Genomic DNA, 288,358 nt, shown 5'->3' with positions numbered 1-288,358 from the left:
TCTGCAATTCAGACCATACATTTATCTCAGACAACTGGAATAATTATACATAATTGAATTATCAAGCTTACGGTTACTTGATTACAACAAAGATTTAAATGGAGCTTATACTACACTGTTGTCGGGTATACAGGAAGTTTAATCTAAATAAGAAAACTAAAAATTATTGCTGTAAAATACACAAGCTGATCAAATTGTTAAAAAAATCCAAATATCACATTGTTTTTAAACACCACAATACTGCAACATATTTATGCTAGTTTATTCATTATGATGTATTGCAATGGCCGCCAAAATTAAAATGTCCTTCAAAAATATGAAAAAATGAAGTAAGTAATCATTTTTTTTTTTGTAAATCTGAAACTGTCAAATAAGAACAAATTGATCATAAATATGGATTGTACAGTTTATGTATTTATAACTTGTTGCCATTAATATACGGGCAAAATTATTAAGAAACAAATTTCTTGTACAAAAACAAGGAAAATATACACACACAAACACATACGCACAAAGCAAACACACAAGGACAAAACAAACAAATAAAGGAACACAGTGGGGCAGCGCCTTGGAACGGTCAGTGGCAAAACCACCACTGGGGGGCTTAAACCGGTTTATGGTGCATCCAACCTCACTCTTACCCCCACCATGTTCCAAAGTCACAGGACAGTGTAAATAAAAGTTATCCCCGCCAGGTGAAACGCTAACATACGCAAAGGCAACAGAAGGCATGTAATATAAAACACAAAAATGCTCTTGTATATATATAAATATATAAATATTTATAAATGCAATCCTTAAGAACCTAAAATGCGTGGACACAATGTCTTTGCAGAAGACAGAGCAACAAGGGAACACCCTTAAGGGCGCGACGAAACAGGTCAGAAGACGGAAATCAAAAATAGCTCAGTTCTGGTGTGATTTAAGAACTACTTATCTTAGCGTCCTCCACCTGTTCCGTCAGATACAATCAAAGAGGAAAGCGCAGCGCCCAACCACAGAAGAGTACAGAACAAAATTCTTACTCGATTCTATCTACTCGATCAATCCAAGGTAGAAGTTATAGGGATCTATGATCTAAATATATATTGTGTCATTTGTAGTATTATTTGATTAGAGTTTCTAATATCATCGTCTAGTGATCTGTAGTCTTCATCGTTATTTTTCTACAAAGTTGCTGCTAACTTAGAGGGTTCGTATCTCAATTCATTGTATATTACATACTTTCCGATTTGTAGTAAGGCTAATAGTATTTGGAATGGAATATGGCTAAGTTGAATATGGCTTCCTGTTTTTATCAATGTCAACAGGTTCAACTTGAGCAATTTTAACATATTTTGACATTCTGTTAGAAATTTCGTACGCTAATATCAAATATACATTTGTTTTAACCCTCTCAATTTTTGCCATGGAGTTGAATGATACGTATGTTGGTAATGTGTATAAATATATACCGCAGTGATTTCTTACATCATTAAAATCGTATATTAATCAAATTTCAATGAAAGTATTACAATTACATGATGATGAGTTCTATGGAAATATTTTATATGACAGAAAAGTAGAATATATCCATCTTTGAAATATATATAAAAAAGTGTTGATATAAATTTATGTGGCGGAAGCAAACTAACCTGCAACATACATAAAGTTAGGTTCAAGTTGTTTTCTCTATAATAATTTGATCGGATGGTATGATTTTAACCATGTTTGGCCTTTTGTTTCTTATATATTATACTTATATTACTTGTTTAATAGTAAATAAAGCAACAAATCAAATAGGTATTTTTAAATAGATATAGATTTCCTGGCAAAAGAGGGTGCTTGATCGCCACTTTTTCTCTATTTTGTTAAATCGCGGCAATTTTGAATTTATTCGACCATTTTTATTGTTTTTGTCATTTTTTAAATTTATGACACTATATCCCCACCTTTCAACAATAGCACACTTTTTGTTAATATGACTGAATAACTAATGGTTGAAAGAGAAAATTTTGCAAATGAGTATAATGACATTCTTTGTGAAATTAATCAGAGTTTGATCTACACAAAAGAGCAAAAATTAGTATAAAAACATCAAACTGAACTGAAAGTCATAACTACTCCACCATTAACAGGCGCATTCTAGAAAATCAATATGATGTCAGGCATGAGCACGTTATCTCTTCTTTCTAATGATTTGTTTGTTTTCAGTTTTCACGCAATTTAAAATCCGATGTCAGTTTCAACGCACGTCAGTTGTACAGAATTTCAATTATTTTGAACATTTCCAAAGATCCGTGGAAACAACAATTTTTTATTTCCAACAATTTTAATGGAGTTTTTCAAATAATTCAACGAAATGTCAATTAAGACTAGAACGAAGTTTCTCTGAGAACTCATTGCAGTGTTTAGTAACAAATGATATTCTATCATATTTGATTGAAAGACATTTTTATTTTGTAATTGCCATGTTATTACATTCCAGTATGAGATAAAAATTAGACATATAAAACACAAATGACCTTGTTTACATCCAGTTAAGGCACATCCATTGCACGTAAACATGTTGCACTGACACTGGTAATCATTATTTGTTCTTTTATTGCCTAGTTCTTTACCACGTTTTTATCCGTAAGTAAACATGTTGCAGCGTGCTCACATAGTGCTGAAAAACGACCCTTTTTGTCTCTAACAACAACAATATGAGGACCTGCTATGACATGTTAAGTAAGTATCCAGTCTAAGCATGAGACAACATTCAGCGAAATGTTCCACTTATGCGGAAAGTTTTGTATTTTCGGATGGAGTAGAAGAGTTATGTCTATGTCACGCGGGTAATATGCCGACTTAGTATTGTTTATAGCTTACTTGTATGTCTTTGTGCTATATCTTTATATGTCCGTTTTATATGTCATGTATGTCTAGATTTATATGTAAACATAGCCTATATCACCCAGTTTATGTCCTATATGGTGTTTTATATCATTTTCTCATCTATTCGTAGTATATTCATTGATCGTAACATATAACCCAAGGGTCATTTTCATTTTTTCTAACAACTTATCTTGGAAGACGGGCCTCTTTCCTTCTAACTTACCTAGGCAGAGTGCTTAAGCTCGCTGACTTCAAATCACTTGCACCTCACCGATATGGGTTCGAGCCTCACTCGAGGCGGCGTTAAATTCTTCATGTGAGGAAGTCATCTAGCTGGGTTACGGAAGGTCGGTGGTCCTACCCAGGTGCCCGCTCTTGATGAATTAATGCACGGAAGGGCACCTTGTGTCTTCCTCCCCCATTAAAGCTGGAAAGCCGCCATATTACCCATAATTGTGTCGGTGCAACGTTAAACCCAAACAAAAACAAAATCTAACATACTTAGATTTACAATCATGCACTTGAAATACACTTTCTATGGTTAGCGCCAAGATGGCTTGTTGTCAGTGTCTCTTGTAAAATTATTTTATTAAGCTTTGTTTCATTCCATTATAGGCAGAAATATTGCATCCATATTTAAAGGAAGACGACAACCCTCTGATATACCCGAATTCTAAATACGTACTTGGTCACATAAATGCAGAATGTGTGTCAGCCAGCGTGGGGCATGTTTACCTAGTCAGTCTTACGACGCTTGCAATATTATGTACCTCTGAAATTCGAGGACGAATTTCCGATTTGTGGGCGTGCATGGCGAGGTACGTACTTGATCACGTAAAGGGAGAATTTGTGTCAGGCAGCCGGTTAGCTCAGTCAGTAGAGCACTAGCCCTGTACTCTACCGACTGAGCTAATACTTAGTAAGAAACATCCTAATTATGCAAAATATTTATGTGAGAAAAAATGCTACATTTCTGGTCTAAATTTCACTTAAGCCCTTTTCTCTAATTGCATTGATAACAATTATACTATGTACACCTTTATCGAGGTTTGTATTGTCCCATCCTTTAAATTATAAAACACTTATTCCAGGTCTTGTTTTGTATTCCAACAGGTAGTTTTCATTGAAATGTATACTATTTGTTTTCCAATTGTCTCACATTGGCTTCTATATTGTTATGAAAACTGTATGTGACTTTCTCCAGTGTCCGCAGTACAGCAAGCTATCTGGATGATATGAATTATTCATCTTTAATTCCAATGGTAATCAGACCTTACGCTGTTATAGCCCCACGTCGGACATTTGATATCAAAAATGGAACTCCACAGGTTGCCCAACACGACATATATAAGAATATTACAGGCTCTGTTTCATTGAGACTGTTTATAGACGGTAGTAGAAACGCATGCTACCTTTCACACCCTCTGGCCGCAATTTGAGCAGAACTGAAAATATGCAAATGTTACAAGTTTTCAAATGGTGGTATTTACGGAACGCTCCATGATACACAGAGTGCTATTCCATGAAAAGCGGCGTATGGTCCTACTGAAAATAATGCACTTGCCCTTACCGAGAAAAAATGGGCAGAACTAAACAAACACGCTCTGAGTTTTTGAGCCTGTATTTCATACAAAATTAAACGGTAGGCACCATATCCAAGTGTGATAAAACAATACACAAATCTGTAAAATCAGGAATATTGGAAGCAGTGCCCACGCCAAAATGTTCAAGCTGAAAAAAACTAACTTTAGCATTTTCCATAGCATAAATGTCGTGCTGAATGATCTGAAGGTCGAAATATAACAACTGATTGAATGTACAGTGACGTTTACCTGTCACCAAATGGCACAAACAGCAAGCATGTCCTGGGTTAATTGTTCGTCTACAAAATTAAAGGAATATTTATTTGTTTGAATTCAGTGATAACGATGCATCCTAATAAAACACAGCCAGTACGAGCACGTAAACTGCTGTTTTCTGCGACAGAATATTTTTTTCAACATTTTACTATACACTATAATCCCAGCATTTTTGTACTTGGAACGTGGCGGATGCAGTAGTAGTAGCTGTAGCAGCAGCATCATTATAAGCAAGAGGATGGAAATTGCATAATTCGTTACAATTCAATTTTCTAAAGCCAGTACTCATATGCATGATGCATAAACAACTTCCGAAACACTCAATCATGTCTAGTTAATTCATTGTTGGCAAAATATAAATCGAAACTGTCTCTAGCTTTTATAATTCAAAAGAATAGATGCGTCTGGGGCGACGAAACAGGCATTTATCAAGATTTGCGTTTTGAAGTAAGCTATTAAACCTACTCTAGGGGAATGGCACCAAGGGAACAGATCCGTTCGCAGGGAGGAAGTTGTTCTTTCTCGCTGTCGAATAGGTCATACCCGTTAGACTCATATTATCTTTTGAATAAAGAAGATCAACCCGAATGTGTACCATGTCAAACACCGCTAACTATTAAACATAAATTATTCTAATCGACTGTGGGGACTTTGCTACACAACGCAGTAGATATTATGACGTTCAATCTTTGAAAGAGTCATTTGAAAACGTTTCAGTCGGAAATGTTTTATCGTTTTTAAAGCAGATAGGAATATATAAACAAGAGGGCCAAAATGGCCCTACATCGCTCACCTGTTATCATTGCACTGAAAGACAAGAAGGACAAAAAATCATAATCAAGATCAGTCAAAAGAATTATTAGAAAATATAGTTGAAATTTTCTTAAAGTTACTTCAAATAAAATTATTTTCAATTCAGGCCAGTAGTTTCATGCCATTACATCAGAGGAGGATAGGAGCAAAATTTTGACTGATGAAGCCCAAAGGACAGGAACAACAAAGGGAAGAAATTAAAAATAAATCTAAGTCCTCAGAAAAAATATCTAAAAAAATCAAATCATAAATGAAGCTGCTATTGTGCAGACAAGGTCAAAATAGCTAAATTTGGCCCTTTCAGGGGCCATAACTCTGGAACCAATAACGGGATCTGGCCTGTTCAAGAAAGGAACCAAGACCTTATTGTGACACAAGTTTTGTGCAAGTTTGATTAAATTCAAATCATAAATGAAGCTGCTATTGCGCAGACAAGGTCAAAACAGCTAATTCAGGCCCTGTCAGGGGCCATAACTCTGGAACCCATAATGGAATCTGGCCATTTCAAGGCGGTTAAACAAAGGAACTGAGATTAAAACAGCTAATTCAGGCCCTATCAGGGGCCATAACTCTTGAACCCATAATGGAATCTGGCCATTTCAAGTCGGTTCAACAAAGGAACTGAGATATTATGGTGACACAAGTTCTGTGCAAGTTTAATCAAATTCAAATCATAAATGAAACTGCTATTGTGCAGACAAGGTCAAAATAGCTAATCTTGGCCCTTTCAGGGGCCATAACTCTAGAGCCCATAACGGAATCTTGCCAGCTCAAGAAAGAAACCAAGATCTTATGGTGATACAAGTTGTGTGCAAGTTTGGTTAAATTCAAATCATAAATGAAGCTGCTATTGTGCAGACAAGGTCAAAATAGCTAATTTTGACCCTTTCAGGGGCCATAACACTGGACCCCATGATGAAATCTGGCCAGTTCAAGAAAGGAACCATGATCTCACGATGATACAAATTGTGTGCAAGATTGGTAAAAATCAAATCACAAATGAAGCTGCTATTGTGCAGACAAGGTCAAAATAGCTAATTCTGGCCCTTCAGGGGCCATAACTCTGGAATCCATAATGGGATCTGGCCAGTTCAAGAAAGGAACCAAGATCTTATGGTGATACAAGTTGTGTGCAAGTTTGGTTAAAATAAAATCATAAATGAAACCACTATCGTGAAGACAAGAAATTGTTGACACACAAAAATAGCAAATTCTTGCCCTTTAAGGGGCAATAACTCTAGAACCCATGATGGGATCTGGCCAGTTTTCGAAAGGAACTGAGATATCATACCAATACAAGTTTTGTACAAGTTTGATTAAAATGGCTTGCAAAATGTGGTCTCTATCTTGTTCACAAAAAATTGTGGATGGACGGACGGACGGACGGACAGACGGACAGGTGAGCTAAAAAATCTAACATTTCATATTTTTGTTTACATCTTGCAATATTATTATGTTTGTAGCTGATATTTTAACACACACTCATATACATTTTTACATAACTGATTTTAGATATGCTTCACATTTTTACATGGATGCTTTTAGATATGTTTTACATTATTCATGGTGTTCTTTACATTTTTACATGGATGTTTTTAGGTATGCTTTATATTTTACATCAATGTTTATGCTTTATAGTTGGCGTTTGCAATATGACTTCTTCTCGGCGATATATGACCATTTTGTGTCGATTCGCCGTAAAACCCAACTCACTCACTCATGATATTTATTTAAAATGCGTTCTATTAATGAATGTGTATTCAGATGCTTAACTTCCATCCAATGTAAAGTAAAACATTCCTCAGCTCTTATACAATGTTGGAAACACCAAAACATTTTGCTTTTGTTTGAAATATTTCAAGTTTCGAATATCCGCTTATTGCAAATATTTTATTCTTACAATTTGTTTGCTAATTGTTTGATATGCATGGATCAGTTTTCATTTAATTCAAGCTAGTTTCGTTTCTTTGATGATACTTTTGTTACATGTGTATGTGCAGGTAGTATTCCAATTCATTTAGATACATAAGACAGTGTAGCATGTATTTAAAGCCCTCAAATGTTAATACTTCACATATCTTCTGATTTCAGTCATTTAATTGGTTTAGCCGAGACGTTCAAACATCGATGAAGCCATTTTATCATCCTCTTATTCATATGTGAATTTAAGCTTTGTGTCGATGCTGCGACTGATAGTAGTAATTCCCAAAAAAAAAGGCGACATCTCATTTATAAATCTGATGAAACGTTGTTTTCGAAATATTTATGCTTAGAGCCAATAATTGAAACATGAAAAATCGAAAGCGATCACAAAAACAGCTTTTTACTTGAAGTACTTTGGTGTCCGTTCATGTGGACGTATGTATCTAACAAAAAAGCTCCTTCGACGACTTCGGGTCGGTCGACATATGTATGAACGCAATAAAAATATTTTCATCCTAATGTAAAAGTCATTTCCAATCTCATGAACAACATTTTTTGTGGAAATGACAACCTTTTTAAAATTAAGCGCATTTTCAAAATATTTTGTTGAAGCGTTGGCAAAAGCCAGTGTTTGTTCTATCCTTTTTATCTTTTGTCTCATGTCTGTTCTTCAAACATATACCTCTGTAGGTACAATGTATTTGTTTTAAGGAGGTTATGTTTCAGAAACTTTGCTTTTCTTGTTAGATATTGTTCCTTGTTATTATCAAGAAAAAGTTCTCTCTTATTGATAAAATTTGAATCTATATAGAAATAAGAACGTATCAATTTTACAAATTTCAAGGAGAAGTTAAGCTGATATAAGAAACAAATGAGTCTGGTGTTTAATATAAACGCAAGCTTATTTTATTTTTGACAAGTTTATATTGTCAATAATAAAATTGATACTGATACTTTCTATCCCGGGTGATATTAAATACGCAATAAGGGAGCATTATTATCAAATGCCATATATAAAGAAATTTCATTTTTTAATTATAATGAATGTTAAATACCACTGCCACCATATTGTGTAATCATGAAACATTCCAATTTCTAACGAAAACGTACTCATGTTATTTCGTTGCATATTAAAGGCACTCGCTACAGTTTTTCCGGACGGGTCGATATTTACCCCAACACCGTGCCAATTTGGTTGTGTTTCTAATCAATGTAGCTCATTGCAGAGTTGGAGCGGTCATCTGCGCCTGCCCGGAAGTGATTATCTAATGTCGCGTACTACAAAAAATCGCAAATTATTGTATGTTTGCATGCATTTAATATACAATATGTATAATATACTGACTAGAGGTTAGGGTAAATATCACCATGGTTACAAAATATATACATTTAAAGTACTTTTAGTTCAAATTGCTTCAATCCGACATATACTGGGGTCTGTAATTTATACCGGCGCTCCAACTCTACATTGAGTCACAGCTGTTTCTAATCCCGTACCGTACCCATACCGTACATCCGTATTCGTAAACTATAGGCGGAATCTTTCATCGTTCTATGACATCAAAATGCTTCAGAAACGCCTTAAAATCCGCTTTTAAGAAATCTGCCGTTTGATAATTTGATATATCTCTAAATCATTTGCTCAAACACTGAAAGAGTATTTCGTACCAACCTGCGTTGTATAAATGCCCGCCACACCCCACCTCGTTGTAATTTGATTTAAGCGAAATCTAATATGGTGACCTATCAATTTTCTTTTTGTTTTAGATTAGGTAGACATAACCAAAGGTATGTGCAGAGTTTGATTAAATTCTATTATGAGAAACTCGATAAAATAGCAGAAGTACCAACTTAAAATTGACAAAAATATGCAAAAATAGCCATTGGGTCTGCTGAAAAGTATTCCTTTCTTTACAAAATCATTTTCTTTTGATTTCTCTGAGCATGTTTCAAATAGATATATTGTTTTCCGTTATAAAAATACTTAGATATCAAATTTATGCTGATTATTGTACTTTACTGAAATATATTTTAGGATTATAGAAATTTTGAAAAATGTTAAAAATAGCACCATATCTAGGGCAAATTAAATTGAAACAAAGCTGGTATCCTAGTATTTTTGCTTCATTTTTCAATACATCATAACCTGATCTTTTAATAAAAAACATTTCATCAAAATCAATTATTGAGAAAAAAAAACGAAACTGTAGGGAGCGTCCTTAAACAATATCAATTTGTCATTTACACTTTTATGCAAGTCATTAAAAATGTTCCACACTATTGAATAATAAATTATTAGTAAAACAAAAAATTTCAAAAACCAACATCATACACAAAAGACTGCAAAGCATAAAATTTCTAACAACTTCACTGAAGACTGTGGAAACACTAAGTGATTATGTTTGTAATATTTATTAGGTCATTTTAAATCAGTATAAATTGCACCTTCTCTTCTCCATTCAAGTAGTTTAAGGCTTATATTAATAAGAGCGGCCTTTAATTTGCGGGGCTATTTACAAACGTATGAAAATACTTTAATTATGGATATTTATGGAGAGGTATTTTAAGAAACGCACGAGTAATATATACATATATCGCATTTAATTTAGACTAAGGTTGTTGCCGTTTTATATTGAGTGAGAATGAGTCGTTCACCTTATCGTCCTTAGAGCATCCATGTATTTAGGTCGTAGAGACGCATCGTCTCTCAATGATGCCACAACTGAAGCTCAAAGATATTTGTGTATGTTTTAAATAGAAAAAAGACTATTATTATAACGTGTATTTTTAAAACTATGATGTTACAAACGAAACAAGAGTACTGCAAGGCGGAGCAATATACACCCGAAGGTATGACGTTTGACTCCTAAGTGTGACCTTGACCTTGAAGCCAGCCGTCCGAAACATGGGCCTTGCATGTCGTCTTTGTGCGGTGAACATTTGTGCCAAGTTTCTTTAAATGCTTCAAGCAGTTCAAGAGTTATATAGCGGACACAAAAAAGGTAATATGCCCTTTGACCCCAAGTGTGACCTTGACCTTGAAGCGAGCAATCCAAAACATGCGCTGTGCACGTTGTCTCGATGTCGTGAACATGTTTGTCAAGTTTCTTCGAAATACTTTAAAACGTTTAAGAATTACAGAGCGGACACGAAATTACTAACGGACAGACGGACAAACACCGGCGTCATAACATAATACGTCCCTTCGGGCGTATAAAAAGTGTCATGGTAGTACTTGATCACAAATTAGGATTATCGTTATCGATTAAACACGGAGGCTAGTGCAGAACATTCATATAAAAAAACGACAATGGTACTGTTAAGAAATAGTTTGAATAAGTTGAAGAAGCCTTAAACATTCCGAAGCCGCATTCAACTGATGTGTTTTAATGTTATTGCCATTTGACGCATGTTGAAAATAATGCCTACTGACATATATTCTGCAAGGGCGATTTGACATCAACGGGGAAATATACATACAGTATTACGTGAAATGTTTGGAATATTTTTATTTTTTTACTTTCGGAACATGTATTTCAATAGTCGAGAGCGCCTTACTTTTAATATTGCTACTTTTATGGCATGTCTTTTCCTTAACGAACTTGAGATATTCTCGGGAAAAGCATTGTTTTCAGTTTCTTTTATAAAATGTTTCTTCAAAACCTTTGACATTTCATGTCCTCATAAATATAATACTAGCTGCTACGCCTACTGATGTTGAAATTGAAACCCTTTTACTTGATTAAACGCCTATTTTATACAAGTATATCTTTAATGGCGTTGTAAAATATTTTTAAGCATTAATATGTCATACAGATAATACTTGATAATCATAAAATATTATAAAACTGTCCATATTAATAATCCAAGTCAACGTTATGGGAAAAGAACAAAACTATAACTAACATAGCTCTGCAAGTCGCAGTACCTAACTGTTGTGTCCTTAAACAATGCATAAAACCCTCTAAAATATACTTTCAGATTCTTCTAAACAACTTCTTAGGATTTAAAGTGCCTAATATCCAAATGTAAATCATTCCACAGTGTACAGTACTTAAACTTCTATCATTAAAAAACCTTTTTTTTATTGACTGAAACAATGTAGCATGCCCCCACCCCATAGTGCCCGTAGACATCAAACCTGGTCTATTGGGACAAAATAGAGATAAAAGTTCTAGTTTTTTAACTCCATTTTGAAAATATATTTCATCTTAAACTAATATCATTTAATTAAAATTCCTCACTATTTATATAAATATTAGAGTCATCTTTTATGGTAAACTGTAATTTAAACAACATTTCATTTCTATTATTAGCATTTATCATATGCCCCTTTTAGGGTCTCATTCAACTTTAAAACGGGCTATTTACCTTGACATATTATACTAAAGAATGCCTACGAAATTTTCACTCGGGGCTTTCTCCAACTGTCACAGCTTTTCTATTGTTTTACATTTCAGAGAAACATTTCGTCTTGAAACTGCACATCTAAAATGCTGAGATCTCAAGGAAAATCCTTATAAAATGTCTTGTCAAAGAAAAACTATTTAAGTACCCAGGTGTCCGTTTTACATTTAATTGAATGTACTGAAAGACTTATTTTTGTACCGCAATGTTTATTCATTATAGCGTTTTATATACCACTGATGTAGAAATACTAACATTGTTAGATGCTGAATGGCAAAAATATCACCGTTAATGTTACATCCTTTAGCATTAACACAATACGCTAGCAGACGAGGAGTTCTTTGCGTTGCAGGTTGTTTTTCTTGTCAACGCCGTCAACAATTTTGTAACAGAACAGTCAATACCGTTTCTAATACGGTACCTTTTTTTACTATAAACTTTTACGAAATTTGTAAATAAAAATTTATTTCCTCGAAAGCTTGAGATAATAACTGATTTTGTCGTTACTCATGTCGATTTGCAGGTAACTAACATGTGTTGATTCTTCAAACTGAGACTTGCATCAGAATGTCGAAAATAATCAAATTGTTCGAAGTGTACCATAACGCCTTGTCTATATATTTTGTCATCTCCGTTATACGGTTTTGTAAATATTTAGATTATTCCTAATGAAATATGTCACAATAACATTTTATTTGGAAGAAATATATATTTTTTCTACAAAATACGGGTCAACTAATAGGAGCTTTTGATGGAAAATTTTATTTTCACTGGCTAGTGTATATTGCCCTGCACATTGAAAATCAGGAGGTCATGTGATGATCTTCTGTCAAGACATTTTTCGCCGTGACGATCCGACAAGGAGCCGCTTGTTCGATCTACTGTCAAGTCATTGTTCGCCGTTGCGTCCCGACAAGGAGCCGCTTGCTCGATCTACTGTCAAGTCATTGTTCGCCATGGCGTTCCGACAAGGAACCGCTTGCTCGATTTACTGTCAAGTCATTGTTCGCCAGGAGACTGCTTCCTCGGCCTGTTTGTATGCTACTGGATAATCAAGTTTATGTCGGATACAAGCTCATCAGTTTATGTTGTAACTGATATCTATAACTGATTATAAATAAAGATTATCTTATAGTATCTTATCTTATAGAGTCGCAAGCTCGATCTACTGACGAGTCATTTTTCACCAGGGCGACCTGACATGGTGTAATGTGCCCGATGTACTATCAAGTCATTGTTTACTGACGCGTCATTGTTTACCGCCTTAATCTGGCTGGAAGTCGCGTGCTCGATCTATCGAGTAATTGCTTACTGAGGCGATCACACCGGAGGTTGCGTGTTCAGTCAATGGTCGAAGTCATTGTTCGCGGGGGAATCCATACCGCATTGACAGTGCATCGTGTGCTAAATCTACTGTTGAGTTATTCTTCACAGTAACGATAGGAATATTTGAAGTCCCTTCATTTTCAGCCGCTGATGTACTCATTTAAAGTGTCACTTATCTTCAAGGAATAAGTTAAAAGAGGGCAATATAAGTGACTGCCGAAGAACCTTGACCATGGACTTTAGTTTTTTTCTTTGTTTTTTCGTCACAGATGAACTGAAACGGTGACCAGGTCTAAAAGTGGAGGAAAACTAAGTTCTCATCAGTGTATTATTTAAGGCACCTTCATACAATCACCGATTTTCTGTAAATACGCTTGAAAGTTTAAATGAAGAGACAAGCAAGAGTTAACCTATATAAGTGTGTTTGACATAAAGATGTCCTGTAATTAAAGCGTTTTTATTAATTTCATTCACGGTTTCGTCTGAAGCAATCTCTAGCACATAAGAGATCTGTCTTAAAATAATGATATTAAATAATGGCATTAAATGCTTTCCTCGACTTTATATGAAAATACGTGTATCTTATCTGCACAAATGTAATGAGTATGGATTTAGTATCGTGTAAATAGCACATCCTTTACATCTCGTTCGCCAGAGACCCTCAAATTGTAAGAATTACTTAAAATGGAATTCATAACTAAGAATGTTAGCGAGTTGTAAAATCACAATCGGGACGATGTGTCACAAGTTTGAATTGGTTTACAATATGAGATTTAACATTTAAGAATGTGTCAACACATACGTTGGAGATGAAGGCTACATTCAATCGCCATGCCATTAATTGCCCTAGTGACTGGTCAAGTAACTTACAAAATTACATTCTTACATAACAGTCTCTTCTACGAAAAGGCCTGCGCTAATCTAACTTCAGCTGCCAGAAATCGTTAGACCCACCTCGATACTTAAATCCACTACAAATTAAAAAGTGAAAAGAATCATTTGGTCATAAACTACTAAATTGGAAAAAGATAAGACCAGATGTTTAAAAGATTGTTTTAACTTAGGTTTTCATTTCGTTATCTCACGACCAGATTTTAAAATGAAATCTTGACTTGGGTATGAAATAATTCGTATTTACGGAAAAACGTCTGGGACTCTGCTTTACATTACTGATATATCCATGTCGCTATTTTCCCAATAAGTAATCAACAGTCAATTCTATTTAAGATCACATGTTCCTGTTTAATGATATCCGAACTGCTTCTCCCTCTTCGAATTTGACTTAGCTGATCTTTGGCCCATCCAAATGTCACACGGATGCAATATAATAATTAATTCTTTACAGTAATAGTATAAGAAAAAGAAACAAAGTTTCCACTTTTCAAGTAAGTGTTGTTTTATCCGAATAGTTACTTTTCCGAAATCACAACACTCGTAGAACACTATGTACTCTGTGACACAAAACCTTCCCCGACGCGCATTTTTATATCTAAATCAAAAACTGTTTCATGCAATAATAATCGTAGTTTTTCCATCTTTTTTTTCTTTTTACTTCTAGTGGTTGTTATCGTGTCCTAAACATTCCCCGGCTCGTTACAGAATTCTATCAGATGCCCGTACTCAGCGTAAGGTTAGTGACTGTTTAAAATAGCAAGTAAAAATATGAAATCCTACCGTTGATCATAGGTCGTTCTGTGGTTGATAAAAGAAGATAGGCGGCCACAGAAAGAGGCGTACGCCACCTCTCGTGTGCCCGGTCTTAACAGTAAGACCTGTTTTGTACGAACAGAATTTTATCATTGTACATAAAACCAAAGAGATATAGGGCGTAGTGAGGAATCGAAATAGGTTTATTCCCCCGGTCTTTTAGCAGTTAGAATCATAATGTAAAACTGTAATTTTGAAGATGGTGAAATTTGATTATAAAACAAGGGGAATAAACGGGGAGTAACTGTGGAACCGGGGATTGCTTCCAGCCTTTTCGTTATTAGGATTAAAAGAATGAATAAAAGAAGGAGAAACAGGAGCGAGTTAGAGCTGTAAGGTGGTTAGTGCCCGCTCCTTTGGCAGTCAGGATTCTTTTATAAGAAAGTAATTTTTAAGTGCCTAAAATTGAACACTTCACTATGACATTTTAGAATTATGCATAAAACAAGGGGAATATAGAGGAATTTACAGCTGAATATGAACTAATCCCTGCCTTTTCATTATGAAGTCTGTTTTCTGAAAAATGTAACCTTATGAGTGCTCAAAATTGAAAAATAAGAAATCTCATAATTCTGCATAAAAGAAGGGAAAAATAAGAGCGAGTCAGAGCTGAGAGAAGATGAAGGGATGAACGACGTGAACGTCCATGATAATGTTACAATAAGTGAAAAGCAGTCACTTATTCAGGCAGCTTTGAAAACATCTTCCAACTTGTGCACATACTCAAAGAGATTGTTTGTAATTCTTACAATCTGTGAGTTCCTTGCAAACTGGACAGAAACTGGGCCATCTCAACATTTCAAAGAAATTATCGAAATATTGACCACATCAGCACAACGACTTGCTAACTGTTCATTAATATTTATTAATCAACTGCGTTATGAAACCTTTCAATATTTCATCTCTTGTTTGTTAATACGTCTGAAAAGAAGAATTGCATTTAGACACTATGGGCAGATATCTGCGATTCTAGATTAAGCAATGTCTTTCGTTAAAATTCAACGCTGTAAAATTAAATGAAATTTATTTTTCAAAAATATATTATACATTCCACATTCAATAAAGATCATGTTAATTCGAAAAATGAATTTTACATTATGAAGCCTCTTTAATTCAAGTCTACATGCATGGCCAAAATTGCAGCAGTTACTTTCATTCCTGCCAAGGAGGGGTTTCAAATATGTACATTAAAATGTATTCATACAATTCAATCTAGCGTTTTAAATTTGATGCTAATATCCTTTTACGTATTTTTGAGAAAGTTAACAAAAAATTATTGCCCAACAACAAAATTATTGAAACGCACTTTCTTGTAGAAAACAGCTTTTTGCACATCATATTTACAAAAACTTAGATAAGTGACACTTGAAACTATATATAACGCTGGAAGCCAAATATAGAACAACATATCGCTGTGGTAGGACTAAAGGAGTTGGTTACTCGATATATTGGTTCTGAAAATGTCTGTTATAGACTGTTCTTAAAGAAATTAATATCCTACCCAATAGCAATTATTAGTAACAGAAACTGCATGAACTGTCTATTTTTGGCGATATTCTAACGTATTACGTGAGCATTATTGACGAATTCCGCATATAGAGATCATCCAGACAAAATAAACAGTAATGTTATATAAAGTTGTTGTTTCTATTTGTCATATGTTCACGTGATTAAATCATTTAATTATATATAAATTCATTTCATTAAAGTAAAGTATGAAATATATATAATAAAGAACAACTCCAACGTTTAAACACACTTTTAGCACTTTTTCCAACTTGTTTCATTCTTTAGCCATTCATTAGTCCAGTAAAATCGTGTAAAAATACTTCAGAAAATGAGAAAAGCACAACACTTGGTACATAACTACTTTAGGGCACAACAAAAAAATGAGCATGAGACCCACTCCAAAAAGATCCAATATGGTCGAAAAATCCAAGATGGCCGCCATGCATGTATATATTTTAAAAAATACCTAATATTATCTATAAAACTTATAAAGACACTTAAAGACATCACTATAATTGGTTAAAATCACCTGTTTGAATAAATTCAAACATATATTAATAAAAATACTGCACTTCCAATAAAAATGAAAAAAAGTTGTTTCCCTTTGATAAAATTTGCTATTAAGCAGAAGTAAGAATGCTTTTATGTTAGTCAGAATTAAGTATACAATGGTAACTGGCATATCAAGAATGTTTAAAATGGCAACAGTCCTATGTAGAACTTTACAACAATTGTAAATTATTATAAATACAGTCGAACTTCTTTAACTCAAACCCGTCGCGACCGACAAAATGTGTACGAGTTATCGGTAGTTAGAGTCATCGAAAAATATATTATAAAGGAATTTGGTCGGGACCTGACAATGGGTTCGAGTAAAGGATGGTGTTTGAATTATCTGAGTTAGAGCGAACGAAGTTTGACTGTATTGTGTATAAGTGAGTAAATGACATGTGTTTCACTTTGTCATTAGTTTTCGCGACACAGAATTTGTCATTGTTGCTGTGTTCATTTAAATCTATTTACACTGAGAGAACTAATGACACCTAGAAAAAACTATATAATTCATATTAACTATGTTAGTGCAATAGAGCATGTGGACATCACAAGCCTGTCAGATATGATATCATAGGGAAAAAGTCATTGCCGTTTGATCAGCTTAATCAAATTTACATTTGCATGTTCCTGTAATATTCTGTTTTTGTCAAAGTATAGCACATTGTGCCATAACATTAGTTTATAGTTTAATGTCATTAACATATAATGTACAGTCACTAATGGCCCCCATCATTCTCAGACGAAGACAATGAAGACCGCACTGCGTCCTGAAAATTTCGATCAACGCGGCGTGGACGGGGGTCTCTGAAGTTCATACTGCGCCCTTACAACATCCTTGCCAAATTCTCAGTGTGTCCAACATGGTCCGACTAATTTTCTTACCACGCGTATCTTCACGCGCGCACCAGGTCCAAGGCATACTTACTATGTTCTTAGTATGACCAGTCGGATTGCACCTCTCGCTTACCACGTAATTATCACGTCCTCACTGCGTTCGTCGGCTTCTTATAAATACTACGCCACGCGCCGCTTTTTCATACCTTCTGCAAGTTTTATTGTGTCTGCATCTACACTCTACAACAATCAAATACAATATGAAGAAATCAGAGCAGTCTTATAGCGAGGCCGTGGAAAAAGCAAAGGCAGCGTGAACGGTATACAAAGGTCCCGAACGTCTGAACTGCGAGCCGTCAATGATACTCTCCTGGCCACTTTTTACCTACCATGCCACTGATATAATTTTGTTTTCTTTAGGTTATTGTCCGTACTAAACCCTTATGCATTAAAACATTTATGTCTTTTCTTGATTCGTAACAAAAAATGTGTTGCAGACCTCTGTTCAGACAAAATGCTACATTTATAATTGGACTTTTTTTGGCATAACATATTTCACATAAATATTCACCTGATTTTAAGAACATGTAGACTGAAAAAAAAAGTGGCAAATAATGTTTTAGCGCATGCAATGTATGAAATTAGACGAAAGTGCGCCGGATGACGTCACATGACATTGCCATGGGGACTAACAATTATTTTACCTAAGAAAATATTATTTTGACATAATAACTAAATTCCCACTTTCTACACGTTATAACAGTTTCATCAATTTTTCATGAAATGTGAAGAAATGAGAGGACTTTTCCGGGTATTTGAGTGAGGCTTTATCTTCACAGGTTAGCTTTTGACAAGACATGGGCTTTCTGTGTGCGAGGCAAAAAAAAAAATCTGTTTGGAAAATTTTGACCAGTTTCTTTGATTTCACAGCATCATTCTCAGATCGAGTTTTTTTTCTTCAATTAAGCCTAACTTAGATTAAATGCCTACGATAGAGTCTTTTGATACTCTTCTTTACAACAAAACATGCCAAGTAGCTGATCAACCATCTGTTAACACAAAGAGTATATAGCTACAGTGTGCATTCCTGCATCGTCTGCTACACCACTTGAACATATTAAAAAAGGTTGCCTATCAGATCGGACACATTCTTTCCCATTCATAAGATTCCAAGTCAAGATAAATAAGGCTGACCAGAGATATCTTTGATAAATTGGAATCTTTCTGCTTGTTTTGCCTCAAGCACCAGTCTCGTGCCAAAAGCTCCTCAAGTGCATGTGCAACGTAGATAAAGGCTGTCGAGGACGGTGTAATTTGCCAAAAGTGCTAAAATGCTCTGCACTGCCAAATGCAAGTTAACTAAATTTGTTTACCATCTCGTGCTTATGTGTATTGACACGTGCATCGGACATGTACCTTATCCCTGAAAGCCACTTTAATATTTTCAGCCTTAATCTTCTTTGTTACACAGTAAGCATTACATAACCAATAATTAAGTAATCAATTTATTATGCAGATATTGTGGCAGCGGGTGCATAATAAGGAACATTTGATCCTACTTGCCCGTCGCTCTTATTTATTCTTGCATTTTCTAAGTCCCTAACCGAAAGGGGCAGTTGTCGTATTTGGTGTCATAGCAATTACAATTATATATAGAAACTAAGTTAATAGACCTTCACATTCTTCATATTACCTGCCATCAATAAACAAGGTTTCATAAAGACGTCTTTAGAATTTGTACTTTTGAAGTTATTGATGAATCCACCATTTGCGAATGATGGACGGACATACAGACGGATGAAAAGATGTACAAATTGGAGAAAATAAATTAAGAAGCATGTATCTAATTATTTCTCCTTTTTATGTACAATTTTTCAAGATAAAATCTCTCTTAGTTTTGAAGAAATGCAGGATGACACTTTTTTGTCATATTCATGGAATATCTGTTGCCATAGCAACAACATTTGATGTCATCGGAACAAATTTAAATGACGTTGGCATTCTCCACATTGCCATCTATCCATGTACCACGTATTATGAAAACATCTGTTTAAGGTTTTAAAGTTATTGCAGTATCCCACTTCGCATGGCTGACGTATTGATAGGCATACCGGGCAACCCGTAAGCCCCTCTGGCTAAACACCGGTGGGGGAATAACAACAAATTTTTAATATGCTGTCGTGGAGGGAATACAAGTAATATTAATTACATATGGTAAAACAAAAAACAAAAACCTTTAAAATATGGAAGAAAAACAAAGTTTTCGCTAAAGTAATATTAATCGAGTTTTAAAGGCTATATTTTAGCCATTACCACGGAAACAGAAAGAAATTAACATCGTTTAATTTTTTATTCTTTGCTTTTGATTCACATTCAAGATTTATTTTATCATGTACATTAATATTTTGCTGCATTTTGGAGTTGAATGTAAATATAATGACCTTTCATTAGAATCTTGTAAGGTAAATATTGAGTTTTGGCGTCCATTTTGAAAAATGGCCGCCTTATCGGCCATAATGACAGGTATCACATAAGTCCCATGAAAAAAATGTTTCTTATGCTTTAATAAAAAGCTGTGCCAAATTTGGTGCTTTTCCCATTTTCTGAAGTATTTTGGTATTTCCTGATATGAATTGATCCGACTAAACGTATATTATAACTATATAAATAATAGCGACGCTTTTCAAAACTGTTGTCTGAAAAATACAAACAGAACAGTTAAAGTCATTAGAATGAACTTTCTGAACATGACATACCGCTTATAAAATTTGAAAATAGCCTTGTCACCTGTAAACATTAATATGCCTACGTGTATAGAAATATTTAAAACTATTTTGGTTGAAGACTTATTCAGAAAGATAAAAGATTTTACTGGCTACCTGGTGCCAAATATAATGCATGCATTTAGCTTGAACTAACACTCTGTTGTCTTGTCTTTGACGGTCTGCTTTGAGCACAATTTACCTAATTAATATTTATTGCCTCCTCGTAATTCCGTGCATTCAGGTCACGTAAGCAACATGTCCTTGATTAATGCCACCCGACAGTTCTAGATTTTGTAGCTCCGAAAACTTCATTAAAATTCTCTTTGATATTCTTTAGAATTTTATTTTCAAAAGGATAAAGTTAATCCTAGTATTCAAGTGGGTTTTGTAACTCTTTCTGCTAATATCCCGTCCGTAATTACTCACCTGACTAATATATGGTATGACACACAAACAAATAGGTTAAGTATAGTTAGCGTTTCATGACGATCCAGACAGAAATATGATTTTCACATTATCATTCCAAGCTTTTATAACTAGCATCTATTAGGATGGAGAAACATACTGGTTCGATTTCATGTAATTCAAATGCGGCTTCTTGGGCGATAGCAGTTACTGTTTAACCTAATGACCCTGGTTTTGAATCTGTATGACCTAGCTTCTAGCTTTATATTAAGATTACCACTTGAAATAAGGTTCATGCAGATAACATAACAAATATGGTATCTTGAAAATCAACAAGGTTGTTGTATTTTTAACATGCTGACCTTCTTCTTGACTCAAGATTTACTTTCACACTCTATATTTCATCGGAAAGCATTCTGACAAGTTTTCCTGTGTATCCGTTCGAAAATGATTTAGTCTAACATAACGCAGTTTCGAATTCGACCTAGATTTAATAGCCAAACATTCTTACCAAGTTTATATGTATCTTACTTAGTGTTTGATCGTACATGATCAAGGCTTAAAGTCGACCAAGGTTTCAAAGAGGTAAATGTGCTGGCTAGATTTTTGTACGTATATGTAAATCAAATATAGCTACAACAGTGTAAGCAATATTTTTTATGATTTTACCTTGTGACCAAATTTCTGAACACAGATAACAAAGTTTCAACATTGACCTATATTTCTTTGAAACAAGCATTCTATTCAGGTTTTAAGATCAAAGTTAAAACGAGACCTCTAGAAACTTTAAAATGTTGTTCTATGATTTGGCCTAATGGCCTACAATGTAGAATTTGACGTCAGATAATCCATTTTAAAACTTGACCCAGATTTTATAAAGACGAACATTCTGACTAACTTTCATATATATCACGAAGAAAATACGATGACTCCTTATCACTCGACCGGAATGTTTTAAAGGCAATTTTTCTAACTTTTATCTAGATTTGGTCCAAAAGCGTGACCTCCTGAATATTAGCAGTGACATTTTAGACAATGGACGACCGAGGGTGAACAGGTCACTGGTCCTTATACCAGAAAATGTTTGGTCGTGGGTTTGAGCCTACTGGTGTAATGACTGCGCCTTCTCACATTACACCAGTACTGGTTTTTCCAGGAAGCAGACTAATAAGTGGTTAAATAAGGTTGAAGTTTTCATCACGATCGAGCTAAAATAAAATTAGTATATCAAAATATATTAATATAATAAGCAAGAAACCGCCTTATTGCAAATTGGTACGTTTCTAGATACATTTACGGCAACACACTTTCAGACCTTTCTTTTCGAACAGTTGAAACAAATATATAGTTATTTTAACTGAAATATTTTGTGTTCCAAAATGTGAAACTTCTCCATTTTTCTAATATTGTAACATGAGGTATACACTTGGTGCGCTATTTATATGACAAAAGAAATAAGTGTTTAATCGTGTGTATTTTTATGTGCAATTCATAGTTCCCATCCTTTACTGGGTTCTGACATTCAAAAAAACTAAATTTAAAAAAAACAGCCCCCATATCTAAAGGATGATTCAATAATACTTAAAACTATGAAAGTTGGAGTATTGGAACAACTACACAATACCACTATCACAACATAAATGTCGTGCCGTACCATCTGAAAAGATCGGAAATCAAACAGCTCTGACTGGCATCAAGCTACTTTCGAATCTTTGTGTGTGTTGGGGTAGGGGGTGCAACTCTCTAAATATAATATTAATTAATACAAAGTACAAAAATCTCTGAGAGATAACTTAAATGATTTAACAGCGACATTGGTGCCATATGCTATACTAGTATTAAATTTCAGGTGTTTTATTTAATCTTTGATCCCTGTATGTTACTGCTTTGATTATATTTTTGAAAACTAGAATTTTATTGCTATAGTTAGGCAAAGTATCAGAAGCGTCTTTCATTTAATAGTAAATGATTTCATTAATTGATTTCGTTACACAGATTTCATCCATTTCTTTTACGTGATATTCGATCGAAATATTATTTATAAGGACAGTCTGGATATCTGGTTGTCTGGGTGTGTTTTCTAATAAACTCAACCAATCTGTCACGGAAAGGGATAATTTAAAAAAAAACATTTGTTGACGTGAGTTGTGCTAGCAACAAGAGAAAATATATAAGCGCTAGACTAAAAACGGAAACAATTATTCGAATTACGACCTTTGCAGACTTTTATTGCTACAAATTAAAGATCACACATTTTAGGTCGACTGTTTCAAGAATACGGATGGCTGCTGAACTCTCCCTGGCGTAGGCGTCGGCGTCGTTACTACCTTTAGTTTAAAGTTTCTTGACAGGCTTTTGTAATATAAAACTTTAACCAACACTTACAAATCCGACAACAGTCACTACGTTTTCTTAACCTGTCCTTATTTATCAACAAACTTCAAACAGATTTCGTATTTATGATGGACAGGTATCTGGTATTCTTCTTACCCCTGCCCAACCCAAAATCCCCACCACATCCCCCACACCACAAGAATAGGTCTCTCTGTATCTGTAATACACCTACCATTTCAACCCTGTAATTTAACAATACTCTCACACTAACTTACATCTCGGCCACCTCAACCCTGCCCCTGTACACCCCTCCAGTACCAAACGTTTTCCACAAAAAAAAAATATTACTTGCTATATCATATATCTCTCATGGTTTCGGAGTATCCCTCATCTCCCATCACCGTCTGAAAATAATCACTCACTATCAATAGAAAAAGTGGAAACTCCACAGGTCGCTCAACACAACAAAAACGAAAATGTTGTAGGCTCGGTTTGATTGAGCCTGTTCATGGACGGTAGTGGAAATGCATGCTACCGTCCATGCCCTCTAGCCCCGGGTTGAGCAGAACTCAACATTTACACATGTTAAAAGTACAAAAAAATCAATTTAGAGACATCCGCAGATGTGTTCATACGGCGGTGCACATGGAACCTTCAATGCTACACTAGTGTGTAATTCCATGAAAAGCGGCGTATGGTCCCCAGTTAAAATAATGGGTTTGCCCTAAACGAGAAAACAATGAGCAGAACTAAACAAACTGGAATTTAGAAAGGGGATCTGAGGTTATGGAGCCTGCTTATCACAGGAAACCTTGTATTGTTTCTTATATTCCTTCATACATTCGCTGATTCTCGCCCCTACCCCCAATCACTCCCTTAACATTTCTCATGCTAACCTATAATTTACATCTCCACCCTTAAATACTAACCCCAACACCCTCAAACAAAAAATAGCTTTTATACATCACATACAGTAAACATTTTCAAAATATTCGAGCTGGTGGCCATAAAGTCTCCCCGGACTTGAACACGGTGTTGATACGCTTACTTTTCTAGCAGATCTCTATGTGCCCCTTCGAGCACTGCTTCAGGCATTGGCGAGTACAATTTTTCCCCAAAAAGAGCAGGTTTGCGGAGCTGAAGCAGCGATTACTCCAACACTGTATCAGAGGTAAGTCAGACACAAACACACGACTGGAATAATATTGCAGTGTTTTATCATAAATGTCATTAGGTCTATGGAACGGAAATGTACTGCCTCCTGTGCACAGAGACACAAAGTATTGGCATTTTTGTGAAATTTGAAACTGTGGGTTCTACGGTTAGATTTGACTTAATTTCAGTGATGAAATGTGAAAGTGGTACGTTTTGGCACTTTAGTGTACAACACAACGAAAATTACCAGACTTGGTTTGATCAAGTTTGCAACACCCCGAACAGCCTCTACCACCACCTTACGGTCTAACACTGATCTCTACTGTACAAATACTGAGCCCAAAGGACTTCGAAATATAATTTTATTTTTTACGGCTGTCACACAAGACTTGAAGACTAATTAGTCCTACTTTGAAAGTTAAACAATTTAAGACTTGCAACCTTGAAAGTTAAACATTCTAAGACTGCAACCTTGAAAGTTAGACGATCTAAGACTGCAACCTTGAAAGTTATACAAGCTAAGACTGTAACTTTGAAAGTTAAACGATCTAAGACTGCAACCTTGAAAGTTGATCTGAGACTGCGACTTTGAAAGTTAAACAATCTAAGACTGAAACCTTGAAAGTTAAACAATCTAATACAGCAATCTTGAAAATTAAACAATCTAAGACTGTAACTTTGAAAGTTAAAGACTGCAACCTTGAAAATTAAACAATCTAAGACTGTAACTTTGAAGGTTAAACGATCTAAGACTGCAACTTTGCAAGTTAAACAATGTAAGACTGCAACCTTCGAAGTTAAACAATCTAAGACTGCAACACTGAAAGTTAAACAATCTAAGACCCCTGAAAGTTAAACAATCTAATACTGCAACTTTGAAAGCTAAACAATCTAAGACTGCAACCTTGAAAGTTAAACATTCTAAGACTGTAACTTTAAAAGTCAAACAATCTAAGACTCCAACCTTGAATGTTAAACGATCTATAAGAAAATCATTTAGAGATACAGATCGCAACCACACAAACAATAGACCGAGTCTGTTTATGATGGCTAATGAATAGTGCAACATCTCTTATACTTTGCATGGTAAGGAGCGTCAAACAATTATTGCAGAGATTCGTCTCTTATATTTCTTTTTTTTTTTTTGGTAAATATTTAGTACTAGCAAAACCGTCATGTCAGCAGCCTTGATTGATCTGATTACTTCCTCATTCACCAGCTAAGAAGATTTATACGTGTGTATTTCGCGTCTGTTTGATCTTCTTAATACCCCAGTCACACATACGGCGCGGAAAGCTACGTCTAGCCACGGATAAAAACGTAGTAATCCGTATCGACCCGTATTGAAACGTACCTGAGACGTACCTTAATGTAGTAAGCCGTATCAATTCGTACCAATTCGTACCGCTCAGGTACGGATCGATACGGGTTACTACGTTTCTATCCGTAGCTCGACGTAGCTATTTGCGCCGTATGTGTGACTGTGGTATAAAGGATTTACAATTTGCATGCAGTTTCACATTAAGTTAACATCATCTAAACTTCCAGGATTATCATTCTATAAAAGGCTGGGGAATTAAAGAAGCACATGATCATATGTTATATAATCAGAAATTGTACGCATGATGTATATTATGAATGTATGTTTTAAATATCTCATTTATAAACTTTAAATCCATTGTGGGTAAATAATAAATTAATGTTTCATATATCTTTTCCATTTGCGAATAATGTTCAAAAACGCTTCCCTGTCTCAAACGACCTAACATTTTTTCAAGATTTGCATTTAAAGCTAGCTAACTTATAACATGTACGGGAAAGTAGGAATTCCAGATTAATACGATACATTAGGGATTGTTAGTAAAGTGTTGTTGTTTACTTCAGTTCTGTAATAGCCCTCATATGCTACTGTTTATGCGGTTTTAGAAACGAACGAGGAAGAGACGTATTTGAAATCAATCTCCTAGAATACAATTAATTATGTCAGGTTTTATGGCTCATCATTCTTTACAAGGCAGTGAAACCCTGACACAAGTCTGTCTTATTGCCTTGTTCAAATGAAAGTTGATTTCAGTGAAAAGTACTGTTTTAGGAAACTTAATAGTTGCTTCAGGTTCATTCTTTCAAAAAAGAGTGGGTCTAAATACTTTAGATTTGCGGGATTTGTAACTGAACAAAAAGTTTAACATGTATATACAAAATGGATTCGTCTTCGAACGAAGTATACGACTATGGCTCTGTAGTAAGCTGTCTGTTGAACAATTTTTTTTCGTGTTTAATTCAAGAGCTGTTTCAAAATACATGCAAAATCCACTTCAAAGGTATTTAGGTATTTCCAAGACATGTATGTAGTTTCTGTCAACATTCAAATAATCGAATTGGTATTAAAAGGCTGATAATGTTGTAACAAAATTAAAGATTTTTCTTATGATTTTGTTGTTTTTCAATAACGCCACGGGAATTAATTATAACACGCAGAAAGCAAACTGCATTGCACAAGGCTGTCAACTGTCAGGAATACTAATTAAAGGACCATTTTAACAGGCGGGGGAAGGAATGTAATTAACAAGCTAATTAAAATACTTTGAAGAATGTCTCGAATGCTGATTCACCAATAATTCACGAAAGCAAGGTGTCTTTTATGATCACATCATGTAGTGATATAAAGTAATTTCTTATTATAGTAAACTGTTTTGATTGTGTTTTTGTATATATTTATTTATAATACGTACATTAGCGCTAGTAATGACGAGCCGGCCAGATAGTATATAAGGCCAGTGACTTAACTTTACAAAAAGAGTTTTCGATCGGACGTTGAGCCGGTGGCACTGCTCTTCGGTGCAGTCACGGGTGCGGTCCGAGGCACGAGAGATGCCGCATGTCGAATTTATTATATTGAAACTAGATGAATTAATTTGAAGAACTATATAGAAAAAACTTACGAAATAAAATTGTAGAAAATATAGACTACTTGTTGGCTTTAATTTATACAACGGCCATGCTACAATGTACGCTTAAAATGTGCTTCATTAAGCTTAAATATTATTTTCATCGTTCTTTGTTGACATGACGGTACTATTGTGTGAACGTACTTAAGTTGTTACTATAGTAGAGCGTACTGGTCGCCATTGCTGGTCGTGAAGAAATAGTTGTATTAATATGACGATGCAAAAAGAAACATCTTTAACATTTTCTTTTTATGTTTTTGACGATTAAACAGGTCACAGGTTACACACCTTAACAGTCCAATATGTACCAGCTATCTTGTAATAGCAATTAAAAACAATAAATTGAAATACGGTACTAACAAGGGGGTCATGATGACCCTTTTTGGCTCACCTATTAAACTTGGCCTTGGAATCATCAAGATAAACATTCTGACAAAGTTTCATGAAGATAGGATCATAAATATGGCCACTACAGTGTTAACAAGCTTTTCCTTTGATTTGAGTGGTGACCAAGTTTTTGACCCCACATGACCCAGTTTCGAATTCGGCCTAGGAATCATCGAGATAAACATTCATACCAAGTTTCATGAAGATAGGGTCATAAATATGGCCTCTAGAGTGTTAACACGCTTTTCCTTTGATTTGAGCGGGATACCTAGTTTTTGACCCCACATGACCAAGTTTCAAACTTGGCCTTGGAGTCATCAAGATAAACATTCTGACCAATTTTCATGAAGATAGTCTCTTGGGTGTTAACAAGCTTTTCCTTTGATTTGACCTGGTGACCTACTTTATGACCCAACATGACCCATTTCAAACTTGGCCTAGAGATCATCAAGATAAACATCCTGTGCAAGTTTGTATCAAATCAAAGCATAAATGAAACCTCCATATGGCTGAAAGAGCCAAATAGAAAATTTTGCTCCTTTCAATGGCAGTAACTCTGGAGCGAATGATAGAATCTAGCCGGTCTTCGAAAGGAACCGAGATCTTATTGTGACTTAAGTATGTATGAGTGATTAAAATCAAATGTAAAATACAACTCCTGTCCGCAGCTCCGAAACCAGTAATTGGATCTGACGGATTCATCATGGAATCCAAGATCTATTGTTGTAAAAGATGTTTTGCAAGTTTGTATCAAATCAAACCAGAAATGAAGTCTCTATATGGCTACAAAAGCCAAAATAGCAACTTTTGGCCCTTTAAGGGGCCATAACTCTGGAACCCATGATGGGATCTGGCCAGTTTTCGAAAGCAACCGAGATATCATGCTAATACATGACAGAAGTTGTATCCAAGTTTTATTAAATTCTTTTGCAAGATGTGGTCTCTATCGTGTTCAAAGGCTAAAATAGCAAATTTTGGCCCTTTCAATGGGCCATAACTCTGGAACCCATGATGCGATCTGGCCAGTTTTCGAAAGGAACCGAGATATGATGCCAATACAAGTTTTATAAAAGTCTGATTAAAATCAATCAATTGCAAAATGTGGTCTCTATCGTGTTCACAAGAAACTGTCGACGGAAGGCCGATCGCAAAAGCTCAAATTGTCACTACGTGACACGTATGCTAAAAAGGCTGTAATTCCACAACCGGTTAACATTTTCTAACGTTTCCCCGTCATTTTGAAACTAGTAGAACATCGCTTATCCGCTACTTGAACTATAGTTTAAAAATATATCATATCTGTTAACTAGGGGTGGGCAGTTCGATGCAACAATAGTTAAACTAGAGACTGTTATTCCCGAAAATGTATGTCTCCCACCACTTACATACAGAAATTGTAAAATTCTACAACTCTGGGAAAAATCACCGACCTTACATTCCAACGATATGCACATCTAGGCTGGAAAGTGGTAGCTCATGTGAAGGTTTTGGAATTTCAACCAGTGGTATGAAGAAGTAGCACAGATGTCAAAGAATTTAACAAATCAATGGCCATGACTTCGTTGAAAATCATTAAATCAAAACATGAACATGATATGCACAACCATGCTTCTCACTAATCCTCCATATAACAGGTCTCTTTTTTTGCAAAATAATCTACAACCTCAAATGAAACCTAAATCGTGTCCTTCATTAAAATAACTTATATTTTCCAGGAGTCTAACTTAATAAACAGATTATATTTCTCAGCTTCATGAAACCTTCTTACCTCAAAGATCATTACCTTTTGTGAATAACCAATGCCAGCCTTGAGTCTACGCAGAGTGGCTGACAAATATGCAGTACAGTACGTTAAATGATTGTTATTATATCAATAACAACCTGTAGGAAGGATATCAAATTATTTCGTTGATTACTGCATAACTAACGCTCTGTATGTTTGAATATTCCACGAATGCTTTTATAAACCATCACATGCCTCAAAGTGATCCTCTTACTTACAAAACGTGAAGGACTTAAGTTTTTATAACCAATTGTATTGCTGAAAATAATGAGCTTTGTCCCTGCTTATAAAGCTGGTCCGATCTAAGAAATTTGTTTCCAGACGCGCAGATGGTAAAAACAATATCAGTGTTATATTTTAATTATCGTACCCTAAATGGTGTTGTAGCTTCTTCGTTTCACGAAGATCTCGTTTCTAAAATGAGTTCCAGTTCTTAAGCTTAAACAAGACAGATGTAATGTTTCGGATTTAAAGTAAATGAACCAAATTACTGTTAAGTTATTTGCTATATCTAATTAATCAAAGTGACCAGTTACTTTCTTGATTTGTGCACTACGCAAAGCACCATTGCTGCAAAAACAATCACCACATACTTACTTAGAATCACTTCCCATGGGATAATTGTGTATTGTGTATCGGCGATCTTCTCAGATCGTTCAGCACGACTTTTATGTCGTGTTATTGGTACTGTTTAGTTTCTCAACATGACCATTTCGGCCTGGATGGTTCCAATACTCCCGCTTTCATAGACTTGGGTATTGTGTAATCACCCCTTGGATATGGTGCCTGCTTTTTAATTTTGTCTTTTGACAGTTCCTGTGATACGCAGGCTCCATAACCTCTGATCCCCTTCCTAAATTCCAGTTTGTTTAGTTCTGCCCATTGTTTTATCGTTTGGGGCAAACCCTTTACTTTATCTGGGGACCAAACGCCCCTCTTCATGGAATTACACGCCTCAACACTAGTGATGGGCCGATAATCGGCGACAATCGAATAATCGTCGGCGTTGCATTCATGAGCGCGATCGCCGACTTCACTTTTCCCTGACCGATTAATTACTTGTCGCCCTAACGGATAATTTAGTTGTTTCTGATCTTTTTCTTTCTGGTATTTACGGTTCTTTGGGGGCAATTACGCTAAGGGAAACTACTCTACGTAAAACTGGCTTCCTCCAAAGTGTCAAAATAAATTGATGTCATATGTGATCACCCAGATTTTGGAACATATATGGCTTTTACAAAATTAAGCCGGGAAAACCATCAGCCTAAACTCTTGACATTATCATGGCAGTGTGCGTAGCATAACGTAAGACTTACGCTAGCATATTAGCAAAAGTATTTTCAATTTTTGATTTTGTAGGATTGAAATCATTTCAGTCGTTAACTAAGAATTAATAAATCGTTAATACTTTTTTTCTCCAAATAATTTTAATTTAATAGCATAATATCACTGGATAAGTCCCTGGTGAAATTAAGACAGTACCTGATTTGAAGGCTACTATCTTCACAAATACTTTACTTTTATGCTGTTAACTTACTCATATTTATGAAGGGATACAATAGAAATAGGATATTTACGAAAGACCGGTGGTCACTTCATACTTCACAGTTCAAACTTCACACTTCATATATATAGTGCTTTATACACATACAAATAATAGGAAAGTCTGAAGTGTGAAATTTGAAGTTTGAAGTATGAAGTTTAAAATTTGAAGTGTGAAGTATGAAGTCTGAAGTGTGAAGTTTGAAGTGTGAAGTCTGAATTATGAAGTTTTAAATGTGAAGTTTGAAGTGTGAAGTCTGAAATGTGAAGTTTGAAGTGTGAAGTCTGAAGGTTGAAATGTGAAGTTTGAAGTGTGAAGTCTTTTTCGGGCGTTTTTTCTATTTTTAGAATAACCTGGAATTACCGAGATTGGGTATAATGAAGTAGCATAATGATTATGGCTGAGTTACTTCTGACTCCAGAGGCGTAATTTGAATGAATATCGTAGAGTATAACATATTGTAAGAGAAGAAGATATTAAAAAGGTTTTCCTTTATAAGTCCGTTTAAAAGTACTGTCCCTCGGATTGGATAATTTTGAATCCAGTGGCATGATTTGAATACCTTTAATACTAGAAGACCGCTAGGTAATGCCACACACCATATATCTAATTTCTATGCCTTTCTGGTTTACACATGAAGATTTTTAAACATATTTTTCCTTTCGTTTACTATGGCAACCACATTTTTACATTGAATGAAATTGTTTTAACAATTTGTATGTGCGTCACCCATGTACGGTGTTCCGTTTGGACAATCGTGACTTTTTATTTAATACTTAACCGCGATGCACGATGCTACGATGACGAAAACGCGATGGCGCGATGTCACTATGATGAAACAACGATGGTACGATGGTGAAAATGCGACGGCACGATGATGAAATCTCGATGGTGCGATGATACGATGGTGTAATGTCGGTGTAATATCGCCTTTTCATTATCGTACCATCGCGTTTTCATCATCGTACCATCGCGTTTTTACCATCATGTCATCGCGTTTTCATCATCGTGCCATCGCGTTATCACCATCGTACCATCGTGTTATCACCATCGTGCCATCGCATTTGCACCATCGTACCATCGCCTTCCGGTGGTCATGCGCAGTGGTACAGTATATGTGTCAGTAAAATACAGGCTTGATACAATCTCATTTTCACATTGCACTATGTACTTTATACATCCTAACAAGAATAAGCTTAGTTTGAATAATACCATGTGACTGTTATACTAAATGGTAAATTTCGTCTCACAAAATGCATTGAGATACATTCATCTATTGTTGACAAAAATACAAGTGTACGGGACTACGCATTTCTAACCGGAAAGATATGGTACGATGGTGAAAACGCGATGGCACGATGGTGAAACAACGATGGTACGATGATGATAACGCGATGGCACGATGGTGAAAACACGATGGTACGATGGTGAAAACGCGATGGAACGATAGTGCGATGGTGAAAACGCGATAGTACGATGATTAAACGCGATATTACATCGACATTTCACCATCGAAACATCGCATTATCGCGATTTTATCATCGTGCCATCATGTTTTCACCATCGTACCATCGTTGTTTCATTATCCATCGTGCAATCGCACCATCACGTTTTCGTCATTGTGCATCGCGGTTTAGTATTAAATAAAAAGTCACGATTGTCCAAACGGAACACCGTACCCATGTATCATTCCCGTGAGATTGTTTAAAAAATTATTCCAATAGTTTTTCTCAAGAAGATTTTGAACGGACAGACGACAGACAGTGAATTTCCCTTTATTTTTCGAATATCAACAAGTGATATAATCTAAACTCGAAAAGTCGTTTATTTTCCTAGAACATTCAAAATGTACACAATCAATAATATTTAAAACTAAAATAAGAAATGGCATCTATGCCAAAACACAATAAGCAGATGACGTCAAGTCACGTGATATTTAATCTAGGAAGTGCGAAGCGTGCAGTGAAGTGTGAAGTCTGAAGTTTGAAGTGAGAAGTATGAAGTGTGAAGTCTGAAGTTTGAAGTGTGAAGTCTGAAGTTTGAAGTGTGAAGTCTGAAGTGTGAATTCTGAAGTCTGAAGTGTGAAGTATTAAGTGTGAAGTCACCACCGGTCTTTCGTAGATATTTGATGCCTGTGAGTAATGACATACAACATATATTGTGAGGTGATCTTATAGATATGCAACTAGAGTAACCGATTATCCGATAATATCCGATTAATCGAATCGGTTGGCTTGTCCGGTTATGCCGATTAATCGGTTGGCAAAACTAACCGATTTGCCCATCACTACTCAACACGTGTATAATTGAAGGTCCCATGTTCACCGCCGTTTGATTACATCTACGGATGTCTCTAAATTGCTTTGTGTACTTTTAGCATGTGTAAATGTTGAGTTCTGCTCACCCCGGGGCTAGAGGGCGTGGACGGTAGCATGCATTTCCACTACCGTCCATGAACAGGCTCAATCAAACCGAGCCTGCAACGTTTTCGTTTTTGCCGTGTTGAGCGACCTGTGAAGTTTCCTCTATTTAAGGTTCCATGTGCACGGCCGTATGAACACATCTGCAGAAATCTCTTTAATTGTTTTTGTACTTGTAGCATGTATAAATGTTGAGTTCTACTTAACCCCGTGCTAGAGGGTGTGGATGGTAGTATCCATTTCTACTACCGTCCATGAACAGGTTTAATCAAACCGAGCCTTCAAAACCGTTTATGCATGTTGAGAGACCTGTGGAGTTTCCAGATTTTATTTACTTCACAACAGCGGGTGTTAAGTGCTGTGTGGCGGCCGTAAAAAGTCGCCCCGACTTCATCTCAGTGTTGTTATATTTTCTGGTCCTTCGGGATCATTGATTTCAACTCATTTAGATTTGAAGATTGAATACCGCTTAAGCCGGTGCTAGGGGGCGTGGGCAGTGTTGCATTTTCCATTACTGCCCATGAACAGACTCAATCAAACCGAGTCTGCAATTTTCACTGTTTGCCTTGTTCTTGGTGCTTCAGAGGGATCTACTTTCCAGATTTTATTTACTTCACAACAGCGGGTGTTAAGTGCTGTGTGGCGGCCGTAAAAAGTCGCCCCGATTTCATCTTAGTGTTGTTATATTTTCTGGTCCTTCGGGATCATTGATTTCAACTCATTTAGATTTGAAGATTGAATACCGCTTAAGCCGGTGCTAGGGGGCGTGGGCAGTGTTGCATTTTCCATTACTGCCCATGAACAGACTCGATCAAACCGAGTCTGCAATTTTCACTGTTTGCCTTGTTCTCGGTGCTTCCGAGGGATCTACTTTCCAGATTTTATTTACTTCACAACAGCGGGTGTTAAGTGCTGTGTGGCGGCCGTAAAAAGTCGCCCCGACTTCATCTCAGTGTTGTTATATTTTCTGGTCCTTCGGGATCATTGATTTCAACTCATTTAGATTTGAAGATTGAATACCGTTTAAGCCGGTGCTAGGGGGCGTGGGCAGTGTTGCATTTTCCATTACTGCCCATGAACAGACTCAATCAAACCGAGTCTGCAATTTTCACTGTTTGCCCTGTTCTCGGTGCTTCCGAGGGATCTACTTTCCAGATTTTATTTCCACTTTTTTAATTTTAAAACATGTATCAGCAGGGTGATAGTTTGGAAAAAGTCCCGTTTCTCGCAAAATGGAATGCTCTTACCTTTGAAAATGAAATAAAAACAACTAACCAATCAATTAAATGAGCTAACTTACTTCCTGTTTCTTTGAGATCATGGAAAACATTCACACTTAAATAAGCCTGTTTTAGGGGTGTGGGGGCGTTGCACATTTCATAACCTCTCTTGAACAGACTAGGCAATTATCTTGCTTGGATGTTGTCTATGCTTCCGAAGGTTCTTTTCATGCACGGATTTTATTACTATTTTACAAGTTTGAACTACAGCAACGTGTTGCTTATAGTATTTTTACAGCAGGAAAAAACAAAGAGTTGTCTCCATTATTGCGCAAAGTATTTATTATTTTTACAGGTCAATCCGATAAAGGAATTTTCGTATCTTTTCGATGTTGTTATTTCCAACCTTTATGTTTATTATCGCAAATAGTCACAAATTGGATTCAGTACATGACAAACATTAAATTAACTATTCGTCGGGCTTTTAAGGGTCTTCCCCTCGTTGCTCTGTCTTCTGCAAAGGCATTAAGTACATTCGATTTGGGTTCTTGTTTTATATATAAATTTACAGGAAATAAACAATGTTGCCGTTTAGATGGATAGGAGAAATTCCAGAACATCACATCACAGAAATGTCCAGCGTTTGCACCGAGAAAGTTCCATATAAATTGTAAGGGTTGTTTTCGACAAAAACGTACATTTTTATCATATTCAGGAACAGAAACTAAATAAATCACATATTCAATTATTATCTGGCAAGTGGAAAATTGCGTGTTATCTAGATAACTATGTAAATAGGACAAAACTGACTGCTAGTGTCCACTATTGTCATCCACATATTCATATAAATAAGTGGATATTGTGAAAGGTTTCCTGATAGCCAGTTTATATTCATACCCTAACTACCGATTAAGGGTTAGTCGTTCCGTACCAAACGTTCTAAAAACGAAGAAAAGTGTCACACATATCTAAATTTCTTGACATTGGTGTTAGATATCGGATCTCTTAACATTTAGGCATATTTCGTGTCATTGAAGTGCTTTTTAAAGTTAAACTGTTTTAAAAATGTGTTCTGCTCTTTCTCTTAAGCTTAAATCAATTTGGAAAAACCTAACTTTAAAACGATTTTGTTTTTCGTCAGTTACCCATTTTTCTTTTTTCCTTTCTCGGTCAGACAAAAGTGGTCAGGAAGTCTGTCTAGCACTTTCATGAAACCTGCTTTTATCAGGGTGTAACAGATAGGGCGATTATTATTTTGCATTTTTGCATCTCCACTTGTTGTATGGTATATCTTACTGACATATGATGAGTGCTAGGTACATTTGTGGTGCATGTTTGTAGTGTTTCCTTTTACAATACTCTCATGAAAACCAAAGCTATTGCTAGTCCTGGTGAGGACTAAATCAGTTTGTATATAATCAACGGCAAGTAGTGTTCAAAAGCATTTGAAATAACTTTTTTAAAAAGCTGAATGATTTGGAAAATAATGTATATTTTGCCCTTCTTATTTATAGTAAAAACATCGAGTGTAAATAGTTTTGCAGTTTTCGTCACAAATAATCAGATAGAGACCAAAATTATTCATTAAAGACTAAATCAGTGTGCATTTATAGGCAACAACAGGCAATGAAAATGCATTAGTTTTGAAAGAAGATCCAGAAGCTGAATGTTTTGCAAAAAAAGTTTGTAAATCTGATTTTTATAGTGAGAATCCCTATATTTCACGTTCTTTTCATTATTTTACAAACTGATTAGCAGCAGTTGCAGCCAGTTGTCATCCACATACTCATATTCAGCGCTTTGATGTCAAACGTTGCTGAATTATGTATGTATGTTATTATTATTGTATGTTTGTTATTGTTATTCAATGTCTTGTCATTCATATTCTAAAAGTCATCATTGTTGTTCAATATCTGACGATTCTATTTACAAAACGTGTCATTCTTATTTAATCCCCCGCCGTGGCGGAGGGATTATAGGAATGGTCTGCGTCCGTCTTTCCGTCCTTCCGTCCGTCCGTCCTTCCGTCCGTCCTTCCGTCCGTCTTTCCGTCCGTCCTTCCGTCTGTCCTTCCGTCCGTAACAAAATCGTGTCCGGTCCATATCTCCTAAACCCCTTGAAGGATTTTCATGAAACTTGGGTCAAATGATCACCTCATCAAGACGATGTGCAGAACCCATGAGTCAGCCTTGTCGGTTCAAGGTCAAGGTCACAACTCAAGGTCAAAGGTTTGAGCCTGCCATTTTGTGTCCGCTCTATATCTCATAAACCCCTTGAAGGAATTTTATAAAACTTGGGTCAAATGATCACCTCATCAAGACGATGTGCAGAACCCATGGGTCAGCCTTGCCGGCTCAAGGTCAAGGTCACAACTCAAGGTCAAAGGTTTGAGCCTTCCATTTTGTGTCCGCTCTATATCTCATAAACCCCTTGAAGGAATTTTATCAAACTTGGGTGAAATGATCACCTCATCAAGACGATGTGCAGAACCCATGAGTCAGTCATGCCAGCTCAAGGTCAAGGTCACAACGTAGGGTCAAAGGTTTGAGCCTTCCATTTTGTGTCCGCTCTATATCTCCTAAACTCCTTGAAGGATTTTCATCAGACTTGGGTCAAACGATCACCTCATCAAGGCGATGTGCAGAACTTATGAGTCAGCCATGTCGGCTCAAGGTCAAGGTCACAACTGAAGGTCAAAGGTTTGAGCCTTCCATTTCGTGTCCGCTAAACCCCTTAAAGGAATTTTATAAAACTTGGGTAAAATGATTACCTCATCAAAACGATGTGCAGAAATTATGAGTCAACCATGCCAGCTCAAGGTCAAGGTCACAACTAAGGGTCGAAGGTTTGAGCCTTCCATTTTGTGTCCACTCTGTATCTCCTAAACCCCTTGAAGGATTTTCATCAAACTTGGGTCAAAGGATCACCTCATCAAGAACTGATGAGTCAGCCATGTCAACTCAAGGTCAAGGTCACAACTGAAGGTCAAAGGTTCCAGCTCTGTATCTCCTAAACCCCTTGAAGGATTTTCATGAAACTTGGGTCAAATGATCACCTCATCAAGACGTTGTGCAGAATTCATGAGTCAGCCATGTCAGTTCAAGGTCAAGGTCACAGCTAAAATCAAAGGTTTACCCTTTCACTATCCATAGCAGTGGCGGGGGATTTAGCTGTCCTTCAGACTGCCTTGTTCTATGTTATGTGACTGTATTTGTAAAGCGTCGCTGTGCTTTTTATATCGCGGGAAATCGCACATACAATAAGAATATCAAGCTTACAAAAACAATAATGAATATACAACAACAATAACGTCCTTTACAATAAGAATATCGAACATACAATAAGAATAACGACATATAGAATAACAATGGTAACACTTAGAATATGAATGACAAGACATTGAATAACAATATCAAAGGTACAATAACAATAACGAAATATAGAATAACAATAATGACTTTTACCATAAGAATATCGAACATACAATAAGAATAACGACCTATACAATAACAATGGTAAGACTTACAATACGAATGACACGATATTGAATATTAATATCAAAGATACAATAACAATAACGAAACACAGAATAACAATAATGACTTTTACCATAAGAATATCGAACAAACCATAAGAATAACGACATATACAATAACAATAGCAAATTTTAGAATATGAATGACACGACATTGAATAACAATAAACATACAATAATAATAACATATATAATTAAGCAACGTTTGACACGCCATAGAGGAGGACCAAACAGTGTCTATTTTTAGATATCGTAACCATAACTGACTAACTGACAAAAATCAAGATATCTTGTCAACGTAAGTAAATATGTGGATGGCAGTAGTGGGCACCAACAGGCAGTTTTGTCCTGCTAAATCATTCAAGTGGATAACACTCAGTTTTGGCACTTGCCGGATAATAACTGAATAACTTGAGTAACATTTTACGAAATATTTCGAGATTAGTAAGTGGATATGTGGTTTGCAGAAATATGCCTCCATAGTATTCATTTTGGCAGAAATATGCCACCATATTATTCACACAGGTGGCAGTAACGTACATGTACCTAGGATACAGTATGGGTCCATGAGCCATATACACATAAATATATTACAATAATAATGCTGTTTTTTTTTAGAAAATAAATGCCAAAAAGTCATTTTGAAATTTTCTTGCCCCTGTGACAAGGGCAAAAAAATTTCAAAATGACTTTTTGGCATTTTTTTCTAAGAAAATATTATAATTGTAATATACTAAAGTGTATATAGCTCATGGACCCATACTGTATCCTAGGTACATTACTGCCACCTGTGATTATTCATCACAAAAAGCAGAGGTTTTGTTATTTAACTGTGTTCCGATCTTAACTTGTGTATGACGTCACATCATTATGTCATACCTTTATAACGTCACTGCTGATTCCAAATTGAGCTGGTTCACTCTTAGGCACATAATAAGTCAGTAGATTTCTAGATTCTTCGACTTTTTATCATAATCATGTTTTTGAAATGATTATCATTTGGTACAGGAATGATTCGTTTATTATGGAAAATAAATAGAATTTCTTGTATTACAATTGTATGGGGTAAAAGATATTAGATCTAGCCAATCGCTCATATATAGGCTGTTTGCTACAAAGGCACCCGATTTTTTGGGCTACGCTCCTGCACCGCAGAGCGCGCGCGCGCCGACATATATCGTACCATGTCATGCACTGTAATTCAACCTACCTATATAAAAGGTGAAAAGTCCACAAATCTCCCGTTTAAGAAATGGCATATTTTCTCCTGTTACTTAAATGGCATATTTTCTCCTGTTACTTAAGTAACAGGAGAAAATATGCCATTTCTTAAACGGGAGATTTGTGGACTTTTCACCTTTTATATAGGTAGGTTGAATTACAGTGCATGACATGGTACGATATATGTCGGCGCGCGCGCGCGCTCTGCGGTGCAGGAGCGTTGCCCAAAAAATCGGGGGCCTATGGTTTGCTATATGTTGATATAGCAAGTAGATATAATGCGGGTCATGTTAGGATTAGTGGTGTATTTAAAATGGTTGAAAAATAGGTATGTTTTATACAACCAATGCGTTTCAGACTTAAGGAAAACTTAAGATTCATGTATTATGTTTTATATTAACTGTTTCCTTCCTATTTAGGTTGTTTCACTGGATCTAAAGGCGGATGTTTGAGCTTTCCAGGGCATCGTCTAGTAAAATGCACATACATCATATGGCGAACTAGCAGAGCAAATCAAGCATGCTAACATTTGGAGTCAACCAGTGGCGACTGGCACTGTAGGCACTTGCTCACACTTACTTCTCAAATCAAAGTACTGAGAGGACTGATGGGGGCAATGCTTGGTAGTTTCAAGACTTGATGTAACCAATTCATGTCAGGGAAGTACGTGCATGCATTATGTAATGTACTTGTGTGTGGCAAGAAATGAAGTGGTCACAACTTTAAGAGTGCACAACAATAAAATGTATTAACTTTGTGTTCAATACACTTCTTTTTTTTTTGTTCAAAAGCCGTAAAGATAAAAAAAATCTAGTCTTGTTCAATAGCAGTTGTTCATCGACAAACAAAAACCTTTCATTGCCAGGTTTGATAAAATGAAAAAGATAAAGCTATACAATGTATTTCAATTTATTCAATACTTCTATTTGCGCTCTGTGTCCTGACATCATGTGTTCTTGACAGTCTAACAGAAACAGGCAAACTTTGTAATACTTTATGAAAGTTTGGAAAGAAAGTCAAAATATTCCAATTTGTGAAAGTTTAAAGGAACAGGATTTCCTTGAACTGACATTGAAAAAATCTAGGCTATGTTTTCTAATGTGTACAATACTAAAAAGTCAGGAATGTTTTTTTTTTGTTACAAATAAGCATCATTTTAATAAGGAGTCGTCATTAGTTAACACACAAACACCTGTAAAAATATTTTTATAGATCTACCTTTTTTTCCATTCCAACTATTGCTAAAATTCAGTAACTGTTTTCTTAAAAACATACATGATATATGATGATATTATTATTCATATCGTTTGTTATGTTTGTTGATCAAAATAACATTGTCTGTTTCAATTTTAAGTTATTTAATGTACACCTGTATTTCAAACTATCAATATCATGGTACAATAAATACATTAAACACTATGAAAACCGTGATTCGTCATATCAATGAACCTACCGAACTAGCATATACGGTTAGGTTCGAGTAAATTAGGATACGAAACGCCCGTGGAAAAAGAACAAGATTGCTGGTGATTCTGCCTTCGAATATCACCATCAGAAACCATTTGCACCCTCAAAGAGATGAAATACATTTAACTGGTAACATAAATGTATATCTGCAGGGATAATTACCAAGAAAATAAGCCCAAAATATAACGGACACCTGTGGCAAGTTATCATCGCGAAGTGGTGGATTATCTCCCATAGCAAAAATTACTCGGTCTGAAAAATGATGAAATACGTATATGTACGCGCAATTATAACAGTATTTAGCGCACTTTTTACGTTTAACGATAATTTTCCTGCAGATGTATATCAGTTTGATCAGCGTATATGGCGTTTTTTTTTTTTGTTTTTTTTTTAAATAAAAATCTGGGAATGAATGTTTTCTTCGGTCCATTTTCAAGGATTTCCTGAACATTATAATTATGTTAAACACGTCATATACATAATGTTTTGATCTTTAGACTAAAGAAACAGGCACATGTTCAGTTTGTGAAATGCTGTACTTTTCCAGAATAAGCGCGTTTCTATTGGCCCTATAGTGAGGTCGGATTTCAGGAAACAGTAAAAAAAAAAACAAAAAACATATCTCTCCTGATTTGCGGTGGCGTTGTGGTTCAAATTAAAATTACTGCATGCCCGCAAGATTCTGATGCCATAACTTTTGACAACATCTCCATGGATTCAAACCGTCTCTAGATGACATGTATATTCAGAATGCCCTCTCCAATTAACAATACATATCCATATCGACGCACTCTTTGCGAAATCTGCTATATTGGCGGTTTCTTTACATCGGCACCGGCTATTTTTTGCTATAAACAGTGCCCAGGTTTGTGTGGGAGGCGAAAAATCGAGCTGCCATCCATGATCATAGGTATGCTGCTCAAAAATAAATAGAGCACGGAACATTAGATTGTCTTTTCTATATTTTATAGTGTTTACTTTTTAATTATCAGCGATTTTCCTCGCAACCCGATGAAATTTGTTGATGGTGTACTGACATGGAACACTAGCCCGACTTTTTCCACAGTCTTTAACCAGTTTTTTCTTTGATGTCATACATATCAAGCGCACTATTTGTGTTCATTTATCAATATTCTTCCAAATAATAAAGATAAAAAAGGCCGAAATGTAAATGGAATTTTTCAAAACCACTTACTTTCGGTTTTGTCTTGGCACCGGCGGTCCCTCTGCATACCAGTTTTTTGTTGTTTTTTTTTTTTTGTTTTTTTCTTTGATGCACAGACAGGCTCTCTGCATTACGCACAGAGAGGCTCTAGGCTAATGACTATCTGGAAACGTTATAGCTTAATTAATTTGTTGTGTTTATCTGACTTTTTATAACTGCCAACCTGTTTATAGCAAAGAATCGCCGGTGCCGACGCAAGAAACCGCCGTTAAAGCATATTTCGCAAAGAGTCCGCCGATATGGATATGCACCGTGCAATTGTGTATTGAATTTTAGTAACTATTTGAAATTCAATTCATTTTTATGCAACTTATGTGGACAAGACATTTTGATTAACGATTTACAGCTGATTTCGAGATCAAAATATATAATTATACATAATAAACAATCACGAATAGGGACGGTCCGACCAAGTACATAAATATGCCTTTAAGCTTTAAAATGTTCTTAATAGTTGGTGTAAAACAGAAGTAATCTGTTCATAGTTGATTATACGAATTCGAACAATGAGAGAAAAAATCTGCTGAAGATTATTAGATTAGATAATAATTACAAAAAATCAAACTGTCAAAATAATTCCCCCTCCACCCCCCCCCCCCCCCCCCCCCCCCCCTCCACTCTCCCCTCCCCGAACCAAATAAGTCATAAATTTCAACTGACGAATAAGTAATGAATTTTTTCTACCTATTCTATTTCAAGTAAAACACTGGTTTTTTATTTTATTTTTATCATTATTATTTTTTATATAGTATTAATGTTTATAAATAACATATCTCTTGAAAATATTTTCTTAGACATGCGAAAAGTATTTCATTTCAGCACTGTATTTTCTGAATTAATATTTTAGGAATAACACCTGCACAGAAAAGATATTTTAACAGACTGCGAATCGGGATCTGTAGGATGTTGCCGCATATTTATAGATTCGCCTACTAATAAACGGTACTGATCGCCTCAAACTGATAAAGTTTCTCCATAATACACATCCACAACAGTGTCGAGGCACGGTGATGAAAAAATCAATAATCTATCGGCTTATCAGTGGCGTTGCAATTCCTTGGTAGTTGCTATTTTCACGCAGAACCATGAACACATTTTTTGAGCGTATTGAAACTAGTTATTGGAATTCAGAATGGTCACATGATCAAAACAAGTGTCGGTTTCAGAATCGATCACGTGATCAAATCAAGCGTCTTTATTATTCTTACGCTTAAGAAGATCTATTATGATTTATATTTATAATGCAGTTTAGTTTTCTTCACATACTGTTGTTGATATAAAATGTGTAGATCTATTTAATCATATCTGGATCGAAAATATAATTGCAAAATGCAATATGAAAGTTATGTTTGGTAAATACTTTGGAACTTGTTTTATGTGTGTTGTCAGTTTGGTCATAAGCTCGACAAGAAAATTGAAAGACGGTTTGTTAAATCTGGGGGCATTGCCCCCAAAAAATGAAAAGTACAAAAATGCTAAAACTGCAATGATCGTTGACAGGTAATGAGGTAGAATTATATGATCAGAGCTGTATTTACAAGAAAAGTACGGGAAAAAGCTCCATTTTGTTATTTTATTAACAAATCTTCACAGTATTGGCAGAGGAAACCTCTCCAATTCATCACAACTGCGACATGATGTTAAGAACCGCGTCTCACTTTCTAATTGTATTTAATTCTCACATTTCCAATATCGAAGAGAATGATATTAATTCCACTGAAGGGATTTTAAAATAACTTGGTTTAATGATACATGTCATAATGAGGACAACCATAAATCTGCTCTGAATAATGATAAAATTATCAGCCTTTTCTTGTACATTTTTTCAATAATTTTACGGCAAAATCTTTGAATCCTCCTTAGGGAATAAATGAGATTTAACATCGTTTGAGATGAAAATGAACTGAAAGGAAGAACAGAACCATAACTCTGTCGTGACTATTTATTACATAATTATTGTAGATGTATTAAAAATATATTTACAATTTCACCTTTTATGATTTAAGATAAGTAACTTTATAGGCTCATAATGTGTTTGTTGATAATGTGGCTGCCACAATATTTGTTATGAACTGGTAATATATCAATAACTTGTTAAATCCTATTTTTGCAAACTGTTTTTCCAATATATATCGAAGGTTTGAAAATTGATTAACATGACAGAAGGTTTTATTAAACCCATTTCTTATTATCTCCCTTACGACTCGTAGGCAATTTGTTCATATGCAGTAATGAAACTATTGCTTTTCTAATCATATCTATGTACACACCTGATTAATCTGCTTCTTACATAAAATTTAAAGCCTTATAGGGCTTTAAAGGGGATTCAATGTAATTTGACACAATGAAAGATAGAAATGAAGCAGGTTAAAGACAGAAAAAGACCCATAACAGTTTCTTGAATATATATGATATTAACTTCCAGGTACAATTAGTATGCAAAAGATACAATGAATATTATATATTTCTATAATAACTGATTCAAACAAGGCGTTAAATATGGATATAAAAAAGGCATAGGTAATAGAGATCAATATAATTGCACCTTTACTAATCTTACAAGGTGTTCTGTATTATAAAAGTGATTATATTGTGACATTTTGATACAAGCAAAACTGTGTTATCTGCACTATAAATACTTTCTGGTATTTCATTTTATTATCGGCTTGTTAAAAGTTAATTTTTTACCATAAATGAATTGGCAAAATCATATGAAGCAGGTTTTGAGGGGTAAATCAAACACATATAAATAAATCCTAAATGTTTTTGTTCTGTAAAAAAGTATGATATTGTGTTTCAATCCGTTTTTATTTTCAACCCAATTGTGTAATTGCAAGGGAAGTAAACGAATAGATATCTCTGCTTATAAGTACTGACACAAGGCAAGAGTTGTCATTCTTTGCGGATCGCAACTTTAAATTAAATATTAAAACTTTTGTTATTGATATTATTAAAATTTGGTTATTTCAAGGACTTGGAAATCAATTTCTAAACTTTATTTGATGTATTTCTACCACTGAAAATATTAGGGTCTATCTGTATGGCAAGCCAATTGTCCAATAATTACGTGAACCCCGGTTCACGGTCGAAAAACTAGGATAAAAGCTCCAGTTCAGTGCGTCATTAGTGTGCACAAAGAATTGTGTGTGTGTGTGTGTGTGTTCGGGTTTAACGTCTTTTTCAACAATTTTTCAGTCATATAAACGACGGTGTCTACTTGTAGCAGTGAGCACAATGCCCAACTTTATAGTGCTGCCTCACTGGAATATCACGCCGTAGACACGTGGCATGATACCCCACCCAGTCACATTATACCGACACCGGGCTGACCAGTCCTAGCACTGTCCCCTTAATGCTGAGCGCCAAGCGAGGAAGCTGCTAGTACCATTTTTTACGTCTTTGGAATGACGCGACCGGAGATCGAACCCACGACCTCCTGCACTCGAAGCGGACGCTCTACCACTAGGCTACCGAGGCGGTTCGTCGAGTTTACGCAATGGGGTATTTTAAAGGTTAAATCTGTGTAAATGTATCGATTCTTACTTTGGAAAGAAATTGTAATAAAAAAAAGAAAATATCATTTCCCTCTTCAGAATTAAAACATTGAAAATTGGTATTATCTAATTTAAATCTAGTTGCCAGGCAACACTTTCGAAGATTACATTAAAGGGAATAGCAATGTTGTTTTAATGCAATCTGTCTGCTAGGTCTTTTCTAAATCATACAACGCATTGAAAGAATTTTCAAAGCAGGCTACGAATGAGACGTTATGATCCATACAGTATTCCGGCAAAATGTCAGCCATTTCCTGTCAATGGCACATAAACAAAACCACTTATATTTTTATTATTACATATTTATTTCATCCGCATTCTCATTATTCTGAAAATTAATCAATCTAGAACGATAACAATTATCATGCTTTACATTTTAAACTCGAGCAACGATAGAAATAAATCTGTTTTGAAGGACAATAGCTCAACAAATAAACGGTAGTATGTATATGACTTCATAAACACTATAATGGTTGCTTTAATAATAGAGCGTAGGTCAGCTTTCAGTTAATTTATCCTTGTATTTCGTTTATTACCAATAATTTTGTTTCAGTCATTGTTGATATTTACTACTCCAGTAAATTCTGTACATGTGGAATGTTTAGCCATTACGGTTTGACCCAAATTACTTTGTTTACTATTATAACCGGTCGAATATTGCGCAGTTCTCAACAGAAATTGATTTGGTAAACCTTAATTATTTTGTTATTGTCTTCGATGAAATTTTCATTAAAAGATAAGAAATATTAATTACTTGGTTTACCTGGTCAGCATATTGTTGCTGTAACAACTTTGCAAAATGAATCTGTCGAATGTTTTGTCTATTATATTTGACTTAACTATTTTGTTTGTTTCAGTTCCAGTCATTTACTTATGAAAATACGCAATGATTATTGATTCTACATCTGTTGTTTATGGTTATGTGAGTACATATTGGCAGTTTTGATTGAAATGTTTTGAAATAAATATTTTGAAAACTTGTTAATATGTTAATGCGATGCAGTTCTTGACAAACGCCTGGGTCGAATTGGATTAGCATCTTCTGGCATGACTGCAGAGGCCTATACATGATGGGCAGACTCTGTTACATCTCTGGCATACATGTACCGATGCTCCCTGTTGCTGTTGTTTGATAACGTCCATTAACAGGCTGTGTTTGCGTCTTTGAAATGCTACATTTCTCGCTTGCAATTTTGATAAAGCTTTTTACTAGCAATATTATTAAACATTATATAATGTGGACCTGTGACGAAGTTTGTAAAGCCCTTTCCTTTTTATTGAACAACATTTACATCAGGTTTGGGAATGCAGTTTTTAGACAAGTAACTGATATTCCCATGGGAACAAACTGTGCACCCCTTGTCGCAGATTTATTTTTATACTGTTATGAAAGAGACTTTCTGTTGAGCCTTCCTCCAGATACGCAGGCAGATATTATAACTGCATTTAATAATACATCACGCTATCTGGATGATATTCTTAATATGGATAATCCGTTTTTGGTCAATTGGTGGGTACTTTTTATCCTAGGGAGCTTCAGTTAATTAAAACTAACAATTCGGATACTGATGCTTCAGTTTTAGATTTACATCTCTCTATTTATGACAATATTATACATACCAAAATTTATGACAAGAGGGATGATTTTAATTTTAGTATTGTACATTTTCCCCATTTGGATGGGGATGTACCTCAGGCTACATCTTATGGGGTATATATTTCTCAATTAATTCGGTTTGCCAGAGCGTGTAGTCATGTCAAGCATTTCAATGAACGTAATCAATATATTACAAGTAAACTTCTTCAGCAAGGCTACCGTTATTACAAATTGCGTAAATATTTTGCTAAGTTTTACTATCGTAATTCTGATTTAGTTTTAAAATTCAATAGTTATTTAAAGACACTTCTGCGAGAAGGTATTTCTAAACCCGCTTTTTATGGGGATGTGGTTTACAAACTTCGTAAGATCTTGGGTCATGGTAATTTTCCAAATGTATTTGGTAACATTATAAAACGTTTTCTTAAAAGAGGTTACGACCCAACTATTTTGAGACATACCGCATGTTTAGTGTTTAACCCGTTTACAGTTGGACACTACGCTTCCCTCTTTGATTGTGTCTGAGAGAAGAGGGGGAGGACTCTATGATAAGCAGTTTTTAAATCCTACCAGGACTGAACTGTTTTGATATCTGTCTTCTGGCCTGTTTCGTCGGGCCCTTAAGGGTGTTTCTCTTGTTGCTCTGTCTTCTGAAAAGGCATTGAGTACATACGTTTTTGGTTCTAAAGGTTTGCTTTTTATATATTTATACACGAGCATTTTTGTGTTTTACATGCCATGCCTTTTTGTTTCCATTACGTGTGTTAGAGATTCACCTGGAGGGGATTATTTTTATTTACACTGTCCCGTGTCTTTGGAACATGGTGGGGGTAAGAGTGAGGTTGGATGCGCACCATAAGCCAGTTTAAACTCCCTAGTGGTGGTTTTGCCACTGACGGTTCCAAGGCGGTGCCCCACTGTGTTCCTGTATTTGTTTGTTTTGTTCTTGTGTGTTCATTTTGCGTGCGTGTAGTGTGCGAGTGTTGTTCGTGTGTGTCTTTGGGGGGCTGCGTTTTTGGAGCGTGGCTTTCCCTGTCGGATGTTCTTTTTTGTTTTTGTGTGTGTGCGCACGCGTGTGTGTTTGTGGTGTGCACGTCTGCGTGCTGTGGGTTTCGTTTTTGTTTTTTGGGGGGAGGGGCTGCATTTTTGGTGCGTGGCATTCCCTGTTTGATATTTGTCTTTGTTTTTTTTTCATCATTCGCGACTACGGTGGCTTCCTCTCCTATCTCCAGTCCCTTAGTCATCTCCTGTTTCCAGAGAGATATTTCGCCTGCTAATGACTCCCAGGACTTTGTGTCTATGCCGCATGCTTTTCGGTTTCTTGCAAACATCTTTGAACCAAAGATGTGGTCGCTCTCTGCTCCTTTCTACAAGCGATGCCTAGTACTCTGCACAGACAAGACAACGAAGAAGGTACATCTGGAGTTTTCTTTCTTGTGTTGTATGCGTTGTACAGGATTCACTGCCATATAATAGACTACTGATGAAACAGGCTTTGTAGACCTTCATTTTGTTTGCTGTTTTCAAATGATTGTTTTCCCAGCCTCTTTTGGTGAGCTTTCAGAGGATGGTAGATTCTTTACCAATTCTTTTGTTGATTTCTGCATCAAGTGTGTTAGAGGTGGTGGAGCCTAGATACTGCAATTGGTTGCCTACTTCCAGTTCCTCTTGGTTGATGGCGATTCTGGGAATTTCTGTTGTGCCATGACTCAAAATTTAAGTTTTCTTTTGACTGATGGTGAGTCCAAAAAATCGCATGCTTCTGAGAGCCTGTTCATTAGCCTTTGTAGCCCTTCATATTGGTGTGAAGCTACTGCAGGGACTCTGCAAAGAGCATATAGGAGGACCTTTCTGACCGTTGCATTGGCTTTGAACCTAGATAAATTGAATAGACGACATCAGAGCTGGAATGAGGTTAACACCGTATGTGGATGTACCATGAAATACGAAAATTCCAAAGAGTGAGGCGCTAGTTCGCAGCCTTGTGTGACTCCACTCTTTACTCCAAAATCGGCTGATATGTCTCCATCAACTGGACAGTACTCATCAATCCGCTGTGGAATAATCTCACAATGCTGAGAAGCTTGGGAGGACAGCCTATTTTCGGGAGCATTTTGAAGAGTCCATCTCTACTTACAGGTTTGATTGCCTTTGTTAAGTCAATGAAGGCGATGTATATCGGTTGGTTCTGTTCTCGGAATATATTTTGGAGTTGGCGTAGGAAGAATATCTGGTCTACAATAGGCCTCTTGGCACGGAAACCACATTGAGAGTTACGATGTTAGCGTCTCTCATGTCTTGGGGAACAGCAACCTCTCCTTAACACTGAATTAGGGGTCGATGTAGTGGTTATGTAAAGCTTAGTTTTCCACTCTGTGTGGCTTCAGGAAAGAGTATAACTACTCAGGAAAAATGCTTAGATAAAGAGAAATGGTGTAGGTTTTGGTGACATGAGAGGGTTAAGCACTATGGAAGATTTTGACGGGTTAGAGGGTTTTGGTGACATAAGAGGGTAAGCACTATGGAAGATTTTGACGGGTTAGAGGGTTTGGTTGACGTAAAATAGAACTTTTCGGCTTAGAACTATAAATTATTTAAAAGTTTGACGTTGGACAAGAAACTGTTTAAGAAGCTGATGTATTTATACCTCGATCGTTAATATAGTTCATCTTGTAAATAAAGCCGTGTTAAAAACTGCTGACTTTCTTAATATATGCAACCTACAAAGAGACGTGTGGTGTTATACAGTTACCAATTTTGAAAATTCTTTTAGCGTTAAAAAGCTTTAGACGCTGACCTTATAAAATAAGCATACTACATTTTACATAACTGCCGATGCATATGAAAGAATAAAATTATGGAAAATTAATCCACGATTGCAAAATATGTGTTCATTGGCATCGAAATTAAATAATCCTCTTTGAATGAGTCTGAGTAAATATGTAGCAAACCAAATGTAGCAATTTGGTTATAGTTTTCAATTCTTTTAGCAGACGCTTATTGTTATGTTTAAAATTTATTATACATACGCGTACACGTATGGCAAAGAAACCTTTCTAATATCTAATTAATATGTTTGTCATAAAAACTAAACAATGAAACATCATGAAGGATCAATCGAAGTTGAGCACAGTCTCATTATCACATATTCCTGGACAACCCGCGTGAATAAATGTTCGAGAGTTTTAGCGTCCAGGTAAGAAAATGAATTTATATGCAATATGATCCGAAGATATACTATATAACAAGGCTGGATTTTATTGCCAGTTAAACAAAGAAGAAAGTCAAGCTCTTTTTTTTTCGATAATCAACTGTTGACGCGGGGCCGGTAAGAGAGCATTGACGTCAAATTGCCGCATGGCGTCCGATTTATTACTACTTAAATACCGGTAAATGAAGTCGCATTTAAAAATGGAACAATCAAGGTCTTCTTGTGGTGTGGCGTCTAATTTACCATGGTTCATCGTTTAGAAGCTGAGGTATTCATCCACTCGTGCTAACACTCTCTAGGTTCAATTCGCATTTGAACTCTGAACCGTGATAATCAAGTGACAAAACACAAACACGAAGGACTCAATTATTTACAAAGTAAATAGCCAATATTCACAAAATTTCTTGAGGGAGTCCGTAGAATTTGCCAAAAATTAAGGTATCGGCTTTACTCGCAAATGTCTAAATGTCTAACAAGAAATATTTAACAGCGACTGGTTGCATGCTAACAAAATTCACTCTGAGTACTAAATAAAAGGCTCAGTCCTTTATCAGACATGTATTTCTGCAATATTCATTTAATATCTTCATGGTTGTTGCAAAGTAAATATACATGTAATGTTATTTATTCTTTTCTTGAGTGCGTTTTATCAGAGACAGATATGAAATTAAATTTTACCGTATTATATACCGCGCATACAATTCCATCTTTAGAAATTCAATGAACCTTCCAGAGACTATCATTACCATCTTAGCATCTAAGAAATTATCAGCCGTTCCACTGAGAAAACGCATTTCGGAAGAAAATTATCTGACGGCGGCAAGAAAAATTGTTCCTTTATAACAAACTGTGCATTGATGCAAAAGTCGCATCAATAAAGCATGAAAACATTGCTCTGGCTTCTTAATCAATCAAAACGTAGACATAGAGTTCTGCTGACGCTGTTTAATATTGAATGAAAAAAATTATTATGATAATATATTTAGCTGAGGCAGTTTACAATGCCCCCCGTTGCCAGGTTGGTGAATTCGATTTCAACCGACTTCAATTTTATTGCCCCTCACCGTGTAGTTTTGTAAACTCGCACAGATTGCGACAGCCAGTGCTTGCCTAAAAGCCAACAGTGGGAACCTGGGGTCTTCCCAACCATCAACAGACCTTATGACCAATAAGTGTGTCGGTGTGATGTAAAACCCAACAAAAACAAAAACAAGCATTTGACGAAGTACTGCTTGACACGAGATAAGAAAAACTGTATACACTTCCATTTCTTTGAGCAGTTAACGATGTACTAAAACTTTGTATTTCAACTCTACTTGAAAATAGGAAAAAAGTAAACCTTTAATGCATGTTTTCTTGGATTGAGAGTTTGTAAGCTATTTAGGGTTCTCTTGCCCTAATTAAGTTCCATGTGCATGTCCATTCTCCCTCTTCTTTTGTTCATTTTACATAGCTGATAGAAGCAATATATCATTCCTTAAAATCAAAGTTATGTCGACAAAACTTTATTCTTACAGTTTAAAGGGTAAACAGCAGGACAAGCATAAAATATCGTATGCCTCTGGCTCTAAATAATTTCTGGAATAGGTGAATGTGCGGATGTCAAGGGATTGAATCCTAAATAAACTCAAAAGCATGTATTTTACAAATATCAGATTGTATTACACAAACACGTGTATGTAGTTGCCCTACACTACCATTGCCCTTGCTATATTTGTCCTTAAATGCACAAACAGACTAGACAACATACTTGTTAAGTTTTTATCACATGTTTTTTTATCATTTTTTTTTTGTCTCAAGGTAAGGTATGCACATCATGGGTTCATGGACTGGGTAGGTAAAGAACTTTAAAAATCTTCCCATGTGTACAAAAAGTATTAAAATTGCCGAAATTGAAATTTACTCGAAACCAATATAATTTTGATGGACAATCTGATCTACAAATCATGCGAGGATATTCAGGTGAGGATATTCAGAAACTGTATTTGATACGAGTCTTTTTTTTTTTTTTTTTTTTTTACTAAGAAATTTAGCAAAACTGGCAGTTTGTAAACAGTACCTACTGCCTTCTTGCTGAAGGGCTAACGGGATAATGTGTAATCGCAACAAATTTCTGATGATAGAATCGTTATTACAATAGCTGCCTGAAACAATTACTGGTATATCACACATACAGAATTAAATTTCCATGATGTAATACTGGATATGTAGTCCAAACTGAGTTATACAATGTACCACCTGTTTTATTATTTAACTGCTACCCAATTATTGCTGATATATGTGTATTTTAAGGATCTGCAGCAAAACGTTTGTTCTTATCCCCAATTATTATTTGATGACACTGTTTTAAATAATGAGATGTTGATGTTCATTTTGAGAAGAAAAGGACCCACGAAAACTCTTCCTAAAGACCTCAGATTTATTTACACAACTGTCATCTCGGCTTTCAATTTTGCATGCTGGTGCAATTGTTGAGACAAATACAGAGGCTGAAACATGTTTTCCTGGAGTTTTAATGGGCAGTTATGATTAAAAGTATTACATTTTATGAATCCCTGTCACTACACAGTGAAAAGGGCCCTAAACAGTGAAAAAAGGCCAGCTCTAAAATTTTGAAATCAGTCTGCAAAAAATGAAGCGAGCGGAAGCTGATTTTCAAAAAAAAATATTTTTTTTTATTTTGAAAAAACAAATGGAGCGGGAAATCCGTTGACCAAGTAATTAATTTGGTGTGGCCTAATCAGCTCAGAAATAATGGATGAAGTTTAAGTGATCTTCATCCTTAGTCTTGGAACCACAAAACGACAATGTCGACTGAGCAGCTACTATACTAAAAGTCAGCAGATTTACAGTTAAACCTAATAAAAAGCAAAAAATGAGAGAGTGTGAAAGAGGATATAGACAAAGACCTGTGAATTCATTTCCTGGACAGATATGTCTATGACTTTAAGACAAACCTAAACATTTTCATGACAAGGCAAGAAACATTGCACATTTATTATCCGGCTGCCAATTGTCAAGTAGATTCTCGGGCGAGCTTCTGGGATGATAGTCGCCTAGATGATGACATTCAAAACCTCATACAAAAATATAACCACGAATCTTAAATAGAAATATTTCAATATAACGCTCCATTAATGCAAAAGGTACCAGGTTCTGATAATTTAAGAAAGATAGGGTACCTTTTTGCATCAATGGGACGATAAAGACATCTGTATCCTTGCCTGCCCAGTTTCGGTGACTCTAAGAATATCTTCCTGGTTAGTTATTAAAAACAATGAACAGAACAATAAATGGACATCTTAAATCTAGTTCGATTCATTTCCCGCGGATGCATATTAAATTTTCATGACTTAGCGTTCTTTGACACTGGAGGCTGCCATTTTGTTGACCTTTAAAACTTTGGTAAACAGTGAATGAGTATGACCAGTTTCGGTGACACTTTCCCTTTATCCAATATAGAATTTGTATATAAACGTTTTAAGTTGCAGTAAACATATTATAGTAAACTAGTAACTTGAAACTAGTAACTTTAAAGTATACATATTTACATTGTTTTTCTCTACTACAACTGATTTTGACTTATTCTTTAGCATGGCAAAGGCGGACAAACTTTTCATGCCTTCTTACCACCCTTTTTTGCAGCAATAAATCATATGTGTGAAGACACTGTGGAACATCACACTGCGCACAGTTAGTAATTACCAATGATACACATTGCTTCAGTTCTTCGGGTTGAAACCTACTGTGACAGTCTTCTCCAGGAATGTCACTGTCAGTTTCTGATTCACTGTCTGAAATAACTGCTGGTTGCGTACCAGATGGTCAAGCTGCAGGCTCATTGACTTTATGTGACTTTTCTAAGTGGACTAGTTTTTTTAAAGGAACAATGTGAGTAATGTGATGTTTTCATTTAACTGTTGACCCGCTGTCTTTATTTGGTGGTCGTTGATTACATGTGTAGTTTCTATGTCAGTTATACATGTACTATTCGTCTTTTTGTTCAGTGTATTGATCTGTTTCTTCTCCACATTCTGTTTCTTGTAGATAAAATTTTTCTGTTCTTTGAAAAGGATGATGGTTCAGCTTGAACTGGGCTGGTGTCAGCTGAACATATAACTGGAGGAATGGGTTTACCTGCTGCAATATCAGAGGGATCAAATTGGTAGAATTTAGTGCCCAGAAAGGCTGACGTGAGGTTAGGAACTGACCATGCATGTTCATATGCCATGAAAGACAATTCTGGAATATTGTAACATGTGCGTTTTAATATTGATTGTTGCAAATGAACTTGTGACACCCGCTATTATAGATTCTTTGGAGTGGTCCAAAGCACCCGACATCTGAAGGCTTGAGAATATGGCTAGTATGTGCAGGCAGGACGAAATGTTCGGTGTTGTGTTCTATTGCTAATTTGCCATTTCTGTTACAGGTAAAATGTATATTGATTTGAGATTTATGTCCATCAAATATCAGAAGATTTTTTGTCATCACAACCTCTTTGAACATATAAGATGAAGAGATATTCTAGGAAGTCCTGAAAATCGTTGGAATTTGACCACTGTCAGTAACAATACCTTGGAGGTCAAACTAGCATAAATAGTATTCCCTATATATTCTATATAAAACTGACATTTTTTAATGAGCTACCAAACACAGCTAGACCCATTTTAGAGAACAAATCCTTACTTCATTTTAAAGAGTTATGATAAAACTGACATAAAATGAAGAGAAAAGTAGGGGTCATATATCTTCTAAGAGAGATTTCTCTTGTCACATTTGCTTACTGTAAAATCACATCAAAATCACACTGAAACTGAATAATTTGATTTAACGCCTATTTTTATACAATGATATATTCAATGGCGTTGTACATAATAATAATAATAATAACAATATTAATAATGACAATAATAATAATATCAGCCTTATTTTAACAAACAGTCATGACCGCTCCCCTCCCCTTGAGGTCATTTTACCCCTATTGCGAATACCAGTGCTTAAAGCATCACATGGTACGCCCAGACGGACTGCATATAGAGCTTCCAACCCCCCGGTTAATGGTGCCATCATATTTCTTAAAAAGAAATACTACACACTACCCTACCCATACAGCCTGTACCAACAAGTGCGTTTAATTAAGCAAACCTTGGAAATATAAATGTTGAAATGTAAAACCTTTTACAAAACTTTAAGAACTATCACCTGCTGTTTTCGCATAATAAACAGTTATCAAAAAAATAAAACAATGCCGCGAAATCTCTGAAATACAGTGTCTTAAGATTTTTTTGAATGCGTCAAGTGATTTACTTTTGCGTAGTTCTAACGGCAGTTCATTCCAAAGTTTTGGACCAATAGTACAGAAACTTCTATCATTGAATGTTTTGCACTTGTTGTATGGAACAACATAACGACATTCAGAATTTTCAGACGATCTCAAACCTTGTCTACTAGGAATATACTCTGTAAGCAATTCTGTTAATTACACAGGTGCTCTGCCAGTGTGACAGCTATACATAAAAGAAAGTATCTTGAACTCAATTCTTGCTTTCACCGGCAACCAGTGTAAGTGATACAATGCTTGTTTAGAACTGTCAAATTTCCTCTTGTTAAGAACAAGTTTTGCGCACATGTTTTGAATACGTTGCATCTTACGCACCTCACAGTTAGCTACACCATATAGTATGACATTGCATAGTACAGATGTGAAATAACTAGAGACAAAACTAAAATTTCAGTGGCTGCTTTTGTTAAATATTTTCGGATGTTCTTAATTCGTAGGTAATTTAACATGGCTGTACGACATTTGCGATTTACATGATCTTTAAAGTTCAAGGTTTCATCAAGAAATGCACCGAGATATCTAATTGTGCTTTCACGTTTGACATTATCACCAGCAATTTTAATGGAATTTGTGAAACATTTGTTCAATTGAGGTCTGCTACCAAACATTATAAATTTAGTTTTGGAAGTGTTCATTTTCAGTTTGTTTCTATTCATCCAGTCATTGATTATAACTGCGCACCTTTCAAGGTCTCCGATCGCTTGTGATTCTACGGAAACAGATGTAGGACGAAAGCTTTTATTTGCTATATGATCATCAGCAAATTCGTAGACTGATATGGATTTTGGAATGAAATCAAAAAGAGTTCCAGCATAGGTGAGATACAGCCACGGACCAAGGCAACTGCCTTGGGATACACTGCATTCAAGATGGCGGTCTGATGAATATACATTGTTGATATTAATCTTACAAGTACGAGGCCTTAAATAGGAGTCTATCCATTGAAGAGCTGTATCACAGACGCCATATTGTGCTTTTAGGACATCTAGACATCACTGCTGTGACCTGGAATTACTACTCATACTAAAATTGAGTTTCACTTCACCAAATATAACCTCCTCTCCCAACTATTCTACCAAAATGTCAAAATTACACCCACAATGCAATTTTAACAGAAACCAGCTTTAATTTAGACCTCTCTGGCCATGCCAAGTGAAAAACTAGTGTTCAGAAACCTGTCAGCCATTACGCGACTACACAAGATGGTTCCCATGCTGGTTCCTTTACTATAGTCAGGCCTGGATGCCAGTTGCTGCTTCTTCAAGAAATCGCTCCTGAATTTCCTACTTTCAAAGATGTAAAATGGTGGCAGCATTGTACAAAATGCATTGCCACATCCAAGAACAGCCGTAATTACAACCCTTGAAGATGTAGTTGCTGGCACGGACTTTTCTAAGCTAAAGGGAGGAGTATGCTCCTTTTGTATACCCTTTTCATCAATATTGTGTACACAACGGGGCTTATCTTTTCAGTCAAGTTTGATAAGATAGCCCATAAGTTATTGCAGCCGTCTTCGTTGGTACACTGTTTTCTTTTACAGCACGATATGCACTGGCCCTTGTGTTGGTGAAAATGCCCTGTATTTAACTTTGCCCACTCTGACTTTCTTGGGATGAACCTTGAAAATATCAGTTCATTGCATATAATTTATAACTTCTAGTGCCTTTTCTTCATAAAATGTCAGACTAGAATAACAAAAATATAAGGGATATATAAACTTTTGAGAAAACCATTTATATAGAAAAATGGGCGGGACTTGTTCACACCACGTGATTTTGTGCAGCAAATAAAAACTAATCAATCACCTATAACAAAATTAAAATTCATTTCTTTTATGGCATTGGAGGGGAAATTTGAAATACAGGTAAAAAGGTTTTACACTTTGTAGTAAGAAGCAATCAAATAACACCAATAGTATAATAGTTGGCTATTCTTGCGTCTTTAAAGCTCATTTTTCACTTTTTTGATAGCGATGACCGCAGTTTGTTTACAATAAAAAACGCACAAACTAATGACGTCATGTAGCTCCAAATAGAAAAAAGACATATATTCGCATCTGTAAGTCACTACGTGATAATTTTAAAGTAAAAAAAAACACTGATTTTTACTCAATAACTGAAACTCATTATGTTCCTTTGAAATTTGAATGATAGCATTTATTATAATTAAAAAGTTTCATTTGAAGCATAGAATGCAAACAAACAATTGTAGTGAAAACTGTCTCTATTATGGTCATTATTGTGGCCAGCAGAACGAACCAGAACTTAAAATGTTTACGTATTATTTTCACTTCGCCTGTATTCAAAGACAGTCAGGACAGAAAGCGATCCAAGGGCACGAGACTGTATGTCTCAAAGACTTGACTAACATCTTTGATTTATGTGGCTGTAGTATCAGTGATGGTAAAAATACAGTGGCACAAACTGTTTGTTTTACAGTTTATCTCTTAGTTTTATTAATAAAATAAAGAAAAGTAGAAACTTCACAGGTGCCTCAACACGACAAAAACGAAAATGTTGCAGGCTCGGTTTGATTGAGCCTGTTCACGGACGGTAGTGGAAATGCATGCTACCGTCCACGCCCTCTAGCCCCGGGTTGAGCAGAACTCAACATTTACACATGCTAAAAGTACAAAAAGCAATTTAGAGACATTCGCAGATGTATTCAAACGGCAGTGAATAAGTTTTGTTTGTTTGTTTTGGGATGGGTGCCATTTTCCAACAGTATATCAGTCACTAGCGGCAGGCAGTTAGACTTATCAGTGTTCTTTAATTCCGTACCAGTTTAAACTTGTTCTCAAGGTACTGCCAACGTCTTAGATGGAGAACAAATGAGATGAGAAAAAAAGTCTTTTATCAAATCATCACGGAGAAAATACAACACGCCCTGGGATCGAACTCATAACACTGTGATCCGTAAATTTGCGCTCTCTCTATAGCGCTAAGCGGTGAACTTTATTTATCAAGAATATAAGAATACTCGGACAAACAGATGAAACAAAATCCAAATCATACTTGTTTCATTTGATTCTATTTGGCTGTCTTTGCCAAAACAAGTAATTGTGAAGTTGCAAAATAGCTATCGGTATATTAACTTAAATGCTATCTTATACCAGTCACATTTTATTTGCTTGATAATGGAGCGCTCTTGACCAAATTAATCAGAATCACAGCACTTGGCAATTTTGTGTGTGATTTTGTGATTTATGGACCATTTTCCGGTTTATCTTATTCTCTTTTTAACACTTTGATTTTAGTAAGTCTATACTTTATGAAGTAGGAAATAGGTGATTAGACTGGAAAAAGGCTGTTTATATTGCCATTGTCTGCCAAACGTATTTATGTGCTGTGTTTTAATTCCATTAAGATAATGAAAAGAAGAATTTTGTGTCGGTTGCATATAGTAACAGGCTATTGCCAAAAACTGCACGATTATGACATATGACAAGGTACCAGAAGCTTATATCATATTTTCTTTTAAGAATTAGTGACTGACTTTATAGGTCTGACCACTGCAATTGTCCAGTGCATACTGACATGATTTTCCCCATAACAATGGTGTTGAAAATGATGATGCAGCATGCTTGCAACTGAGTTTGCTCCCTTACCTGTGTCATTTTCCTCATCCACAAGATAAAATGACTGAGACCCTGAAACATAGACGTATTATGCCAAATGCAATCAGCATCAATAAGTGTTTCAGACTATTTTAATTTCTCACAATTTTTAAAGAACATATATACATGTATTAACTTTAGAATAATATATACTTTTTCAGAAATTATTCCAGTACCAAAAACTTTATTATTTTTCTTTCACTTTTATTTGTGTTGTATTTCATTTGAGAAAAAAATGCATACAAAATGCAAACATTTGCTGTTAATTATCAATTATTAAAATAACATAACAAACATTTTGTAGGTATGAAAAAATGACCTGAACCTTCTGCGCAGACACCAAGGCATTAGCATTTTTTATGTTTTGTATCAAAGCGGTTCAACCTGTTGGACATAATGGATCTGCTGAGCATAGTCAAAGCTATAATGTTGGTAAATATCTCTTGAACATACTGTTTGTCCTGAAAAATATAAATTTATGTTGAGTGTTGTACATTCAGAACATATCTTAACAAAACTTTTGTGAGTGAAATGGCCATTGAACGGTATATACCACAATAGATAAAGATGTTATAGCCATGATACGTACCGATAGATCAATGATTTGGATTTTCTGAACACTGTTTTTTTGTGTGTGTGTGTATGTGTGATAGTTTTGAAATACAATGATACAGAAAAAATGCTGAAAACTCCAACAATGTCATAACCTCTGACCTTTCTCGCATCTGGTATTTTTTGTATATTGATATTTTCACATTGCTTTCTATAATGATCTCTCTGCTTCTTACCTTGGTCAAGTTGATCCTGATGCTCTTTTAACTTTTCCGGATTTTTTCCTGAGAGAGGTTACCTCCCTTAGAAATAATTGTGACATAGCCTTGACACTTGTGGCACAGATCTGTTGCAGGTTTCATTACTGGAATTTGAGGACACTGTTCCAACTAACTTTTACGGAATTCAGACGAACATATTTTGCTAAATTGCATGTCTTCTGCAGCTTTAAGGTAGAGTTCATGAATGTCAGCTTTAGATTTATCAAAAGGCAATAATTTAGTTTTTTCCTTCTCTATAGTTTGGAAGTCGTCCAGCTTGAGGTAAGCCTTATTTATTTACATAGGTATTAAGAAAAGTGGTGGTATTGTTAACATCACCAATAGTGAGGGCATACTCAGGGGTTTTGCCAACATGGCCCTGTCTTCTAGCAACCAACCCTTAATTGTCTGAGGATTTTGCTATTCTGTCAATTGTTTTTCTTTGAATACCATGGGCAAAAGCAAATTTGGTTCTACAAACGTTTTTTTTTTTTTCATTAGAAACGTAAGTTTGCCTTGGCTTTACTCCATTTACACGTTTTAATTTTAGCAAATCGCATCACTTGATTTTCTCTATCATAATCATTAAGTCTAGTTCTTTCCTCTCAACTTCTGAACTGTGGTTCCGATACTCAACAAGTGTCACCCAATTGCGCTACAAGGCTTTCCATACAGTCTTATGAAACCGCAGCCTTCTGTACAAAACAACGACTGAGCAGACTGTTCTAACAAGTCTACATCTGATACAGATATATCCCGTCAATTGATTGGTTTTGCATATATTGTTTTATAATCAAATCCTGAAATATTTATAACGTTAAGAAAAAAAACCTATAATTAATGTGTTGAAGTTTAAACTAACATTTATTTGCCGTCTTTGAAATGTTGTGAAAGTTAATAATGACCATAAGTAGATCATTTGGAAGCATAAAACAACAAAACAATGTAACAACAGGCCCGGTTTGATTTAGAGGATATCTGCCTTTCCTCATGCAGGTACAGGTTAAACACGCGTTTAACCAAGTACAATACACCATTGCCATTTAATCAGTGTATAACAATTTCCATGCGCCGAAATTCTGCAGAACAGCTTATAGGAATATGACAAGATAAGCGAAAACTCTGTTCAGCAAAATTAAATAATCACAAGTTTTCTCTGTTGGAAACGAACATAAATATAAGGAATAATCATTAGACTTCAGCTTGGAAACAGTCCATTAATCATGTCATTGATAACGCAAAATCTTTAATCTAGGCAGACAGTGGGTGATCAATTTCTCACTTTATTTCCTTAACTGTGCATTCAATTTTCTGGCAGGTTTGATAAAGGATTGCTTACGCATGCAAAATTGTGCACGATGTCATAACTTCTATAAAAGGCTGAAACTGTCTGCCCAGTGGAGTAAATAGAAAAAAAAATACAGCAGTAATACTAATTATTCTCCTCATCTAATAATGGTGACAATAGCTTTGATCGGCCCAAAGCTAATCCTTATCCAGACAATCAAATGTCCGGAAACAAAAACTTAGTGAGGAGTGTGTCAACCTCTATATAAAATTAATTAAATTAGTTACAGCATACAAAGAATGAGAACGAAGCAGTGCTTCTTTGGAAGTATGGAGCATAACCAATAAAAAAGTCAGACTAGATAAGATTAGGTCTCATGAACAGCCTCAAAAATATTACTTTATCATATCCACATCAGTTCGTAAACAACTGCCTTATTGAATTATGTTAGTGCATATAAAACACCACGTCTATCCGTCAACTTGGTTACTGCCCTAAGTTTTAAATTTGTGGTTTTGATAAAACTGGTCAGGACGATTGATTCAAAAGCTCTTGGTTTGTTTTCATTAAATCATTATAAAATATTCAAATAGCAAATTCTGCACAATGAAAAAGAATATCAACGGTTATCTCTTTCATGAAAATCACTCAAGGGGTTTGGAGGTACAGAGCGGACACAAAATGGAAGGCTAAAACATTTGACTTTGAGTTGTGACCTTGACTTTGAGCCGACATGACTGATTATTTGACCCAGAGTTTCATGAAAATCCATCAAGGGGTTTAGCCGAGCGGACACAAAATGTTACGGCCAGACGGAAGGACGGACGGAGACCATTCCTATAAGCCCCACCACTCGTGGCAGGGGATTAATAACTGTTCTCAGGCGAGAATGTGTTATAATTTGATATGATTTCATGATATAACAGCGACAAGCCAGGAAGACCACCTAATTCCACTATAAACGTTCGTATTCCTGTTGTAACCCTGAATTCGTCATTTTAAAAGTTAAGAAACACAGAATGTATCATTCCATTTGCTAATTTAATGAGATCCTGATTGAAACATGGCCAGTATAACATACAGTAGTGAATTAAATTCTATTTGTGTGGTTGCTTTATATACTGTTGGAATTCATGAAAATACATATATTTATTTCGCACTGCGCATGTCATACTTGATTTCAGCTTGATCTGGTATGTGTCTCATTGTAGAAAATGTATTTCATTTTAACACTCGATCAAAAATCTCCATGGGAAAGTCCAGAGCAGTACAGATATAAGCATGAACTCATTATTTTCCTTAATATTTACAAAAAGATTATTCGAAAGAACTATTTGCTGCGTACCTCCATACCATTATATCGGTCCAAGGAAGATTCAGGTTCTTACAAAATTACGAACAAAATGCAATACGCTCATTCATTATTAAATATATTAGAATTATCTCAACCATACCCCTTTCTCGATGCTGTCAATGTGATACAAACGCATCTTACCTCTTAGCATATATCATACTTACAGACTGCCATCACAACACTTTTCACAGCCTTTCAGAATTAGAACTACGTAATTAACAAAAACCTTCTTTATAAACACATTCTTACAAGAAAGGAAAAAATGTTAAAGCGAATAAGATATGAAACAAAAAGTGGCAAAGATGTTCCCGTTTGTGAAGCAACAAATTTTGCATTGCAAGAAATTACTTTGAAATATCCCAAATCCTACAACAGGAGTAGACACGCTCCATCTACCCTGGAACCTCCTTTTAAATCAATTTAAAAAAGGGAGGTAAAATTTACAAGAGTATACTTATATATGTGAAATTGCTGAAAGTTTTGTTTTTGTTGGGTGTAAAATAGAAAAAGTGGAAACTCCACAGGTCGCTAAACGCGACAATAATGGAAATGTTGCAGGCTCGTGATTAAGCCTATTCATGGATGGGAGTTGAAATGCATGCTACCATCCACGCCCTCTATCCTCGGGCTGAGCAGAACTCGACATTTGCACATGCTACATGTATAAATAACAATTTAGACATCCGAAGATTTGTTCATACGGCGGTGCACACGGAAATGTCAATAATTCACGCGTGTAATTCAATGACAAGCGAAGTATGGTCCCCAGTTAAAATAAAGAGTTTTCCTTAAACGAGAAAACAATTGGGCAAATCGAAACAATAATAGTTCATATAGCGACTTCTCAGCTTTTGATGGTGACAGGAGACCCAGGTGACCCTCGGGGCATTTTTTCAAGCACGAACACGCACCTGGGTAGAATAAACGATCGTCGTGAGCTAGATCAATTGCTTCCTCACATGAAATAATTATACATCCAAAGCGCGATTTCAGTCAGAAATTGTGAGGGTGAGCGATTCGAAGAGCGGTCTTAACCAAACAGCCACGGAGGCTCCTGAACGTTACAGAGTTTAGTAGATATTCAAAAGTCTAGATCAGACATTATTATGCCTTCACTTTATTTTAGAATCTGTATTCTCCAATTCTATATTTTGTACATTTAATTCTGAGCCTTCTCAGTGATTTACTGCTTACTTCTTTATTCTCAATATGCATTTATGGTACCTTCCGAGATACTTAACTACAATCAATCAAACAAGTACATTTAAAGCCAATATTTTTTTAATAAATGTATAAATATGTTTCCTACAATCTATGAAGTATTTTTGTTATTCATGTTTAAATAATGTTTGTACAGGCAAACACAAGAATTTTGCACTAACAACATGGAAAGTTTTGAAATGCATCGTATACACAGACTGCCACTAAAACACTTTTTACAAACCTTCAGAACTTCAACCAAAAGTATTAACAAAAGCCTTCTTTATTCAACCACATCCTTACGAGACGGAGAAAAGTTGACTATATTCACAAGAGTATACTGTAACGTCGCCAAAAGGCATGTTTTTGTTGGTTTTAAGGCCACACCGATACAATTATAGTTCATATGGCGACTATCCAGCTTTTGAACTCGGGCACAAACATGCAGCTGAGTAGAATAATCGACATTCGTTAGCGAACTGGGTGTGCTTCCTCGCATGACAAAATTTGCCCTTTTCGAAACAAAGCGATGCGGTGCAAGTAATCTGAAACGCGTCCTAAATCAAACGGCTGCCTGAACGTTGGTATTCTAGTTGGATCGCTTTTTATGGAAAGAAACACTCTAAGAAGCGGGTAAAATTAGTGTACAAAGTTTCAAAGCTAAAGCTTTCATTGTTTCTGAGAAGAAGTGACATAAACAGAAGTCATAGCCAGCGCCGAAAATCAAAAAACGTCAATACCTCGTACATTTTTTTCTGAATTTAGATGAGCTAAAATTATATAATTTCATTATGAAAATTCTTAAACCGAATTATGCTAAGGAATTCAAGTAATAGATAATCAGATATGGTATATTTTGCAGACATTCGGTGATCTTTTCTCACTTAAAGAAGCCAAGCAAGTAAAACTTGCTTAACGCTACATTTTTTCGGAAGGGGGTAAGTTATATGGCTAGTGGAAACAAATAAAACAGAAGAGTTTATGTAGTAAACCGAACCTGAATGACTTATAGACGCCTTACATGTTTCGCCTATTTTGTACTCAAACATTCACATGAAAAGGTTGGGATTTGGCCATTAAAACAAATAACATTAGATCCATTAAGGTGTGCTATTTTATTGCTTAGTTTAACAAGCGGGCATATCTGGACCTTAATGTTGGAAACTTGAACAGGCGATTAAGGTAACGGTCTATTTAGTTTTAGAGTTTTATTTCGAAATTTTAGAAGACATAGAAAAACAAATGAACGCGTTAAGAATTTTAAAGTATGATGAAAACCATCATACTTATGTTTCCAGCGGTTAATTTAACAGCCAGCGTAAGTTTCGACCAACTGGACCCAGTCGAAATAACCTATAGTGTCATTATTATTGTATTCATATCAAAGCCGGTTAAATAATTATATCCCTTTCTTTACATTAAAATGTCCTTTATTTTGAGCTCCGTAGTTTACTTTTAATATAAAAAGTCGTGTAATTGAAATAGGGCATCCGAAACAGAAATGTATGTATATGTATAAATTATGTTGCCTAAAAGTTGATTTTGTTTTGTGTTAAACCTCGTTTCTCAATAGTATTTCAGTTATGTAACGGCGGGCAGTTTACCTAACCAGTGTTCCTGGACTCTGTACCAGTACAAACCTGTTCTCTGCAAGTAACTGCCAACTTCCCCATATGAATCAGAAGTGGAGGACGAATGATTTCAGACACAATGTCTTTTATCAAATCGTCACAGAGAACATACGGCCCTCTCGGGGGTGAAACTCGCGGCCCCGCGATCCGTATATCTGCGCTCTCCCTATTGAGCAAAGCGGCGGGTGGGTAGTATGAAAACTGACCTTATGTTGAACGACAAACGAGGCATACGAGATGTGTGTGATAAAAATTTGATAATATTAATATGTCATCCTTTTTCTAATGCTGCACTGTAACACTGATATACTGTATGAAGAGAATGTTCCAGAGTCAGGCCTGTTCGTATTATAAACCAAAATTGCCTCTAAATGCACAGTTTTAGCGCTGTAGAGAAGAGCTTCTGATTATATATGGTGCCTAATTTATCAAATCATTTCTCAGAAATCAAAGGGTCCCTTTAGCATTTTGCCAAGACGCCAAATAAGCTTGTTTGTAAACAGTGTCTTACTTGTATAGCGATAATTTTGCCACAATGGTTGTTACTTATTAGGTGTGAATAATAAGAGTTAATGGTCCACCTTTTGATAACATATGTCCACTGCTGGTACGTTTCCCTTCCAAACCAAGTGCAAACTTCGTGTGTTCTTGTGATATCACATATTCTGCATCTGTATGGCGGTTAGAAAATAAATATAGTTTATTAATCAGTGTTTCTGTAAATTATATTTACGAGAAGTGCGTGATAAAAAAAAGTTTTCTGAAATATGCACCGCACTAACAATTTCTATCTTCAGAAATTTTAGTAAAACTTACTCCTGAGGATTAATTTTCCTAGACTATCACCATCTGTGCATCCAGGAGATTCTAAATATTCTCTCATGCTTCATTACAGAATCTCATGTTTCATTATAGAAAGAAGATTATCTTAACGCCAAGAAAATGTGATTTTTAATACCAATCTGCGCAATGAGGTAAAAACGACATCCATAAAGAATGCAAATATTGCTTTAGCCTCTTAGGAAATTAAAGCTTAGACATAGAATCTTTTGAGGCTGTATAAATATAAAATAAAACATAGAAAAGGTATTTATCATGCAACTACTAAGATAGCGTCCCGAGAACGCTTGCCTGACTGTTCATTATTATTCTTTAAACAGTGTAAATTAGGAGATTTTAAAAATTCTTTCTGACTGTTCTGAGTCTGGAAGTGAAATTTTCAGTGCAGCGCTTAGGACATGTATCTGTCTGAATCAAGCTTTTGAAAATGTGGAAATAAGGAGGCTTTTTTTATTTTTACGCATTTTATTGTTAGTTTTTTTTGTTATAAACTATCAGAAAGACAGTGAATATTGTGCAAGTTGAAATAAACACGGCTGTCGTATTGTTCAGTTCAGATGTTTCAAGAGCGGATTGATTTTCTAGGTAGGTTATATTAGTCACAGCAAAAATAGAATAAAAACGACTACAGTTCGGTAGACCTCTCCTCTTCCAACCCATAGAGCTTTGCCTTTAAACATTGATACAAAAAGACAGTAGACTGTTATTCTCTATATTTAGCTCTGCGACAGTGTAAGAAATGCTGTCAGTTAAGGTCATCGTTTTTTGCATTCAACTGTTGCCTCGAACGTTTCCATCTTCAGCAACTACAGTTCAGTTTATTTATCATTATGTCATACCTTGTTTCAGTTTCTTATTAACATAAAGATAGGACATGACCAGGTGTTCACTAAGACGTACGTTTTCGGACTCTTCAATTCCAGTTTTATTCCGGGAAATAACATAGACGAACATAGTCGAACTCTTCAATTCCAGTTTTATTCTGTGAAATTACAGCATATGAATGAAAGCATAAAATGCCGATTTAGAATTCGTTAGTAACACAAGTGAAGAGAAAGACAATTTACCTAACCTTGAAATTTCTTAGAGAATTAAACGATGCACCAAAAGTGTAATAATGTTGATTTCATTTTATAAGACAAGTGAAATGAACTTGTCATTTAAAAATTTTGTCACCAGACTAGTACCATTGATACGTCTTAATTTGAAAAGTTGTTTTTGTTTTAAAACTTACAATTACCAGCTTTCACGCTGTAATAATATTGGCAATCAAGTTTGTTAGGCGTCAGCTCAGAACTTTGAATCAAACAATGACACCTTGAACCATTTTAAGTGCTCTTAATATGTAAACAATGCAATCACAAGACGACAAAAAATACTCTCCACTGATAAGTCCAATAGGGTGAGAAATTGGGCGGGTTGATCAAAGAAACGCTGGCTTTGATTTACTGCAAAGGTATGTCCAACCTCTCTTTTCGTCAAGCCTTAGTATCGTCTTCATGATAAGACAGGAAAAACAGTGTACATACATTACGGGTAGAAGTAGCCATGTGACAAGGTGCGATTAATTAACGGGGAGAAGCTGCTGAAAAAGAAAAGCAATAACTAATGAGATTTTGAACATGCAGTTCGTTCAGTATCATAAAACACTCCCTTTCCTAGATTGAAGGTTCTCGGCGGCTTCGGATCCAAGCGGATTGATAGGTATGAGATTGAGGTTTAATGCTGTTTCTTCAACAATATTTCAATTATGTAACAACGGGCGGTTAATCTAACCAGTGTTCCTGGATTCTATATCAGTATAAACCTGTTTTCCGCAAATAGATGCCAACTTCCCCACATGAATAAGAGGTGGAGGACAAATGATTTCAAACACAATGTCTTTATCAAATCGTCTCAGAGAACATGCGCCTTTACCAGGGATCAAACTCACGACCCCGCGATCCGTAGATCTACGGTTTCCCTGAGCTAAAATCATAAATTATTTTCGGAGACCAAGCTGAAAGCAAAACTAATAATTATTTAAGTGTACATCCATCAAAAACCTTACAGAACATCGGAAGTTTCTCTTGTAACTGAAATCCATCCAATATACTTATAAAATTTGTTACTCCAAACTTGTTAGCTCACCTGTCACGTAGTGACAAGGTGAGCTTTTGCGATCGCCCGTCGTCCGTCCGTCCACAATTTCTTGTGAACACGACAGAGACCACAGTTTGCAATCAACTTTAATCAAACTTGCACACAACTAATATTGGCATAATATCTCGCTTTCGTTCGAAAACTGGCCAGATCCCGTCATGGGTTCAAAAGTTATGGCCCTTTAAAGGGCCAAAATTTACTATTTTTGGCTTGTGAACACGACTGATACCACATTTTGCAATCAACTTTAATCAAACTTGCACACAACTTGTATAGACATAATATTTCGGTTCCTTTCGAAAACTGGCCAGATCCCGTCATGGGTTCTAGAGTTATGGCCCCTTAAAGGGCCTAAATTTGCTATTTTGGCTTATGCAGCCATATAGAGACTTCATTTACGGTTTGATTTGACACAAACTTGCTTAATATTTTCAACAACAATAAATCTTGGATTCCATGATGAACCTGTCAGATCCAATTATAGGTTCCTGAGTTACAGCCCCTGACAGACCCCTGAAAGAGCCAAAATTTGTTAATTTTTACCTAGTGAAGATGATAGAAGTGACATTTTATATTTGATTTTAACCACACTTACACACAACTTTAGTCACACTAAGATCTCGGTACATAGAGGCCACATTTATGACTCTATCTTCATGAAACTTAGTCAGAATGTCTAACTTGGGGATTTCTAGGCCAAGGTCGAAATTGGGTCATATGGGGTCAAAATCTAGGTCACCCGGTCAAATCAAAGGAATAGCTTGCTAACATTCTTGAGGCCACATTTATGACCCTATATTCATGAAACTTGGTAAGAATGTTTATCTTGATGATTCCTCGGCCAGGTTCGAAACTGGGTCAGTTGCGGTCAAAAACTAGGTGACCTTATCAAATCAAAGAAAAAGCTTGTTTACACCCTAAGGGGCACATTTTTTATTCTATCTTCATAAAACTTTGTCAGAATGTTTATTATTATGAAGTCTTGGAAGATTTTAAATTTGGGTCACGTAGAGTCAAAAAATAGGTCATTAGGTCAAATCGTAGAAAAAGCTTGTATACACTCTAGAGGCCACTTTTTTGCTCCAATCTTCCCGAAACTTTGTCAGAATTGGACAAGTTCTAATCTGGGTCATGTGGGGTTAAAAACTAGGTCACTAGGTCAAATCAAAGAAAATGCCTGTTTATACACAACAGGTCACATTTTTTGGTCCAATCTTAATGAAAATTGGCCAGAATATTTGTCTCCGTGAAATCACAAGGTAAAACGTGTCTACACTGTTATGGTGTGTTACTCAGGTGAGCGACCTAGGGCCATCTTGGCCCGCTTGTTTGTTTTTTGTTGTTTTTTTTTTTTTGTCTTTTGTTATCTTGTTTAATTAATATTTATAAATCAATCTGCTGTGTCCAATTTTCTTCGAAAGTGGTCAATGCATTGCAAGAATAACAACAAAAAGTAGAGAAGAAATGTTAAATTAATTTCATCTTGGTGCCAAAACAATCATCGTGACTTGACAAATAGCCCAGTGTATATTAACTTTAATATCTTACACTTGCCATATTTTATGTGATGTAGGACCAGATTACTATGACTCGTGGAAATGGAAGTTTTGATTGTGTTTTATTTGTAATTAATAGACTATTATCCGGTTCAACTTAGTCTGCTTAAATGAGTTTGGCATCAAGACGATTACGGAAATGAGTAGTTACACTGAAAATAGCAATTTATATTGTCTGCCAAGCGCATACTAAATAAATATGATACTATTACGATAAGAATTCCAGTATGTAGTGATAGACTGTTGGCAAATATTATTTTCTTTTATAAATCAAAGACTAAGTTTATAAATACGTATTTAAGACCATGTGAGATCAAGATACAAGATATATGAGTTCGGATGTGAATACATAGATAATACAAGTTTTTTGTGAGTTAACGTCTGTAGAACCCTGCTAGATTTGTTCGTGATCGAGACTGCTATTCTTGCATGAAAAACACGAAATGAAGATTTATAAGCGAGGACTTTACTAATTTCATAAAGTTAAGTTATTGCAGGATCCCTTTTGTGCCATAGACTGAAGACATGAGTGACTGACGGACAGGTGCTAGTGGAGGACGATATGTCATCTCAACCATGTACAATAGTCTGCATCAGAAGTTTTATTTGGTTTAATTAATTCAGAATTTATGTGACAAAGTACTCTACAACATAGCTGAAAATCGTAAAAAATATGTGAATATGTTTTATGAGACTGAATCATACAATAACAGCACGAAGCTACAAGAAGATTCGAGAAAAGAAGATATATTACTGTCTTTATTAGTAATCGTGTTTCATAGCATACATGTTGTATATATTAGTACATAATGCATATACTTTGCATACATCTGCATTATAAAACGGTACGTTTTTAATCTACTCAAACGCTAATTTCATTAAAGTAATCATGCATGATAAAACATTACCGATAACGTAATCTTATTTGTTTGGTATGCTCCAGAACGTCATTGTTATTGAATTATTCCAGCAGATATTAGACAGTTTGTACGTCCCTAGGTGGTAAAGTAGACAAATATCCATTCTAAACGCATTAGTACATTCTTTCAGTCTGTCCATCGAGGCATAATGTATGGCGAAAACAATGTAGCGGAGATTTCTAATATTGTGTCAAGGACAAGCTCTGGTAGTAGTAAAAAAAAACAAGGATAAATATCAAACAGGGAATGCCACGTTCCAAATACGCAGCCTCCCCAAAATGAAACTCACAGCACGTAGATGGGCACACTGCCAACATACACTCACATACAAAGCAAACAAAACCTGTTCTTATAACTATAATACCTACAAATTTAACTACTCTAAATGTAAGAGTGATGACATTAATAAATAAGATTTGTATATTAAGTAGAATTCAAATTTGCAGTAGGTTATTTTTGCGGAGATAACATGTTCCCATCATAAAGCTCTGTATATCTTAAATGCATTTGTTTTGTACATATGCAAATGTTGCAAAATGCTTTGCCACCCGTGTAGTTATTTAAAAGACAGATTGGACATTAGAATCTTATTATTAATGCAAGTAATGAATTAAAACATCTACGTAGCATATACACGATTACTGCAAAGGTGTATATCTAATTATAAGTAACATGACGTCTACCAGTATTTTTGTATTTTCAGCATTGGTCCAAAAGAATAGTTGATGTTTTTGCTGAATGTTTGTTTATAAAAAAAGAACTCCTTCTAAGTCTTTATTAGACTGGTTCAAACATTGCAGTAAAATATTATGTTTTCTTTACATTTTACTGTGCTACTTAGCATGTCTACATGTCATGTTTTATCATGACTTACCATGTTCAGTTTCAGTTCGTTTCTTCACATTTTCATGTGTCTGGAAGAACCGTAAATTTTCCTATGGTTGACTTTTTTCATTTCTGTTTCAACGTACCTTGTTATAATACTGGCGCATGTCAACATGATCCATGCTACCTGTCATCCAAACGTTGCACCGATTTGCATTACCGCATGCATTGTCCTTGTCTAACTTTCTTAATTTTCAGTTGTCTTGTTTACATTTCATTTATTTCTGTTCTCCCATGTGCTTGAAATAATACGCAAAGGCGTATTCTGTGGTGTTATTTTTGGGAAGCAACGTTTTACCTTAACTTAAGGTTTGATATAAAGTCACAAATTAAAGTTGCATTAAAGCTGTTTTTCTCTTCTTTTTTTTCTTTTTTTTTATACTTTTTTGGTTTATTTATATTATGGTATTTTTTCCTTGCATTTGTAATTTAACATTTCTTTATTAATCAGCTGTTACATTTTGTGTGTCTTGGCTCTTTGGGATAATAGAGTCTGTCAGAAACATAAATGTAGTTTCTAATATTTGTTGTATCTGACGCTATTTATTTGACGTCTGTTTGGCGTCTTCAGCCACGTGATAATTTGCGGCGTTCATTGACGTCAACGTCAAAGTTGTTTATACTTCCGCCCAGACTTTGAAACGTTAACTGAACTGAACGTTAACTGTGGACATAAATTATTCTGATGAGACTTGATGAGTAAGAGACCAAATTCGGTAACTAAATACTGTTAATTTATTTAAAGCGTAATTATTGAACTCGAAGTTATGATATCGAATTTGTTAAATAACATAAAATGAATATATAGACTAAGTTTAATTTTCTGCATGATTGGATAGTGCAAGCTTTGTTGATGTGAAGTATGTTCAAAAGTACATCTGTTGTTTATATGAGTATATGAATAATTGGTGAGCGTTGTATGAATGTTGTTTGTATGTTTTTATTTGCAGAGAATCGCTATAACTAGAGAAATAAAAGAGTAAAGGCGCATCTCTCGTTTAGTCACTGAGTTGATCCAAGTCCCAGAACAGAGTCCATTCAATATCTATGTAGTAGAATTCCCCTTAAGCCGGTGCTACGGGGAGTGTGAGGTGTTGCACTTTGCATTACCTCTTATGCACAAGCTTCCTCAAACCTATTCTGCTACCATTTTTCTTGGTTGCATCCTGTGCTTCCAAAGGGTCTTTTTACACATTTTGTTCATTACTTATTCAGATTGGTAATTATATATAGTGAACAAAAAACACCACCTTACAAGTCAATATTTACTCTTTGGAATGCAATTTCTTGTCAAAAGTGGTAATAAATAAACTCAAAGCGTGAATAAAAGTTGTACAGTTTCTACAAAGGAATAATGATAATACCAAGTGATGATACCGGAATATAGTTCGTTAACATTGCTTTGAAAATCATAGTGAAGTGACGTGCACCAGAAAAAAAAATTCATGCGGATAGTTAGACGAAGGTCATCGCATGTATTGGTTAGATTATATATCAGGTGTCACAAGTGTGAAATAAAAATATTTGCTACTAACACAAAACAGATGACCTTTCTTTTAGAATTCTCAGACCTTATTGCATTGATAAATGTTCACATATCTATACACAGATAACGAGATAAGGCAGCAACTTGGTAGCCTTTTGAAGATTTTTCCTTACATAAAAAAACCAGTGGCTTGGTTTATACTGTGTATTCGATTTTAGTAAACTTTAACAAATATAGCTGAAGCACGCACATATCTGCTTACAAGAAAAGAAGAGAGTGTATGTAGAAGAATGCCGGGACTTGACATCCTGCCAACAGTTATGCTCCTTCATTCCAAAGCCAATAATAACGAAGACGCAAAATATGGCATGTCAAATTGTCAAAAAAGACTAGGTTAAAACTTACGAACCGACTAGTTTTAAAATGTAACTACAAGAGTAGTTAACATTGTAACAATGTATTAACTGTTCCACATAAATTACTTGTTATCGTATGCGTTTCATTTCCTGGAAAACTAAAATTTATGGCGTCTGAAAAGTTTGGCTTCTCAAAGAAGCAATTAACTTCTAATTAGTTTTCGTCACTTTCGGTAGCAAATTAACTTATTACAAATTTAAAGAAGAGAAGCCAACAAATTACTTAAAACGAAAACGGATGGTATTATATAATAATAAAAAGACTAAAAAATTATATTATATGAGCATGTAACGCAAACATTGCATGTAGTTTCAATTTTGTTAGTTACATATTTACTGGAACATAGTTAAAGGCTGAATATACTTATATTTTCAAAATGAAAAGTAGTTATACACTTCGTGTAGTGATTATAACCATGTGTTTGACATCATTGGAACATTTTTGTTCTATAGTCCAGTTACGTATATAATAAGAAACAAATGACATGTAACAGCAAAGGAATGTAAATTTGAACAACACCATGGAGCTACAAACGTGTACCCTTCTGTTCAAAGACGACATAAAACAAATTCCACGATTCGAATTGATTTCCGGATAATGATGATTTTGAATGCAATTGTGTATAAAATAAGTCATAAGTCAGACAACAGAGTAGTAGAAATTTAGTGAATGGGAACTTTATTTGATAACAACAGCACGAATTAATAAGGATTATTTATACATAATAATTACATTCGTAATACGTCCGTCTTCATTAAAAGCGTGTTATTTTCGTAAAAAAAAAGATTTCCATGCATTCACTTGCTGTCAGTTAATCTTCTTCAAACTTTTTTCTCCGATGAAACACAGTCTGCATGCATTTTTCACATTTGCATGGTAATTACAGAGAAGAACAGATTCTAATGATAGGTCAGTGAGTTTTTGTCCTGTAATTCCTGTCATCCTGTCTTCTGAAGAAAGAAGTCACCTGGGGAAAAAAAGATTTATTGTCAGTATTCTCTAAAAATCCATTACTTAAAGATAATTCTCTAAAAATTCATTTACAGAACTGCATGTATATAATTATAAATCTTATAGTACAGGAATTTAATGCATCTTCAGTCTCAAGCAACCGACTACACATATCTCAAAGTTTGTAGTTTAACCAAATATGCAGAAGCATGTATTTAGAATGTCATTTTAAAATTATAAAATAGAACCCCTTGATTACCAACGCGACCACACAAGCCCCCAAAACCCCCTCCGACCCACGTACAGACGCACACATTCACGTACGCACACACATACCGTTTTTGTTTTATATTGTACTTTTTATCACTCATACATTGCTACGTGTCGCTAAAAATGACTGGCATATATCATTTCTTCTTTCGCTGCCTTATGTTTCTTGATACTGTTTCGAAGTACCGTTTAACCAAACGCCACATGCCCATATTGCACCCCTCCCAACATTCAGCGAATTTTATTATTTCATATCGTTGTGTGTCTAAGTATTCTTTCTGTAGTATGCATCTAACTATCCCCGACTCACCAAACACTGACATTAGTATTTTTCACTTCTTAGATATTTTTGATTATCATTGGTACAACAATAAATACAGAATCAAAAACAAGTACCCCTTTCTCAGAATGTGCTTTCTTTAAGAATAACTTCCATTTTCAAACGATGCAATGTGCAATCCATACCTCTATCATCTAAATTTTGCATTTGATCCGGATATATATCAAGAGTTCTGCCTAGCGGGGCATTATACGCACGTTTTCATTGCACAATGTTGTAAACACAAACGTTGTCAGCAATTACTTTGAGGGTAAATTGTGAATGGCAAGGATGTGGATACTTAGAAACAAGAAACTGAACTTTGATATTTTTGAAAAATGCAATGGCGAAAAGGTGGGAAAGCGTATGCGTGCCACATTGACCTCATAAATATAATCAATTTCCGTTAAACAAATGAAGAACAGTTGTGCTTAACGCTTTCAAACTTCATATAAGTCACCGCCTAACGTATAACTGTGTCGGTGTGACGTAAAACCCAACAAGAATAAAGAGAATAGTTTTGGAGGTCAATAATTCATCACATGTTTCACGTCGCAGAAGTGAAATAAAGCCATTACAAAAAATGATAATACACTAGTGTAATAAAGCTTTGACGTTGACGCCATTTATAGTATAGGAGACGTTGATCAAATTGACTCGTTTATAATAGTAAAGAAAGTACATATTTTATGTTTCGGCAGGCGAAGCTAACATGTGATAAAAGGAATATTATATTTGTGACTTTCCACATGGCAGAACCGAGCATTTTATTATTTTTTCAACTCGTTTAATAAATTCAATATGAAAAGACACATGTAATATCCTCTATATCTTAAGCATTTTTAGAAACTAGAAAAGAGCATTTGTCTTGAGTGATTTAAAGTCAGTGGAGCTAATATCAGGGTAACATTTACTAAATGAGAACTTAATAGGCACAGTTTTCTTGGCGATCCTAATAGAAGACCTGGCTTTGGATTTTGAATAAGACGCTGATGTCAAGATTGCTGTTACAAAACAAAAGAAAACAAATCCGCATAATAATTCTAGATAAAAAATGAGATACTTCGATACAAATCGGTATGTAGGCTATGTATTACAAGAAGATAAAAGTTTTACCAGCATTTCTGGATGCTGGAATTAAGGTCAAGACCACTATTACTAGGTATAGAAGTGTCTTTGGCAGTCCTTACTTTCTCGTTAAGTGCATAACATAAAAATGATGAAAAGTTGTTTTCTTAAGCAGTCAGTTTTGTTTTCAATTTTTCCTTTTATTTTTAGACCTTTTCAGTATCACAAATACACATAGTCGTAAACATTAAATGCTGGGAAGTCGACTTTTAGCCTTAAATGGTATGGATTGGCATAATAAAATCCGTGCAAGCTTTTTTGGAAAGATAGAACGCAGCGAAGCAACACAATAGCACACTCGGCTTGATTGACTCTGCATTAGAGGTAATGGAATTATTAATATCCCTCAAGCCCCCTAGCACCGGCTTAAGCCGAATTTCATTATCATACAACTGAGTATTCTCCATGATAAAAAAGACCAGAAAATATAACATCACTAAATTCACACAAAACAAATTTATTTGTTGCATTAAACGTAAACTTATTTTATTCAGTCAAATTATATTGCGTTATATCAGACCTTTTACATATCCTTTCATTTAATCTTTCTGCAGTTTATGTACCGTTGTCTGTACCGATTTACCTTTTCTGCATTCGTTTAAACTTTCCAGAGACTAATTTCATCACACACGTATGGTGTAATGTGGACACAATTTTCAATATTGTTCTTAAGTATCGTTCTTTGTATTTCTAAATCTTAAAATCTTAAAATAGCACATACAAGTTCATTTGTTAAATGGAAAATGTTCTGATTACACAAAAGGAAAACATAAGGTAGTGAATAACCTTCCGGCATATGTAAACATAAGGTATAATAGGGATAATGTGTTTAGCTGATGAAGATAATATATTTCTTATTTGTTTGCACCTTTCCTTACTTAAGTAGCAATTATTTAAGCTATAATTACTTCTTATTGTCTAAGCTGTATTGAAACAGATTCATTCTGTTTCATCGAAATTATGCTTTAATGGGAACCAATATAGAAATAAAGTTAGAATATTCAGACATAAACTTGTCAATTTAGCTCTGAAACAGTCCATTATTCAAATATTGGATAAAGCCATATCTTGAATTTAGGCAGACAGTCGATGATTAATTCACTGATGAAGGAGGCAACACCTACTTTATTTTCTACATTGTGCATTCAATATTCGAGCAGGGTTTAATGACGGATCGCTAATGCATGCGAATGTTTTGCATTATGTTACAAGTGTTCGCGCAAGTGAATTTTTGAAATTAATACAAAAAAGAAGATAACATGAAAGCAATAATACTCCTAATTCCGCTACTCCAGTGAGCAACAATTATTTAATGATACAGAATGCATTGAGTAATATACGAAATAACGTTATATTAATTTTATATTAATTTGAGCAGACTCTGAATGCTGCCATGATAGAATATTGTAAAGAAATCTATAAGAAGATCATCTGGAAGCATAGAGCGCAACAAAGCAACATACTAGAAGACATGATTTGAATGAGTATGTATGTTTTATTTTAATTGTATCATGTTAATATTGGTTCGTTTTCAGTTATCGAGTTTCATTAGCGCATCCATTCATCCTTAACATTTGGTACTTTCATAAAAGGGTGTAGTACGCTTATGAATAAATGCAAAGAAAAACTATATATCAGTAAGCGTATAACCACTGTCGAATGGCAAGTAACCACCGCCGAATGACAAATAAACAATCCTTCGCCACAGAAAAGTTATAAATCGATATTTTAAGGCAAAAGTGGACTTGAAAATTTGTTTAATGCCTTTACAAGATGCCAATACAAATTAGCAATACTTGCTTTCAAAGACATCCTTCAAGAAACAAACTTAATTTACAGATTTGTCAGCTTTTTCATATTTTTACACCAATACAAATCTGTAGACAAAGCGTCAACTATACGACACACTGCTCACTTCAACATATCACTAAAGCGTTTGATCATAAGTTGTCGGGGAAGCTGAACTGGTCCAACAAAAGTCACATAGCTTACCCACCGCGTAATTTCTACATACCATACTACAGTGTCATATTAAAAATACATACTGTAGACAAAGAAAAAATAAATGCGGTATATACATTAATATTGTCTACAAAGCGCGAGATAACTTAAACGATGTCATAGTTCTTAAAATAGAAAAATAAGGTCGCTCAACACGACCAAAACGAAAATGTTGCAGGCTCGGTTTGATTGAGCCTGTTCATGGACGGTAGTGGAAATGCAAGCTACCGTCCACGCCCTCTAACCCCGGGTTGAGCAGAACTCTAAATTTACACATGCTAAAAGTACAAAAAGCAATTTAGAGACATCCGCAGATGTATTCAAACGGCGGTAAACATGGAACCTTCATTGATACACGTGTTGAGGCGTGTAATTCCATGAAGAGCGGCGTTTGGTCCCCAGAAAAAGTAATGGGTTTGCCCCAAACGAGAAAACAATGGGCAGAACTAAACAAACGGGAATTTAGAAAGGGGATCTGAGGCGCACGACGACAAAGAATTCCGGATTAATGTTATTATTTGTAGCGTAACGTTTTGTATTTTTCTTAAAATACATTGTATAAATACATGATTATTCACATAAAATATAACATTTCAACAGGATGAAGAAGGTGGTAAACAGATTGTTGTAAACATATCTCCTGTATAGAAACATAGGGAGATATAATAAGAACAGAAAATTTCAATGTTTATACAAATGTACTTAAAGTTATATATATTTTAGAAGAAAAAAAGAAAGTGAAACGAAAGCAAGCAAAAACATATAGTGCACCTAGTAAGAAGAATGATAATAGATTGGGTTGATATTAAAAGCAAACAATCTGGTAAGTACATAATACAGCTTGAAATATACCATGCTAGTAGATCAATTCTGCCTTTAATATTGCATGATAAATGCCACTTCGTGTAAAGTGAAGTTTCTATAGACTGGCCGTCAGGGAAAAAAGTTATTTATTTCGATATAAAATCTTTTAAAGGTCCATTACTAAGGGAAAGTGAGTTGGCATTTTTTTTCATAGCCAGTGCATAGACTTCTGCAAGACACTAAATAATGAAGATTGGCAGGTCAAAATTTACAGAAGGTCTTTGGAACTCAAAGAAATGTATGTGTATTATGTTGAAATTTCAATGAATCGATAATATGACCCCCCAGGTCTTTTTAACTTTCTTCATACTTCATAGAAAAATAATTGTACATATACTGCGATTTATTTCGAATTTCTACATACCAACTTTCATTTTCCAATAAAATGAAATAGTTTCTGTGCTTTTTAAAAGAAATTAAAATGTTCACTTTCCTTAGTATTGGACCTTTTTAATGTATCATCAAAACTTGCCGTTAAGCCGGAGAGCCACATTATTTATGACCACATATAATAGTTTAAAACGATAGCTATATTGCAAAACAGTAACAATACTATTCATGTATTTATTATTTTTTTCTCATTTTATATCTCGGAGAGATACAAAGCATGAAAGATGCAAAACATGTATCACTCCATTTGATAAATGGATTGCACTTGTGTAAGTACTGTCAGGGGAAGCATTAACGAGAAAATGTGCGCCATTATGTGCTGTATTTCCTCCCTATTCCGCAAAAATGAAGTGTTATGTGCATGCCTTTTCGCAGCTATAAGATTGGCATGTCCCTGAAAATACAGCTGCTTCTGACATTCAGGAGTTATAAAACTTGTCATATACGATGCAATGCTATTTTAAATTTATAATTTTACAAGATTCAGATTCATACAAAAGTTCCTATGAAATAACTTTATCAGGAAAACAGATATTTTGTGAAAACAGATAAGGCTGAAATATAATAAACTTGTTATTGATGAAGCAACTTTACATAAATATAGCATCATATGTTATTCTTTATCAAAGTCAAAGAAATGCTGAGGTCGTAAACTTCTGACGTGGCAGACAAGAGTTCATAGGGTATTGATTATATATTAGATAAGCTCAGTAGCTGGCTGAAATTTTTAAGTATCAATACTAATATGAATATGCTACACGACTGAATCATGCAATTATTGCCAGATTGAAGAAAAACAGAAATATTGTCTCTGCTAGTTATCTAATTTCCAAGTAATGTATATTTTGCAGACGTTTGTGTTATAAAACTGCCTGTTTCTAGTCTAATCAAGTCTAATCAAGCGCTAATTGAATGTTATTTATACAATCACTCTCGATACAACCGTACCATAAACTAATTGTTGATAGACTAGCAGTAGATATGCGACATGCTGCTCCTGAATAGTATACCGGTATTCCTTTAGAATTTCACTGATCATGTTAAATCAGGGTGGGCCCATCTATGAGATTAACCTCCTGTAGAGTATGAACGGTATATAATACGACAACCTCCTATAGCAGGAACTTGGACAAACATCAGTAAAAGCGGAAACATTTGCTATCACGCCATGTGTAGACACAATATATGGAAACAAAGAAGCGGTAAAAACAATTGAGCAGTTTCTATGGTTTCGTTATATCCTAGATTTTGTATTGATCAAAACATGGTTCAGATTCTGATAACATTTATTTCAAGTCAATTAACATTTCAAGATGTTGTATACGTTTTCAACTTAACAGAACAGTAACAAATCAGTTGGATTCAGATGTACAACATTTATTTCAAGTAAATTAACATTTCAAGATGCTGTATACGTTTTCAACTTAACAGAACAGTAACAAATCAGTTGGATTCAGATGTAACACATTTATTTCAAGTAAATTAACATTTCAAGATACTGTATACGTTTTCAACTTAACAGAACAGTAACAAATCAGTTGGATTCAGATGTACAACATTTATTTCAAGTAAATTAACATTTCAAGATGCTGTATACGTTTTCAGCTTAACAGAGCAGTAACAAATCAGTTGGATTCAGATGTACAGGTGTATTTCAATAATTTTGTACACAATACATTTATTACAAAAATCTTTGATAACCTTTAGAATCTTCAGTCTAATTGTACAATAAACTGTCTACATTACATCATTAAAATAGCACAAAATAAAGTTTAAGTGACAAGGTTTCACACAAATTAACTAAGTTAATGATTTACCTATTAGGTTGTATAACATAACTACACTGTATCAATAAAAAATTTCGATAACTGATTTCATCCTTCCTTTGTCATAGCTTAATTGGAGTTATCAACATACTTCCTATGATAAAATTCTAAAGTTCTAACATGACTAGCAATGCTTAAACCATCACAACGATATTAAGTTGGCGTCAAGACGGCGTGATATTTACATTGTGGGGACTCACATGACCCAAAATGGTGCGGAACATCAACATGGCGGATTCTTTTTATTTTTTGTACCAATTTTCAAAGATAAGTAAACACTACAGCATCTATTTCACTCGTATTATAGCGCAGTCTGCGAATTATAATTCTCTTTCCAGCGATGTATATGTCTTGTCTACGTTCTCTCTAGTTTATGAGGTACCAAAACAGGAATAACTTTCTGTTAAAAGACGATGCCCCGTTTGAGCAGCGTTTAGACAAATAACTTCATGAGGGTCTACAGTCTGCATTTAGGAAAATCCATTCAACTGGGTCAGGTTGAATTAACAGAATTCCAGAATGACATCATTTAGTCGGCCCGTTAGACCGAGTCGGAAAATAAAGTTGTTTTCTCTGTATTTTATGGTGCTAAAAGTAAACACAGTATTGCCAAAGCAAGAAAAAATCAGGATATCTACATTCTTTTTATTGAAAACTATCGATGAGCCAAGTCTCATAAAATACCTTAAACGTTTTAAGTTATTGCTGGATCCCATATTTTGCCGTGGTTGTCACGTATGTTGCCATAACTACTAATAATAAGCTGTGTACATTCTGGATATTGCTATCTTTACTAATTTCATAAAGTTATCTTGTACTTTCGAAGTCATTGCAGGATCCCTTTGTGCCTTAGACTGAAGGAAAGAGTGACTGACCGACAGGTGCTAGTGGAGGACGATATGTTCCCTCAACCATGTATAACAGTCTTCATCTGACGTTTTATTTGGTTTAGATAATTCAGTTTCCATGTTACAAAGTACTCGACAACATAGCTGAAAATCGTAACAAAATATGTGAATATGTTTTATGACCGAATCAAGCAATTACAGCACGCAGCTACAAGACGATTCGAGAAAAGAGGATATATTTCTTGTCTTTATTAGTAATCGTGGTTCACAGCATGTATGTTGTGTATACTAGTACATACTAGTAATGCATATACTTTGCCGACATCTGCATTATAAGACGGTATGTTTCTAATCTACTCAAACGCTAATTTCATTTAAGTAATCATGCATAATAAAACATTACCGATAACGTAATCTTATTGGTTTTGTATGCTCTAAAACGTCATTGTTATTGAATTACTCCAGTAGATATTAGACCGGTTGCAGTAAGGTAGACAAATATTCATTTTAAACAAAGTAGTACATTGTACATTACTGTCATTCGAGGCATAATGTATGGCGAAATAAAATGTAACTGAGGTTTCTAAAATTGTGTCAAGGAAACGTTCTCGTAGTAGTAAAAAACCTAGGATAAATATCAAACAGGGAATGCCACGTTCCAAAAACGCAACCTCCCCAAAACGAAACTCACAGCACGCAGATGTGCATACTGCCAACACACAATTCATATACAAAGCGAACAAAGCCTATTCTGATAATCTACTCCAAGTTTGAGAATGATGACAATAACAAATAAGGTTTTCATATTAAGTAAAATGCACATTTGCAATAAATGATTGTTCCCATCATAGAGCTATGTTTGTCTCTGATGCAGTTGTTTTGTACATATGCAAACGTTGCAAAATGCTTTGTTACCCGTGTAGGTATGACGGTGGTCCACTCGAATGTAGCCCCTGGCACAATATAGTTCAATTTTATTTTTAGTCGGGTGGAGTAGGAGAGAGGTGGGGGTGTAAAAAAGGCACTTTCATGCTAGGTATTCCTTTTATTTTCAAATTGATCAATAATCGAGTATTTTGGAAGAGATCAGATATGTGGAAGTTTGTAATATCTAGTTTAAGATTTTGCTTAGTGACAGCTGAGGATGCTAGAAAAGTTTGCGGAAGAATACAATTGTTTACAATAGTGATTTCATTCAAAGTTAGCCGATGCTCTTGCATTATGGTCGACATATTGTTTTTTTTTTTTTCTGTGGTTTTAATAGCATTTGGATTATCTTATATAAGGAACATGGTCTGGCAACAAGTGAAAGAATGGAAAAGTAAAATAAAATACTGTAGACTTTGACAATTTAATATGACTCATAGAAGAAATGTATATAAAGGTCCTATACTAAACCCCGAACGAGTATTTGATGAAAAACCAGAGTTTGTAGCTGAGACTTCATATTTACTGAAAATATGACCCACTGTATCAGATCGGACCTAATAGTCGTGAATATGTTCAAGAATAACCAACAAATAAACAAAAACCTTTTTCCTGTTTCAAACCGAAAGTATGTTTTCCGACTGCTTACGAACCCGTCGCTTTTTTCAGAAGAATGCTCCGAAACGAGGCGTTAATCTATAAATAGATACAACGGTAACGTCCCAGATAGCAGACATGCGTTGGCCCAACGTTGGGCCAACGGCAGACTCTTCGTTGGCCCAACGAAGATTTCCGACGTTGGCCCAACGCCATTTTGCTAATTGGCGCAACGTTGGCCCAACGGTTGGTACACCGTTGGCCCAACGACTGGTATCCTACACTCAGCGTTGGCCCTCCATTGGGCCAACAACTGATATCCTACACTCATCGTTGGCCCTCCATTGGGCCAACAATTGATATCCTACACTCATCGTTGGCCCTCCGTTGGGCCAACAGCATTTTTTCGTCTATCACGGTTGGTCCAACGTTGGGCCAACTCTGTTTCTTTGTTGGCCAAAGATGGATGCCAACGCTATCCCAACGATTACGAAATTGAAAAAAGACTAAAACTAGCATTGTTTAATACATGTTTTATTTTCAAATAGTTGTGATTTTGTTAACATTTAAAAAAAAGAAATCTAACATTTATTTAAAGTTTGTTTGCAATTTTCCTGAAGAAATATAACAGAATATTTCAACACTACAACATGTAAAATATTGTTTCCAGTCTTTTATAAATCTAAATATTTTTCTTATTGCAGTCACTAATTAAATCCTACTAAAGTGAATTACTGTCTGTATATTAACTCATTATATATCCAAGTTCTGTTGGTTTGTTTTCTTTTCTCACTGAAGTTGCAGCATTTTATATTTTTATTTTTTCCTGTGCACCACAGTGCTAGGCACTCCATTATTACTCCCTTGAACAGCATCCTGTAAAAAACAAAAATCATAATGTTGATTAAACCATCTACGTCAAATTGATAACAATAACTAATGTATGAAATTATTTTTTGTCTGTATTTAACCGAGAAAAATATGTTAGAATTAACAAGAAAATGAGTTATTTTATTTACAGAATTTAATACTCAACACAAATACCATCCGCCAGCTTTAGATATTAGTATTTAACATATGTTCAAGTCATATGGATATAACATGCATACAGGACATAAAAAGAAATTCTGTATAAGATTCCATAACTTTATCAAAAAATATTTTTAAAAAAAAACTTCTACTTACAGTTTATAGCTGGAAGACCGGGTTTTTGTTAAACCTAGACCTATCATATGAATAATAGTTTCCTTTACTTCACATGTCTAAAAAGCTAGAAATCTGGCCTAGAGAGTAAAATTAACCACATTTTCTGGGATTTTTTACATAACTCGGGTTAACGAGAGTTCATGCTCTGGAATATTCAACAGATTTATTGTAAACATTTTATGATTGTATAAAATTAGATATTTGTTATAGCGTTAGTAAGGGTTTTTTTCAATACTTTTTTCACAATTTTTTCAACGTAGTAGATTTGAAATAGTTCAAAATACCATTACGGCTGCAGATAAGTTTTTAGTTTAATTAGCCCAAATTTAACGGATTACGAATTGGTGCAGAAAAGTGTTTAAATATTGAAAAATTAATTAAATATTGCATGTTACAGCTACACAACCTGTGTATACCTGTGGGGGCTTGTGATAAAACAGTGACCTGTAAAATATACAATTATTATATTATTACTTCTAATGGACCAACGTTGGCCCAACGTTGGGCCAACGATGTTTTCTCTGTATAAGTCTTTCCCTGAAAATCAATATCGGGCCAATGCAGAGATATCTGTGACTGAAATTTAATGTTGGTTCAACGTTGGCCCAACAGCTGTATTTACAATACTTATTAATCATTGTTGGGCCAACAGTGGCCCAACAACGATTATCCTTTGACGGTTTTCCGTCGTTGGCCCAATGACTTCATGTTTACAGGGGTGATGTTTACAAAAATGGCAAAGGGAATTCAACAGTTTGTAACTCACAAACACTTCATGAAAATCGTTCTTATAATACAGGTATAGATCAACTTTATGCATCGAGGCGTGTCTGCACTTTTAGCATTATAACAATACTGCGGAAAACACCGAGGAGAGCGGATAAGTCACGCCTCACTAATTGACGTTGAATTATAATATACAGCTATACTACAAGTTTCCGGGTGGACAATTTAGGCCCTTCCTGAATAAATGTGTTTTCACAACTTGATCTGCAAACTCATTTGACTAAATCTGTTTTCAGAATATAGATGAATAGCTATCTTACACTCTAGAAACAAAATGTGATTGAAATTTATACATACACTGATTTATGTACATATTGCAACACAATCTGACTAAAGTACATATCCTATTACGCTACGCATAGGATCTGAGAACGACCTATTCATTGCCTCGTTCTGACGACCCTTTCGCTAGCCAATCAGAGCCTAACTTACAACATCTTGCAAATCTACCTGTAGCCTTGACTTTTGATATTTACAATTTTTATGTCATAATGTATCAGATAGCCGGTTAGCTCAGTCGATAGACCACTTGCTTTAAAAGCGAGGGGTCCCGGGTTCGAGCCCTGAAATGACTGCACATTTTTCTTACTCTTTGACATTCGAACAAGTCGTCTGATTGGATAAAATAAAAAATAGCAATACTGGAAATCCAAAATATACAGAAGACGAATGTAAATGGGTCGTTCTCAGATCTTCGTTTAGAAGATCAAGTACTTTAGTCAGATTGTATTGCAACATTAATTCAATAAAATTGTATACATTAAACACATTGTCTTGGCCTAATATATGTCACTGTTAATTTAAAACTAAAAGCTTGTATATCTCATATTTTTCATGCAAATCATGTATAACTACTATCATGGAAATATACCAAAAAAAATACAGTTATTTTGTGGCGCGTCTTTAAACGGACATTCGTTTGAATTAATTATAAAATCACGTGATCCCGAAGAATTTCTGATTTGTTACGGAAAAACGATAAACACGAAAGTAGGACAAAATGACCACCCATGTCAGTCTAAGAAAATACAAAAAATAATGATGTGCTGTTCCCCACCTACTTTGTGTAATGTCCTTTCAATCAAAAATGAAATACTCAGAAAATATTTAGTAACCATTATTGATAATAGCATTAAGAATTGTACCTTATTAGGTAATATCCATTATTACTATTTCAAACATTAATGTATAATCTTGTATTAATTATATAAAGTTGCTCCTGCAACAACGTTGTGAGTGTCCGCCATTTTGTTTCCCAGAATTCTAGAGGGGGACCCAGTTTTTACGGGAAAAAACTAATTTAAGATGACATCACAATGTAAACACAAACATTTATATAAATAGCCCGAATTTTAAATGGTCGTCAGTTGATGTTTGGAGATTGATCTGAATGTTAGAAGATAAAATTGATATAGAATAAGATAAGAATAGAAACAGAAGATATATTTAGCATGAACAATACTTATAAATTACAGGTATTTGTCAATGAATGGTTACAGTTATATATTGTTGATGTATAAATAAACATTGACATAGATCTACTTTTACACCAGGTTGAGTGTAAAAGTAAAGATAGTTTTATTGCTTTTCTTATTTAGCGTTTTGCCCTCGGTCCATCCTAACAATATCATTCGTTTCTCTGCACATTTTTTGACTTGAAGGGAATACTGCACGGCTATCGTAATGTTTAGATGTATAATTGAAAACGTGAAGTCTTTTTTTAAGATTTATGCTTTACATTTGTCTTTATTTGGTACCTTTAATACTGTCATACCTTTAGTCATTTTACAGACAGGTACGTAGCAAGAAGGACGATTAATGCAAAGGTTTATATCTAATCAACTGCAACATGACATCTACCAGTATTTTTGTATTGTCAGCATTGGTACAAAAGAAGAAATAGTAATTATTTTTGCTGAATGTTTGTTTAAGAAAAAAGAACTCCTTCTTCGTACTTGTTGGACTAGTTCACACATTCCAGTAAAATACTCTGTTTTCTTTATATTTCATTGTGTTCTTTACTTGACATGTGTACATGTCATGTTCTATCATGTCTTTTTCCATGTTCAGTTCTTTTCTTCACATTTTTATGTGTCTTGAAGAACCGTAATTTTCTCTATGGTTGGCCTTCTTTTTCATTTCATTTCATTCTTACATTGCATTTGTACTACAGCATTACTTTTTTTTGTTGATCTTTCTACAAATTTTATAAACTATCACAACAACAATCTTTAAATGTCGTGTGGCGGTCGTAAACAGTCTTCTTATGCTTTGATTCAGTGTTGTTAAATTTTCTGGTCCTACCGGAATATATTCCATTAACATTACTTACTGAAAATAATAATGAAGCGACATGCACAGGAAATAATTACAAGAACAAATTTCATGAGGATATAAGACTAAGGTCACCGCATGTATATCAGGTGTCACAAGTGTGAAATAAAGAGATTTGTATCAATAGCAACTAACACAAAACACTTGACCTTATTTTAAAAATTCTCAGACCTTATTGCATTGATACACCCATCCAGACACAGGTAACGAGATAACCAAGAACTTGGTAGCCTTTTGAAGATCTTTCCTTACATAAAGAAACCAGTGTCTTAGTTTATACTGTGTATTCGATTTTAGTTTCATGAAGATAGCTGAAGCACGCACATATGTGCTTACAAGAAAAGAAGAGAGCGTATGTAGTAGTATACAGGTGCTTGATGCCTTGCGAACAGTTATGCCCCTTCATTCCAAAGCTAATAATAACGAGGACGCAAAATATGCCGTGTCAAATTGTCAAAATAGAATAGGTGTAAACTTACGAACCGAATAGTTTTAGAATATAACTACAAGAGAAGTTACTAGTTTACTTTGTAAAAAATGTATTTACTGTTCTACATAAATTACTTGTTATCGTGTGCATTTCATTTTCTGAAAAACTGAGTTTTATGGCGTCTGAAAAGTTTGGCTTCTCAAAGAAGGAATTAACCTCAAATTAGTTTTCAGTAGCAAATTAGCTTATTACAAATTTATAGTGTTTTTAAAGAAGAAAAACGAACAAATTACTTAAAATGAAAGCCGGTGGTATTATAATAACAAGAGGGTCATGATGACCCTGGATCGCTCACCTGAGTAATATGAGCCACATGTTTCAAATGGCAAACTGATGCTAAAATATAAAGAAAATAGGTCAGTAGGTCTCATTCATGGTCACTGAAAGTCAGTTTTAAGATCTATGTACTTAACTGTAGATGTCATCCAAATTTCAAGGTTGTATCTTAAAAGACAAGAAAGTAGGTCAGTAGGTCAAGGTCACAGTCAGGTGGCCCCTAATCACTTGGGGCCATCAGGTAATTATAACTAAACATTCTAGGAACTATGATCGAATAATATTTAAGTACTTTTTCCTGTATAACTCATATAACAAGTGACCCCCAGGGCTGGGCTTCTTTTCACCTCAGGGGTATAATTTGGACAATCTTGTAAGAGATTCACTAGGCAATGTTTCACACCAAATGTCAAAGGCCTAGGCCTTGAACATTAGGACAAGAAGATTTTTTTTCCTATATAAGTGGGTGAGTGAGTTTTTGGGCGAATCGACACAAAACGGCCATATATCGCCGAGAAGAAGTTAAATTGCAAACGCCAACTGTAAAGCATAAACATTTATGTAAAAAATGTAAAACATACCCAAAACATCCATGTAAAAATGTAAAGCACACTATGCATAATGTAAAGCATATATAAAATCATCCATGTAAAAATGTAAAGCATATCTAAAATCATCCATGTAAAAATGTATATACGTATGTGTTAAAATATCAGCTGCAAACATTAATATTGCAAACGTTGTAAATAAAAATATGAAATGTTAGATGTTTTTATAAATTTCTATCTGCTTTTAAAACGATAAAATATTTTCGACTGAAACGTTTTCGAATAACTCTTTCAAAGATTGAACGTCATAATATGTACTGCGTTGTGTAGCAAAGTCCACACAGTCGATTAAAACATGTTTAATAGTTAGCGGTGTTTGACATGGTACACATTCGGGTTGATCTTCTTTACTCAAAAGATAAGAATGAGTCAAACCTATGTTAAACTTGGGACTCCCAGGGCAGGGCCTCTTTTCGTCCCATGTGCATAATTTGAACAATTTTTGTAGAGGAACTCTAGGCAAGGCAACATTACAAATATCAAAAGCCTATGGCTTGCAGTTTCAAGCAAGAAGATTTTTAAAGTTTTTCTTCCTATATAAGTCTATGTAAAACTTGAGACCCCCGGGACAGGGCCTCTTTTCATCCAATGGTAATAATTTAAATAATTTTGGTAGAGGACCACAAGGCAATGCTACATACCAAATATCAAAGGCCTAGGTCTTGTTGTATTAGACAAGACGATTTTTAAAGTTTATTCCTATATAAGTCTATGCAAAACTTGGGACCCCCGGGGCGGGGCCTATTTTCAGCCCATATGCATATTTGAACAACTTTTATAAAGGACCATTTGATGATGTCACATGCCAAATATCAAGGCTCTAGGCCTTGTAGTTTTGGACAAGAAGATTTTTAAAGTTTTTCATTTCGTTTGCCATGGCAACCAGAGTTCTGCATTTAATTCAATTCTTTGAAAAATTTTGAAAGGGGACCACCAAAGGATCACTTCTGTGAAGTTTGGTGTAATTCTGCCAAGTGGTTTTCAAGAAGAAGACTTTTTTAGAAATTGTTGACGGACGGACGATGCACGACGGATGACGCACTACGGACATTGAGCGGTCACAAAAACTCACCATTTGCCTTTGACTCAGGTGAGCTAATAATAAAAAGACTAAAAGCTTATATTAGACGAACATGTAAAGCAAACATTGCATGCATTTTCATCTTTTTAGTTACATATTTACTGGAACATAGTTAAAGGCTCAATATACTAATATTTTTTAAAATGAAAAGTAGTTGTAATACCTCCTACAGTGATTATAATCGACTGTAAGCAATCATGTGTTTGACATCATTGGAACGTTATGTCCACTTTTTACATGAGAAATAAGTCCAGTTACGTATATAATAAGAAACAAATGGCATGTAACAAAGGAATGTAAATTTGAACTATGCCACGGAGCTACAAACGTGTATCCTTCTGTTCAAAGACGACATCGAACAAATTCCACGATTCAAATTGATTTCCGGATAATGAGGCTTTCCAGATTATATTGTATAAAATAATTCATAACTGAGGCAACAAAGTGGTAGAAATTTATTAGTGAATGAGAACTTGATTTGATAACAACAACACGAATTGATAAGGATTATTTATACATAATAATAACATTCGGACAATGAATCAATTACAAAAAAAAATAAAAATCATCTCAGAGTCTGCGTGTTGTAATATTGTGAGTCCGTCTTCATTAAAGGCGTGTTAGTTTCGTAAAAAAGATTTCTATGCCGTTAATCTTCTTCAAACTTCTTTCCCCGATGAAACACAGTTTGCATGCATTTTCACATTTGCATGGTAATTACGGCGAAGAACATATTCTAATGATAGGTCAGAGAGTTTTTGTCCTGTAATTTCTGTCATACAATCTTCTGAAGAAAGAAGTCACATGATGGTTCGGTATTTTTGGAGAGAAAAAAACGATTTATTGTCAGTATTCTTAAAACTACACAACTTAAAGATAATAAATCAAAACTGCATCCATATAATTATCAATTTTATAGTACAGAAATTAAATGCATCTTCAGTCTCCGGCAACTGAATTTTGCTTATGTTCCAGAAATATATCAAGAGTTCTGCCTAGCGGGGCATAACACGCCCTTTCGCATTGCACAATGTTGTAAATACAAACGTTGTCAGCAATTACTTTAGTTTATACATAATTTATTTTAGGTCGATTGTGAAGGAAGTTCTACAACTTATATTAATCACTCTCGAAACCTCATTCCTGATGGAATCCATCGCCACGAGGGTATGAGAGAAGAGGCCAGTTTTTCCCTTTTAATGCTGAGCGCCAAGCAAGGGTTCTTCTGGTACCATTTTTCACGTCTTTGGTATGACGCGGCCGGGGATCGAACCCACGACCTCCCGCACTCGGAGCGGTCGCTCTACCACTAGGCTATCGAGGCGGTCTGAGTAATTACTTTGAGGATAAAGTGTGAATGGCAATGATGTGGATACTTAGAAACAAGAAACTGAACTTTGATGTGGTTTTGCAATTGCGAAAAGATGGGAAAGCGTACGCGTGCCAGATTGACCTCATAAATATAATCATTTCCCGTTTAACAACTGAAGAACAGTTGTGCTTAACGCTTTTAAACTTCATAGAAGTCACCGTCTGACGTATAATTGTGTCGTTGTGACTTAAAGTCGAACAAGAATCAATATAATAGTTTTGGAAGTCAAAAGATCAAAGGTCAAGGTTACCTATATTTATCGCATGTTTGACGTCTCTAAATTGAAATAAAGCCTATACATAAACATGATAATACACTAGTGTAATAAAGCCTTGACGCATTTTTAGAAACTAGAAAAAAGCATTTGTACCGTGTGATTTAAAGTCAGTGGAGCTAATATCAGGGTAACATTTACTAGATGAGAATTTGAGAAGCACAATTCTTGGCAGTACTAAGTGAAGACCTGGCTTTGGATTTTGAATAAGACACTGAGGTCAAGATTGCTGTTACAAAACGAAAGAAAACAAATCCGCTTAGCAATTCTAGATAAAAATGAGATACTTCGATACAAATCGGTATGTAGGCTATGTATTACAAGAAGATTAATGTATTACCAGCATTTCTGGATGATGGAATTAAGGTCAAGTCCACTATTACTAGGTATAAAAGTGACTTGAGCAATCCTCATTTTCTCGTTAAGTGCATAACATAAAAATGATGAAAAGTTGTTTTATAAAAAAGGACCAGAAAATATAGCATCAATAAATTCACACAAAACAAATCTATTTGTTGCATTAAACGTATACTTCTTTATTCAATCAAATTATATTGTGTTATATCAGTTCTATAAATTACTTTTCATTTAATGTTTCTGCAATTTATGTACCGTTGCCTGTACAGGTTAACCTTTCCTTCATTCGTTTAAACTTTCCAGAGACTTATTTTATCAGAAGTAATGTGGACAAAATTTTCAGTATTGTTCTTATAGTTCTTTGTATTTCTAAATCTTAAAAGATTAAAATAGCAAATACAAGTTCATTAGTTAAATGGAAAATGTTCTGATTACACAAAAGAGAAATATAAGATAGAGCTTAACATAGGGTATAATAGGGAATAATGTATTTAACTGATGAAGATAATACATTTCTTATTTTTGCCACCTTTCATTTCTTCAGTAGCGATTATTTAAGCTATAATGACGTTGTATGGAAACAGATTCATTCTGTTTCAACGAAATTATGCTTTAATGGGAACCAATATAGAAATAAAGTTAGAATCTTCAGACATAAACTTGTCAATTTAGCTCTTAAACAGTCCATTATTCAAATTTTGGATAAAGCGATATCTTGAATTTTGGCAGACACTCGATGATTGATTCTTTGATAAATGAGGCAACATCTACTTTATTTCCTACAATATAACAGAGTTTAATGACGGATTGCTAATGCATGCAAAAGTTTTGCATTATGTTACAAGTGACACTTTTGTTTGCGCAAGTGAGGTTTCAAAATTAATACAAACAAGAGGGCTATAATGGCCTTATATCGCTCACCTGTCATCATTGCACTTAAGGACAAGAAGGTCAAAAAATCATAATCAAGATCAATCAAAAGAATCATGAGAAAATATAGTTGAAATTTTCCTAAAGGTACAGATATGTTAAAATACACCTATAAATTGGAGGTACCAGACATGTTGTACCCCAGGAAAGTGGTCTCGGTTTTTCCCTACGGCCAATAATAAAAAAAGCTACTAAATAAGCTATTTATAGTAACACAAAAGGAAAGTAATTAAAAAAATATTGTAAGTGAACAAAAGAAGGATCTGCCAAATAAAAACAAGAGCACTGCAATGCAACGCAAATGCAGAGCAATATACACACAAAACAAAGTAATATGACCTTTGACCCCTAACTGTAACCTTGACCTTGAAGTGAGCCATCCGAAACATGCGCTCTGCACATTGTTTCGTTGAGGTGAACATTTGTGTCAGGTTTCTTTGAAATCCTTCAAGGGGTTCAGGAGTTACAGAGCGGAAGGGTAATTGCTAACCAACAGACAGAAAGACAGACAGACAGACGGACACCGAGGCGATAACATAATACGTCTCTTAGGGCGTATTAAAAGGAATCGAGATCTTATGGTGAAACATGTTGTGTGCAAGTTTGATTAAATTCAAATCATAAATGAAGCTGCTATTGTGCAGACAAGGTCAAAATAGCTAATTCTGGCCCTATCAGGGGCCATACCTCTGGAACCCATTAAGAAATCAGGCCAGTTCAAGAAAGGAAACAAGATCTTGTGGTGATACAAGTTGTGTGCATGTTTGGTTAAAATCAAATCATAAATGAAGCTGCTATTGTGCAGACAAGGTCAAAATAGCTAATTTTGGCCCTTTCAGGGGCCATAACTCTGGAACCGATAATGGGATCTGGCAAGTTGAAGACAAGAAACAAGATCTTATGGTGATACAAGTTGTGTGCAAGTTTGGTTAAAATAAAGTCATAAATGAAACCACTATCGTGCAGACAAGAAATTGTGGACGGACGGACAGACGGTCGAAGGGCGATCACAAAAGCTCACCCTGTCACTACGTGACAGGTGAGCTAAAAAGAAAATACCATGAGAGCAATAATACTAATAGTTAGCTATTCCAATGAGAAAACATTATTTAATGATAAAGAATGCTTTGAGTTATATATGAAATAACATTAAATTAATTTAAGTACATCTGAATGCTGCTATGATAGAACATTGCAATGCAATCTATAAACAGATCATCCGGAAACATATAGTGCAACAAAGCAACATACTAGAAGACATGGTGTACATTAAGCAGATTTATTTTAATTTAATCATCTTAATATTAATGCAGTAGTTCGTTTTCAGTTAACGAGTTTCATTAGCGCATCCATCCATCTTTAAATTTTGTTACTTTCATAGATTGCCAAGAAGTATGCCTATGCATAAATGCAAAGAAAAACTACATACCAGTAAGCCTATTACAATCCATGTAAAATCTGTTTGCAATGAACAGCCGTCAACACACTTTGCATTCCTAAATTGCCAGGTAAATGGTGTACAAGTCACTTGGACAATCAGACCCTATGTGCCTGTGTCTCTTTTTCTACCATTATACCATTATACACTTCAAATTCATTATTTTTGATGCACCGTCCTTCGCTCAAGTGCTAAAAGTGATTTACCTTCTGCATTATTTTTTTTTACATTTATAATACCTCACCGGTTTCCAGAACTCCTATATTATTTCTACCACCAAGTATTCTGAAGTGGTTTGATGTCATTCGGCAGTTCGGCCGTGCTAATGACAAATTACCCTTGCTAAATTACAAGTTACCACTGCCGATATTAACCACCACCGAATGACAAATAAACTTAAAATTATCTTAAGGCAAACGTGAACTTAAAAATCTGTTTTAATGCCTATACAATATTGCCAATACAAATTTGCAATACATGCTTTCCGAGATATCCTTCAAATAGTGTGTACGCATCGTTAAAAGCACACTTAATTTACAAATTTGTCAGCTTTTTAGCTCACCTGAGCCAAAGGCTCAGAGTGAGCTATTGTGATCGCTCACCGTCCGGCGTTCGTCGTCCGTCCGTCGTCCGTCAACACTTTCCTTTAAACAACATATTCTCCTTAACCACCACGCCAATTTTAATGACACTTCACAGGTATCATTCTTGGATGATCTTCTTTAAAAATTGTTCAAAGAATTGAATTCCGTACAGAACTATGGTTACCATGGCAACCGAAAGGAAAAACTTTAAAAATCTTCTTGGCTCTAACCATAAGGCCTAGGTCTTTGATATTTGGTATGTAGCATCATCTAGTAGGCCTCTACCAAGACTGTTCAAATTATATCCCTGGGGTCAAATATGGCCCCGCCACGGGGGTCACATTGTTTACATAGACTTACATAGAGAAAAACTTTGAAAATCTTCTTGTCCAAAACCATAACGCCTATGGCTTTGATATTTAGTATTTTGCATCATCTAGTGGGCCTCTACAAAGATTGTTCAAATTATCCCCCTAAGATATGATATGGCCCCCGCCCTAAGGGGTCACATTGTTTCTATAGACTTATATAGGGAAACACTTTGAAAATCGTCTTGTCAAAAACAAAAGGGTCTAGGGCTTTGATATTTTGTATGTAGCATCATATAATGTGCTTCTACCAAGATTATTCAAATGATTCCCCTAGGATGAAATATGGCCCCGCCCAGGGGGTCACATTGTTTATATAGACTTGTATAGGAAAAAAAAATAAAAATCTTCTTGTCTGAAACCACAAGACCTAGCCTTTGATATTTGGTATGTAGCATTGCCTTGTGGTCCTCTATCAAGATTGTTCAAATTATTCTCCTGGGTTGAAAAGAGGCCCTGCCACGGGGTTCCCCAGTTTTACATAGACATATATAGGAAAAAAAATAAAGATCTTCTTGCCTGAAACTGCAAGGCCTATGCTTTTGATATTTGGTATGTTGCATTGCCTAGTGGTCTACTACCAAATTTGTTCAAATTATGCCCCTGGGGTGAAAGAGGCCCTGCCCTGGGGGTCCCAAGTTTTACATAAACTTATATAAGAAAAAACTTTAAAAATCTTCTTGTCTGAAAGTTCAAGGCCTATGCCTTTGATATTTTGTATGTATCATTGCCTAGTTGATCTCTAACAAGATTATTATGCCCCTTGGGTAAAAAGAGTCCCCGCCACAGGGGTCACTTGACATATGAGTTATATAGGAAAAATACTTCAAACATATTAGATCATATTTCCTAGACTGTTTAATTATATCTACCTGATGACCCAAAGTGATAAGGGTCACCCGACTGTGTCCTTGACCTACTGACCTACTTTCTTGGTTTTTAAGATACAGCCTTGAAATTTGGATGACATGTACAGTTTTGCACACCGATCTTAAAACTGACTTTCAGTGACCATGAATGTGACCTACTGACCAACTTTCTTGTTTTTGAAGCTTTAGCAAAGAAATTTGTTCAAGCAAGCAACTTAACTCAGGTGAGCGATATAGGGCCATCATGGCCCTCTTGTTTTATATATTATACTGATACAAATCTGTAGACAAAGCGTCATCATTGTTCCATGTATACGACACTGTTTACTGAAATATATCACTAAAGCGATTGATCATAAGTAGTCGGGAATGCTGAACTGGTTCAACAAAAGTCACAGTAGCTTTACCACCGCGTAATTTCTACATACCATATTACAGTGGTATGTTAAAAATACATCCTGTAGTAAAATAAATGCGGTATATACATTATTAATATCGTGTACAAGGCGGGAGAAAAAATAAACGATGTCATAGTTTTTTAAAAGCGCACAACAATAAAGAATTCCGGTTTAATTTTATTAATTGTAGCGTAACGTTTTGTATTTTTCTTAAAATGTTTTAATAAAGATATATATATATATATATATATATATATACATGTTTATTCACATAAAACATAATATTTCGACAGGATGAAGAAGGTGGTAAACAAATTGTTGTAAATACCTCTCCTGTATAGAAATATAGGGGATATAATAAGAGAAATTGTCAATTTTTATACTTAAAATTATATATTTTTTAGAAGAAAAAGAAGAAAGTGAAACCAAAGCAAACAAAAAAGTACTACACCTTATAAGAAGAATGACTGTCAGTTGATTAGTAGATTGGATTTACTCTCATGAACAGACTCAATCAAACCGAGTCTGCTATATTGCTTGGTTGCATTCTGTGCTTCCAAAGGATGTCTTTACAGATTTTATTGATAATATAGCTTGAAATATATCTTGCTAGTAGACCGATACTGTATTTGTCTAAAAGTCGTAAATATTGTATGATAAAAGCCACTTCGTGTCAAAAGTGAAGTTTCTATAGATTGGCCGTCAGGGAAGAAAATGGTATTTATTTTGATATAAAATCTTTTAACGTATCATCAAAACTTGCCGTTAAGACTGGAGAGCCAGACTATTTATGATCACATTAATAATTTAAAAAGTTAGTTAGCTATATTGCGAAACAGTAACATTATTATTCATGCATTTATTACATTTTCATTTTATATCTCAAAGAGATCCGAAACATGAGAGATACAAAACATGTATCACTCCACTTGATAAATGGATTGCACTGATGTTAGTACTGTCAGGGGAAGCATTAGCGAGAAAGTGTACGCCACCATGTGCTGTAGATTTATTTCCTTTCTATTCTTGCTCGCGTTGATTTTATTATCCGCAAAAAAGCGTTATTTGTATGCCTTTTGGTAGCTAAAAGAGTTGCATGTCGCTGAAAATACAGTTGCTACTGATATTCAAGAACTTGTTTTACACGATGCATGTGATTATTAAGATCTGCTATTTCAAATTTATAATTTTACGAGATTCAACTTCGGTTTTAGATACTATATTTTGGTATTTGGGTTCCTAAACTTACTAACACTGCTGATATCCTCATACATTGGAGACCTAAAATTTTAAAGGATTGGAACAAATATCGAAGTTCCTTATAAACATAAGCATTCTATTACTTACACGTAAAAGTTCCTATGACATAACTTTATTAGGAAAACAGATATTTTCTGAAGACAAATAATGGTGAAATATAATCAACTTCTTATTGATAAAGGAACTTTACATAAATATAGCAGTATGTGTTATTTTTTATCAAAGCCAAGGAAATGCTGAAGTCGTAATCTTCTGACGTGGCAGACAAGAGTTCATTGGTATTATTTATATATTAGATAAGCTCAGCAGCTGGCTGAAATTTTAAAATATCAATACTAATATGAATATGTTACTAGACTAAATCATGCAATTATTGTCAGGAGCTATTAGAAGTTCTGAGAAAAAACAGAAATCTTGTCTCTGCAAGTTATCTAATTTAAAATGATATAAATTTTGCAGACGATAGAATTATTTTACATTAGAAACGCAGTTACTGAAATAGCCATCTTGAATTCAGAAGCAAATTCAAACACTCTTTGGGCAAGATTCGAGATGATTCAAGCAAATATTCTATTAAAAACAACAAGAGAAAAAATGAAGAACAAAAAAGATTAGAAAACACAATTTAAAAACTTGATTAAGAAATCAACCTTAATCTCTTGGATGAAAGACTGGCAGATGAACTAAATAGAAATAAAAACATTTTGAACAAACTATTAGATGAAAAGTTGAAAGAAATTTTAATTAGAGCAAATGCTGAATGGAAAGAAGGATCAGAAAAAAAACTAAATATTTTGCAAATCTAGAGAAAAAACGCATTGAAACGAAGATAATAGATAGATTAGAAGACAATGGAAATGAAATTACTAATAAAACTGAAATAATTGAATACATAAAGAAATTCTATGAAACTTTATATACGGAGGACAAATCAAGATTTAAAAATAATGATTTTTTCCAATCGAACAATGTCAAATTGGATTTTGAACAGAAACAATCTTGTGAAGGTCTTATAAATGAACATGAGTGCACGTTGGCATTAAAAGATATGAAAAATACAAACAGTCCAGGATCAGATGGCCTAACCACAGAATTCTATAAAATATTTTGGAATAATATATAAACGTACTATGTGAACTCTATCAATTACTGTTTTGAACATGGTGATTTAACAGAGTTACAAAAATAAAGCATTATAACACTATTACCTAAAAAAGGAAAATCTACATTAGACATCAATAACTGGAGACCTATCTCACTACTAAATATTGATTATAAAATCGCAACTAAGGTTATCTTCAACAGAATAAAAAAAATTTTTATCCAAAGTAATAAGTAATAACCAAAGATTTATAAAAGGACGCTATATCGGCGAAAATGTACGAATTTTATTCGACGTCATAGAACAAGTAAATGAATCTGACGAAGAAGGTATCATTTTCTTCTCAAAACTTTTGACATAGTTATAGATAGATAGTTTTATTTAGCATCAGAAATAGCATACAAATATAAAACATAGTATTAAAACGATAGAAAATAAAAATTGGCGCCTAAAGTTTCAATGTTGAACATCTAAATTGAAAAAATAATTATATCACACAGTTTATAATGTTCACAGAAACTATACAGAATTTTATCGACTCTGAAAGATAATCATATTGTTTAAATGCATGCTAAAATTATTTGATTAAAAATGATCCAACATGACAAAGATCCTGACTTGGAATAGTATGCTGATGCTGGGAAAGCCCAGAAAAGTCCGAAGACTTATTTCCACTGGTGTTTATCAATAGCAATAGATCTAAAACTATTTTCAAATAAAGCTATGTTCATTTAAAAATTTGTTTCTCTTCTTAAGATGTATTATATATTTAAAAAGGCAAGATTATAATAAATAAACATACGAATTAAAATTGCGAACATAGATACTAAAGATTTAGTACTTTTCCAGGTAAAACTTTTTTATTTCTCGTTTAAACTTTTTATGGTTTTTGATTGACTGCATAATTCCTAGTGATCATGCTGTTATAATAAATCGCCATGCTGTTATAATAAAAAGCAGTTGACAGCCTAGACCATTCATTTATTTAAAAATGTTTCGGCCACTCAATTTTAAATTGGGTGAAACATTTCTATACGGATGCTAAGAGTTGCATTACGAATAATGGACATGGACATCACAGCAAGCAACAACATTAAGAATGGTATTTTCGAATGATTCAAACCAGACACATAAATTGAATTTAGAACCAGAAAAAAAATAGCGAGAAATATAATTATACAAGATTATGAAAATGGAGGTCTCAAAATGATAGATTAAGATCCCTTTATAATTTCCTTAAAAGCTGGCTGGGTTAAACACTACTCCAAGAAAATAATACACAATGGAAAATACTATATAAACATGAACTTCAAAGTTTAGAAGGTACATTCTTTTTCAAATTCACTTGCTATCCGACGGATATACAAAAATGAACTTAAAATATAAATTTCTTAAAGAAATATTGAATGCTTGGTGTTCGATAAATTACCATACAAATAATGAAATCATTTCATATCAACTAATACGGTATAATCAACACTTGAAAGATTAAAGAGGAAATCTTTTCTTTTACAGAAAATGGTTTAACAAAGTGATATTATTCTTAAAACTTTACGATTACAGATTTAAAATGTTCTATTCCTTCGATTTCGTTACAAATCTTTACGATATATCAGAAGGTGATTTTATGTTATATCATAAAATAATATCCAAAGTCAAAAATGGGCTACACTTTTTTTAAACGACAATCTAAATTGGAAAAATTTCAATATAAATACTTCTTAGAATAGCACCAACTAATGTATTCCTATACAAATGTAAAATATCTTCATCAAATATATGTGAATTTTGTTCAATGGCACCAGAAACATTTATACATATATTTTGGGAATGCTAATTAATACAAACCTTATGGAGTGGTATTAAGACATGTCTTTCAAGAAAAAGTATCGCAGATATCCCTTTTAACTTTAAAACTATTTCACTAGGTTTCTATGGAAACATTGGGAAACGCAAACAAAAAAATCATTAATTTTATTCTAATTTTAGCAATATATTTTATTGTTAAAAGCAAATACGGCAAGTCTCCACCAAACTTTGAATTATTCAAAGTATATCTTCAATACAGAATAAACATAGAATATACAATTGCAAACATAAAGAATAAAACAGACACGTTCAATGTGAAATGGAAATAATTTCTTGATGTTGCATAAGCATATATATAATGTGTGAGCAAAACAAATACTCTACTCTGATTCCTCTTTGTTTTTACATTATATTACAAACAGAAATACATACCCCCCCCCCCCCCCCCCCTCTTCTTTTTCACGACACTTCCTCATCATTCCATTTCATTTATCATCATTTTCCATTATTCATTATGTAGAAAAACATTTTAGAACACAAACAAAATACGTTATTTCTGTCTCTGTCTGTCATTTTTACAATGTTTAGTTCAGAACTATCGATATATATAACTGAATAATCTTCTATTTGTATTGTCAGATAGAATAGTATATGTTGTTAATTGTTTCATTTGTTCTAAAGAGAAATAAAAAGATGAAAACCTATATTTTGCAGACGTTTGTGTTATAAACATCCCTGTTTCTAGTCAAATCAAGTAAATCTCCTTAAAAATTTCACTGATCACGTTTAAAAAAATAAATCAGAATGAGTCTATCTGCGTGATTAACCTCTTGTAGAGTATACTGCAACCTCCTATAGCAGGAACTTAGACAAACATCAGTAAAAGCGGTAACATTTGCTATCACGCCATGTGTAGACACAATATAAGGAAACAATGAAGCGGTAAAAAAAACAATTGAGCGGTTTATATGGTTTCGTTATATCCTAGATTTTATATTGATCAAAACATGGTTCAGATTCTGATAATATTTTTTTTCAAGTCAGTTAACAGTTCAAGATGTTGTATACTTTTTTCAATTTAACAGAACAGTAACAAATCAGTTGGATTTAGATGTACAGGCGCATTTCAATAACTGTGTATACAATACATTAATCATAAAGTCTTTGATAACCTTAAGACAAATACTTCTGAGGTGGCAGACAAGAGTTCATGGGTATTGATTATTTATTAAAAACTCAGTAGCTGGCTTAAATTTTTAAATATCAATACTGATATGAATATGCTACAGGACTGAATCATGCAATTACTGCCAGGAGCTATTAGAAGATCCGAGAAAAACAGAAATCTTGTCTCTGCTAGTAATCGAGTTTCACAGTGATGTAAATTTTGCAGACGTTTATGTTATAAAAATGTCTGTTTCTAGTCTAATCAAGCGCTAACGTTGTTTATAAAATCACTCCCGATACAGCCATACCATAAACTAATTGTTGATAGACTAGTAGTAGATATTCAGCATACTGCTCCTGAAGAGTATATTTCCTTTAAAATTTCACTGATCATGTTAAAAAAAATAAATCAAGGCGGGTCCATCTATGAGATTAACCTCTTGTAGAGTATATACGGTATATAACACTTCATAACTTGGACAAACATCAGTAAAAGTAACATTTGCTAGCACGCCATGTTGTAAACACAATATAAGGAAACAATGAAGCGGTAAAAAAACAATTGAGCAGTTTCTATGGTTTCGTTATATTCTAGATTTTGTAGTAATCAGAACATGGTTCAGATTCTGATAATAACATTTTTTCCAAGTTGTTACATTTGTTTATGTTAAATGCGCATGCGTGAATGCCCCTACATATTCTGAGATTGCTTCCCGCGCTAGTCAGTCGTTACAGTAAATAGTATAGAGTAGAATCACGTGTTGTGTTCTGATCTCTCTCCCACGAACTGTGGACATATCATAATAACGAAACATGGTGTAAGAAACGGGATTTTAAATCAGTTACTTAAAAGTGCAAACGACTCAAAGTGATAAATTGGATATAAAACAGAAATACTATAACTGCAAGGCTTGTAAAGTGAACACTGAAAATGGCAACAGGAAGCACTGGTCTACAACATCCATCTATGGACTGGGAGTCAACCAATCTCCCAGATAGTTGGAGTAAGTTTGAAAGACACAGCAAGTTGATGTTCGATGGACCCCTTAAAGGGAAAAATCCAAAAGAGCAATGTGCTTACATATTATTATGGGTTTGCGATAGAGGCCGCACGGTACACGAGTCATGGGACTTAACGGAGGCTCAAAATAAAGACCCGGCGTTCATTCTTACTAAATTCAAGGAATTTGTTGAGCCCCAAGCCAATCCAGTTTTCGCAAGATATAAATTTTATCATGAAATTCAGAACGAGGACACTATCGACGAATTTATTGCAAGACTATCAATTAAGGCAAAATATTGCGATTTTGGATACAAATTAGACGAAATGCTAAGAGACAGAATAGTATTTGGTTGCAAATCGGAACGGGTGCGCGAAAAATTGATAGAAAAGGGGAAAGACTTAACATTACAAACGGCAAAGAAAATTGCACAATCATACGAATATAACAAAAAACAAATAGAGGCTATGAAAGCTCACGACAAAGAGATTGATTCGATCACGTCCCGGAAAGCAGGATCTTGGGCCGCACAGTCAAATGCCCACAGAGGACGAAATCTGAATAAACAAAGGAAAGAATCATACCAGAAGCGTGACCAGCCCGAACGGATACCCACGAGACGCAGCCGACCTGACATGCAGAAGACACACAGGAACATTTGCTCACGATGCGGAAATAAAAAACACAAACAAACAGACTGTCCAGCATTTGGCTTAAAATGCAACAAGTGTTCGAAATTTAATCACTTTGCTAAAATGTGTAGAACAGAAACAGATAAAAATGTGCATTCAGTCTGTGAAAAAAATTTGGATTTTACTGACTCGAGTGAGGATGAATTTTTCGTTCACTCGGTAAGTGATTTTCATTCACATTCTAGACCAGATCAGGCCATTGTCCATATCCAGATTCATAACTCAAGCCTTGATGCAAAAATTGATACAGGAAGCCATGTCAACATACTCCCACAAGAAAAATTCCGGAAATTAAACATTAATGGCCCTTTGCTACCCCCCGAATCAAAATTAACATCCTATTGTGGAAATCAGCTGACTGTTATCGGTAAAATACACCTCCGCTGTGTTTACAAAGATAGGTCAACTCAAGCAGAGTTTTATGTTGTAAACCAGAAAAACGCCCCTGCATTGATAAATCTACAAACAGCCTGCAATCTAGGTTTAATTCAGTTAACATATGCCATTGACCAACAAAAAACTACGGTTCATCAAATAATGACCGAGTTTAGAGACGTTTTCGAAGGAATTGGACATTTTGAAGGCACTTGTTCAATTAAGCTTAAAAATAATTCTGTGCCTGTCGTGTGCGCCACAAGAAAAGTACCGCATGCCTTACGGGATAAGTTAAAGACAGAGCTCGATTTAATGGAGTCAAAAGGCATAATTGCTAAAGTAACAGAGCCCACGGAATGGGTCAATGCTATAGTATGTGTCGAAAAACCGAACAAAAAAGGTCTTAGAGTTTGCATAGATCCAAAAGCCTTGAATGAATGCATTCAGAGACCGTACTATCCTATGCGCACGATCGATGACGTCACTGCAAAACTAGCGGGCGCGAAATATTTTAGCGTTTTGGACGCAACGAAAGGGTACTATTCGTGTGAGCTAACTGACGCGTCGTCACGTCTCACCACATTTGCAACACCCTTCGGCCGATACCCTTATCTAAGACTTCCCATGGGTCTAAAGTCGTCTCAAGATATCTATAACCGGAAAATGGACGAAATTCTGGAGCCGCTCGAAGGCGTGGCCTGTATAGTCGACGACTTGATCATATTTGGCAAGTCAAAGTCCGGGCACGATGAAAATCTCAGAAGCGTGTTAATGCGAGCGCGAGAAAAAGGACTCAAATTTAACCCTGACAAGGCAGTCATTTGTCAAAAGCAGGTTAATTATTTCGGGCACGTGATCACGGATCAAGGCCTGTCTGTAGACAAGGACAAAGTGTCTGCTATCGTAAACATGAACACTCCCACAAACAGACAAGAACTAGAATCTTTGCTTGGCGCCCTTACTTATCTCTCTAAATTCGCACCTTTCGGAACTGACAAGTTCTATGCGCGCGCTTCTAAAAAAGGACGCGGAGTTCATCTGGAACCCAGAACATGACGCGGCATTCGCAAAGGTCAAAGAGGTCATCACTCAGGCACCAGTCTTAAAATACTTTGACCCAGCAAAACCGGTTACGCTGCAAGTTGATGCTTCATCAAAGGGCATTGGCATGGTATGTCTGCAAGACAACAAACCAGTAGCGTACAGCAGTAAATCGTTAACCGAAAGTCAAATATTATGGTCTCAAATTGAAAAAGAGACACTGGCCGTTCTCCTTGGAGTATTGAAGTTTAAACAGTACATATATGGCAAACACACAATAGTGGAGAGCGACTGCGCTCCAGTTGTCGCCATAATGAAGAAACCCCTTTGTGCAGCACCTCCCAGACTGCAAAGAATACTATTACAACTACAACCGTACGATATAGAAGTAGTACATAAAAAGGCTCGAACATACCACTCGGAGACGCATTAAGTCGCAACTTTGTACCGGAAACACATTCGGACTTACTTGTAGACATGGGCGCACATGTACATACTGTACTCAAACAGTTACCAGTCAGTGACCAAAAGCTCGAAAAAATTCGAATTGCATCACAAAATGATGATCAGGTTCAAACTCTCATACAGGTTATAAGGAACGGTTGGCCACGTATGCGCCAAGACTGTCCCAAATCTGTAGTTGAGTATTGGAACCACAGAGATGAGCTATCGTTTGAAAATGGCCTAATATTTAAGGGACAAAAGATAATCATTCCTAGGTCAGAACGCTTTGACATGATAAAAGCCGTTCACGATAACAGCCACCAGGGCTGCAACCAAGCAACGCGGCGTGCTAGTGATATCATGTTTTGGCCAGGTATGAGTAATCAAATATTAGAATACGTGCAAGCATGCTCTTTATGCGAGAAATACCGCCCTTCGAACGCAAAAGAACCACTCTTTTCCCATGAGGTGCCCCAGAGGCCGTGGCAAAACGTATCATGTGACATTTTCGCATTCGATAACAAACAGTACCTAATTACTGTATGCGCGTTCAGCAGATTTTTCGAAATAGATTTACTACCAAACACCAAAAGTAACACGGTGATTCGCAAATTAAAGGTACATTTTAGTCGGTTTGGCATACCTGAACAACTTAAATCGGACAACGGACCACAATTCACATCCGAGCCATTTAGCAATTTTGCTAGAGACTGGCATTTTACGCACGTCACGTCAAGCCCACATCATCAGAGTTCAAACGGACTGAGTGAGATATACGTTAAGCTTGCAAAACGCATACTACAAAAAGCAAAAGATGCTAACTGTGACCCCTACTTGCCTCTTCTAGAACACAGAAATTCCCCATTACCTGCAATTGGTTATAGCCCTAGCCAACTCCTACAAGGACGTAGGCTAAGATCAATCCTCCCAGCAACTCATGAACAGTTATCTCCAAAGCCTATTAATGCAAAGAAAGCCCGAGAAAATATGCAGAAACAACAAACAAGGTCAAAATTTTATTATGACAGATCCACACAATCACTCCCTTCTCTGCAATCAGGGGAAAATATCACATTTCAGAAAACCCCGGGAGAAAAATGGGAACCAGGGTAAGTGCTTGAGCAGCACAACGAAAGGTCATACAAAATTCAGGCATCCGATGGCGCGAGATACAGGCGCAATCGCATGTTCATTAGAAAGTCCAAATCAAATCATGCAAATTCGCGCCAAAATAACAACAATTCCCCACTGAGAACCCCTGATACCGCTCTGCCCAGCATCAAGGACAAATCCAAAAATGTTTACAGTTATGTAACACGATCTGGTCGGAGTGTGAGAAAATCGCTCAGAGCTTTCCCAAGCAGCGATTGGTTAGTGTAATGTCAAACAAACAGTTAAACAATTAGCTATGGAATTCCATTGATGATAAACTTTTAATTCTCTGTGTCATGAAACTATTTTGGATGATAACAGTTTACTTATAGAAACTGTTCCAAATTTATCTCCCTTACAAATTTACTCTAGTTACTATGTTAGGAACATTACCATTGATTATAACAATTTCTTGATATTACACATGTATCAATTAATACAATGTACTACATGATTTTTATTATTCTGTTTAATCTGATTTTCTGTTATATTTGTTATACTTTGTTAATGTTGTTTTTCTTCAAAACAAAGGGGATGTTACATTTGTTTATGTTAAATGCGCATGCGTGAATGCCCCTACATATTCTGAGATTGCTTCCCGCGCTAGTCAGTCGTTACAGTAAATAGTATAGAGTAGAATCACGTGTTGTGTTCTGATCTCTCTCCCACGAACTGTGGACATATCATAATAACGAAACACAAGTCAATTAACATTTCAAGATATTATATACGTTTTCAACTTAACAGCAAAGTAACAAATCAGTTGGATTTAGATGTACAGATGCATTTCAATAATTTTGCACAATACATTAACTACAAAAGTATTTGATAACCTTTAGAATCTTCAGTCTAATTATACAATAAATAGTCTACATAAATCATTAAATTAGCACAAAATAAAGTTTAAGTGACAATGTTTCACACAAATTAATGATTAACGTATTAGATTGTATAAAATAACTATCATTAAAGTTCAAAATTTCGATGACTGATTTCATCTTTTGTCATAGCTTAATTGGAGTAATCAACATACCTGCTATGATAAAATCAATTTTAATATGACTAGTCATGCTTAAATCATCACAACGATATTATGTTGGTGTCACCTCGGCTAGATATTTAGCGCAATGTCTGTATCTAGAAATAGCTCTTTCAAATTTCATCAAATATTTTACTTAATAGCATGTTTAAAACGAAATGTCACTTTGCACAACTCTCTTGGTTAATTTACACACAGTTGGTTATTCGCTTTGCAGTATAATTCATCATTTTTGCCTAAATTGAACTCGGGCGGTTATACGTCGCTGCGCCATCGTAAAATTATTACGCCCGAAGTATAACCGCCCATCGTGTACAAAAAGTGTTAAAACACGGTTTTGCTCTAGACTGAAATTATTTGGAACGACGTATAACCGCCCGACTGTATAAATAGAGTTCAAACACGATTTTGCTATGAATTATGTCTTAATTACAATTTTAAACGTTTATATTCATTTCATTGGGAGAAACTCTTGGAAGATCATTACCTAAAAGCATGGTATACTATATGTTTAAGGACCAGTTTCGATAAATGCGCGTATTTACCATGCCTGATTGATATATTTGCATGTAAAACAATCTTAGACTTTCTGAAGGGGACCGCCGCTGCTAAGTGGGTAAGGCTGCTGACTTCAAATCACATGCCATCTCACCGCTGTGTGTTCGAAACATCGCTCGGGGTATAGAATTCTTCACGAAAGGAAGCCATCCAGCTGGCTTACGGAAGATCAGTGGTTCCACCATGTAATAATTATTATGTTAATTTGCAATTTGTTGTTGTTGTCGTACGATCTGGAGGTCAGTGCTTCTAATACAATAGCGCTTATATTCATTTTATTCCTTGGGCAAAATATACTTATTTAATGTATACTTATGCTAAAATAATCTTGGTTGGGCAACCGGGAGAGGCATATCAAATTTTAAAAATATTTCCAGTTAAAAACTGATGTGTATTATGAACTCGGTGAACACAAATATGTATAAATGATCAGTTGCTTTAGTTTTGAAAATTTCCATTAGTTGACAAAAATGTGATTAACCTCATTTGAAGATTAAATTTCTTATGATAATTTGAAAACATTTACTAAAAGCAATATGTTCAAATGCAAATTATAGACACGACTTTTTTGTTTGACATAAAAAGATATTGTAATTCAGATAAAGATCTAAATAGATAAAGTGATTTGCTTGCGTTAATGATATAAACAATAATTTCGTGGTGAACTGTTTAGGATTTTGACAAGCAGATATATAACAACTTCAAGTCAAAACAGACATTCCATCAGTCTGTACAATACCTTTGACAAATAACCTAATTATTAACAAGACATGGGTACAGGTTTAGTCTTACTAGTAACTACGTAAGGCATGCCATTGCCACTTAATAAGAGTAAAATAGTTCCAAAGCACCGAAACTGAAAAGAATGCATTGATGCAAACATACAAAATATGATAAATGCTTATTAGAATCCCCAGACATAAATGCGCCGATTTAGCTCTGAAACGTCCATTAATCAAATTCTGAATAGAGCGATGTCTTGTATCTAGGCAGAAAATTGACGATCAATTCTAATATAAATAAACCAATTCCACATTTTATTTCCAAAAGTATGTTTTCAATTTTCATGCATGTTTAGTAAAGGATTGCTGACGCATGCATACCATAATGGCATAATGCTTCTACATCATTTATCCTAAAAAATCGTTAGTTTCAAATCGGCAAAGAATAAAGTCCAGGAACAGTCAATGGCATAATAACACAGGTTAGCTGTGCGCAACTCTTCACACAAACCTTCATCCTAAATCTCGATCATATACCATATGAATAAAGTAACCATTGCCATGTAAATATGTAAGTTACGAAATGGTAACAAAAAAAAACAAAGACAAATATCAAACAGGGAATTCCACGTACCAAAATCGCAGCCTCCCCAAAACGAAACCTACAGCACGCAGACGTGCACACCACAAAAACACACACACACATACACGCGCACACACACAAAGCCAACACACAAGGACAAAACGAACAAACAAAGGAAAACAGTGGGGCACCGCCTTGGAACGGTCAGTGGCAAAAACACCACTGGGGAGCTTAAACCGGTTTATGGTGCCCACCCAACCTCACTCTTACCACCACCATGTTCCAAAGACACGGGACAGTGTAAATAAAAGTAATCCCCTCCAGGTGTATCTCTAACACACGTAATGGAAACAAAAAGGCATGGCAAGTAAAACACAAAAATGCTCGTGTATAAATATATAAAAAGCAAACATTTAGAACCAAAAACGTATGCACTCAATGCCTTTTCAGAAGACAGAGCAACAAGAGAAACACCCTTAAGGGCCCGACGAAACAGGCCAGAAGACAGATACCAAAACAGTTCAGTCCTGGTAGGATTTAAAAACTGCTTATCATAGAGTCCTCCCCCTCTTCCATCAGACTCAATCAAAGAGGGAAGCGTAGTGTCCAACTGTAAACGGGTTGAACACTAAACATGCGGTATGTCTCAAAACAGTTCGGTCGTAACCTCTTTTAATAAAACGTTTTATAATTTTACCAAATACATTTGGAAAATTACCATGACCCAAGATCTTACGAAGTTTGTAAACCACATCCCCATAAAAAACGGGTTTAGAAATACCTTCTCGCAGAAGTGTCTTTAAATTACTATTGAATTTCAAAACAAAATCAGAATTACGATAGTAGAATTTAGCAAAATATTTATGCTGAAGAAGTTTACTTGTTATATAAAGATTACGTTCATTGAAATGCTTGACATGACTACACGCTCTGGCAAATCGAATTCATTGAGAAATATATACCCCATAAGATGTAGCCTGAGGTACATCCCCATCCAAATGGGGAAAATTTACAATACTAAAGTTAAAATCATCCCTCTTGTCATAAATTTTGATATGTATAATAGTGTCATAAATAGAGAGATGTAAATCTAAAAACGAAGCATCAGTATCCGAATTGTTAGTTTTAATTAACTGAAGCTCCCTAAGTACCCACCAACTGACCAAAAAACGGATTATCCATATTAAGAATATCATTCGGATAGCGTGATGTATTATTAAATGCAGTTATAATATCTGCCTGCGTATCTGGAGAAAGGCTCAACATAAAGTCTCTTTCACAATATAAAAACAAATCTGCGACAAGGGGTGCACAATTTGTTCCCATGGGAATACCAACTACTTGTCTAAAAACTGCATTCCCAAACCTGATGTAAATGTTGTTCAATAAAAAGGAAAGGGCTTTACAAACTTCGTCACAGGTCCACATTGTATAATGTTTAATAATATTGCTTGTAAAAAAAGCTTTATCAAAACTGAAAGCGAGAAATGTATCATTCTCTCTGGCAAAAGTCTTTTGAATTAGGGCAGTTAGTTTGTCATTTATTAAGTTATGTGGTAAAGTGGTATACAAAGTAGAAAAATCGTATGTACTCACTGTAGATACCTTGTAATTATTAATTTTAAACTTATCCAGGATTTCGCCAGAATTTTTAACCGACCAAAATAAATGTTTACCAGAGTTTTCGTATACTTTATCGCAGTATCTTTCCACGTGGGCTTTCACAGCAGTTAGACATGATGTTAATAGTTTTGAAATATTTGTAGTTGTACAAGAGCTTGAATTAGCGATGAAGCGGGCTTTATATGGTTGTTTATGCAATTTAGAATCCAGTACATGGTTGGTAGTTTAATTTGTTGATCGTCTATACGAACTTTTAAATTAAAAACTTCAGTGATGTGATCAGTGACCAAATTATTTTCAACAGAAGGACTCAATGTATAAGTTTTAGTGCTATTTAGTTCGTTTTGTAAAACATTAATATAATGTAGGCGTCAAATGATGATAATATTGTTGGCCGCCTTATCTGCTGGAACTAGGACATACTTAGAATGAAGTTCCTGGATTTCCTTTTTTCAAATGTCTTAAAGTAAACTTGGGTTTTGGTGGAAGTAGGTGTTCATTAGTTTGATAAAATTTTATTCGAGAATCAACAATGTTAAAAATATTTCGTTTCCAAGACGTTAAAGCATTGGGATCAGCATTCTCACGACCACACCATTTAACACAAAAAGGTTCGATGGATTCCGCAATCTGACCACGACAAGCATCAAAATCAATAGTTTAAGAAATTCTATATTTAGGTCCTTTAAAGAATAAATTACGAATACGTTTGTATTTAATAATATCAAAATTACCGGTGATGACATGACCGGCATCTTAATAGCAAAATTTTGAGTTTTTACATTCGCAGTAAGAAGGGGTATTTGTTTGAACATCTAAGTCGGAAACAATTTTATTGTAATTGAATATAACATTTCTTACAGGTGTTTTATATTTATAACAGATAATAGGAACTTCGGAGTTTCTGAAATATTTAGGCACAGAATCAATGACACGTTTATCACGAAATATACTGGGTACATCGGTGAAGCATAATCACACGAATGGATAGAAATAATCAGCAAACACCATCAACCACAAAAAGCATTGCAGTACAAATATTGCATACTATCTGTGCCTTTTAGAGGAGAGGTAGTGTTGGCAAATACGTAACTCCCTATAACCGAAACCTAGTTGCAGCAGTGTGTGTAATTGTCAAATACGCAAAAATACGGTCACAAAGTAAAACACATACAGACAACATGTGATCACAGATTTCGAACAGTCATTAAAAAACCGTCATTCATGACATCTAAATTATATGAAAGGGAGTGTTCGTATCAATTTATGATTTTAATATGTATTAATGATTATAAACTCTATATTTATAGTCAATTCCATTTGCCTGAACACAGTCACATGAAAAATGACGGAGCCAAAAACACGCATTTACCTGCGACAGTGACTTCTTGACATTGTGACGTCAAAACAATGTGACCCCGTACACAATTTTTTGGGAAAATGATCAACCGTTGCAAACGTTTGCATTTGATTTTTTGTATCAAATTAACCTTTAATGATTGAACAATTGTTGCATTTTAGGTTTGGCTAATATGAGGATTTATCTAAAAATGTGATATGAACTTCGGGTTATGCTCTTAATCGATTTCACTTTTTCCACGTCGATAAATCTTCATACTACTTCGACCTCACTAGTTGTAGTATATTTTACTGGTTGTTATTTTACTTGTGTTACTAACTTTGATGGAGAGAGAGCCAATGTTACAAGTATCAAAAATAGTTTAGAGACAGTCGCATATTGAACCTATTATCAGTGCAATATCAAACCTAAAAAGGACATTGTTAAGTTAATATCACTTAGTGACAAAATGTGAAGAGCAAAATGTGTACCTAAATAAGTAAGAGAACATTACAGAACAACAAAGTACAACATTTGTATAATATTAGTGATTATCATATACATTACTATAAATAGTAACAAAACTTCAAAGAACAGAATCCATTTACCAAGGTCAAATAACCGGAAGCGGGCAATATAACCAGAAGCGGATACAATAATCTTTTATTGGCACACGTAATTTTTGCGGAAAAATATGCGTAAAAGTCAATATATAACCTGATTCAATCAATTGAGCAATCGTTACTGTGTACAGGTATATAATAAACAACGAATTAAACTCACTTTGATTCTGAAAGTCTACTTGCATGTCCATGACAAGCCATGATATAATACTTGCATGTCCATGACAAGCCATGATTTAATAACTTCGCGACAACGTGACTGATAGAAAACTTATTTTCTGCATTCAGGACAAGATTCTGATTGACACAAATACAAATGTACACGCAAAAAATCTAACTAATATGATTATAAAATCTGTAAACAGATCCCTTGGAAGCATAGAATGTAACCAAAAAAGAATAGCTGACCCGGCTTGATTGAGTCTGTTCATGAGAGGTAATGAAATCAGCAACACCGCTCACGTCTCCTAGCATCAGCTTAAGCGGAACTTACACATCTATTGAATGGACTCCATGATCCCAAAGGACCAGAAAATATAACAACACTGAATCCAAGTACGGTGAGATTTTTTACAGCCGCCACACTGCACTTGAAGAAAACATACAAACGAGTTATTCTATAGTAATATTTAATGACCTCACCAACACAGGTCCGCGTCAATATTGGATGATGGTCAAAATGTTAGTCAAAAGAATCTCAAAAGGAAATAACAGCGTCCTTCGGAAAGTGAAAAGGGTTCGTTAAAAAAAACTTTATTTACAGACTGGTCAGATTTTTTAAATATTATTGTACCAATACAAAGTGACTTTGTTTTCATTTGTGGACAAAAATACATCACTGTCCCATGTATACGACACTCTGTTCCTATAAACATATCACTGAGCTCTCGGTCACAAGTTGTTGAAGTACATTAACCACCGTGTAATTTCCACTTTCTATAGCGGTATATTAAAAATACATATTCTATGCAAAGTTAAATAAACCGTTATATACATTAATACCATGTACTGGGTGCGAGAAAACTAAACGACGTCATAGTCTTTTAAAGGCACACGACAATAAAAAAAAAAACCCTGTTCAGTTTTATTACATGTATTTGAAACATACCTTTTCTATCTTTCCTTATATTTTTAATCGAAAAATATGCATTATATATACAGCGTTGTATATTTATTCGCATAGAACTTACCATTTCAACAGGACTACGAAAGAACAGAAATTTTCAATTTTTACACTTACATAAAATTAGACACATTTTAGGAGAAAAATAAATAAGTGAAACTGAAACAAACAACCACGTACTGCACCTAACAAAAAGAATATCAGTCAGCCGATTAATAGATTGGGTTGATATCAAAAGCAAAAAAACCAATCTGTTGAGTACATGACAAATCTTGAAATATATCATGCAAGTAGATCAATACTGTAGCCGTCTAACAGCCGTAAATATTGCATGATAAATGCCACTTCGTGTCATACGTGAAGTTCCGATGGATTGACCGTCAGAGCCAGACTATTATGATCACATATAATTGTATAAAACGACAGCTATATTGCATAATAGTTACATTATTATTCATACATTCATTAGATTTTCTTATTTGATATCTCAGAGAGATACAAAGCATGAGAGATACAAAACATGTATCACGCTATTTCATAAATGGAATGCACTAGTGTAAGTACTGTCAAGGGACAGCATTACCGAGAAAGTGTACGCCATTATGTGTTAAATTTTCTTCCTATTCTTGCTTGCGTTGATTTTATTATTTCTTAATTTCTTTTCGCAAATATGAAACGTAATTTGAATGACTTTTTGCAGCTATAAGTTTGGCATGTCGCTGAAAATACAGCGGTTACTGTCATTCAAGAGTTATAAATCTTGTCATATGTGATGTATGTGATGTATGTGATGTTAAAGATGCTATTTCAAGTTTAAAACTTTACAAGATAAAGATTCAAATTCAATTCAGTTTCAACTTTTGTACAATATACTTGAACTTAAACTATGTCCATTGAAGACCTTTAATTCTAAAGGATTTGAACACAGATATAGCAAAAGTGGAGAAAAAAACAGGTCGCTTAATACGACATAAACGAAAATGTTGCAGGCACGGTTTGATTGAGCCTAAGGAGAAGAAGTATTCTATTATTTCCACGTAAATGTTCGTATGAAATCACTTGATGAGAAATATAGATATTTTCTGAAAACAAACAAAGTTGAAAAATAATACACTTGTTATTGATAAAGCAACGTTATATAAATACAGCATTATGTGTTTCTTTTTATCAAAGCTGAGGAAATGCTAAAATCGTATATTTCTGACGTGACCAGGCGGAAAATTAAAATATTAATACTAATATGAATATGCTACAAGACTGAATTATGCAATTACTGCCAGGAGCTATCAGAAGATTCGAGACAAACAAGGAAGAATATCCAACAGGGAAAGCCACGTTCAAAAAACGCAGCCTTCCCAAAGACACACACGAACAACTCTCGCACCACACACACAAAAATGAACACAAAAGGACAAAACAAACATAGGAACACAGTGGGGCACCGCCTTGGAACGGTCAGCGGCAAAACCACCACTGGGGAATTTAAACCGGTTTATGGTGCACCTAACCTCACTGTTACCCCCACCATGTTCCAAAAGACAGTGTAAATAAAAGTAATCACCGCCAGGTGAAGCCCTAACATAAGTAAAGGCAACAGAAGGTATGTAATGTAAAACACAAAGATGCACTTGTAGATATAATATAAAAATTCAATCCTTAAGAGCCTAAAACGCATGTACTCAATGCCTTTGCAGAAGACAGAGCAACAAGGGAAACACCCTTAAGGGCCCGACGAAACGGGCCAGAAGACGGAAATCAAAATAGCTCAGTCCTGGAGAGATTTAAGAGCTATTAATCATAGAGTCCTCCACCTGATCCGTCAGACACAATCAAAGAGGAAAGCGTAGCATCCAACTGTAAAAGGGTTGAACACCAAACATGCGGTGTGTCTCAAAACAGTAGAGTCATAACCTCTTTTCATAAAACGTTTAATTACTTTACTAAATACAATTGGAAAGTTGCCATGACCCATAATCTTACGAAGTTTGTAAACCACATCCCCATAAAAAGCGGGTTTTGATATACATTCTCGCAGAAGTGCTTTTAAATTGCTATTGTATTTTAAAATCAAATCTGAATTACGATAGTAAAATTTGGGAAAGTAAAAAATTTACGTAATTTATAATAACGGTAGCCCTGTTGAAGAAGCATATTTGTAATAAATAAGTTACGTTCATTGAAATCTTCGACATGACTACACGCTCTTGCAAACCGAAGAAATCTTGTCTCTGCTAATAATCGAATTTCATAGCGATGTAGACGTTTGTGTCATAAGAAATGTCTGTTTTAGACTAATCAAGGGCTAACGTTATTTATATAATAACGCCCGATACAGCCATACGGTAAAGCAACTGCTGATAAACTAATAGTAGATGATCGTGAAATATCAGTAAAAGTGAAAACATTTGCTATCATCCCATGGTGTAGGGAACCAATGAAGCTTATTATAAAACAATTAAGCAATTTCTATCATTTCTACGGTGTTCCGTTTGGACAATCGTGACTTTTTATTTAATACTAAACCGCGATGCACGATGGTACGATGACGTAAACGCGATGGTGCGATGATGAAACAACGAAGGTACGATGGTGAAAACGCGATGGCACGATGATGAAATCGCGATGGTGCGATGGTACGATGGTGAAATGTCGATGTAATATCGCGTTTTCATCATCGTACCATCGCGTTTTCACCATCGCACCATCGTGCCATTGCGTTTTCATCATCGTACCATTGTGCCATCGCGTTTTCACCATCGTACCATCGCGTTTTCACCATCGTGCCATCGCGTTATAATCATCATATCATCGTGGTTTCACCATCATACCATCGCGTTTTCACCATCGTACCATCGCGTTTTCACCATCTTACCATCGCCTTCCGGTTAGAAATGCGTAGTCCCGTACACTTGTATTTTTGTCAACAATAGATGAATGTATCTCAATATATTTTTTGAGAAGAAATTTACCATTTAGATTCTGCTGTTTGCAAAATGTTTTACAAAATGTTCAGTGCTCAGTTCATTAAAACTGTAAAATCTTCAAGGCCACGTCCTTTGTATTTTATGTATGCACGAAAGTAAATAAAAAGCTTGATGTAATGGCCACATGGTATTATTCAAACTCAGCTTAATTATTCTTGTTAGGATGTAGTACATAGTTCAATGTGAAAATGAGATTGTATCAAGCCTGTAATTTACTGACACATATACTGTACCACTGCGCATGACCACCGTAAGGCAATGGTACGATGGTGAAAATGCGATGGTACGATGGTGATTTATCCTGTCACTTGCAGTATTTTCGACCCGATATCAGGGTGCCGTATATCTTTCTTGATATACCGTCAGTTGATCATGTGACCAGTGATATACGGTCAGTTGATCATGTGACCTTATGATCGATATTGTTGTCATAAGAAATTTTGCAACGAAACCATCATCATTGTGTTGGAAATGTCCGAACTAAGAAAATGAATGGTCAAATAATGAGTTTTTATTCAAAAACGAAGAAGTTATTGCGATTTTGCCCGTAATTACGTCATTATATAAGTGACGTCATTACGAAAATGACGTCATTAAAGCGGTTGTCGCACACTTATTTTTGTAAAATAAATTGCCAAATATCGGAAAATGAAGTAATGACAAGATAAATAGAATAATAGGTTAGTGCCTAAGATGGAGAAAGTTTATCTGGCTCGGCTCCGGACGTTATCAGGTTCGCCTTCGGCTCACCCGATAACAACCTCCACCTCGCCAGATAAACTTCCTCATCTACGGCACTAACCTATTATTCTCTATAACGCGATGGTACGATGGTGAAAATAAGATGGTACGATGATGAAAATGCGATGACACGATGGTGAAAACGCGATGGTACGATGATGAAAACGCGATGGTACGAAGATACGATGGTGAAAACGCGATGGTACGATGATGAAAACGCGATATTACATCGACATTTCACCATCGTACCATCGCACCATCGCGATTTCATCATCGTGCCATCGCGTTTTCACCATTGTATCATCGTTGTTTCATCATCGTGCCATCGCACCATCGTGTTTTCGTCATCGTACCATCGTGCATCGCGGTTTAGCATTATATAAAAAGTCACGATTGTCCAAACGGAACACCGTACATCTAGAATTTGTAGCGATCAAAACATGGTTCAGATTCAGATAATCGTAACATTTTTTCAAAGCAATTAACATTTCAAGATATTTATACCTTTTCAACTTTTGGCATCGCCACAGTGGCGGCCATTTTACTCAAAATTTTCATGCAGATTTTCAAAAAAATGTAAAAGATGACTAGGTGGTAACAATAAAGTAAATAATTTTGTCATAATTATGTTCTAAATATCTATCTGAACATATGCAAGTAAAAGGATGTGCATTTCACTACCTGTATTATGCCTTTATTCAACAATTTTCTCTGGCCAAAATGACAAAAATTTGCAATTTACTGCAGTCTAATTCAATATATATTCAATAAATGTAAAAAATAATTACAGCCAATTGTAAAGAAGACTGTGAGGATCTAAGTGTTAGGAAAATCATTTTGAAATGTTACTTGGTTACTGAATTATACACAATAAATCCAAACATCATCAATTTATCCAATTCGTTTTATCAATTTACACATAATTTACATGCATATAAACAGGTGATATTATAGGTTGACTGTTCAATGAAAAACTATATATCTCCCTATATAAATCAAAAGAGATAGTGTAGTGTCGCGATGAACAATCGATGTGCACTGGTTTACCTGGCTAGCTGTGGTCAGTAATGCATGTATACAAACAACATTTTAAAATAAATTTACATGGGGTTGTCTTTTTGTTTCTAATGCAATAATCAGGAACAATTTCGACAAAAATGCCATAAGGTTTTGTGGTATACATATTGTACTTCAAAAAGAACTGAATTTTGTCTTTGTAATATGTGTTTTAATGGAGTTTAACTGTCCGTAAGATTTCAATATTTTGGGGTAAACTTTCGGTCTAAACGAGACTAAAACATTTTACAAACGGCGTATGTACTATAAATCATCATATGCTTTTATGTTGATGATAATTTGACCAACTGTTAAGGCTTTAGTGCACTTTTCAAGAGTAAAATACTCGGCCTGATAATATGAACAGATATTGAGTTGTGGCTGTGGCGATGCCTTAACAGCACAGTAACAAATCTGTTGGATTCAGATGTACATGAGAATTTCAAAAAAAAATTTACACAATGCATTTATTACAAAAGTCACTGATAATCTTTAGACAAACTTCAGTTTAACTGTACAAGATCGCAATGAACATTCTACATAAAATCATGGATTAGTACAAAGCAAAGTTTAAGTGACAAGGTTTAACACAAATTAACAAGTTATTGATTTATTTATTAGGTTTTATAAATCAAATATCAATAAAATTCAAAATTTCGATTACTGATTTCATTCTTTGCCATAGCATATTTGGACACCTCCTGTGATAATATCAATTAAAATTTTAAGCATTTATTCTCATTTCATGGGAAGACACTCTTGGAAGATCTTTACCTAAAACATAATATGCTCTGTTTAAGGACCAGTTTCGTTTAATGCGCGTATTTACGATACCTGATTGATATATTTGCATGTAAAATAATCTTAGACGTTCTGAAAGAAGCCTTCGTTGCTAAGTGGGTAAAGTTGCTGACTTCAAATCACATGCCCCTCGCCGATGTGTGTTCGAAAGGCAGATGGTTACAACAGGTTATAACAGTTTTATGAACTTGCAATTTGTAATTAATTCTGATAAAATGTGTACCTTCCCATGCAAATCATTGACAACTTTAAAGGCACTGTCTTCAAGATTTTGGCTAAAAATCATCTTTCTTTAAAATTGAAGTTTGGTCATATTATGAACATTAGAACACGAGCTTTTTTATCATTTCTAAACTATCTTAAAAATGCCAAATCAAGAAAACAATGTCCTAGTCTCGAATCGAAACCAGACCTCCGCGTTCTTGACCAATACACCATTGAAGAATGCATAAGTAGTAATCGTTAATTATAAAGCTTTATACCTCCTTTATTCAAGTTTAAATGGAAAAATTAGTAAAGACAACTACTACTTCTTATGTTTCCGTAACATGTAATCTGTCAGTAACTGAGTTTCAAAGCCTTTATCAGAAAGATAGCAAACCTTTTCTGACAAAAAATTGTTGTTGTTGTTGTTGTTGTTGTTGTTGTCGTTGTACAATCTTGGGGTCAGTGCCTATAATACAATAGTGCTTATATTCATATTATTCCTTTTGCAAAATATGTTCATTTAATTTATACCCATGTTGAAATAACGCTATCTGTATAGGAAAATCAAATTCTAAAATACTTCCAGTGAAAATCTGAAGTGTATTATGAACTCGGTGAACACAAATACGTGTAAATGATCAGTTGCTTAAGTTTTGAACAAATCCATCCTGATAAAGGTTCATAGTGAACCAAAACTAGTAGATCTATAAATAAATACAGTTAAAACCTATCTGGTGTTCAGGCGTGTTGTACCTCAACTTTATTTATTCTTAGTTAAATCCATTAGTTGACAAAAATCTGATTAACCTCCTTTAAAGATTTCTTAAACTTTTTAAAACTTTCTTAAACGTTCGTTTTCTTTTATGGCTGTAGAAATTTGGAAAGATATACCTTACTCAATAAGAAATGCTAGCTCAGTAAATTCATTTAAATATTTACTTAGAAACTTTCTTTTAATCAATACAGTGTAGAGTTATGTTATGTGACTGTTAACATGTGTTTTTCTTCTTTACAAGTCTGCTCTATGAGCCGATTGAGTTAAATTTATATATGAAGTGTGTGCCAGTATCATGTAAAGATGAAAGCATTCATGTTGATGTATTAAAATGGGATGATGATAAAGTAAACATATACAAAGAAATTATGTCAGGTGAAATTTGTAACATTGAAAGCATAGTTAACAGCATAATTCAGGCTGAGACAGAGTTAGATTCTGGAATACAAGAAATATCCGACATTTTGTATAGTAAAACGTTTAATATTTTTGGGGAAACTAAAGTAATAAATAGTTCTAAGGGTTATTGTAGCAGAAAGTTTAAAAGTACATGGTTTAATGAAGAGTGTGAAAATGCAAGGCGCGATTTAAAATATTCTAATAAAATATATTCTAAATGCAATTCACAGCAAAATAGGGAAATACTAGTTACCAAAAGGCGTCTCTACAGAATAGCTAAAAGACAGGCTCGCACCAAATTTCATATTAATCAGAAAAAGAAAATGCATTTGTTAGCTAGTGAAAATCCGCAGAAATTTTGGAAAGAAATTAAGAAACTGAGAAAACAAAATGTTAAAAACGAATTATCACTAGACCAATTTTATAATCATTTTAAAGATATTTATTCAAAAGATGATGTATTCACAAATATAAATGTTGAAGAGAATTTGAGTAGTGATGAGATAAATGTTATCAATGTAGAACAGTTAGATTGTGATTTTTGTGTTGATGATGTTATAAAGGCCATTTCTTCCTTAAAGAGAGGGAAAAGTGCTGGTGTTGACAAGCTCATCCCTGAAATATTCATAGAAAACAAGACTGTCATAGCGCCTGTTTTGTGTAAGTTGTTCAATCATATATTTAATACATGCACCTATCCGGAATCTTGGTGTAAAGGTATTGTAGTGCCAGTACCTAAAAAGGGGAATTTAAACGATGTAAATAATTATAGGGGCATTACTCTAACAAGTATATTTTCTAAGATTTTTTCTATAATGTTAGATATGCGACTGCGCAAATGGGCTGAAGACAATGAATTACTGAACGAATTTCAATACGGCTTTAGAAAAGATAGAAGTACTGTAGACTGTATTTTTGCTCTTTGTTCTATTATTGATAAAATAATTAAACATGAAAAGAAAAAGGTTTATGCATCGTTCATAGATTTCCAAAAATGTTTTGATATGATATACAGGAATGGTATTTGGTTTAAATTGCTAAAAGATGGCGTGTCTTCCAAAGTGGTATCTATGTTGCGAAGTATGTACAATTGTGTTAAATCTTGTGTGAAAGCAAATGGGTCTCTTTCTGATTATTTTGACAGTTATATGGGCGTAAAACAAGGGGAACCACTCTCACCTCTTTTGTTTATTTTTTTCGTAAATGACATGTATGAAAATTTGCAAAATGATAATAATGAGGCCTTCACCTTGGATGAATTACAAATATACCTCTTATTGTTTGCAGACGATACTGCTTTATTTTCGTATTCTAAGGAAGGCCTACAATTGTTACTTAACCAACTGCATACTTATTGTAACAAATGGGGCATAACTGTAAATGTTGATAAAACAGTCGTTATGGTGTTTAAGTCTGGTAACAGATTAGAGAATGTAGAATTGTATTATAATAATGAACAATTAAAAGTTGTTAAGGTATTTACATATTTAGGTGTTACGTTGTCGTCGAATGGAAACTATTTTCAAGCTCAAAAATCATTGTCTAACCAAGCATTGAAGGCGTTATATTCTTTGAATACATTGTTTGATAAAGTTTCTTTGAATGTTGAAGAAAAGGTAAAACTTTTTGATTGCATGATTTTACCAATTCTGTCTTACGGATCAGAGATTTGGGGATTTCATAAAGCACCTGATATAGAAAAAATTCACCTCAAATTTTGAAACAGATTCTCGGTGTACGACAACAGACAACGACTTCAGCAGTTTTTGGTGAATTTGGCAGATTTCCTTTGTCAGTCCTGCGTAAAGTTAGAATTATTAAGTATTGGTACAGGATTACGAAATCTCCAAACTCTTTATTACATAAATTGATGTTTTTAACCAATGCTAATGGAATATTAGTGAATAGTTGGTCAAGAAATGTGAAAAGTTTGCTGTCTGATCTAGGATTTTCCTACTTATGGAATCATAATAATATTAGTATTGTTCAAATAAATGCAGTAATACAAAGAATATTTGATCATTATTTACAGCAGTGGCATTCAGAACTTAGTACATTTTCAAAATTAGAAAGTTATAATGTCTTTAAAAATGATTTTTGTCAAGAAAAATACTTATCATATATTGATAACATAAAATATAGAACAGCTTTATCTAGATTCAGATGCTCTGCGCATAAGTTGGCAATTGAAGAAGGAAGATTCAGAAATATTGAGAGGAGTCAGCGATTATGTACAAAATGTAATATGCAACAAATTGAAAATGAATATCATTTCTTATTGGTTTGTCCTTTTTATTATGATTTAAGGAAACAGTATTTGCCAAAATATTACTGTGTATGGCCTAGTGTTCATAAATTCAAATCTATTATGAGCTTAACTCAAAGAAGTAAGCTTCTAAATTTAGGAAAATACATTTACTTCGCAACGCTTAAAAGAAATGAAGCAGTTGGGTAGCTACTTTTTTGCTAATAGTATTGTAATGAATGAAATGTTCTTGCTTGTTTGTATATTTATTCATAATGCTTAATATGTTTATAATTGATTGTACATTCCACTCATACCATATATGACTCATACTTTTCTGTAATATGTGTATGTATCGCCACATTGTAACTGGCGATGAACATGTATACGTTTTTGCCGAATAAACTTTGACTTGACTTGACTCTATGGAATGACTGTGACCTTTTCATTTGTATGAGTAAATGGTTTTGTGTTTGTTAGAGGGCCTCATTGAAAATAAGATTTGTATGTTATGTATGAAACTTAATGAGTCTTACCCTCTTTAAATAAAGAATTTATTATTATTATTATTATTATTATTATTATTATTATTATTATAAAGATTAAATTTCTAATGACCATTTAAAACATTTAATAAAAAGCAACATCTTCACAAGCAAAATAGAGACACGAAATATTTGATTTTGTTTGTTTTAAATATAAAAGATATTGTAATTCAATTAACGATCTAAATAGATAAAGTGATTCGCTTGCGTTAATGATATAAACAATAATTATGGGATGTATAAAATCATTGCAATCCGTTTATTTTATCGTATATTTGAGAACTGTTTTAGGATTTTGACAAGTAGATATAACAATTTCAAGCAAACAGGGGTCCGATCAGACTGTACAATACATTTGACAAATAACTTAATAATTAACAAAACATAGATACACGTTTAGTCTTGCTGATTACTACGCAAGGCAGGCGATTGCCATTTAATAAGTGTAAATAATCCCAAAGCACCGAAACTTAAAAGAATACATTAATGTAAATGGACAGAAATATAATAAATGTTTATTAGAACCCTCAGACATAAATGCGCCGATTTCAAATTCTGTATAAAGCGATGCCTTGGATCTAGGCAGAAAATCGACGATCAGTTCTAATTCCACACTTTATTTCAAAAATTAATATTTCTATTTTCATGCATGTTTATTAAAAGATTGCTGACGCTCGCATACCATAATAGCATAATGCCTCTATAACAGGAAGAAGTTATCAATAAAACAAATTTCGCTAGGTTGCAGCAGTGTGCGTAATTGGCAAATACGTAACTCCCTATAACCGAAACCTAGTAGCAGCATAGTGTGTAATTGGCAAATACACAAAAATACAGACACAAATTTCGCTAGTTTCAAATCGACAAAGAATAAAGTCCAGCAGTCAATGGCACAATAATACAGGTTAGCTGTGCACAACTCTTCACACAAGCTTTCGTCTTAAATCTCGATGATATATCATATGAATAAATTGACCCTTGCCATTTAAATCTGGTAATGAAATGGTAACAAGCATAATAATTTAAAATGTCCATGTGAATATCTATAAAATAAAAACCTAACGAATGAATCTTTACAACTATACATATACATAGCAAAGGAGAAACTCGGGGAAAATACTACGCCTGCCAAGTTTGTAGGGATAAATATCAGAGTAATTCTTTGCTATGTGTTGTAACCGAAACCTAGTAGCAGCAGTGTGCGTAATTGGCAAATACGTAACTCCCTATAACTGAAACCTAGTTGCAGCAGTGTGCGTAATTGGCAAATACGTAACTCCCTATAACCTATAACCGAAACCTAGTAGCAGCAGTGTGCGTAACTGGCAAATACGTAACTCCCTATAACTGAAACCTAGTTGCAGCAGTGTGCGTAATTGGCAATTACGTAACTCCCTATAACCGAAACCTAGTAGCAGCATAGTGTGTAATTGGCAAATACGCAAAAATACAGACACAAAAGTTAAAACACATACAGACAGGTGAGCACTGATTTGGAACGATCACTAAAGAGTTGTAACATACTTTTTCATGACATCTAAATTTCATGAAAAGGAGGGTTCGTATCAATTTATGATTTGAGTATTTGTTAATGATTAATAACTCTATATTTATAGTCAATTCCATTGGCCTAAACAAAGTCACGTGAAAAATGATAAAATGTGTATTGACCTGTAGGCGGAGCCAAAAACATGTATTTACCGGCGACAGTGACTTCACGACATTGTGACGCCATACACAAATTATTTGGAAAAATGATCACCCGTTGCAAATATTTGCTTTTGATTTTTCTTTATCAAATTAACCTTTAATAATTGAACAATTATTGCCTTTTAGTTTCGGTCAATATGAGGATTTATCAACCAAGAAAAAGTGATATCAAATTCGGGTTATGCTCTTGACCGATATCACTTTTTCCACGTAGATCAATCTTCATATCGACCTCACTAGTTGTAGTACATTATACTGGTTATCAATTTACTTGTGTTACTAACTTCGATGGAGAGAGAGCTTGACTGTTAGAATGAATACATTAAAGTGCAAGGGATTATTCTTTAAAACAAGTCAAAATTAACTGTTGTGTTTTTGATGCTACAACGCAGCAACGCAGCAATGCAGCAACATTATCGCTATTTTTTCATTAAATATCATTCACCCCAGTTTTTGGGATCATTTGCGTGAAGCATAGAACCCATCTTAACAGACCAATAGCGGACTTGATATTTTTCTGGAGTCGGTACATGAAAGGTAATGAAATGTGCGATACCCTCATGCACCCAAGCTGTAAAATTATACTGAAATAATACTGATCCGAAATGATCAGAAAATATAACAACACTATGTCCCCCACTTACGTGGATACGTTTAAAGGCCGCCATACGGCATGTAATTTAGACAGTTGTTATAGAGTTCTAACAAGTCTATAAGAGGTAGATATTGTCTTCTAGTTCACCCAATTTTACCTGCCTTCAAAAAATGATTTCTTTATTTATATATAATAATTCTGAAACCACGGGTGCATGTGCATGCAAATTAAAATTTACCGAAATGCAATTTAACATGGGTTATACTTATGACTGTTCCATTTGTCTTAAATTCACCTGCATTAGCAAATTTACAGTGTCGTAACCAATACAATATATTTTATTATTAGAGGGATTTCTAATGGCTTTCGGTCAAGCTGCTAAAACAGTTGTGTCAAGAGATATATCCTAATATCCTAATATGTGTGACATTTTCTTGCGAAAAGAAAGGAAGACGGGCAAGTAGAGTACGAGAGGTAGTGTGTTCGATACGCTGCCGAATCAAGCCAAAGATGTAAATATAATACCAGTATGCTCAGCATTAGGGAACCGGACTTCTCTTCTGTCATACCCTTGTAGTAATGGATTCCATCTAGAGTGGTTAATATAAGTTGTAGAAGTTACTTTACAATTAGCCCTTAAATGAATTAAAGGGCCTCCTTTGCCTAGTGGTTACGGTCGCTGACTTCAAAGCACTTGCCCTTCACCGATGTGGGTTCGAGCCTCACTCTGGGAGTTGAATTCCCCATGTGAGGAAGCCATCCAGCTGGCTTACGGAAGGTCGGTGGTTCTATCCAGGTGCCCGTCCCTGATGATCTGATGCACAGAGGGGGATCTGGTGTCTTCCTCCACCATCAAAAGCTGGAAAGTCGCAGAGAATATTGCAGTGGAGTAAATTTAGAATCTGCAACAATCTGAAGAGAAATCAGCATTGCTTCATTAAATGACTGCATATGTATTTAATATACAATATGACAGACGCTAAATAAGTATGCGTGTGATAAAAGCCCAATTTAATTCTGTAGAATTAAACAGATCTTGTTGAAGAGTCAGGTGTTTGATTACTCGTCTCAAAAGTAGTATATATAGCCATCTTAGATCGCTGTATAATTATATAACCAGTTGTTAAATAGGAACGAACTTTATAAAAGATGAAACGTCTTCCGAATAAAGATAAAAATCTGCCTAGAAGTTTACAGGCAAACTCTGGTATGATACGGCTTGTTTCATTGCCAGTTTTCCGAAGACATGTTATACTTAGCATGCATTACCGAGATAGTGTACGACATCATGTGTTAAAGTTGCTTCCTATTCTTGCGAGCGTTGATTTTATTATTTCTGAATTTCTTTCCGCAAATATGAAGCGTAATTTGAATGACTTTTCGCAGCTATAAGATTGGAATGCTGCTGAAAATACAGCTGTTTTTCTCAGCGTGTTTTATCCAAGTTTGAAAACAATTTACTTTTTTTTTCACTATATTCAACATTATGTGCTTTAGCTCTCAGTATAATTCAGTTTATCTTTTTGTCGTAAATTTCATTTAACGCAACTTTACATTGGTCAATTTCTTTATTCATATTATCATTTTTATCAATACGTGATTCTGATATCAGTTGTTCATTCAAATCTTTTAATTTGAATATTAATTATTTTTCTTTTTTATCATCTTCTTTTTTTTGTTTACTTGCAAATTTAATGGTTTCATTTCTTATATTGCCTTTGATAATTTCCCACATCGCATTTGGATTTGTACCTGCATTTATCTCGGCTGTTTCCCTATTATGTTTCGTATGTCTTTTTTTATTCCTCCTTTAATAACAGATTGTAATTCATTTCATTTTAAAGTACCCGTAACCTTTCAGTTGACAGAGTTATTCTTGAATGGTCTGGTTTATATTCATTTTCTATTTAACATAAATAGCTTTTACTGTCATTCAAGAGTTATAAATCTTGTCATATGTGCAATATGCTATTTCAAGTTTAAACTTTTACCAGATAAAGATTCAAATGCAATTCAAATTGAACTTTTGTATAATATATCGGAATTCTTAAACTATGACCGCCTCGTGGATTTGAACAAATGACGCAGATGTAGACATAAGTATCTGACGTGCTTCTAATTTTTCTGTGCAGTGGTTATACATGTATATGATGTGCTTATCACTACATAATTATGGTGTGCTTTCATCACTGTGTGCTGTGTTTGTAGCTTTATATGCGGTCCTTTCAGATGTGTATGCAATGCTTTTCATCTGATTGTGCGGTATATTTAACTTTGTATGCGATCGTTTCAACTGTTTATGCGGTGCTTTCATCTTTATACGCGTCGCCTTTATCCTTATATGCTGTGTATTTAACTATGTGCGGATTTAACTGTATACGGAGTGCTCTTATGTGTATATACGGTGATTTTCACATTAAATGTTTTGCTTTTGACTTTATATGCGATGCTTTAAACTACATATGCTGTGCTTTTAACTTTATATGATATGCTTTCTACTGCATGCGTGGTACTTACAACTGTATATGAATTGGTTTTACATTTCAGCTGCATATGCGGTGATTTTAGCTTTATATGTGGTGCTTTCTAATGTGTATGCGGTGCTTTTAACGGTGTATGGGGTTGTTTCACCTTTCGTTGGTCCTCTTTTCATAATGTATAGTACTTCGATTTTCATATTCGGTACTTTTAACTTTATTTGCGGTGATTTCAAGTGTATATACGGTGCAAACTTCATTATGTTTAAACAACATTATGAGATCCAGTTTATTACGAAAATTAACGAGCGTTGTCGGAAACATCTGACATTAGGATTTCATACAATTTTGTATTATTATTTATAAACATGTGTCAACATTGTCTTTAAGTTAGGAGAGAATGCAAAGAAAACAATAGGAAATTAAACAACATACGCCTTTTTCGCACTTAAGGTTATTTTCGTTAACGATTTTGATACACACACACACACACATTATAAATATTTGCTGTTCATTTCGTGAACATGTGCAGACATAATCTTTAAAGTAACAGAAAATACAGTTTTAAAAAATGTAAAAAAAAAAGAAATATATATATATATATATATATATATATAGCTTATTTTCGCATATGTAAAGTTATTTTCTTTATCGATTTTGATGGTCGCTGATTTATTCCTAATTACTTAAACACTGTTTTTTACTCTACGGGTTTTCGAATGTTCAAAGACTATAGTTCTCACTCTGTTTCATTAACGTTTGTCGATAGTTATCCCAAAAATATTAAATCATATAGCAGTATTATATTACCCTTAGGGTTATCGAATATTCAAATAGTCTATAGTTTTCACCCTGTTTTATTAACGTTTTGGCCTTAAGGCCTTTATCAAAATGACAAATAACGAATAATTCTCTACATCATGGCGTCTCTCAATAAAACAAATGAAAAACAAACCCGGAATTGACGTAACGTTGTTAAACGTCACTAACAAGTCACGCTAAAAATCGAAACACATGATTATGTCATAGAAAATTTCTGTAGCTATCCAGTTAATATGAAAGTAAATAGTATGTATGAAAAGAAATGTGAGTAGATTGATTACATCTTAATTGCAGAAGCATATCAATACAATTCCATATTATTAACGGAATACGGACTACATAAAGTAGAGATGGTACCTAAAAAATTCAAATTCATCTTTATAGGTTTTTTTCAGGGTGAAATGATAGCTAAGTGCACCAATTTTCTAAATATGTTTATGGTTTTCCTCTTCTCCATGTCAAAAATAGAAATATTTGATATCTAAAAAATGACTTTCTCAAAATATCTGAAGCAAAATGGACAACTCTTGTATTGACCGTCTTTCAAAGATTTTAGGACTTCCCCAATTATAGTCTATATCAAAAGCTCCCACAGCTAAATAAATTCAATAGAGTATAAGGTAAGTTTACTCTACTTTCAACATTTTGATAGAGCCTATACTGAACTTCCTTTTGTCTTTTAATAAAGTCAAATTCCAAGACTAGCCAAGAGTCTAAAACACTTGAAAAAATTATGAGTGAAAGAGAATGACATGCTCTTTATTATAAGCTTACCAAAACCATACCAAAATGGTACCTTAAAGAAGTTATTAAAGATTTTATATTGTAAACAAACCCCTACACCATTTTACCATCAATATTTTCCACTCATGAATGCACTCAATTCAGGTGATAATTATTGATATATTTGTAAATGAGAGGCCCCAACAAAAAACATTTTTCAAGTTGTGTAAACAGTATAAGTTTTAAATTAATGTTGATATCTGAAATTATCCGATTACTTTGTTTTCAACAATAAATAAAACACCCTTTAGTTTGTTTAGGGTAGTTGACCTGAAACGAAAATCATCAAATAGAGTAATCTCCATTATGCTTTTTCAACATTTATTCGTTTTTCAAGGAAAGCAAATGATCATGCTTGTTCCCTCCAGAGAATTTAAATTGAGAATTGCTTAAAATACATTACATAGAGTCATTACCTGTCAGCTACCTTAACATGTAGTAATTACAACCACATTGTAACAATATTTGTTACCAATTTAACTTGTTTTGTTATTTCTTATTGTTGGATATATACATTTTACATTTTGATATATAAATGTTGTGTAAATCAATGTATCACCATTGAGAACAATAAATAAACAACTTTGACTAAAAGATCAAAACTTAATAACGTTTCTTAATGTTGTTAATTTTCTTCAAAGGAATGTATGCATTATTCTATATAATCTTCATGCATTACTAAACTTTCTATCAGGGCCTCACTACAACTTACAAAATAACTGTCAGTGTAAGTCATGAGAAAAGCGTGCATATTGTATATTTAATACAAAGGGATTTAAACAAATGTAGGTCATATTTTGTCTGCCTGATAAGTTGTTTGAAAAAGGACCTACTATGCCCCAACGATAACTTGATATTTACAAACATGACTATAAATAGATTAAAATGGAACATAGGGAATTCAACATTTTTCTAACATGTTACAATCTAAATATTTCTAGATTTTGTACCAATTCCAAATTAGCTCAGTGGTAAAGCATGCAGTCCAAGTTAAACAGATCTTTTGCCGTGTGGGTTCGAAACTCAGCATCGACAATAACTTTTTATTTCTCATAAACATGTAGATTCCTTCATAAACTATGTGTCAACACAACAGAGAAGTATCTTAAGCCGATATCATGGCAGATCAGAAAAGTTTAGCATTATATTAAAGATGATATTGACTAAATGCATGCATTTAAGTCATGCAAATAATAAACATACTGTTTTGTTATATAAAGGCATACATACAAATACAAACCATCAAAGAAAAAAAAACAAAAAAATACGGAAGTAAAAATGAAAACAAAAAGAAAAAATAAACACAAACAGACAAAAATTGAAAACAAGCTCACGAAGATTCGAACCCACAAAATGATTTGCTTATATTCAATTGCTATCTGCGTTTTACCTGACTGAGCTATGTTTCCATATAATCATAGTATATTTAAGATGAAAGAAATATTAATATTTACTTAGAAGGTAATTTGTAAGCATTATGGGTTGGTATTTCATCGGTTATCATGAAATAGAATTGTCCTTGCGTTTCGGCGGGAACCTTGTTATCGTTGGGGATTAGTATCTGATTTTTCTTTCACTTTTGATCAATGTTTAATATTGGCTTCAGTTTATTGATCAATTCAGAGTTGTCCCCCTTTGATTTATTTGGTTAGGTACCATATCTACATAAAGTATTATGTTTATTCTTACGTAGGATTATGTAGGTATATATATCAAAAATATATTACAAAAAATAGACGAAGGCAAACAAACATATCCACAAACTTTTGCATTCAACTATCTGACAATTACTAAGAAACAAAATTAAAGTCGTAAAAGAATAGTATTTGATCAACAAAATAAATGCTATAAAAAATAAACAAAATTTACGTATAAAGGGAAGTAATTCCAAAAAAATGAAGCTTTTATATTTACATTGGAATTTGTGAAATTAAAACCAAAATGTATTGGAATCGAATAAATGTACGTTAAAGGCAGAATAAAGGACATGATATGTAAAAAATACTTTTCAAATAAACACATTAAAGGTGTGGACTGACAATACAAACAAAACTAATATAAAATGTTTACTTAAAACCTAATTTCCTCCAGAAAAGTTAATGTTACTTAATAAGCCTTAAATTGATTGAGTTTATTTATATTCTCTCCAAAGAACCCAAAGTTTTGTTTTCGTGTTTAGTCCATTTGGTGTATCTGTCTGCAATTCGTGGATCCACTCAGTTTCCTTGATCTGTCGCTAGTATCTACTATTCTCTTTCATGTACTCTAACAGCAACAACGATCAGTCATATTGAAATGAAATGTCCTGTCACCGGTTTTGTACGTTTCAGTCGTAAGTCTGGTTCGTGCTCTCGTAAATTCTCAGTGATCTTGAAGTTTCACCCTCTTCTACATTATTGAATTGAAAAGTTGGGACATTGCCTATATATGCATGCAGAATCATTTCATTAGTACAATCTACGACCCGCTTATCACACAGGAAAAACCCCGTGTTTGATACGAAACTGTATCTGACACGGAAAACAGATGAATAATTTATTTGTTTACTCTTAACTGCAGTGTAGGAGAATATACTACAAACTTTTTACTAGATATTTGGAGAAATCTGTTACTCTGTTTATTTCTGATTTAATCGGAAATGATACTTGGTATTTTACAACATTTCTCACTGGAGTACTTTTTGTACACCTGTGACAGACAATATCAGTTTCTTAGTTAAATCAGTTTTAGCAAGTTTTTAGACAACTGCATATGTTGTTATTATGTGTAACAGAGTTCCCAAAAGTTTTAATTATATAATTGAATAAGTTAAGCAGAGTAAATTGCAATCAGGTTTTATTTTCATGGTAATATTATTCCCATGATGTGGATAATCAAAATTTTGGATACATGTTATTAGATTCGAGTGTCTATCTAGTAATATGAAAGTAAATGGATGTATCACCTAACTTGTTGCACGCAATTGTAGTTGGTCAATCTGATATTCATTTAATTGGCACGGTAGTATATAATTTATTATACATGGGAATGGTCTTACTTTGGAAGGAACCCAGTTTATAGTGTTAGTCATAAAATTTATTAAGCAAATAAATATATACGTTCATGTAACCATTTGGATACACTCATGTACTCACATGTACACACAACATTCTTACATTCATGTACTCGCCAAACATTTGTAAATGTACTCATGTACTTACTTGGTCACTGTCAACCTTTCATACCTTGTTTGATACCTGATATTTTTATCCATAAATGGCATGGAATATAGTACACGTGTTTTTATATATTAACTCTTATTATGGTATTTTAATCTGAATAATTTGTATATTGTCTCTTGTAGTTCTTGTTAGAACGGTCATTTACAATTGTTTTAGGCTATATGTAAATTTCTATGTTTGTAAATGAATGAGACATAAATAAACTATATGTATACTATATACAAAAATAAGCGGTGGCAAACAAACATATTCACAAAATTTTGTATTTAATTACCAAACAATTACTAAATCAGCAATACTGAATGAATGAATAAATAGTTTTAGATCAAACAAAATGAAAAATTTGAAAAATAAGTAAATTTTACGTATTAAGGGAGGTAATTGCAAAATATATATTTTAAATTTCCTGGACGTAAATCATTTATTTTTGCTTTATGAGTGTCTACTGATCGTATCTGTATAATGATATAAAATAAATTTAAATAAGATATATATAACAAAAAGTATCGCTAAAAAGTGTCTACTGATCGTATCTGTATAATGATATAAAATAAATTTAAATAAGATATATATAACAAAAAAGTATCGCTTATTTACGCGAAAATAACCTTAGTCGGATGTTTTCAGAAATGTTCGTTAACTTTCGTATAGATATTCCGATCTCATTAATGTAGTTTGCACACAATAATATTTGCACCGGATATAAATATAAAGGTACAGCATATACAGTTAAACGGACCGTATATACAGTTGAAAGCACCATATATATATACACATTTGAATACACCAAATATACAGTAGAAAGAACTGCATATAATGTTAAAAAGACCACAAATACAGATGGAATGACCGCACATACTATAACAAGCACCGCATACACAGTTGAAACAACAATATACACAGTTAAAATCACCGCAAATACAGATGGAAGCACCGCATATACAGTGTTAAGCACATCATATACATATATAAGCACTGCACATACAAGTAGAGGCACTTCGTACAGCATAAAGTGCTAAAACAACATCAGAAGACAGTCATGGCGTTCCATACAGGCACGGTTTGATAGAACCTGTTCACGGAAGAAGAAGAAGAAGAAGAAGAAGTATTCTATTATGTGCACTTAAATGTTCCTATAAAATCACTTTATGAGAAATATTGATAAAGCAGCTTTACATAAAAGCATTATGTGTTATTTTTTATCAAAGCCAAGGAAATGCTAAGTCGAAAACTTCTGAGGTGACTGACAAGAGTTCATATGGTATTGATTATACATTAGATAAGCTCAGTAGCTGGCTGAAATTTTAAAATATCAATACTAATATGAATATGCTACAAGACTGAATCATGCAATATTACTGCCAGGAGCTATAAGAAGATCTGAGAAAAAAAACAGAAATCTTGTCTTTGCTAGTTATCGAATTTCACAGCGATGTATATTTTGCAGACGCTTGTGTTATAAAAATGTCTGTTTCTAGTCTAATCAAGCGCAAACAATATTTATGTTATTTAAAGAGATACTTTTTTCTTTTTATATGAACAAAATATTGCTCAGAATGAAAAAATAAACATTTACGAACTGAGATATGATTACCTTTTTACTCGGATACCTATATGCTGAAAATCGCTGACTAAATTTTGGTGGCGGGACATGCCTGCATTCTGAGATAGAGATAATATTTCACTTGAATCAAGAAATCCATGATATTTCAGTCACCGTACTCCTATTATTTTACCCATATTTTTCAAATGAGGAATGCGTACTAATAAATGTCCCGTCTAATTGCTTGCGTGTATATTTCATGAATACGCTGATATTTATGTCGACGTTGGGTCTATTTCTTACCCCACCCACCACCAAAATCGCGTGTTTTCATAGATTTTGCACCTTATGCGCCTATCAGACAACTTTAGGATGCAAGAGTGTAATCAAAACTGAACGAATATATAGCAATAAGTGGTACAGTCAAGAAAATTAATAAATTGAAATCTATATATACGTTAAACGGACCCCGAGGAGCAGTCAAAATAAGCACCTGACGTCCAGAAATTGTTGGAGTTTGACTGCTGATGCTACATTCTAAGGCCTGTATTAGAAAATATGACGTGCAGAACTTGTTAAAAGTGTAATGTCACTGTTAGATATTTACGTTTTACCAGACTGGCAAAAAAAATTGACATAAATCTTCATGTAGTCCCGAAGATTAAGGATAAAAGTAGGAAAATTCTCAAATGAACACTATTTTTAATGCCTTTTTCAGTTTCTGTAAAATAAAAAATGCATTACAGGGGAAGCACCATGCATTTTTGCCAATGTGTTAACACAATCTAACGAAAAATGTCATTTAAGTTACTCAAAATAAACGGGACATCATAAAAATAGGCAAAAAATAAGTATTTTGCTATTAAAGGGAGGTAATTCAGATTCGTATTATCATCTATTGTCAATCGAGATTGATAAATTGTTTCCCTTTATGGTGAAATATCGTTCATTCCATATTTCTCACATAATTAGCGATGTGCAAACGCAATTACGTGACTACATTTCAATAAATCAGCAGTTATTTTAACTATAAAGCCACCTATTTACCGTTCAAATAAACCTTTGAAAGAGATACTTTTTTTCATTTTTCGAAAATAGTACAGAAAATAAAGTAAAATTGACACCAACGACTGTTTCCAATACAGATTTGTTTAAATTTTATTCAAATGAACACAAAATGTATGAGAATTATCAAGATCAAGGTCCAGCTGTATCATTTCAGACATTCACTGGGCATATACTTTTTTATAAAAAAGAACGCTATCTTTATTCTTTTTGCCAAATAATATTCATTTCTCGGATTTCCGATTTACACAGAGCTATCTGGTTCCAGTTATTGCTTACTGTATTCACAATTGTGCATATATAAGCTTGAAATTCAGTCGAAATCATATAAATATGCATAGAACAGCATATACGCTGCAATATAGCTTTCTGAGGCAGAAAAGTACCTCTCCGTCACACCAGTACCATTAGTAATCCCATTTTTATGATAAATGTTCATGAAAAATTTATGTGAAGACACGTTTTATGTTTTAAAAGTTTTAAACCAGACACTATCATGCAAATAAAACACATTCATCGTGTATTTCTCTGTTTACAGCCACCGGCATGGCATGGCAATATAGCAATTCAGGGTTCCCTTTAGGTCAAAGGGAAGTAACAGTTTTCCCATAGACTTACATTGTAATGTTTTGGGTTATAGCCCTTTCCTAATATTTAAACTTTTGATGCCACCTACCCAGGGTGAAAGAACTATTCAAGGCCTAAAAGAAAACAGCCAGAAATATATAATGTTGACCATCATTTTTTCTGCACTTTTTTCACCCGCAAGTCAGTAACCCCCAGTCCGGCAGTGAATTTTTCTTTACATTTCATGAAAATACCAAATCACTAAAACAAGCAAAATTTTTAAACAAAATACACTTCAAATATTTTTCCTCCATTAATCATGGCTTAGAACTTCAATTTAAAAATTAAAACAGTTTTCAAACATATTCAACAGATATTTCACCAATGAGAGACCACTTTACATCTTAAATATTTGTCTCGAAATACCATATACTTTTTCAACCAATCAAAGGCCCTGTTAGTTATTTTCCTTTGACCTGAAATCCCGATACAGCCGTACCATAAACTAATTATTGATAGACTACCAGTAGATGTTCGACATCCTGCTGAACATTTTTAAAGCAAATGTGAGTCTACCTACGCGATTAACCTCCTATAGCAGAAACTTGGACACCGTCAGTAAAAGTGGCTATCACGCCATGGGTACTGATTCATACGCACTTCTTCTGTCATTGTCCCAGCATTTATGAAAAAATGTGTTTTAGAATGGCCTAGCTTGTATTTGCTCAAGTTTATATCATATTGACATGTGGTGCGAGTAGCTGCATTGACCATGTGTAAACTGTATGATAGCAATATAAATAATAACTACTTTATTTGAATAGGATAACATACTTGAGTATATGCAAGTCTAATATAAATAAAAAAGATGTATGGTCCTCAAAACTTAAATATACAACGTAAAGATTTTAACCTTCATGCTGTACATTTTGCATGTAAAATGAAAAATATGAATTAGGACAACATACTAAGTATTTTAGCAAATTAATCATTAATGCAGCCCGCCCGCTTAGCTCAGTAGGTAGAGCGTTGGTCTACGGATCGCGGGGTCGTCAGTTCGATCCTCGGGTGGTGCGTATGTTCTCCGTGACTATTTGATAAACGACATTGTGTCTGAAATCATTAGCCCTTCACCTCTGATTCATGTGGGGAAGTTGGCAGTTACTTGCGGAGAACAGGTTTGTACTGGTACAAGATCCAGGAACACTGGTTAGGTTAACTGCTCGCCATTACATGACTGAAATACTGTTGAAAAACGGCGTTTAACCCAAAACAAAGAAACAAACAAACAAATAATCATTAATGTCATAACAATGATGTCTAACCTGCATGCTGAACGTATCATCTGTGCAATAGCTAACTTTGAAACGAACACTCAGTGATAAAAGTTTAAGATGAAAATGTGCAGAAATTGATATCTGTCGAAATGAGTAACGGAAAAAAGAGAAAGAGGTATTTCACTGTTACCTGATACTAGAATGAATATGCAATAGTGCTAGGGATTGTTCTAGAAAACAAATCAAAATGAACTGTTGTCATTATATATCATTTACCCCATTTGTTGGAAAACTTTGCGGGAAGCATACAACTTTAAAAGAACATTACTATGGCAATAACACTCAGTAGAAAAATGTGAAGAAATGGGTATTTTGTTTAAATGTGTAAGAGAACATTACAGTGCCACAAAGTACAACATCAGTACAATATTATCATATACCCTACTATAAATAGTAACGAAGCTGCATAGGACAGAATCCTGTAACCAAACCCAAATAACCGGAAGTGAGCAATATCAATAGAAAAATGGACACAATCGTTTATAGGTACGCCATGGATGAGGGACGTAATTTCTGCGAAAACAATATGCGTTAACGTCGTCATGCAACATAATAAATTGATTTAATCAACTGAGCAGTCGTTATTTTGTTTACGTATATAATAAACAACTCATTAACCCTTAGCCTGCTGCAGGCGAATTTAACAGCCTTTGCAAACAGCTTGGAACCAGATCAGACGCCGATTAAATCGGCGTCTGATCAGGTTGCAAGCTGTTTGCTACTCTGACAATATTTCTTCCAATTTTGGAGCAAATTGAATGAACTTTACAATTTTAGCAGACGACATTTCCAGCAGACGACAATTTATCTAGCATGCTAAAGGTTAAACGACATTGATTCTGTAAGTCTACTTACATGTACGTCTTCTTATACCAATACAAAGCGACTTTGTTTTCATCTGTGGACAAAAATTCATCACTGTTCCATGCAAACGACACTCTGATCATATAAACATATCACCGAGTGCTTGATTACAAGAAGCCGGGGACGCTGATTTGGTCAAAAATATTACATATATTATATGTGGTCAACGCGCAAGAAAATTTAAACGAGGTCATAATTTTGTAAAGGCGCACAACACTAATGAATTCCAGTATAGTTTTAGTACATGTATTTGTAGCGTACGTTTTGTCTTTTTCTAAACATGTATTGGTCAAGAAATGTACATGTTCATTTACATAAAATATAATATTTCAACAGGATTAAGAAGGTTGTAAACAGACTATCATAAATATCTCTCCTGTATAGAAACATAGGGTGATATAAAAAGAACAGAAATTTTCAATTTTCACTCTAACATGTACATAAAATTATATATATTTTAGGAGAAAAATAAATAAGTGAAACCAAACAAATAAATACCTACTGCACCTTAAAAGAAGAATGACTGTAAGTCGATTAATAGATTGGATTGATATTAAAAGTAAAAATTATGTTGAGTGCATGATGCAGTTTGAAATATATCTTGCTAGTAGATCAATACTGTATTTGTCTAGAAGCCGTACATATTGCATCGTGTCATACGTGATTGTCCGTCATGAAAGAAAATCTAATTTATTTCTATATAAAATCTTCATCAAAATTTGCCGTTAAGCCGGAGAGTCAAACTACATATGACAACATATAATGGTTTAAAATGATAGCTATATTTTGCGAAATAGTTACATTATTATTCATGCATTCATTATATTTTTTTTAAATGTATCACTCCACTTGATAAATGGATTTCACTGGTGTAAGTACTGTCAGGGGAAGCCTTACCAAGAAAGTGTACGCCATTATTTGCTAAATTTCCTTCCTATTCTTGTATGCCTTCATTTTATTTATCCCCCCGCCAAAGGCGAAGGGGATATTAGAAATGCTCTCCGTCCGTGCGTCCGTCCGTCCGTGCCCGCGAAATGATGGTTAAGTGACTGCATAACGGTACTTTCTCTTTGATGTCATTCATTCCGTTCTGTTTATGTGACCTTTTTCTTTTTATGTGACTGTTAGAACAATACAGAGAACAATGGGGGTGTCACATAAATACTGTTTCGTTAGAACGTCCGTCCGTCCGTGCGTCCGCAACGATCTTTGTCCGGAGCATAACTCCAAAAGTACTGGACGGATTTTCTTCAAACTTCATACACTGATAGAACACATTGGGAGGAAGTGCAGTGTGCAAGAACAATAACTCTACCTTGCCTATTTTTTTAGTTATTCCCCTTTATCATATTTTCTTAAAAAAATTTGTCCGGAGCATAACTCCAAAAGTATTGGAGGGATTTTCTTCAAACTTCATACACTGATAGAACACATTGGAAGAAAGTGCAGTGTGCAAGAACAATAACTCTACCTTGCCTATTTTTTGAGTTCTTCCCCTTTATCATATTTTCTTTAAAAAAAATGTCCAGAGCATATCTTTTTCATGCATGGAGGGATTTTGATATATCTTGGCACAAATGTTCACCACCACGAGGTGAAGTGTCATGCGCAAGAACCAGGTCCCTTGTTCTAAGGTCAAGGTCACACTTAGAGGTCAAAGGATACAAGAATGAAAACCTTGTGCGGAGCACTTCTTCTTCATGCATAGAGGGATTTTGATATAACTTGGCACAAATGTTCACCACCACGAGACAGAGTGTCATGCGCAAGATCCAGGTCCCTAGGTCTAAGGTCAAGGTCACACTTAGAGGCCAATGGTCAGATACAAGAACGACTTTGTCGGAAGCATTTCTTTTTCATGCATCGTGGGATTTTGATGTAACTTGGCACAATTATACATCAGCATGAGACGAAGTGTCATGCGCAGTTCCCTTCTTTAGAATTACTTCTCTTTGTTGTTACTTTAAATAGCTTTTATTTTAACTTTTTCATTACTAGTCGTAGGGAAAAATCGAGACCACTTTTCTGTAGTACAACATGCATGCTATATCCAATTTCGAGGTGTATTTTGACCAATCTTTACCTAGTAAAGACTTTTGTGTGGACTTACAATTTTTTTTTAAAAAAAGATTAACTTCCCTTAGTTGTTACTATAAATAACTTATGTTGTAACATTTTTATAATTGACCATAGGGAAAAAACAAGACCACTGTTCTGTGGTACAACATGGATGTTACTTTCCAATTTTAGGTGTATTTTAAGATAACTCTACCTGGTAAGGAGTTTTTTGTGGACTTAGAAAAACAAAAGACTTACAATGATTACTAAACTACCACAAAACTAAAATCCCATTAATTTTGCAAATACAGCTGCTAGAAAAAAGAAATTTGCTGTGACGGGCATATATTGTGACATTCTGGCACTCTTGTTCCCTGTTAGCTTTCCATTCCTTCTTTTTACAGTAGCCATATAGAAAAACATCATAGCTATACTGTTCATGAAAATTAATAAAATTTAATAGTTAACCACCTCACCACTGAATAATTCTTTCTTCCACATCTTTAAAACCCCTGATGTGGACCACAACTAAACGGTTCTTCAAAGCTTTTCCCAAAATGAATACTTTCAGACACTAACTTGCCAGGAACTTTAGCCTTCAATTATAATATGCCTGGCGGGGGGATTGGCCACGTCTAACATGGCTCTTGTTATTTTTGAATTTCTTTCCACAAATACGAAGCTTGATTTGCACGCCTTTTCGCAGCTATAAGACTGGCATGTCACTGAAAATACAGCTGCGACTGACATTCAAGAGCTATCACATGTGATGCGTGTGATGATAAAGATCTGCTATTTCAAGCTTATAATTCTACAAGATTCAAATTCAGTTTTGAATACATTTGTAATATATTTTGGTATTTGAATTCTTAAACTATGTCCTCCTCATGGGTTCGAGACCTTTAAGGTTTTGGCAAAAATCGAAGTTCTTTAAACACAGAAGCATTCTATCCCTCTGCATGTGAATATTCCTATGAAATCACTTTATGAGAAATACAGATATTTTCTAAAGACAAGGTTGAAATGTAATAAATAACTTGTTATTGATAAAGTAACGTCACATAAATATAGGATTACGTGTTATTTTTATCAAAGCCAAGAAAATGCTAAAGTCGTATATTTCTGACGTGACAGACATATGTATTGATTATATATTAGATAAACTTAGTAGCTGGCTGAAATTTTAAAATATTAATACTGATATGAATATGCTACAAGACTGAATCATGCAATTACTGCCAGTAGCTATTAGAAGGTCTGAGAAAAACATAAATCTTTTTCTGCTCGTAATCGAATTTCATAGCGATGCAGACGTCTGTGTTATAAAAAATGTCTGATTTTTAGTCTAATCAAGCGCTAACGTTATTTATATAATCACTCCCGATACAGCCATACGTTAAAGCAATTGCTGATAAACTAATAGTAGATGCTCCTGAATTTAAAAATTCACTGAAGCTGTTAAAAGCAAACTAATAAATCAGTGTGGGTCCATCTACAAGATTAATCTCCTATATTTGGAATTTGGGCAAAAGCGGTAGCATTTGCTATCATCACACGTTATAGACACAATGTAAGGAAACAATGAAGCTGTAATAAAAGAATTAAGCAATTTCTATCATTTCGTTATCTAGATTTTGTGGTTCAGATTCTGATAATCGTAACAATGTTTTAAATGCAATTAACATTTCAAGATATTGATACGTTTTCAATTTAACAGCACAGTAACAAATCTGTTGGATTCAGATGTACATGAGCATTCCAATAATTGTGTACAAAATGCATTTATTACAAAAGTCATTGATAACCTTTAGACAAAATTCAGTTTAATTGTACAATGTCGCAATGAACATTCTACATAAAATCGTGGAATTAGTACAAAACAAAGTTTAAGTGACAAGGTTTCACACAAATTAACTGAGTTAATGATTTACTTATTAGGTTTTACAAATGAAATATCAATAAAATTCAGAATTTCGATAATTGATTTCATCCTTTGCCACAGCTTATTTTGACACCTCCTATGATAATATCAGTTACAATTTTAAGAATTCATTTTCATTTCAGGGCAACATTGAGAGAAACTCTTGAACGATCATTACTATAAACATGATATGTTATATGTTTAAGGACCAGTTTCTATAAATGCGCGTATGTACGATGCCTGATTGATATATTTGCATGTAAAACAATCTTAGACCTTCTGAAGAGGACCGCCGTTGTTAAGTGGGTAAGAATGCTGACTTCTAATCACATGCCCCTCATCGATGTGTGTTCCAAAGGTCGATGGTTCCAACAGGTTTATACATTGTAATAATTTTATAAACTTGCAATTTCTAATTAATTCTGGTAAAATGGGTACTTTTCAATGCAAATCATTGACAACTTTAAATGCACTGACCTCCAAATTTTGGCTAAAAATGATCTATCTTTAAAATGGTCATATTATGAACATTAGAACACGAGTTTTGTTATTTCTATACTATCTTAAAAATGCCAAATCAAGAAAAAATGCCCGGGTCGGGAATCCAAACTGGACCGCCGGGGAAATAAAAAAAGTTCCTGCGTTCTTGACCAATACTCCACAATACTTAGTAATCGTTAATTATAAAGCTTTATAATTAAGCTAGTTTTCCTCAGTTTTTCAATTTTGAATGGAAAAATTAGTAAAAACAACTCCTTCTTACGTCTTTCCATGACATATAATCTGTCAATAACTGAGTTTTAAAGATAGCAATAATTTTCTGACATCCAAAAAGGTTGTAGTTGTTGTCGTACGATCTGGGGGTCAGTGCATTTAATACAACAGTGCTTATGTTTATATTATTCCTTGAGCATGTTCATTTAATTTATACTCATGCTAAAAAACACTTTCTTGGTTGGGCAATCGAGGTAGGAAAATCAAATTCTAAAAATGCTTCCAGTGAAAATCTGAACTATGAACTCGGTGAACACAAGTAAGTGCAAATGATCAGTTAGCTAAATTTTGAACAAATCCATTTGTAGACCAAAATCTGATTAACCTCTTTTAAGATTAATTTTCTAATGATCATTTTAAAATATTTCATAAAAAGCAATATTTTTCACAAGCAAAATATAGACACTTTTTGATTTTTTGATATTTGATTTTGTTTGTTTCAAATATAAAATGTATTGTAATTCAATTAACGATCTAAATAGATAAAGTGATTCGCTTGCTTTAATGATATAAACAATAACTGTGGGATGTATAAAATCATTGCAATGCGTTTATTTTATCGTATTTTTGAGAAATGTTTTAGGATTTTGACAAGTAGATATAACAAATTCAAGCAAAACAGGGGTCCGATTAGACTGTACAATACATTTGACAAATTACTTATACTTAACAAGACATGGATACAAGTATGAGATTGCCATTTAATAAGTGTAAAATATTTCAAAAACACCGAAACTTAAAAGAATGCATTGATGAAAACGAACAGAAATATAATAAATATTTTAGAATCCCTAGACATAAATGCGCCGATTTAGCTCCGCAAGAGTCCATTAATCAAATTCTGGATAGAGCGGGCAGAAAATTGACGATCAATTCTAATATGAATAAGCTAATTCTATACTTTATTTCCAAAATTATGCTTTCAAATTTCATCCACGTTTAGTTTAGGATTGCTGGCGCATGCATGCCAAAAGAGCATAATGCTTCTGTAATAGAATGTTGTTATCAATAATCTTAAAATTCGCTATTTTAAAATCGACAAAGAATAAAGTCAATGGCACTGTAATACAGGTTAGCTGTGGACAACTCTTCACACAAGCTTTCATCTTAAACCCCGATCATATACCATGTAAATAAAAGTAATCCTTGTCATGTAAATCTGTAAGTAACGAAATAGTAATCTACACAACTACACTAGACATATATATACTTCTGCAGAAAGCACAGCAAAAGAGAAACTCGACGAAACCATATAGGGCCTACCGAGTTTACAGGGATTTAAATATCAGTCATTCTTTACTATGTGTTGTGATTGATGCCCCCAACTATGATTTTATTCAAACTGCTTTACTTAAATAATGCTTATCCTATGAATGGACAAAAATTATCTTCAAACACCATCAGCTGCAATAAGCATTGCAGTACAAGTAGTGCATACTTTCTGTGCCTCTTAGAGGAGAAGCGGTAGAAAAAGCAAGTAAAATGTTACAGTTGGAAAAAAATGCAAATACGTTCAAAGAACTCAACTCCCTAAAAACGAAACGTAGTAACAACACTGTGTTATTTTGCAAATACGAAAAAATGCAGGCACAAAGTAAAACACATACAGACAAAATATGAGCACAGATTAGCAAACCACCACTAAGGAGTTGTAACATATTTTAATGACATCTAAACTGTATGAAATGGAGGGTTTGTATCAATTTTTTGTGAGTTAAATATATATGTTAATGATTAGTAACTCTATATTCATAGTCCGTTAAATCCTCATATCGACCTCACTAAAAGGCAATAATTTTAGTATATATCTTTTTACGTGTGTTACTAACTTTGACACACACACAGGGCAGTATATACGAGAATAATACATAAAAGCGCGATGGACTGTTCTGGAAAAGAAGTCAAAATTAACTGTTGTTTAAATGTTTTGATGTTTCAACGCAACAATACTACCAATATTTTTCATTACATATCATTCACACAATATGTTGGAAGATATCGAACGCAATTTAACAGACTAATGGCTGATATGGTTTTCTGGAGTCGGTACATGAAAGGTAATGAAATGTAATACATCCTCAAGCAAACAAGCTTTTGCTTAATTGTAACTTTATTTTGAAATAATACTGAATAGTGTTTACTAATGACCTTCTATCCAGCGCTCTCAATACAAACAGTTGTGTCAACAGTTTTATCCTAGTGTGTGCGACACTTTCTTTGGAATGGAAAAGAAAAGAAGACAAAATCGAGTACAGGAGGTCGTGGGTTCGATCTCCGGTCGCAACATACAGACGTAAAAAGTAGTACCAGTAGCTCCCTTGCTTGGTGCCTAGCATTAAAATGGAAACTGGCCTTTCTTCTTTCACACCATGGTGGCGATGGACTCCTTCAAGAATGAGTCGTACAAAGTGATTAATATAAGTTGTAGAACTTGCTTCACAATCGACATAAAATATTTAGTATAAACTAAAAGAAAAGTTGATGAAAACGAATAAAAGGTCGCAAGAATTACTTGAAACGAGGAAACCTATGGCATTTGATGTCTGCTAGCACATCTAGTGTGTCAAAACATAAAAAGTAATGTATATGTATTATTGTCACGTATATAACATAATATTGTTGATAAAGAAATTTGTTTAATCGGTGGAGTAAATTCAGAACTTATCAACTTCTGAAAATAAATCAACATAATTTCATTAAATGTCAGCATATGTTTTAATATTCAATATGTCAGAAACTAAATAAATGTATATGTAATGAAACCTAAATTTATATCATGTAAAATAAAACAGATAATTTCTAAATATATGTCTTAATACCTCTGTTGTAGAGTCAGGTGTTGGCTTACCCGCATATGACATGATCGTAGGTAGTATTTCGGCAAAAGGCGTGCTCTCTGTAGATCTCAGTCTGATTATATAGCCGTTTTATTTATTATAGGAACAAACTTTATAATGAATAGTTTGTTTCGTTAAAGATAAAGATCAAAATCTGCAGGCAAATTCACTAGTCTGGCTACAGACTAGATAATCATTTTTTTTTTAGAAAAAATAATTCTTTTATATATTCTGACTTCATCAGTCTTGGCTCTGATTATGTTTTGAGAATAAAAGGGACATAATGATACAAAACTTGTATTCACGTATGATATGACTTTTTCCATTGCCAGTTTTCCGAAGATATGATACACTTTGGACTGGCCGGCTTACATGTGTCTCCGTTGAAAAATTCTTGCAGTATTATGGAATATATACTGAATGAACAGGTACTTACGACGGATTAAGGGACTGAAACTAGGTCAAATGCTCGAAAGAAAGATGGTATGCATGGTGTGTTAGCTATTCCAGAAAAAAAAATCTTTGATTTAATGCCTGTTTCCTCTTGTGCAACCCTGTCAAGAAAAGCAATAAATCAAAGCTAAATCTCCCTTCACGTTTCCCTGTAAAATATGAAAAATTAACACATGTTCTGTCTCAAGAGACTGAACACACATATTTCCAAGATTTATATTTGACGCCAGCTAGTTCTCAAAACAACTTGAACTGTCTTGATTAATTCTCGTAGGAGCTATTCTCCAACTCATTGATATTGATATTGTATTCATACGCACTAAAATGTTCTTACATTGTCCCAACAATTAATAAAAATAAAGTGTGTTTTTAGAATGGCTTTATACTAGCTCCAATTTCTGTCATAATGAAATGTGGTCCGAGCAGCTACATCGCACATGCGTAAACTTTATGATAACTATATTGATAATGACAACTTTAGTTAAACAGGATAACATATTTGGCTAAAATCAAGTATAAAATGACTATCTGGTCCTCAGAACTTCAAAATAAAACACAAAGATTTTAAAATTCAAGCACCAATTTGCGCATGTAAAATGAAAGTATTAAAGCAACACATTATAGCAGTCGTTAATGTAAACAATGATGTCTAAGCCGCATGCTGAACCTATCAATTAACTGTGCAATATCAAACTTTAAACTGCGTCCGCTGTTAAAGCAATATCACCCAGAGAGGAAAATGTGTAGAAATCAATATTTGCCTAAATTAGTATGAGAACGTTACAGTGCCACAAAGAACAATATAAGTGCAATATTATAAATATTATATACCTTACTATGAATAGTAACGAAGCTGCATAGGACATAATCCTGCAACCCAGACCAAATAACCGGAAGCGGGTAATATAACCGGAAGCGGACACGATAATCGTTTTGGCACGCCAGAGATAAGTGACATCATTTTTGCGATGAAATATTCGTTAACTTCAATAAATAGAATCTAATATGATAAACTGATTTCAGCAACTGAGTAATCGTAAGGTTTAAGTATATGATAAATAATTAATCAATTATCAACGATTCTGCCTTTATAGCCTAGTGGTAGAGTCCGCTTCGTGTACTGGCGGTCGTCAGGGTTCGATCCACGGCCGCGTCAAACCAAAAACGTGAGAAAATGGTACCTGTAGCTCTCCCTTGCTTGGTGCTCAGCATTTAAAAGGAATCTATCTCTTCTGCCATCATGACCCTCGTGGTGATGGGTATTATCAAGAATGATGTATCACAATCGAGCGTAAATAGATAAGTATAAACTAACTAACTTATTGGCGCATTATGTAGTTAATGTAGTTGTAGAGACCAAGTAGCGCACTGTTAATATACTGCATAAACTATAAGATTCTTGGGTCCATTCGGCGCATTTACCACTTTGTATGACATTTATTAACTATCAATTGATCAACGTGCCTGAACTCCTAACCAACAAGAACTATAATACAGAGGCTAGCAGTAACTGTAACTGCAAAAAAAAAGAATGACTGACACGCATGCATTGTATAAATAAATATAGGTAAGTAACAATTATACATAACTGCTATCAACGGTTTTTTAATCAAAGGGAAATAACGCACCCAATCTGAATCTTCATAAAGGAGACAAAAAGTACGAAGTGTACTTACGCGCCATAAATATATTTCCATGCGGCTGGTGTAATCGTTACTTTATTGTTAGTTCAACCGAGGTAAGAATCGCTGCTTTATTGATTTGCTATCAAATAATTTGAGATCATTCCTGCCATAACACAATGGATAAATAAATAGATGAATACATGTGGTGGGTAAACACATACGGTATTGTATACTAGATCGATCTACAGTTACAGTTCAGTAAGTTCAGAGTTGTTGGTCAACGGGAACTAACTCAATTTCCATAGGCCCACATTTTAATGTTTTTGGTCATGGACCTTTCCTAAATTACATATTAAACTTTTGATGTCACCTACTCAGGATGAAAGAACTATACAAGTGCTATCGAAAAACTGCAGGAAATGTACATGTTGACCGTCACTTTTGGGCACTTTTTTTCTCTTTGAACTCGGTTACCCATAATCTGGAAGTTTGTTTTTTTTATTTTTCATGAAAATGCTCTATTGATAAAACGTGCATATTTCTCATACAAAATGCATCATTCCATATAATTTGAGCCAGATGTCATGAAGTAGAATAATACACGGAGGGGCACCTGGGGTCTTCCTCCACCATCAAAGCTGGAAAGTCGCCACATGACCTATAATTGTGTCGGTGCGACGTTAAACCCAACAAAAAAAGTTTTAGTTTATGAAATAAAAGTTTTCAAACAAATCCAACGTATTTTAGACCAATGGGAGAACACTTTGCATGGTAAATATACACCGCGGAAAACCATATACTTTTTCAACCAATCAGGAGCTTTGTGAGTTGCTTCCCGTTGACCTGTTACGAATTCTTGTAGTGTAGATGTAACCTTAATACAGGGACATAAATAAATTGATACTTTTTCTTGACTTAGAGATATCCAATTGCTATCTTCCACTAAAATATTTTATTTGTAGATAATTACTTGAAATGTAGACAATCCTCATCAAATGTATTTAACTTTACTAATTATTTGAATTATTTGCATATAGAACTACATTCATAAATTTTTTATTTAATGTCGTGCAGTAACGGCTGAATGTTAATAGAAACAGCAATTTTTTAGTGGTAGTACACATTTATACTGTGTTTATATGTATATAGTCAAAGTGTGTTCTATTTTAAACCCAGTACACAGAACTGATAATACACATAGACTTGTTAATTTTATGTTTACAGAAACTATATGAGGTATTTTTTTCATGTTTTTAAATATGAAATGTGTATCTTACATCCCTTTAAGGTAATAGTTGGTCTTCGTGTGCCTAGTCATAACGCATTAATCTGAACATGTTAATCTTAACATGTAGATAATGCTGGAAGTTATTATGGAATTGTGTGTATTAGAAGGTAGGGCTTTGTTTTAGTCTTCATGTTTAAAATGCTCTTAAACAAATTTTGTTTGAATAGTCCATGCCTAGGTAATTAAATTTGTATATTCATTATATTTTGTTGAATAAATTCATTCGTATAATTTCTGTAACCTTCTTTATTAGAGGCAAAACTATGGTTGTCAATAAAGTTCTAACCCTTGTGCTGATCCGACAGCAAGCCAGAGTTTTACTTGGCATGAAGAAGCGAGGATTCGGAAAAGGCCGATGGAACGGATTTGGCGGAAAAGTAGAACCAGGAGAGACCATTTTACAAGGTGCTATCAGGTAACAGATACGGTATCCAGTATTGTGTTCATTTATGAGATGCAGCAGCCACTAAAAAATTAAGAAGTTTCCATGCGCATTGAATTTAGATTTGTTGTTTTTCTGAAATATACCAACATTTTTGCAGTCGGTTGATGGTCGTCCAAAAAGCAAATATACGTTTATACACCTATATCATGAGTATATCGATAATGCTGTATACACCAATTATAACAGACAAAACTAATGTATAATCAGAATTCTTTGTAGTCTTTGGGACCTCCATGGTTGGCTTATTAAGATCTCTGACTTCGAATCGTCACGTGGTATTCACCGCCTCGCTTAGAGTGGAGAATTCAATCGTATCAGAAAGCTATCAAGCTGGCTTACGAATATAGGTTCTTTTAACTCGGTAGCTGTCCGTACTAGGGGTCTTCCTTCACAGTGGAAAGCTGGAATGTTGCCATAATAACTTAAACTTCTGTAACTTACTCACTGTAGAAAGTTTGTGGAATTGCAATAGTTTCTTACAATATATTGACAGGGAACTTAAAGAGGAAGCTGAATTAGAGACAAAATCACTTGAAGAAGTTGGTCGACTTGTGTTCGAGTTTGTTGGAGACCCTCAGTTACTGGAGGTGCATGTATTCACTGGGTCGAAATATCAGGGACAGCCGAAGGAGACACAAGGTTATACTTTATTTTGATAATTAGACGCGCGTTATTGTGAAACTAGATTGTTATGTTTTATTAAATATCATTGACAAATAATGCCTTGTGTGCGATAATGAAGTTGATGAAATGAAACTGTTTGAAAACTTATCTTGTTTACATGCCAAAGCATAAAAATGGATAAAAACTAGCATTGATCTGCTTCATAATGCTGTTTACACAAGAAATGTTGCAACAGTGTTAATTAAACAGAAATGTCTAACCAATATATTATACACCTTTGGGTATGTATCTGAGATGTGTACATATTTACATGGTGCTTAGTGCGCAAACTAGTTATGAATTTTTAATGCAGTTTTGCTTCCTTTCAGAAATGAGACCGAGCTGGTTCTCGATTGACAATATTCCATTTAAAGAAATGTGGCCAGATGATATTTTATGGTTCCCGCTGTTTTTAAAAGGAGTGAAATTTTCAGGGTATTTCCGATTTGAAGGCCATGATAAGATTTTGGACTACACTTTGAAGGAAGTGGATGAAATATCGAATATAAAGTAACGTGTGCTAGTGTAGGTTGTTTTTTAATATGACTAATTCGGAGTGTAGACCAACGCCACGTGGAATTCATGCATTTGGAACATGCGTATACTGCATAATATTTTCCCTTCGTTTCTGGGTCATTCGATCCAAATAATTTTGTATGAGGGACCAATGATGGAAGTGTAATTTCCTCGGGCAGTTGAAAGTGTTCTAGTTCATTCGTCGTTGCATTTTGTTATGTACACTGTATGTTTTATTCTTCACATGCAGAAATGTATCTCTGATCACTGTAGTAATTTACGTTTTAACGTATTATATTATTAAAAACTATTTAAATGACAGTCGTTGTGTTGTCATTATTCATGTGTCTGACGAATTCAAGTACGCACAAATACTTACAATGTGTAAAATGAACATCTATACAGATAAAAAACATTATCTTTATTCGAAACGTCGGACCCTTGTCCTTTTCTTCGTGAAACTTTTGAAACTGCTGTACTATACTAGGTCTACGCTAGCCTTGAAAGTCAGTCTGACATTTTCTTTCGAAAAATTGATTTCATAAAGTCATTCAACACTAGTTAGTACCTATACAGCGGTTGTTTAATGCAGAAATACTTGGTATGTTTTATTGACAAAGCATAAGTCTCAAGTGTTTGTTCTTCATAAAACAAAGCGTAAAGTGAGTGGAAAATGTCGACGTACACAGCAAGCATGTATTTTTAATTTGGTCCAACTGGTTGAACAGCGACCACACGGTCAGAAAACAAAGATTTTGTGCCTGAATACTTATTTTCCTCCTAAGATTTTCACACACTAGCTAGCTTGCTGTATGAAGACACGTGTGGACAGTGGCGCCACGTCCATGGCGTATTCATATGTAAATGAAATTGTTGATATCTTTAATCCATTGCCGTCTAATCTCCGTAATCGGTATGTCACTCTGTTTTACAAGGCCAGTAGCCTCGCATTATTTTCAATAAAATAGTGCATATATTTTTAGTGGATTTTAAAATAAGACATTTTCATCTGATGGTTAAACTCGTGTTCGAACCAAAGAGGGCAATAAAATATCTATGTTGAAACAATCTGCGGATATTACTTCCATCTACGGTTAATTAATATTTAACTTATGACATTACTAGTTATTATTTAGAGGCGGGAGTCACACTACAGGGCTGTGTACATGGAAAAAAAATAAAAAAATATTTTTTTGTCGAGCACGCTTGCGGAAGCGACGACATAGCTAGACGTCCAAATGGCTGTTCGGTGTATGTGCGTGCGTCCGTGCGTCCATCCGGATTTGTTAGTCCGCCATAACTTAGACATGCATGGAGCAATCGTGTTTATATTTGGCATTAGTGTTAACCTTAGTGAGACGGAGTGTCATGCGTAAACCCCGGGTTCCTATCTCAAAGGTCAATGTCATATGTCAAAGATCATGCCATATCTTGTCCGGCCCATAACTTTGACATGCATTGAGGAATCTTGTTTATATTTGGCATTGATGTTTAACTCCATGAGACGAAGTGTCATGTTCAAACCCCAGGTTCCTATCTCAAAGGTCAAGGTCACAGGGATCAAAGGGCGGGCTCGACATGTTGCCCGCGGGCATCTAGTTCATTAGGCTGTGTGCATGGACAACAAATAAAACACAGGAGTCTGAAATTCTATCAATAAGTTTCAAGGAGCCTATCTTAAAAAAAAACTATACCAATATATAGGTAGGGGCATTTCTAAAGATAGACTTCTGGGATCTTACGTCCTGTGCGTTGATGCATTGTATTCGTAAGGCTTAAAAAATTGTTTGTGTCCGGTATCCCCACCTACCCTAAATTTTTGGCCCGACCCTAAATGTTTTTATGGCCTTGGAGATCTTTTTTTTTTCAACTTTTTTATAAAAAGTTGCAAAACTGCACCTTTTATGCTTTAAACATGGTCAATGAGGTTAGGAATCAACTCATTGATGCTCTAAAGGCACAACCCCCTTATAATATTGTGTTAATTTTTTGATACAAAAATAATTTCCGAAAAGTCTCATTTATTAAAAAAAAATCCCGAAAAGAAATTGTCCGACCTATATTTGATGATGTTGATAATAATAATATATCTACTGCAGTACCCTAATTTTTTTTTAGTTCGTTACCGGAAACAAAGAATTTTTAGGCCATATGCATGAACATGACATCAGGGGTTCTAACTGACCAATCAGATTGTTGCATTTTCGAGTACCTGTAAGTTTCCACTTTAGTAAAACGAAGTATTTTTACAATGAACATAATTATAGTGACTTTAGAAATATATATCAAATGAAATTAATCAAAAAATTTTCACTGCACATGCCCCAGGTGATGATACAAACAACAAAACTTCAAAGTTTGATTTATATTTTATTTGATATATTTAATTTTAATGATTTTTCTCGAGCTATATGGTAGTACCGATCGATGCAGTTTTTAAGGACTTTGATTTTCTTACGTTTTAAGTTATGGATGAAGATTTGCTCCTCTTTTCCTGTAGATTGCGAACGGCAACCAGTAACCAGGAACCGAAACAAAATCCACTAATTGGCAGTAAATTTGCTGATTCTAAAGTTATTTGATTTGACATAAGCAACTGACTTCGTCTACATTATGAAATAATTATTTAGGGACGTGTAAGTTATTACAGATCCTGACAACGTTGTGAGATTTGAGCATATGCGCAATATCGCTGTGGAGTATTGTTCGGATAGGTAAGATTTCGGATAATGCTATGAGGTTAAGGTTATTTTAAAGCCTTTTGTAGCCTCCACTCAGGTGAATTTTTGTTTTAGATTTTTGTGTTACATAGGCCTTGGTTTATTATTAAGAATTACCAAGCTGTTCATAATATGTAGGAAAATCGTTTAAGACCTGTTGCTTACTATTGAACCCTCGTCACATGTACTTTTGACTATTCACGTTCTCAGTGTGAATGTAATCTTTATTTAACCTTTCATATCATCAACATATAACATGAGCTACAAAACTCTTGTAGGTATCCAATAACAGATACTTACAGAAGATCTTTACTGAATGTCAACAAACGTAGACTTATATGCAAATGGGAAGTAGTTAATTTTACCGCCTTGTTAGTCCAGATAATATGATATGTTTCGTGACAGCGTTGTAATTTAACTTTTGACTGTCCCAGTCTTCGTCATGGAGGGATGACAACTATAAAATATCAGATCAGAAAATAAATAAGTCATCCCGATAAGCCAAAGGCTACCTCCTGGTACAACCAATTTAAATGCTGAGTGCCAAGCAGGGGCACTACCAGTACCATTTCTCAAGTTATTGGTATGATGCGGCCAAGGATCGAACACCAGACCTCCCGCACACAAAGCAGACACTCTACCACAGCCATTGAGGCGGTCATTTTGTACAAGATGAAGTAGGGTAGAATATAAGGGTGCACTTATACATCGTTGCTATAGAGCTATAGCTTTTATAGTGACGTGGTAGAGTGTCCGCCTCAGGTGTAAAAGGTCTCGGGTTCAATTTCCGGTCAGTACTGAAGTATTTTCAGCGGCAATTCAGCCTGTTACATTTGGTGCCCAAATATGATACAGTACATCAAAGAGAACGTGCTTGTAGTACAATGTATCGCAGGGTTGCAGACTGCACTCCCCTCCTACAGCTGTGTGGTGTCTAGCAAGCATACCGCTGACCGGGAAAGCTTTTCTTTTACGGTATGTGGGATGACAGATTCTAAAACAGGAGAGTTTAGGTAAGAGGTTCGAACCATATATCTCTGGCCATGACCTCTTGTTTTGGTCATTAGGACAAGGTGGAAGTTTGGAACATCAACAAGGCGATAATGGATTCTACATCATGGTGAATTTTGCCTGCATCCAGCAGGTGTTCTTCCTTCTTGTAAAGTAAGCATCTGAAGCTCATGCAGATTAGCTGTATTCTGTACTTTTTTCTAGCCAATAATGATAAACATTTCATGACAAAAATTAAGTCACCCATTCTTTTTAATACCGGTATATATATGCATTGCAAGAGAGGGCTAAGATGCTCTTTGATAGAGTTTAATGGTTTACTCAGTCTCTCAGATGCTGTTCAGACACCCTTGATCTTTAACTGTAAAATACAATAATTTGAATGTGTTAAAATACTTAATTGACAACAGCACCATTTTCATTATTTCTTTATACCTTAATAAGTCCTTCCATTACCTGTTAATCTTATCTGATCTATTAAAGACACGTAATGCTATTGGTCAGAGTTGTCACTTTATCATTTTTCAGTAACACATATATATATACGCTTGATGCTGAACTTTGTTCAAAAACTTCACACTATCTGTGGGCTAGTAGCTTTAAATAGCATATAATAAAATCGTGTGAATTGAAATTACCGTTACAACTTTGTTAATGTCACAATAATATATCAGTGCAATTGCAACATATTTACATTGCAATTAGATTTACTAGATAATAGATTACATTTTACATTACAGCTTTTATAATACAAAAAAAATCTTCACATTTATGGATTACACGAGATAATTATGTAAACATATAAATAGATACATGTATGCTTATGGTAAAGATGTATTTGTACACGTTCCAAAGCAAACATAGGTATTGCTGGATTATACATTGAATGTTTCTATAGAGGTTCTACCACAGTGTAATTTAAGATTTTTTGAACAGGTCCCATCTTTCACAAAACATTTTTCAGTCTCAGTTGTGATTGGGATTTTATTTTAACAGCAGATTTTTCTAAAACTTTAAGATTAAATTCCAGTTGACCTTCAATTCTGAATAGTCACTTGAAAATAGCCATTATCTTAACATTTGATTTTAAACATGCAATTAAAGGCGCTCGCTACAGTTTTTCCGGACGGGTCGATATTTACCCCAACATCGTGCCAATTTGGTTGTGTTTCTAATCGATGTAGCTCATTGCGGAGTTGGAGCGGTCTTCTGCGCATGCCCAGAAGTGATTATCTGATGTCGCGTACAGCAAAAATTCGCAAATTATTGTATGTTCGCATGCATTTAATGTATAATATGTATAATATACTGACTAGAGGTTAGGATTAGTATCACCATGGTTACAAAATATACATTTAAAGTACTTTCAGTTCAAATTGCTTCAATCCGACATATACTGGAGTCTGTAATTTATACCGGTGCTCCAACGCTGCATTGAGTCATAGCAGTTTCTAATCCCGTTCTGTACCCATACCGTACATCCATATTTGTAAACTGTAGGTTTTGTTCGGAGAAAGACGAAAACTTTCATCGTTCTATGACATCAAAATGCTTCAGAAACACCAGAAATCTGCCATTTGATAATTTGATATATCTCTCTAAGTCATTTGCTCAAACACTGAAAGAGTATTTCGTACTAGCCTGCGTTGTATAAATGCCTGTCACACCCCACCTCGTTGTAATTTGATTTAAGCGAAATCTAATATGGTGACCTATGAATTTTCTTTTTGTTTTAGATTAGGTAGACATTGCCAAAGGTATGTGCAGAGTTTGATTAAATTCTATTACGTGAAACTCAATAAAAAAGCAAATGTACCAACTTTAAATTGACAAAAATATGCAAAAATAGCCCTTGGGTCTGCTGAACATGTATTCCTTTCTTTACAAAATCATTTTCTTTTGATTTCTCTGAGCATGTTTCTAAAAGATATATTGTTTTCCGTTATAAAAATGCTTAGATATCAAATTTATGCTGATTATTGTACTTTACTGAAATAGATTTTAGGATTATAGAAATTTTGAAAAATGTTAAAAATAGCACCATATCTGGGGGCAAATTAAATTGAAACAAAGCAGGTGACCTAGTATTTTTATTTCATTTTTCAATACATCAATAATTGTTAGACATTCAGTTTACGGTTCATTATATCTTTTTTTATGGAATAATCATGTCTGTTTCACGAAAGTCATTTTGTTCTTTTGTAAATGACAAACTGTGATATATTGCATAATTATTACAGACAAATAGAAAAGTGACAGTCCTAAAATTAAAAAAATATGTAAGTTTTTCGTTGATATATACTTATTTTTTTCTATTGGTCCGCCAAATGTTTTTTTGACAGATTGCTATTTGCAATCGTATCTAAGGGAAACAACTATTATAAGTAAATGTACATAATGACTTTAATGAAATAGACATGATTAATCTATAAAAATGAGCATTACAAACCGTGAATCTAAGTTCATCTGACAATTGTTTGTAAACAAACAACATCTTTACAGACATTGTAGTTATTCAATATATGTTTTTCAGTTTTGTCCTGTACGGTCTCGTATTTGAAATATTCTCAAAAAAGTTGTCCCCCTTTGAAATAATTCCATTTGTAAAGAAATGAAAATAAACAATTCTCAAAATTTCTGAAAACGATGTTTAACCTAGTTATTCGTCATTTCAGCACTCGTACGTTGTTGCAAATTAATGCATCAAAACAAAGAATCACAACATTTGTTTAAAAATGGTGAGGTTTTAAACGTGCTACACTGTCCAGAAGGGTGGACCCTTTATGTGTTCCCTTTTCAGAAATTCAAGCATAAATCAGTTAATTGACAATCGATTTCTAGAATAATATACCTATTTTATAAGTTGTTCAATTTTCACATAAAACAATTCTTTCTTTCTATGATTTGGTGATGTTCAAATTCTAATACGTCAAATATCCATCTATTCCTAAAGATGCGCCACAAAATAACTGTATTCTTTTGTATTTCAATAATGGTAATTATACATGATATGCATGAAAAATATGAGATATACAAGATTTTAGTTTCAAATTGACAGTGACATATATTAGGCCAAGACAATGTGTTTAATGTCTAAAATTTTATTGAATTTATGTAGCAATACGTACATAAATCAGTGTATTTAGGTAAATTTCAATCACATTTTGTTTCTACAGTGCTAGATAGTTATTCATCTATATTCTTAAAACTAGGCTGAAAAGCAATTGACTAAATAAGTTTGCAGATGAAGTTGTGAAAACACATTTATCCGGGAAGGGCCTAAATTGTGCACCCAAAAACTTGTAGTAATTAGCTGTATATTACCTGTATTATCAGAATGATTTTCATGAAGTTTTAGTGAGTTACAAAAATGTTGAATTCCCTATGCTATGTTTGTAAACATCAGGTTATGAAGTCTCGGCTACTAATCCCCAATGATAACGTGATTCCCGCTGAAACGCGAGGACGAGTCTAATTCATGATAACTGATGAAATAACCATTCATAATGCTTGCACATTACTTGACACGCAATAATTAGTATTTCTTTCATTTCAAATATCCACTAAATATATGGCAACATAGCTCAGTTGGGTAAAATGCAGACAATAACTGGGTGTAAGTAGATCGTTTTGTGCGTTCGAATCCTCACGAGGGTTGTTTTTTTTTTCCGGATATTTTTTTTTTTTTTGTTTTTTTTCCTATTCGTTTCCTTCCGTATTTTTTTTTCTTTTTTTGATGGTTTGTTGTAGAGCACGCTTGCGGTGAGCTCGATATAGTTGCCACTTTCGGTGTATGTGCGTGCGTCCGTCCAGTTTTGTCCGGACCATAACTTTGACATGCATGGACCAATCTTGTTTATATTTTGCATTAATGTTTAACTCATTGAGAAGGCATGTCATGCGCAAACCCCATGTTCCTATCTCAAAGGTTTGAAGTTTGTCCGGAGCCTTTCTCCTTCGTGCATGGTAGGATTTTGATGTAACTTGGCATAAACGTTCACCATTATAAGACAGAGTGTCATGCATAAGAAGCAGGTCCCTAGGTCCAAGGTCAAGGTCGCACTTAGAGGTCAAAGGTGCTGTAGGGCTCGACATTCTGCCCGTGTGCATACTTGTATTTGTATAATCTATATGTCTTTATATAACACACTAGTATGTTCATTATTTGCATGGCTAGTGCATGCATTTAATCAATATCATCTTTGTTATGTAATAAACTATTCTGATCTGACTTTAGATACTTCTCTGTCGTATTGTCACAGAACTCATGAAGGAATCATAATTTTTATGTAAAAGTGAAATAAAAACTAAAAAAAAAAATTAAATGTCGGTGCTGAGTTTCAAACCCACACGGCAAAAGCTCTGTTGAACATGGACTGTATGCTTTACCACTGAGCTAATTCGTAACTGCTACAAAACCTGGAAGTATTTAGATTGTAACATGTTAGGAAAATGTTGAATTCCCTATGTTCCATTTTAATCTATTTATAGTCATGTTTGTAAATATCAAGTTATCGTTGGGGCATAGTACAAATTCTGCATGGTTTTCATATACAGTAATACTCGTTCGGGTGTTAGTAGTGGACCTTTAAAATTCAGAACTAAAACACTTTTCTTACAATCTGACCAGCACTTGCAGACGAGCGATGGCACCCATAGGCGGTGCTCTAAACTGCTCTTGTTATGTCTCCCCCAGGAGACATATTGTTTTTGCCCTGTCCGTCTGTCCTTCCGTCCGTCACACTTCATTTCCGAGCAATAACTGCAGAACCATTTGATCTAGAACCTTCAAACTTCATAGGGTTGTAGGGCTGCTGGAGTAGACGACCCCTATTGTTTTTGGGGTCACTCCATCAAAGGTCAAGGTCACAGGGGCCTGAACATTGAAAACCACTTCCGATCAATAACTAGAGAACCACTTGACCCAGAATGTTGAAACTTCATAGGATGATTGGTCATGAAGAGTATATGACCCCTATTGATTTTGGGGTCACTCCGTCAAAGGTCAAGGTCACAGGAGCCTGAACATTGAAAACCATTTCCAATCAATAACTAAAGAACCACCTGACCCAGAATGTTGAAACTTGATAGGATGATTGGTCATAAAGAGTAGACGACCCCTATTGTTTTTGGGGTCATTCCATCAAAGGTCAAGGTCACAGGGGCCTGAACATTGAAAACCATTTCTGATCAATAACTAGAGAACCACTTGACCCAGAATGTTGATACTTCATAGGGTGATTGTACATGCAAAGTAGATGACTCCTATCGATTTTGGGGTCACTCCATTAAAGGTCAAGGTCACAGGGGCCTGAACATTGAAAACCATTTCCGGTCAGTAACTTGAGAACCACTTGACCCAGAATGTTGAAACTTAAAAGGATGATTGGTCATAAAGAGTAGATGACACCTAACGATTTTGGGGTCACTCTGTGAAAGTCCAAGGTCACACGGGCCCGAACATTGAAAACCATTTCCGGTCAGTAACTTGAGAACCACTTGACCCAGAATGATGAAACTTCGTAGGATGATTGGTCATGCAGAGTAGATGAACCCTAACGATTTTAGGGTCACTCTGTTAAAGGTCAAGGCCACAGGGGCCTGAACATGGAAAACCATTTCCAATCAATAACTTGAGAACCTCTCGACCCAGAATGTTGAAACTTCATAGGATGATTGTTCATGCAGAGTAAATGACCCCTATTGTTTTTGGGGTCACTCCGTTAAAGGTCAAGGTCACAGGGGCCTGAACATTGATAACCAGTTCCAATCAATAACTTGAGAACCACTTGACCCAGAATGTTGAAACTTCATAGGATGATTGAACATGCAGAGTAGATGACCCCTATTGATTTTGGGGTCAGTCTAATAAAGGTCAAGGTCACAGTGGCCTGTTCAAGTAAAATCATTTTTTGGAAATAACTTGAGAACCACTTGACCTACAATGTTGAAACTTAATAGGATGATTGGACATGCAGAGTAGATGACCCCTATTTATTTTGAGGTCACTTGATCAAAGGTCAAGGTCACAGGAGTCTGAACAGTGACTTGAGAACCACTAGGCCACTAGTGTTGAAATTTAGCGGGATGACTGGACATGCCAAGTAGATGATCCCTGTTGCAGCCAACCATCAGTGTCTCTTAGACTTTCGCTCCTGACCCCTATTGACTTCGTGCCTATAGGACTTTGCATTTGGGGAGACATGCGCTTTTTTACAAAAGCATTTTCTAGTTTGAACTTGAGGTCAGGACTCTGCATGCACTATCTTAACAACAATTAGAGCAGGAACTTGAGGTCAGGACTCTGCATGCACTATCTTAACAACAATTAGAGCAGGAACTTGAGGTCAGGACTGCATGCACTATCTTAACAACAATTAGAGCAAGAACTTGAGGTCAGGACTCTGCATGCACTATCTTAACAACAATTAGAGCAAGAACTTGTGGTCAGGACTCTGCATGCACTATCTTAACAACAATTAGAGCAAGAACTTGAGGTCAGGACTCTGCATGCACTATCTTAACAACAATTAGAGCAGGAACTTGAGGTCAGGACTGCATGCACTATCTTAACAACAATTAGAGCAGGAACTTGAGGTCAGGACTGCATGCACTATCTTAACAACAAGTAGAGCAAGAACTTGTGGTCAGCACTCTGCATGCACTATCTTAACAACAATTAGAGCAAGAACTTGAGGTCAGGACTCTGCATGCACTATCTTAACAACAATTAGAGCAAGAACTTGAGGTCAGGACTCTGCATGCACTATCTTAACAACAATTAGAGCAAGAACTTGTGGTCAGGACTCTGCATGCACTATCTTAACAACAATTAGAGCAAGAACTTGTGGTCAGGACTCTGCATGCACCATCTTAACAACAATTAGAGCAGGAACTTGAGGTCAGGACTCTGCATGCACTACCTTAACAACAATTAGAGCAAGAACTTGAGGTCAGGACTCTGCATGCACTATCGTAACAACAATTAGAGCAAGAACTTGAACTAAATAATAATAATAATGACTTTATTTCAAGAGGCAGCACTGTGAGCCTTAATATATTGTTCATCAAGATTTAATTGAAGATGGAGCTATTTTCAGGCTAGGTTCTTTCAAAGTCTGGTTTGTTACACTTACCATTGTCTGAAACTAAAACTACCGGTAATGCCCGTGCTGGCTGAGAATGAATCTCATTGTCTTAATTGTCCATCTGATTTAAGCTGATACGACCTAACTGTAACAAATAAAATTAAAATACACCAAAGAAATTGCGGCTTACATTGTAAGACAACCTGTATCTCAGTCTGGGTGATATTTTATCATGTTCATGTAATTGTTCAGGTTAAAGGGCTAATTTATAATAGTTTCATGACATTAGTGCCAGAAGCAGATTTTGTTCAGTGTTGGACAAGTGGGACAGCTGAGTACTGGGGTTCAAGTACAAATTTGGATTAGCAAGTAAACATTAATTTTGGAACATTCTTTCATGGATATAAAATCATGTATAGTATGTAGATTTCTAGGCCTACATTTAGAAATACAGGAAATTGTGATGCTGGAGTTCAAGAGTAACCTCCCAGAAAAACTTCTGTTGTATAAATTGCATCTTGCGCCTTTTCAGACAAAAAAAAAACCCTGAGCAAATCAGTTTTAAAAGTTCTTGGTACTAGCCCGGATAATTGGAGTACAGGTAGAGGTTGGGGTACGAAATCTTCTTGAGAAATTCTGAAATTCTACAAGACAAAATTGTTCATTTTAAATCATTTCAGATATAATATATCTCAGCAAAATAAGGTTGAAAATTAAACATTGTTAGTTTGCCTAATTGAGATCAGGTAGGGTCTAGGGGTTCAGAGGTCCTTTGAAATTCTACAAGAAAATATTCTGTTTGAAAATATAAAAAAAATCTATAAATGTCATCCTCTGATAATAAACTGCTGATCTGATTTTGAAATATTTCCATAAAGATGTTTCTTTGGTGATCCTCTATTAAGTTTGTGCAAGAGTGTTCAAATCATTCTGGTTTGTCAAAAATATGGCCACCAGAGAGCATGGTAACTTGTTCCTATATTTTATATATATTGGTTCCTATATGTATAAAATGAGGAAAAATATTGTCAGAGACCACTGGCCTAGTTTCAGTTTTCCTTGCATGATACTCTGCCACAGTAGTGCAAGTCAGCTATGATTTTAACTCTGGAGACAAAGCTAGAGCCATCATGGCTTTCTAACCTTTAAAGTAATTGGCTTGGTCTGTAAATCCGTAAGTGTCATTTTATGCAGTTAACTCAGGAGTATTGATGAATTTTATAAAAAAAACAACATCTCAATGAAGTCAGATTTTTATTGTGTATGTTATAAAATATGCCACTATTTCAAAAACAATGACTAGGTAAAATCAAGATGTTGAAAGTTTTTAACAAGAAATTGTTGTGAATTCATCATCTGGTGGAACAGTCATATTGTGATTGTTCATTTTAACAAAGAACTTATGCATGTACTGCACTAGAATGTAATTTTCAACCACACTGTGGAAACATGGGTCGGTCAAAATGAAAACTTTTAAAGTGTCCACAGTTTCTGTCATCAGTTACAGCCAAATTTTTTTTGTATACTTTAACCTGTGATTTTTATGAATAGCAATATAATTATGAACTTGTTACAGATAGACCTGTTGTGTGTGACTGGGAGAAGACAAAATGTCGCTATTCAGGAGTTTTGTGGATGGTGTAAGCACCGGGATCAGTTCTGTAGGTAACATGGTCACAGCCAATATAAACCCGTACAAGGTCCAGTTGGTGAAACCAGAGACTTACAGCAGGTAACAAGGCTATATTTTGTTGGTTTATTTTAAATTTATTCTAATCAGATAGTCGCCATATTTCCACAATGCCGTAACTAGGTTCTTTATAGTTTTGGGAAACGACATTTAAAGAGTTTGAGTGTCAATGACTTTACACTACTCACAGCCTTGTTGAACTAAAATTTAGCCTGTTTATGTTAGTTTGACAAGGCCACAAATTGACCATTATACAAAGGTTATAGAGATATACCAAATGACAGAAAAATCTGAATTTTGCCAAAAATGGACTTACAGCACTCTGGAATTTAGGCGACCAGATGTGTTCAGCTAGGGATAGTATTTGATTATTATTTTATGATAATACATTCAGTTTCTTTTTAAAGGAAAAAGTGACATTAATCAAAATATTATACATGTATGATGGGAAAACAACCTACTACATTGTAGTAGGTAGTTTAAAGTTAAGATTTTATTTTTGTATAGTATAATTAAAGCTCTTAAGATATACATTTAGTTCTAAAGTTTAGTTTGTCTTATAACAGTGTCTTTTATTGATATTTTGGATGCCTTCATTTATGGACATTAAAACCTGTTTATCTTTGTCTAAAATGCACTTCAGAGTATTTATTTCATTACTTAAGTTGCTATAAAATTATCGCCGAAAAATCATGCTACATATACAACTAATAAATTAAACTTATTCTTCTGTAAATATGTATTATTATGAACCCGAAAATTCCATGTATGTTTCTAAACAAACTTGTGATAAAAGCCAGATCCTGCTTGCAGCAGGAAAGAAGGTACTCATTTTCTGTAAATATCCTTCCATTTGGATACAACAACATATTTTATGACAGTATGTAACGGTATTTGTACTTGCCAAATAATGGTTATAGTATACTGTGTATATATATTTTCAGTGTATCAATAGAGCAGAAGAGTGAGCACCTAGTGCTGTACAAGAAACCAGGCATTTTTGAATGTGTGTTTATTCAACCAGGCGCTACACAAAAATACTACAGGTGAATGTAATATTATCAAAATAGAAAACTTAAACATTAAGAACACTTGCACATTATGTTACTTAATTACTTGATTACAATGAATTAGCCCTGTGAGAGTCCTTCAGTACAGTACAGTATTATGCTAGCAAGCACATTATTAGGTGTGTATTGTATTGCAGATTTACCTTCAGTTTCTCACAAGTTCTTATTTTATGGGCTGTAAGAAGCATTTTTTCCTAGCAAGTGATTTTATCAACATGATTTGATGTAAAACATTTAAAAGTGACTTGTGTTATAAATTGTGAATGTTTTCACAATGGCATTTAATACATTCCTCTGTCTGTTGAATCTGCCTCTGTTCATGAAATAATGCTTCCATCCATTTTTAGTACAGTAGCACCATTTCATCAAGACTGTTTAGGTTTGTCTAGACTATATCAACATACAGTCAAATTTCATTCAGACCTCTGGCTTAATATTTGTAACTGTGCTGAGTTAATTAGCTTAAAAAACAATCTGCTTTCTGTGTAGGACTATTAAATTTAGTTTTCCAAAGATTCAAGATCTTAAAAACTTTATATTTGAGAAAGCATGTTTCAAGTAGTCCTGCTATATATTGGTTTAAACTCTAGCAATTCTCATTTTGATCTTAATATTTCTTTAATGTTTTCAGTTTGTTCCGCTGCACAAAGGAGGTAGAGGCTAAAACCTTGTACAAACCACTGAACATCATACTGTCACTGTTGGTACAGAGTTCAAGCACTATCAACCAGGAAGACAAGCTTCAGTCAGTGTGTGAGACAGTCCGGGAACATCCTACCTGGAACTGTGCTCATGTCTCCGCTTATAATGGCTTCTTTGAAGCTTTCAAGAATCCAGAAATAGAAAAGTAAGTTTTGGTTAATGTTTTGATGAAATTTTCACTCTATCTCTTTATTACTAAATGGATTTTACTCATATTTATACTGTTGTCCAACATCATCACCCACATTAGTGTATTACCAATCCAGTGATAGCTCTAGTTTGTTATGGTATGCCCCGTGTCACTAAAGTTTGAAATAGACAAGCCCACCTCTTGTTTGTGGAGTGGATGACATTTGAATGGCAACCTTAAAACAAAACATGTCGTCTTCCCTTTGATAAGTTGTTTTGGGAGTAATTGATCACATTAAGTGATAGCTCTCGTTTTGGTTTAGTAAATACCAAGTTACAGTCAAGAACATACATGCAACCACCTCTACTTAGAGACTTTTTTATTAAACAACCAGTTTCAGTTTGATGGATTGTTTTAACTCTATATATACATCCTGGTAACAGCTTTTTATTTCATGACTAATAGCCACATAAACCATTCCAAGCAAGTAGAATTGTATATAAAAGTATCTATTAAATGGCTATGTATGAAATTTCACAACTGAACATTAGCAGATGTATAAAATTAACCTTTCTTACAGTCAAGTTACCAAACATGCCACAGTCAGAGAATTTGGTTAAGGGTTCTTCTTTATCTCAAGACATATTAATATTGAACAGTAATTTTTCTTGGTTGTAAACTTTGATGTTTGTGGTGTACCAGTAGTTCAACATTATACTTGTCTTTACCAAAGATTTTAGAGTACATTCAGCTACGAGTTTTGTGTGGTCTCCAGATACAATTTCTACTGTCAACAAAGGAATATATGTTAAAGAGTTATCACTTGTTCAGCTTTGTACATGGTTTTTACAGTACTGACATATTTTAAGATAACTATAGTTTCAGCTGCTGTAGATTGAGAAATATTCTTCTCGCTTTTAATGTAAGGATTTATTTAATCAGAAATTATTTTTGATCATCTAGAATTTACAAGCAGGGTCTACAAAAACTATAAAATCTTTATTATTTTATCCCTCACCAAAGGGGATACCAATTCATCGAATTTGCTTGTTATGTATGTCATTTCATGTGTTAGATTTGTACTTCAGTTGTTACACCACTGACAGCAGGTGTGATCAGGAGAATTATTGTGCACGAAGGATCTTGATATAAAAGTGTTTTTTTCTGTATTTTACAGTATGATCAATGCTGCTGACAGTGTGTCAGGTGTGACACCACTAATGGCATGTGTGATTGGGAGGGAAAAACATTGTGTGCACGAGATGTTGATACATCATGCTCGGATAGATATGGCAGATTTCAAGTGTATGACGGTATATCACTATGCAATAAAACATCTGCCTGATGTTCTTGAGGTAAGAGTGTTTTAGTCCTGTGTTGCCCCTTATTGTACTAAGTAATATCACAAAATGTCAGCATTGTTAAAGTGGTTGTTGAAATTTTAAATGTTGTAGTTTAAGTTTACAGTGAATGAAATTCCGTGCTTAAGTTTCCATTGAAGTAATTTTTGTGGTGCCTGTGAGAGACTGATGATTGGAATAAATGGTTCTCACCTTACATGCCTAAGCTGTTCTTTCCAGGAAAATCATCCTTAGGTGTTGTCTGTGGCTGAGTGGTTAAGATCAATGACGCAAATCACTTGCTGTTCAGTGCCTTCTGTTTGAAGCCTTGTAAGGATGTACCATGTAGAAGTTCTACACAGGCATCTCCCTAATGATGAAATGCCTAGAGCACCTTTGGTTTTCCTCCACAATCAAAAGTTGGACAGTCCCCATACGGTCTAAATTTTGTTGGTTTGATGTTTAATCTAGTGTAAACAAAAACATTGTTAGTATCATAAACCTCTGTGTATAATACTGGCTGATTGAAACATATATTCGGCAGTTAAATCTCTCAGCTATACCTCAGTTGTCGTGAAGTTATGTGAATATTTATGTTCCATCAATCTGCAAACTTTGTCCTTGATATAATTCCAAACTGGAATTTATATGTTTTTCTCACAGTTCCTGTTGGAGCATGACAAGAATCGTGTGTATGACTGGATGGATGACAAGGGTCATACCCCACTATATAAGGCATGCCTCAATCCCCCAGACATTGTTGCAGGAGAGCCACCAGGCGAGAAACATGAGAGTGTGAAGACGTTACTTGAAGGAGGGGTTGACCCATCAATATCCAAGGCTGACAGATTGCCTATACATGTAGCAGTTGCCCTCGGGGAGATGAAGTATGTAGTGATGCTACTGTAGTAAGATTGCTTTGTGGTAAAAATATCATGCACCTTGTGTTCAAAAATCCTTTTATTATGTCAATGTGACATAGGGGGTTAACATCTCAGTACATATAGGAGAAATATAAACCTTTGCCCTGCTAAAGGACAAAGTTCACTTAAGCCTTGTATGGCCTATGCAATTTTGAAAATTTTCAAATTGGCTAAAATTTGAAAAACTATATATATTTGCTACCAGAATGTTTATCTGTTGTAAGAAATTCAGTTTTTTATAAACAGATATATTATTTTGTTGTACGCATATTACTGAATATTGCTGAAATTGCAGATTTTTAAGAAAATGGGCAATTTTTGCCATATTTTAGGTCACATAGGAATATTTCTAGTGGTGAGCACACTCAAGGACCACAAAAATATTTTGACCATAGGTCTAGCTTCTTTCACAGAATTTATGATCATTTTTTGATTGTTGCCGACAGCTGTTCTCGTAGTGAAAATTTCAGATTTGTTTAAAAATTCTGATTAAAACTGAAGGATTCCCATACCAATAATGGTAAACGTATTTACAGTTATGTCAAATATTTTCTTCTATAATGAATATTTTGTAAATTATTTTGTGCAGTTTGATAAAAGAATACTTCCTGATGAAAGAAAACAAGTCGTGTTCTTTACTCCATTTAGAATCTTTTAGTTTTTAGGCCATTTTGAGGTAAAAGTGAACCTTCTCCTTTCTAAGATTGACTGGTCCATCATTCATTCTGGGGGCTTCCACTTACTATTTATAACAGATGTTCACTGAAAATTTACTGCCTGAATAGCTGACAGTGCAGACTTTGATCAGCATGCATGCACATGCAGGCAAATCTCGGTCTGCATTGGTCGCAAAGGCAAAATCACTTGTCGCCAGCAGACTAAAGGTTAAATGTCAAATTATAGCTTTCCTTTAACGGATGTATTTCAGGTATAAGATATGTCAAATGCTGAGAACAGAAATGACGACTTCTGTTAAGCATAAATTCCATAATATTTTAAGATATAAAACTTATGAAGAAATAGAAACACATAGAGAAATGGACTTTATACAGCAGACAGATTTTGAAATCTATTTTAGATCTAAATGGATGAACTGTATCCAGAATATTTGCTGTTTCACAGATCTATGGAATCTTCAGACTTTTCAATTTCTAGTGAAATAGATGCCTCTTGAGTGGGTAATCTGTACAATATTTGGTTTATTACAGGATTATAGAGATGATTATAAAGAAACATCCCAGTCAGAAAGAGGCTCGAGACAAAAAACATAAAGGGACACCACTCCATTGGGCAAAAACTAGAGAGGTAGATATTTCATTGTTGAACATGGTTTGTTTTGTAAAACTTTAAAGGTATTGTTATGAAACATGGTCAATGTTCTGATAGACCATTTCACAAAACTATACTTTTTAATATATATGAGCCGTGCCATGAGAAAATCAACATAGTGGGTTTGCGACCAGCATGGATCCAGACCAGCCTGCGCATCCGCGCAGTCTGGTCAGGATCCATGCTGTTCGCTAATAGTTTCTCCAATTCCAATAGGCTTTAAAAGCGAACAGCATGGAGCCTGACCAGACTGCGCGGATGCGCAGGCTGGTCTGGATCCATGCTGGTCGCACACCCACTATGTTGGTTTTCTCATGGCGCGGCTCATATGATAATTATCTACAGAGATTGTTCTTAATAAATTTTACCATGGTCCTCGGTGACAAAATTTTGATCAAGGACCTTTATCAAGTCATATGCACTATGTTTAAGTTACATGTTTTGCAACATCCCTAAATAACAAAGTAGCCATCACAGGTTACCATCAGAAAAAAAGTCATTTAGCTTTGAATAAAACACTTCTTCTTAGACTGTCAACAATTTGATTAAAGGGAATTCCTGTAGTTTTTTATGCGCATCTTTCTGCACAGCCGACACTTTCTATGGAAAACTTAAGTGAAGTCAACATTTGTTGAAATATGTGACAGACAATCTTAAACATGAGGAATCTTGAATGAAATAACATTTTTGATAAGTTTTATCAGTAATAAAATGTTGATACTGGTTAATGTTGTATTGACAAGTATCATGCTTGCCATTTTTGTGGTTGTGTTTTCAAATCGTATTTTAGTGCAAAGACAGTGTTGTTCATACGATGTAAGACAATTTACTTGGTACTGATAAGACAATATCACCTTTCAGATTATTAAGTATTCAATTATAGAAAGAATTTAGAATTTTGAAAAAAAAATTTTAACTTCTAGCAGATATACATGTAATCAATTTGGTCAGGTTCACACCATTTTCGTCTGAACAGGTGTTGTATTCAAGCTGTCTAAACATAAAATTTAGTCTGGTGACCCATACATTTTTTCAGCCATTTTTATGCTCACAATACAATTATTTATACACAAGAAAAACAGGAAAAAATTCTATGAAACAGTTTTTTCAAAAGTTAAAAAAATATTCTTTACTATGGGTATTTTCCATTGAAAAAAGTTCACAAAAGTGAATATGAAACAAGATTTTTGTCCCATTTGTATCCATTATAAGCACAATAAGATTTATTCTTTTTACAGACTATGATATCAAATAAGTATATGATAAAGTCTGTAAAAAGAATAAACCTTATTGTGCTGTCTTGATGTATATTTTGGTTGGTATTTATAAAAAAAGCAGAAAATTATGAAAATGTTAAAAAATCGCTGGCAGTTTCAGCAACAGTGAGTGTGTTAAAACAATTTTTCACAAAAACAAGCCTGGTGACCTATTGTTTTTATTTGTTCATTGTTTTCAGCACAAATTTTCCTGTCGTATATGTGAATTTGAAAAAATTCTATGAAAGGAAAAAAGCTATAGGAATTCTCTTTAAGGGATCAATATAATGATTAAATATAGGAATTTTTAGATCCACTTTTCACAGAAAAAGTCTAGCTATTGCACTTGCCACGGCGTCGGCATTCTCATTTGTTAAAGTTTTTGAATTCAAATAACTCTGTTACTATCTAAGCTTTTGACTTGAAACTTAAAGTAGTTATAAATTTACTATCAAAGACTACACCGGGAGAAATAATCCCCATAACTCAGAATATAGATTTCACATTTTATGATTTAAAACAATAAAGCCAGTGGAAGAGATTTTGTGTAACTCGATGTAATGATGAATAAGATTAAAGTGAAAAGCACAAGCAGTATGACTATTTCTTTAGTAGACAAAAAAGTGTCTTCTAGACTGAACACGAAGGGGTAGTTAGGGGTATTGCTGGAGATACTTTACTGTTTTTACCACTGTAACCTTTTTAAAGCAGATTTTTATTGGGGGAATGAAACATATTTAGTTATAGCTCTGGTTGATATGATATATAGATACTTTACTGTGCTAACTATTTCTTTTTGTTGCCAGGTAACAGAATTATTGTGTAAGCTTGGCTGTGATGTGGATTGTCTCAGTGGTACAAACCATACCCCGATACTGGTGATGTTGATGCGTAACCGCGCTGATTGCCTCATGGAACTGTTAGGTTATGGTGCATTATGTAGCATTGGAGACAGCAATGGGGACACGCCATTACATATAGCTGTACAGGTAAAATCTCACATATTGTGGTACGCTCTTTTTTAACAGGGGACAGCTGCAGTGGAGACACGCCATTAAATTTAGCTGTACAGGTACTTGCACTTAAATTGAAATGCTGCCTCTGTGTGATTAATCATTTTTATTATCATGTGTGTTTTGTGTTGTTGTTCATTACAATCTTTATTCGTGTTTACACATATGTAATAATGTTTGATATTGTATTTTATATGCCTTTACATTATTGAACAGTTACGGCACATACAGCTAAACTTGCCTTAGCAGCCACATATATTTAGCAGCTATATACCTTAGTCTGTTGGTTAACATCAGAAATTGACATTTTGTTCTAATTGTGCCCACCCTTCTTTTCACAGGGCAAGACAACCAGTTTTATTTACTCTAGTGAGAATCACATATAGTTTGTGTCACACCAAAGAAATAAATGCTCTAGAGCATTTGAAGACCTCAATTTAATTATAAAGATCAATGGAATCATGTGCTAAGTTGAGGGTCTAGAAATACCATGACTTAATTATACAGCCTGGCTGTTCTTATCAGAAAGGTATTTCAGTAAACACCTAACAAGTTGTTTTTGGTTGTTAATTTCATAAAATAAAAGTTTTATCTCTGAACTTTTAAATCTATTTTTTTAACATCCGATAAAGGAAGGTTTGATTAATTTATATAGAATATCAAAATGAATGTTAGGTCACTACTTAGTTTGGCTGTAAGCAGACGTCACTTACTATGTAAGTAAGCCACTTCCTGTCACTCGGCTGGCTGCTTAATATTTGTTTGACTGTGATCTGCTTCATCATTAAAATGGCTTCTTTGTTGTATAGTATTATATATGTGTAAGCTAATCTTAGTGCATGGCTAATTCTGTGTACAAACTGTGTCTAGCTAGACTGTAGTACACTGATTGTATGTTGTAGTGGCGTCATGACAGCAAGAAGAAAACAGATGTAAGTGTGATTTATTCTTGGGGCTATTACAAAATGTTAATCCAGTTTTATAGAAATGTTGATGATTAAATGCTTCTCAGGTAGTTCATTAACATAACACTTCATTTTCATTCCTGACATGGCCTGTCTATATTAAATATTTAAATGTTATTATACACATGAGAAGCTGTCTTTGATCATGAATATTCTAGCAGATTTTTCTTAACTTTACTCACTAATCCCTGGCACTATGTTTGGTATTTATTATTGCAGTTTTATTTCGAGTCATGTAAAAGTGTGTGTGTGTTTGAATGGATTTGATAACCTGTTATAAAGGTTCCTGTGTTCTTGCTGTTATCATGCTATTTATATCTGATACAGTTTTGGAGACATTGTTTTTAGCTCGACTATACCAAGTATAAGGAGAGCTATCCTACTCGACCCGGCGTTGGCGTCTTTCCGCGTCCCCACCTTGGTTAAAGTTTTTTTTACACTTTCGCTTTTTATGCCCCCGAAGGGAGGCATATAGTTTTTGAACCGTCTGTCAGTCTGTCGGTCTGTCAGTCTGTCCGCAATTTTCGTGTCCGGTCCATATCTTTGTCATCGATGGATGGATTTTCAAATAACTTGGCATGAATGTGTACCACAGTAAGACGACGTGTCGCGCGAAAGACCCAGGTCCGTAGCTCAAAGGTCAAGGTCACACTTAGACGTTAAAGGTCATTTTTCATGATAGTGCATTCGTGTCTGGTCCATATCTTTGTCATCCATGGATGGATTTTCAAATAACTTGGCATAAATGTGTACCACAGTAAGACGACGTGTCGTGCGCAAGACCCAGGTCCGTAGCTCAAAGGTCAAGGTCACACTTAGACGTTAAAGGTCATATTTCAACATAGTGCATTGATGGGCCTGTCCGGTCCATATCTTTGTCATTCATGCTTGGATTTTAAAAATATTGGGCATGGATGTGTACCACAGTAAGACGACGTGTCACGCGCAAGACCCAGGTCCGTAGGTCAAAGGTCCTAAACTCTAACATTGGCCATAACTATTCATTCAAAGTGCCATCGGGGGCATGTGTCATCCTATGGAGACAGCTCTTGTTTCAACTTATCTCTGTAATTACTTGATGGATTTGATTCAAACTTGAAATAGTTATTCCTCATCATCACCCACATCATCTGGCATAAGGGCCATAACTCTGGCACCAATATTTCATTATTTATCTCCCCTTTTCACTTAGTTTTTAGCTCACCTGGTCATGGTTAGCTTTTGTGACCGCTCAATGTCCGTCGTGTGACGTGCGTCCGTCAATATTTTCTAAACAAATCTTCTTCTTGAAAACCACTAGGCAGAATTACACCAAACTTCACAGGAATAATCCTTGGGTGGCCCCCTTTCAAAATTGTTCAAAGAATTGAATTTCATGCAGATTGCCATGGCAACCAAAAGGAAAAACTTTAAAAATCTTCTTATCCACAACCGCAAGGCGTAGAGCCTTGATATTTTGCATGTGACATTATCTAATGGTCCTCTATGAAGATTGTTCAAATTGTGTCCCTGGGTTGAAAAGAGGCCTCGCCCCAGCAGTCCCAAGTTTACATAGACTTGTATATGAAAAAACTTTGAAAATCTTCTTGTCTGAAACTGCAAGACCTAGGCCATTGATAGTTGGTATAAAGCATTGCCCAAGATTGTTCAGATTACGCCCCTGGGGTTAATAGAGGCCCTGCCTCGGGGGGTCTTAAGTTTTACATAGACTTATATAGGAAAAAACTTTAAAAATCGTCTTGCCTGAAACTGTCAGGCCTAGGCTTTTGATATTTGATATGTTTCATTGTCTTGTGGTCCTCTACCAAAATTGTTCAAATTATACCCCTGGGGTGAAAAGAGGCCCTGCCCTCGGGGTCCCAAATTTAACATAGACTTATATAGGGAAAAAAAATAAAATCTTCTTTTCTGAAAGTTTAAGGCCTAGGCCTTTGATATTTGGTATGTAGCATTGCCTAGTGGATTTCTAGCAAGATTGTTCAAATTATGCCCCTGGGGTGAAAAGAGGCCCCGCCCTGGGGGTCACTTGTTTTACGAGTTATATAGGAATAAATACTTAAAAAATTATCATATCATATTTCCTAGACTGTTTACTTATAATTACCTGATGACCGTAAGTGATTAGGAGTCAATTGACTGTGACCTTGACCTACTGACCTACTTTCTTGTTTTTAGCTCACCTGTCACATAGTGACAAGGTGAGCTTTTGTGGTCACCCTTCGTCCGTCGTCAGTCCGTGCGTCCGTCCGTCAACAATTTCTTGTCTGCATGATAGTGGTTTCATTTATAATTTTATTTTAACCAAACTGGCACACAACTTGTATCACCATAAGATCTCGGTTCCTTTCTTGAACTGGCCAGATCCCGTTATGGGTTCCAGAGTTATGGCCCCTGAAAGGGCCAAAGTTAGCTATTTTGACCTTGTCTGCACAATAGCAGCTTTATTTATGATTTGATTTTTACCAAACTGGCACACAACTTGTATCACCATAAGATCTTGGTTCCTTTCTTGAACTGGCCAGATTCCATTATGGGTTCCAGAGTTATGGCCCCTGAAAGGGTCAAAATCAGCTATTTTGACCTTGTCTGCACAATAGCAGCTTCATTTATGATTTTATTTTAACCAAACTTGCACACAACTTGTATCACTATAATATCTCAGTTCCTTTCTTGAACTGGCCAGATCCCATTATGGGTTCCAGAGTTATGGCCCCTGAAAGGGCCAGAATCAGCTATTTTGACCTTGTCTGCACAATAGCAGCTTTATTTATGATTTGATTTTTACCAAACTGGCATACAACTTGTGTCACTATAAGATCTTGGTTCCTTCCTTGAACTGGCCATATTCCTTTATGGGTTCCAGAGTTATGGCCCCTGAAAGGGCCAAAATCAGCTATTTTGACCTTGTCTGCACAATAGCAGCTTCATTTATGATTTTATTTTAACCAAACTTGCACACAACTTGTATCACTATAAGATCTTGTTTCCTTTCTTGAACTGGCTAGATTCCATTATGGGTTCCAGAGTTATGGCCCCTGAAAGGGCCAGAATCAGCTATTTTGACCTTGTCTGCACAATAGCAGCTTCATTTATGATTTGAATTTAATCAAACTTGCACAAAACTTGTGTTGCCATAAGATCTTAGTTCCTTTGTTGAACCGGCCAGATCCCCAAATGGGTTCCAGAGTTATGGCCCCTGAAAGGGCCAAAATTAGCTATTTTGACCTTGTCACTTCATTTATGATTTGATTTTAACCAAACTTGCACACAACTTGTATCACCACAAGATCTTGGTTCCTTTCTTGAACTGGCCAGATTCCATCACGGGCTCCATAGTTATGGCCTCTTAAAGGTCCAAAATTGGCTATTTTGGCTTTTGCAGCCATATAGAGACTTCATTTATGGTTTTATTTGATACAAACTTCCAAAATTTCTTCAACAACAGTAAATCTTGGATTCCATGACAAATCAGATCCAATCGTAGTTTCCAGAGTTATTTTATATCCGATTACCTACCCTGATTGTAGTCAAAATGGATTTATATCAGTAAGTCCTTAGGACTTATTTGAAATTTCATTATTGTCATTAGTTGGACTGAGCCAATGAGGGTAGATACATATGGACTGATTTTATATCAAATAACCTCCCTTTGTTTCAAATTAAAATGGGTATATCTCCGTAACTAATGAAGATACTGATCTTAAATTTCATTTATGTCAACAGATTTATTTGGCAGATCCTTCTTTTGTTCACTTACAATAATTTTCTTTTTAATTACTTCCCTTTTACGTTACTATAAATAGCTTATTTTTAGTAACTTTTTTATTATTGGCCATAGGGAAAAACCGAGACCACTTTTCTGTGGTACAATATAGATGGTACCTCCAATTTTTAGGTGTATTTTGACATATGTAAGAATTTTGTTTTTCTTTTTGGTTAAATTTCTTTCCTTTGTTGTTCCTGTCCTTTAGACTTAGATATTTTTTCTGAGGACCTTCTTGTCCTCAAGTGCAATGATAACAGGTGAGCGATATAGGGCCATCATGGCCCTCTTGTTTAAGATACAGCCTTGAAATTTGGATGACATGTACAGTTTTGCACACCAATCTCAAAACTGACTTCCAGTGACAATGAATTTGACCTACTGACCTACTTTCTAATATTTTTGCATCAGTTTGCCATTTGAAACATGTGGCTCATATTACTCAGGTGAGCGATTCAGGGTCATCATGACCCTCTTGTTAAGGTTAAAAGTTTTGATGCACTTTCACTCTATCTCTGTTATTACTGAATGGATTTGATTCAAACTTAAAATAGTTGTTCAACATCATCACCCACATCATATAACACAAGGTGCATAACTCTGGCACAAATTTGTCATGAATTATTCCCCCTTTTTAGCTCACCTGAGCACACAGTGCTCAAGGTGAGCTTTTGTGATCGCCCTGTGTCCGTCATCTGTCGGCGTCACCATCAACAATTTGACTGTTAACACTCTAGAGGTCACAATTTTGGCCCAATCTTAATGAAACTTGGTCAGAATGTTACTCTCAATAAAATCTCGGACGAGTTAAATATTGGGTCATCTCGGATCAAAAACTAGGTCACCAGGTCAAATCAAAGGATAAGCTTGTTAACACTCTAGAAGTCATATTTTTGGCCAAATCTTTATGAAACTTTGTCAGAATGTTACCCTCAATAAAATCTTGGAGGAGTTTGATATTGGGTCATCTGAGATCAAAAACTAAGTCACCAGGTCAAATCAAATGATAAGCTTGTTAACACTCTAGAGGTCACATTTTTGGCCCAATCTTAATGAAACTTGGTCAGAATGTTGCCCTCAATAAAATCTTTGATGAGTTCGATATTGGGTCATCTGGGGTCAAAAACTAGGTCACCAGGTCAAATCAAAGGAAAAGCTTGTTAACACTCTAGAGCTCACAATTTGGGGCCAGTCTTAATTAAACTTGGTCAGAGTGTTACCCTCAATAAAGTCTAGGACAAGTTTGATATTGGGTCATCCGGTAAAAAACTAGGTCACCAGGTCAAATCAAAGGAAAAGCTTGTTAACACTGTAGAGGCCACATTTATGACTGTATCTTCATGAAACTTGGTCTGAATGTTAATCTTGATGATCTCAAGGTCCAGGTTGAATATGGGTCACGTAGGCTCAAAAACTAGGTCACAAGGTCAAATCAAAGGAAAAGCTAGTTTACATTGTAGAGGCCACATTTATGACCATATCTTAATGAAACTTGGTCAGAATGTTAAGCTTGATGATCTTTTGGTAAAATTCAAATCTGGGTCAGGTGGGGTCAAAATCTAGGTCACCAGGTCAAATCAAAGGAAAAGCTTGTTAACACCCTAGAGGCCACATTTATGATTGTATCTTCATGAAACTTAGTCAGAATGTTAATCTTGATGATCTTTAGGTAAAGTTCGAATCTGGGTCATGTGGGGTCAAAAACTAGGTCATCTGGTCAGATCAAAGGAAAAGCTATTTAACACTTTAGAGGCCACATTTATGACCATATCTTAATGAAACTTGGTCAGAATGTTAATCTTGATCATTTTTAGGTCATTAGGTCAGGTGAGCGATACAGGGCCTTCATGGCCCTCTTGTTATTTATAATTTCAGGTAAAAGTTTTGATGCACTTTCACTCTATCGCTGTTATTACTGAATGGATTTGATTCAAACTTAAAACAGTTGTTCAACATCATCACCAACGCCATATGACACAAGGTGCATAACTCTGGCACCAATTTTTCATGAATTATTCTCCCTTTTTACTTACAATTTCAGGTTAAAGTTTTGATGCACTTTCACTCTATCTCTGTTATTACTGAATGGATTTGATTCAGACTTAAAATAGTTGTTCAACATCATCACCCACACTATTTGACACAAGGTACATAACTCTGGCATTATTATTCATGAATTATTCCCCCTTATTTTCTTAAAATTTCAGGTTAAAGTTTTGATGCACTTTCACTCTTTCACTATTATTACTGAATGGATTTGATTCAAACTTAAAATAGTTGTTCAGCATCATCACCCACACCATTAAACACAAGATGCATAACTCTGGCACCATATTTTCATGAATTATGCCCCCTTTTACTTAGAATTAAAAGTTAATTTTGATGCATTTTCACTATATCTCAGTTATTATGAAATGCATTTGTTTCAAACTTGATGTAGTTGTTCCACATCATCACCCACATGATATGACACAAGATGCATAAATCTTGCACCAATATTTTATTAATTATGCCCCCTTTTCGCTTTGGCTATACTTATATATTATTTTGATACACTTTATCTGTACCTCTCTTATTACTTAATTTTTTTGACACAGGCTCAGGCTATTGTGGAATATCTTCATTCACCATTGGAGTTAATAAACACTCAAGTGACAGCTCCAGTTTCCTCAGATGTGCCCAGTTTCACTATCCAGCATCAAAATAGTCGAGCACGCTGTCTCCTGTGACAGCTCTTGTTTCTTTCCTCAGTACAAGTTTAGTTTTAGCTCATCCGAGCATGAAGTGCTCTGCTTGAACTATTGTGATCACTCCTCATACATCCATTGTCCATCTGTCTGTCTGTCCTTACTTTCCTTCAGATGACATCTTTAAAACTATTTGTCACAGTAACACCAAACTTGATCAGTAGCATCAAGGCATGGTTCTCTGTCAAGTTTGTTCAATGGGGGCTCATAGCTAAAACAGAAATACATTTATTTAATAAACAACTTCTTTTCATGAATGGCTTGATGGATTTTCACCAAATGTGGTCTGTAGCATCATTTTAAGGGCCTTTCCTAAACTTGTTGAAAGTGGGCACCTAGCCCCTTTTAGGGACCACTAGAACTAAATATAGAAATACCTTTAAACAACTTCTTCCCATGAACTACTGGATGCATCATCATCAAACTTTGTCTGTAGCATTGTAATATGATCTTCTCTTATTTTGTGCAAATGAGGGCTCATGGCCCCTTGTAGGGGCTGCTAGAGGATAAAATAAAACTATTAAAAAGAGACCTTCCAAAACACTCAACCTGCTTGAAATGTCCGTGTGAGTGTATGTTTTTATGCCTCCAAAGGGAGGCATATAGTTTTTGAACCGTCTGTCAGTCTGTCGATCTGTCCGCAGTTTTCGTGTCCGGTCCATATCTTTGTCATCGATGGATTGATTTTCAAATAACTTGGCATGAATGTGTACCACAGTAAGACGACGTGTCGCGCGCAAGACCCAGGTCCGTAGCTCAAAGGTCAAGGTCACACTTAGACTTTAAAGGTCATTTTTCATGATGTGCATTCGTGTCCGGTCCATATCTTTGTCATCCATGGATGGATTTTCAAATAACTTGGCATGAATGTGTACCACAGTAAGACGACGTGTCATGCGCAAGACCCAGGTCCATAGCGCAAAGGTCAAGGTCACACTTAGACGTTAAAGGTCATTTTTCATGATAGTGCATTCGTGTCCGGTCCATATCTTTGTCATCCATGGATGGATTTTCAAATAACTTGGCATGAATGTGTACCACAGTAAGACGACTTGTCATGCGCAAGACCCAGGTCCATAGCGCAAAGGTCAAGGTCACACTTAGACGTTAAAGGTCATTTTTCATGATAGTGCATTCGTGTCCGGTCCATATCTTTGTCATCCATGGATGGATTTTTAAATAACTTGGCATGAATGTGAACCACAGTAAGACGACGTGTCACACGCAAGACCCAGGTCCGTAGCTCAAAGGTCAAGGTCACACTTAGACGTTAAAGGTTATATTTCATGATAGTGCATTGATGGGCCTGTCCGGTCCATATCTTTGTCATTCATGCATGGATTTTAAAATTATTGGGCATGAATGTGTACCACAGTAAGACGACGTGTCGCGCGCAAGACCGAGGTCTGTAGGTCAAAAGTCCTAAACTCTTAACATCGGCCATAACTATTCATTCAAAGTGCCATCGGGGGCATGTGTCATCCTATGGAGACAGCACTTGTTTTTTAGCTCACCAGTCACAAAGTGACAAGGTGAGCTTTTGTGATCGCGCGGTGTCCGTCGTCCGTCCGTCCGTGCGTGTGTGCATGCGTCCGTAAACTTTTGCTTGTGACCACTCTAGAGGTCACATTTTTCATGGGATCTTTATGAAAGTTGGTCAGAATGTTCATCTTGATGATATCTAGGTCAAGTTCGAAACTGGGTCACGTGTCGTCAAAAACTAGGTCAGTAGGTCTAAAAAAAGAAAAACCTTGTGACCTCTCTAGAGGCCATATATTTCACAAGGTCTTCATATAAATTGGTCAGAATGTTCTCCTTGATGATATCTAGGTCAAGTTTGAAACTGGGTCACATGCCTTCAAAAACTAGGTCAGTAAATCTAAAAATAGAAAAACCTTGTGACCTCTCTAGAGGCCATATATTTCACAAGATCTTCATGAAAATTGGTCAGAACGTTCACCTTGATGATATCTAGGTCAAGTTCGAAACTGGGTTATGTGCCATCAAAAACTAGGTCAGTAGGTCAAATAATAGAAAAACCTTGTGACCTCTCTAAAGGCCATATTTTTCATGGGATCTGTATGAAAGTTGGTCTGAATGTTCATCTTGATGATATCTAGGTCAAGTTCGAAACTGGGTCACGTGCCTTCAAAAACTAGGTCAGTAGGTCTAAAAAGAAAAACCTTGTGACCTCTGTAGAGGCCATATATTTCATGAGATCTTCATGAAAATTGGTCAGAATGTTCACCTTGATGATATCTAGGTCAAGTTTGAAAGTGGGTCACGTGCCATCAAAAACTAGGTCAGTAGGTCAAATAATAGAAAAACCTTGTGACCTCTAGAGGCCATATTTTTATGGGATCTGTATGAAAGTTGGTCTGAATGTTCATCTTGATGATATCTAGGTCAAGTTCGAAAGTGGGTCATGTGCCTTCAAAAACTAGGTCAGTAGGTCAAATAATAAAAAAACCTTGTGACCTCTCTAAAGGCCATATTTTTCATGGGTTCTGTATGAAAATTGGTCTGAATGTTCAGCTTGATGATATCTAGGTCAAGTTCAAAACAGGATCATGTGCGGTCAAAAACTAGGTCAGAATGCCTAAAAATAGAAAAACCTTGTGACCTCTCTAGAGGCCATACTTGTGAATGGATCTCCATAAAAATTGGTCAGAATGTTCACCTTGATGATATCTAGGTCAAATTTGAAACTGGGTCACGTGCCTTAAAAACTAGGTCAGTAGGTCAAATAATTAAAAAACCTTGTGACCTCTCTAGAGGCCATACTTTTCATGGGATCTGTATGAAAGTTGGTCTGAATGTTCATCTTGATGATATCTAGGTCAAGTTTGAAACTGGGTCAACTGCGGTCAAAAACTAGGTCAGTAGGTCTAAAATTATTAAAATCTTTTGACTTCTCTAGAGGCCATATTTTTCAATGGATCTTCATGAAAATTGATCTGAATGTTCACCTTGATGATATCTAGGTCCATTTCGAAACTGGGTCACGTGCGGTCAAAAACTAGGCCAGTAGGTATGAAAATAGAAAAACCTTGTGACCTCTCTAGAGGCCATATTTTTCATGAGATCTTCATGAAAATTAGTGAGAATGTTCACCTTGATGATATCTAGGTAAAGTTCAAAACAGGGTCACGTACCTTCGAAAACTAGGTCAATAGGTCGAATAATAGAAAAACCTTGTGACCTCTCTAGAGACCATATTTTTCAAAGGTTCTTCATGAAAATTGGTCAGAATTTTTATCTTGATAATATCTAGGTCAAGTTCAAAACTGGGTCACATGAGCTCAAAAACTAGGTCACTATGTCAAATAATAGAAAAAACGATGTCATACTCAAAACTGGGTCATGTGGGAAGAGGTGAGCGGTTCAGGACCATCATGGTCCTCTTGTACCCAATTTTAAAGACATAAAAAGCATATAGTGTTTTAATTGTTTGTCCTCTGTCACACTAAATGAGGTAATCAACTTCTGCTGCTGCTGGAAACATTCAGCACTGGGAGCATATCATTGTCCTCTTTCAAATTGCACACTCTCTAGCCTCTTTAAGCTCTGAAACTCAGGTGAGCAGTCTAGGGCCATCATGGCCCCCTAATTATTTCAATACTTACTGGTTTGCTATGTATTCAGGTATGTCTGATAACAGTTTTAATATAATATTTACATGCACATATATTAATCCCTTTTTAGCTCACCTGTCACAAAGTGACAAGGTGAGCTTTTGTGATCGCGCGGTGTCCGTCGTCCGTCAGTCCGTCCGTGCGTCCGTCCGTAAACTTTTGCTTGTGACCACTCTAGAGGTCACATTTTCATGGGATCTTTATGAAAGTTGGTCAGAATGTTCATCTTGATGATATCTAGGTCAAGTTCGAAACTTGGTCACGTGCCTTCAAAAACTAGGTCAGTAGGTCTAAAAATAGAAAACCTTGTGACCTCTAGAGGCCATATATTTCATGGATCTTCATGAAAGTTGGTCAAGAATGTTCATCTTGATGATATCTAGGTCAAGTTCGAAACTGGGGCACGTGCCATCAAAACTAGGTCAGTAGGTCTAAAAATAGAAAAACCTTGTGACCTCTCTAGAGGCCATATATTTCAAAGATCTTCATGAAAATTGGTCAGAACGTTCACCTTGATGATATCTAGGTCAAGTTTCGAAAGTGGGTCACGTGCCATCAAAAACTAGGTCAGTAGGTCAAATAATAGAAAAACCTTGTGACCTCTCTAGAGGCCATATTTTTCATGGGATCTGTATGAAAGTTGGTCTGAACGTTCATCTTGATGATATCTAGGTCAAGTTCGAAACTGGGTCACGTGCGGTCAAAAACTAGGTCAGTAGGTCTAAAAATAGAAAAACCTTTTTGACCTCTCTAGAGGCCATATTTTTCATGGATCTTCATGAAATTGGTCAGAATTCATCTTGAGATATTAGGTCAAATTCAAACTGGGTCACTGGTCAAAAACTAGGTCATAGTCAAATAATAGAAAAAGCGACTCTAGACCAAATTGGTCAAATGTGAAAAGTGAGTCGATTTCGACCATAATAGGTCAATTCTAACTTGTAAATAACATGAGCTCATAAAATAGCGTTAACTATCTCTTTATAACAAATTATTTTACCCATATTCTGCAGTACAAGTTTTATTACTTCTTTAAAGATATCCATTGCCCATCCTCCACTAAAATATTTTAGTCTTAGATATTCACTCCAAATGTAGAAAATCCTCACCAAATATTGCTTTACTAAATAAATAAGTTTGCATCTAGAGCTTCATTCATATTGATCAAGTGTCATTCAGTAATAGCTGATTATCAAAAAACAGCCAGATTTTAGCTCATTTGCACGAAGTGCTCAAGGTGAGCTTTTGTGACCGCTCTGTGTCCGTCGTTTGTCCGTCGTCTACAATTTGACTGTTAACACGCTAGGGGTCAAAATTTTGGCCCAATCTTAATAATGTCTCCCCCAGGAGACATATTGTTTTTGCCCTGTCCGTCCGTCCGTCCTTCCGTCCATCCGTCCGTCCGTACGTCACACTTCATTTCCGAGCAATAACTGGAGAACCATTTGACCTAGAACCTTCAAACTTCATAGGGTTGTAGGGCTGCTGGAGTAGACGGCCCCTATTGTTTTTGGGGTCACTCAGTCAAAGGTCAAGGTCACAGGGACCTGAACATTGAAAACCATTTCCGATCAATAACTAGAGAACCACTTGACCCAGAATGTTGAAACTTCATAGGATGATTGGCCATGAAGAATAGATGACCCCTATTGATTTTGGGGTCACTTCGTCAAAGGTCAAGGTCACAGGGGCCTGAACATTGAAAACCATTTCCAATCAATAACTAGAGAACCACTTGACCCAGAATGTTGAAACTTCATAGGATAATTGGTCATGAAAAGTAGATGACCCCTATTGATTTTGGGGTCACTCCATCAAAGGTCAAGGTCACAGGACCCTGAACATGGAAAACCATTTCCGATCAATAACTAGAGAACCACATGACCCAGAATGTTGAAACTTAATAGGATGATTGGTCATGCAGAGTAGATGACCCCTAACGATTTTAGGGTCACTCCATTAAAGGTCAAGGTCACAGGGGCCTGAACATTGAAAACCATTTCCGGTCAGTAACTTGAGAACCACTTGACCCAGAATGATGAAACTTCGTAGGATGATTGGTCATGCAGAGTAGATGACCCCTAACGATTTTAGGGTCACTCTGTTAAAGGTCAAGGCCACAGGGGCCTGAACATGGAAAACCATTTCCGATCAATAACTTGAGAACCTCTCGACCCAGAATGTTGAAACTTCATAGGATGATTGTTCATGCAGAGTAAATGACCCCTATTGTTTTTGGGGTCAGTCTATTAAAGGTCAAGGTCACAGGAGCCTGTTCATGTAAAATCATTTTTTGGAAATAACTTGAGAACCACTTGACCTACAATGTTGAAACTTAATAGGATGATTGGACATGCAGAGTAGATGACCCCTATTTATTTTGAGGTCACTTGATCAAAGGTCAAGGTCACAGGAGCCTGAACAGTGACTTGAGAACCACTAGGCCAAGAGTGTTGAAATTAAGCGGGATGACTGGACATGCCAAGTAGATGATCCCTATTGCAGTCAACCATCAGTGTCTCTTTGACTTTCGCTCCTGACCCCTATTGACTTCTTGCCTATAGGACTTTGCATTGGGGGAGACATGGGCTTTTTTACAAAAGCATTTTCTAGTTAAACTTGGTCAGAATGTTGCTCTCAGTAAAATCTTGGACAAGTTTGATAGTGGGTCATCTGAGTTCAGAAACTAGGTCACCAGGTTAAATCTGAGGAAAAGCTTGTTAAAACTGTAGAGGCCACATTTATGACTGTATCTTCATGAAACTTCTCCAGAATGTTAATCTTGATGATCTTTAGGTCAGGTTTGAATCTGGGTCATGTGGGGTCAAAAACTAGGTCACCATGTCAAATCAAAGGAAAAGCTTGTTAACACCATATAGGCCACATTTATGACTGTATTTTCATGAAACTTAGTTAGAATGTTACTCTTGAGGATCTTTAGATCAGGTTCAAATCTAGGTTAAGTGGGATCAAAAACTAGTTCACCAGGTCAAATTAAAAGAAAAGCTAGTTAACACTCTATAAGCCACATTTATAACCGTATCTTACTGAAACTTAGTCAGAATGTTAATCTTGATGATTTTTTGGTCAAGTTTAAGTCTGGGTCAGATGAGGTCAAAACAAGGTCACCAGGTCAAATCAGAGGAAAAGCTTTTTAACACTAGAGGCCACATTTATGACTGTATCTTCATGAAACTTGGTCAGAATGTTACTCTTGATGATGTTTAAGTCAAGTTCAAATCTTGATCATGTAGGATCAAAAACAAGGTCAACAGGTCAAATCAGAGGAAAAGCTAGTTAACACACTAGAGGCCACATTTATGACCATATCTTAATGAAACTTTATCAGAATGTTAATCTTGATGATTTTTTGGTCAAGTTTAAGTCTGGGTCAGATGAGGTCAAAAACAAGGTCACTAGGTCAAATCAAAGGAAAGGCTTTTTAACACTAGAGGCCACATTTATGACTGTATCTTCATGAAACTTGGTCAGAATGTTAACCTTGATGATGTTTAGGTCAAGTTAAAATCTTGGTCACGTGGGATCAAAAACAAGGTCAACAGGTCAAATCAAAGGAAAAGCTAGTTAACACACTAGAGGCCACATTTATGACCATATCTTAATGAAACTTGATCAGAATGTTAATCTTTAAGATCTTTAGGTCAAGGTTCAATCTGGGTCAGGTGGGGTTATAAACCAGGCCACCAGGTCAAATCAAGGGTAAAGCTTGATAACACTCTAGAGACCTTTTTTTAAGTTTAAACCTCATGGGAATTGGTGGGAATGTTTTGTCTTGATGACCTCTAGGTCAGGTTCGAATCTGGGTCATGTGTGATCAAAAACTAGGTCACCAGGTCAAATCAAAGGTTAAACTTGTTAACAGTCTAGAGGTCAAATTTACAACTGTATCCTCATGAAACTAAGTCAGAATGTTAACCTTAATGATCTTTAGGGCCAGTTTGAATCTGGGTCATGTGGGGTTAAACTCGAGGTCACCAGGTAAATCAAAGAAAAGCTAGTTAACACTCTAGAGGCCACATTTATGACTTTACCTTATGACCATATCTTACTGAAACTTAGTCAGAATGTTAATCTTGATGATTTTATGTCAAGTTCAAGTCTGTGTCATGTAGGGTTAAAAACTAGGTCACTAGGTCAAATTAAAGGAAAAACTAGTTAACACTGTATAGGCCATATTTATGACCATATCTTAATGAAACTTGGTCAGAATGTTAAGTCAGTAGTTTATGTGAGTGATACAGAGCCTTCATGGCCCTCTTGTTTAGTGGTAGTACACATTTAAACTGAGTTTATCTATACATGTATACAGTATTAACTGTTTTAAACCTAATGCACACAAACATGTACTTATACTCAATTTTTAGCTCAAGGTGACAGGGTTTTCCCGGACGCAGGTTTTCTGCGTCCCTGACGCGCTTTTACTGCTTTGAACTCGCATTTTTTAGTGCCTCTGCGTCCCACTGGACCCGCAAAATCGGTCACGAAACTCCTTTGCACTGAAGCCTCCTTTGCGCAGATACCCATGTAAAATGCGCAGTTTTTTACCACCAGGACCATCCCCAAATCGTGGGTGCTCATTATACACAGGTATAAACGATTTTCCAACTTCCAAGTTTGTTATCGATGTTCGCCATTTTGGTAAAGGGAAACTACTCTCCGCGCTAACTGTCACCGCTAAAATCTAAGATTGCCGTTACGTTCCGTAAAAGATCGAATGTTTTTTTTTTCATTAAACAAAATTAATTTCATATAAATTTAAGGTATTTTGATGAAAAAATATTAATAAATCACAGAAATTATAATACTAATTAAGGATCGAGTATTATCTTTAACCGAGATAAAACTGTGAACAACATAATTGACACGAGGTGACACGTTAATTGCCGGTAATTACTGGCTATTTGATCATAACAAAAAGACTATAACACATTTTGTAATCGGTCTGAATTGAGAAGCTCATGCCATTTTGAAAGGTACCATTCCGAAATATTGAATCAACTGCTATCTAAATTAAAAAGATACAATTAAGTTCATTCGGTTTTAGGGTAAATTTTTATAGTAATAATGTCTATTTTCAAGATCAATAATTTGTGGACCCCCAAAAATTATTAGGGACCCTTAAATTAGCAGCCATGGGAGTCCATGGACTCCCAAATAAAAAACCCGAGGGAAAACCCTGGGTGAGCTTTTGTGATCACCCTGTGTCCGTCGTCGTCAACAATTTGACTGTTAACACTCTAAGAGGTCACAATTTTGGCCCAATGTTAATGAAACTTGGTCAGAATGTTACTCGCAATAAAATCTTGGACGAGTTTGATATTGGGTCACTTGGGATCAAAAACTAGGTCACCAGGTCAGATCAAAGGAAAAGCTTGTTAACACTCTAGAGGTCACCGTTTTGGCCCAGTCTTCATGAAACTTGGTCAGAAAGTTACCCGCAATAAAATCTTGGACGAGTTCGATATCGGGTCACCCTGGTTCAAAAAAAAGGTCACCAGATCAAATTAAAGGAAAAGCTTGTTAACACTCCAGAGGTCACAATTTTGGCCCAATCTTAATGAAACTTAGTCAGAATGTTACTCTTGATGATATATAAGTCAGTTTCAAATCTGGGTCATCTGGGGTCAAAAACTAGGTCACTAGGTCAAGTAAAAGGAAAAGCTTGTTAACACTCTAGAGGCCACATTTATGACTGTATCTTCATGAAACTTAGTCAGAATGTTAATCTTGATGATCTTTAGATCAAGTTCAAATCTGGGTCTTATGGGATCAAAAACTAGGTCTCCAGGTCAAATCAAAGGAAAAGCTTATTAACACTCTAGAGGTCACAATATTGGCCCAATCTTAATGAAACTTGGTCAGAATGTTACCCTCAATAAAATCTTGGACGAGTTCGATATTGGGTCATCCGGGGTCAAAAACTAGGTCACCTGGTCAAATCAAAGGAAAAGCTTGTTAACACTCTAGAGGTCACAATTTTGGCCCAATCTTAATGAAACTTAGTCAGAATGTTACTCTTGATGATATATAAGTCAGTTTCAAATCTGGGTCATCTGGGGTCAAAAACTAGGTCACTAGGTCAAATAAAAGGAAAAGCTTGTTAACACTCTAGAGGCCACATTTATGACTATATCTTCATGAAACTTAGTCAGAATGTTAATCTTGATGATCTTTAGATCAAGTTCAAATCTGGGTCTTATGGGATCAAAAACTAGGTCTCCGGGTCAAATCAAAGGAAAAGCTTATTAACACTCTAGAGGTCACAATATTGGCCCAATCTTAATGAAACTTGGTCAGAATGTTACCCTCAATAAAATCTTGGACGAGTTCGATATTGGGTCATCCGGGGTCAAAAACTAGGTCACCTGGTCAAATCAAAGGAAAAGCTTGTTAACACTCTAGAGGTCACAATTTTGGCCCAATCTTAATGAAACTTGGTCAGAATGTTACTCTCAATAAAATCTTGGACGAGTTCGATATTGGGTCATCTGGGATCAAAAACTAGGTCACTAGGTCAAATCAAAGGAAAAGCTTGTTAACACTCTAGAGGCCACATTTATGACTCTATCTTCATGAAACTTAGTCAGAATGTTAATCTTGGTGATCTTTAGTTCAAGTTCGAATCTGGGTCTTATGGGGTCAAAAACTAGGTCACCAGGTCAAATCAAAGGAAAAGCTTGTTAACACTCTAGAAGTCACAATATTAGCCCAATCTTAATGAAACTTGGTCGGAATGTTACCCTCAATAAAATCTTGGACGGGTTTATATTGGGTCATCTGGGATCAAAAACTAGGTCACTAGGTCAGATCAAAGGAAAAGCTTGTTAAAACTGTAGAGGCCACATTTATGACTATATCTTCATGAATCTTGGTCAGAATTTTAATCTTGATGAACTCAAGGTCAAGTTTGAATCTGGGTCATGTAGGGTCAAAAACTAGGTCACCAGGTCAAATGAAAGAAAAAGCTAGTTATCACTCTAGAGGCCACATTTATGACCATATCTTAATGAAATTTGGTCTGAATGATAATCTTGATGATTCCTAGTTTCAGGTGAGTGATACAGGGCCTTAATGGTCCTCTTGTTTAATTATGAAATTTGGATCTAATACACCTTTAATAAAAGCTAGAAAAAAAGGGCCACTTATTTCATGTATTTTTATGTTGCAGCAAGATGATATAGACCTAGTGCGTATATTTGTTGTGTTTGGAGCTGATGTTAATCAGAAAAATGCCACTAGTCATTCACCCCGACATCTGGCTGCAGTGTGTAAAGGCAAAAACAGGTAAAATGTGTTAGAGATATGGACCTTAGTTGAAGTATGCATTGCTATACTCATGTTAGTATATTGACATATATCAACACAGAGGTTTGGTATTCGATTTACTGCATGGTTGAGTTGACAGAAACATTGAAGAAGGCAATGGGAATCATGTGAGACATGTATAATATAGAGAGGCATGCAGGGTGAAAGCTAGTCTGAATATTAATTAGTTTAATAAATGACAATATAATTAAGTGGTGCATGAGGAATCTTTATGAATTGTAATTACTAATATTTCATATTTTCTTGTAGAATTCTTTACCTATTTCAAGCTATACAAAAAGTAACTAAACTATACTTATGTCGGTCAATAGCTATACATAGCTAATGTTGTCTGTATATTAACACCGACTTTAAATAAAATTTGTATCTTGTATCTTATACAAAGGCATTGCATTCTCTTGTCAGTTAAACAGCCAGTCAGCTGTGTTAACCTTGAGCATTGGCCACAAGACTTTGACTAAAGATGTCACAAGTCCAATACCCGGGCAGAGAGTATGATCTCCTTGATTGTTTAACAGTAACAGTTGTGTTTGAAGTCATTTATCCTCCTTGTATCAGTTGTAGAGAAGTTGTCAGTTACATAGAATAAATCAGTACTGGTGCAGAATCCATGACTATTATTAAGCTGTCTGACCAACACAACAGAAAAATATGGCATTAGATTAAAAAAAATGCAGTTGAACAATCATCATCCATAAAATATTACTGTTTGCTTGAAGTAATCAGGGTTGGAGCATCTCTTCAGAGCAGGATTGTGTTTCTTTAAAAACAGAATTTCTCTATGAATTTACTCTAAATGTTTATACATGTTTCTGTATTTTAACCTTTAGCCAGCTAAATTTCTATAATGGACTGGTCCATCATTCAATTTGGGCAAAACCATTTATTATTCGAAGGGGTGTTCGATGAAAATTTACTGACTAAGTAGCCAGCAGTGCAGACCATGATCAGACTGCACGGATGTGCAGGCTGATCTTGGTCTGCACTGGTCGCAAAGGCAGAATCATTTGCTGCCAGCAGGCTAAGGGTTAAAATGGTCATCCCTTTATTATTATGTAGCCCGCCTGCTTAGCTCAATAGGAAGAGCGCAGGATCTATGGATCTAGGGGTTGTGAGTTTAAGCCCTTGGTTTCTCAGAGATGATTTTCTCATTGTTTGAGTTTTTTTTTTTTTTTTTCGTAGTTTTTTACGTGCTGTTTTTGAAGGCTTCATGCAGATCATCTCTGAGTGAAAAAGTTCTTAATGCAAAAGGTGACTCGAAAAAGCTTTATCAATTTGAATCTGAGACAACAGGCACTAGGTCTGAGAACCCTATGCCAACTGGACATGACAGTACACTGGCTGAGAAATTTGCAGACCATTTCATGAATAAAATCGAAAAAATTCGAGAATCGTTGAAACATTTCGATAAGTTTCAACCATGCGAAAAAGATATTCCTTGTTTTGACAGTTTTAAAGATCTGAGCAAGGAAGAAGTTAGAAAACTTATAAACCAACTACAGACAAAATCATGTGAACTTGATATTCTACCAACAAAAGTGCAAAAATCATACTTGGATGAGCTGTTGCCTGTTATTACCAAATTGGTTAATTTGTTGTTGCGCGACGGCATCTTTCCAACAAAATGGAAACAGGCAATTGTAAGACCTTTGTTGAAGAAAATGGGACTGGAACTTGAATTCGCAAACTACAGGCCTGTTAGTAATCTATCGTTTCTGTCAAAATTAATTGAAAAAGCAGCTCTGTTCAGACTCAATGATCATGTAAACAAACACAATCTTCTGCCAAAAAACCAATCTGCTTACAGGAAAAACCATTCTTGCGAATCAGCACTGTTACATCTTGTAAATGATTTACTGGATGCTCTGGAGAAGAAAGAAGTTACGGCGCTAATTGCCATCGATCTCAGTGCCGCTTTTGATACTGTAGATCATGACATTCTTGTTGATGTGTTAAACAAGCAGTATGGCGTTCGTGGAACAGCACTGAGCTGGGTTGATTCCTGTCTGTGCCCCAGAAGTTGTCGTGTGAGTGTCAATTCAGCCATGTCATTTCCACGCCAATTAAATTGTAGCGTTCCACAAGGGAGCTGCTTAGGACCGTGGCTATATTTGACATATGCGTGGACACTGTTTGATGTTATTCCACCGTCGATTTCAGTTTACGGCTTTGCGGATGACCACACTGCTAATAAACGCTTTAAACCATCATCTCCAACAGTAGAATCCCAGGCAATACGAGAACTTGAACAATGTGCTAAAACAATCAACAACTGGATGAATGAAAATAAGCTTAAAATGAACACTTCCAAAACCGAGTTTATCATGTTTGGTAGTAGGCAACAGCTCTCTAAGTGTTCAACTGACAAAGTATGCATTGTAGGTGATGAAGTGAAATCAGTGAGCTTTATTCGATATCTAGGTGCATTCCTGGATGAAAACTTGAATCTAAAAGAGCATGTAAAACGAAAGTGTAGAACAGCAATGCTCAACTACTTCAGAATAAAATGTATCCGGAAATATTTTACCAAAGAGGCTACCGAAACCCTTGTCCTGTCATTGGTGATATCCCATTTAGATTATTGTAATGTCATTCTGTATGGTATTGCTCAAAGCGAAGTAAACAAAATGCAACGAATTCAGAACATGTGTGCAAAACTTGTCCTAAATCGAAGAAAATATGATAGTTCCAAGCAAGCACTGTATGACCTTCACTGGCTACCAATCAAAGCCAGAATCACATTCAAAATGCTCTCCTACATGTATAATTGTTCAGTTGGAAACTCTCCAGAATATCTTTCTGAACTTCTCATAAAACAAACACAAACAAGAAACTTGTGTTCTTCAAACTCCGTTACTGGGTGTTTCGTTGTTCCTTTCAACAAGCGCAAAACGTTCAGCGACAGAAGTTTTGGTACTGTTGGACCTAAACTCTGGAATGAATTGCCTCTCGAAATAAGGAACTCGGACTCAATAGGTGTTTTCAAAAAGAAGTTGAAAACTCATTATTTTTGAGATTACTTTGCACTCTTTTAGAGACTGTGACTGTAATTTTTAAGAAACTGAAGTAACGTGAACTGGATGATTTTATTGTGTAAATACATTCGAAAAATGAACTATATTATAACAAATACAAAATACAGTTGTTTGTAATAACTTCTGGACATGTCGCAATAACCCACTTATTCTTACTTAATAACAAACAGCTGTCTTACTGTATCTTAATATTCTAATATTTTATTAATGTCTGATCATTTTTTTTTTTTTTTTTTTTTTTTTTTTTTAATGCTTACTAAATAGTTTATTCACAATGGTATTAATGCTCATTTATGTTATATGTCATTAAATATCTTAAGTTTTGTCGTATGTTTATGTATTTGTAAAACGCCATTGAATATGTTTTGCGTAAAAATAGGCGTTTAATCAAATGAAACAGTTTCAGTTTTTCAGTTTCTTGGTTTCTCTGACAGTTTGATGAAAGACATTGTGTCTGAAATCATTCACCCTCCACCTCTGATTCATGTTGGAAAGTTGGCATTTCCTTATAGGGACCAGGTTTGTACTGGTACAGAATCAGGGAACACTGGTTAGGTTAACTGCCTGCTGTTACATAACTGAAGCACTAATAAAAAAAGCGTTGAACCCAAAACAAACAGACTTTATAATCATGTATAAAATCTATGTGAAGCTTATTGTACCCCCCGACAACAAAGTTGTAAGGGGGGTATACTGGTTTCAGGTTGTCTGTCTGTCCGTCCGTCCGTCTGTCTGTCCGTACGTAGACAATCTTGTGCGCACCATCTCTCCTCATCCCCTTCGCACAATTTAATGAAACTTTACACAAGTGATCAGTAACAACAGTAGTTGTGCATAGGGTATGTTAGGTTCTTTCAGGAAAAAAATTTGCAGAGTTACGGGACTTTGTTTTTTGTTACTATACTATATACATAGACACAGTCTTGTGCGCACCATCTCTCCTCATCCCCTTGACGCAATTTCATGAAACTTCACACAAGTGATCAGTAACAACAGTAGTTGTGCATGGGGCATGTTAGGTTCTTTCAGATAAAAAAATTGCAGAGTTACGGGACTTTGTTTTTTGTTACTATACTATATACATAGACAGAATCTTGTGCACACCATCTCTCCTCATCCCCTTGACACAATATAATGAAACTTCACACAAGTGATCAATAACAACAGTACTTGTGCATGGGGCATGTAAGGTTGTTTCAACGACAAAAATTGCAGAGTTACGGGACTTCGTTTCTTGGTCACATACTATGTACACAGAGTCTGCATATGCAATCTTGTGCACGCCTAATCTTCCGAACCCTTGCACACAATTTAATGAAACTTCACACAAGTGATCAGTATCAACCCTAGTTGTGCATGGTGCATGTTACGCTCTTTTAAAGATAAATATTCTGCATAGTTATGGGACTTTGTTTTTTGTTACTATACTGTATACATACAGTCAAATTGCAATGTACTGTGTCAGTGCATGTGGGGTGTACATTCATTACCTTTAGTGATAGCTCTAGTTTAAATTTACAATAGCACTGGTATATTTTGAAGTTTTCCCAAGAAAACAAAAGAAAATTAAATGTACATAATATATGATGTTTATTTGACTAGGTTTTACATCTTTTTTGTACCCCCTGACAACAAAGTTGTAAAGGGGGGTATACTGGTTTCAGGTTGTCTGTCTGTCTGTCTGTCCATCTGTCCGTAGACGCAATCTTGTGCGCACCATCTCTCCTTATCCCCTTGACAGAATTTAATGAAACTTCACACAAGTGATCAGTACCAACAGTAGTTGTGTATGGGGCATGTTAGGTTCTTTTAGAAAAAAAAATTTGCAGAGTTATGGGACTTTGTTTTTTTGTTACTGTACAATATACATAGACACAATCTTGTACGCACCATCTCTCCTCATCCCCTTGACAAAATTTAATGAAACTTCACACAAGTGATCAGTAACAACAGTAGTTGTGCATGGGGCATGTTAGGTTCTTTCAGAAAAAATTTTTGCAGAGTTATGGGACCTTGTTTTTTTTGTTACTATACTATATACATAGACAGAATCTTGTGCACACCATCTCTCCTCATCCCCTTGACACAATTTAATGAAACTTCACACAAGTGATCAGTAACAACAGTAGTTGTGCATGGGGCATGTTAGGTTCTTTCAGCGACAAAAATTGCAGAGTTATGGGACTTTGTTTCTTGTTACCATACTATGTATATACAGTCTGCATATGCAATCTTGTGCGTGCCTAATCTACCAAACCATTACACACAATTTAATGAAACTTCACACAAGTGATCAGTACCAACCCTAGTTGTGCATGGTGCATGTTACATTCTTTTAGATAAATATTCTGCATAGTTATGGGACTTTGTTTTTTGTTACTATACTGTATACATACAGTCTATATACATACAGTCCACATAATTATGCAATCTTGTGTGCGTCAAATTGCAATGTACTGTGTCAGTGCATGCGGGGGGTACATTCATCACCTTTAGTGATAGCTCTAGTTTAACATTATTTCAGTTACACAACAACAGTCAGTTAACCTACCCAGTGTTCGTAGTTTCTGTACTAGCACAAATTTACTCTTTGCTGCAAATAAATACTAACAGCTCCATGTGACTGGAATGACTAAACACACTGTCATCTGTCAAATTGATTTGAGAAATGTATGTCTCCTCTGTGGATCAAACTTCATATTTATTGTGGAATATACTGTGTGGATGTGAATAAGTTAATAGCAGTTTTTGAAGATAGGATGAAAGGGAATGTTTCCTGTATTTTGGGAGATAATTTCATGGATCAGTGCAGTCAATATAAGTAGTCCCCCGTCAATATTAATGGTTTTACAGTATGTAAAGCTTTTGTATTTAGTTACAATGGTATTTTAGTAAGACACTACAGTTGTTAAACTTCATAGGTAGCAAACTACACCTAGTTTTTAGGGTCAGAAGGTTAAAGGTCAAGGTCACAGTGATCTCAAAACTGAAAATAGTTCTTAGTAATTAAAGAATGCTTTGGCTTTCATTCTTAGGAAGGTTGCCTGTAGCAAGTGGACGACCCCTGATGTTTTTGAGGTTATTTGGTCAAGATTACAGCTGACTAAATAACATAGCTACTTGCCTCCATCAGGCAATCAAGGAGGGCATTTATGTTTTACGAACAGTTCTTATTTGAAGAGTGGTATCATTTTCCATTGTGCATTTAAGTGATTGATGAAAAGAATTCTAAGCTCAAAATTTAACGTAATTCAGATATGTTGCTGCATCCTCAAGGTAGTACTCAACTTCCTTTGACTTATAACTTTTGGCATATATTTCCTACATTTATGTTTCTTTGCAGGATCTCTGTAAAGCAATAGCATAACCATAAATAGCTCTACTTGATCATCCATTGTGGCAAAATATATAGAAATGTAAAATATGATAAAGGAGATTTTTTTTTTATTTCAGAGATATTATATTGCATATGTTACATGCATCAGGTGCTAAGAGATGTGACCAATCTGTAAAGGGATGTGTGGCTGGTTGTTCTGCTGAAGGCAGGTCTAATGGAAAACCTGATGATAGATGTAAATTATTGTTCAACCTCGATAAAATGGGTATGTTCTGTTTAAGAACAGTCTAATAGTTAGCTTTAAATTCTAATAGATTCTTATTCTAAGAAAAAAATTAGTTAAGGACATTTATATTGAATTGTCAAGAAGGTGGGAAAATGATACTGATTATATGTGAGTTTAGGATTCTCTGGTAATCAGGCAGTTTTTAGCTCACCTGAGCAATGCTTAGATGAGATTTTGTGATTGCTTGATGTCTGCCGTCTGTTTGTCATCATTTAGCTTGTGTATGCGATAGAGGCTGTATTTTTCAACTGATCTTCAAAAATTTTGTCAGAATGATTGCCTTGATGAAATCTAGGCCAATTTCTTAAATTGGTCATCTGGGGTCAAAACTAGGTCACTAGGTCAAATCAAAGAAAAACCTTGCATATGCCATAGAGGCTGTATTTTTCAGCTGATCTTTATGAAACTTTGACAGAATGATTACTTTGATGAAATCTAGGTCAAGTTAAAAAATGAATCATCTGAGGTAAAAAACTAGATCGCTAGGTCAAATCAAAGAAAAACTGTGTATGTGATAGAGGCTGTATTTTTTCAGTTGATTTAATGAAATTTGGTCAGAATGATTGCCTTGATGAAATCTAGGCCAAGTATAAAAATCGGTCATCTGGGTTCAAAAACTAAGTCACTAGGTCAAATCAAAGAATAACCTTTTGTATGCGTTAGAGGCTGTATTTTTCATTTGATTGTCATGAAATTTGCTCAGAATGATTTCCTTGGTAAAATCTAGGTCGAGTTTGAATATGGGTCATCTGGGGTCAAAAAGTAGGTCACTAGGTCAAATCAAAGAAAAACCTTGTGTTTGCGATAGAGTGTGTATTTTTAAATTGATTTTCATAAAATTATGTCAAAATGATTGCCTTGAAATCTAGGTCGAGTTTGAATATGGGTCATCTGAGGTCAAAAACTAGGTCACCAAGTCAAATCAAAGAAAAACGTTGTGTATGCGACAGAGACTGTATTTTCAATTGGTCTTCATGAAATTTAGTCAGAATGATTGCCTTGATGAAATCTAGGTCGAGGTTGAATGTGGGTCTTCTGGAATCAAAAAGTAGGTCACTAGGTCAAATTAAAGAAAAACCTTGTGTATGCGATAGAGACTGTATTAATGTCTCCCACCAAAGAGTGATGTGGGAGACATATTGATTTACTTAAGTCAGTCTCAGTGTGTGTCTGTCACAAAGCTTGTCCGCACTTAAGTCGAAAATTTCTTATCAGATCTTCACCAAACTTGAGCAAAATGTGTTTGCCCATGGACCTCGGCCAAGTTCCATTACTAGCCATATCTGCCCAGGCACTTTTGAAATTTGGCCCTTGAATTACTGATTGAGTCCACTCGTCCAAGCCATTTAGTTGGGTCCACTTGTCTAATCCATCTAGAGAAACATTTTTCATAGGGGCAGTTGTGGGAGACATGCGCTTTTCTCAAAAGCATCTCTAGTTTTCAGTTAATCTTTATGAAGTTAAGTCAGAATAATTGCCTTGATAAAATCTAGGTCAAGTTAAAATATGGGTCATCTTGGGTGAAAAACTAGGTCACTAGGTTATATCTAAGAAAGTACTTGTTTAAACTTAAGAGACCACATTTTTGGTCTAGGGTCTTAATGAAAATTGGCCAGTATATTTGTTTCAGTTAACTCACTAGGTCAAACATGTTTACACTGTTATATTGTGTTTCTCAGGTGAGCGAGCTAGGGCCATCTTGTCCCTCTTGTTCTGTTATTAGCAGATGGATCGTGTTATATTGAGGTCAGTAAGTTAAGGAAAGCATTTAGATTTTTTTTACATTTGAATAGTATCAGTGTATAACCTATCTGGACTTCAGAAATGTCAAAGGGGGAGTTTAATTGGTCAGTTGAGGATAGTTACATAGTTTGTGATCACCATTTTTAGTATGCAGATGTGAGGCAACTGTATTCTGTTGGAGTCACACATGTTTTACAAATGTCTGTTGTTACTTTCAGCACTGTTTGATGAAATGTTATGTACTGCAGTGAGCTGTACATCTAAGTATGATAAAGGTAAAGGAGAGGCATTGCTAGACCTTGCTGATGCACCTACTGATATAGGAGATAAGGTGAGATTTATTTGTATGTTTACATTATATGAGAGCATTGCTAGACCTTGCTGACACACCTACTGATATAGGAGATAAGGTGAGATTTATTTGTATGTTTACATTATATGAGAGCATTGCTAGACCTTGCTGACACACCTACTGATATAGGAGATAAGGTGAGATTTATTTGTATGTTTACATTATATGAGAGCATTGCTAGACCTTGCTGACACACCTACTGATATAGGAGATAAGGTGAGATTTATTTGTATGTTTACATTATATGAGAGCATTGCTAGACCTTGCTGACACACCTACTGATATAGGAGATAAGGTGAGATTTATAAATATGTTTACATTATATGAGTCCATTCCTAGACCTTGAGATAAGGTGAGATTTATTAATATGAATATGTTATATGAGAGGCATTGCTAGACCTTGCTGACACACCTACTGATATAGGAGATAAGGTAAGAATTATTAATATGTATATGTTATATGAGAGCATTGCTAGACCTTGCTGACACACCTACTGATAAAGGAGATAAGGTGAGATTTATTAATATGTATATGTTATATGAGAGCATTGCTAGACCTTGCTGACACACCTACTGATATAGGAGATAAGGTGAGATATATTAATATGTATATGTTATATGAGGGCATTGCTAGACCTTGCTGACACACCTACTGATAAAGGAGATAAGGTGAGATTTATTAATATGTATATGTTATATGAGAGCATTGCTAGACCTTGCTGACACACCTACTGATATAGGAGATAAGGTGAGATTTATTAATATGTATATGTTATATGAGAGGCATTGCTAGACCTTGCTGACACACCTACTGATATAGGAGATAAGGTGAGATTTATTAATATGTATATGTTATATGAGAGGCATTGCTAGACCTTGCTGACACACCTACTGATATAGGAGATAAGGTGAGATTTATTAATATGTATATGTTATATGAGAGCATTGCTAGACCTTGCTGACACACCTACTGATATAGGAGATAAGGTGAGATTTATTAAGATGTATATGTTATATGAGAGCATTGATAGACCTTGCTGACACACCTACTGATATAGGAGATAAGGTGAGATTTATTAATATGTATATGTTATATGAGAGGCATTGCTAGACTTTGCTGACACACCTACTGATAAAGGAGATAAGGTGAGATTTATTAATATGTATACATTATATGAGAGCATTGTTAGACCTTGCTGGTTGACACACATAAATTTAAGACAGAGTGAATTTTTATGTTTACAATATAGTAAATGCATGGGTAGACTTTGCTGTTGGACCCAGATATACTTAAGAAAGGTTCATTCATGTGTGTACAATATTGGAGAGACATGGCTTGACTTAGCTGACCTTGTCATATAGGAGGTAAGGTGAGTTAATATGTTAACAGAATATGAAAGGCATTGTTACCAGTATATATTATGGACATTTCACAATATAGAAGCATTACTAAATACTGCTGATGAACTAGCAGGGTGAGTTAAGATGTTTACAATATAGGAGAGGCATTGGTGCACATTACCACTTCCACTGATAGTTAACAGCAGGTGAATGTATCTGTGTACAATATAGGAGAGAATTTGTTAAGACATCAACATAAGTATTTTTTGAGACAGGTTGATTGGATGTGTCTTCAGTGGCACTGCTGGACCTGAAACAGACCCATTAATATGTGTGATTAGCTTACAGTTAGGTAGGTGAGTGATACATATACAATTTGTACTGAAACAAAAATAATCAGCTATTACATAAGTAGGTTATATTTTATATATTGAGTATACTAGTTTACAAATTAATGGTATCTTTTCAGATATTATGTCTTGATGGAGGTGGTATAAGAGGACTGGTTCTTATTCAGCTGCTGTCTGCTCTGGAAGATGCTGCTGGGGTACCAATCAAAGATATGTTTGACTGGATAGGGGGAACAAGCACCGGTGGACTTCTAGCCTTGGCTATAGGTGTAGGTAAGTGCAGTTGGTACCAGCAGTAAAGAACTGATTACTTTTGTTTTAGGTTTTATTCCATTTAGTTGAAGATAATTTAAGCGAACCTTTACAATAGGTCTGGTAGCCTTTGTTATAAATATATGTGAGAATCGGCATGGATGGCTTGGTGCCTTTGGCTGTAGATGTTGGTACCAATATGAGGAACCTATATTTGTGGGAATGTTCACAATAAAGTTCACATATATAATTGTACATGTCTTTGTCAAATTACTTAAACTCTGGCATGTATTTCAAATAAACCATTGCCTTATGTGCTATATTTTATGCCCCCCCCACCCCTTCCAAGGAAGGGTATATTGTTTAATAGATGTTGGTCAGTCTGTATATAGACCAATCTGTTTCTGGGTGATAATTCAAACGCTTGGGCCTAGGATCATGAAAGCTGATAGGGAGGTTGGTCATGACCAGCAGATGATCCCTATTTATTTAAAGATCAGTAGGTCAAAGGTCAAGGTCACAGTGACCCAGAACAGTAAAACAGTTTCTGGATGATTACTCAAGAATGCTTGGGCCGAGGATCATGAAAGTTGATAGGGAGGTTGTCATGGCAAGCAGATAATCCCTATAGATTTTGAGGTCAGTACATAAAAGGTCACAGTTACAGTGACCCAGAACAGTTAAATGGTTTCAAGATGGTAACTCAAGAATGCTTGGGCCTAGGATCATGAAAGTTGATAGGGAGGTTGATCATAATAAACAAATGACCCCTATTGATTTTTAGGTCAGTCAGTAGAATAAAGGTCAAGGTCAAAGTGACCAGGAACGGTTAAACAATTTCCAGTCGATAACTTAAAAATGCTTGGGCCTCGGATCATGAAAGTTGACAGGGAGGTTAATCATGACCAGTAGATGATCCCTAATGATTTTGAGGTCAGTGTTGCAGTGACCTGGAACAGTTAAATGGTTTTAGGGGGCCTCGTTGGCCGAGTGGTTAAAGGTTGCTGACTTCTTATCACTTGCCCCGCATCGATGTGGGTTCAAACCTCACTCGAGGCGTTGAATTATTCATGTGAGGAAGCCATCCAGCTGGCTTACAGAAGGTCGGTGGTTCTACTCTGATGCCCGCTTGTGAAAAAAAATGATGCACGGAGGGGCACCTGGGGTCTTCCTCCACCATCAAAGCTGGAAAGTCGCCATATGGTCTGTAATTTTGTCGGTGTGACGTTAAACCCAACAACATAAAAAAGATGGTTTCCAGATGATTACTCAAGAACGCTTGGGCCCACGATCATTGATGTTGATGACCAGCAGATGACTCCTATTGATTTTGAGGTCAGTAGGATAAAGGTCAAGGACACATTGACTTGGAACAGTTAAACCATTTTCTGTATGATAACTTGAGAACGCTTCGGTCTAGGATCACAAAACTTAATAAGGAGGTCGATCATAACCAGCACATGACACCTTTTGATTTTGTTGTCAATAGTTGAAAGGTCAAGGTCACATGAACCCGGGGTAGTAGAACTTTTGTGTACCGTAACCAGATAATTTCTGTTCCTTGTGCAGTTACTGAATGCATCAAGGGGGACATTTTTGTGTTCTATGAGCTCTTGTTGTATTGCAGGTAAACCTATTCAATATATCCGAGGGATGTATTTCCGACTGAAGGATGAAGTGTTTAAAGGATCAAGACCATATGAATCTGAACCTTTTGAAATGCTGCTGAAGAGAGAGTTCGGAGAATCCAAAGTAATGACAGACATCAAATCTCCAAAGTAAGGCAGTTAAAAGTACAGTTTTTTTAACATTATTATCTCGGTTTGTTTAGGAGGTTTTATCCTACCCTCTTTGAAATTTAAGGGCACAGTCCACCTGCTGCATGAATTGGCTTATATAAAGTGATTGCCTGAGCTTAATAGGGAGAGTTTACCCAAGAAGGGGTTGAGAGATATTCATAAATAGCTTGATAGGGGAAGTTTACCCAGCAAGAGTTTTTGAGATATTCATAATAGCTTGATAGGGAGAGTTTAGATCTAGATGTGACAATAGTTTTATATAACATTTTGCCTAAACATTTCAAAGTCATTCTTGTTCAAGTTTTACTTCATGTTGGGACTTCTGTTAGTTATTTTTATGCCCCTGCATATAGAGATTGAACTGACTGTCCATTCATCCATCCAACATTTTACTATTTGGCCTACAGCCCACATTAATGACACAATTTAGTTCATACTCGCACCCAACAAACCTTACCACAAGACCTACAAACTGACCTATATATAGATGACCTTGACCTTCATCCATCTGTACAAACCAGATTGCCTACAACCCACATTAATGACACAATTTAGTTTATACTCACACTCAGCAATTCTTGTGGCAAGACCTACAAACTGGTTTATATGGAACTGACCTTGACCCTCATATGACCTTCACCTTCAAACTTAAAACCTTGATTAATAACATTTTTTGTCCTACAACTCCCATAAATGAAACAATTTAGTTCATGCTCAATAAAAGAGATAATTTAATTCGTGCTCACACTCAATAAATCTTGTGATAAGACCTACAAACTGACCTATATATAAATGACCTTAACCCACATTATGGCCTTCATCTTCAAACTTAAAACCACAAAAAACAACATCTTTGGTCATACGCACAGGGGCATGATTTTGTGTTTTTGAAATCATACCTCCTTGTTTGAGACTAACAATGATTTTCAGAAGTTCAGAAATACTGTTTTGTAAATCTTATTTCACTTCTTACTTTTTAAAATAGTTTAAACCAAATTTCAGTTGGATAGTACTGGACAGTATACTATAAAAATGTGACGACTTAAACTTTGTTTGAAAATATAACATGTGTAAAAGCTATATGAGCCGTGCCATGAGAAAATCAACATAGTGGGTTTGCGACCAGCAAGGATCCAGACCAGCCTGCGCATCCGCGCAGTCTGGTCAGGATCCATGCTGTTCGCTAACGGTTTCTCTAATTGCAATAGGCTTTGATAGCGAACAGCATGGATCCTGACCAGACTGCGCAGATGCGCAGGCTGGTCTGGATCCTTGCTGGGCGCAAACCCACTATGTTGATTTTCTCATGGCACGGCTCATATAACATTTCTTCTTCCTTTAGAATAATGGTAACAGCTATATTGGCAGACAGGTTCCCGGCTGAGTTACATCTTTTCCGGAATTATCAACCAACCCTTGATAAACCAGTGGAAAACAAAGGACAGAATGACCAGTTTGAGGAAATTAAACCTCCACATGGTCAGTTTTTATTGATTTTGCACTTGAGGTGTAGGTACACATTTTCTTAGATTTATTGTTGATCATTTGAGAAAGGATTTTGTATTTTCCGTAAGTAAAGAAAATAGTTGATACCATATTTTTCAGTGCCACTGGTATTTATTTTCCACAATATACAGTATTATGTATTCTGTTGCTTACCGGTATGCACAGGCAGATAGAATATGATAGGCTACCTGATAATACTAATCTAGTGTGATAATGATCTGTAGACATCCCTGAAGCATTTTTAGTTTTTACCAAAAATCAAAATTTGCACCATTTTACTATAAAGCTGAAGTTGTATTATACGTTGTACCTATTATAGTTGAGAAATGTGTAAAATAACTACTACATTATAATTTCATTAAAATCTTGTCAAAGGGGTGAATCAGATTAACATTATACTTATTGTGTATGTACCTTGTTGACATACATTTTCTTTAGATATTTAATTTGTGTTAATAGAGCAGTTGATCTGGAAGACAGCAAGAAGTACCGGAGCAGCGCCGACATATTTCCGAGCATTCCAACAGTTTATGGATGGAGGACTAATATCCAATAACCCAACACTTGATGTTCTTACAGAGTTGCATGAATATAATACAGGACTGAAGTTCAGGGTAAATCTGTATTCTTTTGTATTTCAATGATTGTAATTATACATGCTTTGCATGAACAAAATGAGAAATAACTTATCTAGTCGCAAATTGACAGTGACATATGTAAGGCCAAGACAGTATCTTTAATGTCTGAATATACAGTCAAATCTTGATATCTCGACTTTGATGGGACCAAGGGAAAAAGTCTAAATATCAAGATAACCAAAGTTAGGTCAACTTTGGTTGGTAGGTGGGATAATGTAGTTTTGTGTTCATAAAAAGACCTTTTTTGAGACAAAATTTGTATATTTGTACATAAATATTATGTTTTACATATTAATTGGTAATTACTTGTTGAAATAATAATAATTTATCAACCTACTTCCTGGTTTCTAATACCTCTTTCCACCATCTTGTGCATTGTGCAATGCACATGATATGAAAATTCACTCGAGATATCGAAATAACCAAAGTCAAGATAACTGATTTGGACTGTATTGTCAAATAAATAAAGTAGTATGCACAGTACTTGATGTATAAAGGTGATTTTAGACCACACTTAGTTTTTACAATGTAAGATAGTTATCATTCTATGTTCATAAAACTATACTAAAAAGAGAACGACTGAATAAGTTTGCAGATTAAGTTGTAAAAAGAATGATTTGCATGAAGCTCATGTGGGAGGAAAATATAGGTCACTAGGTCATGGTGGGTCTTTAAGCAGTTCAAGTTTCATGTAGCTCTATGATAAACATCTTGCTGAATATTGGCCTACATTTATTTATTTATATTTCTTTATTTATTATACCAGATTTATATAGCACCCTTTTCATGATCAATTTCATGTTTAAAGGTGCTTTACATAGTTCAAATGCAGCCACACAGGGCGCATAATTCATCCTCTACTTGTACAGACACAGAGCGATCTGACCAGAGGGACAGAGTGAGACAAAGCCCCCACTACAGAGAGATCAGAAATCAGAAACAGGCTTGTCCGGCTAACTTAGCCTAGCTTGTTGCGAATAGACAGCCTGGTTCTTTAACGTGCCCAGTGTATAGCACTGATACATGCAAGGATTGCCTGGGTTCCTGACCAGTACACCTCTCATTTCACAAATAATCTTGTAAACTTAAAACCAGTATGACTTGATATCTCCTTTAGTTCAGCTTCCACTCTCTTTCTGTAAGGGTCAACAGTTGATCATTCCTTGAGTGGATGCTCTCCTGTAGAGCTGGGGGACATTTTAACTCTTAGCCTGCTGCAGGCGAATTTAACAGCCTTTGCAAACAGCTTGGAACCAGATCAGACGCCGATTAAATCGGCGTCTGATCAGGTTCCAAGCTGTTTGCTACTCTGACAATATTTCTTCCAATTTTGGAGCAAATTGAATGAACTTTACTATTTTAGCAGATGACATTTCCAGCAGACGACAATTTATCTAGCATGCTAAGGGTTAAGCAATCTGATTCAGGTTTTAGGAAGTTGTGTATCTGAAAAGACAAGTTGTTTGTTTCACAGTTAAAATCTAATTATCTTTCGCTGTTCAACACAATTTTTTGGCTGTGCCACTGATGCCAGTGTTACATCTGGTGTTTACTTGGTGATAGATATTTTGTTCTTACAGTGAAACAAACAGGTATCTTATGTATAAATGTAATAAGTAAATGTCTACATTTTATTTGGGATATGCTTAAGATGTCAAAACAAGTCAATAAATTAAATGAAGTTCTGTCCAAGATATCTGACAAGATGAGCTCTCATTGCATTATTTTATAATGTCTTCTGACAGCTACATACAAGAAATTAACCATTTAACCACATTTTCTTTATGTATTTCAAATATATGTTTCTATCAATTTGAGCAGAAATGGTGTGACATCCAAAAACAGGAAAAGCTGGGTAGAGTTTTACAGGTTGTTGCCAATTGGTGTACCTTACCATTCATTTTAGATACATATGCCTGTGTTTAGTTTTTAGCTCCAATATTCGTAGAATAGGGGTGCTATTTTACTCGCCCCGGCATCAGCGTCAGCATGAGCTTTCTTGGTTAAAGTTCTTCTGCAACCTTTGTTTTTCTTTGTTACTTTTGCTTATATCTTACTGTAACTACACCTTAACATTGTTCAGCATGCAGACAAAGTATTGCAGGGGCCAGGCCCATTATAATCAAGGTCAAGGTCACCAAGGTGTTATACTTAGGTTATTTTTAATGTTAAAGTTTTTCGGCAACCTTTGTTTTTCCATCATATCTTTGTTCCTATTGCTAATATCTTACTGTAATTTACATAAACATTGTCCAGCATACAAACAAAGTATGTGCAGGAGCTGGGCCCATTATACCCACGGTCAAGGTCACCAAGTTGTTATACTTGGAATTATTTTCATGTTAAATTCTTTCGAAAGCTTCGTTTATAGACATATTTTTGGTATTTTAAAAGATAATGACTTGAAATTAAAAATAATTCTTTGTAATCATGATCTGCATGTGTAGTTACAATCCCCATAACTCTTATTGTATTTTTGACAGAATTATGCCCCATTTCATACTTAAAAGTTTTTTTGGTAATCTTCGCTTTCAGGATATAACTTTAGTACAATATAAGATAATGACTTGGTGTATCTTCCTTTTAAAGCAGAGGTCTCTTATTGAGACATCAATTCATTTTACTGTCAAATCGCCAAATAGTGGAGCGCACTGTCTTACGGACAGCTCTTGTTAGTGAATATTATTTGCTGCTGGTTTGGTTCAGGTATTGACACAGGTGTGTTAACATGGCAGGACAGCTTTGAAACCAAGTCTTATTTTGTTGGGTTTTTTTTTTTTTCATCATTTAAATCTGTATCCAAATTTAAGCACTTCCAAATTTTGAAAATATACACTTTTATAACATCTGTAAAACAAACTGAAATCTTTACTTTGTAGTCTTTCAGAGTCATCAATTAAAACTCAGAAAGTGAAATTTTTTAGCCAGTGTTACAAATATACTAATTCTCATAGAACAAGGAAATCTGCCAAAATATATTGGCAAACAGTTTCATAATTTCACATTCATATCTATTCAAAATAAATCCTTGGAATTCCCTATTGGCATTATGCAAGTGTAATTTAAAAGTCACTGCTTCAAGTATGAAGAACTCAAGACACTTTTCCCAAACCAACATAGTGGCTTTAAGACCAGCTTGGATCCAGACCAGACTGCGCAGATGTGCAGGCTGGTCTGGATCCATGCTGGTCGCAAAGCCACTATGTTGGTTTTCTCATGGCGCGGCTCAGTTATGTTCCATCCTTCCATCTGTCTGTCCCACAATTCTTGTCCGGATTATTTCTGAGCAACCACTGGCTGGAATTCATTTAAATTTCATAAGTAGCTTCACTCCTAAGAAGAAATGCATATACTTTCTTTGTGTTCCAGTCAGATGATAAATACTGAGTTATTGCCCTTTCATTATTTAACATTAGTATACTAAAGCACCATTTTTTGTCTGGAGTATTTCTCATCAGCCTCTAGCTGGAATTACAAAACTTCATCTATATAGGTAGCTTCTCTGTTAAGATACGATGCTAATATTTTCGTTATGTTCCTGTCGGATGATTTTTTACTGAGTTATTATCCTTTGATTATTAAATATTAATAAACTAAAGTGGCGCCCTTATCCAGAGTATTTGTTAGCAACCTTTGCCAGGACTTCAGTAAAAATTCCTAGGAAGCTTCACTCTCAAGATATCTTGTGCATTCAAACCACAGACATCTGTTTTCTGTCATGAATTTTTAAAAATTTCAGAAATTTTCATATCCAAACAGGAAGGTGTCTGAAAGTGTCTGAAGTCTTGCCTGCAGAGTCACCTGTGAATGTTCTCTACCACTGAAGCTGCATGGCCTGCTGTTACGTTATGACTAAAAACCAAAATAAGCAAATAAGAATAAAATGAGCTCATTTGTATACCATACCAAAGGTTCAGAATGGCTAACCTTAAGAATGGATACGAAAATGAGTTAATTTCATTTTCTGCTATGTTCACATATTATTTTTTCTTTCTGTACATGCCAGTTGCATAAAGGATTTATATACTGGTTTCCCAGTAGTTTCCGGACCGAAATCCCTATTTTTTGCCAGTAATTTTCAAACAAAACAAAGTAGAAAGATAAAATTTTTACAGAAAAAGCTAGGTTCTTCGTTAACACCATGCAGAATTCGTATTACACTTGCGTTCATAACACAAATGTTTATGAGACAGCAAACGGGGCAACTAATTCCATTAATATCTCAGTCTGAGTAGTTTTCCGGACCTTTCATTGTAACAGTTGTAACTCCCCAGCAGTCGACAATCTCTTGTGTAAACATTACATCGAAGTAAGTTAAAACAACCGGGATATTCAAATAATAAATAAGTTCGGTAATGCTAGGTTTTAGCTGCTATGTAAAGGCAACAAAGGTCTAGGTGATACGATATTGTTATACCCCCACCAAACATGTTTGAGGGGGGAGTATAGGAGTCAGTTTTGTCGCGTCCCGTCGCGTCCCGTCCCGCGTCCCGAAATCTATTGTCTCAGTTATTACCAAATGGATTTGATTCAAACTTAAGATACATGTTCCACCTTATCACCCACATCATGTGACACAAGGTGCATAACTCTTGACACCAAGTTTTCATGAATTATGTCCCCTTTTACTTATTATTTAGGGTTAATTTTGCTGTATTTTCACTCTATCTCAGTTATTACTAAATGGATTTGATTCAAACTTAAAATAGATGTTCCACCTCATCACCCACATCATGTGACACAAGGTGCATAACTCTGACACCAATTTTTTTTTATGAATTATGCCCCTTTTTACTTAGAATTTAAGGTTGATTTTGATGTATTTTCACTATATCTCAGTTACTACTGAATGGATTTGATTCAAACTTAAAATAGATGTTCCACCTCATCACCCACATCATGTGCCCACATCATGTGACACAAGGTGCATAACTCTGACACCAAGTTTTCATGAATTATGTCCCCTTTTACTTAGAATTTAAGGTTAATTTTGTTGTATTTTCACTATATCTCAGTTATTACTAAATGGATTTGATTCAAACTTAAAATAGTTGTTCCACCTCATCACCTACATCGTGTGACATAAGGTGCTTAACTCTGACATAAATTTTTTATGAATTATGTCCCCTTTTACTTTAAATTTAAGGTTGATTTTGATGTATTTTCACTATATCTCAGTTATTACAAAATAGATTTGATTCAAACTTAAAATAGATGTTCCACCTCATCACCCACATCATGTGACACAAGGTGCATAACTCTGACACCAATTTTTCATGAATTATGCCCCTTTTTACTTAGAATTTAAGGTTAATTTTTATGTATTTTCACTATATCTCAATTACTACTGAATGGATTTGATTCAGACTTAAAATAGATGATCCACCTCATCACCCACATCATGTGACACAAGGTGCATAACTCTGACACAAATTTTTCTTGAATTGCGTCCCCTTTTACCTAGAATTTAAGGTTAATTTTGATGTATTTTCACTATATCTCATTCTGATTGGCTTATAGCCAAAGGGAAGTAACCTTTTTTTAACTTTTGTATGGAGTTTCTTCCCCTTAAATTCCAGGAATTAGTCTATTTTTAGAAATCCTATTTTTAGATTTTCAATATTTTAGGTATTTTTCTAACTTTTTTATTATAAGTCCTATGTAAAAAGTAAATACATTTTCCTGTGGTAACATGGGTCGGTAAGACACTTTTTTGTATTCACTTTTAGTGTATCTCTAATATTAGAGATTTAATATATTTACTAGTATTACTTACATGTGGAAGCCCAGGATGAAGTACTCCAAAGACTAAGTATTTTTTAGATTTCTTATGGTTGCCATTCTTCTGTGACAAGACCGTATGGTGGGGGTATGAGTCACTCCTGTGACAGTTCTAGTTACCCTGATGCTTTACGGCGGCGTAAAGTCTATACAGGACGAAATATAAAAGGTCCGGAAAACTACTTGGGTCCGGAAACTACCGGGAAACCAGTAATGAAAGCATGTTCACTCCATCAGTACAGGAAACTTCCTGTACAGGGAAACAATCTTTCGGTTATTCCCTAAACCCCTTAGGGAATGGTGTTACTAAATATTGTAACTTGCACCATGTTTTACATGTTTCTTTCAAAAGGCCCAGTGCATAAGAACATGGTGTCATAAAATAAATTGCATTATTGTGAACCTGAAAGATTTTCTAAATTTCTACCATTCAGATACATTTGTATGTATTTATGTCCTGAAATAATTTTATTCAACTTCTAAATTTCAAAGTTTCTTTGATTGGAAATTTACCTTCCATTCTATCAATAGAGAAATATATCTTCACTAAATAGCATGTAATTGGTCCATGAAAGTTCTAATATAATGCAAAAACTGATTTACACAAAACAGAACAAAATGTATAGAAAGATGAAGACAAGCTATCTGGAAGAGAAATTCTGTTCAGTTTTATTGCAATACTTCCATTTAAATCAAATTTAATGGAGCATCAAACCTTCTACAAATTTGATAAAATTGTGATAAAACTTCTGCCTTTAAATTTTATACACTTGTTTATTATCATATTAGGTTCAAATTCATGAGAAGGTATCTCTGTATGTCTTGATCTGATATATGCATCATATGTAGAACATTTTAAAAAAATGAATGGTAGAAATTAAGATAATTTGTTCAGGTTTACAACCATGTATTTTGTTAAATGCTATCCTGTATATTCTTAAGCAGAGGGCCTTTTGAATGAAACAAGTAAAAAATGGAAATATTGTTCCCTGAATGGGAATCAAGTTACTATAAATAGTAACAAATTTTCCATCCTGGAAGTAGGGATAAACTCATAGATTGTTTCCTAAATGGGAAATTCCCTTCTCTGTGTATATTTATTCACCAGGTGCTTAAACAGTTTATTTACAAGTTGTGCCAAGTTTTGTTCTGTAATGCATGTTTTAACTGTAGTTACCGGTAACTTGTAAATGATAAATTAGTACACAAGTTTATTAGAAAGTGTAAAAGATTTGTCTTAGATTGTAAGTGTTGTTTATTATACATACTTAACTTCATTAGCCTGCAATAGGGTAAAACCTGTTGACAGAAAGGCGAATATTTTCATGCACCTTGAAAGGGAACATCATATCATAATCATACCGTTGATCTGTCTATCTGCCCCTTCAGTTTCTGATCAATAAATGAGGAACACTTGGGTGCAAGAACCTGTAACTTTGTAGGCAGGTTGATATTGAATGGCAGAATGATGTAACTTATTTATTTTAAGGCTGGTCGCCCAATGGTCAAGGTTGCCTTGTTTCTGACCAGCAACTGAAGATTGCCTGTGGTCAGTAGATGAACACTATTGTTTTGGAGGCCAATTGGTCAGAGGTCAAGGTCACAGTGACCTTGAGACTGAAAATTGCTTCTGCCCAATAACTAAATTACACCTTGGCCTACAGTCTTCAAACTTCATAGGAAGATTGCATTGGTTAGTACATGACCTCTGTTATTATGGGGGTCAGTAGGTAAAATGTCAAGGTCACAAGAACCAGGAGAGTTAAATGGATTATGCTCAATAACTTTGTATCCCTACAGCAAACTGCCTTCACAGTTCATAGAATTATTGCCTGTGGTCAGTAGATAACCCTCTATGTGTTGTGGATCAGAAAGTCATAAGGCAGCTTCATAATCACTATGGGACTAAAATTGGGACAGGTCACCATGAGCGACATTTATATTGTACAAACAGCTCTTGTTTTAAGAGTTAGGTCCATGTTTTGGAGAAAAAAGTTCAAACATCACCAAATTATAGAAAGAAAGCATTGTTTTACATGAAAATTAAATAGCGTATAAAACATGTATATAATTCTACAAAACCATTGTCAATTTACTCATATATTTATTGAATTACGGAAAGGGACTGCATGAAGGGGCCACACTTCTGGACAGTTCAGTGCCTTTAAAAAAACAAAACATTTTTAACCTTTAGCCTGCTGGTGGCAATTGGTTTTGCCTTTGCGACCAGTGCAGACCAAGATCAGCCTGCACATCCGTGCAGTCTGATCATGGTCTGCACTGTTCGCTATTCAGTCAGTAAATTTTCAGTGATCACCCCTTGGAATAATAAATGGTATTGCCCAAACTGAATGATGGACCAGTCCATTCTAGAAATTTAGCAGGCTAAGGGTTAAAAAGCTGTTACATGTCTTTGTTTTGATGCATTTGCAACAACTTACCAGACTGAGTGTTATTTTCAGAAGTATGTGCATATTGGATTGATTTAGATAATGTGAAAGGAAATGAAAACAAACCTGCAAATATCAGATATAAATCCTGGATTAGTAACTTCCAGCACTCAGTATTAAACATACCCATATATTCATTCATATGTATCCAAATGTAAAGTTCGAAAATAGGATTTATTTTTTAACTAAAACTCTACAAACAACAACATCTCGAGAACAGACACGTCCTTGTCTCATTACATTGTACATTTTTATTTGGAAATTGTAAACCATCACCAGAGAAGTGAATGAGATTTTAAAGCAAGAAAAAAAAGTAGACTTGGGCTGAACCAGTTCTGTACATAAACAGATCTGTACGTAATACATCGCTGTCACATTGTCATTTGTTCACTGTTACAGGGTGAGCATGATTCGGTGCGACCACTCGGCTGCGTTGTATCTCTGGGATGTGGGCGTGTTCCGGTGATCCCCAGGGACTATATTGATGTCTACAAACCAAGTGGGATCTTTGATGCACACAAAGTATACAAGGGAACTACAGCATTAGTTTCTCTGCTCATTGACCAGGTAATTTTACAGTTATGTTTAAGTCAGTATATAGTTTTGTTGACTAGCCTGAAAGAAGTATTGACAGTGAATGTAGTCTGAAATTGTATCTTATGTCATGTTTGATAAAAAAGTGAGACAGTTGCCATGGTATTTAAAATAAGTTTGAATCGTAAGCTGTTTGTCAGGTTAAAGCATAAAGCACTCTTGTACAATCTGATCAGTATGATTGAGTAGAGTATAATATTATAATATTAAGTAGAAATGAGCATAGTGGGTTTGCGACCAGCATGGATCCAGACCAGCCTGCGCATCCGCGCAGTCTGGTCAGGATCCATGCTGTTCGCTAATGGCTTCTCTAATTGCAGTAGGCTTTAAAAGTGAACAGCATGGATCCTGACCAGACTGCGCGGATGCGCAGGCTGGTCTGGATCCATGCTGGTCGCACACCCACTATGTTGGTTTTCTCATGGCACGGCTCAAATTATATTGAACCAGCATAGTGTTACTAAATTATATAAAAGTCTGCAAATTGAATAATATACCTTGATTTATCAAAACTTCAGATTATACATAGAGAATTTGACAAATAAAAAGATAGGGACATTGGCTTGAATTTTTGCTAGATTGATTTGAAAAAAATGGACCTTAAACAAGTTTTCATAATGGGAGTCAGAACTTCTCAGTTATAAATAAAATATATGTTCTATTATAGTGAAATGACATATATTGGTCTCTGTGCCTGTGTTTCAGATGTTTGTCCATGATTTTAAAAAGAGATCTCTTCCTTCTACAGTTTAGACATTATGGCTGACATAATGATACCTTTCTATATATTTTACAATTATTTTTCAGGCGTCAGTGTCAGAAGGGCGACCAGTTGATAGAGCGCGGGCCTGGTGCAGTATGATTAATGTACCATTTTACCGGTTCAGTCCACAACTTTCGGAGGACATTCCGCTAGATTGTAAGGACAATAAGACACTAATCACAATGCTGTGGGAAACACAATGCTATATAATAGCTAATAAAGCTAGAATTGAACAACTGGCCCAGCTGCTTACTTCAGGTCAAGGTCACAAAGGAGTTAAGCATCAAGGTCAAAGTCTGAAGAAGTCAGACCTACAGGACACAAAACTGCATGCTGCAACTTCATAGTAACAGTATCCCACTGAAGTTAAACTTAACATTTTTCACATCATGTGACACTAGAATGATAAATGAGATTCAAATTTATACCATAACATCTATTTCTGCTTTGCTTTTAACCTTTACCCTGTTAAATTTCTATAATGGACTGGTCCATTATTCAGTTTGGGCATTACCACTTATTATTCAAAGGGGTGTTCACTGAAAATTTACCATCTAAATAGTGAATAGTGAAGACCATAATCAGCTTGCATAGATCCACTGGTCTCAAAGGCAAAACCACTTGCCGTCAGCAGACTAAAGGTTAAACTTGGCAGCAAAACCACTTGCTGTCAGCAGGCTAAAGGTTAAACTCGGCAGCAAAACCACTTGCCGCCAGCAGACTAAAGGTTAAACTCGGCAGCAAAAGTACTTGCCGCCAGCAGACTAAAGGTTAAACTTGGCAGCAAAAGCACTTGCCATCAGCAGACTAAAGGTTAAACTTGGCAGCAAAACCACTTGCCATCAGCAGACTAAAGGTTAAACTTCGCAGCAAAACCACTTGCCATCAGCAGGCTGAAGGTTAAACTTGGCAGCAAAACCACTTGCCATCAGCAGACTAAAGGTTAAACTTGGCAGCAAAACCACTTGCCATCAGCAGGCTAAAGGTTAAACTTGGCAGCAAAGCCACTTGCCGCAGCAGACTAAAGGTTAAACTTGGCAGCAGAACTACTTCCCCTCAGCAGGCTAAAGGTTAAACTTGGCAGCAAAACCACTTGCCGCCAGCAGACTAAAGGTTAAACTTGGCAGCAAAAACTTGCCGCAGCAGACTAAAGGTTAAACTTGGCAGCAAAACCACTTGCCGCAAGCAGACTAAAGGTTAAACTTGGCAATCATTTTAATCATCATAGCAATAAAAATCATTTGTTTTTTCTAATGTTGATGTATTTCTTAGAAAATATTTTTGTGTTATCAAGAGATATAAAGCAGGTCAACATATACAAATGTGTAAATAAAACTTAAAAATTGGTGGTATAATTGTACCTTCTAATACTAATATTGCCAATTTTGATTGTGTTTAGGTTAATTGATAACCCATTAGAGTTTGCCATGAGTTTTATACATTAGAAGTTTTTTCTTTACTATTTATGAACTTTGTATTGTATTATACATTGATATAAGTCACTCGCTGCCGTCTAACAGTATTGCATTGTTAATTCATGTATAGATTGTATGAATGATGTATTGGACCAAGAAACATTTAGTGTGAAAATCAAGATGATAGTCTGGTAAAAAGGGTAAAGTTATAGTCACGTAGGGAGTCTCTGTGGCCATGTTATGGTGGCTGACTTCATATCATTAGCTCCTCACTAATGTGGGTTCAAGCCTCACCTGGGGCGCTGTATTCATGTGAGAAAGCCATCCAGCTAGCTTATTGAAGGTTGAAGGTTCTACCCAGGTGCCCAACCATGATGAACAAATGCTTTGAAGAGCACCTTATGTCTTCTGGTACCATCTTAAGCTGGAAAGTCGCCATATGGCTTACGATTGTGTCAGTGTGACAGTAAACCCAGCAAAAACAAAAATTCAGTCATGTAGTTTGGGTATATAAAGCCAATGAAACAGTTTCATTTCTTTTCTATTACATTTTTCACTGGAAGTTGACATTGTTGACATTGTTTTGAAACAGGTTATTTAAAGGAATTTATAGAATATATGATTGAATCAAAATTTGTTAAGACATGTTTGTTGTGTTGAAATGATTCCCACTAAGAACTGTAATTGTATGTACAGGGTGATCCATAATATATGATAACATAAATAACTTTAATAACTTCGTATTTTTTTTTTATATATCTGTGATACTTTTATTTAATTACTTGTGAATACAATGTTAATTAAAATTTTTAAATATTTTATATCAGAAATTTATTATTATACAATAGTTACTGGTACATCACACATTCCACATTGCAATCAGCTTGATCATTTTATATAAATGTGGAAAATTGCTTCAAGCTAATTTTGATAATATGCAATCCAATGTCAAGTTTGACTGCTGGTCATATTTTACATTATTGAGTTGTCTCCCTTTATCCATATAGCTTAAAATTTCATCTACATATTCTTGAAAATGCTTTAATCTATTTCTGATAGGGAACAGTTTTAAACAATGTCTGTTTCTGCTAATTAACAGATAAACTCAATATTTCAAATTTGTTACCTTAATAGAATTAAATGCATTTTGATTAAAAGAATTTGCAATTCAAGTAATAGGACTTTTCATATGTCTTGATTAGACACATAACATCTGCTGTTACTGCATTCCTTATTTTTTCAACTTTCCTCTGTGTTTAACAAGTGACAACCTGTATTTCCTTTAGACAGCCATAAAATATTCATGAGTTATTATGATTTTGGCACTTTCACACAAACGGTCACCGTGGCCCAGTGGTTAAGGCGTCTGCCTCGGGATCAGGAGGTTGAAGCATTCGTCCGGGGGATGTTTGTCATGGGACTCATTCCAAAAAGGCCAGTTCATGAGCCGCGATCTAGTTAAATGAATGGTTACCGACTTCTGTCCGCCCGGCATAGTGGGAGGTAATTGGTACGCACAATAAAGGTGTCTCATAAGCCAAATTGGCTGGCTCTTTCAATAGGGGTGACACTATAATAAACAAGACCTTTACCTTTACCTTTACATAGAAACAACATTTATTACCCAGTCGCATTTTTTGCCATCGTGAACAGTGATTGACCCAGACGTTTGTGCTCATTTTATTTCAATGCCGTGAAAACAAACGTTGCCAATCTGTTGAGAAATGAAAATGGCTTTGAACACAAATTCTCTAAGTTTCATAAGTTAAGGAATAGTGAAATGTTTAGCTTGTTTTGAAATTCATAATCCACAACCATTTACAGTAGGCTATTGTTTGATTATTTTAATACCATTTAACTATAAATAGATAGTGCAATAGGGAGAGTTGAAACAACCTTGAAATCAGTTTCATTTTGTTGTGGGTTTTTTTTTCGCACTAGAGTCACAGTTCAATGTTGCCAATTTAGTTGGGTGTTTGAAGTCTGAAATCAGTAAGTAGAATGTATTACATGCTATATTTAGTTTTGAATTATCCCACTTCCTTGCAAATGCAGTTTATTTTGTAGTGAGCCACCTGAGGATATACAGTATTAGAAGTAACACACAGTGTACATGTTTGTGCCCCCCCATGAGTGGTGGGGGCATATAGATTTGGTCTTATCCGTGCGTCCGTCCGTCTGTCCGTGCGTCCGTCCGTCCGTCCGTCCATCCGTCCGTCCGTCCGAAGTTCGTGACACACCTAGCTCAAAAAGTATTTGATATAAATTCATGAAACCTTGCATGAGTCTTTATCATGATATGAACTTGCGCACCTCCTATTTTTCGTCTGGCTCCGCCCCCTATTTTTAGAGTTATGGCCCCTGAAATAGTCAAAAATGCACGTTATCACCTTGTGATGCGCCTAGCTCAAAAACTATTTGATATAGATTCATGAAACCTTGCATGTGTATTAATCATGATATGAACTTGCGCACCTCCTATTTTTCATTTGGGTCTGCCCCCTATTTTCAGAGTTATGGCCCCTGAAATAGTCAAAAATGCACATTTTCATCTTGTGACACTCCTAGCTCAAAAGTATTTCATATAAATTGATGAAACCTTGCATGAGTCTTTATCATGATATGAACTTGCGCACCTCCTATTTTTCATCTGGCTCCGCCCACTATTTTTAGAGTTATGGCCCCTGAAATAGTCAAAAATGCATATTTTCACCTTGTGACACGCCTAGCTCAAAAACTATTTGATATAGATTCATGAAACCTTGCATGTGTATTAATCATGATATGAACTTGCGCACCTCCTATTTTTCATTTGGGTCCGCCTCCTATTTTCAGAGTTATGGCCCCTGAAATAGTCAAAAATGCACATTTTCACCTTGTGACACGCCTAGCTCAAAAAGTATTTCATATAAATTGATGAAACCTTGCATGATTCTTTATCATGATATGAACTTGCGCACCTCCTATTTTTATTTGGCTCCGCCCCCTATTTTTAGAGTTATGGCCCCTGAAATAGTCAAAAATGCACATTTTCACCTTGTGACGCGCCTGGCTGAAAAAGTATTTGATATAGATTCATGAAACCTTGCATGTGTATAAATCATGATAAGAACTTGCGCACTTCCTGTTTTTCTTTGGGTCTGCCCCCTATTTTTAGAGTTATGGCCCCTGAAATAGTCAAAAATGCACATTTTCACCTTGTGACACCCCTAGCTAAAAAAGTATTTCATATAAATTGATGAAACCTTGCATGAGTCTATATCAAGATATGAACTTGCGTACCTCCTATTTTTCGTCTGGCTATGCCCCCTATTTTTAGAGTTATGGCCCCTGAAATAGTCAAAAATGCACATTTTCACCTTGTGACGTGGCCTAGCTCAAAAAGTATTTAATATAAATGGTTGAAAACTTGCATAAGTCTTTATCATGATATAAACTTGCACACCTGTAATGTTTTGGCAGGTTCCACCCCTATTTTTAAAGTTATGGCCCCTGAAATAGTAAAAAAATGCACTTTTTCACCTAATTATGTGCCTAGCTCAAAAAGTATTGGATGTAAATTCAGGAAACCTTGCAGGAGTCTTTATCATGATGTGGCCTTGCACTCTTGGCATTCTTCTTGAGAATCTTACTCTTATTACAGAGTTATGGCCCTTGAAATAGCCAGAATAGTGGATTTTTTGTTTGTGATGCTCATAGCTCAAAAAGTATAGGGCCTAGAATAATGAACCCTTTTCATAAAATGTTTGTTGAGGCTATACCCCATTAAGACTGCAAACATTTGAATTATTGCCCCTTATTTGTGACTAATGTACCTGTCGGGGGCACACCCTGTGTCCTACAGACACATTCTAGTTTCTCACTGTAGTCTCCTACAATTTATTATTTGTAATTTTTTATTCATTTGTTCTGTATATGTGTAGTTTGCTAATTTATATTTTAAATATGAATGTACAGAGGTATTGTCTAACAGTACTGTCTGTAGAGAACAGGAAAATACATGTATTACATATACCTACATTAAGACATGTGAATTGGTTTTAGCTTTTTTTTTGTATTAATTTTCATTGACAGTATATATTCCCTGAGAGTTTATGTTTCTCTGTCTGAGGAATTGGGGCAGTTTAGTATTGACTGTCTACCTGTCTGTCTTATAGGATATTGCAGGACTTTTTAGGTTAGGTTTTGTACTAAGAAAAATATTGCGTGGTGTATTTACTGACTGGATGATTTTGTCTCGCTCACTTTTAGGGGAAGAGACTAAGCGATCCAAATTCCGGCGGTGACATCGTCACGCGACAGCATCAACAATTGGAAATAACTCAAAAACCCTTACACGTATTTCTTTTAAACCTTGTAGGATGTTTTAGAAACTAATGTTACACCCCTTAGCTGAGTCCTGGCCCACTAGTGGCCTTGAACAAATTAGCATTTTTTTGACAATTTCTCAAAAAGCATTACATAATTCGTCATGTCAGCGCAATAACTCAATAAGTGCTTATATAATATATATGCACTTATTGAGTTATTGCACTGACATGACAATATATTGCTTTGAAGCCTTGTAGGATGGTTCAAAAACTCATTTTACACCCCCATGGAGAATTTTGGCCTCCTGGTCACCTTGACCTTGAAATCAGTCATTGAAAATTCACAAAAAAATACAGTTTTTAAAAAAAATTGTTGCAGATATAGTTTTGAAACATTGTAAGATGGTTTTGAAACTCATTTTGCACCTATTTCATGAGTCAAAGCTCATGTGGGTGAGACACTTTCAGGCAGTGGCCTTGTTTAGTCTACTATTTTCAAATAGCATAAGCATTGTTATCATCCATGTATACAACCACATCACAAACATTTTGAATGTAAGTTGATTTCTCAGAAACTACTGGACTAAATACGTGTTAACTTAGGTATGTGTTTTGGGTATGAACTAGGTTAGATGACTGATACAGAGACTTCAGGACCAAGTTGTTCAAAACTTTAACAGCCTGTTAAACTAACCGCTTGTGGAAGTTTGATTCGAAAGTTTACACTTGCTGGGAAAAACTAATATGAGCCGTGCCATGGGAAAACCAACGTAGTGGCTGTGCGACCAGCATGGATCCAGACCAGACTGCGTGGATGCGCAGGCTGGTCTGGATCCATGCTGATCGCAAACCCACTATGTTGGTATTCTCATGGCACGGCTCATATAATGTTTTGATTTTACTGTAAAAGCCTTTTAGTTTTCATAATCCTTAACTGATACTTTTGTTTTTCAAAGTCTTCTTAAATGTTGTAATATAACCTTAAAAGTTAATCGGCTGTTAGCTTAATCGCCTGTTAAAGTTTCGAACAACTGGGCCCAGTGCTCTCTTAGTTGTAAATCAGTATTTATAAACAGCTGTTGGTGTAAAGTCAGTACTTAAATACTTATTTCAGTTATATCAGTTTAATGCTTCAAAATCACTTGATATACTTAAATTCTCCATTTTTGTGACTATATAGTTTGGCTCAAAATTGTCTTTATTTGATTGTGAGGAAAATGGCATTATCCACTGTATTTTCAATTGATAATTTTCAATTTATATATATTCTATGTCTAAATGTAAAAGATTTACAATATTAACAAAATTTTTAACAAATGCAATCATTACATCATTGTTAAACCTAATTTTGCCATTTGAAACAGTGTATGTTCACCTGTGGAAAGAATTTCAATTGATTGATCCAAACATTTTTAGAAGATGCAGGTTAACATTGGATGGATTTTTCATCAAACTGTATGATTAAAAAATGAAATTATATTGAGAAATAAACTTTGCAAGTCTATTTATTTAAGATTTAGTTTTACAAATTCCATTGTTTATCACAAGATTTTTGATTATCTGTACATTGTTCTTTATGATACATTATAGTCATATGCTGCATGTATTTTAGGAAAGTGCTCTGTTGATTAAATCATTATTTGCTAATAAAAGGTTGTTATTCTTCTCTTGACTGTTCACATGGCTGACAAGAAAGAAAATGTTACACTGCTGTCCAGATCTTAATGTATTGGTGTTTTTTTAAGATGGCCAATTTTAATTTCCTTTCCTTTGCTGTTTTTGCATTTAGCATTACAGAATCAACAACTTTAATGAAAGGAGCCAGTCCAACAAGCTTATTAAAATGATGTGCTTGTCTTTACCTAAAGGACCAGTGTTGGTCTTATTTTTCATCACAAGACATTAAACAGGAAAGATGCTATAATTCTGACTGTAATTGTTTATGAAACATTAAGCCGTATACCACACATTCATGGACATTTTTGTGTAATCTCTACCTAAATAATATGATGAAGAGAACTTAAAAATCTAGGACACTAGAAATACTGTAAAATAAAACTTTTCTATTATAAAAATGATCAACAAAACCAGTTGTAAACTATTGAGGAAATAAGGAATTTTTTTTTACAATCCATTTGCAGCAATATAATACAGTATATGTAGTTCAGGAATAAATTTGAAAATGTTACATGCAGTCAAACCTGCACTAAGCAGCCAGTCAAGGGAATGACACAGGGTGGCTGTTGAAGACAGGTGGCTGCTGAAGGCAAACAAATAAGAACAAAGTTAGTTTTGGGAGTAAGTAGAGTGCCTGCTGAAGGCAAGTGCTGGCTAAATACCGGTGGCTGTTAAAGCAGGTTTAACTATAGTCAAACTAAGGGAAGTAATGGATGAATAGTAGTTATGCTAAGGTTTCAACTGTCCTTTTATAAAGTTGACAGCGTATACCTGTGTATAGATGAAACAGGACACTGTTTACTTCCTTTGTTGTCTGTCACATGTGTATGGTTAATTCTAAACCTGGATATATTGCAAGTAGGGGCTGATTTAGGTCTTAAAACTTTGTTACTAAAGTAGAGTGGGTCTACTGGTATCTATTCTAAGTAACACGAAATCTTTGCCTGCCAAGACCTTGATTTGGGAGCTTGTAAATATAAGTTCTGATAATGGTAAATTTTATTCTCCAACTTCTTCAGCTTCAGTTGATGTACTCTAGCAGAACTTATTTCCTCATTTAAGGCAAGTCAATTAAATTTAACTAGAGACTATATGCCGCTTTTCGTGGAATTGAATACTAGTGTATACATTTCCATGTGCACCGCCATATGAACACATCTGTGGATGTCTCTTGTTTTTTGGTACCGGTAACATGTGTAAATGTTCTGCTCAAACCAGGGCTAGAGGGCGTGGACGGTAGCATGCATTTCCACTACCGTCCATAAACAGGTTCAATCAAATCGAGCCTATAGCATTTTCATTTTTTGACATTTTGAGCACCCTGTGGAGTTTCCTCTTGTTCTATCTAGGGCTACCTTTTACATAATACTGTTGAAAATTTGTAACTTAACTGCTGGAAAATGGTGTAAACCAAGCATAGACTAAGTAAAACTTAGGTAGAAATTTTATTAACTTATTTATATACACCACTTAAGATATATTCCTATAAAATTTGTGATAAAATCAACAAATATGAAAAACTTACACAAAATAAAATATATGAATAATACATCTTGTAATATAAAGTATAGTGGAGTATTACAAACAGTTTTCTTTGAGGCAATAAAAATCTATATGCTTGATAAATAAAAAAAGTGAAATATGTACTTCACTGCAGTTTAGAGTAGAAAATAACTGTACAAATTAAAACTGACATGTTAATAACATTTACTGCTTAAAACATGTATGTTTTCAGAGAAAACCCAATTTTGTAAACAAAAATGATAATCAAAATGTCTGTTTTCACAAATAATTTAAAAATGATGAAAATCATGATTTTGACTTCTCACAAAAGATGCTACAACAGATTCAGTCAATGAAATAACTTACGGAAAAGTCTGATTATATTATAAATACACTCAACACCTTCAAATGTTCAGACTTACTACTTTAAATACACATTTTATTTACTTAAAAACTGACCCTGGTAAGAATAAAATCTGAATAAAAATGAATTTTTGACTCAAGCTATTCTGAGAGTATTGCACAGTATCAAGAGCTTGATTTAGACCATACATTTTATATAAACATTACAAAACCCAGGCGCAGGTAACAGTACATGTATTATGAAATTTTGACAATATGTTGTGAGCATAATATGTGCATACATTCTGCAACAACAGTTGCAGTTTATGTAACTTAATTATCATGTATATAATAACGTTTTTGGCAATCAGTGTTGTCTCCAGTACACAGTTTTATAGAGATGATATTGTACTGAAATAAGATTGAACTATACACACATTTCTATACATTTAAACATGACTTATAATCAGCTTTGAAAGCCATTCACTATAAAGAAATAAGTAAATACATGAGAAGTGACATGAGCACACTAGACTTTATTACACCTGGTAAATGGTGAAAATATAATACACTTCATTGCATCAGGAAGATAAAATTTGCATTTAATTTGTTGCAATGCATCAGGTAAAACATGAGATCATATACTGCTATTTGCAATACATAATTAGAGAGACGTTCATTGGTCTAAAATACGTTTGTTAAAAAAAATGTCACTGCGTTTTTTAAAAATTTATTCCTTCCTGAAATAAAGTTCATACTTTAAATTTGCCGTTAGTACAAACTGAAATCTGATAATAAAAAAGTGGCCATTTCATTAATATCTTGAAGTAACAACAAATAAAAACCTTCCTCATTTCCGAGAAAAGCAAATTTCCCCCATTTATAAAGGCTATAAAAGTGTGACACAAAGTTTATTTTGACTGAACCAATAACTTCCACTGATGGCTTCTATAAATACAAACCAGTTAAAGCAGTGTTCAACAGGTGATGCAAATATAACATACATGATCATTGTCAGTACATATACTATTGCAGATATACATCTAATAACAAGAGTTCTTTATTTACATGTCACAGGGGTAACTGTGTATGCATCACATGCGAATCAGCTTAAATCTTTTCAGATGATTGTTAGTATGGGTATTGAAATACTAGTAGTGTAACTATGGTTACCGGAGAGACAAACATGAAGGTAGCACATTATATAAAGTTAGAAATTTGATTTACCTAAGGGAATTATCTAGGAAGAGGGGGTGGGGGAGGTGCAGGGGGAACCACACCTGGTGTTACTGTAACAACAGGAACAGGTGGGGGCTGAGGTGCAGGGGTGAATGCAGGTTTAGGGACTGAACTTTGAGCAGGTTTTGCAGTAGCCCCACTACCTGAAGGTCCTGGTTGAGCATTCTTCATTAAATGAGCTTCAATAAGCCTCTGCCGAGCCTGGAACGATCCTGGCTCACCTGTTGTCGGGTCAACTGCTGTTGACCTTTGTGTTTCTCCTACCCTGCTTGTGTCTAATCCATCATATGGTGGTGTAGCTGGACGTGCAGAAACACCAGAATCTTTGGGTGTCATGGGAAAATCTGTTGGAGGGGTACTAGGGCGTGGTCTTATAAAAGATGACTGTGGAGTAATGGGAAAATCTTTGGGAGGGGTCGATGGTCTGTAACTTTGCTCACGGGGTGAATTCACTGTGCTTGTAAGATTTAATGGAGGAACTTCGGTTGATTCTCTAGGAGATACTATTGGTATATCATTTGGTGGTGATTTTGGTCGTTTTATAACTTTTGAATAGAAGCTCTCACGTGGTATATCAGAAGGAGGGGTGTCGGGGCGTTTTACTCTCATCTGAACTGGCTCCTCATCCCCCTCCTCCTCGGCGAAATTGATCGCTCCCACATTGTAGTGGCTGAACCTCGATTTGTCACCATCTTCTACTAGATGTTGCAGGCGATCTGACATGGATGTGCCAATATCACTGTAGGGACCTATCACAGGGTCGTGCTCTGTTTGATAATGCTTCTCTTCATCTCGAGTGCCTGTTGCCGATCGTCTTATATCCTTTGGAACTTCGTAGCCTTCATTTGAATGAGAAGTTGGTTCCCGGGCTGGTATTGGACTTTCTGGCGGCAGGGGTTCTGAAGCTTTTGCCGAAGATCTTATTACTTTGGTATAGCTGTAAACATCTTCTTTTTGTATAGCATGAGGTTCAGTATGACGGCTTGTCTCTACTTGCGTACCAGCAGGATAAAAAATAACATCACCAGCTACAGGGTCTGGGGCTCGTTGCTCACTTTGTGTCCATCCAAATGATGGTGCCTTTGATGAGTGAGAAGACGTGGAAACATTGTCATCGTCAAGATGATCTTTTACAGACATGCGCAATGCATTGACAGCCTCTGTTACAGACGAGGCACGTGATCTCTCCGTCTGTGTTGGAGGCGGAGTTAATATTCTTGACTGTGATGTTTGGTCAGTGTTTACCTCTGCTTCAGCACGTATTATTGTAACCTGAAATGAGAAATTTACATGAAATCATTGGACTGTTTTTTTCAAAAATGGGTATAAAATGATAACACACACTAGAAATTCTTTGTTACTAGCAGTGAAATCTTTTAACGAAAATCAGAATGATAGTGTTTGAAAAAGAACCAAATTGTTTATGACTCGATCTGTAGGTTAGCTAATGCTAATTCCAAATGATGCATTTACAGTAATAAGCGAATACACTACAAAACTAGCAATGACTGCCTTATTATTAAGATACACCAAATTTTCTGTTTTTGCCAAGCTATACATTTGGGAAAGGAGGAAAAGAGTTACCTGAGGCTCATCCGATATTTCACTGAAATGAAGAAAAAATGTAAGTTATTTTTAGTAATGTTGTAACAGGAAGTGTATCCTACAGAAAGAATACTGTTATTCTTGCAAATGAAACTCTATCTAATATAGAATGTTGATAAAACAATCCTATGCTCCCAAAATAAGACTCTAGATAACTATCCTACTGAAAGTTCACTGTTTACATGGTAGAACCTCTCTACAGCAAACAGCATTGTGGAAATTAAAATATGTTTGTTGTGGATGTTGGTCTACCTTAGAACTATATCTCTGGGAAATACAGTAATGTCAGTAAAACAGTATATTAACAATAAACTGCGAATTGTGAGTGAACATAAGGACATTGTAATAAAGTACAGAATCTGAGTTGTGCCACTGAGTCAAGGATATATAACAATGCAATAACTTTTAACTTTGAATATCGGGTTACAAATATTTTGCAATTCTAGAGTTTTCATTACATAAAAATCAGTATTCCAAGTATACATTTTCATATTTTATAATAACTGGTTCAGTACAGGTACCAACACTTGTGTGGTTCAGTACAGGTATCAACACTTGTGTGGTTCAGTACAGGTACCAACGCTTGTGTGGTTCAGCACAGGTACCAAAGCTTGTGTGGTTCAGTACAGGTACCAAAGCTTGTGTGGTTCAGTACAGGTACCAACACTTGTGTGGTTCAGTACAGGTACCAACACTTGTGTGGTTCAGCACAGGTACCAAAGCGTGTGTGGTTCAGTACAGGTACCAAAGCTTATGTGGTTCAGTACAGGTATCAACACTTTTGTGGTTCAGTACAGGTACAAACGCTTGTGTGGTTCAGTACAGGTACCAATGCTTGTGTGGTTCAGTACAGGTACCAATGCTTGTGTGGTTCAATACAGGTACCAATGCTTGTGTGGTTCAGTGCAGGTACCAACACTTGGGTGGTTCATTTTGGCCATTTTACTTACTTACTGATAGGAAAGGAATGTAAACAGCTTCATAACTATAGCTTATATACTCTCCTAGAAAGATGGACCTGAACAAAGACACCATTTTTTCCAAGATAAAAAGGACCATAGTTATGACAAGGTGCAAAATAGAGGTATGGTTTTGCCACAACTTTAGTCCAATCTTAATGCAACTTGGTCAGAATGTTAGCAACAAAAATGCTCAATATGTTTGATACAAGGTCATCTAGGGTTAAAAGTAGGTCACTGGTTCAAATTAAACAAAACACCATTTTTACATTCTTAAGAGTTATATATTTTCAAACTGATACAATGTCATAAGAAATCAGGTTTGAATATTTTGTCCTAATGAAATTAAGGTAAAGTTTAAAACTGATCAATCTAGGATCACAAAGGAGGTCAGAAGGTCAACTGTACGAAAACCTTGTTAACATTCTAAAGGCCACATTGATCTTCATGCAGCTTTGTTGGTGAAATCTAGGTTAAGTCTGAAACTGGGTCATCTAAGGTCAAAAACTAGGTCACATCATCCTTGATAACCATTTTAACACCCCAGAGCATTTTCAGTCAGATCTACCTGAAACTTTGCCGAAATGTTCTTTGGGTGAAATTTAGGACAATAGTATTAGTATAGGACACTAGGTCAAATGCTAGAAAAGCCTTGTTTCTGCTCAGAGGTCACTTTTCAAACTAAGTTACAAATAAAAACATGGTCAGAATATTTGTCCCTATGTAATTTAAGTCAAGTTAAAAAAAGGTGTCATCTAGGATCAAAAGTTAGATCACTAGGTCAAATCATAGAAAAACTTAGTTAACCCTCCAAAGGCAGCATTTTTTATTTCTTGCTGGATAAATCTAAGTCAAATTTAAAACTCTCTTATCTGGGGTCAAAATCTAGGTCCCTGGGTCAATCCCTAGAAAATCTTTTAACCACTCTACATGTCTCATTTTAAGCCTGATTTGCATATGTACTTGAAATGTGGTCTGAATGTTTTTCTTGATAAATTTAGATAGATTAAATTTGAAATTTGATGATATTGGGTTTAAGGAAGGCCATATCATTGTGATATCATGGTATAATGTTATTACCAGTAACACCTTGATCTGTAGACGCCTATCTGTTATCCGATCTATGTGGGGTTTTTTTGTTCAAAACTTTGTCTTAGTGAAACTTAGGCCTAAACTGAAAATGGGCTATCTGGGATAAACAACTTGGTCATAATGTCAAATTATTTGAGTTGTGACCTTGACCTTGAGCTGGCATGGGCGAATTGTAGTTCTGCACGTCGTCTTGATAAGAGAAATATTACAGCCAAGTCATATTCAAATCCTTCAAGGCGTTTACAAGATACAGAGCGGACACAAAATGGAAGGCTAAAATCTTTGACCTCGAGTTGTGACCTTAACCTTGAGCCAACATGGCTGACTCATGTGTTCTGCACACTGTCTTGATGATTTGACTCAAGTTTCATGAAAATCCTTCAAGGTGTTTAAGAGATACAGAGTGGACACAAAATAGAAGGCTCAAACCTTTTACCTTGAGTTGTGACCTTGACCTTGAGCCGACAAGGCTGACTCATAAGTTTTGCACATCGACTTGATGAGGTGATCATTTGACCCAAGTTTCACGAAAATCCGTCAAAGAGTTCAAGTTATATGGAGCGGACACAACTGATACGGACGGATGGACGTAACCAACATAACACAGTTTCTATCTGGTATGCATAAAACCGAATAAGAGTATTTATCCAGATACAATCTAGGCCAGTTTTGAAACAAGGTCATATGGCGTCAAACACTAGATCAACGCTAGGAGACGGATCCCCTGCCTCCCAGGTCACTAGTAAAAATCATTGAAATATATGTTAACTCTGTAGAGGTCGCATTTTCTACCTGGTACTTATTTTGCTTTTGCTTAATTTGACAGCTGCAACTGCAGAGAAATACAATGCCACTTACTGCTTTCTGTAATTATAGCCTGATATTTGGACTTGGGTCAGTTTCGATATTAAGATATCGCCGTACATCAACAAATTAAGTACTTACGTTATTTGAGCTCCTTCTTTTGGAGATGGAGTATTTTTCTTATGATGCCGATCACGTGATTTTGATCTGTGCCTATGTCTATCTTCTTCATCGTCGTCAATATATATTACTGGTCGGATCACAGGTATTCCGTCGTACGATTGCTGGACAATAAATTCTTGTGACTTGTGTCTATGTCTGCTCGGCGACCTGTGTTTACTTGGAGATCTTCTATGCTCGTCATTTGTATCTATCCGTTCACGTCTCTTGTATTTTGACCTTTTGTGGACGACGGGTCGTGGGTCCGGTCTGACAGTAACGGTTCCACCAGCACCGCCGGTCGTTTCAAAAGGAATCACTATTGGTGGCGGACCGGACATCGTTCCGGGTCTAGACTGACCTTGCATCTGATACCGCATTTCTGGCGGCGGTCCGTGGTAGGTGGCATATGGTACTCTTAATGGCGGCGCAGGTACTGATTCAACATATGCCGGCGGCGGCGGTCTTGGCATAGGCACAGAAGTCATCATGGGCGGAGGTGGCATCTGTGGTGCGGAATTGTGTATGAAACCGTTAGCGTGATGTCGTTTCGCATAATGCTTATGTGGAGGAGGGACCCCATTAGCTACAAACACCTTATGTTTGTTCTTTCTGTGCCGATGTTTGTCTTCCTGCTCATTCAGACTTTGGCGCCTGAAAGAGAATGGTAGAAGGCTACGTAAGTATGTATGTAACTATTTGAAGCCTTTCAACATATACTAACTTGCAGAAAAGCTTTAAGCGAAATATTTTAAGTTGAAAATGGGGCATAACTTTGCCAAAATGTAAGCAAGAGTAACGAAACTTACAGTGTAATGACTGCAAAGATGTGTTTAGAATCTAAAAACATTTGGTGAAGTGATTACTGAGAAACATGCTTACATGCAAAACTGTCAAAACAAATGTGTTAAAAGGGGGCATAATATTACAAAATAAAAACTAGAACTATGTAACTTGTCCTGGGAGGTCATCTCACGATGCCGAAGACATAATTGAAGTTTGGAAGCATTTAGCTTAGTAGTGTCTGATTAACCTGCTTACGTGCAAAATTTTAAATTGAAATTCTAACTTAAAAAGTGGCATAATCTTTATAACATACAAAGTAGATTTATATGCAACTTTTCAAGGGAAGTCATCCCATGATGCCAAAGACATGTGCGAAGTTTGAAAACAATTGTCCTGGTAGTTGTTGAGAAACCTGCTTACATGCAAAACATTCGTGACGCGGACGCCGACGGAAGAGTGACTACAAGAGCTCTACTATTTGAAAAATAATTTTAAACAGTCGAGCTAAAGAAACGATGAAAGCTAAAATCTCCCAACAAACAATCTGCATCATACGGACTTTGAAAATGAATGTAAGATACAAAACCACACATTAAGCAGTCAAAGTTTACGTGTACACATTAAGCAGTCAAGGTTTACGTGTACACATTAACATTAAGCAGTCAACGTATACGTGTACACATTAAGCAGTCAATGTTTACGTGTACACATTAAGCAGTCAACGTTTACGTGTACACATTAAGCAGTCAACGTTTATGTGTACACATTAACATTAAGCAGTCAACGTATACGTGTACACATTAAGCAGTCAATGTTTACGTGTACACATTAAGCAGTCAACGTTTACGTGTACACATTAAGCAGTCAAAGTTTACGTGTATGGTGCCGGCTACTTACTTATAGAAGCAGACGATAGCCACTCCAGCACACAATAAGAGCAAAACTACCCCCGCGACGGTTCCGGCTATGATCAAACCCGTAGTGTCTGCTGCATCAACAACTGAAATTTTAGAAGAAATTGATTAGATATACGGTTCAGAAGATCTCTGGAAGGTCAGTCACTAACGTTGTTTCCTTGGATATTCAAATCTATATAAATCCAATCCACTTCAATTTTTTCTAGTAAAGTGAGCATACACTATGCATTTTGTAAATGTTAACAAAAACATAGTATATAACGAGAAATATATGCTTTTCATGACAGAACACAATAACTAGTTCGTCTATAAATGTCATAAATCTAACGTAGTTGCAGCTGAGAAACAGGTCAAGATTGGACATAAAGACAACGCATTTACGTTATTATTCCAAACTTTAAAAACTTCACCTAGATACTTGAATTTTTTTTTTACTAGTGTGGACTGACTTTTCAACATCTACAGCAATGCTTTTAAAAGACTTCAGAGTTTATTGATAGCTTTAAGTGCCTGCTCAGAAAGAATCTTAACTGTTTTAGACATTTTGCCGTTTGAAACAATAACAGAAACTATCAATAACTTTGAAAGTCTCATTAAATGCTCCATTTGTGCTCACGTTTCTCAAATACATAACGTACGTGACAACAATAAAACCAAACTGGCATTCTGACAGAAGGTATTGACTATCCAATTACGTAGACTGATATCTGATACAGATTCTACATATATTTCAAACTTCCTGATTTTTTTACCATGCCATATTAGTTTATCTATTTCAATTAAGTATTTAACACTTCCTGCATTACATATTGAATGAATATGACTAAAACAGATATCATCGCCATACTGGTCTAGAATATTCATTCATTCATTCATTCATTCATTCATTCGTGTGTTACTTGTCCATTCCTTCAATATGACAGTCACTCATTTTGGTTGGTTGACTGGTTGTGTTGCAGACTATTGCTGCGTAACGCTTGTAACGCCTGGCAGTCATTGACTACATAACGTTCCATACAGATGGGTGAAACTAGGTAAAGAAGTATGAAATAAAAATACATTGTAAGTACTGAACTAAACAGGACAAGTGTTTACGATAGGACCAATGTTTCGTGGGAGTCGGAGAGGATAACTGTCCTAGCTTGTCATTAAAGAGAGGAGAAAAAAGGTGTCGTGTTCAGTTGAAGCTCATCGATTACAAATGCATGTTTTGTTTATATAAGCCTACCACGACTTGACATGCCGTATTTAACCCAGCACACTCGCTCACTGAACTATACAGCGGCCTAAGCGGACAGTACATAGCTGGGCTCGCCGATACCTATATGAGTGGAGGGCAGGACTCATCTAGCTAAACACTATAGGAGGAGATTGTTTAATGTATGCGCTTGTACCCAATCTTTATCAAAGTGTCAATGTCCGACGTGGACGATGACGTACTGCCGTTACGGTCGGCGATATATTAAAAGCTCCCCGGACTGTCCTCACGGCGAGCTCAAGATATTTTTACATTTCTCATACAGATTTCTTCATACGAGGTTCTGCCTGAAATGTATTCTTCTCAGGCCCGGTGCGAGAATCTTGCAATGTTGTACATAAAAAAATACCGGTCAAACCTTTAAATATACACGTTTTTTACATTTTCGTTTAAGTAAGTTCCTAATGAAATACTTTGCAAAATGCAATTTATGTTTCATCATTGTATAATGAAAGAGGTATATATAGGTTTTCCCTCATGCATCAGTAGCCGGTATATACCGGTACAATGATATCTTGAAATTCATCGGCTCGTTTTACATAAAAAATGTAAAGAAATCAAAATCTCACATAAACTTTTTGGAGGGTAATAAATTGTGGCAATAATTGAGCAATTTTCGTGTCATGCTTTAACAGACTGGAAAATAGCGAATTTTTTTAAAAGAATACAATTGCAATAATTAATTTAACATATTAAAACATTAAATAGGAAAACTTTTAACCTTCACTAGTTGTGGCGGCTAAGATGAGTATTTGAACCGGTGAAGATCGGCACACTGTATACTGTTTAGAAGAAGTAAAAAAGATGGCCACCAACTAGATCTGAAACCACACGAACATTTTTGGTACTGCTGTCTTTGAGGGGGGTGGGGGGGTACGGAAAGGGATAACCTGATTCTATTTAACTATAACGTGTGTAGATACAGATATGTACATTCGTAAATAATTCAAAATAACTAAATAGAAAGAGCTTTTTCTTTAAGAAAAACTTTTTTTCGTCTAAAAATGAATGTTGTCACTGATTCTCAATCGAGCAGACGATTCTGTTTGAATCCAAACCGGTACATTACTCGGCATCCAACCGGTACTTTACTCGGCATCCAACCGTGTGTTACTCATGCATCCATCAAGACTGTAGAAACGTTGTCATATTTCAAAGACTATTGATCAAATTATTGTACTTGAAATATGTTACAAGTAAAACATACTTCTTTCTTTCTCTCACAAAGGGAAACGCTGCAAGCTGCCAACACAGAAGTGTTCTTATTTATAGGTTCTTTACATGTAATATTGACCATTGCCTATTAAGCGCATGTCATTATGTCTGCGTGAGCCGGAGCATTTACTCACCAAGAACGGACCTCGTGCACGCGGCGCATGTGCGTCTGATGTTGTCAAGACTGCAGAACAAATAAACGATAGATTCAACCTTCCTGATACTCTGTGACGACGAAAGATCTTGTATAAATTTACATTTCAACAATTGTCGTCTGTATCGATTATTTACACAGTGAGAAATCTAAAACCTGTAACTGAACGAATGAGGAAGAAAACTTGATATAGTTTTTGAATACATACACTTTAAAATCATATGAATATATCACTTGAAGCTTGCTATACACACAAATTGTCTAAAACCCATGTATATTTCATTAAATAATGGAAAACGCGTTATTTCATTCAATAATTTAAGTTAAAACTGCTTCTTAAACATGTTCCAGAATGCATAAATATATTTATTCATCTCATAGAGTTTATTTCAATGCCGCGTATTCTCGACACACTGACCTCGATTGAACCGTTCCTTCATTTAACTATAACAATAAACGACACCATCAAATACCTATTGTCAATGTGCACTCATTATTTACACTCGTCTGTGCCTGCAGGTCAATTTTCTAGGTATGAAATTTTGATAAAATATTTTCATAGCCTTAATCATTAAGTTAATGTCAATGACGGTAATTTCATTAACCGTTCAAACAAAAGAACCGATGTAGAAATTCTTCATTCTAGTCAATATAGATTAATGAAAACGGATCTGCTTTTTCTTGATTTGTATCAAGGCACTTTCAATAAAAGATCTAGCTTTTAGCTGCTCAGTTTACCCGTCTGTGCGCTTCCCTTTTTACGTACTAGTATTCGCTTATTTATGCGTACTTACATTAAGTTGCGGAAAATACTGTATCTACAGTCAGTGAGATGAAAAAAAAAACATGTAATTATAATCAAACAAGGTATAAAAGTGTTTTCAGTTACCAGGTTCATATTCGTTTGCCCAGTCTCCTTTGCTAAAAACAATCGTTGTCGATTAACTCGTTCATATATACACTTCTCTAACCTCAAAACTATCACAATTTTGGTAATGCTGACATTTTTTACTGAAATGGGGAAGACACATTTTTACAAACTCAACTGTCAGACATGGTTCAAGTACCTACTAGTAAGATTTTCAGCCAAGACACGTAGACACGCCAAAAAAACAACATAATACTGAAACAGTTTTTCTTAAACTTTTCTACAAAAACGCTTACTATCTCGGGTTTTAATAATTAGAGAATGATATATCTTTTTCACAGGTGATGCCACAGTCACAGTACACGTATTATATACTAGGACCGCCATATTTTGTAGTTTCGTATATATGGTAATATTTATTTTGTTTACACGTTAACTTAAATAAATGTATGCAAATATTATTCAATAATGATTCAGTTGTCAAAAGAAATTACCAACTGTCATAATATTTACAGTAGTTATTAGCTTAATTCACTATCTGTCGGTGTCATAATTCAAACTAGTATCAGACCAGCCAAACTTTCTTGTCTGTTAGAATTGTCATAGAATAAATGATACAGTCAGTTATTGTGAACTAACTTTGCATCAATATTTCGTTGAATATATACTTCTGTTTGTTGTAATAAAATCAGTAAGAAACCACAAATTAAATCAATATTCAATGAATCAATGTTTTGCAGCAATATTCCGCAGAATGTATGCTACTGTCTGGTAAGCTACATCTTGCATCAACATTCCATATGCTACTGTCTGGTAAACTACACGTTGCATCAACATTCCATATGCTACAGTCTGGTAAACTACACGTTGCATCAACATTCCATATGTTACTGTCTGGTATGCTATATGTTACATCAACATGCCATATGCTACTGTCTGGTAACCACACGTTGCATCAACATTCCATATGCTACTGTCTGGTAAACTACACGTTGTATCAACATTCCATATGCTACTGTCTGGTAAACTACACGTTGCATCAACATTCCATATGCTACTGTCTGGTAACCATACGTTGCATCAACATTCCATATGTTACTGTCTGGTATGCTATACGCTGCATCAACATTCCATATGCTACTGTCTGGTAAACTATACGTTGCGTCAACATTCCATATGCTACTGTACATCTTGCATCAACATTCCATATGCTACTGTCTGGTAAACTACACGTTGCATCAACATTCCATATGCTACTGTCTGGTAACCTACACGTTGTATCAACATTCCATATGCTACTGTCTGGTAAACTACACTTTGCATCAACATTCCATATGCTACTGTCTGATAAACTGCACGTTCCATCAACATTCCATATGCTACTGTCTGGTATGCTATACGTTGCATCAACATTCCATATGCTACTGTCTGGTAAACTACACGTTGCATCAACATTCCATATGCTACTGTCTGGTAAACTGCACGTTGCATCAACATTCCATATGCTATGCTATACGTTGCATCAACATTCCATATGCTACTGCCTGGTAACCACACGTTGCATCAACATTTCATATGCTACAGTCTGGTAAACTGCACGTTGCATCAATATTCCATATGCTACTGTCTGGTATGCTATACGTTGCATCAACATTCCATATGCTACTGTCTGGTAACTAAACGTTGTATCAACATTCCATATGCTACTGTCTGGTAACCACACGTTGCATCAACATTCCATATGCTACTGTATGGTAACCAAACGTTGTATCAACATTCCATATGCTACAGTCTGGTAACCACACGTTGCATCAACATTCCATATGCTACAGTCTGGTAAACTACACGTTGTATCAACATTCCATAAGCTACAGTCTGGTAAACTATACGTTGCATCAACATTCAGTATGCTACTGTCTGGTATGCTATACGTTGCATCAACATTCCATATGCTACTGTACACGTTGCATCAACATTCCATATGCTACTGTCTGGTAAACTAGTACACGTTGCATCAACATTCCATATGCTACTGTCTGGTAAACTACACGTTGCATCAACATTCCCTATGCTACTGACTGGTATGCTATACGTTGCATCAACATTCCATATGCTACTGCCTGGTAACCACACGTTGCATCAACATTTCATATGTTACAGTCTGGTAAACTACACGTTGTATCAACATTCCATATGCTACTGTCTGATAAACTACACGTTGCATCAACATTCCATATGCTACTGTCTGGTAAGCTACACGCTGCTGCATCTATATTCCATATGCTACTGTTTGGTAAACTACACGTTGCGTCAACATTCCGTAGAGTGTATGCTACTGTCAGGTAAGCTACACGTTACATCACTAGTCCGTAGAATGTATGCTACTGTCTAGTACGCTACATGCTGCATCATTAGTCCGTAGAATGTATGTTTTTGCCCAATAAGCTACACGTTGCATCAATATTCCGTAGAATGTGTGCTACTGGTGTTGTAAACTACATTGATATTCCAGTTACCAACTTACTGGCTATTGTAAGCTACAGACTGCATTATTATTCCAATAAAACATATGCTACTGTTTGTTATTAAGCTACACATAAGGCACCTCAACTTTCCATAGAATGTATGCTACAAACTGCATCAATATTTCGTAGAATGTAAGCAACTGGTTGTTGATAGCTACAAATGCATCGATATTCCAACAGAACGTATGCTACTGTTAAGTCATAAATTACTCCAAAAAGAGTGTACGCTACTGTTTGGTTAGCTACAAATTGTTTTAACTGTTTGCTTCAAACCGCATCAATATTTCTAAGTGAAATGTTTGAATAAGAAAAGACCGACATGATCCTTTCATTTATGTTATTAAGTGTAGCAATGGGTAGCACATGACTAAGACATTTTTAAAGTTTTAAATATAATCGTCATCAGGTTTGGGTGATAGAGAAATGACTATAATTATAATATTTTGGACCCTGATCAAAGTCCTGGGCAAGGTAGTCAGATTTTGTAGGAACAGTGTTGTTCGCGGATGTATTAAGAATGCAAATGGTGCTTTGGAAATGGAGAAAAACAGTTATGAAGCTCCGCTATAATATATATGGACAATTTAGTGTCAGTGGCGCAATGGTTAGCAGGTTGGACTATAATGCAAGCTTTCCGGGTTCGATCCCCGGTCGCGGCTGATATCCCGACTAGTATTCGGTGCTGGGTGATTTACTTATAAGTGGTACTGTTTTCAGCAGTATCCGCCTAGACTTGGTGCTGGGGATGTAAATATGACTCCTGCCGTGGGCTCGCTAAATTGTTCCATCTATTTCAAGTGGGGACTTTCGTCGACTACCACGTTAAACAAAAAACTTTACCCTTTTCACTTTGACAAAAAGATAGTGTATTCTTCTGTTTAGGCTTGCTAGATACAAGACGGTTCAGCTGCTGTTCTGGTAATTATAAGGTACTACAAGTTTACTGCTGCGGTCAGTTTACTATTCTAGATCAGTTACGAACATGATATAAATATATGGTATTGATGTGGTAAGTAAAGAAACGCAAGGTCACTTGTGATAAATAATGAAAATTAAGGTCATTGTTGTAACAAATAATGATAATGTAGGTTAATGTTGTGGTGAAAAATGAGCATCAAAGTCAATAATAAGCTCTTGGGTAGAGTAGGAAATAATAATAACTTTATTTTTATTTTATTTTCTGAAGGTGACATACTAAGTGTACAAATACAGATATTTTACAACTTATTTCCAGTATGGCCTTCAACTGATATACATTCACACATACACACAATCATACAGTCAATTTATAATTTAACATTTATACAAAAAAACACATATCAGAATTACTTAAATTTTCTCGACAAACACGTCTCAAATTAAAGAAGGCTTAAATAAACGTAATGTAACAATAACTATGTTTTAAAAGAATTATCATGCGTCACAAAGATTATACATGACAATTAAGATACATACAAAAAAGAAAGTCTGTCCCATAAGATAATAAATTGTTCCAGATTTGAATAATAAGATAGTATGAATATTATTATTATTGGAATAGAATACAGTAACATCAATTCAACAAAATTCTTGTAATTACAAGTAATTAATTGTTAAAAACTATTTTAACAAGAGAAAATTCTTTAAATTATGCTTGAAAGTAGTTATATTATTATTATGAAGTTTAATGTAAGAAGGAAGTGAATTCCATATGTGTGCAGCTTTGTAGCTAAATGTTTGTTTCAGGTAGTTCGTTTTAGGTTTAACAATAGAAAGATCCATGTTTTCGATTGAGCGCAGACTGTAATGATCATTATGAACAAAATGTAGTAAATCTGAAATGTATATAGGACAATCTCCTCTTTTACTTTTGTACACTAATAATGAAATATGGTATTTGCACCTGTTCTCAAAAGATAGAAGTTTTGAATTTCTTAATATTTCATCAAAGTTGCTACACTTTGATTTTGTAATTATTTTTATAGCGCGTCTCTATTTTTATACACTATTAGTTCCAAAAGCGTTTGTCTTTAATGTGATATATACTGACATAATACAGAAACAGATTAGACACACTTACATCTGCAAGTATTCGCAAATTTGGGAATAATGGAAGTTTTTCTGTGTCTATATGGTAACTCCCTTGTACTATAGCTGGTTCAGTGTTGCTCTTTCCTTATTTATTTTAATATTAGAATAATGTAGTTATGCATTAAATCAAATGTCAAAATTGGTTGTTCAACGTTTAATGTAATTTGTCATGTCTATGTTGTAACATTTATCAAACTTTTTTAACACTTGGGCTGTTTAAGGCATCGCCTACAGTGGCAGCCATTTGACTCAAAATTTTACATGGAAATTTTCATAAAAATAAAAGATGACTAAGTGGTAACAATAAAGTCAATAAATTTGTTATAATTATGTTTTAAATATCTATGTGAACATATGCAAGTAGAAGGATGTGCATTTTACTACCTGTATTATGCCTTTATTCGATATTTTTCTATGACAAAATTTTGCAATTTTATCTGCAGTCAAACTCAATATATATTCAATACATTTCAAAGATAATTACAGCCAATTGTAAAGCAGACCTTGAAGAATAAAGTCTTCAGAAATTATTTTGAAATTTTACCTGATTACTGAATTATACACAAAAATCCCAACACCATCAATTTATCCAATTTGTGTTATCTGTTTACACATAATCTACATGTATATAAACAGGTGATATTATAGGATTATGTATAGGTTTACCTGGCTACCTGTGGTCAGTAATGCATGTACAAACAACATTTTAAATTAAATTTACATGGGGTTGTCTTTTTATGTCTAATGCAATAACCAGGAACAATTTCGACAAAAATCCGTAGGAGTTTGCAGTATACATATTGTACTATGAAATTAACAAAATTTTGTCTTTGTAATATTTTTTTATATTGGAGTTCTACTGCACATAAAATTTCAATATTTTGGGGTAAATTTTCAGTCTAAACCAGACTCAAATATTTTACAAGCGGCATATGTACTACAAATCATCATATGCTTCTTATGTTGATGATAATTTGACCAGCTGTTAAGGCTTTAGTGCAATTTTCAAGAGAAAAATACTCAGCCTGAAAAATTGTGACTGTGGCGAGGCCTTAACAGGTCAAAGGAATCTAAACTACAACAGATGGCCAGTCCATTGACCCAAATCTTAATTATCAGATGATAATTGGGGTGGGAAATGTTTCATCGATATCAGATCTATATGTGTTCGCTTGTTAAGTCTAAAATAAATTAAATGTGAATTCTTTCTTTCTATGTCATTATTATAAATCAAAAGCGTTATAAACACATGGTTGATTTTCACTGTTAAATTTATCGTACATCTGTTTCTACAGACCGGTTTTAAACAATTAATGCATACTATTTCACGGCTCTACGATCTGTAAATATTTCTGTATCGTCAAAATAATACTAAATACTATATTTAAACTAATTTCCTATGTCAGTAGGGTAACTTTTAAGCATGTGTTTACGTCACGCTGTTTAAAACTAAATAAATATATTTTAATTGATCTATAAAAAAATAGCCTCTTACCTGGACACGCAGACAGCAAGACAATCCCAAAAAGGGCTGCCCCAGCGGTCCCTGCCATCGTAAATCCTGTTTTAAGTCCAGATCAGGAAGTCATACAACCTAAAACTTGGGTTCATGCAACCTCGCCCATATTTACTAATTTACATGTTTCGAAAACCACGGTATGCGATCGTATTATCATATACTGAAAGAAAATACTTGTTCAGTTTAATAGTTTATTCTGACGCGGTTGAGTGCCTTTACACAACCATGTTTAGATAGTTTCCGACCAATACTATATAAAAGTGGATATCCGCGGGTGTGCTTTATAACATTATGTTAGGCTTAGGAAAAGCGCTATAAATGACAATAAAATGACAAATCCATGTTTTGTCTGCTGTTAAACAGGTGCGTATCAAGTCCTTTTCTTGTTTTGACTTGATTGCGACCCATTTCCTCAAATAAAACAGTTTTAGGTATAACTTTCAACAGAAATACTTACCTGACGTGATATGTTGCAAAATGGTATTAAAAAGTGTCATAACATTTGAATGAAATTGTTAAACACAGCTATTAAAGTTGCTGTTTTCCCCCCATGAAATATGAACTATTTATCTGTAGCGAACGTTCCACAAAGATGTTTTTAGCTCTACCATTCAAAGAATAGGCAGGGTTATTAGACTAACCCGTGCGCCGGCGTCACTATTTGGCTAAGATTTTGTATTGTTTATACATAATTTATTTTAGGTCGATTGTGAATCAAGTTCTACAACTTATATTAATCAATCTCGCCACCTCATTCTTGATGGAATCCATCGCCACGAGGGTATGAGAGAAGAGAGGCCAGTTTGCCTTAATGCTGAGAGTCAAGCAAGGGAGCTACTGGTACCATTTTTCACGTCTTTGGTATGACGCGGCCGAGGATCGAACCCACGACCTCCCACTCTCGAAGCGGACGCTCTACCACTAGGCTATCGAGCTGGAAATGGTGGAAATGGATTGAAACTTCACACACATGTCCACTGTCAAGAGCTGGACATGCATTCTACAGTTTACATCACTCTCTATTGCATTTTTACAAAATTGTGCCCCGTTTCAACTTTTATATTAGGCTGTTGAATAGTCGAGCGATGCTGTCCTCCGACAGCTCTTGTTCATTCGTATAATCATGTCTCCCTACCATGAAAACCCATTTGTCGCAGTCACTATTCCCTATACCTTCTCATCATCCTTATTTGCCAGTATTCTGTTGTGTGCCCAAAAATACAATATGGCAATGTCCGTTTGAGCCATCAACACAACAAGGTATGTCCAAGCAACCTACAAGACAAGGTTCGCCTCAGTCACCCACTCAGTCCGCGCGTGAAACACAAGCATGATAAATTAATGGAAAAGCATGTTTTATATGTTACTGTCAATCGACATGATCAATGTCCACTGTCGGCGTATCATAATGACATTGATAGAAATTACTTTACTAAAATTATGTTACCATTACGGTATACACCCACCCATTCACTGGTAAACGAGAAATAGGCATGTATTGCATGTATTTATCTGGTGATATGTTCAAAACATTTCAAGAGTCTATTCTTTTTATTTTAATTTTGGAACTAACGCAAGAATACTTTAGTCTCTTTGCCGGCACTTTTCAGTTTATTAAATTAGTATCATTAAAAATTATAGCTAAAATGAATCATTATTTTTTAACTTTATGTCCATTAAACCTCTGTAACCTAAATCTCTACAGAAACGGCACGTACAATACACAGATGACATGAAAACATAGCTAATATAAGACACGCGTTAGAAACATTGATATGTCGTCAAAAGAGTGGAGAGTCAGTGAGAGCAATAAAACATCAATTATATTTATATAATACTCAAACTACTTTTATGTTGGGTGTGGTTTGTGTGTTGGCTGTTACCGTGACAGGATTTGTTATTGTTGGGTACCGAACCCTGTTAGGGCCTTGTGAAATGTTCGTACGCTGTATCTCGCATTATATTCTATTACAAAATACACATTATCTCAAATTAATCAAATACAATCAAAACTGCGTCTTTGTATCGTACGGTCGTGCTAGCTGTCATGTATCATGGTCTCATTCTGCGCCGCATTACCGTCGGCAGAGCTTCACACATTTCTTCGTGCTACATGCGTTTTGAAATCACTACATCAGAAACAGTTTTCTTTTACTGAAAATATCCATGTGAATGTCTGAATGCGTAATGTACATTGTAATTTTAGGGTATCTTTGCATTTAGAATCTTACCTGGATATATTTTCTGGTCAGACTGATGCGTAGGATGTAACCTGGATATATACCGGTTAGGTTTGTAGGACACTTGAAACATGAATAGATACAATACGTGATTTATGACATATGTACGATGTGAACTGTGTATTACTACTTGTAATGCAAACGATGGTTATCTTGATATAATATAGTAAACCCATGTCAAAAGAAATACGTTTTTCTTTAACAGCTTTGAAAATCAGTCTGAGTTATCAATGGGTGGAAAGAATATCTGATGTTATCTTTATTGAAATAGAATATTATACAATTGAAAACGTTTTCTAAACATGTTGATGATGCTACGCAAAGTAGGCAGATCGATTTATTACACATTTTTGTTGCCAGTCAGTTTTAATTAAAGACTATCTCATTTCTCTTTATCGCAGACAAAAATCAATAACGATGCTTTTCCAATATTTTATATCAATTGATGTGTCGCACTTCTATTTTGTTTCCCGTCACCACTTAAATAATACCCACGGAGGACGAAACCATTTCCACGTGGTATTTTTGCTGATATTGTCTTTGTGAATTGTAAGCACTAGATTTCACAATTTACATAGTGATGCTACAGAACCGAAAGGAACCACTGCTCACTAAATGGTTCATGTGATAGCGAAATGCAGTCAGATGTCCAAGTTGTTATACCGTAGAGTATATGAGTATATGAGCCGCGCCATGAGAAAACCAACATAGTGCCTTTGCGACCAGCATGGATCCAGACCAGCCTGCGCATCCGCGCAGTCTGAACAGGATCCATGCTGTTCGCTTTCAAAGCCTACTGCAATTAGAAAAACCGTTAGCGCTGATGTGCAAGCTGGTCTGGATCCATGCTGGTCGCATATGCACTATGTTGGTTTTCTCGTGGTGCGGCACATATATGGATGTGTCATTGACAAACTGGGCCCAGTTGTTCGAAACTTTAACCAGCTGTTAAACTAACCGCCGATTAAATTTTGATTCAAAGTACTATTCTTGATGGCAAACACTAGTATGGTGTATTGATTTTATTGTAAAGATTTTTCAGTGTTCATTATTCTTAAGTCATACATTTGTTTTTCTAAGTCTTCTAAAATGTCCAAAAAATAACTGTTCTGTTTTTTTTTCCACCACAACAACAACAGAATGAAAAGATATCAATTTTTGGACGCTTGACGCTGTTTCTGCACCGAATGCGTAATGTCTTCTCGTTCTGTTGTTTTGGCGGGGGCGACATACAGAGACAACAACAAAAACAGCAAAATATTGTTTTTCCGTTGTGGTGGTGAGGGAAGAACGAGACTGCAACACGTCTTTATTTCGTTAGAACGAAAGGATGGAATAAACGGAAATTAGCCACACTTCAGTGATCTGAATTTATACAGTTTGGGGGAGACCAAATACAAAAATATATCTATTACAAAGATTCAGATAAAGGTAACAAGAATCTAATAAAATAATAATAGTATTTATTGCCGAATAAAGGCAGTAAGAAACATGCGATATAAAGTAAAGCACAAGATAAATATAATATGTGTAACAATTATGTAATAATAATCAAGTGCAAAATTATCATCATACAACCTTGGTTATGGAAATTAAAGACGTTAAATTTTACTTATTTATTTTAGGTCTAGTGTGGAGCGAATTCTACAACTTATATCAGTTACATTTGACACCTTATTCCCCATATGGTTTCCACCGCCAAGAAGGTATGAGAGAAGTTTGTTTGTATAAAAGTTTATTTATAGTCGCCACCGGTATGGGCGGCTCCTCCAGAAGACTGTTAGTGGGAGGATAGTTATAGGTTATTAGCTTTGTATCGGGAAATATGCACGAGTTCTTCAGCGGAAATATTGCGCGACTTTAGGAGCGCAATATTCTTCCGCTGAAGAACGAGTGCATACTTCCCGATGCAAAGATAATAACCTTTTTATTACATACGCATCTACATGTATAAATATTATGTAAATATCATATATATGTTCAATAGCCTGAACAGAATTGACATTACTGAACTAAATAGACAATATAGTGCAACAACACACACTGAATTACGTCACGCACCCGATATGAAATTCAGGCGTCAGTGTATGGACAAAATTTGACGTTTCCGGTACCAGTGTAACTTTACGGGGAATAGAAACGAGTATGTAATAATGCAAGATACAGAAGACGCTTCAGTTCCAAAAGCTTCCCAGGTTCTTTAGTGTGCCAGGTGTAAAGCACCCACACGTTTGACTCTTATCCCAATGTTAGTAATTTTTATTAGGAGAAGCGGGGGCTCGACCTCACGACCCTGGTTTCGTAGTCAGTGTTACCACTGGACCACTGCGTCCAAAAGAGAAGCCAGTTTCCCTTTTAAATTGCGGGGATAAGTACTGGAACTATTTTTTCAAGCCTTTGGTATATTTACAAAATTAATGCGGCGTCAAAATTTGCCATGTACACATAGAACTCGAATTAAAGAAAACGCAGAAATGTGCGTAGATGAAAGCATAATAAAATTACGGCTATTTTACTCGTTTATTGTATGAGATTTGTGTCCCGTTACACAGATACCAATAAAGTTCACAGGGTCCCCGAACATGCAAGTGACATAAATACGTTATGCTTCACCCTGATATTCTTTTATGTAATCATGGTCTTTGTAACATCAAAAAGTTCTCTTTTGGTAGTCATGATAAATGTACACATTTAAAGTGTCCAAAAATGATAAAATATCAAAATTTACATTTCACGTGGCTTAGACAGTCTGTTAAACTGAAACCTTCGAGTTATGAAGTTAGTACCGTTGTTGGTTTTAAAGCTAGCTAACAGTCTTTGTAGTTAAACTGGTTGTGGTATGAGCAGTATGCAATCATATACAACAGACAAAATGTATATATATGCTCAGTATATCTAGAAACGCAACATTTTCCCCTCGATTTTTCCATACTTTCCTTGTACATGCATATTTGAAGTTTTTGTAGTAATATTGTAAAATCGTGTAGAAACCTGACTATCATCCAAAACCAAAACCCACCAAAAGTCAAATCAATATCCAGCCAATCTACTGCACGTCTTTTTGCAGACGACTGTATCCTGTACCGGAAATTAAGACCTCTGACGATGCCAAGTCTCTACAGTTAGACCTGCAAGAGTGGGAATCGGATCGGATGATGGAATTCCACCCCCAGAAGTGCCCGGTCATCCACATCTCAAACAGAAGAAACATTATAGAAATGCCATATGACATCCATGGTCACACTTTAGAATCAGTCGACTCAGCAAAATATCTTGGACTCAACATACACAAATCTCTAAGCTGGAACAACCATATTAACTCTTCTGTGAAGAAAGCAAACAACACCAGAGCCTTTATCTCTAGAAATACTTATCAATGCCCGAAAGCAACAAAAGACCTTTGCTACAAGACATTTGTTCGTCCAATAGTTGAATATGGAAGTGTTATCTGGGACCCATACACCAAGGACAACATAAACAAACTTGAAATGGTCCAGCGTGGATCGGTAAGGTATGTGACTGGTGACTACCACAGATCAAGTAGCGTGACAGAGATGCTTCAGAAACTGCAGTGGCCTACAACTACTAGAAAGGCGAGCGCAGTCGAGGACAGTCATGATGTACCGCATAGTAAATCAGCCAGTGGACATCCCAAAGACACACCTCACTCCAGCTACTACACTGCGAGGCCATTCCCAGAAGTTCCTGTTACCATTCACCAGAACACTGACAGACCAGTTCTCCTTCTTCCCCAATGGAATACATCTCTGGAATTCTACCACAGGCAGATGTCGACAGCACCTCCCTAGACATCTTCAGGTCCAGGTTGCAGGCAGTCCAGCTCCGATAGATGACCGTACCGTTTTTAACAGCACTGTAAAATAGATGTTTTTAACTAGCACAGAACGTTCGTGTTTCACCCGTGTAAATAACAGTGTACGACGATACGCCAGAGAGCGGTTATGCGGTTATGTACCTAACTGGAAGAAGAAGAAGAAGAAAAAGTGCAGTTTTCTGGTTAATTATCATGTTACAAAAATATTGACTGTAGACCAAGTGTTGCGTTTCTAGATGTACTCAGTATAGATCTGGTATACAAGTTCTTATTTACATGAAATAAACAGTATTCCATTTTCTTCAGTGAATTACTGAATTTACTATATGAGCCGCGCCATGAGAAAACCAACATAGTGGCTTTGCGACCAGCATGGATCCAGACCAGCCTGCGCATCCGCGCAGTCTGGTCAGGATCCATGCTGTTCGCTTTCAAAGTCTATTGGAATTAGAGAAACTGTTAGCGAACAGCATGGATCCTGACCAGACTGCGCGGATGCGCAGGCTGGTCTGGATCCATGCTGGTCGCAAAGCCACTATGTTGGTTTTCTGATGGCACGGCTCATATGTTTTTCAACTATCGACTTATTAGAGTAAAATATATTTGGTACGAAACTGCAGAATGGATAACAGTTACTTTAAAGTAAGTAGAAAATTACTAAATATTTGAAAGATCAAAATATCTTTCACCCGTGAACACCATATTTACTTTTTATATTTGATGCAAGTCGAGAAAATACTGCATCTGATGTCCACTCGGTGAAAAATGTTTCAATAAGTAAATTTCATCTATATATCAGTACAAACACACAGTGAGTGAATAATATCAAAGATATATGATGGAATTGAACCATGGATAAAGTTTGGCTCTAAACAATTATTAAAACTTGAAATAAAATGTTTTGCAAATCACAGTATATTTTTTACTCGATGCTTTAACGTTTGCATAATATTCTCAAATACAACAGATGCGTACCTTTCTCGTATACACTATACAAGCGCACATATTTGGCATACATGAAAATAATATCAAATATCTTTGGAATATTTTGATGATTTTTAAAATATATAATTCTTTAAAACCAGGCAAAATGTCATATATGTTTAAAAGTAAGCACTATAAACAATTTATATCATATATTAGCTTGGAACTTAAAACAAAACAACATCTTCGGATTGTCGAGTTACCGGAATGTTTCCAGCTTCGTCGTCGGAATCAAAAACCACGACGCCGGCTTGAATATCTGGAGTATTGCTAGCCGGAACGTGAGGTTGTATAAAAATATCTTTTCCATCGCCCCTAGATGGCATCGTCTGTGACAGCTGCTGGGCGGGACGTGTCGATTGTGAATATTGCTGAGCTGGATGTGTCGTCTGCGACAGATGATGAGCTGGTTGCTGGGACGCTTCAGACACTTGCAAACGAACGTGGTAAGGTTCGTAACTTACACGCTCAGATCTTGCACGTGCCGTCTGGCGTATGTGGGTAGCTGTCGTACTGTCATCTTTATACGGCTGATAGGAGTCCTGATACGTCACTGTTTGAGTGGTAGGTCCTGCTGTTGTCATGACGACCGGTTGGACTGTTCTTTGTGTGGTGTCTGGTAGAACATCAGTAACTATGACATTCTCTTCCTCTGGATCGAACTTCAATGTTTTACTCTACAACAAAAAAAAAAGAAATTTTGTTCGTAACCATAGAGGTACATATTCATAAATTATGTAAGCGACTACCCGCGGATACGACTAGGCATTTGGCTTTCATACAAAACCTTACAAAGATCGTTAAAAATAATAACATAAGTTTGTTGAAATTTGATTATAACGTGTACGCACTTTTTCTTCGTAATGGTCAACGGGAGGTAGACGTGTCACCCATGCGTCTGAAACAGAAAAATACATTCTTTGTAATACATGTATCGCACCCTCTAATTTAGATTTTGCGCACAGAAATGTGGTATGTGGAGGACGTCCAATGTTGTTTTATCATTCCCTGCAGTGAAGTCAAAATGGGGAATGCAGTATATAAATGCTGTTCATCAAGAACCTACGAGCAACCAATCAGAGACGAAAAAGGCCAAAATACGTAAAATCTACGATATAGTTTTTATCATTATATTAAGTATTTCGCCGGTAGGTTTCTTAATGTATAGTAGCATAGCTACTGACTTTACTATAAAATTATGATATTACGAAACTAAGTGTTTTTTATGGGTGTGAATAAATACTAACTAGGTTAAAAGGTGTGCGTGTTTACAAATGGTGTTGGCAGAGCTTCTTTGCGCGATTGAAAAGAACTGAACAGGGCATTCGATAAGGTATCCAATCCACAAATGACAAGTTCTATATAACAGTGCTATTTAAATACATCATATATTGATGTATGGTAAGCTCATATAATTTTGGCATCATTTGAAAGTGTATTGTCTACTGAAAATGAAAATATAAATTACATGAGAAAAAAATATGTTATAGATTTTTTTTTCAGAGTTTTCAATAATACCCTAAAAAATCCAGTTACTAAGGTTTATCATTTCGCAGTTAATGTACTGATTCATGCATATTATTATATGCACCTTATTTACTAATTCTTGTCCCACAGACAAAACTACAAAAACCATGGGATCACCAGACATCGAAATGTTATCTGTTTGTGGATTGGATACCTTAAGAACTTTGAAAATGCAACAGTAGAGTAAGTGTTTTTTTTTTCCAGGAAAACAAAAGCATTACTGGTGGTTACACAAAAACAATTTTTTTAAAAAGTCAACTCAATGCTGTCATGTTAATACCAGAAATATGTAAAATCGGGTGATAGTTTAATTATATCGAACGATGAAATATCGCATTTTTGGCCCATTAATAACCGAACTCGTGCGCGGATAGTTCAGTTCGAAGAAACCCAAAATGTCTAAGAGGCAACAGTACACAGTAAGGAACTCACGGGATGGACTGCCTTTTCGTTTCTGAAGACTGTAGTGATAAAGTGATAGAAAAACGGTTTGTTTCTTTTCAAGGACACTGTCAATTTACTCTGTGCCCTTAAGTAACGGTTAATGGACTGTTATAGAAAAATGTTCATGATGTTACGATTTTCTTTTCAGTTTGTGTTGTATGTTAAAATTTGATTAGCTTTTAACGGATTGAGTCTTGTTATCTTACAACTGCTCTAATAACCAGGCAACTGGGAAATAGCGTAATTTTCCTTCCCGAAAACACTGTCTTTACCATGCAAACACAGAAGCGCCAGCGAGACATTTATGAGTTAAGATTTAATAAGTATGCTAAAGTTTTTTAGACAAATTTAGAATACTTTGATATACATTTGACATCCTGATAAAAACCAACTTCTACTATTTAATGGCTGACGAAAGGTAGTAACTAGTCGAGGCGACTCTTCTGGGAAAATAGTCAAGGCAGTATATAGACTATGACAGGATCATTATATATTGGGCAGCGTGATAAATTAGTGATGGTGTACAAGGTGTCGGATAATGGTACTGGTGCAAACATGAAATAATGAAAGAATATTAAATATATCTAGGTAAGTTAATAAAGGCATGTTACGTGCTAAATAATGTTGTTAATGCAGCATTTAATGAATGCACTTCGACTATCTTAATCTGCGGGAATATCGTGATGTAGACAGGCTTTTAAGCAAGTTGGGACAGAAATTATAGGGAAATAGATCACAATTTTTATTGACGCTCCCGCCATCCTTCGTGAAACAATGTGTACGGAGACACACACACCGAAACATAGCAGATGGTTATAAATTTGTTTTTTTTTTTTTTTTTAAATCAAAGAAAGCAAAATAATCGAGTCACTTATTGGTATGGAAGTGAGATGGGAGGGGGAGAAGACTACGGGTTAAGTTGAAGCAAGCACTGTGTACCTGTTATTGGCTGTTGTCTCTCTAGTGTTGTAGTTCTACTACCTGGCATATTTGTTATATTGTGCATACGCATGTTCATTTCCATACCAGATCTCGGGCTTTCTTCTCGAGACGTAGACTTCATAACTTTGTATCTGAAAAGACGCCATTTTTCTCTTGGTATCCTGTATCGTCCTCGCCTAGCTTGACGTCGCATATACCAGTCTCGCCTGTTATAACAGACAGAACTAAATGCCTTGACTTCTACTGTATAGATTATGCAACAGAGTCGACAAAATAACCTGCTAGCAGAATAAAGGGGTAGGTATGCGTTTGAAACAGTATAGGAACTACAAGACGTAAGAGGGGAGAAGACGTAAGAGGGGAGATATGTCCGAAAATACGAGTTTGTGATTTGTTTGCTATATCTTACGAAGTTATTTTTTAAAGTTTAAACACAAAATCAAGGTCTCTCAAAATCCACTGGTAACATTTTTATCATCATTATTTTGGCGGCCATCTTCATTTCCAAATTGTCGTCTGAAATTATGTAAGTCGTTAAATTTCTCTAAATTTTAGTATGTATTTTCTATGTAACATAAATGCTAGTCTGTCTCCTAGATATCTTCTTCTCTCTTTATCTATCAATCGCACCAATTAGGTCCAAAGTCCAAGGCATCATGGGACATGAATTTCACATGTATAATTTATTGATTTAATAGTTCCAAAGTGGGGGTGGGGTTATATCTCAAAATATTCATAAAAAAAAAGTCACGGAGGTATTTTGCTATTCAAAATGTTTTCGGGGTAGCATGCCCCCGAACCCTCAACATCCATTTTGGCTGGTTATGTCCCTTATGATTCATTTGTCAATTTAGCAAATTTGTGAATCATTTTTCTAATTGAAATATTTGACGGTACTCAAAATTAGGAATTATAATTTGGGTCAAACTGCTTCTTCTTAAAAAAATATCAAAGAAACTTGCATTTTAAGCGAATGCATATGTACTTAAGACATTTACTCAATACAAATTTGTGCGTGTTTATCTGGATTATTAGTTTTTGAATTGCAAAAGCAGAACAAAATATTTTTAAAAAAAGAAATTATTTTTGGTTTAATCTGAAAAAAGACTTGAAACATTTGACCTTCAAGTTTTAAAAAATTCTAACTTCCACAGAAAGCAAAATTCTTGGCTCCAAGTAAAATCCCCCTCCCCCATGCTCCCAGAAGTTCAAATGGTCGGTCCCTAACTTACTAAGGTCTAACACTGTTATTGCCATATCTATGGTAGGCAAGGCGTTAAGCTGCCTTTATTTTTTGAATTTTATCTTAAAGAAAATGTTATAAGAAGAACTCCTTGTTGAAGACTCATTCAATGGTAATTGTGATACTTAAGTTCTCTTTTTGGAGCAACTGCATAAAGATAGTGGATAAATTGCGACTGAAATCACCAAATCACGAAAGGACGCGTTTCAGAAAAGTTTAAACATTTTCGGTCAGATATTTCTGCAAAAAATGCACTTATATAAGATTACTCACCACTGAACTGCAACAAGGATCAACAGAATTATGGCTATGAGAAATATAAACGCAGCCAACGACGCTGCCACCATTCCACCCACATTGTATGAATAGGCCTGGGCTCCTGTAATAGATATCAACCAAAAAATATGAAAACATATGAAGCATAACACTACTTCCCTGTGTTGGATATCAAACATATCAGAAACAGATATCAGAACACTGTGTTCATGTAACAGATATCAAACAAATCTGAAACATGTATCACAACACTGCGTTTCTGCAATAGATATCAACCAAACAAATATGAAACATATAGCATAACACGACTTTCCTGGGTTAGATATCAAACATGTCAGAAACAGATATCATAACACTGTGTTCATGTAACAGATAACAAACAATATATGAAGCATGTATATTATTTTCTATATCCACAGCGCTGTATTAATAAAAATAACACCAACTAATGCAAAAAGATAAACCTGTATCTACTGTAGGTTCCATCATGACCAACTCCATCAAAGTTAAGGATAAAACAGTCGACATTATTTTATCAGTCATACAACCAAATACTGTTTTTAGGAAAAGAAAAAATAGTCTTTGTTTTTAGATGTAATGCTAAACAAGAAGAGGAAGCAGTGACCTTTAAGCTCAGGTTCTGTAGTAGGCTGAACACCACTAAATCCAGCTGTTCTTTATTTTATATAAAATCCACTTACTTCATAACGGTTTTTCGACATTTTTTAGCATATCAGATTTTCAGAGACTTATATTCCCATAAAGAACTACATCGCTACTTTACAAAAACAAAAAGAAAAGGAGGTGTTAACTTTTATATAAGAAAACTACAGTTCGTTATATACATACCGCTGAATTTACTACTTTTCGCTTCTTTCAATTTCTCTTTTCGAGACATTAAATTCTTACGCCGCCATTTTTACCTAGCATGCGATAGGAACATGCCGATTTCAATAGAATGCAAAGTGATACATACTGAAACCGCGGTAGAGTAAAAGTAAGCACGTTGCTGTCGAGAAAATGCAATAGGAAAGGAAAAAAGATTAGTACTATTTATATTTGGACTATTTGTGATAGACCAGCGGAGGCTTACATTCTTTTTGGTAGTGATCAGCCTAGTAGTGGTCTTTAGTACAAGTTAGACTGTATCTACGATTCCATTGTTTTACACTAGACTGTATCTACGATTCCGCTGTTTTACACACATTAGAATGTATCTACGATTCTGCTGTTTTAGGTACAATAGTACTAAATGTGTAATCAAGCAGCACTTCCGGGCTAGTCAGAAAATGGCGGAAAGAAAAAAATCCTCATTTTTTCCCTGTTAAAGTGGCATTTTCATGTTTTATGTAAGCTAGTTCCAATTTTTATTTCATTGTTAGCCTATACTTGACACTTTGGTAGTGTTTTAAGGGAGATATTTTTTTTGTACTTATAGAAATGTAAACAAATAATATTACTTATGTGTTCATACGCATATTTTAGCTGTCAGTTTGGAAGCTATTCCAGTGTTGACCTGTCAGACAAAAAAAAATCTCTCTTAGAAGATAATGACCCCTACTTTTCTTGGTGTTTTGTGGTGGTTTATAGGTCATTTAAGAGCATAAGGCTAGTATTTTTTTTTAAATGGGCCTGCTCTCAGAAGAATGTTAATTATATATAGAACATATAGCAAATTTATTTACTACTGTATAGCCTTAAGAGTGTTAATTTTATATAGAACATATAGCAAATTTATTTACTACTGTATGGCCTTTACACTAGACTGTTTCTACGGTTCTGCTGTTTTACACTACCCCTGTTGACTGTATATGCATCAGTACCCATTCATGTTGCATTGTGCTTTTTGTAATATTCTTTAAAAAGTATTTGCTCCGAGAATACAAAATATAACAAAAACTCTGTTTAGACACCATTCATGTTGAGCGAAGCGGTAATTTAAGATACTTTGTACAATGGATTTTTTGTTGAATAATGTTAACAACTATTTGTAGAAAAAAACAGCTAATTTTACATAGGGGACAATGTATATTAAAGTTCAATTCTGTTCTGTCCTACATCGCTCCCCATTCACAACAGGTTTTCACGTAAATTGTACGTTTCTTGTTATTGTTTTCTTCTTGGCTTTTTGTTTTGCTTGTGTGTGTGTGTCTGTGCGTGCTTGCCTGTATGCGTGCCTGCGCGCGTGCGTGCGCGCTTTTGGGCGGGGCAAGCGGTGAGATACTGAACAGGGTTATTTGCTAGGATTCCACTAAAACCCTTTTTAACTATCCACTGCAACTTAAAAATTGTTTACCAAAAGGTAAACACATTATACGTAATTTTTTTCTGTTTTAAAATGAATCATTAGACCTGCTTTGTGCAGCCGGTCTCGTATCAAATTAATTTTCACGATATATCGAAACGAGATAAAAAAAAAAAAAACAAACAATAATTACCTAATGTTTGATTCATATATTCCGTAAAGCGTGCTTCGTTATTTTCTGAGTATTCGGAGTAGTTTGAATTTTTTTTGTACCACCAAATCCCCATTTTGACGGGGTTGGGCTTTATATTTTCTTTTACTGAAAGTATTTAAAATATTCAACTTTGTATTGTTATAAAAATAGAACAAGAGGGTCAAGTTGACCCTGGATCGCTCATCTGAATAATATGAGCTACATGTTTCAAATGTCAAAATGATGATAAAATATTAAGAAAGTCAGTAGGTCACATTCATGGTCAATGAAATTCAGTTTTACGAGTTGTGTGCAAAACTGTGTATGTCATCAAAATTTCAGGGCTGTATCTTAAAAAACAAAAACGTAGGTCAGTAGGTCAAGGTCACAGTCAAGTGACATCATATTACTTGGGGTCATCAGGTAATTATAATTAAACAGTCTTGGAAATAGGATCAGATGATTTTTTAAGTATTTTTCCTATATAACTCACATAATAACTAAGTGACCCCAGGGCGGGGCCTCTTTTAACCCCAGGGGCATAATTTGAACAATTTTGGTAGAGGACTACTAGACAATGCATCATCCCAAATATCAAAAGCCTAGGTCATATGGTTTCAGACAAGAAGATTTTTAAAGCTTTTTCCAATATAAGTCTATATAAAACTTGGATCCCCCACGGCAGGGACTCTTTTCACCAAGTTGTACAATTTGAACAATTTTGGTTGAGGACCATAAGACAATGCTACAAACCAAATATCAAAGGTCTAAGTGTTGTGGTTTCAGACAAGAAGATTTTTAAACTTTATTTTCCTATATAAGTCTATGTAAAACTTGGGACCCCCGGGGCGGGGACATATTTGACCCTAGGGGGATAATTTGAAAAATCTTGGTAGAAGACCACTAGATGATGCTACATACCAATTATCAAAGCCCTGAGCGATGTGGTTTTGTACAAGACGATTTTCAAAGTTTTCCCTATATAAGTCTATATAAACCATGTGACCCCCGGGGCGGGGCCATATTTGACCCTAGGGGGATAATTTGAACAATCTTGATAGAGGACCACTAGATGATGCTACATACCAAATATCAAAGCCCTAGGCCATATGGTTTTGTACAAGAAGATTTTCAAAGTTTTCCCTATATAAATCTATATAAACCATGTGACCCCCGAGGCGGGGCCATATTTGACCCTAGGGGGATAATTTGAACAATTTTGGTAGAGGACCACTAGATGATGCTTCACACCAGATATCAAAGCCCTAGGCCCTGTGGTTTTGGACAAGAAGATTTTTAAAGTTTTTCCTATCGGTTGCCATGGCAACCAGAGTTCTGCATGGAATTCAATTCTTTGAATAATTTTGAAAGGGGGCCACCCAAGGATCATTCCTGTGAAGTTTTGTGTAATTCTGCCCAGTGGTTTTCAAGAAGATATTTTTAGAAATTGTTGACGCACTACGCACGACTGACGATGGACGACGGACATCAAGCGGTCACAATAGCTAAAAAGTCGTGAGTCAGTCATTTACCATATGAACAAATAAAGTATTGCTATAAAATGTATATCTCTGAAATTCCAGGCGATCTACATACTGACCACAATTTAAATTTGTTCCGTATAAGGTCAGAGAGAAGGTATTAAAACTGTTGTTCCGAAACTAGTGACTCGAACAATCATTTGAATAGAAACTTAATATAATCTTAAGTTTCTCAAACGTGTTAAACCAGTCACAATCTCTGCGTGGTTTCGGGTAATTGCATTCAATCTATGACTGAAAACGTTTCAACTGTATTTAATGTAACCCTATCATTGCGTTCATCTTTGTATATATTGCATATTTACAACCGCCCATATATTAGTTCACCTATATAGTTGATTATGGTCCATAAATAGAATCATTAAATATTTTTGGGAGGGAGCGCTATAATGTCTGTAGTAATGGTCTGATAGTGGAGTAGGGCACGGTTTCTGCATCTTAGGCCATGATGGCTGTATTTCCTTACACCAATATCTGCGCTTCATGTTGTAGGATTTTGGTTTCGGGGAGGATGGGGTGGATTCGGGAAAAGTTTGGCGAGCAAACCTTAAAGGGTGCAGTCTAGTTTGAGCATTAATATTTCACACAATGTTCAAAATTGCAAAATTTCGAAGAAAAAAACTTTCCTTCGTACCAAGCACTTTGGCAATTACTACTTATGTAAAGTTTTGTGAAACGAGCAGCAACTTGTCTGGCGTCTCGAGTTTAGCTTTTCAAAAATGTATGTTTTTCGGATTTCAGGGTACGGCTGCACAACCCGCTTTGGTCCGCTATTGATTTTTGCAAAGTTTCATTTTAAAGATATTTCCTAGAATTTTCTCGGCGGACTCAACACTTTCTGCATCAGTTTTAGCTATCTTTAAGTTATGCCCGTTTAATGTATAGATAGGATAAATGTATGACCAATTTGAAATTGGTATTAAATTATGAGAACGAAGAAGTGAAAATATGAATTGAATTTCATGACAAATTAAATATATTCATAAATTTGCAGAAAGTTTTGTTTGGAAGCTATCCTTACTACAATCCTAACTTTGAAGATGTCTACACAATTTTGATTACCAATGTTAGTAGTACCCGAGTGGTTTGTGCGATCCGGATTGGCGGTAGCCAGTGTTAGCCGTATAAAAGTGGTCTACAAAATCCGTACAACAGTGGTTACGCAATCCGGATTGGTGGTGACCAATGGAAGCCGTGCAACAGTGGTCACGCAATCCGGACTGGTGGCGACCAATGGAAGCCGTACAACAGTGGTCACGCAATCCGGATTGGTGGTGACCAATGGAAGCCTTATCTGCGCGGTCAACGCAAACCCGATTCCCCGGGTGCTAACTAAGGAAAGCCGTTTCAGAGTGCTCTACGCTGTCCTGATTTGGGGTGACCGTTGTAAACCTATCTGAGTGATCTATGTAATTTGGATTGGTAGAGACCAATGTAAGGCTTATCTGTGTGATCTATGTAATTTTGGACTGGTAGTGACCAATGTAAGCCTTATCTGTGTGATCTATGTAATTTTGGATTGGTAGTGACCAATGTAAGCCTTACCTGTATGATCAATGCAATTTTGGATTGATATTTTATCTGTGTGATCTATGTAATTTGGATTGGTAGTGACCAATGTAGGGCTTATCTATGTGATCTATGTAATTTTGGACTGGTAGTGACCAATGTAAGGCTTATCTGTGTGATCTATGTAATTTCGGACTTGTAGTGACCAATGTAAGCCTTATCTGTATGATCTATGTAATTTTGGATTGGTAGGGCCAATGTAAGTCATATCTGAGTGATCTATGCAATTTTGGATTGGCAGTGACCAATGTAAGCCGTATCAGAGTGATCTCTACAATCCTGATTGGTGGTGACCAAGTTTAACCGTAACAGAGCTGTCTATGCAATCCCGACCGGTGATAATAATAATAACAAGGACGAATATTTGAGAGCAACGCATTTCTAAATGGAAGTGACTAATGCAAGTCATAACCGAAAGTTTATGGTAGGGTCTGCCGATATGTGATACTCGAGCTGGTCAATGCAATAATGCTATCTATGTTTCAACATGAAGTGGTCGATGATTGATCAAAACAATTCTAATTTAAGCGTTTTCATATGGATGGTCAGGTCAAGGTTAATGGGATCTAATTTGATACGTTTAATACAATCCACGAGGTTATCGAGGAGGTCGTCATATCTAGAGGTAGTCAATGCCACCCGTACTAGAGGCAATAAATGCAATCTTTAGTGTAAGTTTGACAGTCTACCTTAAAGGCGATCAACGCAATCCGTACAGGAGAGATTGTCAATACAATCTGAATTGGAGGCGATCAATGCAATGTCAGTATAATCTTTTAACTGACGTTGTCAGTGCAATCCTTCTTGTAACAATGCAATCCTTTTTGTAACAATGCAATCATTTTTGGAAGCGACGAAGTCCATGTCAATACTATCCTTATTGGAGGCAATCAACGCATTGTCAGTGCAATTCATACTAGGTTCGAGCAATGCAATTCATAATGGTGGTTGTAAATTCATGCTTACTTGGAAAGGAAGTTAGGAATGCTACATCTAATGAAACTGTTAACAGATTTGATCTTTGTTGTTATTTTAAAACATCTTTATATTTTCAATGTTGTTTCAACAGAGTTGACATTGCATTGAAATCAGTGATACATGTTTTCCTAAGTAGAGGTGATTTCTGCTGTATTCTTGATAGAGATTATACATATATTCCTTGGCAGGTGTGATAGTGCTATGGTTAACCATAGGGAACTCGATGATTGTGTAATCCTTAGAAATATAAAATCTGCATTCTTGAACAGAGGTCTGCATTGAACTCGCTTACAACGTTATTTAAAAAAAAAAACGAACTCTGCACTCCTGAACAGAGGTCTGTAGTGATTTGCTTACTGCGTAATTGTTAAAAAATACGAACTCTGCATTTTTGAACAGAGATCTGCAGCGACGACTCGCTTACTGTGTAATCTCTAAAAATGTGAACTCTGCATTGAACAGAGGTCTGCAGCGACGACTCGCTTACTGTGTAATCTCTAAAAATGTGAACTCTGCATTGAACAGAGGTCTGCAGCGACGACTCGCTTACTGTGTAATCTCTAAAAATGTGAACTCTGCATTGAACAGAGGTCTGCAGCGACGACTCGCTTACGGTGTAATCTCTAAAAATGTGAACTCTGCACTGAACAGAGGTCTGCAGCGACGACTCGCTTACTGTGTAATCTCTTAAAATGTGAACTCTGCACTGAACAGAGGTCTGCAGCGACGACTCGCTTACTGTGTAATCTCTTAAAATGTGAACTCTGCACTGAACAGAGGTCTGCAGCGACGACTCGCTTACTGTGTAATCTCTAAAAAAGTGAACTCTGCACTGAACAGAGGTCTGCAGCGACGACTCGCTTACTGTGTAATCTCTAAAATGTGAACTCTGCACTGAACAGAGGTCTCAGCGACGACTCGCTTACTGTGTAATCTCTAAAAATGTGAACTCTGCACTGAACAGAGGTCTGCAGCGACGACTCGCTTACTGTGTAATCTCTAAAAATGTGAACTCTGCACTGAACAGAGGTCTGCAGCGACGACTCGCTTACGGTGTAATCTCTAAAAATGTGAACTCTGCACTGAACAGAGGTCTACAGCAACGACTCGCTTACGGTGTAATCTCTAAAAATGTGAACTCTGCACTGAACAGAGGTCTACAGCGACGACTCGCTTACGGTGTAATCTCTAAAAATGTGAACTCTGCACTGAACAGAGATCTACAGCAACGACTCGCTTACTGTGTAATCTCTAAAAATGTGAACTCTGCATTGAACAGAGGTCTACAGCGACGACTCGCTTACTGTGTAATCTCTAAAAATGTGAACTCTGCATTGAACAGAGGTCTACAGCGACGACTCGCTTACTGTGTAATCTCTAAAAATGTGAACTCTGCACTGAACAGAGATCTACAGCGACGACTCGCTTACGGTGTAATCTCTAAAAATGTGAACTCTGCACTGAACAGAGATCTACAGCAACGACTCGCTTACTGTGTAATCTCTAAAAATGTGAACTCTGCATTGAACAGAGATCTACAGCGACGACTCGCTTACTGTGTAATCTCTAAAAATGTGAACTCTGCATTGAACAGAGGTCTACAGCGACGACTCGCTTACTACGTAATTCCTAACCTGTTAACTCTGAATTTTTTAACAGAGGCCTGCATCGAACTCGCTTACTGCTTACTCCTTAAAAATGTGAGCTCTGCATTATCATCAGTGAACAGAGGTCTGCAATGAACTCGCTGACAATGTAATCCTTAAAATAGTGAAATCTACATTCTTGAACAGTGGTCTACTGTAATCTCGCTGACTGTGTAATCCTTAAAACAGTTGATCTCTGCATTCTTGAACAGAGAACTCACTGATTTGTAATTCGTACAACAGATGAACCCTACATTCTTGAACAGGGGTCTTTAATATGGGTCTACATCCCTTTACGATCTATATGATCCTTGTTACTACATGTATAAGAAAAGGTAATATTTGCTAGTTTTACCGAGGTTTCTGCATTTCAAATAAGGATTTGTGTTTCACTTTGCATATATATAAGAAGGGAGATCAAGTTATATTTTGTATTACATCACTGAAGCCTGGCGTCCTCTCGGAGAAAAATCTATCATATGATATTGCGACGAAACTACACTTAGCACCAGATGTTGTAAAACCACACTTAATACTTAACTAAAGAATAAAACGCACATATTGTATATACAAGGTAGTCTTCTAGATTAAATAAGGAAATTTATATAGTATTCAAGATTTAAGTATTCCGATATGAAATGAGGATAAACTGGACAAACATCAATACATATACTGAACCATAATGTTTTTGCTGGGACAGTATATTGGTGAAACAATTACTGGTCATAAATTCCAGACAGGAAGAAAGTGTTGTGTTTCAAACATTATATATCGACGATTTATCACATGTAAATTGATTTGTCATGAATTGGGGGCGACTGAATGAAAATTTTATATCTGGTTGAATGCGCATCTGAAACTTGAAAAGCTGGGGTGGCGGCAGAAGATCTTTGTAAACAAGTTATTTTATCAATACGTCTTTAATATTCTCATTTACATTTACATATCTGCTAACCTCCAGCCTTAAAACATTTGTTTTGCCTTTTCATTCAAGCTGCTATATGATCAGGACCGTGTCAATATTCTGTCTTTACAGATCTCATTGAGCGTTCCTTGCGCTGACTAATAGTATTCCAGTGCCACGCCTTTTCATTAAATAAAGATCCTTAGCGTAACAATGACCAGGACAAAAAGATCCGGTTAAAGTAAAACGCAAATGAATCATATATTCGTGTTTAATTAACAATTATTTAACTCTCTTCAGATCTCTGCGTACGTTGTTGTCCTCATTTAAGTGCGTGATTATATATTTGTGAATGTTTTTTTCTCTCATGTATTTGCAAAGTAATTGAAATAAAACTGGTTAAACATGTAAACTTATAAATCGCTCTACAAAAAGAAATTATACATACCCGTTATCGATTCCAATAAGAGCACACAGAATAAAACTATTTTTGCAGTCATTTTGAGTGTTCTGTTATGAATATTTTATTAAGGTGTGTTCCTGTAACACCAGACAAATGATTTATCTAAAGTTCCCGAAACTCGATCCTACCTATCATATGCATTTCATTTGTGAACAAGATTATGCATTAAAATCCTACGAAAGGCGAAAGACGACAACTAAACTGTCAGTAGATTGGAAAAAACGTTCGTTTACAAATCGCTGAAGCGGAGAGAACTTGTTTTAGTTTATACTATAAATATATAAATATACACGAATCGTACCGGGAAGTGAGCAAATTAATTTGAACTATGATTGCTTTAAAGGCAGATGGCTATGAGGAAATTATATCTTAACGGAGGCATTTTAGTGTGTCTATGAAGTTCAACGTAACGACTGTACGGAACTGTTCACAGGTTTAACTAAGGTCCACCGTTCAACCATTTTTAGTCAACACGAGTAAGATTCTTTGATCCATGGGATACTTTATATTTTTATCCTTGTCATGTGAACATGACTTTGTCTAGTATCTTTTATGACCGCAACTCTAGTTCAATATAGTGTAATTTGGGGTAATTCAGGCACTTTAAGAGAAAAAGTATTTTTCAACGTTTTTCGCATTACCCGAATAACTTCATTACTTCCTAAAGCTTCCAACTTTCTATGTGTGTATGTTACTTTTCTTACTAGAATATTGTCAGACTGATAAGTAGATACATAATTTATTTTCGTTTGAGAAAGCGTATTTAAGAAAAAGTCCAATGTATATTTTTCACAAAATGCAAACAAATAGGTAATATCCGGTATTCCCTCGAAATAAGACCACCAACGCGGCACTTGTACTTTTACACGTTCGCGTGTTCTTCGCGGGATATAGATATATGTATGGGTTGATTGTATGAACTATTACTAAAATGTATGTAAACTGAGTAATACAAAATACTCTCACAAGCCCTTGACATATTTGGCAATGGAACTAATAATTCAAATTCTTTCTGTTGGCAACTTCTTTTCTGTCATGTCCTCGTGCTGGCGGGGGCGCCACACTACAGAACGAGGACAGGACAAATCCTTTCCATTGTTTGTTTGACATTTCGGTTGACATGTACAGTTAAATTACACGCCGCAGATTCCAACAACGGAGGTAGATGAAAGTAAGTACAAGTCGTTTAATACACTGTTTTCTATAATCAGGGCCATATTGGCTTTTTGTGCATATAAACCGGAAGGCGAAACATCGACAAATTAATTGGCCGTGCCATCGTAGAGTTGCCTGGCACACTGCCAGCAACAGGACACTACAAAATCGGGTGCCAAGAAGACAGAACCGATTTATCGTGTGCCATGTTGTCTTTCTTGCGGGAGCGCAAACACGGCAGAAACGAGCCGCCATAGTTTTCCCTGAATTCTTTTTTTAAACATAAGTATAGGACAAAACATTGATATCATACACCATTAAAAGGAACTCATAGTGTGTTAATAGGAAAATTTTTGAATAAACTGATTTTTATTTTATCATGAAAGAAGAGGGTCATTGACTCTAAAGCGCTCACCTGTGTATAAGGCTTTCAGTCTGTTTGTATAAATTAACGTAATGGTACAAGTATTGATAGGTTTCTTCTATGTTAGCCGTCATATATTCTTTAACCTAGGGCAATAGTAAGACAGTACAACTCTGATATCATTCGCCAAAATACAAGGCTCTAGTTGATACTGATTCAGAGAAGAACATTTTCAAAGTTCCATATATAAAAGCTAGCCTATAGTAAGTACATGTCACATACAGGGACGTGGCCATTTTTGACCTAAAGGCAATAATTTGGTCAATCATGGTAGAGAGTTAAACCCTTGTATCACATGCCAAATATCAAAGCTCAAGAGAAAAAGATTTTTAAAGTGTGGTAGCTGAAAACATATTTTTAACCAAAAAGACGGAAATGTTCAGGAACAATTTGAACAACTTTGAAAGAGGGGTACCCAGAGATCGTTTGTGTAAAGTTTCATCAAAATCCATTCAGTGGTTTTGGAGATGTTGTTTAAAGAAATTGTTGATGAAAAGTGACCACCCCCTCTGGCGGCCATGTTTTTTAACAAATCGGAATAATTTGAACAAAATTGGTAGAGGGTTACACAAGGACCATTTGTGCAAAATTATTTTAAAATCGGGCCAGCAGTTTCACACAAGAAGATTTTTTTAAATTTCCACTATATACATATAGTGAAAAGTGACCAGATTCAAACTTGACCTATAGAGCCTGAAGATTAACATTCTGACCAAGTTTCATTAAGATATGATTATAAATGTGGCCTCTACAGTGTAAACTAGCTTTTCCTTTGATTTGACCTGGTGACCTAGTTTTTGATTCTACATGACCCAGATTCAAACTGGACCTTGAGATCATCAAGATTAACATTCTGACCAAGTTTCATGAAGATACAGTCATAAATGTGGCCTCTACAGTGTTTAGAAGCTTTTCTTTTGATTTGACCTGGTGACCTAGTTTTTGACCCCAGATAACCCAAAATCAAACTCGTCCAAGCTTTTATTGAGGATAACATTCTGACCAAGTTTCATTAAGATTGGGCCAAAAATCTGTCCTCTAGAGTGTTAACAAGCTTTTCCTTTGATTTGACCTGGTGACCTAGTTTTTGACCCAAGATGACCCAATATCACCTCGTCCAAGATTTTATTGAGAGTAACATTCTGAACAAGTTTCATTAAGATTGGGCCAAAATTGTGACCTCTAGAGTGTTAACAGTCAAATTGTTGATGCTGACGCTGACAGACGGCGGACACAGGGTGATCACAAAAGCTCACCTTTGAGCACTTTGTGCTCAGGTGAGCTAAAAATTAATATCAGAAACTGTTATATTAAGCAATTCTGAACTCATAAATCTGGAAAAAGCCATCAAGCATGCACAAATAATTCTTTTTTTTTTTTTCAAATTTCCAGTAGAATATGACTGATTATACATCTCTATTGCTACAGGTTCCTTTTTTTATGGTAGGTTTACATAACAACCTTTTAGCTGCTTCTAATATATCTAATACTAATTTTGAATCTGTTGGTGATTTAAGACCGCCTAAATCATGAAACCATTTTACAGTGTAGAAAGCAGAAATCACAGGACGTGGTGTATTCACAGTTTGTTTTAATGAAGCCAAATATATTGCAAAATGCCAAATTTCCCAACTCTCAAACCCACTGGTCATTACACTTTGCCCACCTTTCCCAATGAGAAAAACTATGAAAACAAGTAAACATCAAAATCTTGCATAAAATATTTAAACACATATTACACATTTTTAAAGTAAGTCCATGCAATTCTCCCATTGCATTTAATTTCTCTGGCAATACTGCCTTATTTTTGGCAATTCTGCCTTATTTCCAGCAATTCTGCCTTATTTCTGGTAATGCTGCCTGACTTCCGGCATGGTACCTTATTTCCAGCAATTCTGCCTTATTTCTGGTAATGTTGCTTTACTTCCAGCAATGCTGTCTTATTTCCTGCAATTATGCTTTATTTCTGGTAATGCTGCCTTATTTCCAGCAATTCTGCCTTATTTCTAGCAATTCTGCCTTATTTCTGGTAATGCTGCCTGACTTCCGGCATGGTACCTTATTTCCAGCAATTCTGCCTTATTTCCAGCAATTCTGCCTTATTTCTGGTAATGCTGCCTGACTTCCGGCATGGTACCTTATTTCCAGCAATTCTGCCTTATTTCTGGTAATGTTGCTTTACTTCCAGCAATACTGTCTTATTTCCTGCAATTATGCTTTATTTCTGGTAATGCTGCCTTATTTCCAGCAATTCTGCCTTATTTCTAGCAATTCTGCCTTATTTCTGGTAATGCTGCCTGACTTCCGGCATGGTACCTTATTTCCAGCAATTCTGCCTTATTTCTGGTAATGTTGCTTTACTTCCAGCAATGCTGTCTTATTTCCTGCAATTATGCTTTATTTCTGGTAATGCTGCCTTATTTCCAGCAATTCTGCCTTATTTCTAGCAATTCTGCCTTATTTCTGGTAATGCTGCCTTATTTCCAGCAATTCTGCCTTATTTCCAGCAATTCTGCCTTATTTCTGGTAATGCTGCCTAACTTCTGGCAATGGTACCCTATTTCAGGCAATTCTGCCTTATTTCCATCTTTATATGTCTGCAAAAATAAACATATGAAGAAAAAAAATCAATAATGCATGAAAAATTATTTCTATATGACTAAAATATTACTCTGTAACATGCAAACTTGCACAAATTATACAATTTACACATTTTCAACATTTTTATTTGGCAATGCTGCCATATTTCTTGCAGTGCTGCCTTTTTTCAAGCAATGTTAAAATGTATTTCCAGCAAAGTTGTCATTTTCCCAGGCAATTTTGCCTGAACAAAATTTATTAGAGATTACTTTTGGATCATTCAAGATAAGGGAAATAACTAGCCCCATGTATGTCAATCAGAATAATCAATATTAACCTCCCTTGCTAAAGTCTAGATGTATCGCAAGCATTTGAAAAGGCAAGTCTATGTTGCCAAATATGCCCTTCTCAGACTTACTTCGAATGTAATACTCTTTGTATGTTGACAAATCTATCCAGTCTACAACACTGGATATGAATTTACCGTGGCAAAAAAATGCTGATATCTAGCAAGGGACTACTATGACACCATTTGCTCTGTTGGCTTTCATTTTAAATAATACTCTGTAAATAACAAGAATTGCAGGAACAAATAGCCCAATAAATTTCCCCAGTACTCTGTGAATGCATCAATTCCAGCTGATGACCAGTTCCAAAACCTAGAATAGAATTCAGAAACATTCACATTAGATTCTGATGCAAACCAGTCTACCTCAAACTGTCCAAATCTTTCTTGCAATAGATTAAAAACTTCAAACATAATTCCCCAGCCATCGAAATCTACAATTTTTGATAAATAAGACAAGAAGATTTTAAAGTTTTTTCCTATATGTCTATGAAGAATTTGGGAATCCCACTGGTTTGGGCCTCTTTTCACCCTAGGGGAATAATTTGAACAATTTTGGTAGAGGACCAATAGGCAATGCAACATACCAAATATCAAAAGCCTTGGCCTTGCAGTTTCAGGCAAGAAGATTTTTAAAGCTTTTCCCCACAGAAGTTGGGACACCCCAGGGCGGGGACTCTTTTCATCCCAGGGTAATAATTTGAATAATCTTAGTAGAGGACCATAAGGCAATGCTACATACCAAATATCAAAGGCCTAGGTCTTGTGGTTTCAGATGAGAAGATTTAAAAAAAAAATCCTATATAAGTTTATGTAAAACTTGGGATCCCCGTGGGGCCTCTTTTCACTCCAGGGGCATAATTTGAACAATCTTTATAGAGGACCATTAGATGATGTCACATGCCAAATGCTGAGGCCATGGCAACCAGAGTTCTGTGTGGAATTCAATCTTTGAACATTTTTGAAAGGGGGTGGGGGCACCCAATGACCATTTCTGTGAAGTTTGGTGTAAATCTGCTTAGTGGTTTTCAAGAAGATTTTTTTTTTAGAAAATGTTGACGGATGGACAATGGATGACACACATCAAATGGTCACAAAAGCTCTCCATGAGCCATTGGCTCAGGTGAGCTAATAATCAAAGAGCAATAACTGGAAGAAAAATCATTCAAACACTAAGACAATATGCACATCTCTTCTAGTTATTAAAGCTTCCTATGAAGTATGGCTAAATTCCTACCAAAGGTTGATGAGAAATACTCAAGGTAAGTATTGTACTATAGTATACTACTGTTGAATAGACTAATCAAAGAGCAGTAACTCTGTGAAAAATCATCTGACCTGAACACAAAGAAAATACGCATTATCTCCTTTTGATAATAAAGCTTCATATGAAGTTACGCTAAATTCCTACCAGTAGTTGCTGAGAAATATTCCAGACAAGAAGTGCAGGACGGAGGAAGTGGCAACTATATGCTTCCCATTTGGGAAGCATAAAAATCATCAATACGGTAAGGCAAGATAGCCAGATCAGGACTCGAACCTGAGACCTTCCTATAACTATGCTCATACAAAGTCTAGGCTGCTCTTCCATCTGAGCTACTTGGCCAACTTGCAATCTGTTGAGAAATTACAAACTTAACATCTTGTTGACAATTTACAAAATTAACATTTAAATTGTAGTATGCAACAAATATGTGCTTGCCCATAATTGTGCATTTTCATTTATCAGAACGCATGAGCTCAGAAATATCAGCATCTACAATGAAAGTAGAGATCTATACTAAAACCTCTTACATTGTTTATCTTTCCGCTGCTGCAACTGAATGTCTCCTTTGTAAATTACACTGAAATGAGAGTACTAAATAATTTATAAAATTACATACAATATATCCTTAAAAAAACATTTTGTACACAGATATCATAAAGTAAACCCTAATATTATTTGATTTCAGTATGCTATTGAAATGTGAATGTATTTATTTTTTATTTATCTAGTTTGACAGCACATTTTGAAGTCCTGAAAGTCCTCAAAATATAGGAGTCAAGACAGTTAAGCTTGTACGCAAAATAACTGTAGCTAATCAACTTACCTTAAAAATCGTTTCAAATAATTTGTTATCCAAACACTAATAAGGATTTTATTTTTATTTTGTTTGGTTTAACATCGCACTGATACAATTATAGGTCATATGGCAACATTCCAGCTTTGATGGCGGAGGAAGACCCCAGTTGCCCCTTCGTGCATTATTCCATCACTAGCGGGCACCTGGGTAGAACCACCGACCTTCTGTAAGCCAGCTGGATGGCCTCCTCGCATGAAGAATTCAACGCCCCGAGTGAGGCTCTAACCCACATCGATGAGTGGCAAAGTGAGCGACCTAAACCATCCTGCCACAGAGGCCCCCACTAACAAAGAATACACATGGTACCGTAATCGAGTTTGGGTATACAGACCTAGGAAAATGGCATGAAAACTAGAAAATGCTTTTGTAAAAAAGCGCATGTCTCCCCCAATGCAAAGTCCTATAGGCAAGAAGTCAATAGGGGTCAGGAGCGAAAGTCAAAGAGACACTGATGGTTGGCTGCAAATAGGATCATCTACTTGGCATGTCCAGTCATCCCGCTAAATTTCAACACTCTTGGCCTAGTGGTTCTCAAGTCACTGTTCAGGCTCCTGTGACCTTGATCAAGTGATCTCAAAATAAATAGGGGTCATCTACTCTGCATGTCCAATCATCCTATTAAGTTTCAACATTGTAGGTCAATTGGATCTCAAGTTATTTCCAAAAAATGATTTTACATGAACAGGCCACTGTGACCTTGACCTTTAATAGACTGACCCCAAAATCAATAGGGGTCATCTACTCTGCATGTTCAATCATCCTATGAAGTTTCAACATTCTGGGTCAAGTGGTTCTCAAGTTATTCATCGGAACTGGTTATCAATGTTCAGGCCCCTGTGACCTTGACCTTTAACAGAGTGACCCCAAAAACAATAGGGGTCATTTACTCTGCATGAACAATCATCCTATGAAGTTTCAACATTCTGGGTCGAGAGGATCTCAAGTTATTGATTGGAAATGGTTTTCCATGTTCAGGCCCCTGTGGCCTTGACCTTTAACAGAGTGACCCTAAAATCGTTAGGGATCATTTACTCTGCATGACCAATCATCCTATGAAGTTTCATCATTCTGGGTCAAGTGGTTCTCAAGTTACTGACCGGCAATGGTTTTCAATGTTTGGGCCCCTTTGACCTTGACCTTTCATAGAGTGAACCCAAAATCGTTAGGGGTCATCTACTCTGCATGATCAATCATCCTATTAAGTTTCAACATTCTGGGTCAAGTGGTTCTGAAGTTACTGACCTGAAATGATTTTCAATGTTCAGGCCCCTGTGACCTTGACCTTTAATGGAGTGACCCCAAAATCAATAGGGGTCATCTACTTTGCATGTACAATCATCCTATGAAGTTTCAACATTCTGGGTCAAGTGGTTCTCTAGTTATTGATTGGAAATGGTTTTCAATGTTCAGGCCCCTGTGACCTTGACCTTTGACGGAGTGACCCCAAAATCAATAGGGGTCATCTCTTCTTGACCAATCATCCTATGAAGTTTCAACATTCTGGGTCAAGTGGTTCTCTAGTTATTGATCGGAAATGGTTTTCAATGTTCAGGCCCCTGTGACCTTGACCTTTGACGGAGTGACCCCAAAATCAATAGGGGTCATCTACTCTTCATGACCAATCATCCTATTAAGTTTCAACATTCTGGGTCAAGTGGTTCTCTAGTTATTGATCGGAAATGGTTTTCAATGTTCAGGCCCCTGTGACCTTGACCTTTGACGGAGTGACCCCAAAAACTATAGGGGTAGTCTACTCCAGCAGCCCTACAACCCTATGAAGTTTGAAGGTTCTAGGTCAAATGGTTCTCCAGTTATTGCTCGGAAATGAAGTGTGACGTACGGACGGACGGAAGGACGGACGGAAGGACGGATGGAAGGACGGACAGACGGATGGACAGGGCAAAAACAATATGTCTCCTGGGGGAGACATAAAAATGGTAGTCGCATATAAACGACAGAACTTTTTAAAATACAGATTATACCGGTATATGTCTAGTGCTTAATTTTATTAAATATCTATATAAACTTTTCACCTCTTTTTTGAGGAAATGTTATATAGCTTTTTGAGCTTCATTGAATCTGCTGACTGCATTTTCCTTGAGAGAATGGCCACATAAACCTCCTTCCATCATGCCAAGCTTCCTCTGGCACTCTTTGGCTCACCCTGTAATCATACACCGTGAATTACATCATATTTTTTATGTCTCATTCATCCCTAACTGTTTTACAGAAAAGGGGAATGACTATAGTTTATAGGCATAATTTTACCAGATCACTCTCCATTAGAATTACAGTGAAATACAGTCCTGTATTTCATTTGACCTGGTCAAATGAAAACTGCAACACAGACTCAATACAAGAAAAATCTCCAGTGTCTCTCCATGCATTTAATTCTAACAAGCAAATTCAGTGAATTCATATCCCCCGCCAAGTAAGTTGATGTGTGAATGAAGGGAGAATAATTTGAAAGATATATTCTTTCAAGATATGCAAAAGTTATGTACAAAAGGATGGTGCAATGGTTTGTTGGTTCCTTTTTTCTGGAAAAAGCTCTCCTCTATATAGTAATCTATAAGTTTCATGAAGATGCATCAATGGATTACTTTGTTTTGTAGGAATTTATGAATTTTAAAACAAATAAATGGCAATTACTATGCAGTTACTGAAGAGATTAGGAAGAAAGATGCACATGCATAACTGCCCTATAGTGATCTATATTAAACTTTTGTTTTAAACATGAAGATCCATCAATGGATTCCTTTGTTATGAGGGAATGTATGGTTTGTAAAATAATGAAAGGGCAATAACTCTGGTTAATGAAGAGATCCTGATAACTAAGCATGTACCACTGCCCTATAGTGATCTAAATTTGTGTAAAGTTTCATGAAGATCCATCAATAGGTTACTTAGATACTGGTACAGTCAAAATCAAAGGCCTGAAGGGCCTGAGTCGGCTAATGATTGATGTACTGACAGTATAGTCTACCAGTTTCAGTTTGTTTTTAGTTTTTTTCTTAAAATTTCATAACACAGCTCGATATTTACCCAAAATATTATATCCGGATACGATTACACTTTTCTCCAGTTTCAACAATATATTTTACAAATTGTGATGATATGGAGACATTAAGCAGCAATTGGCAGTATCTGACATTGAAGTTTATGGTTAAATTACCTCTTATTTAAATCTTTTCATAAAAAAGTTGTTTCGTTTCGTGAAAGCAGCCAAACATAGACGATCTACTTTCGATTTCAAAAACTACAAGAAAATACAATTAAATGTTTCGCCGATTTATTTCTCGAAAAATAAGAATTAAAATCATTTTTAATATCAGTAGTAACTAAACAAACCAGTAAGAGCTTCTTCTTCCAATAATTTATCCATTTACTGACTGCAAAATTCAACCCACGCAAAGTTTATAGAAATCATACGATGCATGTATACGTTCAATGTGGGAGAATTAAGGTTGATCGGCTATGTTACCTAACGCATCCAGACGATTCAGATTTTGTTTTTAAAAAAGCATTGTGTGCATTTCTGTAATTTTATATATGTTTTTATACGCTTAGAAATTATTAGACATGCGTATTTGCATTATTTCTATACATAATTTACGCTAATACGCATCTTATCTGGAGCCCTGTGGAACTATTTTTTGTCTTTCGCTGGATGTTACGCAAGCTTTGTAAGCCTGCGCAATTCTTAAAATGCACATTCATGCTTAATGAATTACATTCGAGCATTGCACAATTACAAGTTATAAATATGACAGATTACATTGTATATTGGTCATAGCAAAAGGAATTGACACAACTTGACTTCATTCATGCAGTGAACTGTTTGAAATTTGAGAAATCTAATGGAACTACATCCCTTCACGTGTTATTCGGTCCATTTAGAGAATCGCTGAACAGCAAGGACTCGTCAAAAGGCTTTCAGCCTTTAGCCGACTCAAAAACTTATTTTTTAATAAATCAATGGAGGAAATTCAGCTTTTACTGAGTCAAGGGAGGTAATACTAAATGTGAGCTAATAAATAATCATGTGAGGTTTAGTGATTCTAGCTGAAACATTTTTTTAATAATAAGCATTTTCATTTGGATTAGTTTTCCAAATGAAGGGGGAATACTCTGCTTTTACTTGGTCAAGGGGAATAATACTAAGTGTGAGCAAAGTTCATGTGCTAATGAATAATTATTTGAAGTTTGGTTATTCTAGCTAAAATACTTTTTGAATTATAAGCATTTTCTGTTTCTGACAGACAATGCCAAAACAATATCACTCTACCTACAGTGAGGGATAATAATAATACAGGATTTCATTCTGATAGGAAATTGAATATGGAAGTAACAGTTACAGGAATGGTTTTTGATTACTGATTTTTACTATTTTTATTTTATCTTATTATTGATTTTTGATATTATATGAATTTGAAGCTGTTATTATGATGTGTTTGTCTACTGCTTTGGTGTGTTATCTAATTCTGACCAACCATTAAGAAGATAATATTATGTTGAAAAGGCTCGATAAAAAAATGAGCAGTAACTCTATTAAAATCTTTACCAAATTATTGGCAATAATATGTGCAACTATACATTTCATCTGTTGATCAAATACCTACCTACAATTTTGGATTATTAGGCCAGACAAAATTAAAAGGCTGTAACTAAATGAAAAATCCTTCCACCATAAAATCCTTAAAACATGTGCAACGGGGCTATGTACTGACCATTCTTACGAAATTTCATTCAAATCTCAAAACTAGTTACGAGAAACTGTCTGGACAACTTTTGTTAAAGTATGACCTGACAGGGAGCCTTCATCTTGAAAAAATATCTGAACCATAGATGCACAACAAGACTACAAATAATTCCTGTAAGTCTCAATGCAATATGGTCAGGCCTTAGACAGATCAACTGCAGTCATGATAAAAGGGAAGACAGACAAACCGTTGAGTGAGCAAAGGCAGAAAAAATATGTTCCCATGATATGTAGGGAGACAAAATCAAATACTTTCACAGTTCAGAGTTTTCTTTGTAGGCTTGTTGAAGATTGATATAGATGATTATGGAAAATGAAGAACAAACCCAACTGGATATTCCCGTTATTTCCATGTTAAATTTTTTCGAAAGCTTCTTGTATAGACAATATCTTTGGTACTTTAAAAGATAATGATTTGAAATTGAAAATATTTCTTTATAATCATCATCTGAATGTGTTGTAACAATCCCCATAACTCTAATATGTATTTTTGACCAAATTATGCCCCTTTCATACTTAATCTTTTTAGCCCAGCTGAGTCAAAAGCTCATGGTGAGCTTTTGTGACCGCTCAATGTCAGTCGTGCGTCGTGAGTCATGTGTCCGTCAACATTTTCTTAAAAAATCCTTTTCTTGAAAACCACTGGGCAGAATTACACTTAACTTCACAGGAATGATCCTTGGGTGGTCCCCTTTCAAAATTGTTCAATTTATAATCTTTGGCTCCCTTTAAATTCCTTGGTATTGTTAAAAAAACTTTCTTTTCATTATGAATCTATAGCTCCCTTTAAAATCTTTGGCTCCTTTTAAAATGTTTGGTATCATTTAAAATATTCCTTCTAATTTAAAATCTTTGGCTCCCTTTAAATCCTTTGGTATTGTTAAGAAACTTTCTTTTTATTATGAATCTTTAGCTCCCTTTAAAATCTTTGGTATCATTTAAAATCTTTCTTATAATTTAAAATCTTTTTCTCACTTTAAAATCCTTGGTTTCATTTAAAATCTTTCTTCTAATTTAAAATTTTTAGATTCTTTTCAATCTTTGGCTTCATTAAAAATATTTCTTCTAATTTAAAATCTTTGGCTTACTTTAAATTCTTTGGTTTCGTTAAAAAACTTTCTTTTTATTATGAATCTTTAGCTCCCTTTAAAATCTTTGGCTTCATTAAAAATATTTCTTCTAATTTTAAATCTTTAGATTCTTTTCAATCTTTGGCTTCATTAAAAATCTTCCTTTTAATTTTAAATCTTTGGCTCGCTTTAAATTCTTTAATTTCGTTAAAAAACTTTCTAAAACTGATGCTAAAATATTAAGAAAGTAGGTCAGTAGGTCAAATTCATGGTTACTGAAATTCAGTTTTAAGATCGGTTTGCTGAACTGTACATGTCATCCAAATTTCAAGGCTGTATCTTAAAAAACAAGAATGTAGGTCAGTAGGTCACATTCATGGTCACTGAGTCAGTTTTAAGATCCGTGAACAAAACTATACATGTCATTCAAATTCCAAGGCTGTATCTTAAAAAACAAGAAAGTAGGTCAGTAGGTCACATTACTCACGACCAAGATTCGAACTCGACCAAAAGGTCATCAAGGTTAACATTAATGTGGCCTCTAGAGTGTTAACTAGCTATTCTGTCGATTTGATCTGGTGACCTAGTTTTTTACCCCAGATGACCAAGATTCGAACTCGACCAAAAGGTCATCAAGGTTAACATTAATGTGGCCTCTAGAGTGTTAACTAGCTATTCTGTCGATTTGATCTGGTGACCTAGTTTTTTACCCCAGATGACAAAGATTCAAACTTGACCTAAAGACCATCAAGGTTAATATTCTGACCAAGTTTCATGAAGGTACAGTCATAAATGTGGTTTCTAGAGTGTTTACACGCTTTTCCTTTGATTTTACCTTGTGACCTAGTAAAGATTGGGCCAAAATTGTGACCTCTAGAGTGTTAACAGTCAAACTGTTGACGACGGACGACAGACACAGGGTGATCACAAAAGCTCACCTTGAGCTTTAGCTGTTTTTGAACAAGAAAGTAGGTGAGTAGGTCATTATTAAGACAATTCAAGATGAACAAGTCTATGTAAAACAAGGGACTACCCTGGCATGGCCTATACTGGCCCCAGGGTCACGATTTGAACAATCTTGGTAGAGAACCACTAGAGCATAAGGCTCTGGGCCTTATGATTTAAGACAATAATGTTTTTAAAGGTTTTTCCTTGTACAAGACTATTTAAATCATGTGCCCCCAGGGCAGGGCCATATTTGACCCCAGGGAAATAATTTGAACTAGAAGATGCTTTTGTAAAAAAGCACATGTCTCCCCCAATGCATAGTCATATAGGCAGGAAGTCAACAGGGGACAGGAGCAAAAGTCTAAGCAACACTGGTGGCTGGATGCAATAAGAATAATCTATTTGGCATGTCCAATCATTCCACAAAGTTTCAACATTCTGGGCTAAGTGGTTCTCAACTTATAAACTGGAAACTGTTTTCCATGTTCAAGACCATATGACCTTGGCCCATGATTGGGTGACCCCAAAATCAGTAGGGGTCATCTACTCTGCATGTCCAATCATCCTATGAAGTTTCAAAATTCTGGGCCAAGTAGTTCTCAAGTTACTGACCGGAAATGTTTTTCCATGTTCAGGCCCCTGTGACCTTGACCTTTAATAGAGTGATCCCAAAATCTATATGGGTCATCTACTACGCATATCCAATCATCCTATGAAGTTTCAACATTCTGAATCAAGTGGTTCTCAAGTTATTGATCGGAAATGGTTTTTCATGTTCAGGCTCCTGTGACCTTGACCTTTAATGGAGTGACCCGAAAATAAATAGGGGTCATCTACTCTGCATATCCAATCATCCTATGAAGTTTCAACATTCTGGGTCTAGTCGTTCTCAAGTTATAGATCGGAAATAGTTTTCCATGTTCAGGTCCCTGTGACCTTGACCTTAATCCAAATGACCCAAAAATCAATAGGGGTCATCTACTCTGCATGACCAATCATCCTATTATGTTTCAACATTCTTGGTCAAGTCGTTCTCAAGTTACTGATCAGAAATGGTTTTCCATGTTCAGGTCCCTGTGACTTTGACCTTCAATGGAGTGACCCCAAAATCTATAGGGGGGGTCATCTACTCTGCATGACCAATCATCCTATGAAGTTTCAACATTCTTGGTCAAGTCGTTCTCAAGTTATTGATCGGAAATGGTTTTCCATGTTCAGGCCCCTGTGACCTTGACCTTCAATGGAGTGGCCCCAAAATCAATAGGGGTCATCTACTCTGCATGCCCAATCATCCTATGAAGTTTCAACGTTCTGGGTCAAGTCGTTCTCAAGTTATTGATCGGAAATGGTTTTCCATGTTCAGGCCCCTGTGACCTTGACCTTCATCCGAATGACCCCAAAATCAATAGGAGTCATCTACTCTGCATGAACAATCATCCTATGAAGTTTCAACATTCTTGGTCAAGTCATTCTTAAGTTACTGATTGGAAATGGTTTTCCATATTCAGGCCCCTGTGACCTTGACCTTCATCCGAAAGACCCCAAAATCAATAGGAGTCATCTACTCTGCATGAACAATCATCCTATGAAGTTTCAACATTCTTGGTCAAGTCATTCTCAAGTTACTGATTGGAAATGGTTTTCCATGTTCAGGCCCGTGACCTTGACCTTTGACGGAGTGGCCCCAAAATCAATAGGGGTCATCTACTCTGCATGACTAATCATCCTATGAAGTTTCAACATTCTGGGCCAAGTCGTTCTCACGTTATTGCTCGGAAATGGTTTCCCATGTTCAGGCCCCTGTGACCTTGACCTTCAACGGAGTGACCAAAAAATCAATAGGGGTCATCTACTCTGCATGACCAATCATCCTATGAAGTTTCAACATTCTGGGTCAAGTGATTCTCAAGTTATTGATAGGAAATGGTTTTCCATGTTCAGGCCCCTGTGACCTTGACCTTTGGCCCCAAAAACAATAGCGGTCGTCTCCTCCATAAGCCCAACCAACCTATGAAGTTTGAAGGTTCTAGGTCAAATGGTTCTCCAGTTATTGCTCGGAAATGAAGTGTGACGAACGTACAGATGGACGGACAGGGTAAAAACAATATGTCTCCCCGAGAGGGGAGGGGGAGACATAATAAACTTTCTATAAAGATCAAATGAAAAGTACTGCCTCTATCACATACACAAGGGTTATATTTTATTTGACCTAATGACCTAGTTTTTGATCCCGGATGACCCATTTTCAAACTTGGCCTAGACTTCATCAAGGTAATCATTCTGACAAAATTTCATGAAGATCAGTTGAAAAATACAGCCTCTATCCCATACACAAGCTAAATTTTGACAGACAGACGACAGACTGCAGACAGACGACGGATATTGGACGATCACAAAAACTCACCTGAGCACTGCTCAGGTGAACTAAAAACTTGGTAAAGGCCAACTAAATGATGCTACATACCAAATATCAAAGCCCTAGGCCCTGCAGTTAATGACAAGAAGATTTTCAAAGTTTTTCCCTAAATAAGTCTATATATACCATGTCATCCCCGGGGCCGAGCCATATTTGAACCTAGGGGGATAATTTGAACAATCTTTGTAGAGAACCACTAGATGATGCTACATACCAAATATCAAAGCCCTAGGACCTGTGGTTTTGGACAAGAAAATTTTTAAAGTTTTCCCTATATATAAGTTTATGTAAACCATGTGACCCCCAAGGGCAGGGCCATATTTGACTCTAGGGAGATAATTTGAACAATCTTTGTAGAGAACCACTAGATGATGCTACATACCAAATAACAAAGCCCTATGACCTGTGGTTTCGGACAAGACGATTTTTAAAGTTTTTCCTTTTGGTTTCCATGGCAAGCAGAGTTCTGTATGGAATTCAATTCTTTGAACAATTTTTGAAGACCATCCAAAGAACATCCCTGTGAAAGTTCATCAAAATTGGCCTAGTGGTTTAGAAGATGTTGTTTAAAGGAAGGTGTGGCCAGACGGACGGTGAGCGATCACAATAGCTCACCCCTGAGCACTTTGTGCTCAGGTGAGCTAAAAATATGGCTAAGATTTTGTCAGCATTTAACCATATTCATAACTTACACTCACATAAAAACTTCCACCATTTTTATCAGTATGTGTATTTTTTTCAAATTTCTGGGCATCAAGTGATATGAAGAGTTAAAAATATAAGTAAGATCAATATAGGTATCTAGAGGCCAGGATATCATAGGTTGCCTACTAATGAAGAAAACCAGTCAGATTAGTGTTTCTTTTTTCTACCACCACCTACCAGCTCTCTCTTTCATTACTTAATATAGCACAGGGAAACAGAAAAAGGTTGATATCTAGTTAAAGTTAAGGAAATTTTTTTTGAATATATCTCCATACAAGAGGGTCATTGACCCTAAAGTGCTCACCTGTGTACAAGGCTTCAAGTGTGTTTATGTAACATACTGTTACAAGTACAAAGTTAGATTTCTTTTATGTTAGCCTAATAAAAGTGTATTATATACATGTCACACACATTTTTGAACATTACATAGGGCAATAATCTGAATAGTAGACAGTACAACTCTGATATCACACGCCAAATATCAAGACTTTACCTATTATGAATTCAGAGAAGAAGATTTTCAAAGTTTCTTATATATAAGCCTACAGCAAGTACATGTCGCACACAGGGGCATGGACATTTTTTACCTTAGGGCAATAATTTGGACAATTATGGTAGAGACCCTTATATCACATGTCAAATATCAAAGCTTGAGAAAGAAAGATTTTTAAAGTCTGATAGCTGAAACCCTATTTCTAGCCAAAAAGACCCATATGTGCAATAAACCAGAACCATTTAAAAAACTTTAAAAGAGGGCTACCCAGAGATCATCTGTGTAAAGTTTCATCAAATCCATTCAGTATTTTTGGAGATGTGTTGATGAAAGGTGACGACACCCTCTGGCGGCCATGTTTTAAAACAAATCAAACAATTTTGAACTCTATCTGTAGAAGGTCAGACAAGAACCATTTGTGTAAAATTATTGAAAAATTGGGCTAAAAGTTTTATACAAGACATTTCGTCACCTTGGCGCAGAAAGTAAATAAGTCCTTCTTTAAGTCAGTGCAGTTATTATCCACTTCTTGCGTTGAGGTGATGAGACACTTCTACTATATACATATAGGAAAAAGTGACCACGCCCCCTGGCAGCCATGTTTTTTGACGAATCGGAAAGGATCACACAAGAACCATTTGTGTAAAATTATTTTAAAATCTGGCGCACAGTTTCACAAAAGCAGATTTAGCAAGTTTCCACTATATACATATAGGGAAAAGTGACTATGCCCTCTAATGGCTATGTTTTTTGACGAATCTGAATAATATGAACAATCTTGGGAAAGGACTACGCAAGAACTATTTGTATAAAATTATTTTAAAATCGGGTGAGCAGTTTCACACGAGAACATTTTTAAAGTTTTAATTTTAAATTTTAAAGGATTGGGGCCTCCGTGGCCAAGTGGTTAAGGTCGCTGACTTCAAATCACTTGCCCCTCATCGATGTGGGTTCAAGCCTCACTCGAGGCGTTGAATTCTTCATGTGAGGAAACCATCCAGCTGGCTTACAGAAGGTTGGTGGTTCTACCCAGGTGCCCGCTCGTGATGAAATTATGCATGGAGGGGCACCTGGGCTCTTCCTCCACCACTAAAGCTGGAAAGTTGCCATATGACCTATCATGTGTCGGTGCCACGTTAAATCCAACAAAAAACAAAAAAAACGTTTTCACTATTAGACATACACGGAAAAGTGACGAATGAAAGTAATTTGAGCAATCTTGGTAGAGGGTCACACAAGGACCATTAAATTATGTGTAAAAAATTTTTAAAATCTGGTTTGCAGTTTCACAAAAGATTTTTTAAATTTCTACTATATACATACAGGGAAAAGTGATCTAGCCCCTGGCGGCCATGTTTTTTGACGATTTTGTATAATTTGAACAATCTTGGTAGAGGATGACATAAGGACGGACCATTGGTTTAGGAGAAGATGTTGTTTGAAGATTTTTCTATTTTTAGCACTGGCTGCCCCTATGTGCAACTAAGCGGAACCATTTGAACAATTTTGGTAGAGGACCATCCAAGGAACATCCATACAGTTTCATCAAAATCCACTAAGTGGTTTTGGAGAAGATGTGTTTCACACAATAATTATTGTTGACGACGGACGGACGAACAAACACACGCATGACCGACACAGCATGATCACAATAGCTCACCCTCAGAGCACTGCTCAGTTGAGCTTAAAACAAAATTGTTCTCCATTACCTGTGTGACTCACTTATTCAATATCTGTAGTAATCAGGATTAAGCTGTGATTAAGTTTTCATGGCAGAACCTAGACTAAAATTCATCAGTGCTAAAATCTGTTTCAATACGGATTTAAGGCTCATCACACAAGTACCATATTTTAAAGTTTTGACAGCATGATGTATATGTATGTTTGTAAAAGCCAAAGGCATTGTACAAATGCTGATTTGCCAATAAACTGAAACTGAAACTATATTATAAATAATACTGTATCTGGTTCTGTATTTCTTACATGAATGAAAAGGAAAAATCATGATGTTTCCTACAGAACCATAAGCATCAATAAGTTAAGGCAGTAAGAAATTACAAACATGATAAAACCTGGAGCTCTACAAACATGACAAAACCTGGAATCGAACTCTACAAACATGACAAAACCGGAAGCTCTACAAACATGACAAAACCGGGAGCTCTACAAACATGACAAAACCTGAAATCTTTTCACCCAAGGTCTTCTGATACTGTTTGACGAGACCTTTTTCAATTTCTTGTAAACAGTTCCAGTATCTTCATGCTTCCTTTTGGATGAACTCTTGTTTGTTGATGGATCTGTATTTTATGCTTACCAAAAATTCCAAATTATAGGTATTTATAGTTATTTTGGCCAAATGTAGGATTTTATAGGTTATTATAGGTAAAGGCCCAAAATATTGGAAAATATAGGTAACTTGATGCCCTGCAATTAACATATCAATCTTTTCCTTGACCTTGGCCAGGCTGCTTGCACCACTTGGATCACTCTTGACTACAGAATTCCATATCAGAACCTTCAACAAGATCGCCTACAAGGTAGTTCCGGTCAATACATGGAATGGCAGACACCTTCCACCAGGTATCACTGTCTGTAGGTTTCTTCTCAACAATGTAATCTGTAAGTGACATAAACATCATTTATTTATTAGTATGAATATTATGAAATCTATTTATTTCATGAGGATGAAGATTCCTGGATTTGGTCTTAAAGGCTATTTCGTGTGGATATGATTAAATGGATTTCAAATTCAAATTGGAATTTCACTTTTTCATTGGGATTAACTGTCCATTATCAGCATACACTTATTAAATGGCTTGTCAGCTGCTTGTCAAAAATACTGCCCAAGGGCCAATAGTTCTGGATATTGAACTGCAAGCCATTCAATAAGGGTTTTATGACATGACATCAGAAATTAATTTTCGCACTCTTATTTCTATAGTTTTTACTATTTAGCCCCAGTAAACATGTGTTATTATAATATAGACCAGTAATATAGCACAAACTATGAACCAACAATTTGTTAAGAAAAAACACCGAGCTATGATACAAAAGTATATAGATTTATGAGATGCCAAAAAAAAGGTAATGATTTTTTTTATTAGATTCCAGCATGTTGGTAGAATTCCTGCATTTTGAGGATTTGACTCACATAACGTACAAGATTTATAATTTGGCACTTCCTACAGTTTTTTTCGGCGACGCCGTCTAAATTCGTTTTCGTTGCTTATGCCATGTGACTTCAGTTTGCAAATCAAACTACTTGATAACGCATTATAGATAATTCATCAAAATGGAAGATATATGCAACACTCTGTCTGATTGGACGGGAGTGTCAATTTCTTTCACTCTGTTGACTGTGCTACGCTGAGTGAAATGTAGACAAAGCGTTTATCCTAAACGACGCTGTTCACAGTTTTAAAGCTAACTTTGGCTCAGTATATTTAGCAAGAATATTGATATATCTCAAAATGATAAGTAAGTTTAATAAATAAGATAAAAACCTGTTCAAATACCAACATATATCAAATTAAAGAAAGAGCTGAATACGGTCTGCGTATCACATGAATAAGGTTGTGATAAGAGTCTTTTATGTAGAGAATTGCTTTTTAAAAGATTTTCCTTGTTACAATTGTCGTCTGTATATGAAAAGGTTTCTTGCTTTTGTGACTTATTCAGATTGCATATTCTATCGGACCAATCCACCCTTTGAGAATTCTAGGAGTGAACTCGCCTGCTGTCACGTGACCTAGCCTCAGAACAAAGAAAGCTTTCACGTGGACTAGAACTCGAAAATAAACTAATCAATAATCGATCTTTTCATTATATTCAAAAGTGTTGATTCCGGAAATCTTTTTGGAATATAAAACAGGAACACATTATTTATCAAACTGACGGAATATTTTTAGTGTCAAAGCATTTGATTTATGAAAATTTCGTCTTTTCTTGTACAGTACTATAAGCACTTGATGCTCGAATAATGGCGGCCCCTTACTAACTTTGTATTCTACGTTCGTTTGTGAATATGGATAACAATCGGATTTATAAAAGTCTTAGGATGCCGTCTGGAAATGAAACATATAGTTCGTTGGAACAACATAACTCGGCTGTAACTTCTCGGAATAATCAGTCTCAGACTGCCGAAGTTAGGGGTTTGGTCGGGGATTCTATCCACAATCAGATTCACATTGTTGGGGATTCCTGTGAGGACCCCACGGAGCACCCTTCACGAGAAACCAGTAATGGACTCGGCCAAACTGACGTTCATGTGCTTGCGCATGCGCCAGTAACTATAACTGGAGACAATTCTGGGTTTTCCCGTAACTACAATGACGTTCATGCAACTACGCATGCGCCATCAAGTATAAACATTCCTTTGAATGCTGGGATCGCCAAAGCGGCGGAAGTGCAGGGGAAAACAGTAATACGCACGCGCAAATGAGTGTAAATTCGCATTTGCAAATGCAAATGTTGCAAAATCAAAAAATCATGTTGGAGCAACAGTCAACGGTGGCAGGTTTGGTTAAGAAATTCGACGCTTTAGCCAAACAAATGGACAAACGCCGGCGCAGTGATCTTTTAAAACTGCCACGACAACCGAAACCTCCGACAATAACCGGAAGTGGGTATGAAGATGTTTCCGATTCGGATAGTTCGTACCCGTCCGATAATGACGCTTCGTTATTGGACTCGGACGATGATGGATCAGTGGAAGGCCACCAAGTGGGGAACAACGACTGTTCTTCTGAAAGTTTAAGACTTTTAGCGGAGATGAGTAGAGATTTCAAAAAGCCTGAGGAAACTGGGCCAAAAGTTGATCGTGTGTTAGCGGATACGGTAAACTTTGGTATAAGCCAGCCGGTAGACCGAAAGATAGCAACAAAACTTTGTGACAATCAAAAGAGACCAAGTAATTGTGAATTTCTACGGGTTCCAAAGGTGAACAAAGAACTGTGGGTGAGCTCAAGTCTCAGTAAAAACATTAAGGAGAGAGACAGGAAAATGCAAACAATACAACAATACATGACAGCAGGGTTGATACCTCTAGTAAACTTGATGGACAAGTTGTTAGAACGAAATGATTCGGATTCACTGGAGCTTGCTCGAGATTCTTTTCAGTTAATGGCCTACGCACATAGGGATATGACAAATCTCAGGAGACAGCAGATAAAACCAGGAATAAATGAGAAGTACCACCAGCTATGCAATGATTCTAAAGAGGTGACCGAAAATTTATTGGGAGACGGTTTGGATAAACAGCTGAAAAGTTTGGATGACATGAGGAAACTTGGTAGAGACATGACTAAGCCTCAATTTAAGCAAAGTCGGAAGAGAGATCATCAAGGTCAGTTCAAGTCAAAAAATGACGTCATCCGCCGAAGAGACAAGAGAGATCAACAAACACAACGATATTCACAAGATCCAAAGTCTTTTTTATCGAAAGGATACCGGCAGAAGCCGGTGCATCAAAACAAGTTCAAAAAACCCCGGAGGAAAATTACAACAACAACAAACAGGATTAAATCATGTAAGTCAAGTTTTTGATAAGTTAGAAAATAAAACCGGAAAATTTTAAGGCAGGCAAAGTGTCTGCTTTCTATGAATCATGGACAAATATAACTTGTGACAAGAAATTACTAAATACCGTTAAATATGGATATACTATTGAATTCGAAGAAACTCCTTCTGATTTAACAGCTGCTCCCTGTATAAAATTTAACACTCATGAACATCAAATTATTGCAATCGCTCTTGGACGAATTAAAATTGAAAAATATTATAGAGGAGACGAATCATGAGGTAGGAGAAAGTGATATCAAATATATTTATTCGGCCAAAAGCGGATGGTTCTTATAGGTTAATTTTAAATTTAAAACGCCTAAATGATTACGTGGATAAAGTACACTTTAAGATGGAAACATTAAAATCAGCATTGGCATTAGTGAAGCAGGATTGTTTCTTTGCCAAGATTGATTTAAAAGATGCGTATTACAGTGTAGGAATAAATCATGAAAGTAGGAAATATTTAAAATTTAGGTGGGATGGCAAGTTGTATCATTTTACCTGCCTCCCAAACGGACTTTCTTGTGCCCCAAGAGTTTTTACTAAACTTTTAAAGCCTTTATTTTCAACTTTAAGAAAAGTAGGGCACGCAAATGTAGCATATATTGACGACAGTTTACTATCAGGGGACACATTTGAAGATTGCAGTCAAAATGTTCATGAAACCTTGTCTTTAGTGGATTCATTAGGTCTCACAACTCACCCTAAAAAATCAATAATAGTACCTACACAAAATATAGAGTTTGTGGGTTTCTTGCTAAACTCGCAGAGGATGACTGTGACATTAAATGAAAGAAAATCCATGGATATTAAGCAACATTGTGAAAATTGTTAAAGAGAAAATAGTTACAATAAGAGAATTTTCTAAGTTGATTGGGAAAATGGTTGCAGCAGACCCAGGGGTACTGTATGGACCTTTGCATTATAAAGCTTTAGAGATTGAAAGAGACAGGGCTTTAAAATTGAATATAGGTAATTTTGACGCTTATATAAAAATAAGTGAACAGGGTGAAGAATGCTTGAAATGGTGGTTAGATAATATTGGTCATGTTTTCAAACCTATTTCACATGGGAATGTTGATAGAAAAATTGAAACGGACAGTTCTATGACTGGTTACGGAGGACATGATACGACATTTAACCGTGTTATAAGTGGACATTGGTCATCCGATGACAAAAAACAACATATAAATTATTTAGAACTGAAGGCAGCATTTTTATGCCTGCAATTTTTCTGCGGAGGTGTACAAAATGAACATGTGCAGTTGTACTTGGACAACACAGTTGCCATAAAATACCTCTCAAAAATGGGGGGTAGGAAAATGCAACTAAATGAGCTCACAAGAGAAATTTGGGAATGGTGCGAAAAGCGTAACATTTGGCTTTCTGCGTATCATATACCAGGAAAATTAAACACAACAGCAGACACACTCAGTAGAATGAGCAAAAAGCTAAATGATGACATGGAATGGTCATTACATGAAAGTGTGTTTAATTGTATACAGGAAAAAATGGGCACATGTAGTGTTGACCTATTTGCCTCTGCAGCAAACCACAAACTAGATCAATATGTGTCATATGTCCCGGAGGGCCATGAAATAGCGGTTAATGCATTCTCTTTATCTTGGTCCAAAGGTCTTAATTATATATTTCCACCTTTCAGTTTGCTGGGGAAAGTACTTCAAAAAGTAACGGAAGACCAGGCAGAGGCAATCTTGGTAGCCCCTATTTTCACAACACAGCCATGGTTTCCGCGTCTTCTTCAAATGATCTGCAGTCAGAGCTACATACTTCCAAGGATGGAGAATTTGTTAACATCACCAAGGAAGAAAAACCATCCTCTAGTGTCCATGAAAATGGGGGTTTTCAGGATATCCGGGAACATCTTATTCGTTCAGGACTACCCGAAGAGTCTGCAAAAATCATCATGGCGTCTTGGCGACGGTCAACGCAAGATCAGTATGGGTCACATATCAAAAAATGGTTGCGTTTTTGTGGTCAAGAACAAATTAATTCAATTAAACCATCTATGAATCAGGTAATTCTATTTTTGACAAAACTTCATACAGAGAAGTACAGTTACAGAACAATAAGTGCAGCAAAATCAGCAATATCAACTTATATAAGTCTTTTTCATGACATGGATATTGGAAGTGACAGAAAAATAAAACGCTTCATGAAAGGGATATTTGAAATTAACCCTGCATTGCCAAAATATAACGCCACATGGGATGTTAAACAAGTCTTAAACTGCATAAAAGGAATGCCAACCAATGATTTATCATTACGGTTGCTGAGTGTAAAATTAGTAGTTTTGTTGGCACTCACAACAGGACAACGGTGTCAAACTTTAGCTGCATTGGATATTGAGGATTTGCATATAGAACAAACATGTGTAAAATCAGAGTTACAAGTGTGCTTAAACAAACAAAACCAAATTCTCATTTAGCAGAGCAATTTATTGAAGAGTATTGTCATGATAGTGAATTATGTGTTGTTAGGGCATTAAGAATTTATTTGGAAAAAACTAAGACTCTAAGAAATTACATCAAAATTATTCATTACTCTGCAAAAGCCACATGGTGCAGTGACATCAAATACTATCGCAAGGTGGATAAAATTAGGCCTTAAACTAGCTGGAATAAACATTTCTACTTTTTCTGCACACAGTACAAGGGGTGCTTCTACTAGTGCAGTAGCATCAAAATCTATTCCAATTAATACAATTTTAAAAACAGCAGGTTGGAAAAGAGATTGTACATTCAGAACTTTTTATAAAAACAAATAAGTAATGATTCATCCTATAGCAAAGCAATTTTAAGTATAGTTGATGATTAATAAGACAATGCATACACA

The 288,358-nt window shown here is 35.5% G+C and overlaps 6 protein-coding genes and 3 long non-coding RNA genes across 16 annotated transcripts; 5 read left to right on the top strand and 4 right to left on the bottom strand.

Annotated features, from left to right (window-relative positions):
• Positions 1-72,389: 72,389 nt before the first annotated feature.
• Positions 72,390-73,137, top strand: LOC128548519 (uncharacterized). Its single transcript, XR_008367128.1, has 2 exons — positions 72,390-72,863; positions 73,098-73,137. It is a non-coding gene; the product is annotated as an uncharacterized LOC128548519 (long non-coding RNA).
• A 33,329-nt stretch (positions 73,138-106,466) lies between these two features.
• Positions 106,467-107,546, top strand: LOC128549518 (uncharacterized protein K02A2.6-like). The gene has a single exon (XM_053526298.1). It carries the CDS (start codon positions 106,467-106,469, stop codon positions 107,544-107,546), a length of 1,080 nt encoding a protein of 359 aa, XP_053382273.1.
• A 42,068-nt stretch (positions 107,547-149,614) lies between these two features.
• On the top strand, positions 149,615-152,833 carry LOC123562798 (oxidized purine nucleoside triphosphate hydrolase-like). 2 transcript variants are annotated; one of them, XM_045355392.2, is made up of 4 exons: positions 149,615-149,713; positions 151,142-151,303; positions 151,827-151,972; positions 152,326-152,833. In XM_045355392.2, the coding sequence occupies exons 2-4, from the start codon at positions 151,152-151,154 to the stop codon at positions 152,508-152,510; spliced, it is 483 nt and encodes a 160-aa protein (XP_045211327.2). In that variant the 5' UTR covers positions 149,615-149,713; positions 151,142-151,151; the 3' UTR covers positions 152,511-152,833. The 2 variants fall into 2 exon arrangements, with proteins under 2 accessions (XP_045211327.2, XP_045211326.2); XM_045355391.2 differs by lacking the exon at positions 149,615-149,713 and adding an exon at positions 149,836-149,858.
• Positions 152,834-154,997: 2,164 nt separating this feature from the next.
• Positions 154,998-222,859, top strand: LOC123564164 (85/88 kDa calcium-independent phospholipase A2-like). Of its 5 annotated transcripts, XM_053536812.1 has the most exons (20): positions 154,998-155,226; positions 164,908-165,063; positions 165,966-166,067; positions 166,723-166,938; positions 168,101-168,278; positions 168,927-169,150; positions 170,395-170,491; positions 172,578-172,760; positions 173,687-173,716; positions 191,084-191,199; positions 197,730-197,878; positions 199,861-199,973; positions 201,805-201,958; positions 203,565-203,715; positions 205,079-205,215; positions 205,702-205,856; positions 207,702-207,749; positions 214,511-214,678; positions 215,513-216,581; positions 216,622-222,859. In XM_053536812.1, exons 2-19 carry the CDS (start codon positions 164,942-164,944, stop codon positions 215,813-215,815), a joined length of 2,646 nt encoding a protein of 881 aa, XP_053392787.1. In that variant the 5' UTR covers positions 154,998-155,226; positions 164,908-164,941; the 3' UTR covers positions 215,816-216,581; positions 216,622-222,859. The 5 variants fall into 5 exon arrangements, with proteins under 5 accessions (XP_053392787.1, XP_053392788.1, XP_053392789.1 ...); XM_053536813.1 differs by lacking the exon at positions 173,687-173,716; XM_053536814.1 differs by lacking the exon at positions 207,702-207,749.
• Positions 222,860-224,296: 1,437 nt separating this feature from the next.
• On the bottom strand, positions 224,297-242,118 carry LOC123564165 (cell surface glycoprotein 1-like). The gene is made up of 5 exons (XM_045357535.2): positions 241,862-242,118; positions 232,257-232,359; positions 230,556-231,227; positions 227,539-227,560; positions 224,297-227,226 (listed from the first exon to the last, which is right to left on the bottom strand). The coding sequence occupies exons 1-5, from the start codon at positions 241,917-241,919 to the stop codon at positions 225,952-225,954; spliced, it is 2,130 nt and encodes a 709-aa protein (XP_045213470.2). The 5' UTR covers positions 241,920-242,118; the 3' UTR covers positions 224,297-225,951.
• Positions 232,547-238,931, bottom strand: LOC123564166 (uncharacterized). 2 transcript variants are annotated; one of them, XR_006688954.2, is made up of 3 exons: positions 235,793-238,931; positions 234,884-235,065; positions 232,547-233,306 (listed from the first exon to the last, which is right to left on the bottom strand). It is a non-coding gene; the product is annotated as an uncharacterized LOC123564166 (long non-coding RNA). The 2 variants fall into 2 exon arrangements; XR_008369866.1 differs by having other exon boundaries at positions 232,547-235,065.
• Positions 242,119-245,571: 3,453 nt separating the features above from the next.
• Positions 245,572-263,198, bottom strand: LOC123564163 (uncharacterized). 2 transcript variants are annotated; one of them, XM_045357530.2, is made up of 5 exons: positions 262,901-263,198; positions 253,374-253,479; positions 251,942-252,063; positions 249,796-249,842; positions 245,572-249,621 (listed from the first exon to the last, which is right to left on the bottom strand). In XM_045357530.2, exons 1-5 carry the CDS (start codon positions 262,950-262,952, stop codon positions 249,112-249,114), a joined length of 837 nt encoding a protein of 278 aa, XP_045213465.2. In that variant the 5' UTR covers positions 262,953-263,198; the 3' UTR covers positions 245,572-249,111. The 2 variants fall into 2 exon arrangements, with proteins under 2 accessions (XP_045213465.2, XP_045213464.2); XM_045357529.2 differs by having other exon boundaries at positions 251,855-252,063; positions 262,901-263,188.
• Positions 263,199-265,837: 2,639 nt separating this feature from the next.
• Positions 265,838-282,527, bottom strand: LOC123562797 (uncharacterized). Its single transcript, XR_006688643.2, has 4 exons — positions 282,396-282,527; positions 271,577-271,707; positions 269,215-269,264; positions 265,838-267,091 (listed from the first exon to the last, which is right to left on the bottom strand). It is a non-coding gene; the product is annotated as an uncharacterized LOC123562797 (long non-coding RNA).
• Positions 282,528-284,337: 1,810 nt separating this feature from the next.
• LOC128555199 (uncharacterized) lies at positions 284,338-287,304 on the top strand. The gene is made up of 2 exons (XM_053536821.1): positions 284,338-285,467; positions 287,166-287,304. The coding sequence occupies exons 1-2, from the start codon at positions 284,378-284,380 to the stop codon at positions 287,192-287,194; spliced, it is 1,119 nt and encodes a 372-aa protein (XP_053392796.1). The 5' UTR covers positions 284,338-284,377; the 3' UTR covers positions 287,195-287,304.
• The last annotated feature ends 1,054 nt before the right edge of the window (positions 287,305-288,358 follow it).

The sequence above is a fragment of the Mercenaria mercenaria genome, chromosome 2, assembly GCF_021730395.1.
Source record: "Mercenaria mercenaria strain notata chromosome 2, MADL_Memer_1, whole genome shotgun sequence".
In the NCBI taxonomy this organism is placed as follows: Eukaryota; Metazoa; Mollusca; class Bivalvia; order Venerida; family Veneridae; genus Mercenaria; species Mercenaria mercenaria.
This window is presented reverse-complemented; position numbering and strand designations above follow the sequence as displayed.

Excerpts from the sequence above, each read along its gene's own strand:
- LOC128549518 (XM_053526298.1), top strand. The coding sequence starts at position 106,467 with ATGGGCGCACATGTACATACTGTACTCAAACAGTTACCAGTCAGTGAC.
- LOC123562798 (XM_045355392.2), top strand. The coding sequence starts at position 151,152 with ATGGTTGTCAATAAAGTTCTAACCCTTGTGCTGATCCGACAGCAAGCC. Across the intron at positions 151,304-151,826 it reads ATTTTACAAGGTGCTATCAG|GGAACTTAAAGAGGAAGCTG; the intron begins GTAACAGATACG and ends ATATATTGACAG. Across the intron at positions 151,973-152,325 it reads ACAGCCGAAGGAGACACAAG|AAATGAGACCGAGCTGGTTC; the intron begins GTTATACTTTAT and ends GCTTCCTTTCAG.
- LOC123564164 (XM_053536812.1), top strand. The coding sequence starts at position 164,942 with ATGTCGCTATTCAGGAGTTTTGTGGATGGTGTAAGCACCGGGATCAGT. Across the intron at positions 166,068-166,722 it reads GCTACACAAAAATACTACAG|TTTGTTCCGCTGCACAAAGG; the intron begins GTGAATGTAATA and ends TAATGTTTTCAG. Across the intron at positions 168,279-168,926 it reads ATCTGCCTGATGTTCTTGAG|TTCCTGTTGGAGCATGACAA; the intron begins GTAAGAGTGTTT and ends TTTTTCTCACAG.
- LOC123564165 (XM_045357535.2), bottom strand. The coding sequence starts at position 241,919 with ATGGCAGGGACCGCTGGGGCAGCCCTTTTTGGGATTGTCTTGCTGTCT. Across the intron at positions 232,360-241,861 it reads CTTGCTGTCTGCGTGTCCAG|TTGTTGATGCAGCAGACACT; the intron begins GTAAGAGGCTAT and ends CTAAAATTTCAG. Across the intron at positions 227,561-230,555 it reads AAAGAAGGAGCTCAAATAAC|TGAAATATCGGATGAGCCTC; the intron begins GTAAGTACTTAA and ends TCTTCATTTCAG.
- LOC123564163 (XM_045357529.2), bottom strand. The coding sequence starts at position 262,952 with ATGACTGCAAAAATAGTTTTATTCTGTGTGCTCTTATTGGAATCGATA. Across the intron at positions 253,480-262,900 it reads CTTATTGGAATCGATAACGG|GAGCCCAGGCCTATTCATAC; the intron begins GTATGTATAATT and ends TATCTATTACAG. Across the intron at positions 249,843-251,854 it reads GAGACAACAGCCAATAACAG|ACGCATGGGTGACACGTCTA; the intron begins GTACACAGTGCT and ends TTTCTGTTTCAG.
- LOC128555199 (XM_053536821.1), top strand. The coding sequence starts at position 284,378 with ATGAGTGTAAATTCGCATTTGCAAATGCAAATGTTGCAAAATCAAAAA. Across the intron at positions 285,468-287,165 it reads AACAAACAGGATTAAATCAT|TTTGCTGGGGAAAGTACTTC; the intron begins GTAAGTCAAGTT and ends TCCACCTTTCAG.